Source organism: Lycium barbarum, chromosome 3 (genome assembly GCF_019175385.1).
Source record: "Lycium barbarum isolate Lr01 chromosome 3, ASM1917538v2, whole genome shotgun sequence".
Taxonomy (NCBI): Eukaryota; Viridiplantae; Streptophyta; class Magnoliopsida; order Solanales; family Solanaceae; genus Lycium; species Lycium barbarum.
Window position 1 is genome coordinate 85,322,621 of NC_083339.1, and position 288,358 is coordinate 85,610,978.

Here is a 288,358-nt window from a genome sequence, read left to right on the forward strand (position 1 = left end):
CTTCTCTGGAGCGGCTGTGGTACCTTTCCACTCTAATCTCGGCTCTCCAAGTATATCAAATCTAACTAGCTTGTTACGACAATCAAGTGTAGCATAATAGGCTGCCAACCAATCCATACCCATGATGACATCAAAACTGACCATCTGAAGCTCGTGAAGATTCACCAAGGTCTCTGTACTCTGAATAGATACTATACAATCACGATATACTTGATCTACCACTATAGACTCCCCAACTGGGGTAGATACTAGAAACGGCGCATCTATGTAATCGAGTACTCGCTCCAAACAAGCAGCATAAAATGGGAATACATAAGAATAAGTGGATCCAGGATCCATCAAGGTAAATGCCGGATTAGAACAAACTGTGAGAATACCTGTGACTACTGCATCACATGCATCAACATCCTGTCCGGCCAAAGCAAAGAAACGGGGTTGTCCACCCACTGTCTGTGCACCCTGAGTACCCTGTCTAGCTGCTCCACGACGTGCCTGTGGTACTGCTCTAGCTGGAACTGCGGCTATAGATGGTGCTGCAATGTCACCCTGCTGCTAGGCTGCCGACTGGACTGCGCCTACAACTCTAGGACATGCAAAAGACAAATGACCCTGCTCCCCACAAGTATAGCATCCAGTGAAACCCCTCATACACCTGCCTGAATGGTTCTTCCCACAAGAAGAACAACGATAAGCCTTGTTCTGAAAAAAACCACGTCTCTGGTGCTGTTGCTGCCCCTGCCCCTGCCGGGCTGACTGAGAATCAGGTGAGTCCTGAGAATGATTATGTGAAGCTAACTGAGGAGGTCTAGATGACCCCTTACCCTGAACACCCCTGCTTCCAGATGGAGCCAAACTGGATACCACTGATGTGCGCGACTTCTTCCCTTCTCGTTCAGTCTTATCCTCTAAATAGTATCCCTCTCGACGCATAGCACTATCTAGAACCTGATCATAGGTAGACCTCCGCACCTCAGTAGCCAAGGCGGTACGGTGAGACCCTTTCAATCCATTCACAAATCTCCTGACCCGATCCTCCTCAGTAGGAATGATCTCAAGGCCATAATGAGACAACCTGGTGAATTCTGCATCATACTGTGCCACAGTCATGTCGTTCTGAAAAAGCTTTTCAAATTGATCATGCAAACCATCACGCTGACTAGGAGGTAGAAACCTGTCCATAAAAAGTGTCACAAACTGGGCCCAAGTAAGTGGGGGAGAATTTGCACGCCTATTACGACTCAAAGTAGTCCACCATAACTCTGCCAATCCAGAAAGCTGGAAAACTATGAAGTCAACCCCGTGAGTGTGCAAGATACCCTAAGTCATCAAAATATTTTCACACCTGTCTATGAACCTCTGGGGACCCACCGACGTAGGGGTAGCATCAAAGTTCGGTGGTCTAAAACTCATGAAAGCTTTAAGCTTATCTGTAGCACTTGCCCTCCTACCAGTAACCGAAGTTGTACCCCCTGGATGAACTGCAGGCTGTGCTACCACCTCAGTTGGTGGTGGAGCTAAACCAGGTGGTGGTGTCTGAAAATCCTGTGCGACCCGCTGCTTTGTGGTAAGAGTGGCTGGTGTCTGACCACCCACACCCTCCTGAGTCTGAGAAGTAGCTGGAGGCATAACTCCACCTAGACGAGGAACAATAGCCTCTAAAACTGAAACCATCCTGACCAACAACTCCGGTGGTACTGAAACTGTAGCTCCCTCAACTGGGGCTGTTGTTGGTATGTCCATAACATCCTCCTCTGCCGGATGCTCGGGGTGTGCCTGTCTGGCGGCTGGGGGTCTACCTCTAGGCCTAGCAGCCTGTCTTGCTGGGGCCCGTCCTCGTGACCCTGCTCTCCCCCGTGCTCCCTCGCCCCGCAGATGCAGAATATCGAGTCCTAGCCATCTGTTCCAGAACAAGAAAATGGTTAATTCCTTATTTAACTTTAATGGAACGATAAGAATTAGAAAGAAGGGAATTTTTTCCTAAAATACCCGAGCAACCCCTCGAAGATAAGTACAGACGTCTCCGTACCGATCTACAAGGCTCTACCAGGCATCGTTCCATGACTTCAAGGAAATTAAAACCTAGTGCTCTGATACCAAGTTTGTCACGACCCAAATCTGATACTCAAGCCGTGACCGGGCACCTGACGAGCTTCTACCCATAAGGCGAAACCTCTAAGCAAATCATGCGAAAACTAATGAATAAAATGAATAATACGCAAAGTCTCATAATCTAATTAAAGGTGCGGAAGCGAAATACAAATACTGAGTCTTGCCCATAAACACCATAAAAATTTCTAAGTCATGGAACTACTAGTCTAAAGAGAAAAGTACGAGACGAAGCTCGGAATACTACTAAGTCAACTAAAGAAGAAGAGGCCGCCATGATCTAATGGTGGCTCACCTCTACTGAACTGGACTGAACAAAGCTGGAATGAATCAAGTATCGGCTACCTGGTCACCGTTAACCACACCTGCACACATTAAACATCAACAAGTGTGAGTCTAAAAGCCCCAGCAAGATCATCAACACTCTCAGCTTACCCCTGGGGCAAGTCTTTGAAATACCTGATAATGCATAAAAGCAATTACACAGTACAAGTATATTAAATATATACAAACACTGAAGCTAAGCCAAAATCATGAAGCACAACCAAGAAGAACATGAAATACTCTAAATACGAATCTATGCTCACGGGACATAGTACGTATTTATCTAGGTCTTACCCCGTTTTCCGGAGAGGGAATTATTTACACCCATCTTACCCGGACGAGCAATACATGAAATACACTGAATCTGAACGTATGCTCATGGGACATAGTATGTATTTGTCTATGTCTTACCCCGTCTTCCGGAGAGGACATTATTTACCCCCATCTTACCCGGGTTACTTAAAATTCTAGCATCTATCTCTCACCGAACATCAATGGGACCTGGGGAAGTATGCCCCTCTGAAGATATGATAAGTGGAACATACATCCATTCAATACCACTTCTAAACTTTACATTCATATAAATAGTATCTATTTAAGCGAAACTACGCTAAAGGACTCATACGGTCATTACTTTAGAAACTTGAAAATTATCCAATTTAGATCATGCTTGCCCACTCACACGAACTAAATAGTTTAAATGCATACATACAACACAAACCATATGCTTTTTATGAAAAGCAAGTAAACTAAGAGTTTAAGCCTCACTTGTCTTATAACCGGAACGCAACCTCTCCGAAAGTGCAAAATTTCCTTCAAACAATCTCCAATAGCCTCAATCTATTCAATACCATAAATAAATGGTCCAAATTAGTCTAGAGAAACTAATCCTATACCTTTAGGTTTAAAACTAAATCTCAACATTCTACACCTTGATTCCGTGATTCTTTTAAAAAGCAAAAATATTTATATCTCACATCATGGTCTACCCCAATTCAATGAACATAACAATTTAATTAGTATCAACTATCCAAGAGTCCATAACACTTAACAGTGTAACAAACAAAAATTTATTTCTGGACATAAGCGGACCGAAGCAGTGGTTTCGGTTGAAACTCAACTTTGTAATCTGTATCACCATCTTTCCAAGATTAAAAACCTATGACTTCCATAACATAGAGATTCCCCCAATCCTTACTTCATTAATTTATCCCAAAGATTGAATAATAAAAAAAAATCTACTTTTTAACACAATACTTAATAATAACAAGAATATTATTCCTTTTCACCCATTTCAAGAACATAGCTACCCTTAAGAGACTGGATATATACCTGGATATAAAATTCCTACTTGGAATTCTAGGACCCACTTTTGTCTTATATGAATTCAAGCCTCTAAATTTAATTCCAAGAAACTGCTTCGTCCTTTCCCTTAGTGTCACCGTCAACTTCTATTCTCCTGTACGCCCTTTTATTTTTCTCTATACCAAACCCATAAAAGGATTCCTAAAGTTATACTACCTAGGCTTCAAACGTGGAAACAAAAAAAGAAAGTGGGCTGGCCCCACTTCTTTCCCCCTTAAGAATATTTTGTCATCTAGTCATTATTTTGATTAACCAACTTACTCCTTACTACGCTTATATATATGTACCGACAAATTCCTTGAGAATACATATCTCATTCTGAATATGTAGGTGTGTATATATATGTAATGTAAATAATTCTATAGGAAATCAATTAGAATTAAATAAGTTATAAATAAAGAAGTAATTCAAAAGAAAAATATCGGGTTGTTACAGTGACCTAGGGTGCAATTGATAGTCCTTCTATGTGCATCACCTAACCATTCCCACCATGCTCCCAGTAAACCCGGAGCCCCGGGGACAATGTCAAACTAAATTCTTCTTTCTATCTACAAAACAGAACACTGTTAAGATTCCCCCCTTCCCATTAGACTAGTGGTTTAACACATAGTCACAAGCATGTTTCCATATAGCACATAAATAAAATGCGGTGTCTTCGGGTCATAGACCGTACGAAGACAAGGTAGTCTTCTTAAAGAGCCTTAGGTAGGTCTGAGATACCCAAGGCTCATCTAGGCATGAATGTTATAGTTCAGTAGGGACTTGGATTTTCACTTTCCTAGTTATCACTAGAGTGGGCTTTTACAAATGATCGGGAACCCGAGTAGACAGCTAGGGCTGAACCGTTAGGGCTGTTTCACGACCACGAACCAACCCCGCCTCATAACGGTTCCAAAATAAATAATTTTTGGTTTTATAGTGAAGGAACGACCCCATGCTCCGCAAAGTCGCCTTTGAAACAAAGTGTAAAATAAATGCCAGGAGTGGCGAAGTTATAGTATGCATGCAATGACAGTTATAATTGCGGGAAAGTAAACACATAAACAGTTAAAGCAAATAAATTCTCATTATACTGGAATCCTTATGGTTAGAACCTTTAAGTCCCCAGCAGTGTCGCCATCTGTTACGGTTCACATTTCACGGGTGGGGTTAGTGCTCGGAAAGCTCGTAAGAACTTGTTTGTGCTCTTTCAGACTTGTTTTCAAAAAGAGTCGCCACCTAATTTTTAGGAAATTAGAAAAATCGAGTTGAAGGGTTTATTTAAATACAGTGAAAAAACCTTCGTAATCCAAAATTGTAGGTAAGGGTTCTGGTGATCCTCTAGGGAAGGTGTTACGCACCCTAGTATTAAGGATCTGTACTATAGGTTGACCATCGAATTCCAGCGTGTGATTATTTTCTTAAACTGTTTACTTAGTGTTTATATTCCGCGTTTAAAAAAGGTTGTCATTGTTTTCATATCGTTCAATTTTTTAGAAGAACTGAATATATTCCCTTTACATATAGGGTACTTTAGATTCGGATTTAGGCTATCCGGATAATAATAGCCTCCTCTTATATACAATGATAGTGTATTTTTCTTTGTAAAAGTATATAAACATGTTTTTGTATTTTGGCAAATGTATATATATATATATATATATATATATATATATATATATATATCACTACATAATTTAGACATATAAAAAAATAAAAAATATATATATATGTGTGTGTGTGTGTGTGTGAAATAATCAGACAGAAGTAGTGGAGGAAATAGTTATGATGAGACAAAAGGCTGAAAGATTCGTTGAACAAAAGCAATGGCTAGAAGACATTTACAGAAAAAGAAAGCTTTATTAAAAGCAACTTTAATAAAGAAGCCACAGTAAATGGACAGATCAGCTAACAGACAAGTAAATAAAGTTTTCTTTTGAAAAAGTTCACGTGACGATGGGGCCCAAAGAGCACCCGGCTGAACTCAAAAGATTCTTCAGCATTTTGAAATCCGGAGTTAATGTCCGCCAGAAGCCTATTTCTTCATCACTATCTTGTGTATCTTCTAATATTTTATCGAAAGCGTCTGATTTCTTTTGGTGTATATGTTCTACTCTATATCCCCAATTATCGGTTCTAGCTTCACATAATTTAAAGTGACTTATAGTTTCTTCTATTGTTAGATCTCCTAACTTACATCCTTTACATCTAAAATTTATATTTTTATTTTCTCTATGAAGTATTTTTGCTTCTTCTATAGCTATGTCTACTTCAAAATCTTTTTGTAATAATGCTATATTCATAAGGGTTGACTCAGTAGTTTCATTTTCATCTAGAGTACTTTCTTCTTCTATGTGTCTTTGTGATGTATAATTATAATTGGTAAATCTTATAGATGTCTCTCCTTTAGAATTAGTGTAATCCCATTTGGATTAAAGACAGCTCCACCAATGTTTCAAAGAAAAATTATCTTTTCTTCACTTTTATTGCTATATTTATTTGGTTTTGCCTTTAATACGGCTCCCCATCCTTCGAAGCTTCCATCTGTTTCTATAATTAAATAGTCTGTTTCTAGGGGCATATTTAAGTCTGGAATATTTTTTATTTTTTCTTTAATTTTTTGTACTAATCTAATATCTTCTATATTAAAGTGTTTTTGACCATTTGATCCTGTTTTTTAATACAATGGCCCTGCTATTTTTCCTATGTCTTTTATAAAACCTCTAGCATAATTTACTATTCCTAAGAATTTTTGTAATTCTTTAATATTATCTAGTTTATCTGGCAATTCTAAGGCCTTTTTAGCTATGTGAGGTTGCAATTTTATTTTGCCATCGCCTAGTACTACTCCTAAAAAGTTTATATGGTTTTTACATAATTCCATCTTTTTCTTGCTAATTATTATTCCATTTTCTACAAATAATCTAAATACTGTCTGGAGATGTCCTAAATGTTCTTTCATGTCTTTACTAAATACTAATATATCATCTACATATACTAGGACAAATCTTTTATAGCCTCCAAATATACTATCCATTTTTCTTTGAAAAATTTGTGGAGTTGTCTTTAATCCAAATGGCATTACTAACCATTCGAAATGTCCTTCAGGACAGATAAATGCAGTCCATTCTATACTTTTTCATGCATTCGTACCTGTCAATATCCTGATTTACAATCAAATTTACTAAAGATCTTTTTACTTTGTATTCTATTTATTAGTTATGTTTTGTCTGGTAACTTATATCCATATGTTCTGGTGTTATCATTAAGTCTTTTGTAATTTATTACCATTCTAGCTTTTCCTCTTACTATCTCACTATGATTTCTTACCATAAATGCGGCAGATCTATGTTTAGAAGTAGAACTTTTTATTACTCCTAAATTTAATAATTCTTTTATTTGTACTTTAAAGTCTTCTATATCTTGGTTAGTTGCTTCTATTGAGGCTGTTTTAATTATATATTCTGGATTTATTATGTATAATTTACATACAATTTTGTTATTTTTCCAATATTTTAAAGGTTTTTCACCTATAATTTCTATCTCATCTAGCATTCTTATTATATTATCTAAATCTTTTTGGTTTTTTATTACTCCTATCCTTTCTATCCCTGTTTTAAAATTATATAATTTTGTTTCTATGTCTATTAAAGTATAATTTTTTCCTATTAGATTATCATTGTCTAGTATTTCTTCTTCTTCTAGAATTAAATTCTTTATTTCTCTTTTGCTTTTACAGCATGTATTGTTATCTTGACAATCTTTACAACAACTCTCTTCTTTCTTTTGCAGGTTTATTTGGTCTGGAGTAGAGATCTTCTTATGTCTAATTCTAGTTTCAGTTTTATGAGCTCGTACTGGTGTATGAGTAATATTTTTTTAGAAAAATTACTCCATCTCTTGTAATCATGCAACTTCCATTGTTATGTAACATAAAGTCTAACCCGATGACGAAGTCTATATTTATATTCAAGTCTTTTACCCATATTTTATCCATTTTATAACTAGGTTTATAAAATTCTGAACAAGTGTTGATAAAGCTAATGTATGCCTTATGAACATAATGTTTATATATATTATGAGTTTCATCCATTTGCATGGCTGCAACTAGTTTGTCTAGAACTTATATTAAATTTGGTGGAACTATTCGTTTATTTATTATACATTTAGTACATCCCAAATCTACTAATGATAATGTCTCTATTTCATAGTCATCTATTTTAATTCTTGCAAGTATTTTTATTGTTCCTAATTTTTTATCTTCATTACATACTAGGGCTCCATGGTCTTCTATGCTCATTAGTTTCGCTGTTGAATCTTCTGGTATTTTTCTTCACGGTTGTATATTAGACAAACCTATTTCTTCATCTTCGCTATTTGCTTCTTTTTGTTTTCCTTTTTCTAATTTATATAATCTGGTTTCTAATTCGTTCATTCTAGTTTCTAATGTCATTATTGTTATACTAATAGTAGGGTCTTCTATTTTTTATGTCTTCCTTCTTTGTGTATATTTGTCTTAAATTCTTTCTCTATACACATGATACATCCTTTTATAAAACAATTTTTACATTTTTCTCTTTTATCTCTACTAGGAAATCATTTACAAGAGAAACATGCATTACTATCTAAACCTTTATTTCTTTCGAAGTCGTGACTACAGTATTCTGATATATTTGCTAAATTATCCATTTGAATAGGTTCTAGGTCTAGTTTTTCTAATCCTATCTCATTAATTAATTCTTCTGCTTCTGAGTCTGTTTTAATTTTTTCTTCAGTATCTACACTTACTATGGAGTATATACTTTCTGTGTCTGACATATATTCATCCACATTTATTAAGGTTTCTTGAAAGTCTTCAATTAGCTGTGAATTTCGTGTCTTATTATTTATTCTTTTTGGACATGTATTTGCGAAGTGTTCTACACTTCCACAAGTAAAACATTCCAGCTTATTTTTATAATTTCTATCTGTTCTGTATTTTCTTATATGTCTATTTCTGTCTAAATTGGGTTTTTTGGCTGATGATTTTCTAAGATAGTATTTCTTTCTATTGTATTGAGGGTAATTTCTATTATATTGAGTTCAGTATTTCTTATACTTTTTCTTGTTATAATTGTCTTTATAGTAACTCTGAGTAGTGTATACCACGCTTTTACAAAAATTCATCTCATGTTGTTTTAATTGTTTTTGTACTTGTATATGCGTACATTTTTCTTGTAGTATATCCATTATATGTTGTATTCTATGTCCTATTGACCATTTTAAATTAGGATTTTGTACTACTCCGTCTCTTTTATTCCATCTGTCTTCTATTTCTCATCCTAGAGCTCCTGGTAGTTTATTAAATAATTTCCTTCCTAGTTCTTGGTCAAAAGCGTTTCCATTAATTGTACAATAATAAAACTATTCATTTAAAAAAAAAATATGAAACCAGCTACTTATACATAACTGCTCTAATTTAATTAAAGCATTTCTTTGTAGTATTACTAATCCACTATTTGGATCTTCTCCTGCGATTAAAGTATGTATTTTATTAGTAAAATTGTATGGATTTGCTCCCATGGATACTAAGTATTGAAATTCCATCGGAAAATCTTCCTTATATGCTTCCCATAGAGCTTTAGCTGATTCTCCTAAAAATATCTCTAAGTATTTATACATAGTTTCAGCATCTGTATCATTATAGGTTTTTATATAGTCTGCTACTACTATTCCTTTCCAAAGGTCTATTACTGAATTCCATCTTTGTGGATCATGAGCTGCAATATTTAATATTTTTCCTTTATTACCTCCTTCTTGGAGAATAATAGGTTCTTCTATAGGCATTCTTTTGCCAGATGGTTTTATATTGTCTATAGGTTCTCCTGCTGTTCTAAAAACTCTTCTTCTAGGTACATTTCCTGTGCTCATGTCTACTATGTATTGTTCTCCTGTTGTTCTTTGAAATGGACTAGACCTAGATGCACTAGATTCCATTAATTCTTTTTGGCTTATTATTGAGTTTAATTATATATCTTCATCACTATCTTGTATATCTTCTAATATTTTATCGAAAGCATCTGATTTCTAGGGGTGTATATGTTTTACTCTATATCCCCAGTTATCGATTCTAGCTTCACATAATTTAAAGTGACTTATAGTTTCTTCTATTGTTAGATCTCCTAACTTACATCCTTTACATCTAAAATTTATATTTATATTTTCTCTATGAAGTATTTTTGCTTCTTCTATAGCTATGTCTACTTCAAAATCTTTTTGTATTAATTCTATGTTCATCAGGGTTGACTCAGTAGTTTCATTTTCATCTAGAGTACTTTCTTCTTCTATGTCTCTTTGTGATGTACAATTATAATTGGTAAATCTTATAGATGTCTCTCCTTTAGAATTAGTGTACATTAGGTGTGACTCCGGTTGTAAAATCTTCTTTCTACTAAAGTCTTCTAATTTCCATTCTAACCCTTCATATTCTTCAGGATTTATTTTTATAGGTTTAATTAAATTTATTCCTCTATTTCCCATTAATTCTACGACATGTTCTACTTTAATTTTAAACTTAGTATTACTATTATTCGTCATTTTTCCTAAAAATCCTATGCACATTAATAAATTATTACCATTACACATTTCTTCATATCCTTTAGTCTGTATTCCTATTTTTATATGTTTTCCAAATTCTGCTAAATTCATTATAAAGTCTGGACTAATATAAAAAATTCTTCTATCATTTGTCATATCTACCTCTGTTATTCCGATTATTGACTTCTTCATGTCTGACCATCTATCATCGTAGATTACTATTAAGATTTTAGTTCCTAAATTTTTTTAGTTAATCCCTTTGATCCTATTACTATTAATCCCATATGCATTAGCGTCCTACCAGTATTTTTTATTTGTCTTAAAGCTTCTGGATTTATTAGATTTATAGTAGTAACTTTAGTTCCTATGACTGACAATTGCTCTTCTCTATAATGTCTATATAATTGTGTTGTTCTTGAAAACTATCCTATGTTGTATAAAGTCTTTGGATTTAATAGTTTTAATTGATTTTGTTGGAAAATCTGTATGTCTCGGTCTACATCTATTACCTCACTTAACTGTTGGTTGTTTTCCTCTGGTGTTCTTCTACTTAAGATTCTTGATAAGAAATTATTACATATTCTATTATCTGAAAAAACATACTCTTGGTCTTTCTTGCCTTTCTGATCGTCCTTCGTTTTTCTTGATCCAATTGGAAGAAGGTCCATTTTTGTGCTTTTCTTGTTATTTTGACTTTTTCTTTTTAAGGTGTTATTTCTACCTTTTTAAATTAGCAACATACATCAAAACACCCCTAAACTATACCCAAAATGTCGATATCACACTTAAACTATACAGACGACTCATTACACACCTAATATATGAAAAAGTGGAACTAATAACACCCCTTGAGCTGATGTGGCATAAAATGTAAAAATAATTAAAAAACAAATAGGCGCGTTTCGATTAAAATTAATTCATGTTTTCTTTTTCTTTTTTAATTGCAAAATTAATATTTTTGTAATCTCACCCCATTCTTCTTTCATTTTTGTAATCTCACTTCCACCCCCATTTCTTCTTCATTTTTCCACCATTGATGGAGCTCCATCCGCCACAAATTATCTCGCCACCACATCTCACCGGAAAACACCATAGCCACCACCACCACCGCCATCAATTTCACTCATTTCTTTTCCTTTCTTGAAAAAAATATCAAAATACTACAAGAAAAAGGTTCAGATTTTGGAGCCATTAAAAGTTGGAATTTTGTAGCCATGAAACCTAGGTTACTACTAAATCTCTGCAAACTCTATTGGATTGTGGATTTTTTTTTTTTAATAATGAAATTAGCAGGGGGAGAAAGGGCGGGGGAAAGGTAGCAGTGGGGGTGGGGATGAGATTAAAAAAATATGAATTTGGAGGATGGGAATGAAGAAGAAATGTGGTGAAATGGGAATGAAGAAGAAATGGGAATTAAGAAGAAATGGGGTGAAAGCGGGCTGGTACTACTACTGCTGATGTAATAGCAACAGTAGTAGTAAAATTACTAATACTCCCTCTGTTCAAATTCATTTGTCCATAATTATTGGAGGATTGGTTGTGGTGAAATTAGTGGCGGATTGGTGGTGGTGAAATTGATGGCGATGGCGGTAGCGCATTGGTGGTTCCAGTGAAATGAGGTGGTGGTGATGAAGAAGATATAGTTATTGGAGGATTTTAATGGTTAATTAGGGATTAATTAGTGTAAATATAATTAATAAAAAAATTAAATGAATAAAGAAAAGGAAATAAATATAAAATTAAAATTTAGGAAATTTCCAAGGTGGGGCTGACGTGGTGCTGGCGTGGCGCTGATGTGGCAAGAGAGTGGGTTACACTTCCCATTGTGCAAGTGGTCATCAGTTTGTAGGGGGTAAATAAATTCACTTTTGAAATGTTCAGGTGTGTAATGGGTCGTCTGTATAGTTTAAGTGTGATATCGATATTTTGGGTATAGTTTACGAGTATTTTGATGTATTTTGCCTTTTTTAATTGGTCTATTAATTCTTCAACTTCTTTATTTTTAGAGGTCTCTTTATTTTTCTCTTTTTGTTATTCACTTAACAACCAAACGCGCTCACTTATTAATTCTAACCTTGGTACTATTATTTAGATTTTCTTTATTATTTCTAATATTAATGAAATTATAGTATTATTTTGTTGTAGTGTTATTTGATCTGATTTAGCATTAGGTATATAATCTTTATAGTCTGCTGGCAAAGGTGTAGATTTTTCTATTAATTTTGTGGCTTCTTCTTGAACTAAGGTTGGTCTACTCATGAAAGAGTGATTTCTTTTAGTTCTTCTACTGTCTTTTTTAATTCTTTAATATCACTTGTTAAAACTTCTATCTGTTGTGTTATTTTCGAGACTATTTGGGTTGTCTTTAGTTCTATCTCTTTTGTTTTTTCTGTAATAATTTTAACTAACTTTCCTATTTCCGTCTTTGTAGGTAATTTTTCTAGATTAAATTTGTTAACTAGAGTCTGGACTTTCTTTTCTAATTCTAATTCTTGTGTTTTTAAGTAAACGAGATTTTGTTCTACTTTTTCGAAAGTTTTCTTTTGCTTAGTCTGGGATGCTTCTACCACCTCTAATATTTTAGTAATGTCTTTAGTATTTTCTTGTATTTTTTCACTAAAATATATGACTAAATCTACTAATGTGTTCAACTGTTTGTCTTCACTATGTAATATATGGTCTCCGTTACTGAAATTACACTTTATAATACTATGATCCTTTAATGCTCTATATTTCTTTTCTGGGTATATTCTTAAGTCTAAGTATTCTAGATTTTTTAATGTATCTATTTTTCTAGCTTTATTTATTACCCTAACGGGATCTTTATTTTACAAACTTTCTTCTGGTACTCTATACTAGTTGTAAGTCTTTCTATATCTTCTCTTATACCTTGTAATTCCCACGTTATAGCAGAGATTGTCTCTTCGTTAATCTGACTTTGTAAGAGTCTATTATTTATTAGTGATGATAATGTTTCTGAATTTATTATTTCTAAATATGCACTTAAGGCTTTTTCTACTTGTCTATATTCTCGTCTTTTCTCTATATCTCTATATAAATACCAATGATTGATAGCTATCTGTCTAACAAAGGGTAGTGTTCTCATACAATTAATATGGTCTAATTCGCTTTTGGTTCTTTGAGATCCTTCAAGATTTTATATATCCTAGTAACTTATATTCTAATCCAGATATTATATCTATTAATTCTTGCAGTCTTAACTGGTTTTCTTTGGTACTGCTTAATTTAATATATTCTGGGTATAGGTTATTTAACTCTTGCTTGACTTTTAAATAATTATGTTGCATCTATTAACCTAAAGTATAAAGTTTACTTTTTGTTCTAGATGTCTAATACGATCTTTAGCTCTAACTATCTCATCATTGATGAAAACTAATTCCCAATTAAGATTATTTCTTAAACTTAGTATTGTTATATTATTATGTAAGTCTCGGCGATGGACTATGTCTATGTATCTACTGTATTCAGTTAAAACTTTCTTGTTTGTCTAAGATTTGCAAGTCTTCTTTGGGTGAAATATATCATACGATAATTATAACTTATATATTGAGTAAAACTATGTTGTCTCATATAATCTTGTCTTTAAACAGGTATAGGTCCAAAAATCATCTCGCTCTGATACCAATATTAAAGGGGGTAGTAAATTTTTCAATAAGTTCTTTCAATAAGAAAAGTTCAAAGGACAAAGCAAGAAATTAATGTTGTTTTCAAATAAATTTTTTAACAATCGTACTCGGTACTTCCTATGAATTTACAGGTTAATAAGACAGGAAATTCACAGCTAATTGAAGACTTTCAAGAAACCTTAATAAATGTGGATGAATATATGTCAGACATAGAAAGTATATACTCCATAGTAAGTGTAGATACTGAAGAAAAAATTAAAACAGACTCAGAAGCAGAAGAATTAATTAATGAGATAGGATTAGAAAAACTAGACGTAGAACCTATTCAAATGGATAATTTAGCAAATATATCAAAAGACTGTAGTCACGACTTCGAAAGAAATAAAGGTTTAGATAGTAATGCATGTTTCTCTTGTAAATGGTTTCCTAGTAGAGATAAAAGAGCAAAATGAATATTAAAGGGGGTAGTAAATTTTTCAGTAAGTTCTTTCAATAAGAAAAGTTCAAAGGACAAAGCAGGAAATTAATGTTGTATTCAAATAAATTTTTTAACAATCATACTCGGTACTTCCTCACTCCTATATTTCTTCTTATCATGTAGTTATAATTAATTTTCTGTCTATCTCCCAAAATTTTCATTTTTTTTAATCTTAAGTGGACTTTGTCCAGTCACGAATCTTGTTATACTGGTCATATCTTTCTCTTAACCTTTGTTATTAATAACAGTCTTCTTTAATCAGGCCCCGGTAACTACGACCAACATCGTCCTTTATCATTTGGACATTAAAACGACCTCTTTAAAACCTAGGAATTTACAGGTTAATCAATCAAGGTTATTAAGAAGTTAAGAGAATAATCATATACTAAGAATAACAAATTCATGATGATAAGGAAGTAATTACTTAAACATAATAATCACAAAATAATTTACATAATAGGGAGATTAGTACATAAAACACAGTAAATAAACTTACATGGTTTGAAGAAGGAGAGAGGTTTCCCTTTCGGGAAATCCCAAAAAACTACTTCACACTAGGGGGTAGTTATTAAAAACTTAATACTAATTTACAATAGGAGTTTAAATTGACTGGGCAAGGGATTGGAGCATTTGATGAAAGAGAAGGGGAATATGGAAGTTTTCTAGAGAGAGGTGGTTGGTGCTCTTGTTGGTGATGTCTTTGCTTCTTCACAAATGCTGCTATTTATAGGCATCTGGCGGACTTTAACTCCGGATTTCAAAATGCTGAAGAATCTTTTGAGTTCAGCCGGGTGCTCTTTGGGCCCCATCGTCACGTGAACGTTTTCAAAAGAAAACATTATTTACTTTTCTGTTAGCTGATCTGTCCATATACTGTGGCTGCTTTATGAAAGTTGCTTTTAATAAAGCTTTCTTTTTCTGCAAATGTCTTCTAGCCGTTTCTTTTGTTCAACGAATCTTTCTGCCTTTTGTCTCATCATAACTATTTCCTCTACTACTTCTGTCTGATTATTTCACACACACACACACACACACACACACACACACACACACACATATATATATATATATATATATATATATATATATATATATATATATATATATATATATATATTTCTATGTGTCTAAATTATGTAGTGCAATAGAATCAAAACTCATTCCCGAATCGTAGTCGTTTGGGTCTTATGAATCTTGAAATGCACTATTCTGGAAATTTACCATATCTCCTTCTTCTGAACTATGGACTGGAGACATCATTGAATTGGAGATAGTTCTGGACTAGGGTTCTTGATTATATGCTTGTCTTGTTCTGCTGTTTGGAAAATTCTTTCCAAAGTCTCTTTAACTATACTTTCTATGTTGTCATTTTTTTTCTTTTTTGCAAGTATGCTTTTCTTGGTAGAAGTAGCTCCTTGCGTCAGTGTCTTTGGAAATCTTCGTCTTGTCTGGAGAGATGAACATCCGTCATCTTCACTTTTTTGGCAAAGTGACAGCCATCAACGGATTTTATGAGTCTTTACCGGCTACCGTTTGAACCTGACTAGCTGTATCTTTATCCGATACAGTTGATCTATTTGCATTCATTGGGGAATGCACACCCGTCTCATCCATTTTTTTTCTGAGATGGAGAACTCTGGGATTGTACTAATTCGAACTTAACTGCTTGTAGTCTTTGTTCCAACAGTTTTGCTTGTTCAGAGAGTTTTATTTTTTCTTGGATGAGTGTATCTTTCTGCTGGTTAAGTCTTCTGACGGTCTCACTCATAGTAGAGCAATGATCGCAAAAAATCACTTTGTCTGTGTCTTTTTGTATATTGTACTGAGGGGTTCTATCTGGATTTGTCTGAGAGCTGGAGAAATATTGTAGTTTGGACCCAACACTTCTCTAGCATAGTCTAATGCCTCGAAATCATTAAAGCCTTTAAAAAGAGGTTTTCTTATGTCTTTAATAGAATCTAAAACTTCTATCAAGGTCTGAAAAATACCATTAGTTCTACCATGGATTACAACATAAAATTTAAATTTCTTATCTAGATTTTTGTCTGTAAAATACTGACAGAGTGCATTTAGAGTGGCTACGAAATGACTCGCGTCTTTTTTTGTTATGTGATATCCATAAATTGTCTACTAAACATGTCTGTTGTTTGTCTATTACATATTCTGGTAATACCTTAAAAGTTAAATTAGATGGCGGAAAAAATACTAAATTATTGGTTCCAAAATGTATTCTTTCTATGGCGTTTTTGTCTAATGAAGATGTAGGTCTAAAATGAAGATTACCTAGTACCTTTTGTTTGTAAGTGTCTTGGGTTGAGGCTATGCCTTTTCCCTTGTCTGTTCTCTGAGAACTTGATGGTCTCATGTTGTTCAAATAGAAAATCAGTTAGATGTGATTTTTAATCTACTTAATTGGTCTGCTAGATTATTATCTTTTCCTTTTATATGTTCGAATGTTAAATTATAAATTGAAATAGTATCCATAAAGTTGAACCATCTTCGTCTACTGCTACTTTTATCATTAATATTTTGATAGAATTTGACTATAGCTTCACAGTCTGTTCTTACCAGTATTTCTGGTTTATTTAGTATATATAGTCTAAAACTATTTAGGCCGTATATTACAGCTAAAATTTCGGCGTCTATACTACTCATATTTCCTTTTTCTCGGTACTTACCACTTTGATAAGCACATATCTTTTCTTCACTTTTATTGCTATATTTATTTGGTTTTGCCTTTAATACGGCTCCCCGTCCTTCGAAGCTTCCATCTGTTTCTATAATTAAATAGTCTGTTTCTAGGGGCATAAATATGCCGTTTCTAGAAATAGATGGAAGCTTCGAAGGATGGGGAGCCGTATTAAAGGCAAAACCAAATAAATATAGCAATAAAGTGAAGAAAAGATATGTGCTTATGAAAGTGGTAAGTACCGAGAAAAAGGAAATATGAGTAGTATAGACGCCGAAATTTTAGCTGTAATATATGGCTTAAATAGTTTTTGAATATATATACTAAATAAACCAGAAATATTGGTAAGAACAGACTGTGAAGCTATAGTCAAATTCTATCAAAAAAATTAATGATAAAAGTAGCAGTAGACGAAGATGGTTAAACTTTATGGATACTATTTCAATTTATAATTTAACATTCGAACATATAAAAGGAAAAGATAATAATCTAGCAGACCAATTTAGTAGATTAAAAATCACCTCTAACTGATTTTCTATTTGAACAACATGAGACCGTCAAGTTCTCAAACATCAGACAAGGGAAAAGGCATAGCCTCAACCCAAGACACTTACAGCCAAAAGGTACTAGGTAATCTTCATTTTAGACCTACATCTGCATTTGACAAAAACGCCATAGAAAGAATACATTTTGGAACCAATAATTTAGTATTTTTTCCGCCATCTAATTTAACTTTTAAGGTATTACTATATATATATATATATATATATATATATATATATATATATATATAGGGTGCATTTATATAATTCGCTTAATCACAGACTTTACCTCGGGTCGATCCGTATAATACGTCGAAACATCTTATCCCGAAAACTTTATATTGAGGATGCATTTCGCTTATATGAATGAACCTGAAAAATGGTTTGACTCTTTATTATCCATGTATATGAATGAGAACAATTCTGATTAGCCTTTGTGCTATTGAGCTTTAAAACACAACTTTAAATAAAAGATGTCCCAGTGGGCTTTGGCCCAGGTCTTTAAATTTTCCCTTTTTCTAAAACCAGGTAGGCCTCTGTCACGACCCGACTAGAGGGCCATGACGGGTACCCGGATCTAACCTCCCGAGTACTCCTCATCATGCTCATTATCATACCCAACCTGGATCAACACAATTCTCAAACAAAGCTGACTATGAAATGATCTTCGATTACTCCCCAAAATATACATATATGTACAACCCACCAGTCCAAAGAGATCGTAGCACATCTACTACCCACACGTAGGTATCTACGAGCCTCTAACTAGAGTAGAGAGATCATACAGACGGGACAAGACCCCGCAATGCCCAAATATGTACACAAAAGAATATACCAATGAGCTCCAACTCCGGAGTAGTGGAGTGCTCTTGTATATCTGCTGAAGAGCTCCTAAGTGTCTGCATCGTCTCCCTGTCTACGTGCGGGCATAAACGCTGCGTCCATAAAAGAAAAGGACGATAGTACGAAAAATGTACTGAGTATGTAAGGCATGTATAACAACATAATAAAGAAATAAGAGAACATAAGATGAAGAGATAACCTGTAACTAATTTCCTCTTAAGGCGGAATCATGCATGCTAACTTTTATAATAAACAACAGCATATCATGTATGTATATATAAACTGCCCACCCATATAGGTATGGTGTGATCATCATTAGCTCGCGTCCGAGGTAACCATCTCAAGCTGCCCATTAGTGGTGTCTGCCTGGCTAACTAGGCTCGGTGTAATCATAAGCTGCCCACTACACCCATCGTAGTGGTGTCTGCTCGGCCAACAAGGCACGATGTACTCTTACATATACATAACATGAAGCATGCATGAGAGCTCAAGTGAAAGATACATCCCCATCGGAGTGACATAAGGTCAGTAACCTCCGATTACATTATGGAACAATCATCATCGATAGGTCTTACCTTGAAGGAACTAGTATCATGAGGTGAGATGGCCAACAACGAATGATATCATAGGATCATACAAATACGATCATCCATCTCATAATAGTATCAATTCATAAGCTTTGGAATATCTAGAATAAGAATCATCATCATCATCATTATCATAGAATGCATCTTTTCTCTTTCTCATAAGAGGCTCTTAAGAACCTTTAGCTTTCATTCTTGGGATGTAAGAAGGTCATGGAAACATAGAGAAGAAATCCTAATATAAGAGTCATGCCTTTGAAAGAAAGGTTATGGGCTTACATATCTCTATGTCTCCTTAGCGACTAAACGTTTTCCTCCAAGCTCGCAAATTATACATTTAAGAGAATTCGTACTATGATTAGGTTATGGACAATACGCTTAAGTTCAATTTAGAGCAACTAAAGGGCTAACAGAATTTGGGCAGCGTTTCCCCTATTTCTCTAACTTCCACCATAGCATAAAACAACTCCCAAAGCACACTGTCAACATCCATAATATCATATTCAAGTAATTATATTCAATTTAACATCGATTCCTATCAAAATCCCCTTTTTCAGGTTGTACCATACTCATCTTCATGACAACAACATCCATGGATTCTCCACTTTAATTCTTTTCCTTTCTAAGGAATAACTAAAACTTTACATCCGTCCAACCATATAAATAAGATGAGAAGCATACCTTATTTTTAAGGAATCTCACCTAGCTCAACTCTCTTCAAGATCAAGTTCACTCCAACTTTGCAAGGAACCAAGAACAATCACTTTTCTTGGATTACCTTGGGGTGTAAATGATGATTCTATCTTTAGATGGTTATGGAAAGATGTGGAGTGGTATGGGACCTTAAATAAATCTTTGGAAGTGTATAGAGAGGTGGCGAAATAAGTGGGAGAAATTAGAAATGAACTTAGGGTCGTTTGGGATTTAAAAAGCTGGCATTTTCGCCCCCGATCAAGTTGGCGGAGAGTATGCGACCTTGCACACTGAGTGTGTGTCTCATAATATCCCCACTACTTAGAGAGGTCCTCGGCAGCGAGACCTCCCAATTTGGGTAGTTGGCGCATAGTGTACGAGCGCACACTGCTCCATTTTGCCCGGTTTTGCGTAATCATGCTCCCTTTGTTTGCTTGACCTCCAATCCTTATGAAACCTTCTTGACACTTATATAACACTTCATTTTCCATCCAAGGGCCCTATATATCTTCCTCTAAGTGATGTCAAGCAAGGGTCAACTCAAATGATGTGAAATTCTCCCAAACAAGACTCTACCTTAACTTTCCCTGACGAGCTTTCTTCTCCTGCCTAAAATGTCTTTGGAATCTTAATTAGGTCTATTAAGTATACTTTCTTACTTGTAGGCTATTCATGTACACCTTTGACTCACGTTAGTGCACTCATCATGCGAATAACATGAATTTCTCCAAGTGTAGCATCCCCCCCCCCCCCCTAAGAATATTCGTCCCCGAATGTTAAACTCTTAAGAATTTTGCAGAAATTTCCCCAAGGTTTCCTCTATAACTGTACCACTACAATCCTGTCATAGCGACCTAAGATATACAATGCCTCACAGGGCTTCAACACAACAACAATATTGGCCACGCACGACCAAGAAATCATCCAAAGATGCATTACATACCTGGGGACAATGATGTCACTATCTGAACCTCTTCTGGGGGTGGAAATAGATGCGGACACTTGAACTTCATATCTCCTTCTACTTCCCACATCATTTCCTCTCTGTTATTGTTTCTCTACAAAACTTTTGTGCCGAAGTTACATCTTTGGTTCTGAGTTTCCAAACCTGCCTATCAAAGATGGCAACGGGTATTTCCTCATAAGACAGCTTCTCGGTAATTTGAACATCGTCTACCGGCAAGATTCTGGAATGATCTCCAACACACTTGCAGAGCATCGATACATGAAAAATTGGATGAACTAATTCAAGCTTTGGAGGTAGATCTAGTTCATAAGCCACTTGGCCTACTTTACGCATAATTTGTAAGGTCTAATATACTGGGGACTAAGCTTACCCTTCTTGCCGAATCTCATTACGCCCTTCATCGGTGATACTTTGAGGAATACTCAATCATTAACTTAAAATTCCAAGTTCCATCGACGATTGTCCGCATAAGATTTCTGACGACTCTGGGCTGTTAATAACCAATCTCGAATAAGCTTGATCTTTTCCACCTCTTCCTGAATCAATTCTGGACCTATGAGTCGCGTCTTTCCTACTTCAAACCATCCAATTGGCGATCTACACCTTCTCGTGTATAGGGCCTCATACGGGGCCATCTAGATGCTGGAATGATAACTGTTGTTATATGCAAATTCAATAAGTGGCAAATGATCATTCCAATTACCCCCAAAATGTCACGACCCAACCTCATGGGCCATGACTAGTGCCCGACCTGGACACTCGTATACGTACCTGTTGGATATAGTCAAACTGAACCTAAGAGCAATATGGAAACTTGCAAAAGAACTCCAAGGTTCATAACGTCGTCACATATAGACATATCCAGATAAACTGTCTCCTGAGGAGTCACAACTAATAAAATCATAAAATGATACGCAAGCCGACAAGGCTGCCACTACATATCAATATCATATGCAAGCCGACAAGGCTGCCGCTACAGACGAACATCATATCATAGCACATCGTATAGACACAGCTGAACAGAACTTATACACAACCCACACATATGTCTACAGACCTCTAAGAGTACTAACACTGAAATATGACGGGATAGGGCCCCGTCGTACCCCTGGATAAACATATATATACATATATATCATATGATCTGTACCAAAAGTCTAAACTCCGGAACAACGGAGCTCTTCAAGACAGCTGAGTAGGAGTCCTATGCTAAAGGGTCACCAAACCGCCTATCTGTACCTGCGGGCGTGAAACGCAGCCCCCCGAAGAAAGGGGGTCAGTACGGAATATGTACTGAGTATAAAAAGCATAAGAACATCAAGTACAGACGAATCATGTAAACCAATCTCAATAATTGAATGCATCTGTGGCTAACATCTGAGAATATCTGCGTAACTCTATATGACAGAAACTGACTCTACGACGTATGATAGGCATAGATTATAATATAACTGATAGTGCTGTGAAACGTACAGCCCGATCCATATATAATATAGTAGTGCCGAGGAACATACGGCCTGATCCATATATAATATAATATGTTAGTGCCGAGGAACGTTCGGTCCGATCCATAAATATAATATGTTAGTGCCGAGGAACGTACGGCCCGATCCATAAATATAATATGTTAGTGCCGAGGAACGTACGGCCCGATCCATATAAAATATAATCTGTTAGTGCCGAGGAACGTACGGCCCGATCCATAAATATAATATGTTAGTGCCGAGAAACGTACGGCCCGATCCATAAATATAATATGTTAGTGCCGAGGAACGTACGGCCCGATCAATAAATATAATATGTTAGTGCCGAGAAACGTACGGCCCGATCCATAAATATAATATGTTAGTGCCGAGGAACGTATGACCCGATCCATATATAATATAATATATACAAATGCATGTAAAACTCGGAAAAGGATACTCTGAACCCCTCTGGTGACATAAGAAGCTAATATGAAAAGTATCTGGGAATTATGGACATAAAACATAGGAGGCCAACGATACAAATATCTCTACACTCTCAAAGAACAGAGTCTTTGGAACTTTCTTGCTCACTGTGTTCGTTCATATGATAAGGATCATGCCAAAAAGAAAGAAAGGATAACTTTACATACCTTTAACGCTTATTTAAATGTCCAACGTGTACTTCTCGAGCTCGTAGGTCTAAAATTAAGAAAACATAAGTCACAGTTAGATCATCCACATCACTTACTAACCAATCCAAGTACGAATGAAACTTAACGAAATTCGGGCAGCATTTCCCCTGAAAACTTAACAATCCTTGAGATTCCAATTAAGCCAAACATCAATCAAAATACCAAAAACAACAACACCAACAATTTCATATCAACTAGAATTAAATCCATTCTTAAATCACTTCCAAAACAGCCCAATATACATTCGTATACCAATGCTTGTATACACTTCTTTATTTGCGTATATCTATAGTATAACAACAAACACAACAACAACAACAACTATAGCCAATCCCACAATATTCCAGCCCACAAAACAATTCATAACAACCACCAAACAGCCCCAAAATATTGTCACAAAACAACCACGAAAATCATATAAAAACAGCCCGGTATACGCTTTGTATATGATATCTTCATACACTTTATTCTCCCAAATTTAAGAACAGCAACTTGTCAACAACATCAACAATTATTATACATCATAACTCAGCTAATTCCATCCATTTAATCAATCTAAAACAGCCCCCGATCGATAAATCTCAACAAAATAACAAACGAATTTATAATGCTATTTTTTCCGTTCTAATCCGTTAAAACTCTAAATAAGCATATTAATAACATAAAAGGAATCTTATACATACCTTAGCAGCAGCTCAACCACGAAAATATCCTCCCCCAGGATCAATATTTAGCTTAAAACGACGATGATAACTCGTACTACACTTTATCCTTCACGAGCCTCGGGATTCGGGGCCTCGAACTTGATTGATTCTCCACTTCCTCTCTCTAACTCTCCTCTCTCTTTCTCTCTCAATTGTTCTGGATTTTTCCGGTGTAAAAATGAGGCTAAAGGCTGAAAATTTCCCTTAAATAGCAAGGGAAATGGGCCTGACCCGACTTGGAATCGGGTTGGGCCCATTTCACTACCCAGCTTGACCTTTCTTCCTTAAAACGTCCATAACTCTTCATCCTGATGTCACATACAGGCCCACGACCTATGGTTGAAAAGGTATTTCAATTATCTATAACTTTAGTTTTAGGAGTTTTCCCAAATTCTCAAATGATGATGGGGTTATGGCCTCCCGAAGTCATATCACCCGAAAACGTAACTTAAAAACATCTTTTTGGAGGGCTTACACTTGGATTTGGCTCAAGGGTCCTTCTTGAGTTGTTTTCAACTTCACATATATTATCCATATAACTTGTCATTTGTATATTTTTTTTTAAAAAAAAATCGACATGTGGATCACACCTCAGCTTACGAATAATCCAACGTACAAAAATACGGGGTATAACATCCTTCCCCCCTTTGGAACATTCGTCCTCGAATTTTAAACTGGTCCTGAACTCCCAATACTTCCTCAAGTGTTTCCTTATTCAATTATGCCCTTCACATGCCTTTTTCATTGGTCGATTCCGTTTAATTCAATATAATGCATTTCAAGTCTCTAAGTAACCATTCCTGTAATATTTCCTCTTTCTCTCACCTCGCGAGGTAATAATTCCACGTCGTTGTCTTTACTCTCGTCCTTATTTCACAGTCGGTTGTCAGTTGTATTGCGAGCGCTTCTGCTGAAATGTTACTATCTCTCTTGGTGCACGTAGTCTTAACTCGACTCTTTCTTCTTCTATAGTTACTCCTTTAAGACGTATCGCTCACTTCATCTTACCTTTCACGCGTAGACGTCCCTCGTCGATTTGTTAGACTTTACAATCCCGGGAGTATTTCATGCCTCTGGTAACCTGTAGACCCTTCGCAGACTCTACGAATAAGACGAAATTTCCCTTGGTGTAACATTATTTTGCTTCAATAACCTTACATTGCTCTGTGTTACAGTCTATACTCTGGAATCTTCAGCATCATGTATCACTTCTCGACTTTCTTATTAAACGATTTTAACTGTCACTTTGCTTTTAGTTCATAATCTCGATGTTTAGAGTTGGCTATCAAGTAGCGCTAGAGTTCCCTCATGTTATAACTTTACATAGCTGCTCTGTGATCTGACTCTCATTAGCTGGTATAATTCTGAAAGATTTTTTTTTTGATCTGACATATAAATTCACTGTCATCCAATAATCAGCTTGCTCTGTTCGTCTCGCTTAAACCTTTTCGCAATTTCCCTTAATCCAATTTGTAATAATTTAGGCATATTATCTCGCGTCGTTTCTTTACTTTTAATTCAAACCCTCCTATTGCCTCTTTACTCAGATTTTACTCTTAGTTTTTCTGTCACGCCTTATGCTGCAATCTTTACAAGAATATGCGAAGGTGCTCAAATGAGCCAAGAATATCTTAACATCGTTTCGCTAGTCTGTATGCTTTATCTTGTATTCTCCCCTTGTATCTTTCAATCGATATTGGGGCTCACCTATCGCCATGTCCTATCTACCCTCAGTACTAACTCGGTACTTTGGTTCAAACCATCTCACACCTTTCCTTAATATATCCAAAATAGCGCAACCGCATTGTTATTACTGAATCCTTGCTCTTCTTATCAGGTACTCACTTGGTCTCATTCTCAGCATACAAATATTCGTAGGTTGTATAACTATTCTTGTACAACTTGTATAAAATGTATCCAATCTTAGCCCTAGCTCTTCTTCCTCCTGGTTCATTCTGCTTTACATATCTCATCCGTATCAAAACTCGCTCGTAGCCTATCTTATCATACTCCTTTCCTTCCTTTATTCGCCCCTTTGATTTTCTCATATCCTACTGTAGGAGATTTTCTATCCCCTCCTTTTTCTGCTTATAAGTCGCAATATCATTAGCGCACAACTCTGTTGCCAAATCTTAGCCTCTAATCTAGTATAGCATTGCTATCCTTCGTGATATCGCTTAAATTACTTGTTGCCATTCTCTTATCGTACTCTTTATTTTCATAGCACCTACCTTTTAATGTCATATCATTCAAATCTTCATAAATAATTCTCAGCACTGTCTCAAATACCATTTTGACTACCATCTGTTTCTCGCTAGCTTTCAGATCTTACTAACTTGTTTCAGCATGGGATCTCACTTGAAGTTTGAGTATCCATATTAAATATATTGCAGTGTCAATTGTTTCCATCTATACTTGCTTTGCTTTCACCCGCTTCCCCCCTTTGGGGTTGTACTTATACCATTATTTGTTTATATTCTGCTCCATGTCCCTATTTCATATCTCAAACTCACCCGATCCTTATTCCAATTCACTCGGTATACTGTACCATACTCATGTCTTTCTTTATAATATATAACTTTGATTATCCACGTACAAAACCTTAACAAAATCGTGAAGCGATGAGAACCTTTCCATATATAGTATAAAATCTTATGTGATAATTCGTACTCGAGTAATCCAACCAATGTAGCAACTCATCCAAGGCCACATTCCACTTACTCCAATCAATAATTATTTAGTACTTGTAGTCATTCTAAATTCTCAATCCGGTAGCACTCATATCCTGGTGATAAGTATCCAAGGCTCTCTTGTAACATTATCTTTACCCCAACCTATATCATCTATTTCCTTTAATAAATTCACAATACCTCATTTGTTCCTCAGGCTGACAGTCCTTATCCTTTAAGGATTTCACTCTTTCCGAGGTGAAGTCATATACACGCGGTACTCCTTTATGCCTTATGCTCTTTCACCCTTGTTGTGTACCCAATGCTAACTTCTAACTTACTCAAAATCATATCGAATTCGTCTTAATAATGGTCTTATCTTACCACCTTGTCGTCGTACTGCACCTTTAAGTTCGTAGATATATATATTCCTTTCTATTTGATACTCGTACTCAATTGATCACGTTTATATTAGGTGTTTCCTTTAGAACTCCTTTTATTTCTCCAGTCTATGTCCATCTTTTATTATGTGCACGAGGAATCTCATGCTACCTCGTTGCTCATCTTTCTATAGTCTAGTCGTTCACAACTCTGTCACTTATATTGCTCGTGTTCTCGGCTATACATGTCGTAACCAATTACTGCACTGTTATCTTGCTCGCTTCCTTCTTATTTCCTTCTTTCAATTAACTCCTTCTTTTCCTGTGCTCGCTTTCACTTTCGTTACCACTTGATCTCTATTCTGAACTTCCCTATAGGACTTTGTAAGTTTTTTTTCTATATTTGCTTTTCCGTTTCACACTGATCACATCATATCGTTTAGTTACTTCCTTGCTAGGCTTTACTCATTTCTATAACAATCCTTATGGTATTCATATTACATCATGTTCGTAATCCATCCTATAACGTAACACTTCCTAACCTTATTCACGATTCTTACTATGTTTTAATTTCACTCTGTGGAGTAGGCGTATTTAACCCTTCACCCTTTCCGATCAATCTTATCCTTAGTATCTCACAAGCTGTCTCATCAATACCTTCATAATTTGTCATAATACTTCCTCCTCCGTACTTTTATCTCAATCATACTATCACTCCTTTTAACTGTAAACTCGTCATAATTTATCCCTACTTATCAGTTCACTCGATACCTTAATAAAATGTTTTGTTAAGATTTGACACCTTTTTCTAAATCATCTCTTAGTATCACAAGCCCTTCCGAATTATTCTAGCATTTCATCAACAACATATGAAACACATGATCCTAGATAGCCCACAAGGTTGAGTTTTCCTTCCACAAATTCCATCTCCAATTAGTTTATTAATAACTAATAAAATGTCACCATGAGGCATTCTCCAACCACCACTAGAAGAAAAACTAGAATTCGACAAGCACCACAGGACTTCTAGTGCTTGGTTCACATGGTTTACCTCCAGATTTATTCTTGAATCGTGAACAAATCATTTAGTTCATAAACTACTTGCTGTATGCTCTGTATTCTTCCAATGAAGTGAAACTTAATTGCTGGACGTTTTTGCCCTTCAATATGAGCTTTTGTAAGGTAAAAATGTGGCTGGAAAGTATTCTGGTCCGTTCAAATGAATTCCAAACTTTGCTGCTCATATTTGCTCCTTTGAAATCAAGTTTCCCAAATAAGATTGATGTCTCTTACGGATGACATGGAGGGTATCTCTTAAAGCTTTAATCCAACATGATAAATTTACCATATTGATGTCGACCTCATAATTACTATTATTATCAATTCAACCGTTAATTTTATTTCTCGAAGTCAGACGTACTTGCAACTTAGTCAAATCTCATCATTACTGTTGACATGACCTTTCAAGACTTTTACGAACTTATATCTCATTCTCTTTTTACTTCTAGGAAAATTTTGGCAGAGTTTCCTCTGTATTTCTTACTATCCCAAAACCTGCACGCAGGAAATACCAACAATGCCTCACAGGGCCAACATATATACGTATATATCATATCATATCATATCATATCATATCATGGCCACACAGGGCTCCCAATTTCAAGTAAAAGTATAAAGATGTCAAAACTTACCTCACATATCGCACCTCGAGACGTACCTGATCCTTTAACGATCCGTCCTGTTATACCATCCTACCTACCTCCCCTTCCATTCTTCAACTTTACATGTCAATCATACTCCAATATTCTTACCTTACTCGACATGCCTCTTTCGCACAATGGCTTACCTGTGTACTGTGTAGCTTCTAATATCATCAGTCACTTTTTTCTATCGATGTCGTTCTTCAGCTGAAATCAAAGGCTAGTATAAGGAATTTCATTTCCTATGGCTGGGCTCTATCACACGATCTAGGATAAGAAGGAAAGATAACATCTTAAATGTCCTGTAGCTTCCTGTTTATAGATGTGGTGCACAACACACCGATAAACAAGACTCTACTAGACACGGTCTATAGACACTCCGAGGATGAACTGCTCTGATACCACTTTTATCACGACCCAACCCCATGGGCCATGACTAGTGCTCGACCTGGACACTCGTATACGTACCTGTTGGATATAGTCAAACTGAACCTAAGAGCAATATGGAAACTTGCAAAAGAACTCCAAGGTTCATAACGTCGTCACGTATATACATATCCAGATAAACTGACTCCTGAGGAGTCACAACTAATCAAATCATAAAATGATACGCAAGCCGACAAGGCTGCCACTACATACCAATATCATACGTAAGCCAACAAGGCTGCTGCTACAGACGAACATCATATCATAGCACATCGTAAAGACACAGCTGAAAAGAACTTATACACAACCCGCACATATGTCTACAGACCTCTAAGAGTAATAACAGTGAAATATGACGGGACAGGGCCCCATCGTACCCCTGGATAAACATACATATTCATATATATCTTAAGATCTGTACCAAAAGTCTAAACTCAGGAACAACAGAGCTCTCCAAGATAGCTGAGTAGGAGTCCTATGCTGAAGGGTCACCAAACCGCCTATATGTACCTGCGGGCATGAAACGCAGCCCCCCGAAGAAAGGGGGCCAGTACGGAATATGTACTGAGTATATAAACCATAAGAACATCAAGTACAGACGAATCATGAAAACGAATCTCAATAATTGAATGCATCTGTGGCTAACATCTGAGAATATCTGCGTAACTCTATATGACAGAAACTGACTCTACGGCGTATGATAGGCATAGATTATAATATAACTGATAGTGCTGTGAAATGTACAACCCGATCCATATATAATATAGTAGTGCCGAGGAACATACGGCCCGATCCATATATAATATAATATGTTAGTGCCGAGGAACGGACGGCCCGATCCATAAATATAATATGTTAGTGCCGAGGAACGTACGGCCCGATCCATAAATATACTATGTTAGTGCCGAGGAATGTACGGCCCGATCCATATATAATATAATATCTTAGTGCCGAGGAACGTACGGCCCGATCCATAAATATAATATGTTAGTGCCGAGGAACGTACGGCCCGATCCATAAATATAATATGTTAGTGCCGAGGAACGTACGGCCCGATCCATAAATATAATATGTTAGTGCCGAGCAACGTACGACCCGATCCATATATAATATAATATATACAAATGCATGTAAAACTCGGAAAAGGATACTCTGAACCCCTCTGGGGACATAAGAAGCTAGTATGAAAAGTCTTTGGGAGTTATGGACATAAAACATAGGAGGCCAACGATACAAATATCTCTACACTCTCTAAGAACAGATTCTTTGGAACTTGCTTGCTCACTGTGTTCGTTCATATGATAAGGATCATGCCAAAAAGAAAGAAAGGATAACTTTACATACCTTTAACGCTTATTTAAATGTCCAACGTCTACTTCTCGAGTTCGTAGGTCTAAAATTAAAATAACATAAGCCACAGTTAGATCATCCACATCACTTACTAACCAATCCAAGTACGAATGAAACTTAACGAAATTCGGGCAGCATTTCCCCTGAAAACTTAACAATCCTTGAGATTCCAATTTAGCCAAACATCAATCAAAATACCAACAACAACAACAACACCAACAATTTCATATCAACTAGAATTAAATCCATTCTTAAATCACTTCCAAAACAGCCCAATATACATTCGTATACCAATGCTTGTATATACTTTTTTATTTTCGTATATCTATAGTATAACAACAAACACAACAACAACAACTACTACAGCCAATCCCACGATATTCCAGCCCACAAAACAATTCATAACAACCACCAAACAACCCCAAAATATTGTCACAAAACAGCCACGAAAATCATATAAAAACAGCCGGGTATACGCTTTGTATATGATATCTTCATACACTTTATTCTCCGAAATTCAAGAACATCAACTTGTCAACAACATCAACAATTATTATACATCATAACTCAGCTAATTCCATCCATTTAATCCAACTAAAACAGCCCCGATCCATAAATCTCTACAAAACAACAAACGAATTTATAACGCTATTTTCTCCGTTCTAATCCTTAAAACTCTAAATAAACATATTAATAACATAAAAGGAATCTTATACATACCTTAGCAGCAGCTCAACCACGAAAATATCCTCCCCCAGGATCAATATTTAGCTTAAAACGACGATGATAACTCGTACTACACTTTATCCTTCACGAGCCTCGGGATTCGGGGCCTCGAACTTGATCGATTCTCCGCTTCCTCTCTCTAAATCTCCTCTCTCTCTCTCAATTGTTCTTGATTTTTCTGGTGTAAAAATGAGGCTAAAGGCTGAAAATTTCCCTTAAATAGCAAGGGAAATGGGCCTGACCCGACTTGGAATCGGGTTGGGCCCATTTCACTGCCCAGCTTGACCTTTCTGCCTTAAAACGTCCATAACTCTTTATACCGATGTCACATACAGGCCCACGACCTATGGTTGAAAAGTTATTTCTATTAGCTACAACTTTAATTTTAGGAGTTTTCCCAAATTCCCAAATAATGATGGGGTTATAGCCTCCCGAAGTCAAATCACCCGAAAACGTAACTTAAAAACATCTTTTTGGAGGGCTTACACTTGGATTTGGCTCAAGGGTTCTTCTTGCGTTGTGTTTAACTTCACATATATTATCCATATAACTTGTCATATGTATATTTTTTTTTAAAAAAAAAAAATCTCCACATGTGGACCCCACCTCAGCTTACGAATAATCCAACGTACAAAAATACGGGGTATAACACAAAATCTAATACGCATGCCCGCAACATATCTTCTAAGGTCTAAATAGTGCGTTCCGCTTGTCCATCAGTCTGTGGTTGAAATGATGTGCTGAGTCTCAGTTGAGTTCCCAAATCTTCTTGAAAGGACTTCCAAAATTTAGCGGTAAATTGTGCTCCTCTATATATTGTAATAAACACTGGAACACCATAAAGTCGCACTATTTCCTTAAGATACAACTTGGCATACTCTTCTACTGAGTATGTAGTCCTGACTGGTAGAAAATGAGCTGACTTCGTGAGTTTGTCAACAATCACCCATATGGAGTCATACTTATGCCGAGAACAAGGCAAGCCTACAATAAAGTCCATGTTGATTACTTCCCATTTCCAAGTTGGAATTTGCATAGTTTGCAATAATCCTCCTGGCTTTTGATGTTCAATTTTCACTTGTTGACAATTTAGGCACTGAGCTACAAACTTTGCTATATCCTTCTTCTTAAGAACATGGTACATCTTTTTCACTCTTGGGTGAATAGATCAATGGGAATAATGGGCTTCTTCCAAAATTTTTTTGACGCAGCTCTGTAACATCAGGAACACATAGTCTGCCTCAATATAAAAGAACTCCATCTGTCAAAATCACAAATGGTGACTTCACCTTCTGAGGAAGTATGTCTTTGTAATAACTCAAGTCGGGGTCTTCGTATTGAAATTTCTTCACTTCCACCACTATAGATGGAACAGCTGAGTTATGGACAGCAAGTCCCGCACTGCCCGAGTCCATTAATTGGACTCCGGGGCAGGCTAACTGTTGGAGCTCGCGGGTTAACTCCCTCTTCTTGAGCTGAACATCATATAGGTTGCCTATCGATTTGCGACTAAGAGCGTCTGCTACCATGTTTGCCTTTCCAAGATGATATAGGATGCTTACATCAAAGTATTTCTGTTATATCCCGTATTTTTGAACGTCAGATTATTTGCTGAGGTGGGACCCACACATCGAGATTTTTTTGGGACATCTGAAAATTCATATGAATCACATATGAGAAGTTAAACACGACTCAAGAAGGACCCTTGGGCCAAATCAAAGTGGAAGTCCTCCAAATGAATATTTTTAAGAAAACGTTTTCGGGTGATCTGACTTCAAGGGGCAAAAACGGTATTATAAGTTTGGAATTTGGAAAAGTACCAGGACATAGAAGTTGTAGATAATTGAATTAGCTTTCCAACCATAGGTCGTGGGTCCCCAAGTGACGTCGGTACAAGGAGATATGAACGTTTTAAGGTTGAAAGGTCAGTGGGCAAGGCCCAGCTCGAGACCAAACCGAGTTGGCCCAAAACAATCAAAAAAAAAATGATAAGGCCCAAATTTGTGAGGCCCAATCGGCCATGGTATGGGTTAGGCCAATGTGGGGGATAATTTTTAAAATAAAAGATGACTTAGTAGTCATCTTATCCATTGAACTCTCTAGAGTTTTCAAGAAAGAAGAAGAAAAGAAAGAAGGAGAAAATTGGAAGGGCCATTTCGGCCATAGAGAAAGTCCATGAGAAAAATTGATAAAAATTCTTCAAAAATCAATCCCTACCAAGTAAAGGGTGCTTAACAAGGTGGAGTTGTTGTTGGAGCAAAAAAGATTCAAAATCATACAAGTTGCCATGTTGTAGTCAAGTGAGAAATTGAAGAAGAAAGGTAAATTCTAGTCTTGTTTTATGTGTTATACATGGTTTATATGTGTTGTAGTACGATAAAATGGATGAAATTCATGAAGAAGAGGAAATTAGTATGTGGCCGTGCATATTCATATATGAATAAGAATCATATTTCAATTATTTTGTTTAGTATTTGGTTGTTATGGTTGTAAATGATATGTGGAAAATGAAAGTTGAATGAATTTGGATAGAATGTAGTTGTGTGTGCATGATATGGCCGTGGGTGTTGTGTGTGTGTGGCCGTGAGGTTGTGGTATAGTATGGAAGTGAATGAGTTAATTTTAAGTAGTGTTTTGGTTGTTGTTACATTGTGAATCCTATGTTGCTAATGAATGTCTAGGAACCTTAGTTGAGTTGTGGAAGTTGGAGACTTATTTTAGAAATCATGTATATTGAATGTGATGTTTTTACGCGTATGAAAGACAATGATATTGGTATGGAGTTATTGGAATATATATATATATATATTAGAAGATTGCATTGTTTTATTGGAGTTGGAAGGTTTTGAAGAAAGTAGTAAATTGATATCATGCATCTTGAATGGAATATGTGAATTTTAGTGTGATTGTTGAATTATGTTAATAGTTTGGCCGGGTTTGAATTCCCGGATTGTGATTGATGAGAATTTGGCTATGTTGAATGTTGAGGATGGTATATTTACAGAGGAAGTACTGCCGAAATTTCGGTAGCCAAGTGGTTCCTTAAGATTCAAACTCTAAGTATACTAATGAGAGTTTTGGTAAAAATGACCAATTTGCAGATTTTGACGAAATTGTGACGTGAATTTGGAATAGCAAAAGGAGCGGAAAGAGGTATGTAAGGCTTCACCCTCCCTTCTATGGCATGTCTTAGATGTAATAAGTCGGGTACGAGCCTCGGGGACAACCCTAGTCCCCGGAATCCGCACCTAAAGTTTTCCACTTTTTGTTCAATAGAATTGAACTAGAAAGTGTGCAAATGATGGAAAGACCTCTTAAACCCTTAGAACTTGCACGAGTGGGACCCGATTACCCTAGAACCCTCACAAGTAATGACATGACAGATAATATATGTAGATAACATACGCCACCCCATCCGGCCCGATGTGGGCCCGCTACTCTCGGATATTTCCTTACAGTGTTGCTTGACTTATTAGAAGTGAATCCAAAGGGAACTTTTGATCCCGATTTCGTTACCAAATGATAAGTACTATGACTTCTCCAACGAGGACCCTTCCATGACGGTAATGATAACAATGACGTTAGATAAGAGGATATGCCTATGATACGCGCTACCGGAACGACTCTATGACCAAGATAACTAAGCTAAGTATCTTATGTAAATATGAAAATGATAAATTAATTTTTGAATCTTATTTATATTTCCTAGCTATGACTTTATTTTCTAAAGATTTCAAAGTCTATGAACTGTCATCTATGATGCCCACAATTTCATTCTACGTTTACTTTAATACTATTCTCCATTGACCATCTCACCTCAAAATATTCGTCCCTTCGAGGTGAGACAAGAGCGATCACGAGTATTCCATAATGTAATCGGAGGTCACCGGCCTTACGCCGCTCCGATGGCTATATGATTTTTCCTTGGGCTCCCTTGTGTGCTTATAGGATATATACATATAGAAATCATGTCTATGTATATAAGACATGTATATATATATATATATATATATATATATAAAACATGTATATGTATATAAGATATGTATAAGTATATAAAAGATATATATGTATATAAGATAAGTAAATGTGTATAAGACATGTATATGTAAGCAAGCTATGTATATGAACCTGGGTTGGGGGGAAAGGATTCATGGGGGAATGGGAAGGGAAACATGTTTCATTGCTACCTGATCAGCTGGCTTATCATCCCGGACGCAGGGTACCCGGACGCGGGATATATGGGTGAGCCGGTGTATATCGGCGCTATGTGGGTGAGCCGGCATTGTTCGGCGCTACGATGTGACCTACCATGTCATGACCAGACATGCTATGATAAGATATGCTGCGGTAAGCTATACTATGACATGATATGCTATGATCTGCCACGACAGGACATGATATGACAAGTTATGCTATGCTATGGTACGCTATGACATGATATGCTATGGTAAGACATGCTATGACACGCTATGCTATGACACGACACGCTATGACATGCTATACTATGGTACGATGTACTATGATATGATGTACTATAGCCCGACATGTTATGACACGATACAATACGATACGATATGATAATACATGGCATAATATAAGTTCTATCTTCTACGACTCCTTGACATTATTAATTATACACTATGTTGTTGCTTGTCTCATTTTCCATGCCTTACATACTCGGTACACTATTCGTACTGACGTCCCTTCTTGTGGACGCTGCGTTTCATGCCGCGCAGGTCAGCAGACAGGTGGACTTAATCCTTAGGAGTTCTACCAGCGATACTCTACAGCGCTCCAGTTGTTCCGGAGCCTCACTCCAGTGGTACTATTTTGTTTATGTATTTTCGGGCACGACAGTACTCGGCCCTTTCTATGTATAAGTGTACTATGTCTAGAGGCTCGTAGATAGATATGCACCGTCAGTTATGTATAGTTAGATATGTGGTAATTTGGCATCTTAATGCTACTATATGAAGTACTAGCGAAGCTTACTAGTCTATGTTCATAATGACGCTGCTAATGTTAATGTTCAGTTCAAAAAAGAAAAACAAATGGCACTATTCATACGGCTTGCTAACAGGTACAGGTAAGATGATAAGTAAGGGGTGCTCGGTACAAGTATCGGGTACTCGTCACGGCCCCTAAGTCGGGTCGTGACAGAAGTGGTATCAGAGCAGTTCGGTCCTAGGAGTTTGTCTACGAGTCGTGTCCAGTAGAGTCTTGTTTATGGGTGTGTAGCGCGCCACACTTATAAACATGAGGCTACAGGGCATTTAGGAAATATGACCTTCTTTGTACTCAAGATCGTGCGATAGAGCTATGCTACCAGGTTTCCACATTCCTTTCCTAATCCTGAGTTATGGTTTCAGTAATGCCGCCGAAGAAGAAAGCTAGGGCGGCCCAGAAGGGCGAGACGGGGGCTGGAAGGAGAGTTGAACAGGAGCTAGAAGAAGGAGAATCCCATAATGAAGCTCCCCCTCAGACTCCTCCTGCTTCCCCTATATCAGCAGAGCAGGAAAGAGTTCCAGCTCCAGCCCCCGCACCTCCAGTTCCACCCCCAGCAGCTCCGGGCCAGCAGATGGCAGAGGCCATCTAGTTATTGACCCAGTTAGTCGCCGCACAAGCTCAGCGACAAGATGTAGACCTGGGAGATAGGGCGGTAAGCGCAAGGGCCCGTGACTTTATTACCCTGAAGCCGCCTGAGTTTTATGGATCAAAGCCAGAGGAGGACCCGCAAAATTTTATAGATGAGATGCTGAGGACTCTGAGGATTATACATGCTTCAGATACGGAGTCCGTAGAGTTGGCTTCATACAGGCTGCGGGATGTGGCAGTTTTGTGGTACAGTAGTTGGATATCCTCGAGGGGAGCGAATGCACCTCCCCCGGTTTGGCAAGAGTTTACTGAGGCATTCCTGCGACATTTCCTACCGCCAGAGGTTCGACGGGCTCGAGCCGATATGTTCTTGAACCTGAGACAGGGAAATATGAGCGTTCGAGAATACAGCCTCCGTTTTAATTCGTTAGCCAGGTATGCCCCAGCCATGATAGCGGATAGGGGAGATCATGTACACCGATTTGTGAGTGGGCTAGGGCCACATTTGGTTAAGGAATGGTTGACAGCTTCACTCCAGGATGGGATGACTATTACTCGAATCCAGGCCCACGCCCAAAATCTGGAGGAACAATATCAACCACGGCGAGAGGAGCGTTACCCAGATAGGGGTTCCAGAAAAAGGGGCAGGTTTTCCAGGACTAGAAGCGAGTACAGAGGGGGACAAGCACAAGAGCAATTCAGGCAGTCAGAACAACCGGCGGCCAGTGCACAGCCTCGATTTACGGATAGGGGATTTGACCGTTCTACTTATTCGGGAGCAGGTCAGGACACTAGAGCTTCGGGGTCCCAGTATAGAGCTGAATCCAGCAGGATCATGCCGCCCCCGCCACGGTGTACCCGGTGTGGCAGGCCACACTCGGGACAGTGTTACCGGGATACAGGTGCGTGCTATGCTTGCGGACAGACTGACCATTTGATGCGAGATTGTCCGCTAAGGAATGAAAGAAGCAGAGCTCAGCCCGCCGGGTCAGCAGTGAGTTCCTCACCGTCCGTGCGCCCTCCAGGACAGGCCTCCCAGGCTCCAGCAGGCCGTGGCCGAGGCAGAGGAGGGACACCCAGTTCATCCGGCCCTCCACACCGTATATATGCATTGACAAGACGGCAGGATCCTGGACCTTCCAGCGATGCGGCCGCAGGTACACTTCCGGCATCTTTTCTATAATATATGGATGTTAAATTGAATTGGATTTTACCTTATCTTGCACCGTCCCTTGTATTATGGAACATATAAAGAATTCGGGAAAATTCAGGACAAGAGTAACCATACACACGAATACGAAGTGAATATTAGTGACCACGATGGCTAAATAGTCATTAAAAGAGAAAGATGCGTTACGAGGGCGTTTTGAACATTGCCGAGACCCCCACTTGCCCATATTATGTGATATAGGTAGTACGTGGAAGCGGAGGTAAAAATACTAACATCGAGACACTGAAATGCATTAAAGTTTCAAGGTTAAGCGTGCTCAGGTGGGAGTAATTTCATGATGGGTGACCCCCTGGGAAATATGCTGAAATTTTCACAAATGTGGGAACAAGAGACGAATGTGAAGCTAGGTAGTCCAATGTAAATTAGAGTGTGTGGAGTGGTTACAAACCCTATAAAAGTCATGTAGGCTGAGACGGACAAGACTAACGGAAGAGGAGAAAGCGTGACAGAAAGGGGACTTATTAACGTAGGGCCAACGTTCGGAGCTTACTCAATGGACTTACGACATAAAAGCGACCTAAGCGACATGTGAGATGTCTACGAAGGAGACCTCCCCGAAGTATTATGATACGCTATGAGGCCAGTTTAACATTCGAGGACGAATGTTCTAAAGGAGGGGAGAATGTTATATCCCGTATTTTTGAACGTCAGATAATTTGGTGAGGTGGGACCCACACAGCGAGATTTTTTTGGGACATCTGAAAATTCATATGAATCAGATATGAGAAGTTAAACACGACTCAAGAAGGACCCTTGGGCCAAATCAAAGTGCAAGTCCTCCAAATGAATATTTTTAAGAAAACGTTTTCGGGTGATCTGACTTCAAGGGGCAAAAACGGTATTATAAGTTTGGAATTTGGAAAAGGACCAAGAAATAGAAGTTGTAGATAATTGAATTAGCTTTCCAACCATAGGTCGTGGGTCCCCAGGTGACGTCGGTATAAGGAGATATGAATGTTTTAAGGTTGAAAGGTCAGTGGGCTAGGCCCAACTCGGGACCAAACCGAGTTGGCCCAAAAAAATAAAAAGAAATGATAAGGCCCAAATTTGTGAGGCCCAATCGGCAATGGTATGGGTTAGGCCCATGTGGGGGCTAATTTTTAAAATAAAAGATGACTTAGTAGTCATCTTATCCATTGAACTCTCTAGAGTTTTCAAGAAAGAAGAAGAAAAGAAAGAAGGAGAAAATTGGAAGGGCCATTTCGGCCATAGAGAAAGTCCATGAGCAAAATTGATAAAAATTCTTCAAAAATCAATCCCTACCAAGTAAAGGGTGCTTAAAAAGGTGGAGTTGTTGTTGGAGCAAAAAAAGATTCAAAATCATACAAGTTGCCAAGTTGTAGTCAAGTGAGAAGTTGAAGAAGAAAGGTAAATTCTAGTCTTGTTTTATGCGTTATACATGGTTTATATGTGTTGTAGTATGATAAAACGAATGAAATTCATGAAGAAGAGGAAATTAGTATGTGGTCGTGCATATTCATATATGAATAAGAATCATATTTCAATTATTTTGTTTAGTATTTGGTTGTTATGGTTGTAAATGATATGTGGAAAATGGAAGTTGAATGAATTTGGATAGAATGTAGTTGTGTGTGCATGATATGGCCGTGGGTGTTGTGTGTGTGTGGCCGTGAGGTTGTGGTATAGTATGGAAGTGAATGAGTTAATTTTAAGTAGTGTTTTGGTTGTTGTTATATTGTGAATCCTATGTTGCTAATGAATGTCTAGGAACCTTAGTTGAGTTGTTGAAGTTGGAGACTTATTTTAGAAATCATGCATATTGAATGTGATGTTTTTACGCGTATGAAAGACAATGATATTGGTATGGAGTTATTGGAATATATATATATATTAGAAGATTGCATTGTTTTATTGGAGTTGGAAGGTTTTGAAGAAAGTAGTAAATTGAGATCATGCATCTTGAATGGAATATGTGAATTTTAGTGTGATTGTTGAATTATGTTAATAGTTTGGCCGGGTTTAGATTCCCGGATTGTGATTGATGAGAATTTGGCTATGTTGAATGTTGAGGATGGTATATTTACAGAGGAAGTGCTGCCGAAATTTCGGTAGCCAAGTGGTTCCTTAAGATTCTAACTCTAAGTATACTAATGAGAGTTTTGGTAAAAATGACCAATTTGCAGATTTTGACGAAATTGTGACGTGAATTTGGAATAGCAAAAGGAGCGGAAAGAGGTATGTAAGGCTTCTGAAAATTCATATGAATCACATATGAGAAGTTAAACACGACTCAAGAAGGACCCTTGGGCCAAATCAAAGTGGAAGTCCTCCAAACGAATATTTTTAAGAAAACGTTTTCGGGTGATCTGACTTCAAGGGCAAAAACGGTATTATAAGTTTGGAATTTGGAAAAGTACCAAGAAATAGAAGTTGTAGATAATTGAATTAGCTTTCCAACCATAGGTCGTGGGTCCCCAGGTGACGTCGGTACAAGGAGATATGAACGTTTTAAGGTTGAAAGGTCAGTGGGCTAGGCCCAACTCGGGACCAAACCGAGTTGGCCCAAAAAAATCAAAACAAATAATAAGGCCCAAATTTGTGAGGCCCAACCGGCCATGGTTATGGCCCAAGCCAATATTAAATAAAACTTGGTCAATAAAAGGATGACTAAGTCATCCTTATCACAATAAGTTCTAGAGGTTTCAAGAAAAGAAGAACAAGAGAAAGAAGAGAGAAAAGCTTAAGGCCATTTCGGCCATAGAGGAAGTCCATGAGAAAAATTGATAAAAATTCTTCAAAAATCAATCCCTACCAAGTAAAGGGTGCTTAACAAGGTGGAGTTGTTGTTGGAGCAAGAAAGATTCAAAATCATACAATTTGCCAAGTTGTAGTCAAGTGAGAAGTTGAAGAAGAAAGGTGAGTTTTGATCTTTCTTTATGTGTTATGAATGGATTATATGTGTTGTAGTATGTTAGAATGGATGAAATTCATGAAAGAGATAAAAAATAGGGGTGTGGCCGTGAGGTATGGAACATGTATATGTGTGTAGAAATTGTGTTTTAATTAATTTATCTAGTGTTTGGTTGTTATTGTTGTGAATGATATGTGGAAAATGGAAGTTGAATAAATTTGGAGAGGTTGTAGTGTGTATGCTTGATGTTGGCCGTGTAGTTGTAGAGTAATATGGAAGAAAAAGAGTCAATTCTATTTAATGCTTTGTTTGTAGTTGAATTGTGGATGCTAGATTGCTAATGAATGCATAATAATCTTGTGAAGTTGAAGTAGGTGGAGGTTTGTTTTAGAAGTTATGTGAATTGAATGTAATGTTCTTGCATGCATGGAAGGTAATGTGGTTAGTATGATGTTGTTGGAGTATAGATCATGAGGTTGTTATTGTTTTCATTAAAGTTAGAAAGTTTTTGGAAGAAGTAGTAAGTTGATTGAATATGGAAGTTGTTAGTATTGTTGTTGTTGGAATTGTGGTTGATATTTTGGCCGGGTTTGAATTCCCGGGATTGTTGTTGATTGAAATTAGCCAAGTTGAACTTGGTGGGATGGAGTATTTATAGGGGAAGTGCTGCCGAAATTTCGGTAGCCAAATGTTTCCTTAAGAATTCAACTCTAAATATCCTAATAAGAGTTTTGGTAAACATGACCAATTTGCAGATTTTGAAGAGATTGCAACGTGAATTCGGAATAGCAAAAGAAGCGGAAAGAGGTATGTAAGGTTTCACCCTTCTTTCTATGGCATGTCTTAGACGTAATAAGTTGGGTACGCGCCTCGGGGACAACTCTCTTCCCCGGAATCCGCATCCAAAGTTTTCCACTTTTTGTTCAATAGAATTGAATTAGAAAGTGTGCAAATGATGGAAAGACCTCTTAAACCCCTAGAACTTGCATAAGTGGGACCCGATTACCCTAGGACCCTCACAAGTAATGACATGACACGTAATATATGTAAATCATATACGTCACCCCATCCGGCCCGAGGTGGGCCCGCTACTCTCGGATTTTTTCCTTACAGTCTTGCTTGACTTACTTGAAGTGAATCCAAAGGGAACCTTTGATCCCGATTTCGTTACCAAATGATAAATACTATGACTCCTCTAACAAGGGAACTTCCATGACGATAATGATAACAATGATGTTAGATAAGAGAATATGCCTATGATACGTACTACCAGAACGACTCTATGACTAAGATGACTAAGCTAAGTATCTTATGTAAACATGAAAATGATAAACTAATTTTTGAATCTTATTTATATTTCCTAGCTATGACTTTATTTTCTAAAAGATTTCAAAGTCTATGAACTGTCATCTATGATGCCTCGATTTCATTCTACGTTTACTTTAATATTATTCCCCATTGGTAGTCTCACCTTAAAATACTCGTTCCTTCAAGGTGAGACAAAGCGATCACGAGTATTCTATAATATAATCGGAGGTCACCGACCATTACGTCACTCCGATGACTACATGATTCTTCTTTGGGCTTTCCTGCGTGCCTATGAGACATATGTATATAGGATACGTAAATGCATATAAGACAGGTAAATGTATGTAAGATATGTGTATATATTTATAAAACATGCACATGACGAAAGAGCTAGAGCGCTATAGACGCTGATACATGCACATGATACACGTATATGTATATGCTAAAAGCACCAGAGCGCTATAGCCGTTGATGTACCTACACGACACACGTATATGTATATGATAAAAGAGCTAGAGCGCTATAGACGCTGATATATGTACATGATATATGCATGTGTATACGGGGAAAATGGAGGTAAGGGCAGAGCGTTATGAACGCATATCCACCTGATCAGTTGGCATTACATGATATGATATCGTCCCGGACGCGGGATGCCCGGACGCGGGATGTGCATATTTATGGTTAAATGGATCGGCTGCCGACGCCTCGGCAATATGATATATTCTATTTTATGTATATATACATATATATGAGTAAGGAAAGCTAAGGAAGCACGGCATCTGCCCAAGGGCACTTATATGTACAGGTTATGTTTCTATCCCAGGACATGTGTTGTAACTCTCTTATGTCATTATACATGATTCATATTTTCCGTATATTACTATTCATGCCTTACATACTCGGTACACTATTCGTACTGATGTCCCTTCTTGTGGACGCTGCGTTTCATGCTGCGCAGGTCAGCAGACAGGTGGACTTGATCCTTAGAAGCCTTACCAGCAGTGTTGACAGCGCTCCAGTTGTTCCGGAGCCCCACTTTCGTGGTACTATTTTGTGTATGTAGTTTCGGGCACGACAATACTTGACCCTTTCTATGTATAAGTGTACTGTGTCTAGAGGCTCGTAGACAGATATGTACAGTCAGTTAAGTACAGTTAGGTATATGGTGTTTTGGCATGCTAATGTTGAGGTATAAGTGATAACGAAGTTTATTAGTCTATGTTCAGAATGACGCCGCTAATGTTAATGTTAAAAAAAAAGGCTCTGTTTACATGGCTTGCTAAGAGGTAAAGGTAAAACGATAGACAAGGGGTGCTCGGTACAAGTATCGGGTACTTGTCACGGCCCCTAGACGGGTCGTGACAATGAGGCGCCATCACAACTACACCCTGAGGTCACTTCAGAGCAGACTATGCAGGATACTATGGCTTATGTTCTACTCCCTCTAGATGCCCAGCAGGCTGCCGCTGGTGTTACTACTCCAGGCGGAGGATCGCAGACCCCTGAGCAGAGATAGACTGGTGTTGCGCACCTTATTATGGCTATGGCTCCTTGAGTAGATGCAGTGCCAGCTCCGGGATATGATCTTAGACCTGCGGCGGGCCCGTTATGACCTTGACTGATCAGGATCTAGTTGGGAGGTTTAGAAAGCTAGAGCCGCCGAGATTCTCAGGTACTTCTGGAGAGGATGCATATGAGTTCATCTTGGACATGCATGAGTTGTTACATAGGATGGGGATTGTTGAGTCCCATGGAGTTGATTATATGTCCTACCAGTTTTGCGAGGACTGGAAGACTTGGTGGAGGTATTTCGTTGCTTGTAGACTTGAGGGTGCTCCTCCACTAACTTGGATATAGTTCCATCGGGCCTTCCTTGAGAAGTATGTGCCCTGGGCTTAGAGAGAGGCATGTAGGGATGAGTTTCTCCACCTACAGCATAGGGGACTATCCATTGATGCCTATGTGACTTGCTATCTGTATTTGGCCCGATATTCAGCACCCCTGATTCCTACTGAGTCTGACATAATTCGATGCTTTATTGGTGGCATCGTTGGTTCTTTAGATTCCTTGCCTTCAGCTTGAGGCCACGGGGGATTCTTTCCACTCCATCGTTGAGCATGCTTCTTTAGTCGAGGCCCCTAAGGCCCACGCATTTGGAAGGGTTGGTAAGAAGAGGCCGTAACAGTTTGGAAGTTATAGTGGTTTCAGCTCGAGGGGCTCTATCAGTCTAGACAGTTTCAGCCATATTTCGGTCGCCCTGTGCAGTCAGCCTTGCAGGCTTCCTTTAGTGGGCCATCTAGACAGAGAGCTTCTAAGAGCTCATTTTCTCAACCAGTCGACAAGGTTATTCTAGCTGGGTCTTTAACTTCGGTCTATCAATCTCAGCCTTCTAAGGCTTGTTTTACATGTGGATCATTTGGTCATATTTCTCGGGATTGTCTACAACCCAGACAGGGTTATCAGCCCCAGAGGACTCTGGTATCTTCAGGTAGCCGAGGTGGTGCTTCTTCGAGGGGCGGTGCTCAGTCAGGCCGCGGAGGTCATCAGGTTTCTAGAGGTTGATCCCAGACTAGTAGAGGTGGGTCCCAGAGTTCGCGAGGCAGATCATAGTCTTGATGTGGTGGGGCCCAGTGTTATTTGTTCACAGGTAGACCCGAGGTGGATGCCTTAGATGCTGTCATAGTAGGTACCATTTTTGTTCGACATATAGTAGCATCTGTATTATTTGATCCTGGATCCACTTATTCGTATGTGTCTGCATATCATGCCATTAATTAGGATTTGCCTTGTGATAGCAAAGCTGTACCTATTCATGTGTCTACTTCAGTCGGAGATTCTATTGTGGTTTATCGAGTTTATCGGTCGTGTTTGGTTACTTATGGGTTATGACACTTAGGTAGATTTGATGATACTCTATATGGTAGACTTCGATATTATTTTGGGTATGACCTGGCTTTCTCCTTATCATGCGATCTTGGACTGTTATGCCAAGACAGTCACTTTAGTCACGTCGGCCATTGCAAGACTTGAGTGGAGGTGTACTCCTAGCTCCACTCCGAAGAAGATTATTTCCTTTCTTCAGGCAAAGAAATTAGTCAACAAGGGGTGCTTAGCTTATCTGGATCATGTGCGCAACACTATTGTTGCATCTCCACCCCTTGAGTCCATTCCCATTATGAGCGAGTTCGCAGAGGTATTCCCGTCCAACCTGTCGGGTATGCCACCCGTTCGCGATATTGACTTCATTATTGACATAGATTTGGGCACTCGCCTTATTTCTATTCTGTCATATCGAATGGTACCTACCGAGTTGAGAGAGCTTAAGGAGCAGTTGCAGGATTTATTGAGCAAGGGGTTCATTAGATTGAGTGTCTCCCCTTGGGGTGCTCCTGTGTTGTTTGTAAAGAGGAAAGATGGATCTATGAGAATGTGCATCGATTATCGCCAGCTGAACAAGTTTACTATTCGGAACAAGTGTCCTATGCCTCGTATTGATGATTTATTTCACCAGTTTTGGGGAGCTTCAGTGTTCTCAAAGATTGACTTGCATTCAGGCTACCACCAGCTGAGGATTAGGGCTGAGGATACTTCGAAGACAGCTGTTCGGATGAGGTATGGACATTATAAATTTCTGGTGATGTCATTTGGGCTTACCAATGGCCCAGCTACGTTCATGACTTTGATGAATGGAATCTTTAGGCCACTCCATGACTCTTTTGTGATTGTGTTTATTGATGATATCTTGGTGTATTCCAAGAGTAGAGAGGGGCATGAGAGCCATCTTCGCACTGTCCTTGGGTTATTGAAGAAGAATAGCTTGTTTGCTAAGTTTTCAAAGTGCAAGTTTTGGTTAGAGTCTATGGCATTCTTAGGCCATATTGTATGTAAGGATGGGATCGTGATTGATCATGAAAAGATTGATGCTGTAAGAGATTGGGCGAGGCCCACTACTATGACTGAGATTCGTAGTTTGGTGGGTTTGGCCAACTACTACAACCAATTTTTGAAGGGTTTTTCTTCTATTGCTTCGTCTTTGACCAGATTGACTCAGAAAGATTTTCCCTTCCAGTAGTCTGATGATTGTGAGGAGAGCTTTCAAAATCTCAAGACCATTTTGACTTCAGCACCGTTTCTGGCATTAACCGTGGAGGGTAAGGATTTTATCATTTATTATGATGCATCCCGTGTGGGTTTGGGTGCTATTTTGATGCATGAGTGTAGAGTTACAGCCAATGCTTCCCTTCAGTTGAAGATCCATAAGAGGAATTACCCTACCCATGATTTGGAGTTGTTGACCGTGGTCATTGCTTTGAAGATCTGGAGGCATTATCTTTATGGTGTCCATTGTGATGTTTTCACCGATCACCATATGCTTCAGTATATGATTACCCAGAGAGGTCTTAATTCCAGGGAGCGCCGATGGATGGAGTTCCTGAAGGACTATGACATCTCTATTCTTTATTATCCAGGGAAAGCCAATGTTGTTGTTGATGTCGAGTCGCAAGGCCATGCGTATAGGGAGTTTAGCTAGTTTGATTGTTTTCGAGCGTCTGTTGGCCATGGATGTTTAGAATATGGCCAACAGTTTTGTCCGTCTTGATATTTCAGCCCCAGGAAGAGTTTTAGCTTATGTTGAGGTGAGATCTTCCTTGATAGATCAGATCAGGACTCATCAGTTTGAGGATGCTCAGTCAAGCAAGATTCGAGATAGGGTTATGAAGGGTGAGGGCAAAAAGGCCATGATTGATTCCGAGGGTACCTTAAGGATTAAGGGGCGCGTATGTGTTCCTCGTGTTGGCGACTTAATTTATTTGATTTTGGCTAAGGCTCATAGCTCTAGATATTCCATTCATCCGGGGGCGACTAAGATGTATCTTGATTTGAGGCAGCACTACTGGCGGCGTCGTATGAAGAGGGATATAGCCGATTTTGTGGCTAAGTGTGGTAATTGTCAACAAGTTAAGTATGAGCACCAGCAACCTGGTGGTGTGCTTCAGAGGATGCACATTCCCGAGTGGAAGTGGGAGAGGATTGCCATGGATTTTATTGTAGGTTTTTCGAAGACCCTGGGCAAGTTTGATTCGATTTGCGTGATAGTTAATCGGTTGACTATGTCCGCTCATTTCATTCCAGTTCAAGTTTCTTATACCGTGGAGAAGTTAGCCAATTTGTGCAATCGTGATATTACGAGATTGCATGCGGTTCCTATTTCTATCATATCTGATTGGGGTACTATCTTCACTTCCCATTTCTGGAGAGCTTTTCATGAAGAGTTGGATACCCGATTAGATCTTAGTGCAGGTTTCCACCCCTAGACCGATGGGCAATCCGAGCAGACCATTCAGGTGCTCGAGGATATGTTGAGAGCTTGTGTAATAGACTTTGGTGGTCATTGGGATCAGTACTTGCCGTCGGCAGAGTTTGCGTATAACAACAGTTATCACTCGAGTATCGACATGGCGCCTTTTGAGGCTTCGTATAGTAGCAGATGTAGATCTCTGGTTGGTTGGTTTGATGCATTTGAGGTTCGACTTTAGGGTACAGATATGTTGAAAGAGTCTCTTGAGAGAGTGGGCCTTTCAGGCCAAGCTTTTGGCAGCTCAGAGTTGACAGAAGATGTATAGAGACCCGAAGGTTCGAGATTTAGAGTTCGCCATTGGTGATCAGGTTCTATTGAAGATTTCACCCATGAAGGGTGTTATGAGATTTGGGAAGAGAGGTAAGTTGAGTTCGAGGTATATTGGGCCATTTGAGATTCTTGACCGTGTGGGCGATGTTGCTTATGAGTTGGCCTTACCGCCAGGCTTGGCGGGAAGTCATCCATTTTTTCATATGTTTATCTTGAAGAAGTACCATGCCGATGGTCCATATATTGTTCGTTGGGACTCGGTATTGCTCGATGAGAATTTGACTTATGAGGAGGAGTCTATTGTGATTTTTGATAGGCAGGTTCGAAAGTTGAGGTATAAGGAGATTGCTTCTATGAAGGTGTAATGGAAGCATCGTCCTGTTGAGGAGGCCACTTGGGAGCTAAGTCCAACATGCCTAGCCTAAATCCTCAATTATTTGCCGATTTAGGTACTTTTTTGTTCCTTCCCTTCGTCGCTCAAGGATGAGCGATGGTTTAATTGGTATCTTTTGTAATGACCCGTTTGGTCGTTATAGTCTTTTCGATACTCTTGACCCTTCCCCGAGCTTGTTAGCTCACTTTTGACTTGAAGGGACAGTTGACATGCTTCCCGAGGTGTTTGGATATGATTTGGGTGACTGTTTGAGAAATTTGGGCTTTAAGCGAAAAAAGAGTTGACTCAAAGTTGACTTTTTGGTAAACAGACCTTTTTTTAAAATCCGTCGATTTCGAGAGGTCCGGATGGTCTTTTAGAACTTGTGTGTATATTCAGTTTGGTTCCCAAATGCACTCCGGTGAATTTTAGGACTTGGGTTGGGAAGTTGATGTTGAGGTATCAGGGGTTGACTCGGTTAACGAGTCTTCCATTGGAAATTCTGAGGCCACGAGTGCGTACGTAGCGTGTTTTTATGTGTGTCTGTGTATGTGGTATGTGGGAAGAAGGCCTCGGGTGATAGTCGGGATTGCGGGTTGAGATTGTGATTATTTTGAGAAAACCTTGTTTTGGTGCCCGCTATAGCAACACCAGCACCGCATCTGCGGCACCGCTATAGTGGTGGAATTGCCGCAACAGCGGCATAGTGTAATGGTTGGATGACCGCCTCAGCAGTCTGAGAGATCGTTGAGGTGGGACCATCTTAGCGGTCCCGTTGTCGCAGAAACGGTATCGGGCTGATTATTTCATTAACTGAGTATTAAAAGCCCTAAGTCCCTCATTCTTTATTATTTCAACTTTAGAGTTTGTGAGATCTTTTCAAGGTGCTTCTTGGGGGAAACTCTTGGTGGTAACTTCTTCTATCTCCTTGCTATTTCACTTTCCATAATCACCTTAGGATTCCTTTATAATGATAATTCCTTGAGGGTTTGATAATTAAAAGAGGGTTTAATGAGTTCTCCTTTCTAGTCTTCTAAATCTTGATTTATTGATTGGGTTAGCTTCATTAAGAATAGAATTGATGACTATAACCTATAATTGCATGATTTCTTCCTAATTAGTGGCTAAATTATGGGATTGGAAGTTAGGGTTTACACCTAAATTTGGGGGTTTTTTCCTAGAATCCGAATTTGAGTAAATTGTTGGTTCTTTTAGCTTGATGTTGATGGGAATTGATCACCTAGAGCTTTAATTTCCTATTGAGACCTTTATATCCCTAATTTCATCTTTCTAGTTCATAAACCATATTCCATAGGTTGGGGATTTGGGTTATGAATAGAAGTAGGGTTTGAATGATGTTCTTCTTTATTCTAATTTCATGATTCGGATATGTTAAACTTTCATTTATCTTGAGGTTCAAAGGGAAGACTAAGGAGTGATTGTTGGAGACTTTACTGTTTGGCCTTCCAGGTAGGTTATGGATTACCTCATAGGGAGACTTCGATTAGCGAAGCGTATGTTTAGATGATATTGTCGGATAATGCATGTAAGCCTTCGGGTATGAAGTTAGGATGGATATTGTCTTAGGTTGGGCCTTGTTGTATGATTTCGGGCTAGCCACCCCGTTGTGTTGTTGACTAATCTTGATCTATTTACTTGTTGGTTCATTGACATGTTGAGACATTGGTAATTGTGGCTAGTGATATATCATGGATTTGATATTGCGGTACTTACTTGTTCGATACTGAGATGAGAATGGTGATTCATTGTGGCCTACTGTGTAGACTTACTATTGATGTTACTTATGTGCCATGTGTGGTACTGTTTCAGATTACGTTCGCTGTTGATATCAAATTTCATCGTATTCATAAGTATTTCCATGGTACATTGACATATGCATGGTTCTGGTACTGATGATGATATATGAGAGAGTGTGGCCTCCGAGGTTTCTGCCGGAGTGCGTAAAAGAGAGATAAGTGTTCGTTGCTCGAGGTTTCTTGTCGGGAACGATGGAGTGTCCGATGCCTGAGGTCTTTGCCGGGATAGTGAGAGTGTGCTCGTGATCTAAGGTCATATTCAGGGAACGAGCGATACATGGACTTCGCGGGTCCCTCATGGATCATGATAGCGAGACGTGGAGTCATTCCGTCCGGGACATGTTGTACAAAGCTGCATATGCATTGCATTCATCGTACATACATTATGGCATTGCATTGTATCTTGGTTTCTGCTGATTGTTGTGATACTACTGTGATGTATTGATTCGGATTGCTATACTGAGACTTGGCATATTTGGGTGTAGATGCTACAACATAGGTGATGACTTGTACCGTGGATATGACTTATTGTTGTCTTGTACTTGTTGGTTTATGTGTTTATTTTGCTTTGTTGTCTTTATATACGTTAGCTAGTCTTAGTCGGCCTATGATACCTACCAATACGTGTTGTTTGTGCTGACCTGCACTTGCTGCATTCTTTTATGAATGCAAAGTATCAGGTGGGATCGACGTCTACCCCTCGTGGCTGAGAGTTCGAGGTTGCTATTTCGAATCTTGTTGGGGTGATCACGTGGACGCTTCGCTACCCAGAGACTTCTTTTTATTTATGTCTTACTTGATATTCTGAGACATATTGAGACTATTAATGTATTATTACTACTTCCAGACTTATAGATTTTAGTTAGATACTCTTGTATGACCAGACCAGATACCGGGGTGTATTTCTATTGTTTTCACTTTCTTATATTATTATTGTGAGACTTCCGTTATCCTATTTTCTTCCGCTTATTTATTATCTATTCATTCATTTATGAGATGTTGGTTTAAGGGTTCGCCTACCGAGGTGGGAAAGGTAGGTGCCCTCATGACTTAGTGAAATTGGGTTGTGACAATTGACCTTAACCTTATAGATAAATTATTTCAATTATGGCCCAATCTGGTCCAATTAGCCAACTTAAAGTAACATTTGCAAAAATGACCTTAATTAATCAAACCAATGAGTTTGGCCTCTTCACATAAGGTGACAATTAAACTACACTTACAATTAAAAGGTTTTTTTTTCCAATAATGACCTCTGTTGGGTCAAACCACAAAAATTGGCTTTCAGTTAAGGTCAGAACTGACCATTTCAATTGTAGCCACTATCCATTTTATAATAAACAATTTTAGGGAATCAACCAAAATTAAGCATTTAATTAATTATAGTAAAATCCAAATAAAAATGGGGAAATCAAGAGTTGAGGGGGGGGGGGGGGGGGGTAAAATGATTAATTAGTTTAATTAATAAAATTCCTTGAATTAAAAAGAGTAAAATATTTTCTAATTGATTTTTGGTAATTTAAACAATCAAATAAATAATTATTTAAAATCGCTTTCTCGTGGTTTAATCTAGCAAATATATCATAATTGTTGCAAAATATGTAAATAAATTTTTGTAAGAATATGCAAATAAATTTCTAAATGATTTACAATATTATAGAAATTATTTTACCAAATAAGAATGGTAAAATATTATCTAAATAATTTTATAAAATCTTTTTGACTTCTAAAAGTACATATTTCACTCTGTTTATCATCCAAGGGCTTTGGGTAATTAAAATAAATTTTGGAACGTCAAAAATTAAGTTTCAACAGTCACCATAATACAAGGGCTACTAAGAGTATAAATAGTCTGAATATACAAGGAAACTGTTTGAAATGAAGAAGACATAAAATAAAGGATAAGAAGAATCCGGGGCCATCCCGAATTCAAGGATCTCACCCGGCCTCTCAAGCAATTCTCTAGCGGGGAACTTGGTAGTCACGGCCTCCACTCGTGCTAGGGATCGAGTCTTCACACGAAAAAAAGTGCAGCAAGTGTAGAGTGAGTACAATAAACAACGAGTACTCGGCATGCATCGTTTACCGACCCTTTCTGGAATGGAGACGAGGGTTGGTCTTTGACATTATAACCACACTTGTCTGCAATTAGTCCAAATACAAGACAATCATAATAACAGCTTGTCATGCCCCAAAACCCACCCTAGACGTGACCGTCATCCGACGTCATGAACTACATCAGAAGAACCTAAAAGATGCAACAGTAACCCGCCAGGTTCAATATTCGCCTCCAACAGTTTATAAAATAAATGTGAACAAATCATGAATATATGAATTAAATAAGCGGAAGTATTTATTAATCAAATACTTAGTCAAATGTAATATGTGCCCGAGCATTAATCAATAACTCAACAACTACCCACAAGAATGTATACAATGGAGCTTCTAAGATAAATGATCAATAGTCTAACTCATCGGGACGCAGCCCGAAAAACTAATATAATGAATAAATAAGTAAATAAATAGGGTGTCCCATGAATGAATGGGTGGGCTCACCAAATCAGCAGCAACAACAAGTCCTTCCGAAATGCCCGAAGTACCAAGAACCTGCTCTTCTCCGGTACCTAACATACCATAAAAAACAACAATGGTATGCCTGAGTACTTCGTACTCAGTGAGTGCCTCGGGGACAATAAGTAATAAGAAAATAGAGTACAATAATACATAAAGAAATCAGTCCTGAAAATCATGTGAAACCAATATAAAAACAGTTATTCAACTTGTGTGTCTCAATAAGAATTATCAAAACCGATTACGTGGCCTCCTGTGAAGGTACAACTTCAAATATGACTTTTAATTGATCATAATTAACAACAACAATTCCATGAGAAAATAAGAATATCATATGCCAATATAGGCCCAAGAATCAAGCACATCGAAGGGGTGACCGTAGAGGTTCCCTTGTCACAGCGCACCACACCAAAATATGAAATTCAACAGTGGCTATCCTTCCTCCCGAATAGCTAGGCATAATCACACCCCAGGTAGTGAACCCGAAAGTGGTCACTCTTTCTCCCGAATGGCTAGGCATTATCACACTAGGATCCATAGTGATTACTCTTCCTCCCGAGTAGCTAGGCTAAACACAACAATAAAGTTTATAGCATAGAAGCCGAATCACAATTATCTCAAGGTAGTAACATCATCAATTAGCATTTAAGGTTGAAAATGTTTCCACTTCTTTAACCAAAGTTCAATTGTCATAGTTTCTCATGAAAACCTCATTACTAACCATTAACCATTATTGTTGATCATCTCTTATAGGGGAAAAACAATTAGGGTTACGTATACATGTATAGGGTATAGTATAATTAAGTTTTAATGTAGTCTTGCCCCCTCACACATACCAACCATGATATAAACATGAATTAGGGTTTCAAAATATGAGAAGTTCACCTTTTTATTCAATAAAAAACCTTTAAGAAGGAGACATACATTCCAAAATAAGATTTTCAAAAGAGACATACCTTAATTAAGCCTAATGTAATTCAACAATTTACTTTTACAACGAAGAACACCCAAAACTCTAGCTTAAGTCACCTTGAGAAGGATTACTTTGCAAACCCTAGGTTTTCATTCAAGAGTCATGTTAAGAATCATGGGTTTAATGTTAGGATTGATTAATAATGTTAAATATGTTCTTACCTTTATGTTAGGAGATGTGGAGAAAAGATTTTCGTCCTTAGGGTTCATGGGAAAATGAATAAGTCATAAAATTAACTAAATCCCGTAATATACACAGTTGGCGGCTGGTGAAATACGACCTGAAATACGGACCGTATTTCAAAATACGAGCCGTATTCTGTGGCTGTATTTATCAATAATGAAAAACAGTGAGTAGTCTTAGGTAACAGATGAAATATGTCTAAGGTATACGAACCTTATTTCAGAATACGGGCCATATTCTATGGCCGTATTTAATCATAGAGAAAACAGTGTGTAACCTAGAAAAGTAGGTGGAATACGTCCAAGGTATACGGACCATATTTCAAAATACGAGCCGTAAACTGTGGCCGTATTTTATGATAACGCAAAATAGTGAAGTCTAATTATCCAAGACACTTTCACACTTAACTTGGATTTACGTAGTGTTACATTATCTCCCTCTTAAGATCATTCGTCCTCGAATGAGAATCGTAGCCTTGAAAGAATTCACTTAACCACAAGTTATTTCAAAGAAACATAACGATTCATCTACGAATAATTAAAATGCTAGCTCATACCTAGCATAGGGAACAAGTGAGGATATCTCTTCTTCATGTCCTCCTCTTCTTCCAAAGTAGCTTCCTCAGTAATATGGTTTTTCCACAACACCTAGACCTACGCCACATCCTTCGTCCTTAACCTTCTAACTTGGTGATCTAGAATCTTAACCGGTTTTTCTTCATAAGACAGAGCTTCATCAATTTCAATATCTTTATGGTGCAACACATGAGAATGATCAGGCTTGTACAATCTCAACATCAAAATGTGAAACACCGGATGACCATGGGCATCTCAGCCGGTAATCTCAACTCGTAAGCTACCTTCCCAACCCTTTTTGTAATCCCGTAAGCACCAATATAGCGAGGACTAATCTTGCCCTTTCTGCCAAAACGCATCACCCCCTTCATAGGTGACACTGTCAAGAAAAGCTTATCACTAACAGCAAATTCCAATTCCTTACGCCTCATGTCAGTATAAGACTTTTGTCTACTCTGAGCGGTCTTCAGTCGCTACACAATACGATTTACCTTCTCAATCGCCTCATGAACTAAATCAGGACCCAACAACTCTACTTCCGTTGGTTCAAACCAACCAATTGGAGACCGACAACGCCTCCCATAAAGAGCCTCATAAAGAGCCATCTGAATACTCGCTTGATAGCTATTGTTGTAAGCAAATTCGACCAGACCCAGAAGGTAAAGTCAAAATAGGAGCCGATGTCATCCTTGTCTTAAGCTCTTGAAAACTCTTTTCACAAGCTTCGGACCACTGAAACATAGGAGTCTTCTGTGTCAATTTAGTCAATGGAGAGGCTATTAACGAGAAGACTTCTACAAACTTTCTGTAATAATTTGCCAAACCCAAGAAGCTACGAATTTCAGTCGCACTAGTGGGTCTAGGCCAATCCTTCACAGCTGAAATTTTCTGAGGGTCTGCTTTAATGCCGTCACCAGTCACAACATGACCCAAGAACGACACAGACTCAAGCCAGAACTCACACTTAGAGAATTTTGCATAAAGCTCATTCTCCTCAAGTGTTGTCAAAGTTATCCTCAAATGATTTGCATGATCCTCACGACTTTTAGAGTACACCAAAATATCATCAATAAACACAATAATGAAGCAGTCTAGATAAGGCTTAAACACATGGTTCATCAAATCCATGAATGCAGCAGGTGCATTAGTCAACCCAAAGGGCATGACTAGAAACTCAAAGTGCCTATAACGAGTACGGAAAGCGATTTTCGGAATATCCTCCTCCTTTATCTTTAATTGGTGATACCAAGACCTTAAGTCAATCTTCGAATATAACTTAGCACCCTGAAGTTGGTCAAACAAATCATCTATCCTAAGCAAGGGATACTTATTCTTAATGGTCACTTTATTAAGCTGACGGTAGTCAACACACAACCTAAGGGAACAATCCTTCTTCCTAACAAACAATACTGGAGCACCCCAGGGTGAGGAACTTGGTTGGATTAAACCTTTATCTAACAAGTCCTTCAACTGATCCTTTAACTCTCTTAGCTCCACTAGAGCCATACGATAGGGAAAAATTGAAATAGGTTGGGTGTTGGGAATAACATCAACCCCAAAATCAATAACTCTATCAAGAGGGATACCAGGGAGACCTTTAGGAAACACTTTGGGATAATCACTAACTATGGGAACAGATGCAAATTCAAGTACAACGGTTTTTGTGTCATTAACAACCACCAAATGGTAAATACACCCCTTAGTACTCATTTTATGAGCCTTAAGATAGGAAATAAATCTACCCCTTGGCTTAGCAATTTCACCCTCCCACACACTAACAGGCTCATCGGGAAAGGCGAAACGAACTAACTTATGGCGACAATCCACATTAGCATAACATGCAAACAACCAGTCCATCCCCATAATTACATCAAAAACCACCATCTGAAGTTCGTAAAAATCATCCACGGTCTCACGACCTTTAATCACAACAACACAATTTTTGTATACTCTAGAAGCAATAATCGAAACACCAGAAGGCGTATCAATAGCAAAGGGTTCCAACAAAGGTTCGAATTTCATACCCATATCAAGAGAAAAATAAGGAGTCACATAGGATAAATTTGATCCCGGATCAATCAATGAATAAGCATCATGAGAACAGATGGTAAGGATGCTTGTAACCATAGCATCAGAAGCCTCAGCTGCCTCCCTACTAGTCAGCCCATAAAGCCGACCTGTCCCTCTACCAAAAGTGTTAGCAAATTTCTTTCCTTTGCCATAATTACGAGCATTCTGATTATTATTGTTAGCATTACCAGCAGGCGGAATTTTAGCAGATGCAGAAGCACGCGAATCATTCTTTTGGTTACTAATAGCATCCATCTCACGAAGACACTTTCTACATTCCCTCTTAATGTGGCCTCTAATCCCACAATAATGATAGATACGTTCTTCCCACACTGGCGAATGACTACTTCCCTGGGAGAACCTGTTTTGGTTATTATTCTTCTGACCTTTCCTACCAGAAAGGCACACTGACATTCAAATATACGCTAGACTGAGCAGGTGCAGAATACCCTTTACTCTGAAACCAGCCGATTGGCAGAGTAAAGGGTATTCTTCACCTGCTCAGTCTAGCGCATATTCGAATGTCAGTGTGCCTTTCTGGTAGGCAAGGTCAAAAGAATAATAACCAAAACAGGTTCTCCCAGGGAACTGGTCATTCGCCAGTGTGCCAATCGAGCCTTCTTGTTCTGATCTTGATCCACTCTCTCCTCATTTTTCCAACTCTCTTGTTGTTCAACAAACCCAACCAGAGATGAGAAAGTACAAGTAGGAGACATAGCAACAGCAACACATGCGTACTTGATACGTGGTACCAAGCCTTTGACAAAATGGGTCAACTTATGCTTTTCAGTCGAATCATGTATAAGACATACTTTGACAAACGGGTGAACTCCAAACAATACTTATGAACCGACTTGTTACCCTGTTCCAGCTTTTCGACCTTCGTAGCCATAGCAAATCTTTCTTCATCAGACAAGAACCGTTCCATAAACGCTTCTTCAAATTTAGCCCACGTTGGAGCTAAAACAGCGTCACCCCTCTCAGATTCCCACATCTCAAACCATACGTAAGAAACATCCTTCAACTGATAAGAAGGGAGTCTCACAACTTCGGAATCCTGGGCATCCATTGCCCTCAATGCCTTGAAGATCTCATCTAAAAAGTGTTGGGGTCATCCACCTCTCGTGACCCGAGGAACTCTGGTGACTTCAAGTCGAGGAATTGCTTAAGTCTGCCTCCATCATGAGGTCCCACACCTCCACGCTGCTGCTGAGCCACAGCCAATTCATTCAACAGTTGGATAGAAATTTGCATAGTAAAAATCTCAGGCACACCCGCAACAGGAATAGCAGGAGCAGGCGGTACTGGGGGTGGTGCTTGATTTCCAGCATCATTTCCATTATCATCATTCGCGCCCCCAAGATTTTGGTTAGCTTTCACGGGTTGTGCTCAGTTACTATTTTTGGATCGTGTTAGAGCTATTTCAGTAATAGGCATGAATTAACGAACGCATTAGAATGATCCTAAAAGGATTTCAAGCTCTATAGCACAATCTAGAATCAAAAAGAATAGGAAACGCTAATAAATGTCCTGGGAGTTTCTCGGTCATACAGGTGATCAGGCTTGTTATATCCCGTAATTTTGCACATTCGGATAAATTGAAATAATTGTGACTAGTAAGAGATAAGGCAATATTTTGAATTTATTTAACATATATGTTGTTCATGAAACATATTGATGCGGAAATATCGAGGAAGGCTAAGGGAAAAATTAGAATTTTGGAAATTTGTTTCATGACTTACAAAATATTAACCTAACTAAATGGGCTTGGAAAATCAAAAAAAAAAAAAAAGAGAAAAAGAGGCCCAATGTTTTGTGGTGGCCGGCCATGGCAATTAAAAAGGCCCAAGCCCATGTAAAATTTAAACCCATGTATTAAAAAGGAAAAAGGGGCAACAAGTTCTTCATAATTCAAGAACTTTCAAGAACAACAAAACTAGAGCAAAAAAAAAAGAAAAGGGGTTCGGCCAAGTGAGGAAGAGAGAAAAAAAATTGTAGCCCATCAACCTTTGATCCAAAAATCTTAATTTTCTAGTATTCTTACTAAGTTCAAGACCATCTTCAACGTGGTATAATTTTTGAGGCAAGAAAATACCTTTTGTGGCAAGTGGGAAAGTTAAGAAAAGGTAAACATTCTATCCTTTTTATATTATGGAAGACATATATATATGTTGTAGTATGTGGAAATGAATGAAAAATATGAAATTTGTGTGTTGTGGGTGTAGCCGTGTGGATGTGGATGTGATGTGAACTAGGGGCCGCGACGGGTACCCGGAGCTAGATACCGAGCACCGCTCACTCTACTACTCATTTTACTCATTTAATGATCTTTTGCCAGTTTTACGCATGAAAGTACAGGAAACATAATTTGTATCAAAACATATGTACTTTATATACATATGCCTCTCGGCCATCAAAATAATATACACATAATAATAGCATATTTTGAGACCACCTAACCCACACTACGTATCTACGAGGCTCTACTGTCATAATGAATACATAGACGGAACAACACTCCGTCGTGCCCAAAATATATATGCGTATATACCAAAGAGAAATCATAAGCACCTCCAAACAATGGAGTGCTCTCACCAGTTGACAGCTCCTAAGTATCTGGATTAAGCTCGCCTCCCTGTCTACCTGTGGGCATGAACACAGTGTCCAAAGAAGGGACGTCAGTACGAATATTGTACTGAGTATGAGAGGCATAAACAATGAAGAAAGGCATCAATAATATAATGAGAGAATCAATATAAAGCATATGGATCTGACCGATAATCATAACTGGAATAATGCATGCTGTCTTACTCATACTTATCATCGTAACATGTATGCATCATATGCAAGCTGCCCGCCCATGTCGGAACGGTGTGATAATCAATAATATAAGCCCGCGTTCAGGCCTCCCGCGTCCGGGGTACCATCTCATGCCGGCCACTAGTGGTGTCTGCCCACGCTCGAAGGTCGTGGTGTATCCGTATCGCCGCCCGCCGAAGCGGTGTCTGTCCGGCTAACTAGGCTCGGTATGAAATGCTCATGCCATGCTTATCATAAAATAATCATAATAATGTACTCATTGTAAAATACTTATCTTATCATAGCACATGCGTAAGGTTTGAGAACAACTTTACTCTATCGGGGTGACGTAAGGTCGTGACCCCCCGATTACATTATGGAACAATTACGGACATTCTGCCTCACCTTGAAAGGACTAGTACATAAGGTGAGTGTAGGCAAGGACTAACATCATCATCATCCTAGCATCATCATATCGTATAACTTATCTCATATAGGCATTTAACGTTTTGGAATGTAGGACCTCACGGAAAGATGATAATTCGGACTATAAGATTCATGCCATTTGAAAGAAAGGACTAGCCTCACATACCTTGCCGTTTAGCTAGGTTGTTGTCCACTTATTCTCCTTCGATACCACGTCGTCACCTTCATGAGAGAATTCGTACTTCATTAGTTAATTAACTACAAGAACGGATCGCTAGTTCTAGGAAACTTTGGGCAGTACTTCCTTCATTTATACTAATTTTCCCATGTTCTATATCTACCCCCAACATTCACAATGCTATTCGCAATATCGCAATCAAAATCATCATTTATGCACCATTAGCAAAATCCACCATTTTCCTCCAATTTTCCCATATTTCTCTCTATAGCTCACCTTAGTGCTTTCGTGGATTTACTACTCATTTCACGTTATAAACATCATTTATATCACGTGGTATAGTCATGAAACATACCTTAAATGATGATTGAACAGGCCTTGAGTTGAAATACTTCACTTAGCCAAAACCCTAGTTCCACCCTTTTTAAGGATTTCTTGACTTAGATGATCCTTTGATGTGTTCTTACACTTGTTTTCATGAATTTAGTGGTGTTGATCTTGATGTTTCCTTTGATTCTCTTGAATTCTTATAGAGGAAATATTTGGAGAGTTCTAGAGCATTCTTGAGTTATATGGAAGAAAAATGAAATGAAATGAAGCCTAAGTTCCTTTTAATAATCACAAAACTGATCTTTAATGAAAAATTGTCGGGATGAACAGTGGTCGTAAACCACAGTTTACGGACCGTATTGTGGTTTATGGTCCGTCCTCCGCGATCGTTTTTAAGCATTTCAAAAACAGAAAGTTTTGCTAAGGGACATGGCAGTTTACGACTGAGGTTTACGGTCCGTGAACCAGTTTACAAGTCGTCCTCCAAGTCGTTTTTAGCCATTTCAACACTTTGACAGAACTTGAAATTTTTGGACAGCTGGAGGACGATTGCACTATACGGTCCGTAAATCACTTTATGGGCCATATAGTGCCCTTTACGACCACTGAGCTGAAAATTCTCCGCCACTTCCTTATTTCCAAAAAATCATAATTAGCCATTCCCGACATAGTAAAACATCATACACTCAAGCCCTTCATTGTTCTACTCATCATCCAAGTACGGAAAAATTTCCGAGGTGTAACATTTTTCCCCCCTTTTGGAACATTTGTCCTCGAATGTTTGACACTCGGGAGTTCTAGAAAATTTTTGCCAGTGTCTCCTTTGTAATTTGACTCTACCAACCTGTCACAGCAACCCACAATATCATGGCCTTACAGGGCTATATCACACTATCAACACTTCCATGGCCACACACGACTAAAAGCATAATACTAAAGTGTACATACCTTACATCTTCGACGTTTCATCTTGAATCCCTTCCGGGGGTTGGAATAAATGCGGGTATTTGGCTTTCATCTTTTCTTCCGCTTCCCAAGTCATTTCTTCCCGGTTGTTGTTTCACCATCGCACCTTGACCGAAGCGACTTCTTTATTTCGGAGTCGTCGCACTTGTCTATCTAAAATGGCAATAGGTACTTCTTCATATGTCAGCTTCTCTGTCACCTACACATCATCAACTGAGACTGTTCTTGTAGGATCCCCGATACACCTGCGGAGCAACGAAACATGGAACACCGGATGGACTGATTCAAGCTCTGAAGGTAGGTCCAATTCATATGCTACCTGTCCCACCTTACGGACAATTTTATAATGTCCGATCTATCTTGGACTCAACTTCCCTTTCTTTCCAAATCTCATCACCCCTTTCATCGGTGATACTTTCAGAAATACCCAATCATTTACCCGAAATTCCAAATCTCGTCGGCGGTTGTCCGTATAAGACTTATGGCGACTTTGGGCTGTTAACAGTCGGTCTTGAATCACTTTAACTTTTTCAACTGCTTGTTGGATCAAGTCGGGGCCTATCAATTGTACTTCTCCAGTTTCAAACTATCCAATTGGGGATCTACATTTTATTCCGTACAAAGCTTCATATGGGGGCATTTGAATACCGAAATGGTAGCTGTTGTTGTAGGAAAACTCAATTAATGGAAAATGATCATCCCAACTACCGTCGAAGTCTAGTACACACGCTCGTAACATATCTTCTAAAGTTTGAATGGTACTTCCGACCGGCCCATCAGTCTGTGGGTGGAATGCCGTGCTGAATTTGACTTGAGTACCTAACCCTTCTTGAAAAGATTTCCAAAACTTAGCTGTAAACTGGGCCCCTCTGTCTATAATAATGGCTACAGGAATTCCATGAAGTCGCACAATTTCTTTCAAATTCAACCTCGCATAATCTTCCGCCGAATACGTGGTTCTGACTGGGAGGAAATGAGCTGCTTTCGTGAGCCTGTCCACGATCACCCATATAGAGCCATATTTGCCTCGGGAACGGGGTAATCCCACAATAAAATCCATATTAATCTCTTCCCATTTCCAAGTAGGAATTTTCATTGCTTGCAATAAGCCCCCTGGCTTCTGATGTTCTGCTTTCACCTGTTGGCAGTTCGGACATTACGCCACGAAATCTGCTATGTCTCGTTTCATTCCATCCCACCAATATAGAAATTTAAGGTTATGATACATTTTGGTCGTACCTGGATGGATGGAATACCGAGAATAGTACGCTTCCTCTAAAATTCGCTGGCGTAATTTTGCCACATCCGGTACACACAGTTTGTCTCGGTATCTAAGAACCCCATCTATGGAAACTGCAACTGGAGACTTCTCTTTCCCACGGGAGACATCCCTGTGATGACACATCTGTGGATCTTCGTACTGGCGATCGTTTATCTCCGCATTCAAGGGCGAGACTACAGGATCATTAACACTAATTCCTGCCTTACCCGAATCAATTACACGTACTCCAAGATTTTCTAGTTGATAGAGCTCACGAACCATTTCTTTCTTTTCTGAAGGGACTTCACTTAAACTGCCCATTGATCGATGGCTAAGAGCGTCTGCTACCACATTCGCTTTCCCGGGGTGGTATAAAATATTCACGTCATAATCCTTCAGCAATTCCAACCACCGCCTCTGCCGTAGGTTCAACTCCTTCTGCTTAAAAATATGTTGAAGACTCTTGTAATCTGTATAGATATCGACGTGCACACCGTACAGATAGTGCCTCCACATCTTTAAGGCATGAATAAACGACATAACCATCCAGCCCTTCTGGAAGTGTTAACACTGGAGATGAGGTCAATCTATCTTTTAGCTCTTGGAAACTACGCTCACAAGCATCATTCCACTGAAATTTCACTGACTTCTGGGTTAGCTTCGTTAATGGGGCTGAAATAGATGAAAATCCCTCTACGAATCTTCGATAATAACCTGCCAAACCCAAAAAACTACGAACTTCCGTAGGCGTCGTAGGCCTTGGCCAAGTCTTCACAGCTTCTATTTTCTGAGTGTCGACTCGGATGCCATCATCTGAAATAACATGGCCTAGAAATACCACAGAATTTAGCCAAAACTCGCACTTTGAGAACTTCGCATATAATTCTAGGGCTCGGAGAACACCAAGAACAATTCTTAGTTGGTCTGCATGTTCTGACTCTGTACGAGAATATACCAGAATATCGTCGATAAATACAATCACGAAGAGATCCAAAAATGGCCTGAACACATTATTCATTAAATTCATGAACACCGCCGGGGCATTTGTCAATCCAAACGACATCACTCGGAACTCGTAGTGACCATAACTTGTCCTAAAGGCAGTCTTAAGAATATCTGCTTCTCTAATTCTCACCTGATGATAACCCGATCTCAGATTTATCTTGGAAAACAACTTAGCGCCCTGTAACTGATCAAACAAATCATCGATTCTGGGAAGAGGATATTTATTCTTTATTGTTACCTTGTTCAACTATCTGTAGTCGATACACATTCGTAGAGATCCGTCCTTCTTCTTTACGAACAAGACTGGCGCTCCCCACGGCGATGAACTGTGTCATATAAACCCCTTCTCAAGTAAATCTTTTAGCTGTCCTTTTAGCTCTTTCAGTTCTGCCGGAGCCATTCAATAAGGGGGAATAGAAATAGGCTCGGTGTCTTGTAATACATCGATAGCAAAGTCGATTTCCCTTTCTGGAGGAAGACCTGGAAGTTCATCCAGGAATACATCTGGAAATTCATTTACTATCGGGACAGATTGGAAAACTGGTGGTCTTGCCTCCGTATCATGAACCCGAACTAGATGATAAATATAGCCCTTGGCTATCATCTTTCTCGCCTTGAGGTAGGAAATAAACCTACCCTTAGGGGATGCTGTATTACCCTTCCATTCAAGTACGGGCTCTCCCGGAAACTGGAATCGAACCATTTTCGTTCGGCAATCAACATTTGCGTAACACGACGCTAACCAATCCATACCCTTTATTACGTCGAAGTCTATCATTTCCAGTTCAATCAAATCGGCCCTTGTTTGTCGGTAACATATAACGACTACAATTCTTATATACTTGCCTCGCTATTACGGGATCACCAACTGGGGTGAACACCTCGAAAGGTTTAATCAGCTCGAGTTCCACCCCGATACAATTAGCAACATACGGGGTAACATAAGAGAAATTAGAACTCGGATCAGTCAAAGCATATACCTCACGGGAAAATATAGTTAAGGTACCTGTGACAACATTGGAGGAGGATTCAAGATCCTGTCGCCCTGCCAAAGCATATACGCGGGGCTGAACAGCTCCTGAAGTAGATGCTCCCCCTCTGCCTCTGCCTCTACCTGCTGTAGTCTGAGAAGTCTGTGCTGTCGGTCGCACTGAAGAAGAACCCGCTGCTGAACCTGTGGGCTGAGTCCCTGCTCTATCTCTCACCGAAGGGCAATCCCTCATCATGTGACTAACTTGCCTGCAGGCATAACAAGCATCGGTACCCTGACGACCCTGTCTGGAATGTAATTTACCGCACTGGCTACACCGCGGTACTGGGGGTCTCCTCTGGCTAAAATCTCCCTTGAACTGGAAATCGGAGGCCCTCGAACTCTGGCCTTGTCCCGACTAAAAATAATGATCGGACCTCCTGTCTGAGAACCTGGGAGGCGCACTGGTCGCTCACTGACCTGAGTGCCTAGAGTGCGTCTGCCTCGGTCCCCCTCTATACTCGCTACTCGCTCCCATCGATCTATCCCTCTTACCTTGTTTCCTATCACCGTCACGCTCACTCCTTTGCTGTTGTTGTCGTTCCTTAAGATTTTGAGCGTGAGCCTGTATCCGGGAAATATCCATCCCATCTTGCAAAGAGGCCGTCAAACAATCTCTGAACAAGTGGGGTCCGAAACCACTCACAAACCTGTAGACTCTATCTCCCATGTCGGCCACCATAGTTGGAGCGTATCTGGCCAACGAATTGAACTGCATACTATACTCTCGAGCACTCATGCTTCCTTGCTTTAAATTCAAGAAACTGTCCGCTCTAGCTCGGCGGACCTCAGGCGGCAAGTAATGACAAATAAAGGCGTCCATATATTCTTGCAAAACGGGAGGTGGTGCATTCTCTCCTCTTGATATCATCCAATTTTTGTACCATAGCACCGCCACATCGCGGAGTCTATAAGAGGCCAACTCTACCGATTCGGTCTCAGAAGCATGCATAAGTTTCAGCGTCCTCAACATCTCATCAACAAAGCCTTGGGGGTCCTCATCCGGCTTCGACCCGAAAAATTTTGGAGGATTTAAAGTCATGAAATCATGGGCTCTCGTATTGGCGAAATGGTCACTCGGGCCCGCATTCTGCCGCTGTTCCTGGGCGACAACCAATTGTGTCAGCAGGTGTATGGCCTCGGTCACTTGTTGACCCGAAGCAACTGGCGGAGGAATTGGGATTGAGGCTTCTCCCTACTCTCCTACATTAGGCGAGGCCTCATTCTGTGATTCACCTTCCTCTACATTCGCTAGAGGGTCCCTTTCTGCCCGCTTCTTCATCGTAGCTTTGTCTTTCTGGGCAGTTGTAGCTTTTCCTTTCGGCGGCATTCTGAAATCACAACGCACTTTTAGGGAAGGATAAAATCCTATGCATGGCTCTATCGCACGATCTAGTAAAAAGAAAGATGGTCATTTTCCTAAATGCCCTGTAGCCTCTTGTTTATTGATGTGGCGTGCAACACACCATAAACAAGACTACTAGACACGGCTCGTAGATACTTCCTAGGACGAACTGCTCTGATACCACTTCTATCACGACCCAACTAGGGGCCGCAACGGGTACCCGGATCTAGATACCGAGCACCGCTAACTCTACTACTCATTTTTCTCATTTAATGATCTTTTGCCAGTTTTACGCATGAAAGTACAGGAAACATAATTTGTATCAAAACATAAGTACTTTATATACATATGCCTCTCGGCCATCAAAATAATATACACATAATAATAGAATCTTTTGAGACCACCTGACCCATACTACGTATCTACGAGCCTCTACTGTCATAATGAATACATAGACGGAACACGACTCCGTCGTGCCCAAAATATATATGCATATATACCAAAGAGAAATCATAAGCACCTCCGAAGAATGGAGTGCTCTCAATAGCTGACAGCTCCTAAGTATCTTGATCAAACTCGCCTCCCTGTCTACCTGTGGGCATGAACACAGTGTCCAAAGAAGGGACGTCAGTACGAATATTGTACTGAGTATGAGAGGCATAAAAAATGAAAAAAGGCATCAATAATATAATGAGAGCATCAATATAAAGCATATGGATCTGACCGATAATCATAACTGGAATAATGCATGCTGTCTTACTCAAACTTATCATCGTAACATGTATGCATCATATGCAAGCTGCCCGCCCATGTCGGAACGGTGTGATAATCAATAATATAAGCCCGCGTCCAGGCCTCCCGCGTCTGGGGTACCATCTCATGCCGCCCACTAGTGGTGTCTGCCCACGCTCGAAGGTCGTGGTGTATCCGTATCGCCGCCCGCCGAAGCGGTGTCTGCCCGCCTAACTAGGCCCGGTATGAAATGCTCATGCCATGCTTATCATAAAGTAATCATAATAATGTACTCATTGTAAAATACTTATCTTATCATAGCACATGCGTAAGGTTTGAGAACAACTTTACTCTATCGGGGTGACGTAAGGTCGTGACCCCCCGATTACTTTATGGAGCAATTACGGATATTCTGCCTCACCTTGAAAGGACTAGTACATAAGGTGAGTGTAGGCAAGGACTAACATCATCATCATCCTAGCATCATCATATCGTATAACTTATCTCATATAGGCATTTAACTTTTTGGAATGTAGGAGCTCACGGAAAGATGGTAATTCGGACTATAAGATTCATGCCATTGGAAAGAAAGGACTAGCCTCACATACCTTGCCGTTTAGCTAAGTTGTTGTCCACTTATTCTCCTTCGATACCACGTCGTCACCTTCATGAGAGAATTCGTACTTCATTAGTTAATTAACTACAAGAACGGATCGCTAGTTCTAGGAAAATTTGGGCAGTACTTCCTTCGTTTATACTACTTTTCCCATGTTCTATATCTACCCCCAACATTCACAATGCTATTCGCAATATCGCAATCAAAATCATCATTTATGCACCATTAGCAAAATCCACCATTTTCCTCCAATTTTCCCATATTTCTCCCTATAGCTCACCTTAGTGCTTTCGTGTATTTACTACTCGTTTCACGTTATAAACATCATTTATATCATAATTGTACTCACAACACTTCAACATTCATGATTCAATTCCACTATCATTCATTTATGTCACTATTCACTCAATAATGACCCATTCCTATGTTCTTCTACATTTTAAGTATCTAAGCCTTCCAATACCTTGAATCACGTGGTATAGTCATGAAACATACCTTAAATGATGATTGAACAGGCCTTGAGTTGAAATACTTCACTTAGCCAAAACCCTAGTTCCACCCTTTTTAAGGATTTCTTGACTTAGATGATCCTTTGATGTGTTCTTACACTTGTTTTCATGAATTTAGTGGTGTTGATCTTGATGTTCCCTTTGATTCTCTTGAATTCTTATGGAGGAAATATTTGGAGAGTTCTAGAGCATTCTTGAGTTATATGGAAGAAAAATGAAATGAAATGAAGCCTAAGTTCCTTTTAATAATCACAAAACTGATCTTTAATGAAAAATTGTCAGGATGAACAGTGGTCGTAAACCACAGTTTACGCACCGTATTGTGGTTTACGGTCCGTCCTCGGCGATCGTTTTTAAGCATTTCAAAAACAGAAAGTTTGGCTAAGGGACATGGCAGTTTACGACCGACGGTCCGTAAACCAGTTTATGAGCCATCCTCCAAGTCGTTTTTAGCCATATCAACACTTTGACAGAACATGAAATTTTTGGACAGCTGGAGGACGATTGCACTATACGGTCCGTAAATCACTTTACGGGCCATATAGTGCCCATTACGACCACTGAGCTGAAAATTCTCCGCCACTTCCTTATTTACAAAAATTCATAATTAGCCATTCCCGACATAGTAAAACATCATACACTCAAGCCCTTCATTGTTCTACTCATCACCCAAGTACGGAAAAATTTCCGAGTTGTAACAGTGTGTGTGTGGCCGTGTGGTATTGTTGGTGGAGGAAGATGAACAAATTTTATTTAGTATGTTAATTGTGTTGATTGTGGCCTTTGTGATGTAAATGGAAGAATAATGGTTCAAGTTGGCATGAAAATTGGTTGTAAGTTGTTGTAGGAAATTATGTGATTTTATTATAGTTTTTATGTAATTATGGAAATGGAGTTGCTAAAGTGTAAATTGTTGTTGTTGATGATGAAATTGGAAGAAGAAAATGCGACGTTGTGACCATGTCGCATTTGTGGAGATTTCGAGTGGAGTATGGTGTTGGTGGGATTGTTGAATATTTTGTAGAATTGTATGAAATGCTTTTGAATTTTATTTGAATGATCTTGAATTAGTAATGAATATGTAAGCGTTTATATGGGCTTGAAAATACGTAGTTAAATTGAATGTGATAAGCTACGTAGAGATAGAAGGCTACTAATATTAGAATGCGCTTTAAATTGATTCTTGATGTTATTGGTATGGTTGTTGGTATTGTTGGTATGGTTGTTGATGAATTTGGCCGAGTTAAATTCTCGGGGATGTTGAATTTACAGGGGAGATGCTGCCGAAATTTCTGTAGACAAATACTAGTTAGAATCGGATTTCTAACTACTTGTAGCTAATGTTTGGTAATTGATAACGTTATTGTAGATATTGGAGAACCCGAGACTTGAGTCGGGATTTGGTTAGCGAGCGATCGAGGTATGTAAAACCTACCTTTCCTTCTTTTGGCATGATCCTTTTGAAATGAACAAAAATGTATATGTATGCTTATAAAGAAAAATCCTACTCTTAGAGCCACTAGGATGGCTAACATCTTTGACTTCCATAAGCTATTTCATATGGCTTGATACATATTTGTGATATTCGAAGACTCTAGTGGTTATGTTTCCGAATGTTGTTTGAAAGAAAATCGAGATGACTAAAGTCTTTGATAAATATTTTGTTACGCAAATATGGTCCAAAAGTCTCCATTTGATTTGATCCATAATGTTATTCGAAAGTTTCCTAATATGAATATTTGATCCATAATGATGTTCGAAAGTCTTCTAATATGAATGATACTTGAATTTCCAAGTATGGCTTATGAAATGTTTTTCAGAAGGTTCGGTACTTCAAAAGCTCGTAACTTTCTTATACTAATACCGATTGACCCGAATCTTATTTTTGAGCCATCAGATGTCGGTAAATATATTTGTCCATTGAGGTTTGAAATTTATTTATGTACTTATATGCATATGGTTTCCTCACTACTCCGCTCGTGCTTACTACTATGATATCGTTCGCCGGATCCCGGGCCGGTTTTGTGATCGTGCGTACTATGTTATATTCGGCAGTATGATGTGTTACAGTTCCCGAGACCTCGCCATAGGGCCGAGTACCGCTTATATACGGCGTTATGATGTGATATGGCCTATGATGTGTTCTGATGTTGTCATATGTTATGATGATACGATATGTTCGGGGATTGTACGGAGATTTGAAACCTTCTGGAGTATGATGTGTTGTGGCGCCAGCGTCGGAGTGGCGACCACGTTCCTGAGCCCTATGCATGATTTGTATTTGCATTATTTATATTTTCAGAACAGGTTTTGATATACTAACTCTGTATCCATTTTCCCGCACTTCTCACTTCAGTTAGGCTTCGGATTACTGTATTTCATGCTTTACATACTCAGTACATATTTCGTACTGACCCCCCTTTCTTCGGGGGATGCGTTTCATTCCCGCAGGTACAGACGTTCGTTCTGGTGACCCGCCAGTGTAGGACACTTATTCTGCTATTCGGAGTGCTCCCTTTGATCCGGAGCCTCTATTTTTGGTACATATCTTTCATTGTACATATTTCTGTATGTATGTATGTATATGGCTATTTGGGGTACGACGGGGCCCTGTCCCGTCATATGTTACTGTTATGATTTTTGTAGAGGCCTGTAGACATATATGTGGGTCATGGGTCACGTTTGTTCGATTATGTTTGTGATTTGTGCCTTAAGCGGCCCCGTTTGCTATTATGGCCAAAACGGCCCATATGTTTGTATATGTATGTGTATCCAGGCGATGTGTATTCCGCTAGCCTATCGGTTTTTGGTATGATATTTCTGTACGGGTGACCGCTTAAGATGATATCTGTTTTCAGTATCTGTTCAAAATAACGTATGCTAAATTTGAATAAGTCTTTGATATATCGATCTGGTAAGTAAGTCTGTGTGGGTGCCCAGTTAGGGCACTAGTCACGGCCCACGAGGCTGGGTCGTGACAAGGCTGCACAAGGAAAACTCCACTAGACACAGCTCCACAGACACTGGCAGTAATCCTAGGACGTATCTAAACCTAGGCTCTGATACCAAGCTTTTCACACCCAAACACCCACCCTAGACGTGACCGGCATCCGACGTCATGAACAACATCGGAAGAACCTAAAATATGCAACAACAATACTTGAACCCGCCAGGTTTAATATTCGCCTCCAACAATTTATAAAATAAATGTGAACAAATCATGAATATATGAATGAAATCAGCGGAAATCTTTATTAATCAAATACTTAGTCAGACGTAATATGTGCCCGAGAGTTAATCAATAACTCAACAACTACCCACAAGAGTGTATACTATGGAGCTTCTAAGATAAAGGATTAATAATTTGACTCATTGGGACGCATCTCGGAAAACTAATATAATGAATAAATAAATAAATAAATAAATAGGGTGTCCCACCACTAAATACGTGGGCTCACCAAATCAGCAGCAACAAGTCCTTCTGAAACGTCCGGAGTATCAAGAACCTGCTCTTCTCCGTTACCTAACATATCATCAAAAAGAACAATGATATGCCTGAGTACTTCGTACTCAGTGAGTGCCTCGGGGACAATAAGTAATAAGAAAATAAAGTACAATAATACATAAAGAAATCAGTCTTGAAAATCATGTCAAACGAATTTAAAAACAGTTATTCAACTTGTGTGTCTCAATAAGAATTATCAAATCCCGTTTCGAGGCCTCTTGTCAAGGTACAACTTCAAATATGCCTTTTAATTGATCATAATTAACAACAACAATTCCATGAGAAGAAAAGAATATCACACATGCCAATGCAGGTCTAAGAATCAAGCACATCGAAGGGGTGACCATAGAGGTTCCCTTGTCACAGCGCACCACACCAGAATATGAAATTCAACGGAGGCTATCCTTCCTCCCGAATAGCTAGGCATAATCACACCCCAGGTAGCGAACCTGAAAGTGGCCACTCTTCCTCCCGAATGGCTAGGTATTATCACACTAGGATCCATAGTGACTACTCTTCCTCTTGAGTAGCTACGCCAAACACAACAACAAAGTTCATAGCATAGAAGCCGAATCACAATTTATCTCAAGGTAGTCACATCATCAATTAGCATTTAAGGTTGAAAATTGTTATGTCCCGTGTTTTTGCATAATTAGAAATCTTAAAAATAATTAAGGCTTGTATGTTATAAGGCAATATTTTGATTTTTGTTAATATGCCTAGGTTGTTTGTGGAAATATTGGTGTGGGAGTATGGAGGAAGTCCAAGGGCAAAAATTGGAATTTCGGAAATTAGTTTCGCGAATTGCAAAATGAGATTTTTACAAATTGGGCCAAGAAAAATTTGAAGAAAATGGAAGCCCAAGTTTGAGGGGTGGCCGGCCAAAGGCCTTGGCCCAAGCCCCATTTAAATGGTCATGTGAATTACATGTGACCATTTAATCAAGATATATATCCATGTATATCCTTAGAATGTTCTAGAAAAAAATCAAACACACCTTTGGGAGCAAAAACCCCCTCTCGGCCGAAACCCCATTCCCCAACAAAAATAATTTTTATAGCTTTGTTTCCAATCCAAAAATCTTGGCCTTCTTGTATTTGTAGTAAGTTCAAGACGCTCTTCGACGTGATACAATTGGTTTGGCGAAAGAGCGACGTTTGCGGCAAATCGGAATTTCAAGAAAAGGTAAGGATTTTGCCACTTTTGTGTTATGGAACTTGCATGAATGTTATTATGATTGGAATAAGATGAGAATTATGTAGTAGTGATGCATGTGTGTGCAGCCGTGAGTGTGTGTGTGATGGTATGTGGCCGTGAGCCATGTTGTGGTGAAGGGATAATAGATTAAATTCTATTTAGTTCGTTAGTTGCGTCGTTGTGGCATTTGTGACGTAAATAAGGGTTTAATGAATCGAGTCGGCGTCGAAAATAGTTGTATGTCGTTATGGGAAATGATGCAACTTTTATATAGTTTTGTATAATTATGAAAATAAGATGCTAGAATGGGAACTAATGTTGTTGTTAATGAATTTGGAAGGAAACAATGCGAGTTAGTATGCTCGTCGTAGTCGTCGACACTTCGGATAGAATATGGAAAGCGATGGATCATTTGAACTTGTGTATATTGCTTGGAACATTATTGGAATGTGTTTGAATAACCTTGAATGAGTAAATGAATACAATAATGTGGACGTTAGTTTGGTATTGTGAAGTTCGAATGAAAGTTGTCGCTTTATGTAGAAATGAAGAATATTGATGTTAGATTCATTTTGTTGTGACTTATGATGTCTATGGTATTGTGGGCTGTTGGGGTTGATGTATATTGAGCCGAGCTAAGCCTCGGGGGTGTTATATATATAGGGGAAATGCTGCCGAAATTTCGATAGACAAAAATGAAGTTAAGTGAATTCCTAAGCCTTACAATTCCTGATTGGTAACTCTGACCATTTGCAGATTCTGAGCGAAACGGGATTTGAGTTTTGGACGAGTGTAAGATGCATATAAGGTATGTAAGGCTACCCACTCCTTCTTTTGGCATGTCTTAGGTATGCTAGGTCGATACCTGAGCACCGGGGGCAATTCTGTTCCTTGAAATCCGAATTAGAAATCGAGCACTATTCATTCAATTGAATTGAACCTTAAAGCTCTCATTTTGGTTGGAAAGTAATCAAATGTTCGAAACTTATGCAAATGTAATAGGATCGCTTCGAAGACTCCATGTATGATCCCATAGACCCTAAATGTCCGTGATACATGTCCGCCACCTCGACTTGACCCGAGGTGGGCCCGCTAACCCCAAGACTCCTTTAATTACTCAATTAGGCTGACTTTTGTATAACGTCGGCAAAGAATTTTTGTTATGAATTTGGTCATCATAAAATGATGTTTTGATTGCCATGATATTCTAAATTATATTTTGAGCTATGAATATCATTTTGGAAACACTATTGTGAAATGAGTTCCGTATTGACCGTTAAATTAACATATGATTTTATTAAGTTTCAAAAGGTGTTTTAATATATAAATTGCATCGTTTGCTCACGACTCTGCTGGTGCCCTTATTATGACTTCGTTCACCGGTTCCCGGGCCGGTTATGGTTCGTTCGCGCTATGATAAATTCGGCCGTATGCTGTGTTACGGTTCCCGAGACCTCGCCATAGGGCCGGGTCCCATTTGGAGTTATGCTGTGATATGGATGGAGATATGTTATGATGATATGTGTACTCGGGGATGTACGGGGATTTGAACCTTCTGGTGTTATGCTGTGTGTGGCACCAGCGTCGGAGTGGTGACCACGTTCCTGAGCTTTTGCATGATTTTAATTGCATTATGTATATATGTTTTCAGTGTAGATTTTGATATTCTGTTCAGTATTCCCCTTTTGTATCCCGTTTGTTTCAGTTGTGATTTACGTTTCTGTACAGTTGGCTATTTGGGGTACGGCGGGGCCCTGTCCCGTCATATGTCTTTGTTTTGATGTATAGAGGCCTGTAGTCATATATGTGGGTCGAGGGTCCTATATGTGTCTGTTTTGGCTACGATTTGCGTCTTAATGCGGTCAGTCTGTTTTGGTGGCCAAAACGGCCTTTATGTTTATATTTGTACATATGACCGGCGATGTGCATTCCGCCGCTCCCTTCTGTTTGGATATGATATTTTGATACGCGTGATCGCTTAAGAAGAGTTTTGATTTAAATTATGTTTAAAATGGCTATTATGAAATTTGAGCTAAGTTTGGGTTTGATAACGAGATATGTGAATTGGCCTGGGTGCCCAAGTAGGGTACCAGTCGCGGCCCACGGGGCTGGGTCGTGACAAAAGTGGTATCAGAGAAGTTTGTCCTCGGAATGTGTACAGGCCGTGTCTTGTAGAGTCTTGTTTATCGGTGTGTTGTGCACCACATCTATAAACAGGAGGCTACAGGGCATTTAGGGTGTTACCTTTCTTTGGAATCTTAGATCGTGCCATAGAGCTGTGCTATTAGGATGATTCTGATCTGATTCGTTATTGTGTTTGCAGTGATGCCTCCGAAGAAGGCAACGGCGGCCCAGAAGGGCAAGGCAGGGATAGCAGGGACCAGTCAGGCACAGCGAGTTACCCAGGCTCGTGTTTATGATTTGCTCGAGGTTGTACCCCATTCAGAGGGATCCGCTACACCACCACCGGTAGAGCCCGGAGCAGGTCCATCAGTAGCTCCAGGGGCCCGAGTACCCTCACCCGAGCCGCCAGTTCCTCAGCCAGGGGCGGAGGACAGGACACTGAGAGAGTGTGTGCAGTTATTAACCACTCTAGTAGTGGGACAGGCTCGCATACGCGGGCGGAGAGATGATGATGATGATGACAGGCGTGACAGCCTGAGGGTTCGAGAGTTTTTATTATGTGGCCCTCCAGAGTTTTTCGGGTCTAAGCCCGACGAGGACCCCCATGATTTTATTCAGGGGATGCGGCGCTCACTAGATTTGGTCAGGGCTTCAGAGACTGAGTCTTTTGAGTTGGTTTCGCATAGGCTACGGGATGTTGCTGCTCACTGGTATGAGTCCTGGGAGCTATCCAGGGGTGAGGGTGCTCCCCCAGCTACTTGGGACGAGTTCGTGACTGCTTTCACTCGCCACTTTTTGCCCCCAGAGTTACGGCGGGTGCGGGTTGACCGATTTTTGCATCTGCAGCAGAGGGGTCGGAGCGTTCGGGAGTATAATATGGAGTTTGATTCTTTGGCCCGGTATGCACCTGCCATAGTAGCAGATATGGCCGATCGGATGCACAGATATGTGATGGGATTAGACCGCTACTTGATTGATGGCTATATGGCGGTGGCATTGCTGACAGACATGGACATTGCCCGACTACAGGCTTATGCCCTGGGTATGGAGGACCGACATAGAGCCGATCATTCCAGTAGGGATCGGGACAGGAGGCCGCCCAAGAGGGCCAGATCCGCAGGCTATTCTGGAGATTCTCGAGGCGGACGGCCTCAGCAGCAGCAGTCAGGCAGACATCTTTCTCCGTCAGGTCGGGGTATACAGTCAGCCGGCAGGAGATTTGACAGTGCAGGACAGTCTGGGGCCGGTCAGAGTTCCAGAGCGTCAGGTTCACAGGTAGCCAGAGGTCCTAGCCAGCCCAGACCACCCAGGCCCCGTTGTTCTCATTGCGGGAAATCGCACCCGGGGGAGTGTTATCGAGTTACTGGAGCCTGTTTTTCATGCGGCGGTCAGGGCCATATTATGCGAGATTGTCCGTTGGCAAGCGGTTCGGGTAGTGTAGCTCAGCCGACGGGATCATCCGCTAGTTCATCATCTGCTCCATTAGTTGTACGCCCTGCGGGGCGAGGTATGCCGGCACCGGCGGGACGCGGTCGAGGCCGTGGCAGCGGTTCAGGTTCTAGCGGTCCCTCGAACCGCATATATGCCTTAGCCAGTCGCCAGGACCAGGAGACTTCGCCTAATGTCGTCACAGGTACATTACTGGTTTTCTCCAGATCTGTATATGCACTGATTGATCCTGGTTCTACTTTATCATATATTTCCCCGCTCGTTGCTAGTAAAATTGGGATAGTGTCTGAGCCTATAGAGCCATTTGAAGTGGCTACACCGGTTGGGGACTGTATTATAGCGAGGCAGGTATATAGGGATTGTTCTGTGACTATATATGATCGCTGCACTAAAGCTGATTTGGTAGAGTTAGATATGCTGGAATTCGATGTCATTATGGGCATGGACTGGTTAGCTTCCTGTTATGCTAATGTTGACTGCCAGAAAAAGGTAGTCCGTTTTCAGTTTCCAGGGGAACCAGTTATAGAGTGGTTCGGGTCTACAGCATCGCCGAGGGGTAAGTTTATTTCGTACCTCAAGGCTAAGAAGATGATTCAGAAAGGTTATATCTACCATCTGGTTCGTGTGCACGATACTACAGCCGAGACACCTACTCTTCAGTCTGTTCCGGTTGTTAATGAATTCCCAGATGTGTTCCCAGATGAGCTTCCGGGTCTTCCGCCTGAACGGGAGATAGATTTCACTGTACAGTTGTGGCCGGATACGCAGCCTATATCTATTCCTCCGTACAGAATGGCACCGGCTGAATTGAAGGAATTGAAAGAGCAGCTGAAAGATCTGTTGGATAAAGGCTTTATCAGACCCAGCACATCACCCTGGGGAGCGCCGGTATTATTTGTAAGAAAGAAAGATGGGTCACTGCGAATGTATATTGATTATCGGCAATTAAATAAGGTGACTATAAAGAATAAATATCCCCTCCCCCGGATTGATGATTTATTTGATCAGTTGCAGGGTTCCAAATATTTTTCAAAGATAGATTTGCGCTCGGGTTATCATCAGGTGCGAGTGCGAGAATCAGATATCCCGAAGACTGCTTTCAGGACCCTGTATGGGCATTATGAATTCAGAGTGATGTCTTTCGGGCTGACTAATGCTCGAGCGGTATTCATGGATCTGATGAATCGGGTATTTCGGTCTTTCCTGGATATGTTAGTGATTGTGTTTATTGATGATATTTTGATTTATTCACGATCAGCAGAGGAGCATTCAGATCATTTGAGAACAGTACTTGGCATCCTTCGACAACAAAAATTATATGCTAAATTTTCCAAATGTGAATTCTGGTTAACTTCTGTGGCATTCTTGGGGCATATTGTCGGAGCAGATGGTATTCGGGTCGATACGCAGAAGATTGAAGCTGTACAGAATTGGCCCAGGCCTACTACACCGACAGAGGTACGCAGTTTTCTGGGATTAGCCGGATATTACCGAAGGTTCGTGGAGAATTTTTCTTCTATAGCAACACCACTAACGAAGCTTACTCAGAAAGCAGCAAAATTTCAGTGGACTGATGCCTGCGAGCGCAGCTTCCAGACGTTGAAAGAAAAATTAATTACAGCATCAGTATTAGCTCTTCTAGAATGATCAGACGGGTATGTTGTCTATTGTGATGCCTCTGGTATTGGGATAGGTTGCGTGTTGATGCAGCACGGTCGAGTTATAGCCTATGCTTCCCGGCAGCTCAGGCCGCACGAGAAGAATTATCCCACTCATGATCTTGAGTTAGCTGTGGTGATTCATGCTTTGAAAATTTGGCGGCATTATTTATATGGGGTCCATGTTGACATCTATACGGACCACAAGAGTCTCCAGTTTATTTTTAAACAGAAAGAACTGAATTTGCGGTAGAGAAGATGGCTTGAATTGTTGAAAGATTGTGACGTTGATATTCTGTACCATCCTGGGAAAGCTAATGTGGTAGCGGATGCACTTAGACGCAAGTCTATGGGCAGTTTGGCTGACGTACCACCAGGTAAGAAAGATTTGGTTCGTGAAATTCATCAGTTGGCCAGCCTTGCAGTTCGTTTGGCAGATTCTGGAGATTCTGTGATTTCTGTTCGTGCAGTTGCTGAATCATCTATTATAGAAGAAGTACAGCAGCGACAGTTTGAAGATCCTATTCTGGTTCAGTACAGAGATGTGGCTCTAAATAAAGAAAAGGCTCCGTTTAGAATTTCGCCTGAAGGGGGTATTATTATATGAAGGCAGACTCTGTGTACCGGATGTTGCAGGCCTACGGCGACAAATCATGGGCGAGGCGCATAATGCACGGTATTCTGTTCATCCTGGTTCCACTAAGATGTACCATGATCTCAGGTGCTTGTATTGGTGGGACGGTATGAAGAAAGATATTGCCGAGTTCGTTAGTCAGTGCCCGAATTGTCAACAAGTTAAAATTGAACATCAGAAGCCGGTGGATTATTGCAGGAGATGGAAATTCCAGCCTGGAAAAGGGAGATGATTAATATGGATTTCATTGTTGGGTTACCGCGCACTCCGCGCAGGTATGATTCTATTTGGGTTATTGTTGACAGATTGACGAAATCAACCCATTTTCTTCCGGTCCGGACTACTTATTCGGCTGAGGACTATGCTAGATTGTATATCAGAGAGATAGTCAGACTTCACGGAGTCCCTATATCTATTATTACTGACCGAGGTGCCCAGTTTACGGCAAATTTCTGTAGGTCATTTCAGGAGGGATTAGGGACTCAGGTGAGTCTCAGTACAGCTTTTCATCCTCAGTCCGACGGGCAGGCCGAGCGCACTATTCAGACGCTGGAAGATATGTTGCGGGCCTGCGTTATTGATTTTAGGGGCAGCTGGGATGATCATTTGCCGCTTATTGAATTTGCTTATAATAATAGTTATCATTCCAGCATTCAGATGGCACCGTACGAAGCACTTTATGGCAGGAAATGCAGATCTCCGATTGGTTGGTTCGACGTGGGCCAAACTAAATTAATTGGGCCAGATGTGATCCAGGAAGCAGTAGATAAAGTGAAACTTATTCGGGAGCGATTATTGGCTGCACAGAGTCGACCATTAGAGTTCCAAATTGGCGACTGGGTATTTCTGAAAGTGTCGCCCATGAAGGGTGTTATGAGATTCGGTAAGAAGGGTAAGCTGAGTCCGCGGTATATCGGTCCATATCAGATCATTCGGAAGATAGGCGAGGTCGCCTATAAGCTAGACTTACCATCCGATTTGGAGGCAGTACACCCGGTATTCCATGTATCCATGCTTCGGAAATGTATTGGTGATCCTTCCAGAGTGTTCCCAGTGGATGATATTCAGGTAACGGAGCATTTGTCTTATGAAGAGCAGCCTATAACTATTCTGGATCGACAGGTAAGGAGACTGGGCACTAAGGAAGTGCCTTCTGTTAAAGTCCTGTAGCGCAACAACAACTGGGAGGAAATGACCTGGGAGGGGGAGGATGAGATGAAGAAGAAATATCCCCATTTATTTCCTACGTCCACAGGTAATCTATACTTTTAAGATTGTTATATTGATTGACGAACGAATTATGTGTGCTACCTATGAAAAGAGACTCCCCCGCTATGCTTATAAGACTTCATAAGACTAATTTAACATTCGGGGACGAATGTTCAAAAGGGGGGGGGGAGAATGTTATGTCCCGTGTTTTCGCATAATTAGAAATCTTAAAAATAATTAAGGCTTGTATGTTATAAGGCAATATTTTGATTTTTGTTAATATGCCTATGTTGTTTGTGGAAATAATTGTGTGGGAGTATGGAGGAAGTCCAAGGGCAAAAATTGGAATTTCGGAAATTAGTTTCGGGAATTGCAAAATGAGATTTTTACAAATTGGGCCAAGAAAAATTTGAAGAAAATGGAAGCCCAAGTTTGAGGGGTGGCCGGCCAAAGGCCTTGGCCCAAGCCCCATTTAAATGGTCATGTGAATTACATGTGACCATTTAATCAAGATATATATCCATGTATATCCTTAGAATTTTCTAGAAAAAAATCAAACACACCTTTGGGAGCGAAAACCCCCTCTCGGCCGAAACCCCATTCCCCAACAAAAATAATTTTTCTAGCTTTGTTTCCAATCCAAAAATCTTGGTCTTCTTGTATTTGTAGTAAGTTCAAGACGCTATCCGACGTGATACAATTGGTTTGGCGAAAGAGCGACGTTTGCGGCAAATCGGAATTTCAAGAAAAGGTAAGGATTTTGCCACTTTTGTGTTATCGAACTTGCATGAATGTTATTATGATTGGAATAAGATGAGAATTATGTAGTAGTGATGCATGTGTGTGTGATGGTGTGTGGCCGTGAGCCATGTTGTGGTGAAGGGATAATAGATTAAATTCTATTTAGTTCGTTAGTTGCGTCGTTGTGGCATTTATGACGTAAATAAGGGTTTAATGAATCGAGTCGGCGTCAAAAATAGTTGTATGTCGTTATGGGAAATGATGCAACTTTTATATAGTTTTGTATAATTATGAAAATAAGATGCTAGAATGGGAACTAATGTTGTTGTTAATGAATTTGGAAGGAAACAATGCGAGTTAGTATGCTCGTCGTAGTCGTCGACGCTTCGGATAGAATATGGAAAACGATGGATCATTTGAACTTGTGTATATTGCTTGGAACATTATTGGAATGTGTTTGAATAACCTTGAATGAGTAAATGAATACAATAATGTGGACGTTAGTTTGGTATTGTGAAGTTCGAATGAAAGTTGTCGCTTTATGTAGAAATGAAGAATATTGATGTTAGATTCATTTTGTTGTGACTTATGATGTCTATGGTATTGTGGGCTGTTGGGGTTGATGTATATTGAGCCGAGCTAAGCCTCGGGGGTGTTATATATATAGGGGAAATGCTGCCGAAATTTCGATAGACAAAAATGAAGTTAAGTGAATTCCTAAGCCTTACAATTCCTGATTGGTAACTCTGACCATTTGCAGATTCTGAGCGAAACGGGATTTGAGTTTTGGACGAGTGTAAGAAGCATATAAGGTATGTAAGGCTACCCACTCCTTCTTTTGGCATGTCTTAGGTATGCTAGGTCGATACCTGAGCCCCGGGGGCAATTCTGTTCCTTGAAATCCGAATTAGAAATCGGGCCGTATCACTCAATTGAATTGAACCTTAAAGCTCTCATTTTGGTTGGAAAGTAATCAAATGTTCGAAACTTATGCAAATTTAATTGGATCGCTTCGAAGACTCCATGTATGATCCCATAGACCCTAAATGTCTGTGATACATGTCCGCCACCTCGACTTGACCCGAGGTGGGCCCGCTAACCCCAAGACTCCTTTAATTACTCTATTAGGCTCACTTTTGTATAACGTCGGCAAATAATTTTTGTTATGAATTTGGTCATCATAAAATGATGTTTTGATTGCCATGATATTCTAAATTATATTTTGAGCTATGAATATCATTTTGGAAACACTATTGTGAAATGAGTTCCGTATTGACCGTTAAATTAACATATGATTTTATTAAGTTTCAAAAGGTGTTTTAATATATAAATTGCAGCGTTTGCTCACGACTCTGCTCGTGCCCTTATTATGACTTCGTTCACCGGTTCCCGGGCCGGTTATGGTTCGTGCGCGCTATGATAAATTCGGCCGTATGCTGTGTTACGGTTCCCGAGACCTCGCCATAGGGCCGGGTCCCATTTGGAGTTATGCTGTGATATGGCTGGTGATATGTTATGATGATATGTGTATTCGGGGATGTACGGAGATTTGAACCTTCTGGTGTTATGCTGTGTGTGGCACCAGCGTCGGAGTGGTGACCACGTTCCTGAGCTTTTGCATGATTTTAATTGCATTATGTATATATGTTTTCAGTGTAGATTTTGATATTCTGTTCAGTATTCCCCTTTTGTATCCCGTTTGTTTCAGTTGTGATTTACGTTTCTGTACAGTTGGCTATTTGGGGTACGGCGGGGCCCTGTCCCGTCATATGTCTTTGTTTTGATGTATAGAGGCTTGTAGTCATATATGTGGGTCGAGGGTCCTATATGTGTCTGTTTTGGCTACGATTTGCGTCTTAATGCGGTCAGTCTGTTTTGGTGGCCAAAACGGCCTTTATGTTTATATTTGTACATATGACCGGCGATGTGCATTCCGCCGCTCCCTTCTGTTTAAAATGGCTATTATGAAATTTGAGCTAAGTTTGGGTTTGATAACGGGATATGTGAATTGGCCTGGGTGCCCAAGTAGGGTGCCAGTCGCGGCCCACGGGGCTGGGTCGTGACAAAAATGTTTCCACTTCTTTAACCAAAGTTCAATTGTCATAGTTTCTCATGAAAACCTCATTACTACACATTAACCATTATTATTGATCATCTCTTATGAAGGAAAAACAATTAGGATTACGTATACATGTATAGGGTATAGTAAAATTAAGGTTTAATGTGGGCTTGCCCCCTCAAACACACCAACCATGATATAAACATGAATTAGGGTTTCAAAATATGTGAAGTTCACCTTTTTTATTCAATAAAGAACCTTTGAGAAGGAGACATACATTCCAAAATAAGATTTTCAACAGAGACATACCTTAATTTAGCCTCACGGTAATTCAACAATTTACTTTTACAACGAAGAACACCCAAAACCCTAGCTTGAGTCACCTTGAGAAGGATTACTTTGCAAACCCTAGGTTTTCATTCAAGAATCATGATAAGAATCATGGGTTTAATGCTAGGATTGATTGACAATGTTAAAGATGTTCTTACCTTTATGTGAGGAGATGTGGAGAAAAGATTTTCGTCCTTAGGGTTAATGGGAATAAGAATAAGTCATAAAATTAACTGAATCCCGCTATTTATCTACACAGTTGGCGGCTGGTGAAATACCACCTGAAATACGGGCCGTATTCTGTGGCCGTATTTAACAATAATGATAAACAGTAAGCAGCCTTAGGGAACAGGTGAAATACGTCCAAGGTATACGGACTGTATTTCAAAATACAGGCCGTATTCTATGGCCGTATTTAATCATAACGAAAGCAGTGCGTAACCTACGAAAGTGGGTGGACTACGTCCAAGGTATACGGATCGTATTACAGAATACGGGGCCGTAAACTCTAACCGTATTTTATGATAATGCAAAACAGTGAAGTCTAATTATCAAAGACACTTTCACACTTAACTCGGATTTACGGAGTGTTACACAGCTAAACCCACATAACAGATAGAATTTCTAGATAAGGCAAAACAGTATCAATAATCACCACAACAATATAGAGAAATGGATGAATGATATGCAAATGCAATGCAAGGCCTTTGTTTCCACTTCTCTTTATACACAAGTTCGAATATTAACGAATCGTGACCCATGAGGGGCTCATGAGGCCCATATATCGCCGCTCTGGTAATTTCTTTGGATCACGACCTCAATCACATCATATCTCAATAACCTATCTCATAGCTAATCGGGCTTAAGTACCAATAGAACGTGCCAAAACCTCATCACTCGTTCGGAACAAGATCCTATCGGACTCACAATCCTATCCTCAAATCGTATGCATGGATACATGAAAAGCATGAATATGGCATGCTTCAAGTCAAGAACAAGGACAAAAGCATGAAATCCATTCTTACGTTCTCATATCGTAAAGGCTTCACCTTTTTACCTTCTTTCAATTTGACCCGGATATATGAGTGATATGCACACACAACAGACAAGACAGGAAATAATAATAAGAGACATAAAGTACGGGCATCGGAGCCCAATCATAGATCTCAAAGGATCACCCTATTCTATCGGCTAGTGCCCAAAGCATGGCATTCAGACCAACTATACAATTGAAATTGCACAAATACCCATAACATAGTGATCGATATCTGATACTAGTGCTTGTCACCTCACAAGTATCGAAACCCCCTTAGTTCGCCCCAAATCCCTCTTATTAGGTTCATTTTAGGCAACACACACATTCGAGAAAGAGTTTAAGGTCTCAATATGCCTGGAATTTCGAATCTCAAGTCACGACGCCCTCTTGCCACTCCGAATAGTCTCAAAACAAACAAAGTCTAATCAAATAAGGGTTATTCGTTATAATCTGAGTCTATCAACATCCATATTGCTACATAATCCAAAACCCCTAAATTTAGCCCTAAAATTAGGATTCCGAACCCAAAAGGGTAAAATAGTAAATTGAACCTAGAATCATGATCCTCATACACAACATAACCCATAAACTGAAAATCATCGAAAAATAATCACTAATTCATGCTCAATTGCTAGAACCCTAAAATCCAAAGTTGGGTTCCAAAACCCTTTATTAAAACCCGCAAAAATCAACATTCTCAGCATGAATTATGATCTTACTAGATGGAATAACTAAAATATCCAATTAGAACACTTACCCAAAGGTCTTTTTTTAGGAACTCCTTCAATCTCCTCCAAATTCGCTCTCAAGGCTTAAGGGTTTTGAATGAAAATACAAATGGAAAAGACACTAAAAGAACCACATTATGTACAGAGATTTGCGCACCCACGCACCTAGGCTCTCATCGGCGAACACGCACCGGCTGAAGAGACCTCGCTATGGCGCGTTTCCCAAGAGTAACCCAAGCTCCTAGCGATGGAACTCGGCCCGCGGTTGCGCACACGCATCAGTGAGATTTCTTTCGCAGGGGCAGACCAAGACAAATCTTGCCATCCTTCGCTCTTGCGGGTCTCCTCTGGTCGGAGCGCTTCCCCCAGGGCAGCCTCCTCTCCAACTCTCTGAATAATCTCAAAAGGACCAATGTAGTGAGAAATAAACTTCCCCTTCTTTCCAAAACTCATTACACCCTTCATGGGTGAAACTTTAAGCAAAACTCGATCACCCACTATAGACACTAAATCACGAACTTTCTAGTTCGCGTAACTCTTTTGCCGACTCTGAGCGATGAGTAGCCTCGCCTGAATAATCCTCACTTTATTTAATGAATCTCTAAGAAAGTCCGTACTCCAAGGCCTCACCTCAAAGCATCAAACCATCCAATGGGAGATCGACATCTCCATCCATACAAGGCCTCAAATGGAGCCATCTCAATACTCGAATAATAACTGTTATTGTAAGCAAACTGGGCCAATTGCAGGAATTGGTCCCAATGACCACCAAAATCAATCACACATCTCTCAAAATATCCTCTAACACCTGGATAGTATGCTCGGAATGACCATCAGTCTGGGGATGAAATGTTGTGCTCAAGTCAACCCGAGTACCTAGCTCTTTTTGTAAATTTTTCCAGAAGTAAGAGGTGAACTGAGTCCCTCTCTCAGAAATAATGGAAACGAGCACTCCATGCAAATGAAGAACCTCACGAATGTAGATCCTAGCCAGCTTCTCAGAAGTGTAAGTCGTCTGAACATGAATGAAATGAGCTGACTTAGTCAAACGATCCACAATCACCAAAACGGAATCAAACTTACCCAAAGTCCATGGCAACCCTACCACAAAGTCCATCGTAATCCTTTACCATTTTCACTCAGGAATGGGCATCCTCTGAGAAATCCCACTAGGGTTTTGGTGTTCATAATTCACTTGTTGACAATTCAAGCACTGAGACACAAACTTCACAATATCCCTCTTCATGCTATACCACCAATAATGTTTCTTCAGATCTGAATACATCTTCATAGCACCAGGGTGAATAGAATACCTCGAGCTGTGAGCCTCCTCCATAATCTGTCACGACCCAGCCCCATGGGCCGCGACTGGCACCCTACCTGGGTACCCAGACCAAATCGCATATTCATTTCCGAATCCAAACTTATTTCAGAATTTTCAAGAAGTTATATCAAACATAATTTATATCGAGATTATGTCTTATGCGGTCATATCAAATCAAACTCAAACAAAGCGGCGGAATAGACATCGCCGGTCAAAATACAATTATATACAAAGGGCCATTTGGGGCCATCATATCAAACAGACCGCTTTAAGACCCGAAAGCAAAATCAGACAATAAACACATAGGACCCTCGCCCCACATATATGACTACAGGCCTCTACGAACTCAAAACAAAGACATGTGGCGAGACAGGGCCCCGCTGTACCCAAATAGTCAGATATACCAAATATATACAAAGCAAAAGAGTCTGTACCAAAAGTGGACTCCGGATCGGATAAGAGTACTCCGGAATAGCAAGAAGTGAAGCCTACTGCGGAGGATCACCGATATCTGCACCTGCGGGCATAAAACGCAGCCCCCGAAGAAAGGGGGTCAGTACGAAATATGTACTGAGTATGTAAAGCACGGAGTACAGAATTATAGATCAAAACCGAAAGCAAATCAAATGTCAAAGTGGGGTACAAACTGGTATGTCAAAATCTGTATCAAAATCATATACATATGTTTTATGCAAATAAAATCATGCAAACGCTTAAGAACGTGGTCGCCACTCCGACGCTGGCGCCACACACAGCATAACACCAGAAGGTTTCAAATCTCCGTACATCTCCGAACATAATCACAATCATCGGTGAGCGTATCGCGTCCCGAGCCATATCACATCATAACTCCAAACGGAACCGGGCCCTATGGCGAAGCCTCGGGAACCGTAACACAGCATACGGCCGAATTTATCATACAGCGCACGAATCAAAACCGGCCCGGGAACCGGTGAACGAAGTCATAATAAGGCACGAGCGGAGTCGTGAGCAAACAATTGCAAATCGTATTTCAAAATAGTGTTTCAAAACAAAGTAAACTCATAAATCATATCCTATTACAAAATAGTCGAATACTTAGTCGACATAAGGTTTCATTTTGCAAAACGATTCCAAAATGGTCCATATAGTTCAAAACCTGGATTAGTGCATCGAATAGTCCAAACATACCCCGTGGAAGGATGTTCCAAAGATCAGAAGTGGTACGTTCAACTCTATTCTCAAAGATGGCCCGAAGGGCAAATCGGGCATTTTGGGGTAGCGGACCCACCTCGAGTCGAAGTGAGGTGGCGAACATATTCTTTTTCGAGCAGTAATATGCCAAAGGTCATACATAATCATTTCTAGGTTACCCGACCACATTTCGATAGGTTTCGGACGAATAATGGCATTCTAGCCAAAAGGGAGCCTTTAGGCTTCAATCGAATTGAATGAATAGTTACTTTCCTGTGGATCGGGTTTCGAGGAGCAGAAATGCTCCGGAAGGTCTCATTTTCAACTAACACACTAAGATATGCCAAATAAAGAATTGGGAAGCTTTACATACCTCACAGACGTCATAAGCTCCTCCAAAAGTCCCGTCCCGTTTCGTCAAAAATCTGCAAATGGTCAAAGTTACCAATTGAGATTCTTAGGCTCAAAAATGCCTTTAACTCCGTATTTGCCTACCGAAATTTCGGCAGCATTTCCCCTATAAATCTAACATCCCCGAGGCGTAGCTCGGCTCAAATTAACCAACCACAACAGCCCACACATCAACCAAACAATGTAAGCAACAATCAATGCACTCTAGCTTCAAAGTCCTACATGATTTCTTAAGTTGGCAACTTTCCATTCAAACTTTCAAAATTCCAATTCTATATCTACCTATTTGTATTCATTCCCACATTCAAACTTATACAACCACATTCTCATTACAATTCAAACCATACACGAAATTGCACCAAAATCAATTAATTTCCATAGTTCTTCAAAATATCAAAATTTCACGACGAACATGCTAACTAACGTCGTTTCATTCCGAATTCATCCACATCATTAAAAAGTCATATCTAAAGTCTCTAGTACCCAAAATATACATTGATATACATAAAGATACCAAGGATATACACTTTCCGATAATATCCGAATTCGTTTTCCACCGCCAATTTAATTCAACAATCAATCATTTACGATATAAGGATCACAACAACACATTATACCAACTTAACCAGGATCAATTCACACCAATTTTTCTCTCTATGGCTCACGGCCAAACACACTACAAACACACACCCACGACTTTCTATTTACGCTAAAAATTACGGGATCTCCATCTACTTCCAATGCTTAACACATTCACATCAATTCTATAACATAAAAGGGTAAGAATTCTCACCTTCTCTTGAAAACCCGACTTGTCGAAAACGTCGTCCTCGTGCCAAACTAATTATACCACGTCGGAGAGCGTCTTGAGTACTCCACAAATATGAGAAGAACAAGATTTTTGGATCACAAAGAAGCTTGGAATTTTTTTCTTTCTTTTCCTTTTTGGTTCGGCCGAATGCCTCTTTCTAGAGGTGTTCTTGATTTTTATTTTTTTGTTCTATTTAGTGATAATTTCTAAGTATGATCTTAGTATATATCCACTTATGGGGTCATGTGCATAGCACATGCCCCTTTTAAAATAGATTTGGGCCACACTATGGCCGGCCCCCATTTGATCTTGGGCCTTATTTTTGCATTGCATTTTTCTTGGCCCAATTCGAGAAAAGTCCCGTTTTGTAATTCCCGAAACTAATTCCCGAAATTCCAAATTTATCCTCGGCCTTCCCCGGGATCTTAACATTAATAATTCCATAACCAACATAGTCATATTCACAAAAATTAAAATATGTCCTTATAACACACAAGTCGTAATTGTTTTCTCAGTTTCCCATTATACGAAATCACGGGACATAACATTCTCCCCCCCTTAAGAACATTCGTCCCCGAATGTTAAACTAATCTTATAAGGTCTTATGATCAAGGCAGGAGTGTCCCTTTTTAATGATGACATACATAATTCATTTTATCAATCAACACAACAAACTGAAAAAGAAATTAGATTACCTGCGGATGTCGGAAACAAGTGGGGATATTTCTTCTTCATCTCGTCCTCCGCCTCCCAAGTCATCTCCTCCCGATTATTGTTGCGCCACAGGACTTTGACGGAGGGCACCTCTTTAGTGCGTAGTCTCCGCACCTGTCGATCCAGAATAGATATAGGCTGCTCGTCATAAGATAACTGCTCCGTCACCTGAATGTCGTCAACTGGGAATATCTTGGCAGGATCACCAATGCATTTCCGCAACATAGACACATGAAACACCGGGTGTACGGCCTCCAAGTCGGATGGTAAGTCTAGCTCATAGGTGACCTCGCCTATCTTTCGCACGATCTGATACGGTCCAATGTAACGGGGGCTCAACTTACCCTTTTTACCGAATCTCATGACACCTTTCATGGGCGACACCTTCAGGAACACCCAGTCGCCAATCCAGAACTCTAACGGTCGACGTCGTCTATCTGCATAAGCTTTCTGTCGACTCTGAGCAGCCAATAATCGTTCTCGAATAAGCTTTACCTTATCTACAGCTTCCTGGATCACATCTGGCCCAATCAACTTAGTCTCGCCCACGTCAAACCAGCCAATAGGAGACCTGCATCTCCTGCCATAAAGGGCCTCGTACGGAGCCATCTGAATGCTGGAGTGATAACTGTTATTATAGGCAAACTCAATAAGCGGCAAATGATCGTCCCAGCTGCCCCTGAAATCAATAACGCAGGCCCGCAACATATCTTCGAGCGTCTGAATAGTGCGCTCGGCTTGCCCGTCGGACTGAGGGTGGAAAGCTGTACTGAGACTCACCTGAGTCCCTAATCCCTCCTGAAATGACCTCCAGAAATTTGCTGTAAACTGGGTACCTCGGTCAGTAATAATAGACATCGGGACTCCGTGAAGTCTGACTATCTCTCTGATATACAATCTGGCATAGTCCTCAGCCGAATAAGTAGTCCGAACCGGAAGGAAATGGGCTGATTTCGTCAGCCTGTCAACAACAACCCAGATAGAGTCGTACCTGCGTGGAGTGCGCGGTAATCCAACAACAAAATCCATAATAATCATCTCCCATTTCCAGGCTGGAATTTCCATCTCCTGTAATAATCCACCGGGCTTCTGATGCTCGATCTTAACTTGCTGGCAGTTCGGGCACTGACTAACAAACTCAGCAATATCTTTCTTCATGCCATCCCACCAATACAAACACCTGAGGTCCCGATACATTTTAGTGGAACCAGGATGAACAGAATACCGTGCATTATGGGCCTCGCCCATAATCTGCTGCCGTAAGCCCGCAACGTCCGGTACACAGAATCTGCCGTCATATAATAATACTCCGTCAGGCGAGATCTCAAACTGAGTCTTTGATTTACTAAGGGCCACATCTCTGTACTGAATCAAAAGAGGATCCTCAAACTGGCGCTGCTTTACCTCCTGAATAATAGATGACTCAGCAACTGGACGAACAGAAATCCCAGAATCTCCAGAATCCACCAAACGAACTCCGAGGCTGGCCAGCTGATGAATATCACGAACCAAATCTCTCTTATCAGATGGAACATCAGCCAGACTGCCCACGGACTTGCGGCTAAGCGCATCAGCTACCACATTGGCTTTCCCCGGATGGTACAGAATATCAACGTCGTAATCCTTTAGTAACTCAAGCCATCTCCGCTGCCGCAAATTTAGTTCCTTCTGTCTGAAAATATACTGGAGACTCTTATGGTCCGTATAGATATCAACATGGACCCCATATAAATAATGCCGCCAAATCTTCAGAGCATGAATCACCGCGGCCAACTCAAGATCATGAGTGGGATAGTTTTTCTCGTGCGGTCTGAGCTGCCGGGAAGCATAGGCTATGACTCGACCGTGCTGCATCAATACACATCCTATCCCAATACCAGAGGCGTCACAATAGACAACATACCCGTCAGATCCCTCTGGAAGAGCCAGAACTGGCGCTGTAATCAATCTCTCCTTCAGCATCTGAAAGCTGCGCTCGCAGGCATCTGACCACTGGAATTTTGCTGCTTTCTGGGTAAGCCTCGTCAGTGGTGCTGCAATGGAAGAGAAGTCCTCCACGAACCTGCAGTAATACCCAGCCAATCCAAGAAAACTACGCACCTCTGTCGGTGTAGTAGGCCTGGGCCAATTCTGCACAGCCTCAATCTTCTGCGTGTCAACCCGAATACCATCTGCGCCGACAATATGGCCCAAGAATGCCACAGAAGTCAACCAGAACTCACACTTAGAGAATTTAGCATATAACTTCTGCTGACGGAGGATGCCAAGTACCGTCCTCAAATGATCTGAATGCTCCTCGACTGATCGCGAGTAAATCAGGATATCATCAATAAACACAATAACAAACATATCCAGGAAAGGCCGAAATACCCGGTTCATCAGATCCATAAATACTGTTGGAGCATTAGTCAGCCCGAAAGACATAACTCTGAACTCATAATGCCCGTACCGAGTCCTGAAAGCAGTCTTCGGGATATCTGACTCCCGTACTCGCACCTGATGATAACCAGAACGCAGATATATCTTTGAAAAGTGTCTAGCACCCTGCAGCTGGTCAAACAAGTCATCAATCCGGGGGAGGGGATATTTATTCTTAACAGTCACCTTATTCAGCTGCCGGTAGTCGATACACATCCGCAATGACCCGTCTTTCTTTCTGACAAACAGCACCGGCGCTCCCCAGGGTGAGGTGCTGGGTCTAATAAAGCCCTTATCCAGCAAATCTTTCAGCTGCTCCTTCAACTCCTTCAACTCAGCTGGTGCCATTCTGTACGGAGGAATAGATATAGGCTGCGTATCCGGCATCAACTCAATAGAAAAATCAATCTCCCGCTCAGGCGGAAGGCCAGGAAGCTCGTCAGGAAAAACATCTGGAAACTCGCTGACGACCGGAACAGACTGAAGGGTAGGTACCTCCGCGGCAGTATCGTGCACACGAACCAAATGATAGATATACCCCTTCTGGATCATCTTCTTAGCCTTGAGGTATGAAATAAACTTACCCCTCGGCGATGCTGTAGATCCGAACCACTCTATGACTGGTTCCCCTGGAAACTGAAAACGGACTACCTTTTTCTGGCAGTCGACATTAGCATAACAGGAAGACAACCAGTCCATGCCCATAATGACGTCAAACTCCAGCATGTCTAACTCTATCAAGTCAGCCTTAGTGCTACGATCATAAATGGTCACATAACAATCCTTATAAATCTGTCTCGCTACAATAAAATCCCCAACTGGCGTAGCTACCTCAAACGGTTCTATAGGCTCAGACACTATCCCAATCTTACTAGCAACGAGCGGGGAAATATACGATAAAGTAGAACCAGGGTCAATCAATGCATATACAGATCTGGAGAAAACCAGCAATGTACCTGTGACGACGTTTGGCGAAGCCTCCTGATCCTGGCGGCTGGCCAAAGCATATATGCGGTTCGAGGGACCGCTAGAACCTGAAGTGCCACCGCGGCCTCGACCGCGTCCTGTCGGTGCTGAAATACCTCGCCCTCCAGGGCGTGCAACTGATGGAGCAGAAGAAGAACCGGCGGCTGACCCTGTCTGCTGAGCAGCACTACCAGAACCGCTAGCCAATGGACAATCTCTCATAAAGTGGACCTGACCGCCACAAGAAAAACAAGCTCCCGTCGCTCGGTAACACTCCCCGGGATGTGACTTCCTGCAATGAGGACAACGGGGCCTGGGTGGTCTGGCCTGGCTGGGACCCCTGGGTACCTGTGAACCTGCCACTCTGGAGCTCTGACCGGCCCCAGACGGTCCTGTACTATCGAATCTCCGGCTACCTGACTGAGTACCCCGGCCGGAGGAGGAAAATATCTGTCAGACTGCTGCTGCTGCTGAGGCTGTCCGCCTCGAGAATCCCCTGAATAACCCACGGATCTAGCCCTCTTGGGCGGCCTCCTGTCTCGATCTCTGCCAGCAGGATCAGATCTGCGACGGTCCTCCATAACCATCGCATAGGCCTGAAGCCGGGAAATGTCCATGTCTGCCTGCAATGACACTGCCATACAACTATCAACCAAATACCGGTCCAATCCCATAACATATCTGTGCATCCAATCGGACATATCTGCTACCACGGCCGGTGCATATCGGGCCAGAGAATCAAACTCAAGGTTATACTCGCGAACACTCCGGCCCCTCTGCTGCAGACGTAAAAATCGATCAGCCCGTGCCCGCCGTAACTCTGGGGGCAAAAAGTGGCGGGTGAATGCTGTCACAAACTGATCCCAAGTGGCTGGAGGGGCACCCTCTCCTCTAGACAGCTCCCAAGTCTCGTACCAGTGGGTAGCCACATCTCGAAGCCGGTGCGAAGCCAGCTCAACTGACTCAGTCTCTGAAGCCCTGACCAAGTCCAGTGAGCGTCGCATCCCCCGAATAAAGTCGTGGGGGTCCTCGTCGGGCTTAGACCCGAAGAACTCTGGAGGGCCACATAGCAAAAACTCCCGAACTCTCAGGCTGTCCCGCCTGTCATCATCATCGTCGTCCCTCCGCCCGCGCCTGCGAGCCTGTCCTGCTACCAGTGTAGTCAACAGCTGTACAGCCTCCCTCAGGGTCCTATCCTCCGCCCCTGGCTGAGGAGCTGGAGTCTCAGGTGCGGGTACACGGACCTCTGGAGCTGCTGAAGGTCCTGCTCCAGGCTGTACTAGTGGGGGTGTAGCAGACCCCTCAGAATGAGGCACATCCTCAGGCAAATCATAGACACGAGCCCGGGTAGCTCGCTGTGCCTGGCTAGTCTCTCCAATCCTCGCCTTGCCCTTCTGGGCCGCCGTTGCCTTCTTCGGAGGCATCACTGCAAACACAAAGGCGAGTCAGGTCAAAATCATCCTAATAGCACAGCTCTATCGCACGATCTAAGATTCCAAAGAAAGTGACATCCTAAATGCCCTGTAGCTTCCCGTTTATAGATGTGGTGCACAACACATCGATAAACAAGACTCTACGAGACACGGCCTGTAGACATTCCGAGGACAAACTGCTCTGATACCACTTTTTGTCACGACCCAGCCCCGTGGGCCGCGACTGGCACCCTACCTGGGTACCCAGACCAAATCGCATATTCATTTCCGAATCCAAACTTATTTCAGAATTTTCAAGAAGTTATATCAAACATAATTTATATCGAGATTATGTCTTATGCGGTCATGTCAAATCAAACTCAAACAAAGCGGCGGAATAGACATCGCCGGTCAAAATACAATTATATACAAAGGGCCATTTGGGGCCATCATATCAAACAGACCGCTTTAAGACCCGAAAGCAAAATCAGACAATAAACACATAGGACCCTCGCCCCACATATATGACTACAGGCCTCTACGAACTCAAAACAAAGACATGTGGCGAGACAGGGCCCCGCCGTACCCAAATAGTCAGAAATACCAAATATATACAAAGCAAAAGAGTCTGTACCAAAAGTGGACTCCGGATCGGATAAGAGTACTCCGGAATAGCAAGAAGTGAAGCCTACTGCGGAGGATCACCGATATCTGCACCTGCGGGCATAAAACGCAGCCCCCGAAGAAAGGGGGTCAGTACGAAATATGTACTGAGTATGTAAAGCACGGAGTACAGAATTATAGATCAAAACCGAAAGCAAATCAAATGTCAAAGTGGGGTACAAACTGGTATGTCAAAATCTGTATCAAAATCATATACATATGTTTTATGCAAATAAAATCATGCAAACGCTTAAGAACGTGGTCGCCACTCCGACGCTGGCGCCACACACAGCATAACACCAGAAGGTTTCAAATCTCCGTACATCTCCGAACATAATCACAATCATCGGTGAGGGTATCGCGTCCCGAGCCATATCACAGCATAACTCCAAACGGAACCGGGCCCTATGGCGAAGCCTCGGGAACCGTAACACAGCATACGGCCGAATTTATCATACAGCGCACGAATCAAAACCGGCCCGGGAACCGGTGAACGAAGTCATAATAAGGCACGAGCGGAGTCGTGAGCAAACAATTGCAAATCGTATTTCAAAATAGTGTTTCAAAACAAAGTAAACTCATAAATCATATCCTATTACAAAATAGTCGAATACTTAGTCGACATAAGGTTTCATTTTGCAAAACGATTCCAAAATGGTCCATATAGTTCAAAACCTGGATTAGTGCATCGAATAGTCCAAACATACCCCGTGGAAGGATGTTCCAAAGATCAGAAGTGGTACGTTCAACTCTATTCTCAAAGATGGCCCGAAGGGCAAATCGGGCATTTTGGGGTAGCGGACCCACCTCGAGTCGAAGTGAGGTGGCGAACATATTCTTTTTCGAGCAGTAATATGCCAAAGGTCATACATAATCATTTCTAGGTTACCCGACCACATTTCGATAGGTTTCGGACGAATAATGGCATTCTAGCCAAAAGGGAGCCTTTAGGCTTCAATCGAATTGAATGAATAGTAACTTTCCTGTGGATCGGGTTTCGAGGAGCAGAAATGCTCCGGAAGGTCTCATTTTCAACTAACACACTAAGATATGCCAAATAAAGAATTGGGAAGCTTTACATACCTCACAGACGTCGTAAGCTCCTCCAAAAGTCCCGTCCCGTTTCGTCAAAAATCTGCAAATGGTCAAAGTTACCAATTGAGATTCTTAGGCTCAAAAATGCCTTTAACTTCGTATTTGCCTACCGAAATTTCGGCAGCATTTCCCCTATAAATCTAACATCCCCGAGGCGTAGCTCGGCTCAAATTAACCAACCACAACAGCCCACACATCAACCAAACAATGTAAGCAACAATCAATGCACTCTAGCTTCAAAGTCCTACATGATTTCTTAAGTTGGCAACTTTCCATTCAAACTTTCAAAATTCCAATTCTATATCTACCTATTTGTATTCATTCCCACATTCAAACTTATACAACCACATTCTCATTACAATTCAAACCATACACGAAATTGCACCAAAATCAATTAATTTCCATAGTTCTTCAAAATATCAAAATTTCACGACGAACATGCTAACTAACGTCGTTTCATTCCGAATTCATCCACATCATTAAAAAGTCATATGTAAAGTCTCTAGTACCCAAAATATACATTGATATACATAAAGATACCAAGGATATACACTTTCCGATAATATCCGAATTCGTTTTCCACCGCCAATTTAATTCAACAATCAATCATTTACGATATAAGGATCACAACAACACATTATACCAACTTAACCAGGATCAATTCACACCAATTTTTCTCTCTATGGCTCACGGCCAAACACACTACAAACACACACCCACGACTTTCTATTTACGCTAAAAATTACGGGATCTCCATCTACTTCCAATGCTTAACACATTCACATCAATTCTATAACATAAAAGGGTAAGAATTCTCACCTTCTCTTGAAAACCCGACTTGTCGAAAACGTCGTCCTCGTGCCAAACTAATTATACCACGTCGGAGAGCGTCTTGAGTACTCCACAAATATGAGAAGAACAAGATTTTTGGATCACAAAGAAGCTTGGAATTTTTTTCTTTCTTTTCCTTTTTGGTTCGGCCGAATGCCTCTTTCTAGAGGTGTTCTTGATTTTTATTTTTTTGTTCTATTTAGTGATAATTTCTAAGTATGATCTTAGTATATATCCACTTATGGGGTCATGTGCATAGCACATGCCCCTTTTAAAATAGATTTGGGCCACACTATGGCCGGCCCCCATTTGATCTTGGGCCTTATTTTTGCATTGCATTTTTCTTGGCCCAATTCGAGAAAAGTCCCGTTTTGTAATTCCCGAAACTAATTCCCGAAATTCCAAATTTATCCTCGGCCTTCCCCGGGGTCTTAACATTAATAATTCCTTAACCAACATAGTCATATTCACAAAAATTAAAATATGTCCTTATAACACACAAGTCGTAATTGTTTTCTCAGTTTCCCATTATACGAAATCACGGGACATAACATAATCAGAGTAGTCAAATCTCTAGTCCGAGGCACACACACTCATCCTTTGATCCTCAAAATCCCTTCTTCATCAAGCCTTGCCCCACGAGCCTTTCCCTTCAACACTTTATCACGAATTTTGCACAACTTTTGATCATCAAACTACTGAGCTCGAATCTGCTCTAATAAAGAAGAACGCGCCTCCACACAAGCAAGAACCCTTCAAGGTTCAGAAATATCAAGCCTAACCAAGGAATTTGCCAAACTCCGAATCTCTCTAGACAAAGGTCTCTCCCCAATCTGGAGATAAGCAAGACTACCCATACTTACTGATTTCAGACTCAAGGCATCCGCGACCATATTGCCCTTGCCAGGATGATAAAAGATAGACATATCATAATTCTTGTGTAACTCTAACCATCGTCGCTGCCTCATGTTCATATCCTTTTAGTTGAATATATACTGAAGACTTTTATGATCCGTGAAAGCCTCACAACTAAGACCTAACCTCGAAGCATCATAATATACGGTAAAACCCTCTCCTTCCACGGGAAGATTAAAAATAGGAGCTGAAGTCAACAAGGCTTTAAGCTTTCGGAAGCTCGCCTCACACTCATCCCACCACTAAAAAGGAACAACCTTTTGGGTCAATCTGGTAAGGGGAGATTAGCAGAAAATCCCTCAACGAATCGTCGATAGTAACTAGCTAAACCAACAAAGCTCCAAACCTCTGAAACTGTAGTAGGCCTGCCCCAATCACGAATAGCCTCAATCTTTTGTGGGTCAACCATGATACCATCCTTGGACACCACGTGCCCCAAAAATTCCACAGAACTAAGCCAGAAATCACACTTGGAGAACTGAGCATAAAGCCTCTTCTCCCTCTAAGTCTCAAGAACAATCCTCAAATGTCTCTCGTGCTCCTCCCTACTCCTAGGGTAGACCAAAATATCATCGATGAATAAAAATCATAAAGGAGTCCAAATACGGTCAAAAGATATCATTCATCAACTCCATAAACGCTGTAGGGGCCTTAGTCGACCCAAAGGACATAACCAAAAACTCATAATGACCATAACGAGTACGAAATGTTGTCTTGGGAATATCCTCTGTCCGGATCTTAAGTTGATGATATCCGGATCTCAAGTCAATCTTGGAAAAGACTGACGCTCCTTGAAGCTGGTCAAACAAGTCATAAATCCTAAGAATACGATACTTGTTGTTGATGGTGATCTTGTTCAACTGTCTATAATCAATGCATAAACTCATGGATCCATCCTTATTCTTCACAAACAATACAGGTGCACCCCACAGGGACACATTAGGATGAATAAACCCTTTTGCTCAACAAATCTTGCAACTGTTCTTTCAATTCCTTCAACTCTACAGGAGCCATCCGATAAAGGGGAATAGAAATGGGCCTGGTGCCCAGCTCAACCTCAATATGGAAATCAATATCCCGGTCTGGAGGAATACTAGGAAGATCAATAAGGAACACCTCAGGATACTCTCTCACAACCGGTATCGACTAAAGCGGAGGAGTCTCGGCACTGATATCACGAACATAAGCAGGATAAGCTAGACACTCTTTCTCAACCATCCGATGCGCCTTTTGAGAAGATACTATCCGCTTAGGCGTAGGACTAACCGTACCCCTTCACTATAACCTAGAAATCCTAGGCATGGCTAAAGTAACCGTCTTGGCATGACAATCCAAGAACGCATGGTACAGGGATAACCAACTCATGCCTAAAATAACATGTAAGTCCGTCATATCTAGAATCATCAAATCAACCCTAGTCTCATAACCCATCATAGTGACTACACAAGATTGGTACACTCGATCCACCATTATGGACTCTCCACCAGAGTAGAAACATAAACAGGAACATCAAGAGACTCACACATCATATCTAGAACCGATGCAAAATAAGTAGACACATATGAATAAGTATAACCCAGATAAAATAAGGCAATAACAATCGTTGACAGACTGAAATAATACCTGTAATCACAGCATCTGGGGCCTTTGCCTCGGGTCTACCCTAAAATGCATAACACTGGGCTCCATCACCAACAACATGTGAACCCCTACGACCACCTCCATGGCCGTTATGGGTGCCACCTCTACCTAAATGAGAACTCCCTCTACCACTCTGCAACCACCTCTCGATGGCTAACTAGCTGACCTCAAAGTAGAAACCTGAGAACTGGGCTGCGAACTACCCTGTTGAGCTTTGGGGAAATCTCTAGCATAGTGCCCAACTTGACCACACTCAAAACATCTACCACGGGCTGCTATCTGAGTAGAACAATCGAAATAACCACCACGACCACCTGGCCAAGAATACGAGGATTGAGAGCTCTGTCCCGGACAGTATCCACCACTACGACCCGAAGTCCTACCCTGGGAAGGTTGGGTAGCTACCTGGACTGGCCGACTGAATTAAGGACAATGGCCTCTACTATGGTGATCACGACCTCCAGAAAAGGAACCTCTAAAACCTCCCGAAGAATGAGGCCTCTTTCTAAACCCATCCCCAAACTCCTGGTGCCTAAGGGTCTCCATACCCCGCACAGCATCAACAACACCCTGAAAATCCTTGCCTGAAGAGGCAGCAAACATAGCAGCAACCTTGAGATGACGAGAAACCTCAAATGAACTTGCGGATCCTCTCCATCTCATCAGGTAGAATAGTCAAGGCATGACGGGACAAGGCATAAAACTCCATCTCGTACTCAGTAACACTCATAGATCCCTGCTCAAGATGGTCAAACCTCTCATGCCTCTCCTCACGCAAGATGAAAGGAACCCACTTCTCTAAGAAAACTATCGAAAACTCCTCCTAAGTGAGCGAAGGCGATCCAACGAGCCTAGTCTCCAAGAATGCCCTCCACCACTGCTTGGCTGGGCTAATCATCTGCATCGCCACAAACACCACACCGTTGGACTCCACTAGTCTGAGGGTGTCCAACCTTTCGTGGCAATTAACCAAGAACTCAAAAGCATCATCACATGGATGTCCTTCATAAGTCTGCGGCTTCATATTGTCAAACTTGTCCCACCTTTTTTGCCCATCAATAGTTATAGTAGGATGAACCGCTGACCATGCAATAATACTTGAAAGAGCTATACCCGGAGTAACAACACCTGCAACTGCGGCTCGAAGAGCCTTAGTAGCCACAATGGCGCCTGGTCGTGCTCCTGGAGTCCTGAAACCTGCAGCTAGCTGCTAAGGAGTCTGTGCTCCTACCCGAGTCTAGGATCCCTCAGAAAGAGCTGAGATCATGCCTGCCTGAGACATCCAATAAAAGTAACTCAAATGGCGAGCCATAGCATCCTGAGGAAACTCTGCAGTGGCAGGAGTTGGGGGATCTCGATTCGGTACCTCCACGGGTATCTCACCCTCAACTTGGTCACCGCCCTCTTGCTTAGGAGACACCTCACGGGTAGTATCATGAGTAGTTGCGGGTGCTCTAGCAACACGAGCTCCAGCCTGGCCTCGACCTTTAATCGTGTCCTACCTCCCCTAACTGCTTAGGGAGCAAGTACGGGAGCTGGTGCTGGAGCCTGATCACCTGCTGCTGTTGACCATGTTCTCACCATCTGTGAGAGAATGAAACAAAGAAGTCTTAGAACACATTAGAAGTAACTACGCACGATAAGGAACAAAAGGTGAGAATTTTCCTAAATTTCATATAGCCTCCCAAGAATAAGTACAAAGCTCTTCATACCCATCCACGAGACTTTAATAGAAATTGTCCTTGTATTGGTGAGATTAATTAACCGAAGACACTAATACCAATTTGTCACGATCCAATTTACCAAGTCGTGATGGCACTAGTCCCACTGTACTAGTAAGCCAACACCAACCGTTAATAGCCCACAATAAGCGAAAATATTAAAAGTGGAAATAAGCATACAAGTCATTTTCAAGTCCTAACAATATTAAATAGAGATACTTGAGTAATTATTACAATATTTCCCCAAAATCCGAAGTCACCATAATACGAGGACTACTAAGAGTATAAATAGTCTGAATACATAAGGAAACTGTCTGAAATGAAGAAGACAGAAAATAAAGGATAAGAAGAATCTGCAGCCGTCCCAAATCCAAGGTGCTCACCCCCCCCCCCCCCCCCCCCTCAACCAACGCTCTAGCAGGGAACCTGGTAGTCTCAGCCTCCATATGTGCTAGGGATCGAGTCTGCACACAAAATAAGGTGCAGTAACTGTAGCGTGAGTACAATAAACAACGAGTACTCAATATGCATTATTGACCGACCCTATCCGGAATGGAGACGAGGGTTGGTCTTCGACATCATAAAAACACTTGTCCGTGATTAGTCCAAATACAAGACAGTCATAATAACAGCTAAACCCACATAACAGATAGAATTTCAAGATAAGCCAAAATAGCACCAATGATCACCACAACAATATAGAGAAATGGATGAATGATATAAAAATGCAATGCAAGGCCTTGGTTTCCACTTCTTAATATGCACACGTTCGAATATTAACGAATTGTGATCCATGGGGGGCTCATGAGGCCTATATATCGCGGCTCCAATAATTTTCTCGGATTACGGCCTCAATCATATCATATCTCAATAACCTGTTTCATAGCCAACCTGGCTCAAGTACTAATAGAACGTGCCAAAACCTCATCACTCGTCCGGAACAAGATCCCATCGGACTCATAATCATATCCTCAAATTTTATGCATGGATACATGAAAAGCATGAATATGGCATGCATCAAGTCAAGAACAAGTACAAAATCATGAAATCAATTCTTACGTTCTCAATATCATAAAGGCTTCACCTTTTTACATTCTTTCAATTCGATGAGGATACATGAGTGATATGCACGCATAACAGACAAGACAACCAATAATACTAAGAGACATAAAGTACAAGAATCGGACTCCAATCACGAATCTCAAAGGATCGTAATATTCTATCAGCTAGTGCCCAAAGCATTGCATTCAGACCAACTATACAATTGAAACCCCCTTAGTTCTCCCCAAATCCCTCTTATTAGGTTTATTTTTTACAACACACACATTCTAGAAAGAGTTCGAGGTCTCAACATGCCTAGAATGTCAAATCTCGAGTGACGACGCCCTCTTGCCACTCCGAATAGTCTCAAAACAAACAAATTCTAGTCAAATAAGGGTTATTCGTTACAATAGTCTATCAATACACATATTGCTACATAATCCAAAACCCAATATTTAGCCCTAAAATGAGGATTCCAAATTCAAAAGGGAAAAACATTAAATAGAACCGAGAATCATCGTCCTCATACTCGACATAACCCATAAACTGAAAATCATCCAAAAATAATCACTAATTCATGCTCAATTTCTAAAACCCCAAAATCCTAAGTTAGGTTCCAAAACCCTTCATTAAAACCCTTAAAAATCAACATTCTTAGCATGGATTATGATATTCCTAGATGGAAAACCAAAATATCCAATTAGAACTGCTAGACCCCGTATTTTATACATCGAGTTATTTGCGAAAGAATCGACGTGAGATAGAATCCTCAGATTTTTAATTTCTAAACTAGAACTAATTGGTTATAAATTTTACTTAGTATAAAAATGTTATTGGAGATTAGGAACAAACTAATTGTGGTGTTAATTAAAAATTTGTGACAACAATGAACCAAGAATGATCACTAACGTGCAATGCCCAAAAGATGACTCAAAATCATCTAAGACAAGGCTATTATGGAAGACATACAAATATGCATTTAAATGTGATTCATCCACTACACTTACATTATATTGTGGACAACCAAATTGAAAGAAATGCGTGTGGAATTCAGCCAAGTGACCGAAATTAAGGCATCCATGTGAGGCATGCATTTGAATATTGAAAGCAACCATTATTTTATGAAAGCATGCATTACTTTATGAAGTCACACATGGTGGAAGAATCATTGTACATTAAATATTGACAATTCATCCTTGTATGATTACAACGGACAAAAGTTAGTGTATGATTCATCCACCACACATGCAATTGTCTTCTAAACAATTAAAAGAAAGGAGAGACAAGGAAGACCAATCGGCCACCCTAGCCGAAAGTAAGGGAAAAAGAAATGGGATTTTAGTGTAAGGTTAATTTGTGGCTCAATGTCATGAGTGGAGCATGTGTCCACCTTGTAGGCATCTAATTTTAACCAAATAATGACTAATAAATCATCATTTACAATTCATTTCAACTTCACAACACAAACAAAGAAAACCTAAACCTAGAGAGAGAGAGTCTCGGCCAAAGGAGATGATTTTGAGCTACTTGTGTGTTGATCCAAAAATTATTTTCCAAGCTGTTTCAACCCTTTAGAAGGTCCCTAGAAATGTGAAGATAGTCTTTGGAGCAACAAGAACCATTTCCATCTCAATTCACAAACTCTAGCCAAGTTGAGAAGTCGGATTGTCAAGGTAAGATCTAACTTCCTTTTTCATGTATTAAGGGTGATGTAGATGTGTAAATATGAGTTTTATGCATGAAATGATGTATGTTGATGTTGGAACATGATAGTAGTCATGGGGTTATATATGTTAATGTTGAAGTATGGTTGTAACTTGGTGAACATGAATCGCATGCATAAAATCATGAATGTTGGCGTTGGAATGATTATGTGGCCGTAGGGACTGTTTTAGTTGAAATAATGGACTGATTTTCTTTAGTAATTATAGTTGTTTCTGTCATAGATTGCACGGTAACAAGAATGAAAAGAATTGGAAGGTTAAAGGTGAAGTTGTGTTAGTATGAAAATAAATTAAATCTATGATTTTATGTGAGTGATGTTGAAGCATGTTGAAACCGTTTGTGGACTGGTTTTTGTAGAAGTTAGTGACATATGATATGAGTTTTGGGGTAATTCTATTCATAAGTTTCGAGTGTGATTCAAGATTCTTATTCACTTCTTGACGTTAGAATTCTTAAGGTGACTGAGCTATTGCCTCTCAAGTCTTTTGTACGTTGGATAATAGTCGATATATATCAGCTGGATTATCATATTCTTAAGCCGGAAGCGGCTGCCCGAAGGGGCCATCATTATTATACCGGAAGCGGCCGTCCGAAGGGACTATTGTGTTATTAGCCGGAAGCGGCTATCCGAAGGGACTATTGTATTATTAGTCGGAAGTGGCTACGAGTAGGATATTCTATATTTATATTGTGTATGCTAGAATCTGTGTAAGGGACCACATGGCATGGTTCAACATGTTGTTCCAGGTTACTCCCGGGTTGCTTTCTAAACTTGTTCACTGTTACGTTTTTCCTTGTTTCATGATTCAGTAATGGTTTACATATTAAGTACATATTCCGTACTGACCCCCTTTCTTCGGGGGGCTGCGTTTCATGCCCGCAGGTGCAGATACTCGCTTTGGTGATCCGCCAGCTTAAGATTTCCCTTCTGCTATCTTGGAGAGTTCCGTTGTTCCGGAGCCCAGATTTGGTATAGATCCTTTTTGATCTAAATATATGCATATGTTGTCTAAGGGTACGACAGGGCCCTGTCCCGTTATATTGCACTGTTGAAACTCTTAGAGGTCTGTGGACATGTGTGTGAGTCGTATTAAGATGTGATCAGTTGTGTGTGTATTATCAGTATGCGTATTCTATCATGGTAGTAGCCTCGCCGGCTTGCAGATATTATCATGATGTGGCAGCAGCCTTGTCGACTTGCATTTATATATATACATTTATGCGACAGTTCCGAGACCATGGTTTGGTCGTTATAAGTTCTATATTGTGTTTGTTGTAAAATGAACATGTAGCTAAAGAGTATGTATACGGGTGTCCAGGTCGGGCACCGGTCACGGCCTATGGGGTTGGGTCGTGACAAAAGTGGTATCAGAGCAGTTCGTCCTCGGAGTGTCTACAGACCGTGTCTAGTAGAGTCTTGTTTATCGGTGTGTTGTGCACCATATCTATAAACAGGAAGCTACAGGACATTTAGGATGTTACCTTTCTTTCATGTTGAAGATCGTGCGGATAGAGCTGTGTCGTAAGTGAAGTCCTTAATCTAATAACCTTGTATGATTTCAGCGATGACTAGGAAGAGTAAAGCGACAGCAGCCCAGAAGGGAAAATCAGTTGTGGGTGAGGCAGTTAGCCACGCCTCTAGGTCTACCAGAGCTCATACTTACGCTGGAATACACATTCAGTCCCATAGTTCTCCTACTTCCCCATCTTCGGAGGAGCTCAGAGGGGCACCTGATTCAGCCCCAGCTCCAGCACCAGCACCAGTACCTCCCGTCCCTCAGCCAAATGCTCAGGGTCAGGAGATAAGAGAGATGAGAGATGCTATACATTTGTTGACTCAGATACTTGCTACCCAGGCTGGACGACAGGATAGGGGTCATAAGTATCCAGATAGGGCTGCTAGTGCCAGGGCTCGAGATTTTCTTACATTATGTCCCCCTGAATTTAAGGGCACGGACCCTAATGCTGATCCTCAGGAGTTCATAGATAGTATGCAGCGTACCTTAAATGTGATGAAGGCGTCAGCTACAAAATCTGTTGAGTTAGCTGCTTATAGGTTGCAGGGTATAGCAATTAATTGGTTTCAGGCATGGAGATTATCGAGGGGTAGGGATGCTCTTCCACCGACTTGGCAGGAATTCTCGGATGCTTTCTTGCGCCATTATATGCCACCCGAATTAAGGCGGGCAAGGGTTGACAGGTTTCTTAACCTGCAGCAGGGTAGCATGTCTGTTAGAGAGTATAGTGTGGAGTTTGATTCTTTAACCAGATATGCCCCTTCTATTGTGCAGGAAATGGAAGATAGAGTTCACCGATATGTGATGGGATTAGAGCCAGGGTTACAGGAAGCTTGTATGGCAGTAGCAATGCAGCCAGGTATGGATATAGCTCGTATTCAGGCTTATGCTCAAGGGTCAGAGGATCGTAGGCGCCAGCGAGAGACTATCTCGGAGCAGAATAGTAGTCAGCCCAAGAGGGCCAGGTCAGAGGGTCAGTATAGAGGTTCCACTAGAGAGAGCACACCCCAGTATAGTGCACCTTTGCAGTTTCGAGGATCTCAGCAGGGTAGGGAGACTTCCCTTAGGTAGAGACAGAGTTCTTCTTATGCATCGGGTTCTCAGCAGCAGGTGGGGTCAGGGCAGGAGATGATGCCCCCTCCCTGATGTGCGACTTGCGGGAGACGTCATGTAGGACGGTGTCGTCAGGGTGTATGCTATACTTGTGGTGATCCGGGGCATTATGCTAGAGATTGCCCACAAAGAGTGGGTAGTACTGTTCCTGAGAATTCGGTAGCAGCGTCGTCACCCTCAGTGAGAGCCCCAGAGATAGGACTGCAGACTTCCTCTGGCCGAGGTAGGGGCGGAGGTAGAGCATCTAGCTCCAGTACTAGGCCGCATCGTAGCTACGCTCTAGGTCGGAGACCGGGTCTAGAGACACCGCAGGATGCACCATCAGGTATACCCTTCTTCAGATAATTTGTTGATGGATTTAAGCTATATACGAACTGTCCCTTATCACTAGGACATGATGTATTACAACACAAGTTAGAAAACGAGCATAGCGGTTAACGGGGTAAATCGAGACAAAAGACTTAGAGAAACACTTAATTAAAACCTTAAGGGGGGGAAGTGCCCATAGTATAGCAAGACCATAGCAATAAATCCAAACTAGGGTAAACAAATAGAAAACTACCTTTGATATGTAATCTTTTAGTTATTATAACATGATACTAGCGGTATCAGATACGATTAATTTGACCCTAAATAGTACCGTCACATTTTACTCTATTGTTTAGCTATCCATAAAACTTCTATAAGTTATATAATTTCAACATTCGAGGACGAATGTTCTAAAGGGGGGGAGAATGTTAGACCCCGTATTTTATACGTCGAGTTATTTGCGAAAGAATCGACGTGAGATAGAAACCTCGGATTTTTAATTTCTAAACTAGAAGTAATTGGTTATAAATTTTACTTAGTATAAAAATGTTATTGGAGATTAGGAACTACCTAATTTCGGTGTTAATTAAAAATTTGTGACAACAATGAACCAAGAATGATAACTAATGTGCAATGCCCAAAAGATGACTCAAAGTCATCTAAAACAAGGCTATTATGCAACACATACAAATATGCATTTAAATGTGATTCATCCACTACACTTACATTATATTGTGGACAACCAAATTGAAAGAAATGAGGGTGGAATTCAGCCAAGTGACCGAAATTAAGGCATCCATGTGAGGCATGCATTTGAATATTGAAAGCAACCATTATTTTATGAAAGCATGCATTACTTTATGAAGGCACACATGGTGGAAGAATCATTGTACATTAAATATTGAAAATTCATCCTTGTATGATTACAATGGACAAAGTTTAGTGTATGATTCATCCACCACACATGCAATTGTCTTGTAAACAATTAAAAGAAAGGAGAGACAAAGAAGACCAATCGGCCACCCTAGCCGAAAGTAAGGGAAAAAGAAATGGGATTTTAGTGTAAAGTTAATTTAGTGGCTCAATGTCATGAGTGGAGCATGTGTCCACCTTGTAGGAATATTAGTTTAACCAAATAATTACTAATAAATCAGCCATTACAATTCATTTCAACTTCACAACACAAACAAAGAAAACCTAAACCTAGAGAGAGAGAGAGTCTCGGCCAAAGGAGCTGATTTTGAGCTCCTTGTGTGTTGATCCAAAAATTATTTTCCAAGGTGTTTCAACCCTTTATAAGGTCCCTAGAAACGTGAAGATAGTCTTTGGAGCAACAAGAACCATTTCCATCTCAATTCACAAACTCTAGCCAAGTTGAGAAGTCGGATTGTCAAGGTAAGATCTAACTTCCTATTTCATGTATTAAGGGTGATGTAGATGTGTAAATATAAGTTGTATGCATGAAATGATGTATGTTGATGTTGGAACATGATAGTAGTCATGGGGTTATAGATGTTAATGTTGAAGTATGGCTGTAACTTGGTGAACATGAATCGCATGCATAAAATCATGAATGTTGGCGTTGGAATGCTTATGTGGCCGTAGGGACTGTTTTAGTGGAAATTATGGACTGATTTTCTTTAGTAATTATATTTGTTGCTGTCATAGATTGCACGGTAACAAGAATGAAAAGAATTGGAAGGTTAAAGGTGAAGTTGTGTTAGTATGAAAATAAATTAAATCTATGATTTTATGTGAGTGATGTTGAAACCGTGTGTGGACTGTTTTTTGTAGAAGTTAGTGAACTGATTTTACTTGATATTTTGATTTTTATTGTCATGAATCTTATGATGAGAATAAAGGTATTAAATGGTTAGAGTTGGAACAAAAATTGTTTGTGAGTTGTTGTAAGGATTATAGAGATGACGATGTAGCTTAGTTGAGTATGATTTGATGTTGTGGTTGTCGTGTGGTTGCTGGTCATAACTTACTGAAATTATATGAAAATAAGACATGAAATAATGTGTAATAATCCTATGTGGTTGGCTTAGTATGTTTGTGAACGTTTGCAAGAATTCCGAGCATCTTTATGTTGTTGGTTAGGGATTGTCTTGAACGTGTTGTTGTTTTTGTTAAGTTGGAGAAACTAAGTATAAATAAGAGTATACATCATGTTTTCATGGTAATTGGGCTGTTATAGAATCATTTTGATGAAGTTTTACGACTATAAACTAATGAGAATAAAATAGAGGTGTCATAACCGCATGTAAACGATTATCGAATGTTGTAAGGTATGGATTGATTTGAAATCGCATACGGGCTGTTTTGACACATTGTTGTTGTTCTTATTGAGCTTGGAAGATAAATGATAATTAAGATTATGCATTGTGTGTATGTTGGATGGGCTGTTATAAAGTTGTTACATGCAAACGTTAAGGCTACGAACTATTAAGAATAATTTGAGAATGTAGTAGCCGTAAGTGAATCGTTATTGCATGTTGTGAATGTGGGCTGTTTGGAATGTTGTGTGGGCTGTCCGGATTGTTATTGAACACATAATTATTGATGTTGGAATGGTTGTATGTAGTTGGTTTGGATACAAGAGAAAACGTCGACTAAACATCTAGAAAGGAGTTACTAACGCTAGAATACGTTTTGAATCTCCTCGTAGCTTAACCATAATTCTTGACGTCTTAATATAGGTTGAAACTTTGGGCAGCCTATACGTGTTGTGTTACGAATAAACGCCAAAGGTATGTAAAACTGTCCCTTCCTTCTTTTGGCATGTCTTAGATTTAAGTGACATATGATATGAGCTTTGGGGTAATTCTATTCATAAGTTTCGAGTGTGATTCAAGATTCTTATTCACTTCTTGACGTTAGAATTCTTAAGGTAACTGAGCTATTGCCTCTCAAGTCTTTTGTACATTTGATAATAGTCGATATATTTCAGCTGGATTATAATATTCTTAAGCCGGAAGCGGTTGCCCGAAGTGGCCATTATTATTAAGCCGGAAGCGGCTGCACGAAGGGGCCATCATTATTATGCCGGAAGCGGCCGTCCGAAGGGACTATTGTGTTATTAGACGGAAGAGGCCATCCGAAGGGACTATTGTATTATTAGTCGGAAGCGGCTACGAGTAGGATATTCTATATTTATATTGTGTATGCTAGAATCTGTGTAAGGGACCACAGGGCATGGTTCAACATGCTGGTCCAGGTTACTCCCGGGTGGCTTTCTAAACTTGTTCACTGTTACGTTTTTCCTTGTTTCATGATTCAGTAATGCTTTACATATTATGTACATATTCTGTACTGATCCCCTTTCTTCGGGGGGCTGCGTTTCATGCCCGCAGATGCAGATACTCGCTTTGGTGATCCGCCAGCTTAAGATTTCCCTTCTCCTATCTTGGAGAATTCCGTTGTTCCGGAGCCCAGATTTGGTATAGATCCTTTTTTATCTAAATATATGCATATGTTTTCTAAGGGTACGACGGGGCCCTGTCCCGTCATATTGCACAGTTGAAACTCTTAGAGGTCTGTGGACATGTATGTGGGTCTTATTCAGATATGATCAATTGTGTGTGTATTATCAGTATGCGTATTCAATCGTGGTAACAACCTCGCCGGCTTGCAGATATTATCATGATGTGGTAGCAGCCTTGTCGGCTTGCATTTATATATATACATTTATGCGACAGTTCCGAGACCATGGTTTGGTCGTTATAAGTTCTATATTGTGTTTGTTGTAAAATGAACATGTAGCTAAAGAGTATGTATACGGGTGTCCAGGTCGGGCACCAGTCACGGCCTACGGGGTTGGGTCGTGACAAGAACACTTACCAAAAGGTCTTCTTCTAGGAACTCTTTCAATCTCCTCCAAATTCGCTCTCAAGGCTTAAGGGTTTTGAATGAAAAGACTAAGGGAAAAGACACTAAAAGAACCACATTCTACTCAGCGATCTGTGCAACCACGCACCTAGGTTCACATCAGCAAACACGCACTGGCAGAAGAGACCTTGCCACAGCGTGTTTCCCTAAAGTAACCTAAGCTTGCGGGGCGAAGCTCAGCCCGCGGCTGCGCACACGCACATGCAAGAATTCCATCCTAGGGGCGGACCAAGACCAATCTCTCAGTCCTTCGCTCCTATCGGCCTCCTCTCATTGGAGGGCATCCGTAAAGGCGGGACCTTGTTCGTGCCTGCGCGAACATTAGAAACCAAAAAAATCTGATTTTTGACACTCAACATCTGAAATCCCGAGACTCTCTCGGAACATCCCCGAGACAAACCAAATATGCAGACACATGTAAACACGCGCAAAGAACTTACTCGTGCACTCAAAATTTCCAAAAGAGGTCTCGCTGACCAAGTCAACCCCAAACGGGAAAAGACCAACTTTCTAACCAAATGACCAAAACGCCCCTAAGACCCTCGGGAACTGAACCAAACACTCAAATAGCCTCTATTCAACGTCCCAAAGCTAATGGTACCAACCAAAATCCCAAAAAATGCAATGGCCCCTAAGATGACTAAAGTCAGCCTAACACTTAAAGGTTACTTAATTCTCAAAACAAGCAAAAGGGTGGTTTCACAAGGGCAAAATAGGCAGAAACACGAAAGTAACCAAAACGTTCCAACGGGTCATTACAGTTGGTTGTTAGATGTGTTGTGGTCTTTAAGAAATAGGGGAAATACTGTCGTTTGACTTTAGAAGCGAGTTATCATTTGATATACGCGATATACTAGTGCCATCTAAGTTGTATATGTATTCCTTTTTTAATGGATTGGCGCTCTAGTTGTGTCACCACCCGACTAGGGCCGCGATGAGCACCCGGCGCTACCCCACCTGGGCACCCCTTTAACATACATTCACATAACGTCTAGGTGAGCCATAAATCAAATCATGCATTCTAGTCATCAATCATACTAGTCCCATTTGGGCGACAACATTTCCTATAAAACATCATAGGCATCTATGCCACATCAAATGTACATGGGCCGACGTGGCTGACAAAATAATATACAAAACACGGGCCCACAAGGCCAGACATATCTAACCATATACACGTGACTACGAGCCTCTAAGAAGAGTATAACATATCACATGAGCGGGACAGGACTCCGCTATGCCCATAATTATATACACAAAAGAATAAGTACCCAAAAGCTATGGCTTCGAAGGAAATAGAGCTCTGCTATGTAATCTCCGAATAAGCAGCTATGGATCAAGTCTGTCTCCCTGTGCACCTACGGGCATGACGCAGTGTCCACAAATAAAAGGACGTCAGTACGAAGAATGTACTAAGTATGTAAAGCATGATCAACATCGATATAGAAGCATAATGAACAACATGTGAAGGAGCATAGGAGGGGAGACAATAATATCATCATCATGGCACTTACTTGCTTTCCATAGAGACATTCCGTTTCTATTGCGTATCCGCATACATACATACATATCCGTACTTAATTACCCTCATAATCATTTACATCTCATATACATAACATATTCATACTCTTAATGATGTCATATACCTACCATATACACATATATACAGATATACATAGCATGCCCGACCATGAAGGTTTGGTGTTTCATACATACTTGGCCAACCAAGGCTCAAGGTTATATCTACCTGGCCCTACTAAGGCATCAGGGTTATCCGTACCATCTGCAGATGTGCGCGCGCGTTACGTAATCATATACATACATATACATATATTCTACCCGGCGTTATAAGATCGGGTTTCATTATAGCCCTTCATAGGCACACATAAATATAATAGCCCATAGGCACCTTTAGCAGAATTATTATTATCATCATCATTTCTATCATCATCATTATTATCGTTACGTCTGCATTATAGGCTTACTCGCCGTGTGAGGAACGTAGTATACATCAAGGATCGCAGGCTCACTAGCTTGTGAGAATAGAATCATATGAAGCACATCATGAGCTCATAGAAGGATAAATGATTTGCCAAAGAACCATGCCTTATGAAAGAAGGGTTAGCCTTACATACCTTTTCGTCGAACTACTCTACACTTGTACGTACTCCTCTGATGCTCACGTTTCTACCTTCATTAAGGTCATACTATCATTAGAATCGATAACTAGCACACATGGCTAAAGATAGAGAAAATCGTGCAGCATCTCCTTTATTTGTACAACATTTTCCCATATCATAATTCAACTCCCAAACGTCGACAATACATTCACAATATCATAACAATAGCCATTAATCATCCACATTATCTAGATTTCTCAATTTGCTCCTAGTTCACCCATATTCATGGTCATAACCCTCGACCTCGTCCATTCATATACAATGTCTATTTCATGACCTTAACGTCATTTATAACACATTCATATCACAACACAACAATAAACATGATTCAATTCAAACTATTTCTCAAAAGGTCACTATTCATCATTCATGACCCATTTTACCATATTTTTCTACAATCCATGTATTTCAACTCTCCAATATCTTAAACAACGTATAACTATCATGAATCTTACCTTAGATGTTGTAGGAACGAGCCATTGTTGATAATACTCCACTAGAGCTAAAACCCTAGTTTTACTCCATTTGGATTTCTTGACTTGGATGATCTTTAATGGGTTTTTCTTACACTTGATTCACTTGATTAATGTTGTTGATGACTAATAATCCTTGAAAACTTGTATAATAAATGTAGAGAGATGTTTTATAGAGAAGGGGTGTGATGTAGAAGTGAAATGAAATAAGTCTTGGTCCCTTTATTTAAGGACTTAAAAATCTGAATTGAAGTGCACAGTGGTCGTAAACTTTGTTTACGGCCCCGTATTCCAGTTTACGGACCGTTCTTCGTGGTCGTGTTTAACCATAGCAGAATCAGAAACTCAGGCTGCAACATTGTGATTTACGACCATGGTTTACGGGCCGTAAATCACTTTACGGTCCGTATTCCAGGTCGTACTTAACCATTGATCATCTGGCAGAAAGTTGAAGTCTCGAATGCCAAAATACGACAGGCCAGTTTACGGACCGTATACCATTTTACGGTCCATATTTCACTTTTTGACCGACTGACCAGATTGCAAACCTGCAATTCTTCACATTTCTTGACTGTTCATTCTAATCATCCACATCCATTTTCCTACCTTGCTCATCTCATACCTTGCCTTATCTTAGCCAACTTGCTCGTCTTGCATCGGATGCCTTTGAAATCTCGCCTAAGGTCGTCGAACGTCATTTCTTACTCATGGAACGTCATACACTCGTACTCATCACTAGTTCATTCACTTACGTACCAACGGAAGATTTTCTGAGGTGTAACATTCTCCCCCGCTTAGGAACATTCGTCCTCGAATGTTAAAGTCTTCGGGAGTACTAGGAAAAATTTCGCCAGAGTTTCCCCTATAATATAGCACTACCAACCTACAACAACAACCCAAAATATCAATGCCTCACAGGGCCACAACATAATAGCATAAAAATTTGGCCACACACGACCAAAAAGCATAAAAGGAAAGCATACATACCATATGATTTTGACGTCTCATCTTGGCCTTCTCCCAAAGGCCGAAATAAATGTGGATATTTGGATCGAATATTTTCTTCTGCTTCCCATGTCATTTCTTCTCATTTACTATTCCTCCACAACACTTTAATTGAGGCAACCTGTTTGTTTCTGAGCCTCCGTACTTGCCTATTTAATATGGCAATGGGTACTTCTTCATAAGTCAACTTTTCCGTCACTTGAACGTCAGTTACTGGGACGATCATAGTAGGATCTCCAACGCATTTCCGAAACATCGAGACATGGAACACTGGATGGACTGACTCCAAGTCAGGAGGTAAATCTAACTCATAGGACACTTTGCCCACTTTGCGCACAATCTCATAAGGCCCAATATACCGGGGACTAAGCTTCCCCTTTTTGCCAAATCTTATAACGCCCTTCATTGGCGACACTTTCAAGAATACCCAATCTTTAATTTGGAACTCTAAGTCTCTTCGACGATTATCCGCATAGGACTATTGACGACTTTGAGCCGCTAACAACCGATCTTATATGAGCTTGACTTTCTCTATGGCCTGCTGAACCAAGTCCGGCCCTATCAACTGAGCCTCTCCTGTTTCAAACCACCTAATTGGGGACCTACATTTTCGCCCATATAAAGCCTCATACGGAGCCATTTGGATGCTAGAATGATAACTATTATTGTAAGCAAATTCAATGAGTGGAAAATGATCATCCCAACTACCTCCAAAATCTATCATACATGCTCGTAACATATGTTCAAGAGTCTGAATGGTACGTTCAGCTTGTCCATCGGTCAGCGGATGAAATGCCGTGCTAAGGCTCACTTGGGTCCCTAAACCCTCTTGAAAAGACATCCAGAAATTAGCTGTAAACTGAGTCCCTCTGTCAGAGATAATAGATACTGGAATCCCATGAAGTCGCACTATCTCTTTAAGATAAAGCTTTGCATAATCTTCCGCCACATAAGTCGTTCTGACTAGTAAAAAATGAGCCGATTTCGTGAGTCTATCAACAATCACCCATATGGAATCATGCTTACGTCGAGAACGGGGTAAGCTTGTAATGAAATCCATGTTAATCACTTCCCACTTCCAAGTTGGGATTTCTATAGCTTGCAATAATCCGCCCGGCTTTTGGTGCTCGATTTTCACTTGTTGGTAATTAGGACATTGAGCTACAAATTTCGCTAGATCTTTCTTCATCCCATTCCACCAATATATAGACTTAAGGTCATGATACATCTTCGTCGCTCCCGGGTGAACAGAATAACGGGAACAATGAGCTTCTCTCAAAATTTGGTGGCGTAGACCTGCCACATCGGGAACACATAGCCTGCCTCGACATCGAAGAACTCCGTCTCCTGAAATATCAAATAGTGACCCCTCTTTCTGAGGGAGCGTATCTCTGTAATACATTAGCATGGAATCCTCATATTGTCGCTCTTTCACTTCTACCACTAGCGACGAGACTACTGAATTCTGAATTGTAGTTCCCCTGCTACCCGAGTCCATCACTCGGACTCCTAGGCTAGCTAACTGCTGGATCTCACGAGTCATCTCTCTCTTTTCTTGTTGCACTTCACATAAACTTCCCATAGATCTGCGGCTAAGAGCATCAGCCACAACATTTGCCCTTACGGGGTGATACAAGATATCAACATCATAATCTTTTAGCAATTCCAACCACCGTCGTTGTCGCAAATTCAACTTTTTCTGCTTGAAGATGTATTAAAGACTCTTATGATCCGTATAGATATCTACATAGACACCATATAAATAATTTCTCCATATCTTTAATGAATGGACCACTGCAGCCAATTCCAAATCATGGGTCGAATAATTCCGTTCATGTTTCTGTAATTGCCTTGAAGCATATGCAATCACCTTGCTATGTTGCATCAATACACAGCCTAGCCCGACGCCTGAAGCATCGCAATATAAAACATACCCTTCCAATCCCTCTGGAAGTGTCAAGACTGGGGCAGAGGTCAGTCTATCTTTCAACTTTTGGAAACTGTGTTCACAAGCATCTGTCCATTGAAACTTTGTTGATTTCTGGGTCAACTTTGTGAGTGGTGCTGAAATAGAAGAGAAACCTTCAACAAACCTCCTGTAATAACCCGCCAAGCCCAGAAAGCTACGAACCTCTGTAGGAGTCGTGGGCCTTGGCCATGTCTTCACAGCCTCAATCTTTTGACTATCCACTCGAATGCCATCGGCTGCAACAATATGCCCTAGAAATGTTACTGAGTTCAACCAAAACTCGCATTTAGAAAATTTTGCAAACAACTCTTGAGTTCGAAGAACTCCAAGGACAATACGCAGATGATCTGCATGTTCTGCCTCGGATCTAGAATACACCAAGAAATCATCGATGAATACAATCACAAACAGATCTAAAAAGGGCCTGAACACATTCTTCATCAAATCCATAAACACTGCTGGCGCATTAGTTAGCCCAAATGACATTACGCAGAACTCAAAATGGTCATATCTTGTTCTGAGGGCTGTCTTAGGGATATCTTTCTCCCTAACTCTCACTTGGTGATACCCGGACCTCAAATCGATCTTTGAAAACCATTTAGTACCTTGCAATTGATCAAATAAATCATCGATCCTCGAAAGAGGATATTTGTTCTTAATCGTTACCTTATTCAATTGGCGATAATCGATGCACATTCTCAAGGAGCCATCTTTCTTTCTGACAAACAAAATGGGTGCTACCCATGGGGATGAACTAGGCCTAATAAAGCCTTTTTCAAGCAAGTCTTTCAATTGCTCCTTCAATTCTTTCAATTCTGCGGGGGCCATTCTATAAGGAGGAATAGATATAGGCTTAGTGTCTGGAAACACATCAATAGCAAAATCAATCTCCCGCTCGGGAGGAAGGCCTGGGAGCTCTTCCAGGAATACATCCAGAAATTCCTTCACTACCGGAACTGACTGAAGAGTCAGCGACTCGGCTTCTACATCTTGAACTCGCACTAAATGATAAATGCACCCCTTCGTTATAATTTTCCTTGCCTTTAAGATAGGAAATAAACCTACTTTTTGGTGACTCCGTATTCCCTTTCCATTCTAGAACTGGTTCTCCCGAAAATTGGAAACGAACCATCTTCATTCTACAATCAACATTGGCATAGCAAGAGGCCAACCAATCCATGCCCATAATGACATCAAAATCCACCATCTTTAGTTCATGCAAGTCAACTATAGTACGACGGTCACATATCACAACTACACAATCTCTACATACTCGGCTAGCTATTACCGATTCACCCACGGGTGTAGACACCTCAAAAGGGTTGATCTACTCCGGCTCGACTATAAATCGACCCACAATATATGGAGTAACATATGATAATGTGGAGCCCGGATCAATCAAAGCATATACATCATGAGAGAATACCGATAATATACCTGTGACCACGTCAGGAGAAGACTCAAGATCTTGGCGTCCAGCCAAAGCATAAATACGGTGCTAAGGACCGCTAGAACTGGGAGATCTCCCTCTGCCACTACCATGGCCAACTGGCGCATGTGAACCTGGCCCCGTAGGACGTACAGATGCTGAAGATCTGGCTACCGACCCTGATGGCTGGGTCCCACCACTACCACGAACTGAGGGGCAATCACGCATAATATGGCCTGGCCGACCACATGAATAGAAAACGTCCGAACCTGATCGGCATTTACCCATATGCAACTTCCCACACTGGGAACATCGTGGTACGAGTGGCCTCGCCTGACCCGAATCACCCCTAAACTAAGACCCTGAAAAACTCTGACTCGGCCCCGAACGAGTAGATCTTTCAAATCTCTGGCCTGAAAATCGTGGAGGTGCACTGGTCATAGAATATCCTGAATGTCTAGGGAACTGCTACCTGTGCCCACCTCTAAACTCGCTCGTCGAACCTGACGATCTGGCCCTTTTGCCATGGCCCCTATCTTGCTCACGTTCACTTCTCTACTGCTGCAGGCTTTCTTCTAAGTTCTGACCATGGGCCTGAATGTGTGCATTATCCATACCGTCCTGAAGGGACGCAGTCAAGCATCTATCCATCAGGTGTGGCCCTAGGACCTTCACAAATCGGTGTACCCGGTCACCCATATCCCCTACAATGACCGAAGCATACCTGGCCAAGGAATTGAAGGGGAGGCTATACTCTAAGGCACTCATACTACCTTGCCTCAAGTTCAAGAATTTATCGGCCCTAGCTGGCCGAACTTCTGGAGGCATATAATGACGGATAAAAGCATCAACAAACTCTTGCCATACCGAGGGAGGTGCATTGGCTCGCCGTGAAGCCATCCAAACCGTATACCATTGGATCGAGACATCTCTCAATCTATATGATGCTAGCTCCACCGACTCAGTGTCCGAAGCATGTATTAATCGAAGCGTCCTCAACATACCATCCATGAAATCCTGAGGGTCCTCCTCCGGCTTTGACCCAAAGAATTCCGGAGGGTTTAAAGTAATGAAGTCACGGGCCCTTGCACTAACAGCCCTGTCACCTTGCCCTGAGCTTTGCCTTTGAGTCTAGCCCGCAACCAATTTAGTCAACAAATTAATGGCCTCTTTCACATCTTGGCCTGAAGCATCTGGTGGAGGAGCTGGAGCTGGGGCTGAGCCTCCCTCACGCTCCTCAGCAATAGGCACTGTTTGAGAGGACTGAGATTGAGCCGCACTCTGGGACTCACTTTCCTCTACTACCGGTGGCGGTGCTCTTTCAGCCCGCTTTTCTGCCACCGTCTTGCCCTTTTGGGCTGCTGTAGCCTTTCTCTTTTTAGGCATCTCTGAATTACACAACATACGATTAAGGAACAAGAATTTCTTATATCATAGCTCTATCGCACGATTCTTATGAAGAAAGAAGGTCAATCATTCCAAAAATGTCCGCAGCTTCTTGTTTATAAGTGTGGCGCGCAACACACCCATAACCAAGACTCTACGAGACACAGCTCGTGGACACACCCTAGGACTGAACTGCTCTGATACCACTTTTGTCACGACCCGACAAGGGCCGCGACGAGCACCCGGTGCTACCCCACCTGGGCACCCCTTTAACTTACTTTCACATAACGTCTAGGTGAGCCATAAATCAAATCATGCATTCTAGTCATCAATCACACTAGTCCCATTTGGGCGACAACATTTCCTATACAACATCATAGGCATCTATGCCACATCAAATGTACATGGGCCGACGTAGCCGACAAAATAATATACAAAACACTGGCCAACAAGGCCAGACATATCTAACCATATACACGTGACTACGAGCCTTTAAGAAGAGTATAACATATCACATGAGCGAGACAGGACCCCGCTATGCCCATAATTATATACACAAAAGAATAAGTACCCAAAAGTTATGGCTTCGAAGGAAATGGAGCTCTGCTATGTAATCTCTGAATAAGCAGCTATGGATCATGTCTGTCTCGCTGTGCACCTACGGGCATGACGCAGCGTCCACAAACAAAAGGACGTCAGTATGAAGAATGTACTGAGTATGTAAAGCATGATTAACATCGATATAGAAGCATAATGAACAACATGTGAAGGAGCATAGGAGGGGAGACAATAATATCATAATCATGGCACTTACTTGCTTTCCATAGAGACATTCTGTTTCTATTGCGTATCCGCATACATACATCAATATTCGTACTTAATTACCCTCATAATCATTTGCATATCATATACATAACATATTCGTACTCTTAATGATGTCATATACCTAGCATATGCACATATATAGAGATATACATAGCATGCCCGACCATGAAGGTTCGGTGATTCATACATACTTGGCCAACCAAGGCTCAAGGTTATATCTACCTGGCCCTACCAAGGCATCAGGGTTATCCGTACCATCTGCAGTTGTGCGCGCGCGTTACGTAATCATATACATATATATACATATATTCTACCCGGCGTTATAAGATCGGGGTTTCATTATAGCCCTTCATAGGCACACATAAGTATAATAGCCCCTAGGCACCTTTAGCATCATTATTATTATCATCACCATTTCTATCATCATCATTATTATCGTTACGTCTGCATTATAGGCGTACTCGCCGTGTTAGGAACGTAGTACACATCAAGGATCGCAAGCTCACTAGCTTGTGAGAATAGAATCATATGGAGCACATCATGAGCTCATAGAAGGATAAATGATTTTCCAAAGAACCATGCCTTATGAAAGAAGGGTTAGCCTTACATACCTTTTCGTCGAACTACTCTACACTTGTACGTACTCCTCTGATGCTCACGTTTCTACCTTCATTAAGGTCATACTATCATTAGAATCGATAACTAGCACACATGGCTAAAGATAGAGAAAATCGTGCGACATCTCCTTTATTTGTACAACATTTTCCCATATCATAATTCAACTCCCAAACGAACTGAGGGGCAATCACGCATAATATGGCCTGGCCGACCACATGAATAGAAAACGTCCGAACCTGATCGGCATTTACCCATATGCAACTTCCCACACTGGGAACATCGTGGTACGAGTGGCCTCGCCTGACCCGAATCACCCCTAAACTAAGACCCTGAAAAACTCTGACTCGGCCCCGAACTAGTAGATCTTTCAAATCTCTGGCCTGAAAATCGTGGAGGTGCACTGGTCATAGAATATCCTGAATGTCTAGGGAACTGCTACCTGTGCCCACCTCTAAACTCGCTCGTCGAACCTGACGATCTGGCCCTTTTGCCATGGCCCCTATCTTGCTCACGTTCACTTCTCTACTGCTGCAGGCTTTCTTCTAAGTTCTGACCATGGGCCTGAATGTGTGCATTATCCATACCGTCCTGAAGGGACGCAGTCAAGCATCTATCCATCAGGTGTGGCCCTAGGACCTTCACAAATCGGTGTACCCGGTCACCCATATCCCCTACAATGACCGAAGCATACCTGGCCAAGGAATTGAAGGGGAGGCTATACTCTAAGGCACTCATACTACCTTGCCTCAAGTTCAAGAATTTATCGGCCCTAGCTGGCCGAACTTCTGGAGGCATATAATGATGGATAAAAGCATCAACAAACTCTTGCCATACCGAGGGAGGTGCATTGGCTCGCCGTGAAGCCATCCAAACCGTATACCATTGGATCGAGACATCTCTCAATCTATATGATGCTAGCTCCACCGACTCAGTGTCCGAAGCATGTATTAATCGAAGCGTCCTCAACATACCATCCATGAAATCCTGAGGGTCCTCCTCCGGCTTTGACCCAAAGAATTCCGGAGGGTTTAAAGTAATGAAGTCACGGGCCCTTGCACTAACAGCCCTGTCACCTTGCCCTGAGCTTTGCCTTTGAGTCTAGCCTCCAACCAATTTAGTCAACAAATTAATGGCCTCTTTCACATCTTGGCCTGAAGCATCTGGTGGAGGAGCTGGAGCTGGGGCTGAGCCTCCCTCACGCTCCTCAGCAATAGGCACTGTTTGAGAGGACTGAGATTGAGCCGCACTCTGGGACTCACTTTCCTCTACTACCGGTGGCGGTGCTCTTTCAACCCGCTTTTCTGCCACCGTCTTGCCTTTTTGGGCTGCTGTAGCCTTTCTCTTTTTAGGCATCTCTGAATTACACAACATACGATTAAGGAACAAGAATTTCTTATATCATAGCTCTATCGCACGATTCTTATGAAGAAAGAAGGTCAATCATTCCTAAAATGTCCGCAACTTCTTGTTTATAAGTGTGGCGCGCAACACACCCATAACCAAGACTCTACGAGACACAGCTCGTGGACACACCCTAGGACTGAACTGCTCTGATACCACTTTTGTCACGACCCGACAAGGGCCGCGACGAGCACCCGGTGCTACCCCACCTGGGCACCCCTTTAACTTACTTTCACATAACGTCTAGGTGAGCCATAAATCAAATCATGCATTCTAGTCATCAATCATACTAGTCCCATTTGGGCGACAACATTTCCTATATAACATCATAGGCATCTATGCCACATCAAATGTACATGGGCCGACGTGGCCGACAAAATAATATACAAAACACTGGCCAACAAGGCCAGACATATCTAACCATATACACGTGACTACGAGCCTCTAAGAAGAGTATAACATATCACATGAGCGAGACAGGACCCCGCTATGCCCATAATTATATACACAAAAGAATAAGTACCCAAAAGTTATGGCTTCGAAGGAAATGGAGCTCTGCTATGTAATCTCTGAATAAGCAGCTATGGATCATGTCTGTCTCGTTGTGCACCTACGGGCATGACGCAGCGTCCACAAACAAAAGGACGTCAGTACGAAGAATGTACTGAGTATGTAAAGCATGATTAACATCGATATAGAAGCATAATGAACAACATGTGAAGGAGCATAGGAGGGGAGACAATAATATCATAATCATGGCACTTACTTGCTTTCCATAGAGACATTCCGTTTCTATTGCGTATCCGCATACATACATCAATATTCGTACTTAATTACCCTCATAATCATTTACATCTCATATACATAACATATTCGTACTCTTAATGATGTCATATACCTAGCATATACACATATATAGAGATATACATAGCATGCCCGACCATGAAGGTTCGGTGATTCATACATACTTGGCCAACCAAGGCTCAAGGTTATATCTACCTGGCCCTACCAAGGCATCAGGGTTATCCGTACCATCTGCAGTTGTGCGCGCGCGTTACGTAATCATATACATATATATACATATATTCTACCCGGCGTTATAAGATCGGGGTTTCATTATAGCCCTTCATAGGCACACATAAGTATAATAGCCCCTAGGCACCTTTATCATCATTATTATTATCATCACCATTTCTATCATCATCATTATTATCGTTACGTCTGCATTATAGGCGTACTCGCCATGTGAGGAACGTAGTACACATCAAGGATCGCAAGCTCACTAGCTTGTGAGAATAGAATCATATGGAGCACATCATGAGCTCATAGAAGGATAAATGATTTGCCAAAGAACCATGCCTTATGAAAAAAGGGTTAGCCTTACATACCTTTTCGTCGAACTACTCTACACTTGTACGTACTCCTCCGATGCTCACGTTTCTACCTTCATTAAGGTCATACTATAATTAGAATCGATAACTAGAACACATGGCTAAAGCTAGAGAAAATCGGGCAGCATCTCCTTTATTTGTACCACATTTGCCCATATCGTAATTCAACTCCCAAACGTCGACAATACATTCACAATATCATAACAATAGCCATTAATCATCCACATTATCTAGATTTCTCAATTTGCTCCTAGTTCACCCATTTTCATGGTCATAACCCTCGACCTCGTCCATTCATATACAATGTCTATTTCATGACCTTAACGTCGTTTATAACACATTCATATCACAACAAAACAATAAACATGATTCAATTCAAACTATTTCTCAAAAGGTCACTATTCATCATTCATGACCCATTTTACCATAGTTTTCTACAATCCATGTATTTCAACTCACCAATATCTTAAACAACGTATAAATATCATGAATCTTACCTTAGATGTTGTAGGAACGAGCCTTAGTTGATAATACTCCACTTGAGCAAAAACCCTAGTTTTCCTCCATTTGGATTTCTTGACTTGGGTGATCTTTAATGGGTTTTTCTTACACTTGATTCACTTGATTAATGTTGTTGATGACTAATAATCCTTGAAAACTTGTATAATAAATGTAGAGAGATGTTTTAGAGAGAAGGGGTGTGATGTAGAAGTGAAATGAAATAAGTCTTGGTCCCCTTATTTAATGACTTAAAAATTTGAATTCAAGTGCACAGTGGTCGTAAACTTTGTTTACGGCCCGTATTCCAGTTTACGGACCGTCCTTCATGGTCGTGTTTAACCATAGCAGAATCAGAAACTCAGGCTACAACATGGTGATTTACGACCATGGTTTACGGGCCGTAAATCACTTTACGGTCCGTATTCTAGGTCGTATTTAACCATTGATCATTTGGCAGAAAGTTGAAGTCTCGAATGCCAAAATACGACAGGCCAGTTTACGGACCGTATACCATTTTACGGTCCGTATTTCACTTTATGACCGACTGGCCAGATTGCAAACCTGCGAATCTTCACATTTCTTGACTCTTCGTTCTAATCATCCACATCCATTTGCCTACCTTGCTCATCTCATACCTTGCCTTATCTTAGCCAACTTTCTCGTCTTGCATCGGATGCCTTTGAAATCTCGCCTAAGGTCGTCGAACGTCATTTCTTACTCATGGAACGTCATACACTCGTACTCATCACTAGTTCATTCACTTTCGTACCAACGAAAGATTTTTCGAGGTGTAACAAGTTGTGATAAGCTCGTTATTGGATTTCTTGGACTACTTGAGGTATGTTAAGGCTAACTTTCTTTCTTTTGGCATGATCCTTATGAATGGAACGTAAACGTAATGTTACTCCATAATTATCCTATTCTTAGTAGCTAGGGATGCACCATGTTGATTCCTATTATAGAATGTTGTTTTCAGTATGTCTTTCTCCAGATTCAGTATGATTCATAGAGTCTCTTGTTGATGAAAATTCTATCCCATAACGATGTTCGGAGGCATAACTACCTTACGTCACTCCGACAGATTCAGGATGTACTCTTATCATATTCATGTATTAGATTATATACATATATATATATATATATATATATATATATATATATATATATGTAATAGTAATATATGTCTTAATTTCAGAAGGTATTTATAATTTATTGGTGATATATTTACCACGTTAAAAGTAGAATAATTTAGGGGATATTACTTTCATATAATAATATGATCAATAATATTGGTAAGGACAAAAATACGTGGTCTGAAGTGTTACACCTCGGAAAATTTTTCGTTCATGCACAGTGAATAGACCGATGAAGGGCACGACCTATACGATGTTTTGATAAGTAAAAAATAACATTTGATGATTCTAAATGAGATTTCAAAGAAATTCGAAGTAAGAGAAGAAAGTTTGCCAAGAGGAGGCAAGACATACGAGAAGTATCGGAAAGGATTTACGAGTAACGAGTTAATGATGATTTAGTGATGCTTTGCAAAAAAGTTATAACGACCCTTAGATTGGTATTGAAGTGTTAAAAAAGTGTTAAGAAGATTGTATAAGGATTGGAGATCAAATGAAACGACGAGAACAACTTCGGAAAAGCTGTGAGTTCCACGACCATGTTTCACGGACCGTGAAACCTTCCACGGACCGTATACTAGTCCGTAGAATACCCAGCAGAGATGATGTCTGGCCAGTGGCGAACCACGGCCACTTCCACGAACCGTGAAATGTTTCACGGACGGTGGAAGTGTCCGTGGAAGTCCCGACGAGCTGAATAAGTTTTGATTATATAAATGTGTTCCCACTTCATTTATTTCATTTCACACATACTTCTTCATCTCTCAAGACCTCTAGAAGGTTCCACAAACATCATATACAAGAAATCAAAGAAAATCCATGATCAAATACATCAAACCAACAAGAATCAAGAGTATGAAACCCATTAAAGTCATCTAAGCCAAGAAATTTCAAAGGAAGTGAGTTAGGGTTTTTGGTGCAAGAACAGTATTGCTACTCAAGGATTGATCCTACAATATCTAAGGTAAGTTTTATGATATTTTCATGATGTTTAAGATATTGAGAAGTTGAAACACTTGGATTGTTGAAGAATATAGAAAATGAATCATGAATCATGAATATGGATATGTTGTGATTGTAAGTAGATTATGAAGGACATTTTGAACATGAAATAATTATTATATGTGAGAGAACGTAATACAGAATGACGGCCATGATTATGGAGAAAATGGAGTGAAATGGCGAAACGTGAATAATGTAGATGGACGATGATTGTTTTCTATTATATTGTGAATGTTGTTATGAATGTTTTGGAGTTGATATAGAATATGGGAAAATTTGTATAAACAAAGGAAATGCTGCCCAATTTTGTCTAGCTCTAGTAAGCACATTCATATAATCGATTAGCTAATGTGAATGCGAATTCTCTTTAAGGTAGAAACGTGAGCATTGAAGGTGAACAATCAAGCGATGGAAATTGTTAAACGAAAGAGGTATGTAAGACTAGTCCTTTCTTTCTAAGGCATGAATCTTATGGTATGAATCCTCTTATCTCTCTTTGATTTTCCTACATATTGAGAACTATGAATCTACGAGTATAAAGGATTTCGTATGAGATAAAGAAAAGAGATACGTTACAAGCATGACAATGTCGAAGATGAATCTAAGTCTAGAAGTCATAAAGCTCATGATATGATATTCCTACGAAGCTAATAATCCTTATATGATTCCTATGATAGTATTTTCCTTACCTCTCCATGACTTTCCTACCTTCTGGAAAACTAAGAGCATATGTTAATGAATAGCCATATGGGATAAGATAAGAGGTAGGTTACGAATGCGATAATGATGATGATGAGTCTAAGTCTAAAGATTCTAAGGCCTATAATATTATGGTTCTACAAGGCTAATGATCCATTGATGTTGTTCCTTGACTACACTCACCTTATATGCTAATTCCTTCAAGGTGAGGCATAATGTTTATGAATGCTCCATAATGGAATCTGGGGTTTTCGACCTTATGTCACCCCGACATTGTTATATATTGTCTATAAGCTCTAGTACATGTCATATGACCAATGTTCCGAAAAGTTACGAGTCTATGTTCATTAGGGGTTCCATATGAGATTAAGGTAAGAGATATGCCATAGATACGATGATAGTAATGATGAGCCTAAGCTAGAGATTACAAAGTCTAATATGCGATATTATTAGGAAATTCATGCTACGAATACGATGCGATTCTAATAGATTGTCGTTAAATCCAATGTATGCTCTATGAAAGGATATGATAAGTTTATGAGACATATGTGATGATAATGATGACGATGTTGATAGTGATGATGATAATGATGACGATGTTGATAGTGATGATGATAATGATGACGATGATAATAGTGATGACGCTAAAGATATTTATGGGCTTTTATGTGTATATATATATATATATATATATATATATATATATCTGTGTGTGTGTGTGTGTGTATGTGTGTGTGTGTGTGTGTGTGTGTGTGCCTATGTATGCCTATTATGAAACCCTGAGCTTATAAGGCTGGGTAGAATATGTATATATTAATGTAACGTGCGCACACCTCTGCAGTCGGGTACGGATAACACTGAGTCTTGGTTGGGCCAGGTAGATATAACCCTGAAGCCTTGGTAGGGTCAGGTAGCTATAACGCTGAAGCCTTGGTAGGGCCAGGAAGATATAACGCTGAAGCCTTGGTAGGGCCAGGTAGATATAACGCTAAAGCCTTGGTAGGGCCAGGTAGATATAACGCTGAAGCCTTCGTTGGCCAGGTATGTATATGATATAAATATGTATATGCTATGATTATATATATGATTTATGTATGAAAAGCCCAGAAGATATGTATCTGATATTGTCGAGCCACTACGTGGCCGAATACGGATAATGTTTTATGTGTATGGGCAGATACGGTACTATGATGACGAATGATATGACATAATGATGTATACGCTATGATGATTCATGTACGACGATTATGTATATATGATATATGTATGAAATGTATTCATCCTTAAAGGTCGCGCATATTTTGCCTTCACCTTATGACTTATGATTTCTCTATCATGTTTATTTCATTCATGCCTTACATGCTCAGTATAATATTCGTATTGACGTCCGTTTTCTTTGGACGCTGTGTTCATGCCCACAGGTAGACAGGGAGGTGGCGCAGACCTTTAAGAGCTATCAGCAGATTTGCAGGAGCACTCCATTATTTCGAAGGTGCTAACCGGGTTTATACTTTTGTGTACGAGCCGTGTCTACTAGAGTCTTGTTTATGGTGTCTTGTGCGCCACAACTATAAAAGGAGGCTACAGGGCATTTAGGATAGTTACTCTTCTTTCATCTGTAAGATCGTGCGATAGAGCTAAGCCATAGGAAATGAGATTCCTTATACTAACCCCTGATTGCAGCAGAAGAATGGTAATGATAGAAGAAAGTGATCGATGACATTGAAAGTTACGGAGGTAAGCCTCTTCGTTGAGGCAACGTTATCGAAGTATGTATTTATATGATAATGAATTGATTTTCATGGAGGTAAGTCAGTGTTCATATGACAGATAAATTGATTAAATGTATCCCTTGATGATAAGTTCAGTTATAAGTTGAGAACTAAGAAGATTGAAAGAATCAGAATAAAGGTAAGCGACGGTACGAAAGATGTGTGTCGAATAAAGTAAGAATATTGAGATATGATGGAAATGTAAAGCTAAAGGATGAACGAGAAAGTAAATAGGAAGGGATAACAGGGCAGTTCGCTAAAGGATCAGGTACATCTCGAAGTGCGATATATAAGGTAAGTTTCGACATCTTTGAGCTTTTACTTCAAAGTGGGAGCCCTGTGTGGCTGAGATATGTCGTATATATATACATATATATTGGCCCTGTGAGGCATTGTTGGTATTTGCTACGTGCAGGTTTTGAGATAGTAAGAAATATAAAGGAAAATCTGCCGAACTTTTCCTAGAATCTAAAGGAGATAAGATATAAGCTTGTAATATGTCCTAACAGGAAAAGATGTTGTGTGAAAAAGTAACAGCAAGACGAGATTAAGTTAAGAGTATCATTACCAACTACAAGAGATAAGCTAAATACTATTGAATTGATAGTGACAATAGTTATGAGATCGACATTGATACGGTAAAGAGAAATGCTAGAGTAAATTAAGGAGATTGATAGCACAAAAACATGACATGGAAGAGAAAGTGTAACTCCAATAGAGTGTGATGCTGAAGTATTGCTTGGACAGATAAGTACAAGTAAGATACGACAAGTCTATTAGCAAAATAAAGTACCAACTTGACTAAGGAAGGGGTACGACGAATGTGAATCCATTGGTAAAACAACTTATATGGTAAAATGTAAGAGGGTAAAGTGTAAGAGGCCTATTAGAAAGAGTAACGAGTTGAGTATACCTACTTCGTAAGGTTTATTTTATTTTATGAGCAGGCTTGCGAACGAGGTAAAGATGTATCACTCTATAGCGTTGACTATTATTAAGGTATGATGAGAGCGTGGCAAGAACTGTGATATAAAGTATAGCAAGGAAACGACTAAAGAAGTGACATGTTCTGTATGAATAAAGAGTGAATGCAAATGTGAAACAAACAAGCGAGCCATGGGGCAGTAGATGAGAAAGCTTATAAGACCTTGTTAAAGGGAAGTCCAGCATAGAGGTTCCACAATGACCGAAATGATAGCAAGCAATGACAAAAAGGGAAGTCAACTTGAAAAAGAAATTAGAGAAATGTGATATGGTAAAGTAGTAGTAGTTTGTGATTTGTATGATCAAGCGGTACTAACTTAAGAATAGGATTCCTTGTGCGAGGAATAAAGGATTGATTATAAGACGGGAGGAAATAAGATAAATTGAGAAGGAAGGAATGTAAAAGAATAAGAATGAGAATAGGGAGAAAAGGAAATATATGAAGTACGCATGCTTAAGAAGTAGTGGTGTTATGGTTAAAGGAAGATGCTTCTCCTACGAATATCCTATACCATGTTAGAACGAGTCAAGTATATGAAGTAATAAGTTGAAAAGAAAAAGGGTTATCATGAATTATGAGTTTACCGTACGACGATAAAGTGATAGAGTAAAGCTATCACCAACGACAAACGCAATATGATTATGGTTGGTTTTGAAACAAATGTTGAGTGCAAAACAAGAGTAAAAGAGTACGAGGCATAAGGAGTATTAGTTGCGCCTGAGACTTAGGCCCTGGAAAACAAAGATGACGTTACAAGTGAACTTTGAGCACCGAAGAAGAGGGCAAGTGACATTATATGGATGGTATGGATAACTAGACCTACTACTATTTTGAGCATCCCTATGGGGAAAAAGGTTGTGGAGCGGATTTACACATTGCCTTATGACTACCGAATGAGCTAAGTAAAATACATTCTTGTTCGGATTGCTATGCCGGTTGTATTACTTGATTACAAAACTGCAAGATGAGTATGTTAAGACCTCATATGTGAATTATTGTAAGCTATAAATTATGGGAAACAACATGAATAAGATGTAGTAGAGTGAGGGGGAATGTGAATTTAAGATTTGAAGGCGAGGCAACAGATTTGAGAATGGTACAAGTAAAACCATTAAAGGGGGGAAGCGAATAAAGAGGATACAAGTTTAGAGATTGAAATGATGGATCCTAAGATGTGACAGATATAGACTCTAAAACAAAGAGTGAGAGTTATGCAGAAATGAGTCTAATGACTAGTAAATAAACGAACACAAATTGAGCAGGCGTCTGAGACTGTACGGGAAACCATTTGTGAAGACCTTGAACCACATTACATTGAGAGCAAATAACTCAAGGGATATTGTAAAAGATATCGATACTATACTGGAATGGAGACAAAGACACTAACGGTAGAGTCGTTGTTCATGATATTGCCATTTATGTCGGGCATGCTATGTAAATGATAAGTATATGAATATGGCCATGGATATTACAAGTAAATGATTACGATTATGAGTACGGATACAGATATGGATACATGTATATGTATAGATGTGTATGTACACAAATCACGCAAGCACGATTATGTAACTTGCAGATATTTATGCGTCGCCAATGAAAGCAAGTGGGTACTCAAAAAGAGGAGTAAGAGGTAAGCAAGAATAGTGTGTTCATGATACTCCGGGTCAGTTGAAGAAAAAGATATGGCGAAATTTTCGTAGAATCGCATTCATGCACAGTGAATAGACCGATAAAGGTCACGACGTATACGATGTTTTGATAAGTAAGAAATAACATTTTATGATTCTAAATGAGATTTCAAAGACATTTGGAGTAAGAGAAGAAAGTTTGCCAAGAGGAGGGAAGACATACGAGATGTATCGGAAAGGATTTACGAGTAACGAGTTAGTGATGATTTAGTGATGCTTTGGAAAAGAGTTATAACGACCCTTAGATTGGTATTAAAGTGTTAAACAAGTGTTAAGAAGGTTGTATAAGGGTTGGAGATCAAACGAAACGACGAGAACAACTTCGGAAAAGCTGTGAGTTCCACGACCATGTTTCACGGACCGTATACTGGTCCGTAGAATACCCAGCAGAGATGATGTGTCACGACCCGACTAGGGGGCCGCGATGAGCACCCGGTGCTGTCCCACCCGGGCACCCCCTTGACATACTTTCACATAACATCTAGGTGAGCCATAAATCAAATCATGCATTCTAGTCATCCATCATACTAGTCCCATTAGACGACAACATTTCTTATATCATCATAGGGATCTATGCCACATCAATGTACATGGGCCGATGAGGCCAACAAAATAATATACAAAATATAGGCCGACAAGGCCAAACACATCCAACCACATACACATGTCTACGAGCCTCTAAGAAGAGTATAACATATCACATGAGCGGGACAGGACCCCGGTATACCCATAATCGTGTACACAAAAGAATAAGTACCCAAAAGCTACGGCTCCGAATGAGATGGAGCTCTGCTATGTAATCTCTGAGAAAGCAACTAAGGATCAAGTCTGTCTCCGTGTGCACCTACAGGCATGACGCTGTCACGACCCAACCCCGTAGGCCGTGACTAGTACCCGATCTAGGCACCCAAACACATATATCCAATGCTATCTCAACTGTTATCAAATGCATTCAAGTATATAGCAGAAGCCGTCAAGGCTATATTTCAAATTTAGATAATTTCCAGAAAAATTTTGGCAGAGTTTCCTTTGTTTTACAGACTATCCAAAATAACCCTGCGCATAGAAAATACCAACAAAGGCCACACCGGCCAACAAAGCAACATATAAACATATGCGGACCGGCCGCCGCGGCGAATGGGGTCGCCCCAAACACAACATATACACACATCCGTACAGAAAGACCCTAACCCACAAACATGTCTACAGGCCTCTAACAGACGTACAGAGTCATATGACGGGACAGGGCCCCGCCGTACCCGGAGTTGCCATACATACAGAATATACAGAAGACAGAAGATATATACCAAAAGTACACGCTCCGGACCAAAGGAGCTCTTCAAAATAGCCGAATCTGAGCCCTAGACTGGCGGCGTATCTTCAGGTGCGTCTGTACCTGCGGGCATGTAGCGCAGCCCCCGAAGAACCGGGGGTCAGTACGAAAAATGTACCGAGTATGTAAAGCAGAAACATAACAACGATAATCATAGCATGAACCGGAAGCACAGAAGTATAACGGACAGAACCACAATCCATACGGACAGGCGGAATCACAATCCATACGGACAGGCGGAATCACAATCCATATCAGACAGACAGAATCATAATAGGGCACAGGAACGTAGTCGCAACTCCTGCCTTTGGCGCCACAACATATCATATTTCAGAAGATTTCATATCTTCGAACATCTCCGTCACATAACACATCATATCATAATCACGGTAACCCCGGGGAAAAATCACACGCCGGGAAACCGGGCACATCATACTTCGTAACATATACACGGTAACCGGGGAAGGACATATACCACAGTACCCCGGAACCGGACACATCTTACTTCGAAATTCATACATGGGACCCGGCCCCCGACAAGGGACTCGGCGGCCCATCCGCACGACATAAACCGGCCCGGGATCCGGTGAAAGGGATCATAGCACATGCACAAACTGATTAATGAGAAACCACACACATACAGATCATTATACAGACCCAATCAAATTGAGGTAGGCCATATGGCGAGTCAAATCAGAGTATTCGGATAGTGTTCATAATACGCGCCTATATCCTACTTGGGAAGGCACGGCAGATTATCACCGAAATCAAATTTCTAGATATCAGAACCATTTCGTAGGATTTATATAAAAATAGTCATATTATGATCAGAATAATAGTCCAGATGTTACTTTTGAAAAACAGATAGGAATAAGGCAATTTAGGTCATACAAAAGGTATCGGGGCTTCATGGGCCCACCTCGGGCCAACCCGAGGCGACATATGTAAATTACTGATAATAGACCTTATGAGGTCATCCATAATCATTTGGAAGTATTCCGACTCCGTTTAGGAAAGTTTTATACAAAATTTCACTTTAGGGACAAGTTATAAGGGAAATGATTCAATCTTTCTGAAGGAATTGGAGCGGATTTCCATCTCGAATTCAGAGGAACGGAGTCGTACTTAAGGCTCGCGACCGAGCCTATTACATTCAGAACATGCCTAAGAATGAAGGGGTAGGCTTTACATACCTCGATTGCGCCTTATGCTCGCTTAGCTTCACTTCCAATTTCGTCCAAAATCTACAAATGGTCATGTTTACCAATTGTCAAATTCAAGCCTTTAAGAATCCAAATTTTATTACTTGCCTACCGAAATTTCGGCAGCATTTCCCCTATACATATAGCCTCCCCGAGATTCAACTCGGCTCAACACAACCCAAGAACAACATCAACAACATCAACAATTTTCATAATTCACAATATACGCAATTAGTCTACTTTACGACATAATGCAATAATCCTCATTTCGACTTCACACATCCAAATCAATACCAACATATGCCGTAAAACAGCCCGCATATTATTTTCCAAATTTTCCCAACCAACCAATTCGCGATATAACTATTTAATAATTTTATTTACGCAAAGAGGTCAAAATTAACACTAACAACATCAATAACAACATCCTCCACATTCTACAAGTTAAATACATTTGTTTTCATCCAAAATTTTCTTCAAACCCCATTCTACAATTCAGCCATACCAACACACGAATTTATCACGTTATTTCTTCGTTCTAATCCGTTAAAACTCTAAATAAACTTGTTAACAATAAAAAAAAAAGCCTTATTCATACCTTAAGTGCACAGCCACCACGTCCACCCTCTTATTTTTAGTTGAGTTTTAGCTCAAATCAAAGGCAACGCGACGTAGAACACTTTTCTCTTCATGGGCTTCGGGATTCGGGGCTCCGATTTTGGTCAAAAACTGATTTCTTTTCTCTAGGCTCTCCTCTCTCTTTTTCTCTAGAGTTTTCCAGGTTTCTTGATCAGAAAATGAGGGAGAGAAACTGATTGTTTTCTATTAAAAGCGTGGGTAATGAGCCTGACCCGAATTGGAATCGGGTTGGGCCCATTTCACTGCCCAGCTTGACCTTTCGACCTTAAAATGTCCATATCGCCTTGTACCGACGTCGTCTGGGAGCCCACGACCTACCGTTGGAAAGCTATGTCAATTATCTACAACTTTTATTTCCGGGCGTTTTCCCAAATTTCAAACTTATAATGCCGTTTTTGCCCCTCCAAGTCAGGTCATCCGAAAACGTTTTCTTAAAAATATTCGTTTGGAGGGCTTCCACTTTGATTTGACCCCAGGGCCCTTCACGGGTTGTGTTTAACTTTACATATACGATTCATATAACTTTTCACATGTCCCAAAAAAATCTTGATGTGTGGGCCCCACCTCAGCTAACAAATAATTCGACGTTCGAAAATGCAGGATATAACATTCTCCCCCCCTTTAGAACATTCGTCCTCGAATGTTCGATTGACCTTAGGGGGTCTCGTGACACTTCAGGGAGGTTCCTTTCTTTCCTTCAAAATTCCTTTCAACGTTACGATTGCCATCAACATCTTTCACCTCTTGTCACACTTCTCGGTTCCTTACAACGTTATCATAATTTCACGTTACATCAAACAGGTTCATAACTAGAGCCAGACGCACAAAAGCATATCGGACAGATCCATAATCAGAGACAGATGTACTGCACTATGTCGGACAGATTCGTAGTCGGAGTCAGACGTATAGAATTATATCAGACAGATCCACGATCAGAGTTAGACGTACAGAGATGTACCAGACAGATTCGTAATCAGAGTCAAACATACAGAGTTATATCAGACAGATTCATATCCCGAGTCAATCGGAAAGAGGTGTATCAGACAGAAACGTAATCGGATTCAGAAGTACAGAGGTGTAATAGACAGAGCCTTATCAGAATTAGAGGTGCAGAAGTACAATAAACAGAGTTTTGATTAGCATCAAACCACCCCTATTAAGGCTCCAGTGATCTACGAAAATTTCCCTTTGTCGACATTTCATTATTCACCCTGACAATTATACCACGGATTATCTCGTCAAAATCTGTTTACTCATTCACAAACTTGTTCGTCAGGTTGTTATACAAATCGTCTTACGTGTCGCTTGTCGACTCTTTCGCAAGTTTTGCTTAATCGCATCTCTTATCCTTCATCTTTTCTAATATCCACATTTATATATATATCATACTTACACTTGTGAAAATTTTTGTATTACTTCCCAGGGGGTCACCCATCCCAGAATTGCCCTGGCCCTAACACGCTTAACCTCGAAACTTTCATGCATTTTGACGCGTTAGGGCTGGTATAATTTCGTCGACAGCCCCGCAAGACCTTTGTCACATAATTCAGGGCAGATCGGGGTCTTAATAAATTTTCGGAAAATTCTCAGAGTGGGTCCCACCCCGGGCTAAACCATACAATTATCATATCGCCCTTCCGAATTCTCAATGTCTATCAGGTTAACAATTACCTTGCTCTTATTAATACCCAGAAGAAGAAAATCACGTAATATGATAAAGTATAGACCCATTCATACACATATCCCTCAAGAAATGATCACTAACATACCTGGGTGTGCGCTTGAAGACGCTCCTGGGTCCTGCCGGCCGGTCAAAGCAAATACGCGGTTCGAAGGACCGCTGTAACCAGAAGCTGCACCTCGACCTCGGCCACGACTCGCTGGTGCTGGCGCTGGTGCTAGTGCTCCCCACCCTGTGGGGCGTATGGCTGCCGAAGGAGAAGACGAGCTAGCAACTGACCCGGTATGCTGGGCTGAACCACCTGGACCACCCCTATACGGACACTCTCTCATCGTATGGCCTTGTTGGCCACAAGAAAAGCAGGCACCAGTGGCACGATAACACTCACCAGGGTGACGCCTCCTGCAATAAGGGCACCGAGGTATGGATGGCCCCATCTGACTGAAACTCCTATTTACTTGCGAACTCGAAGCCATGGAGTTCTGTCCCGAGAACTGTGGGGGCGTACTGTATGCTGGCTGGGACGAATACCTGTTACCCTGCCGCTGAGAAAACTCACTCTGAAATCCCCCTGAGTACCCGGCCGATCTGGCTCTCTTAGGCCGGCTCCCGTCATGGCCCCTATCAGGCCGACGTTCCCTACGCCGGTCCTCCATGCCCTGGGCGTATACCTGCACCCGGGCAACATGCATCCCTGGCTGAGAAGCCATCGCCAAGCAACCATCGATCAAATAAGGGTCTAGCCCCATCACATACCGGTGCACCCTATCGGCCATCTCGGCTACTATAGCGGGTGCATACCTAGCCAACGAGTCGAACTCTAGGCTATACTCTCGAACACTTCTACCGTTCTGTTTCAGATGCAACAATCGATCAACCCTGGCTCTCCGTAGCTCTGGAGGTAGAAAATGATCAAGAAAGGCCTTAGTAAACTCAGCCCATACTGCTGGGGCAGCATCGTCACCCCTGGATAGCTGCCAGGACTCATACCAGTTCGCCGCTACCTCATATAACCGATACGAGGCCAATTCAACGGACTCAGTCGGCGACGCCTTAATCAACCGTATCGTGCTCTCCATCTTTCTAATAAACTCCTGGGGGACCTCTTCGAGTTTTGTCCCGGAGAATTCTGGAGGATTACATGTCAAGAACTCACGAGCCCTGGAGCTTTCATATCTATCCGAACGACCACCCCCAAATCCATGCCTACGAACCTGCTCCGTCATCAGTGAGGTCAATAATTGAACCGCATCTCGCATAGCCCTGTCCTCCGCCCCTGGCTGTGGAGCTGGAGGCTCGGGCACCGGAACCCTGGGAGCTCGCGGTGGAGCCGCCCTCTGATCAGCAGCTGCTGCTGCTCCAATCTCCTCTGATAAGGGCGGTGTAACAGAGCCGGCTGACAGGGGCTCATCCTCAAGCGCTAACCGCGCGCTGGCCCTGGTAACTCTCTGGGCCCGACTGGTTTTTCCAACCTCCACCCCCGCTTTGCCCTTCTGGGCAGCTGTTGCCTTCTTCGGAGGCATCGCTGAAAACATAACAAATCGTCAGGAGGGGATCATCCTACTAATACAGTTCTATCGCACGATCTAAGATTCAAAGAAGGGTAACATCCTAGATGCCCTGTAGCCTCCTGTTTATAGATGTGGTGCACAACACACCGATAAACAAGACTCTACTAGACATGGCCTGTAGACATACCGAGGACTAACCGCTCTAATACCACTTCTGTCACGACCCAACCTCGTAGGCCATGACTAGTACCCGATCTGGGCACCCAAACACATATATCCAATGCTATCTCAACTGTTATCAAACGCATTCAAGTATAAAGAAGAAGCCGTCAAGGCTATATTTCAAATTTAGATAATTTCCAGAAAAATTTTGGCAGAGTTTCCTTTGTTTTACAGACTATCCAAAATAACCCTGCGCACAGAAAATACCAACAAAGGCCACACCGGCCAACAAAGCAACATAAAAACATATGCGGACCGGCCGCCGCGGCGAATGGGGTCGCCCTAAACACAACATATACACACATCCGTACAGAAAGACCCTAACCCACAAACATGTCTACAAGCCTCTAACAGACATACAGAGTCATATGACGGGACAGGGCCCCGCCGTACCCGGAGTTGCCATACATACAGAATATACAGAAGACAGAAGATATATACCAAAAGTACACGCTCCGGACCAAAGGAGCTCTTCAAAATAGCCGAATCTGAGCCCTAGACTGGCGGCGTATCTTCAGGTGCGTCTGTACCTGCGGGCATGTAGCGCAGCCCCCGAAGAACCGGGGGTCAGTACGAAAAATGTACCGAGTATGTAAAGCAGAAACATAACAACCATAATCATAGCATGAACCGGAAGCACAGAAGTATAACGGACAGAACCATAAATCAAACGGACGGACAGAATTATGGTCCAGACGGACGGGCAGAATCACAATCCATACGGACAGGCGGAATCAGAATCCATATCAGACAGACAGAATCATAATAGGGCACAGGAACGTAGTCTCCACTCCTGCCTTTGGCGCCACAACATATCATATTTCAGAAGATTTCATATCTTCGAACATCTCCGTCACATAACACATCATATCATAATCACGGTAACCCCGGGGAAAAATCACACGCCGGGAAACCGGGCACATCATACTTCGTAACATATACACGGTAACCGGGGACGGACATATACCACAGTACCCCGGAACCGGACACATCATACTTCGAAATTCATACATGGGACCTGGCCCCCGAAAAGGGACTCGGGGCCCATCCGCACGACATAAACCGGCCCGGGATCCGGTGAAAGGGATCATAGCACATGCACAAACTGATTAATGAGAAACCACACACATACAGATCATTATACCGACCCAATCAAATTGAGGTAGGCCATATGGCGAGTCAAATCAGAGTATTCGGATAGTGTTCATAATACGCGCCTATATCCTACTTGGGAAGACACGACAAATTATCACCGAAATCAGATTTCCAGATATCAGAACCATTTCGTAGGATTTATATAAAAATAGTCATATCATGATCAGAATAATAGTGGAGATGTTACTTTTGAAAAACGGACAGGAATAAGGCAATTTAGGTCATACAAAAGGTATCGGGGCTTCATGGGCCCACCTCGTACGAACCCGAGGCGACATATGTAAATTACTGATAATAGACCTTATGAGGTCATCCATAATCATTTGGAAGTATTCCGACTCCGTTTAGGAAAGTTTTATACAAAAGTTCACTTTAGGGACAAGTTATAAGGGAAATGATTCAATCTTTCTGAAGGAATTGGAGCGGATTTCCATCTCGAATTCCGAGGAACGGAGTCATACTTAAGGCTCGCGGCCGAGCCTATTACATTCAGAACATGCCTAAGAATGAAGGGGTAGGCTTTACATACCTCGATTGCGCATTATGCTCGCTTAGCATCACTTCCAATTTCGTCCAAAATCTACAAATGGTCATGTTTACCAATTGTCAAATTCAATCCTTTAAGAATCCAAATTTTATTACTTGCCTACCGAAATTTCGACAGCATTTCCCCTATACATATAGCCTCCCCGAGATTCAACTCGGCTCAACACAACCAACAACAACCCAACAACAACATCAACAACATCAACAATTTTCATAATTCACAATATACGCAATTAGTCTACTTTACGACATAATGCAATAATCCTCATTTCGACCTCACACTTCCAAATCAATACCAACATATGCCGTAAAACAGCCCGCACATTATTTTCCAAATTTTCCCAACCAACCAATTCGCGATATAACTATTTAATAATTTTATTTCCGCAAAGAGGTCAAAATTAACACTAACAACATCAATAACAACATCCTCCACATTCTACAAGTTAAATACATTTGTTTTCATCCAAAATTTTCTTCAAACCCCATTCTACAATTCAGCCGTACCAACAAACGAATTTATCACGTTATTTCTTGGTTCTAATCCGTTAAAACTCTAAATAAACTTGTTAACAATAAAAAAAAAAAGCCTTATTCATACCTTAAGTGCACAGCCACCACGTCTGCCCTCTTATTTTTAATTGATTTTTAGCTCAAATCGAAGGCAACGCGACGTAGAACACTTTTCTCTTCATGGGCTTCGGGATTCGGGGCTCCGATTTTGGTCAAAAACTGATTTGTTTTCTCTAGGCTCTCCTCTCTCTTTTTCTCTAGAGTTTTCCAGGTTTCTTGATCTGAAAATGAGGGAGAGAAACTGATTTTTTTCTATTAAAAGTGTGGGTAATGGGCCTGACCCGAATTGGAATCGGGTTGGGCCCATTTCACTGCCCAGCTTGACCTTGCGACCTTAAAATGTCCATATCTCCTTGTACCGACGTCGCCTGGGAGCGCACGACCTACCGTTGGACAGCTATTTCAATTATCTACAACTTGTATATCTGGGCGTTTTCCCAAATTCCAAACTTATAATGCCGTTTTTGTCCCTCCAAGTCAGGTCATCCGAAAACGTTTTCTTAAAAATATTCGTTTGGAGGGCTTCCACTTTGATTTGGCCCCAGGGCCCTTCACGGGTTGTGTTTAACTTTACATATACGATTAATATAACTTTTCACATGTCCCAAAAAAATCTTGATGTGTGGGCCCCACCTCAGCTTACAAATAATTCGACGTTCGAAAATACAGGATATAACAGACGCAGCGTCCACAAACAAAAGGACGTCAGTACGGAGAATGTACTGAGTATGTAAAGCATGATCAATATCGATATAGAAGCAAAATGATCAATCATGAGAATTAGCACAGGATGGGAAACAGTAATCTCATCGTCACAGGCACTTACTTACCTTACATAGGAACTTTTCATTTCTAATGCGTATTTGTGTACATAGCTCCATACCCGTACCCGTAACCATTTACATATCCTTACTCACATTCATATCGTTTACATCTCATATACATAACATATTCGTACTCATATAGATGTCATATACATAGCATATATATATACAAATATAGCATGCCCGACCATGAGGGTTCGGTGTTTCATACATACTTGGCCAACCAAGGCTCAAGGTCATACATTCCTGGCCCTACCAAGGCATCAGGGAGACCCGTACCTTCTGCAGAAATGCGCGCGCGTTCATATTCATATACATACTTTATACATATTCATATACATATATTCTACCCGGCATCATAAGCTCGGGGTCTTACTATAGCCCTTCATAGGCACATGTACATACAATAGCCCGTAGGAACCTTTAGCATCATATTATTCTCATCATCATTACTATCATTATCACTATTATCGTCATTCGTCACGTCTATCTTTCTAGGCGTACTCGTCATACGAGGGATCTAGTACAATCATAGTGTATCGAGGATTGTGAGCTTACTAACTCGGAGGATCAATTCATTTGAAGAAATCATAGTCTTATAGAAGATTTAGACGCTTGGCCAAAGAACTATGCCTTATGAAAGAAGGGTTATCCTTACATACCTTTCCGATCAATTATTCTATACTTGCTTGTTCTCCTCCGAAGCTTATGTGTCTACCTTCATTAAAATCATGCTATCATTAGAATCGACAACTAGCACACATGGCTAAAGCTAGAAAAAATCGGACAGCATCTCCTTTATTTATGCAACATTCCTCCATATCGTAATTCAACTCTCAAACGTCAACAATACATTCACAATACCATAACAATGGCCATTAATCGTTTACAGTAACCACAAGAATCGCAATTCAATTCAAACTATTTCTCAAAACGTAACTATTCATCATTCATGAACCATTTTCCTATACTCATCTAATGTCCAAGCATTTTAACTCTCAAATACCTTAAACAACATATAAATACCATAAATCTTACCTTATATGTTGTAGGAACGAGCCTTGGTCAAAATACTCCACTTGAGCAAAAACCCTAGTTTTCCCTTTGATGAGTTTTCTTGATTTGAATGATTTTAATGGGTTTTCTTACACTTGATTCACTTGGTTTATGTTGTTGGTCACTAAAAACCCTTGAAAACTTGTGGAAATAAATGTAGAGAGATGTTTTTAGAGAGAAGGGATGAAATGTGGAAATGAGATAATAAACTTGGATCCCTTATTTAATGACTTAAATCTGATCCGGAATAAACAGTACAGTGGTCGTAAACTGGGTTTACGGTCCGTATTCCAATTTACGGACTGTATTTTGTGACCGTATTTAAGAATATCAAAATCCAGAAAGGTAGGTTGAAGACATAGTGATTTACGGTCTCAGTTTACGGGCCGTAAATGACTTTACGGTCCGTATTCCAGGTCGTTTTTAGCCATTTGATCATTTGGCAGAAAGTTGATGTTTTGGAAACTAGAATACGACATGGCAGTTTACGGACCGTATACCACTTTACGGTCCGTATTTCATTTTACGTGCAACTGGCCAAAATGCAGATCTGCAACTTTCCACATTTTCAGAACCTATAATTATTCATTATGGAGCATAACCTATATCTTATTGCAATTACCTTCGGAATCTCACTTAGGGTCGTCAAATGTTATTTCTTACTCATGAAAATATCGGATACTCGTACCCGTCGCGGGTCCATTCACTTGGGCAACAATGGAGGATTTTTCCGAGGTGTAACATGATGTCTGGCCAGTGGTGAACCACAACCACTCCCACGAACCGTGAAGTGTTCCACGGACTGTGAAAGTGTCCATGGAAGTCCCGACGAGCTGAATAAGTTCTAATTATATAAATGTGTTCCCACTTCATTTATTTCATTTCACACACACTTCTTCATCTCTCAAGATCTCTAGAAGGTTCCACAAACATCATATACAATAAATCAAAGGAAATCTATGATCAAATACATCAAACCAACAAGAATCAAGAGTATGAACCCATTAAAGTCATCTAAGCCAAGAAATTTCAAAGGAAGTGAGTTAGGGTTTTTGGTGCAAGAACAATATTGCTACTCAAGGCTTGATCCTACAATATCTAAGGTATGTTTTATGATATTTTCAAGATCTTTAAGATATTGAGAAGTTGAAACACTTGGATTGTTGAAGAATATAAAAAATGGGTCATAAATGTGGGAATAGTGCTATTGTTGAGTAGTAGTGGAATGAATCATGAATATGGATATGTTGTCATTGTAAGTAGATTATGAAGGACATTTAGAACATGGAATAAGTATTATATGTGAGAGAACGTAATAAGGAATGACGGCCATGAGTATGGAGAAAATGGAGTGAAATGGCAAAACGCGAATAATGTAGATGGATGATGATTGTTGTCTATTATATTGTGAATGTTGTTATGAATGTTTGGGAGTTGATATAGAATATGGGAAAAGTTTTAAAAACAAAGGAAATGCTACCCAATTTTGTCTAGCTCTAGTAAGCACATTCATATAATCGATTAGCTAATGTGAATGCGAATTCTCTTGAAGGTAGAAACATGAGCATTGAAGGAGAACAATCAAGCGATGGAAATTGTTAACTGAAAGAGGTATGTAAGGCTAGTCCTTTTTTTCTAAGGCATGAATCTTATGGTATGAATCCTCCTATCTCTCCATGATTTTCCAACATAGTGAGAACTATGAATCTACGAGTATAAAGGACTTCGTATGAGATAAAGAAAAAAGATACCTTACAAGCATGACAATGTCGAAGATGAATCTAAGTCTAGAAGTCATAAAGCTCATGATATGATATTCCTACGAAGCTAATGATCCTTATATGATTCGTATGATAGTATTTTACTTACCTCTCCATGACTTTCCTACCTTCCAGAAAACTAAGAGCCTATGTTCATGAATAGCCATATGGGATAAAATAAGAGGTAGGTTACGAATGTGATAATGATGATGATGAGTCTAAGTCTAAAGATTCTAAGGCCTATAATATTATGGTTCTACAAGGCTAATGATCCATATTATGATCCATTGATGTTGTTCCTTGACTACACTTACCTTATATACTAATTCCTTCAAGGTGAGGCATAATGCTTATGAATGCTCCGTAATGCAATCGGGGGTTCTCGACCTTATGTCACCCCGACATTGTTATATATTGTCTATAAGCTCTAGTACATGTCCTATGACCAATGTTCTGAAAAGTTACGAGTCTATGTTCATAAGGGGTTCCATATGAGATTAAGGTAAGAGATATGCCATAGATACGATGATAGTAATGATGAGCCTAAGCTAGAGATTACAAAGTCTATTATGCGATATTATTATGAAATTCATGCTACGAATACGATGCGATTCTCATAGATTGTCGTTAAATCCAAATGTATGCTCTATGAAAGGATATGATAAGTTTATGAGACATATGTGATGATAATGATGACGATGTTGATAGTGATGATGATAATAATGACGATGTTGATAGTGATGATGATAATGATGACGATGATAACAGTGATGACGCTAAAGATATTTATGGGCTTTTAAGTATATATATATATATGTATGTGTGTGTGTGTGTGCCTATATATGACTATTATGAAACCCCGAGCTTATAAGGCCGGGTAGAATATGTATATATTAATGTAATGCGCGCGCATCTCTACAGTTGGGTACAGATAACCCTGAAGCCTTGGTAGGGCCAGGTAGCTATAACCCTAAAGCCTTGGTAGGGCCAGGTAGATATAACACTGAAGCCTTGGTAGGGCTAGGTAGATATAACCTTGAAGCCTTGGTAGGGCCAGGTAGCTATAACCCTGAAGCCTTGGTTGGCCAGGTATGTATATGATATAACTATGTATATGCTATGATTATATATATGATATATATATGAAAATCCCGGAAGATATGTATATGATATTTTCGTGCCACTACGTGGCCGAATACGGATATTGTCGAGCCACTACGTGGTTGATTACGGATAATGTTTTATGTGTATGAGCAGATACTGTACTATGATGACGAATGATATGACATAATGATGTATACGCTACGATGATTCATGTATGACGATTATGTATATATGATATATGTATGAAATGTATTCATCCTTAAAGGTCGCGCAGGTTTTGCCTTCACCTTATGACTTATGATTTCTCTATCATGTTTATTTCATTCATGCCTTACATACTCAATACAATATTCGTACTGACGTCCGTTTTCTTTGGACGCTGTGTTCATGCCCACAGGTAGACAGGGAGGCGGCGCAGACCTTTAGGAGCTATCTGCAGATTTGAAGGAGCACTCCATTATTCCGGAGGTGCTAACCGGGTTTATAATTTTGTGTATATATATGTAAATGTATTGTGGGCATGACGGGGTCTTGTCCCGTCCATATGTCTAGTACTCTAGTAGAGGCTCGTAGATACGCAGTGTGGGTTATATGGTCTCACGAGGTTGCTATTATGTTTGCATATATATGTATGATTTTGGTAGCCTAAAGGCTTATGCCTATAGACGAATTTATGTTCCCAAAAGAAAAAATGATTTTCTTATGCTTTGAGTATAAGTTTGATAAAAGAATGTTTAATAAGTATGATGAGTAGTAGAACGAGTGGTGCTCGGTGGTTAGCCTCGGGTACCCGTCACGGCCCTAGTCGGGTCGTGACATCAAGTGTCCTACACGTGTACATATATTAGGTACACTTGCTATGACTCCTTAAATTCAAAAAGTATATTTTATTTAAGTGGAAGGTGGCCCTACGTGTCTTTACACTACAAGTTAGGACAAAAGAAAAGGTTTCTTCCATATAACATTTTCACTTTGGGAGTTATGTTCAATTTTTATACAAAACCTCTGTACATATGAAAATACATATTAGTTCTGGTATGTTTTCTTTTGGAAGATCGGCAAGTACATCAACAGCTTTTTTATGCTCTACATTTCAGCAACTTAGTTCTTTTTTATAAAACAAATAGCAACGTTTTTGTATATATTCCACTGGGAGACATATAATCCCTCTCACGAGAAACATAGTGGGTTTTGTTCTCTACTACGATCTTGTTATTCCATTTTATTGCGTTGTTGAATCCGGGCTTCCTTCGAAGTGCAGTAAGGTGGAAGAAGAGTAGTTCTTGGAATATAAGGTAAGAGCTCTCCCCTCGTAGATATATTTAAGTTTTTCCAGGTCATAGCTAAACCGTGGGATGAGAAATACGGAATTAATAGCGGAAAATTGTATAAGGTGTTGTTATTGTTGAGTTTATGGCCTATTTCTTGTTATCCTTGTGTGGTGTAAGGCTGGATCTTTTGATGAAAATATTTGTTATCATGTTAGGATTAATGTTGAGTTGAGGTAAGAAATCCATAAGGGGGATATGGGTTATATGGGTTCCATTCTGAGCTTGTCGCTCATCGTGAAATGTTTATGACTTGTTGTTGCTACATGGTGTCTTGTTATTGATGTCTATACTTGCTGGATTGTTCTGGTTGTTGTTGTTGTTGTTAATACATGAAGTTGGAGGAAGTTAAGCTTATAGGGGAGATGTTGTCCGTTTCATTTTAAAATGGGCTAACTTCCATTATACGCTTAAGAGGTCATTTGTTATATCCCATGTTTCCACACGCTGGAAAAATTTGGAAATATTCTTGGCTTGTAAGAAATAAGGTCATAATTAATTTTTATTTGACATAGGAGTTGTGTATGAAAGAATATTAATGTGGAAGTGTCGAATAAGGCCAAGGGCAAATTTGGAATTTTGGGAATTAGTTTCGGAAATTACAAAAGGTGACTTATAAGTCATTGGGCCAAAATAATTCAATTAAAAATTAAGGCCCAATGCTAAGGGGTGGCCGGCCAACATAGTGGCCAAGGCCATGATTTTATTAATTTTCCCATGTGTTAAATTAATAAGGGGACCATATTATATATACATCATTATCCCTTAGAAGTTGCAAGAAGGCAAAGAGAAAGAAACAAAACAAAAAAAGAGCAAAAAAAGAGTGAAGGGCATTCGGTCCTAGTCCCAAATTTTCACCATCAAAAATCTTGCCTTAAAATTTTTTCTCTTGTTGAATTCCTACTAATTCAAGGTCCCTTCTCAACTTGGTGTAGTTGTTTTGGAAGAAAGAGGCCTTGGTTCATCAATTTGATCTCTTATTCAAGTAAAGAAGACTATAGAAAAACGTAAGAATTTACCCCTTATTATTGTGTTATGGAGTCTTGTTTGTGCTGTAGTATGTAGAAATGTGTTGATTGTATGGAGAAATGGAAGTTTTCAAAGTGGGTGTGTGTTATTAGTGTATGGTCGTGTGTATGTATAAGTTGTATAGCCATAATGTGTTGAATTTGTGTTATATTCTAGTTGTGATTGTGGTGAAATGCATATTGGAAATGAAAGTGGAATGAATTGAGTTGGAGTGATAAAAAGAGCACATGGCCGTGTGGTGTGTTGGAGTTGGAATGGAAATGAATTAAGTTTGCTTAGTGTGTTAGTGTGTTATTGTGATGTTTGCAATGGAAATGAAGATAGAATGATATAAGTTTGTATTGAAATGGAACGTAGAAACTTACGTCGCTTTAGTATGATTTTCCGACATTAGGAAAATGAAGTTATTAGGTTGCTAATTATGATGATCATTGATAGATTTGGAAGTTGGAAACATGTTATGAATACGTATGCCAAAGATTAGAAGTTTTGAATGAGTTATGACTTTGGCGGGAAGTTTGTATATTATGAATATCGTGTGTAAAATTTAAGGAAACGATATGAAACGCTTCTAAACTATGTTGTGATGATCTAGTTTGATAATGAATGTGAAATCATTGAAATTGGTTTGGAAATTGAAGTTGAAATGAAGGTGATGGCATTATGTTGGCAAGTAGAACTAGTTGTGCCATATTGTGTTTCTAATGTTTGTTGTTGATGTTGATGTTGTTGTTTGGGTTGTTGTTGATGATTTTGAGCCGAGTTGAATTCTCGGGGGTGCTATATGTATAGGGGAAGTGCTACCGAAATTTCGGTAGACAAATATGAGTTGAATTGAATTCGTAGCATCTATAACTTACAATTGGTAAATGTGACCATTTACAGATTTTCGTCGAAACGGAGAGTGAGCTTGGATAGGCTTAAAAAGCTCAAAAGGTATGTAAAGCTACCCCGATCCTTCTTTTGGCATGCCTAAGTGTATTAGGATCGGATTGGGGCCTCAAAAGACTTTCTGCCCCTCGGAATCCGCAAGTGAAAATATCACTTTTTCTTTCAATAAGATTAAACTCTTTTGGTACGCTTTCTTGGAAATTAGGCAAACTTTCTCTAAACTACTTGGAAAGCTATAGAACGTCCGTAGAACCTTTGTAGGCGACCCCATAAGTTTAAAATATGTAATTTGAGCCCACCGCCTTGCTTGTCCCGAGGTGGGCCCACTATTTCCGGTTTTGCCCGTATTGTACTTAAGTCTTATTTTTGAGCGGTTTTTGAAAGAAATGTTTCGACTACCATTCTAACTACCTAACAAACATTATTTTAAATATTCCATTAAGTCTGATAAATTTTTTTGACACTCGGAACAGTTTCAGAAAGGTTATACTTCTGTAATTTATTATGACATCCGAAGCTCGTTTATTATGCTCCCTTCCGACTTCATTAGATCGGTTTGTCTTTGATATGTCTCATCGAGTCTATGGAAACATTTATGATATTTTAATTGCATTAGTCTCTCACTACTCCACTCGTGGATGCCCCAATGTTTCCCACACTGAGCCCGGGCCATATGTTGTCAAGCGTGATCTTTTGCATTGTTCGCCGTGCCTCGATGTGAGGGGGCAGGTATACGCGTACATGGGTTTGTGGAGTATTTTGTGCCATGTACGCTTGTTCTGATATGATTTACTATGGCCATCTGATATGACATATTATGATACGGGGTTATGCCCCTTTTCTGATTCTTCTGTGTTGTGGCACCAGCGTCGGGAGGGTGGCCACGTTCTGTCTGCCGAGTCCCTTGGCAAGGGCCGGATTTGATATGACATATGTGTCTGTACACACTCTGCATGTTTTGAAAATATATATATCCGATACTTTGTATTTTCTGTTTACTTTCTGTACGTTCTGTACCAGTTATGAGTTTGTTTCTGTAATTCAGGCTTTACATATTCAGTACATATTTCGTACTGACCCCCTTTCTTCGGGGGTTGCGTTTTCATGCCGCACAGGTACCGACGACAGGTTTGCTGATCCGCCCGCTTAGGATCTTATTCTGCTATTTTGGAGTGCTCTTTTATTCAGAGCCCATCTTTTGGTATAGTTTGTCATTACTGTATATGTATATTCTCGTTCAGGGGTACGGCGGGGCCCTGTCCCGTCATATGATTCTGTCGGTCGGTTTAGAGGTCTGTGGACATGTTTTTGGGTTGGGGTCCTTCTGTACGGATGTGTGTTTATGTTGTGTTTGGGCGACCCCATTCGCCGCGGCGGCCGGTCCGCATATGTTTAAATGTTGCTTCGTTGGCCCTGTGTGGTTTTCTGTTGGTATTTTCTGCGTGCAGGGTATATTGGGTAGTCCGTAAAACAAAGGAAACTCTGCCGAAATTTTTTTCTGGAAATTATCTAAAATCGAAGTAAAGCCTTGTCGGCTTCTGCTATATACTAGTATGCGTTTGATAAAATTTGAGATAGCAATTGATATACGTGTTGGGTGCCCAGATCGGGCACTAGTCACGGCCTACGGGGTTGGGTCGTGACAAAAGTGGTATCAGAGCGGTTCGTCCTCGGAATATGTACAGACCGTGTCTAGTAGAGTCTTGTTTATCGGTGTGTTGTGCACCACACCTATAAACAAGAGGTTACAAGGCATTTAGGATACTACCCTTCTTTCTGTCATAGATCGTGCGATAGAGCTGTGTTATCAGGATGATTCCTCCCTAACGAATTGTTACATTTGCAGTTATGCCTCCAAAAACGGCGACAGCGGCCCAAAAGGCCAAGGCAGCGGCCGCGGGAGAGACTAACGGGGCCCAGAGGTTTACCAGGGCCCATGCACATATTGCTCCTGATATTTTGCCCCCGGCAGAGGGCTCTTCCACACCGCCACATGTAGAGGAGATTGGAGCAGCAGCAACTGCAGGTCGAGGGGCGGCTCCACCGCCAGCTCCCGAGATTCCAGTACCTGAGCCTCCAGCTCCACGGCCAGGGACTGAGGATCAGTCTATGAGAGAGGCAGTCCAGCTATTGACCAGACTTGTGGCGGGACAGGTTCAGGGGCACGGATTGGGAGGTAACCGAGCATATAGGCGTGACAGTTCGAGGGCTCGTGAGTTCTTGACTTGTGGCCTCCAGTGTTCTTCGGGACAAAGCCCGAGGAGGATCCTGAGGAGTTTATCAGGAAGATGCGGCGCACCTTACATTTGATTAAGGCTTCTGCGACAGAGTCAGTCGAGTTGGCTTCGTACCGGTTGTGTGATGTAGCAGCTAATTGGTACGAGTCTTGGGAGTTGGTCAGAGGCGACGGCGCTCCCCCAGCAGTCTGGGATGAGTTTTCTGAGGCTTTTCTTAGCCATTTTCTGCCTCCGGAGTTACGGCGGGCCAGAGCTGACAGATTCTTATTGCCGAGACAGAGGGGCCGCAGCGTCCGAGAGTACAGTATGGAGTTCGACTCATTGGCCCGATATGCACCTGCTGTGGTAGCTACTATGGCTGACAGGATGCATAGGTATATTATGGGGTTGGACCGGTATTTTGTCGACAGTTATTTGGTATTGGCCGCTCAGCTCGATATGGATATTGCCCGTATTCAGGCGCACGCCCAAGGCATGGAGGACCGGCACAGGGGTCATCAGCCCGATAGGAGTCAGGATCGGAGACAGCCCAAGTGGGCCAGATCATCCGGGTATTCTGGAGAGTTTCGGGGCAGACAGCCTCAGCAGCCTAGCAGATATCCATCCCAGCCAGCACAGAGCACACCTCCACAGCCTACAGGTTGCAGATTTGATAGCCCAGGTTATTCAGGAGCAGGTCAAAGCTCCAGGGCTTCAGGTTCGCGGACAGATAGGGGTTCTGGTCAGACGAGGCCACCTAGGCCTCAGTGTTCTTATTGTGGCAGATATCATCCTGGGGAGTGCTACAGAGACACCGGTGCATGTTTTTCTTGTGGCCGTCAGGGCCATTCTGTGAGAGATTTCCCGTATAAGGGTAGTTCAGGTGGTGCAGCGCAGCATATCGGATCAGCCGCCGGGTCATCATCTTCATCAGTGGCTATGCGCCCTACAGGGCCGGGTACATCAGCACCGGCGGGTCGCGGCAGAGGTCGTGGTGGAGCTTCTGGTACTAGCGGTCCTTCGAACCGCATTTATGCTTTGGCCAGCCGCCAGGATCAGGAGGCATCGCCTAATGTCGTTACAGGTACATTATTGGTTTTCTCTCGGTCTGTGTATGCATTAATTGATCCAGGTTCGACTTTGTCATATATTTCGCCTCTTGTTGCTGGAAAAATTGGTATAACGTCTGAACCTATAGAGCCATTTCAGGTAGCCACACCGATTGGGGACTTTATTGTAGCGAAACCGGTATATAAAGACTGTTCTGTAACTGTATGTGGCCGTGACACTAAGGCAGATCTGGTGGAGTTAGATATGATCGAGTTCGATGTTATTATGGGCATGGAGTTGCTAGCTTCCTGTTATGCTAATGTTGACTGCAAAAATAAGGTAGTTCGTTTCCAGTTTCCCGGGGAGCCAGTTATAGAATGGGCCGGTAATACAATATCGCCGAAAGGTAAGTTTATTTTATACCTTAAGGCGAAGAAAATGATCAGAAAAGGTTATATTTATCATCTGGTTTGGGTACAAGACTTGACAACAGAAACGCCGACTCTTCAGTCAGTTCCCGTGGTTAATGAATTTCCAGATGTGTTCCTAGAAGAGTTTCCAGGCCTTCCTCCAGAGCGGGAGATAGATTTTTCTATTGATTTGCTTCCAGATACTCAGCCTATTTCTATTCCCCCGTACAGAATGGCTCCAGCAGAATTGAAAGAACTGAAAGAGTAGTTGAAGGATTTGTTAGAAAAAGGCTTCATCAGACCCAGTACTTCGCCTTGGGGAACCCCGGTATTATTTGTGCGTAAGAAAGACGGGTCGCTGCGTATGTGTATTGATTATCGGTAGCTGAATAAGGTAACCATAAAGAATAAATACCCCCTCCCCAGAATTGATGATTTGTTTGATCAGTTGCAGGGCGCCAAATATTTCTCGAAGATAGACCTTCGGTCAGGCTATCATCAGGTACGGGTACGAGAGGGCGATATTCCTAAGACAGCATTCCGGACCAGATATGGGCATCATGAATTCAGAGTAATGTCGTTTGGGTTAACTAATGCTCCTGCGGTATTCATGGATCTAATGAATCGGGCATTCAGGCCGTTCTTGGATATGTTCGTAATTGTATTTATCAATGATATTCTGGTTTATTCTCGGTCCGAGGCAGAGCACGCAGATCATCTGAGAGCGGTATTAGGGGTACTTCGGCATCAGAAATTATATGCAAAATTTTCTAAATGTGAATTCTGGCTGGCTTCAGTGGCATTCCTGGGGCATATTATTGCAGTTGATTGTGTCCGGGTGGATACACAGAAGATTGAGGCCGTGAAGAATTGGCCTAGACCCACGACGCCCACAGAGGTACGTAGTTTTCTATAAAGCTACCCCGATCCTTCTTTTGGCATGCCTAAGTGTATTAGGATCGGATTCGGGCCTCGAAAGACTTTCTGCCCCTCGGAATCCGCTAGTGAAAATATCACTTTTTCTTTCAATAAGATTAAACTCTTTTGGTACGCTTTCTTGGAAATTATGCAAACTTTCTCTAAACTACTTGGAAAGCTATAGAACGTCCGTAGAACCTTTGTAGGCGACCCCATAAGTTTAAAATATGTAATTTGAGCCCACCGCCTTGCTTGTCCCGTGGTGGGCCCACTATTTCCGGTTTTGCCCGTATTGTACTTAAGTCCTATTTTTGAGCGGTTTTTGAAAGAAATGTTTCGACTACCATTCTAACTACCTAACAAACATTATTTTAAATATTCCATTAAGTCTGATAAATTGTTTTGACACTCGGAACGGTTTTAGAAAGGTTATACTTCTGTAATTTATTATGACATCCGAAACTCGTTTATTATGATCCCTTCCGACTTCATTAGATCGGTTTGTCTTTGATATTTCTCATCGAGTCTATGGAAACATTTATGATATTTTAAATGCATTAGTCTCTCACTACTCCACTCGTGGATGCCCCAATGTTTCCCACACTGAGCCCGGGCCAGGATATATTGTCAAGCGTGATCCTTTGCATTGTTCGTCGTGCCTCGATGTGAGGGGGCAGGTATACGCGTACATGGGTTTGTGGAGTATGTCGTGCCATGTACGCTTGTTCTGATATGATTTACTATGGCCATCTGATATGACATATTATGATACGGGGTTATGCCCCTTTTCTGATTCTTCTGTGTTGTGGCACCAGCGTCGGGAGGGTGGCCACGTTCTGTCTGCCGAGTCCCTTGGCAGGGGCCGGATTTGATATGACATATGTTTCTGTACACACTCTGCATGTTTTGAAAATATATATATCTGATACTTTGTATTTTCTGTTTACTTTCTGTACGTTATGTACCAGTTATGAGTTTGTTTCTGTAATTCAGGCTTTACATATTCAGTACATATTTCGTACTGACCCCCTTTCTTCGGGGGCTACGTTTTCATGCCGCACAGGTACCGACGACAGGTTTGCTGATCCGCCCGCTTAGGATCTTATTCTGCTATTTTGGAGCGCTCTTTTATTCAGAGCCCATCTTTTGGTATAGTCTGTCATTACTGTATATGTATATTCTCGTTCAGAGGTACGGCGGGGACCTGTCCCGTCATATGATTCTGTCGGTCTGTTTAGAGGTCTGTGGACATGTTTGTGGGTTGGGGTCCTTCTGTACGGATGTGTGTTTATGTTGTGTTTGGGCGACCCCATTCGCCGCGGCGGCCGGTCCGCATATGTTTAAATGTTGCTTCGTTGGCCCTGTGTGGTCTTCTGTTGGTATTTTCTGCGTGCAGGGTATATTGGGTAGTCCGTAAAACAAAGGAAACACTGCCGAAATTTTTTTCTGGAAATTATCTAAATTCGAAGTAAAGCCTTGTCGGCTTCTGCTATATACTAGTATGCGTTTGATAAAATTTGAGATAGCAATTGATATACGTGTTGGGTGCCCAGATCGGGCACTAGTCACGGCCTACGGGGTTGGGTCGTGACATCATTCGTATATTAGCGATAGCGTTATTCATATTATCATATAGGTTGAAGGGCAAACCAAAGCGAGCTCTTACATAGTTAAACTACGACCAGGTATGTGAAGGCTAATCCTTTTCTTCTTTTGGCATGTTTTATGATGGATCGAGAAATAGACGAATGTTATTCTATGAAGACTTTGTTCTTAGTAAGCAGAAGCATCTAAAGCTATTCACGTGTAACGACCTTACGTCACTCCGAAGGAAGTTCTAAAGAATTAAAAGAGGTTCCCTAATCCTTATGTACTCTCAAAAGAGTATGATATGAGGTGATAGACAGATATAGAGTACGTATACAAGATTTATTAGAGTACTCTAGTTATCACCGAGCTACGGCAGGTTGGGCAGCGATGTACTTTCAGTTACTACAGAGATAAGTCGGCTAGACAGACACGTTTGTACCACTGGGATAAGCCAGCTGGGCATACACTTATTTACCATCGAGTGACGGCCGGCTGGGCAGTTATACAGTTACAACAAAGCTGCGGTCGAGTGGATAGTTACCAATAATAAGTGGGCAGTTAGCGTCATGATTATAAGGTAGCCAGTACAGTAGAATAGGAGATAGATATGTATAGGTATACCTACAGGATTGTAGCAATACACATATTATGTCTCTTAGTTGTTTACAATATGCTATTGTTATGTTATAATTCTACCTTACATACTCGGTACATTCTTCGTACTGACGCCCCTTTGCCTGGAGGCACTGTGTTTCATGCCACGCAGTGTAGATAGATAAGGTGAGGACCCTCTACTGTAGGCTGCTTCCAGTTATCAGCTTTTGGATGGTAAGCTCCACTTCTTCTTGGAGTATTGCCAAGTCAGGGTTTTGTATATGTACTTTTGTGTCATGGGTATGTCGGGGGCCCTGTCCTGACCAATATACTATGGTTATGTTCTTAGAGGTTTTGCAGATAGTGACCTATGTATAGTTTTAGTTATGTCATGTCGGTTTGTTACGTTGACCTTGTCGGTCCTTATATATATATATACATCTTTTATGAGTTGTACTGCTTTCAGAGACATACTTTGGCCTAGTCGGCCAGAGATGATAGTATGTTACAGATTGGCCTCTTTAACCTCATTTATCTTCCTGGACATAGATGATGCGAGTTACAGCTTGGTTCGCTCGGGCCTAGTAAGGTGTCGGGTGCCTATCACGCCTCACCCAGGTTGGGGTGTGACAACAGCCTCCTGGCCCACCTATGTATGTTAGTATGACTATGGATGTACGTTATGGTGGTGCCCAGCAAGTAAGGCCCGGGTGCCCATTACGGCCCTCCGATTTGGGTCGTGACAACTAGCCGGTGAGTCATGACGAGTGCTTGACCTCTACTGACCAGACACTCTCATACTCGTATCTGGTTGTCACTAAACAACAGGGTGGCCCATATAAAGCCTCAGAAGGAGCCATGTGAATACTGGAATGGTAACTATTATTATATGCAAACTCAATAATAGGCAAATGATCATCCCAGCTACCTCGGAAGTCAATCACACACACTCTCAGCATATCCTCCAGTGTCTGTGTAGTACGCTCAGCTTGTCCATCTATCTGCGGATGGAATGTAGTACTAAGACTCACCTGAGTCCCCAGTCCATTCTGGAAAGATCTCCAGATGTTAGTTGTGAAATGCACCCCTCTATTCGAAATAATGGTTGTAGGAACACCATGAAGTCGTACGAGCTCTCTAAGGTCTTTGCATTGTCTTCAGCTGCATAAGTAGTTCTGACAGGTAGAAATTGAGCTGACTTTGTATGTCTATCAACTATGACCCATATTGAATCATACTTCCGCTGAGTACGGGGCAAATTGTAATGAAATCCATATTAGTTACTTCCCATTTCTTCGTCGGAATCTCTATAGCCTGCAATAAATCTCTAGGCTTCTGGTGCTCTATCTTAACTTGCAAGCAATTTATACATTGAGCAACAAACTCCACTATGTCTTTCTTCATGCCATCCCACCAGTAAATTTCCTTGAGATCATGGTACATTTTTTATGTGCCCAGATGAATAGAATAGCGAGAATAATGAGCTTCCCCCATAACTTTCTGACGAAGCCCTATAACATTGGGAACGCATAATCTACCCCTATACTTGAGTAATCCATCCCCTGTAATCACAACGGGTGTCTTTTCTTTCTGAGGCGCCATATCTCGGTAATGAACTAAAATGGGGTCCTCGTACTGACGCTCCTTTATCTTGGCTACCAAAGATAACACCTCCGTGTCTTGAACAGTAATTCCTGCATCGCTCGAATCTAACAACCGAACTCCAAGGCTAGCTAACTGACGAACTTCCCGGACTATCTCCATTTTCTCTGGCTGCACGTATGACAAGCTACCCATGGATTTACGATTAAGGGCATCGGCTACTACATTAGCCTTTCCAGGATGGTACAGAATATCAACATCGTAATCCTTTAATAACTCTAGCCATCACCTCTAATGTAAATTCAGGTCCTTCTGCTTAAAGATGTACTGAAGGCTCTTATAATCAGTATAAATATCAACATGGATGCCATATAGATAGTGCCTCCACATTTTCAAGGCATGGATCACTGCAGCTAACTCAAGATCATGGGTTGGATAATTCTTCTTGTGCCTCTTCAGCTGTCTAGAAGCATAAGCAACAACCTTGCCATGTTGCATCAATACACACCCCAACCCATTACCTGAAGCATCACAATATATCAGATAGCCATTTGTACCCTCTGGAAGAGTCAAGACGGGCGTTGAGGTCAACGTGTCCTTCAATATCTGAAAACTCCACTCACATACATTCGTCCACTGGAACTTAGCTGATTTCCAAGTCAGCCTAGTCAATGTGGTTGAAATAGAAGAAAATCCTTCCACTAACCTTTTATAATATCCTGCCAGACTCAAGAAACTACGTATCTCTGTTGGTGTTGTGAGCCTTGGCCAATTCCTCACGGTTTCAATCTTTTGAGTATCCACTCTAATACCTTCACCTGAAATAATGTGACCACGAAAAGCCATAGATTTTAGCCAGAACTCACACTTAGAAAATTTCGCATATAACTCGTTATCTCAAAAAACTCTAAGCACTGCACGTAGATGATCTGCATGTTCAGTGGCTGACGAAGAATAAAGCAGAATATCATCTATAAACCTGATCATGAACAGATCTAAGAAGGGTCTGATTACATGATTCATCAAGTCCATGAATATAGCTGGATCATTAGCTAACCCGAATGACATGACACGGAACACATAGTGCCCATATCTAGTCCTGAATGTCGTCTTCGGAATGTCTTCCTCCTTCACCCTAACCTGATGATACCCCAATCTCAAATCTATCTTTGAAAAATATCTGGCACCCTGCAGCTGATCGAATAAATCATCAATCCTCCGAAGGAGATACTTATTCATTATAGTTACTTTATTCAATTGCCTATAATCAATACAAATTCGCAAGAAGACATCCTTCTTTCTTACAAATAATATTAGCGCCCCTCACGGCGATGTACTGGGCCTAGTAAAGCTCTTCTCGAGTAAATCAATCAGTTGCTCCTTTAATTCTTTCAACTCTGTAGGTGCCATTTTATAAGCGGGAATGGATATTTGCCGAGTATCTAGTAATAGATCAACAGTGAAGTCAATCTCCCTCTCGGGCGGACTGCCTGGAAGCTTATCTGGAAACACCGTTTAGAATTCATTAACCACGGGAATAGATTGAAGGGTTGGTGACTCTGCTTGCACATCCTGAACCTGAACTGGGTGATAGATATACCTTTTTCTAATCATCTTACTTGCCTTAAGGTAGGAAATAAACTTACCCCCCAGCGAAGCAGCATTACCTTTCTACTCTAAAGCTAGCTCATCTGGAAACTAGAACCGGACCACCTTCATTCTACAATCAACTTTAGCATAACAGGAAGCCAACCAATCCATACCCATAATAACATCAAAATTGACCATATCTATCTCAATCAAATCTGCTATGGTGTGGCGATCACAAGTTATAATTACACAACCTCGATACACTCGCCTAGCTAATACTGGGTCACCAGCTAGTGTAGACACCTCAAAAGGTTTAATCGATTCAGGCTTTATCCCAAACTTGCCAGCAACGAATGGAGTAACAAATAATAAAGTTGAACCTGGGTCAATCAGTGTGTATACATCATAGGAGGAAACCAATAATATACCTATAATAACACCAGGAGATGACTCACGATCCTGTCTACCAGCTAATGCATAGATGCAGTTCTGAGGATCGCTCGAACTAGATGCTCCATTTCTTCCTCTACCACGTCCCGCTGGTGTTTGAGAACCTTGCCTGGAAAGGTGTACAGATGAAGAAGAACCAGCTACGGATCCTGTAGGCTAAACAATACCTACATCACCCCTCTACGGACACTTCTTCGTCACTTGACTTGGCTGGCCACAAGCGTAACAAGCATCTGATCCCAATCGACACTGTCCCGCGTGTAATCTACCACACTGGGAACATCGTGGAAAAGATGGTCTCACATGGCCTGACTCCAGTCTGTACTGAGAACCCAAAGCTGTAGATTTCTAACCCACTCCGGAATAAAAAAGGCCGATCAAACCTCTAACCTGGAAATCGCGGAGGTGCACTTGCCGCTGAATGAAATGGATAGCGAGAATACTGCTGTCTCTGTCTCCCTCTGAACTCGCCAGCCATATCTAAAGATCTAGCCCTCTTGCCATGGCCCCGGTCACTCTCACGCTCTATCCTCCGCTGACGCTTATGATCCTCCAGATTCTGTGCTTATGTCTGTATGCGGGAGATATCCATACCCGGCTATAATGCAGCTGTCGTACACTCATCAATCAAATGTGGCCCTAGACCAGCCAAAAAATGGTGAACTCGATCCTCCATGTCAACCACCATAGCTGGGGCATATCTAGCCAATGAATCAAAGTATACACTGTACTCCTGGACACTCATACTGCCCTATTGGATTTGTAAAAACCTATCTGCTCGGGCTCACCGAACCTTTGGTGGTAAATATTGACGATTAAAATAATCTAAAAACTCTCGCCAAATGGCTGGAGGGGCATTCTCTCCCCTAGATAGCTCGCACGCCTGGTACCACTGCACTACGATATCACGTAGCCTATAAGAAGCCAACTCCACTGACTCAACCTTATTAGCATGCATGACCCTCAGAGTGCTTTGCATGCTATCAATCAAGTCCTGGGGATCCATATTCTGCCTCAACACTGAGAACTCTGGGAGATATAAACTGAGAAAATTCTTAACCCTCACACTACTGGCTCGGTCTGCCTGATCAACACTAACTCCCTGACGCTGTGAGCAGCTACCAATCTAGTCAACAACTGTATAGCATCATGCATATCCTGACCCGGTGTATCTAGCTGAGGGACTGGAGGCACTGGGGCAGGTGCTGGAGGCGGGATATGCGAAGTCTGAGATGGGGTCTCACTTTAGGACTCGCCCGGAGCCCTGGTAGTCTGCTGAGCATGGCTAGTAGCCACACCAGCCACTCTGTTGCCTTTTTGGGCAGCTGTCCCTTTCTTTCAAGGCATCACTGAAATCAGAACAAATTATTAGAAAATGAACTCTTAACACTCGACTCTATCGCACGATCTAAGAGAGAAAGAATGACAACATCCTAAATGTCCTGTAGCCTCCTGTCTATAAGTGTGGTGCACAATACACCCATAAACAAGACTCTACTAGACACGATCTATAGACAACCTTAGGACAGAACTGCTCTGATACCACTTCTGTCACGACCCACGTCGGTGAGTCATGACTAGTGCTTGATCTCTACTGACCAGACACTCTCATACTCGTATTTGGATATCACTGAACAACAGGGTGGCCCATATATAACTTATATCTAGACTATACTAACTCACACAAAAACAACACCAAGAACTATGCATTAAGAACTCTCAACCATTTGTGCATATATATATATATATATATATTTGTGTGTGTGTGTGTGCTGAAAAGAACAGTGCAAGCCGACCAGGCCGCTATATATGTTGTACACAAAATAATGGGAGCCGACAAGGCTACATCACATACCAACAACATAAAACTGTCTACAAACTTCTAATGGAGTACAAAATGGTAGAAAGGACAGGACAGGGCCCTGTCATACCTATACATACATTTTAAGAGTAGCATACGAAAAATGGACTGCAGCTCCGAACCCAGTGAAGCGCACTGACTACCGCTGAGTGGAAGTCCTACTGAGCTGAGCCGCCTGTCTGTCTACCTGAACCTGCAGGCATGAACGCAGCCCCCCAAGCAATAGGGGAGTCAGCACGGATAATGTACCGATTATCTAAGGCATAAGAACAATAAGTACAAAAGGATCATTAAATATATCTGAAACATAAAGGCTAATCTCAATATCTGATAGTGCCTCTGCGGCATATGTTATGCATGCTCTCTTTAAAAATCATATACATATATATACTGTTAGTGCTGAGGATCGTACACGCTGATCCATAAATATTAGTGCTGAGGAACGTTCAGCCCGATCCATATATCCTATCATCCCGCATCCGGGGTAATCTCATAATCTACCCACTGCAGTGGTGTGCACATCTACGTGCCTGCCCGACCGACTATAGCACAGCGCGATGTGAGAAAATAGCTATACATATATATACATGCGTGAAAGACTCATGAAAGGGTACTTTGGAAGCTGTAACTATGAAACATAGGAAGTCAATGATACAGTACATCCTATCTCATCTAAGAGTAGAGTCTTTGAAACATGCTCGCTTGCTTCTTTGATTCGTATAATAAGGATCATGCCAAAGGAATAGAAGGGACAGCCTTAATATACTTGAATCGTATCTAATCATCCAACATCTACTTCTCAAACTCGTAAGTCTACAATCAAGATCACATAGGCCACAATTACACTATTTACATTACTTTCAAGTGCGAAAGAAGCTTAACGAATTTCAGACAGCATCTCCTTTGTAAACTTAACAATCCCTCAATTCCCAATTCAACCCAACATCAAAAACAACAACAACAACAATAACAATACCAATATCTACAATATTAAAAATATAACCAATTCCATCCCCAAACATCTCCAAAAATATCCCCCTAGTCTCAACTTAACTCAGATAACTTACCGCTTTCAAAACTATGCTTTCTTCACCTTAGAATACTAAAACTCTTGGTATTTAACTCAAAAACAAAGTTAAGAATCTTATGCATACCTTGAAGGTACTAGAACTCCAAGAATCAAACTTCAACTCCAACTCCTAAGCTCAACAACTTCAATGGAACCCTAGGAATAACTTTATATTTACTAGCTCAAGTCTACGGGCTCGGATCTTACTAAAACTCCGCTAATTAGATGGGAAATGTAGAGGGTAAATATATTAGGGTTTTCTCTAGTTTGGGGAATGAAAAATAAGGAATAAAACGTGAGGGACATATATATAAGTGGAACAAAAAGGTTTCAGTGGTGCGGTTTGACTAGCGGGTCGACAGCCGGTCAACACACCGACGACCATCGACTTGCATCGTCGATTAGCCACCCCCAGATTCAGGGGCCTCAGCATGTTGACGGTGTGAAAGAATGCCACATCAACATATTGACGGGCCATCCCTTTACACCATCAATGTGCACTGTTTTCCTGAATCCCTGAGTCGCTCTGGTTCGTGTCAATTTGATTCGTTTATTTTTTAATCTTATCGTATTGCAAGGAACATATACTCGTACTTTGGTATTCGTGAGGTAAATCACTTAATGTCCCAAAAACTCGAATACGAATCTCCGTACTAAGGGTATCAACCACTAGGAATCCGTGGAATTTCTTACAACGAAAGCGAGAGGCATAGCACTGGTATCAGAGAAGGTTTGTCCTAGGGATGTCTACAAGTCGTGTCTAGTAGAGTCTTTTTTATAGGTATGTTGCGCGCCACATTTATAAACAGGAGGCTGCGGGGCATTTAGGATGGTTATGTTTATTTCTTGTCCTTGATCGTGCTATAGAGCCAAGTTATAGGATATGAAGTTCTTAACCCTGTCCTTTGTTTGTTTTATAGTTTGAAGATCATTTCTAATAGAAGGACTACAGATGATTCGAGGGCTAAGGTGACAAGGGGAGTGAAAGTGATTTACTCCATAGAGGAGGACTCACCAAAGGCTACGCCTACTATTGAGATCGATCTGTTTGAGATCCAGGATGGTCCATCATTCAGGGTGATGTTGACGCCAGCACTGTTAAAACAACAAGGGAGAGCTTTAGTATTACTAGCTCCACCTGTAGCCCCAGTTGAGTAAGAGGGTGTTATACCTCGGAAAATTTTTCGTTGACGCACAGTGAATAGAATAACCAAGGGCACGAAGTATACAATCTTTCAATAAGTAAGAAATAGCATTTAATGATCCTAATTGAGATTTCAAAGACATTCGAGGTAAGAGAAGAAAGTTGGCCAAGAAAGGCAAAGCATATGTTGTGTTTTGGAAAGGTTCCGTAAAGTACCGAGCTGATATTGACCTAATGATGTCCTAAGAAAGCGTTATAACGATCCTTAGATTGGTAATGAAGTGTTAAACAAGTGCTAAGAAGGTTCATAAGGATTGGAGATCAAACGAACGATAAAAATCATTTCAAGGAAATGGGGTTATACGACCGACTTATACGGTTCGTATAACATTATACGGTCCATATAAGGGTCCGTATAACACCTAGCAGAAATGTTGTTTCTCTGATGGTGAAGTACGGTCACTTATACGGACCGTATAAGTGTTCGTGGAAGTCCCGACGGGCTGAATCAAGTCCAAGTATAAAGTGATGTTCCCACTTCATTATTTTCATTTCTCATTCTTCTCCATCTCTCTCAAGGCTTATAGAGTGTTCTACACATTTCATCATCACTAAATTAAGACTAATCAATGATCAACTTTATCAAACCAAGAGAACCAAGTGCAAGAAACTCATTAGGGTTCATATAAGGCAAGAAATACCATTGGAAGTGAACTAGGTTTTGGCTCAAGTGATGTATTTCCACTCAAGGCTCATTCTCACACTATCTAAGGTAAGTTTTATGATCATTCCCTGTTGTTTAAGGTGTTGAGAGGTTGAAAGACTTGGATTGTAGAAGGAGATAGAAAATCGGTCAAAAATATGAGAATCGTGACATCTTTGAGTGGTAGCTTAGAATGAATCATGATTCTTGATATGTTGTGATTATAAATATGTTATAAATGACATTAAGAACATGGGATAAGAATTATATGTGATAAAACGTACTAGTGTACTATGACCATTATTATGGATGAATTGAAGTGAAATTGTGAAATGTGGATAATGTAGATGAATGAAGATTGTTGGTTATAATATTGTGAATGTATTATAGACGTTTGGGAGTTGATATATGATATGGGGAAAGTTGTATAAACAAAGGAAATGCTGCCCAATTTTCTCTAGCATTAGTTGAGTATGTTCATGTAATCGATTAGCTAATGTTAATACGAACTCTCTTGAAGGTAGAAACGCGAGCATTGAAGGAGAACGATCGAGCGATAGAATAGCTAAACGAAAAAGGTATGTAAGGATAGTCCCTTCCTTCTAAGGCATGACTCCTATGGCATGAATTCTCCTATTTTCCCATGACTCTCTTACATCCCGAAAATTATGAGTCCATGATTATAAAGTGCTTCACACGAGATAGAGAAACGGGAGATGTTATGAGCATGATAGTGATGATGACAAGTTAAGCTTAAAGATTCTAAAGATAATGATTCTAACTATGATCCATTGATATTGTTATTTGTATACACTCACCTTATATACTAATTCCTTCAAGGTGAGGCAGATTGCTTATGAATGCTCCATAATGGAATCGGGGGTTCACGACCTTATGTCACCCCGATAAAGTATAGTTGTCTTTGAGTTTCTATGCATGCATTAAGATGAGTACATGATGATGATTTTACACCGCGCCTATATGGCCGGGCAGACACCGCTAAAGCGGGTAGCGTATACACCATATCTAGATGGCGTGGGCAGACACCACTAGTGGGCGGTACGAGATGGTTACCCCGGACGCGGGAGGACTGGACACGGGCTAATGGTGATCACACCGTACCTATATGGTCGGGCATCTTATATATATATATATATATATATATATATATATATATATATGAATACATGATATGACGATGTTTATGAAGTAAGTCAGCATGCATTATTTCTATCATGATTGACAGTTAGTTACAGGTTGTTCTTCACTTGATGTCTCATTATTTCATTGATGTATCTTTATTGTTTATGACTTACGTACTCAGTACAATGCTCGTACTGACGTCCTTTTCTTTGGACGCTGTGTTCATGCCCACAGGTAGACAGGGAGGTGATCCAGATTCATAGGAGAGATCAGCAGACTTTGAGAGCACTCCATTGTTCTGGAGGTGCCTTTCCTTATTGTTTTGTGTATATATATATTTTGGGCACGACGGGGTCCTGTCCTGTTCATATGTCTAGTACTCTAGTAGAGGCTCGTAGATATGTATGTGTAGGTAGTATGGTCTCACGATTTCGTCATTGTATGTATATTATTTTGATAGCCGAAGGGCTTATGTATATAAAGGTAAATATGTTTCAAGTGAAAATGGTTCTTCTATGATTATAAGCATGAGATTAATGAATGATCACAGGATGAGTATGATTACTAGAGTATGAGCGGTGCTTGGTGGTTAGCCTCGGGTACCCGTCATGGCCCCTAGTCGGGTCGTGACAGAGGGAACGAGGACAGTGTAGATTCCGACACAATAAGTTAATTTCCAGACTCTGTGCCAGGAAAGAGCGCTTGAGGATGTGGTGTCCTCCGAGGGACTAACAAGCCCGCAGTCTTAGGCATCCGTTAATCAGGACGTGGCCGTTCTTACAAGACATGATTTGGATGAAGATGATGGCCAAAGCAGAGGACCTAGAATAATGGGTACATATATAGGGGTCCCGAGCGGCAGCTGGCTGCGAATAAAAAGGCAACTGACTAGACCACTACCCCAGCTTATACCAGAACAGGGCTCTCGGATAGGGCCGTGGCAAGACCCATGCATATCAGGATGCCAAGACCGGAGTGATGTAGGTCGAGTGAGACCACACTATAGTTGGTGCGGCCGGGCGCATGTCGGGCCTTATCATATTCTTGATGGTGGTTGCTTTTGGTGAAGGAACTAGTGGCACGAGATTCGAAACTGTCGTATCTTGAATCGAGGAGATTAGAATAAAGGCAGAGGGAGAGCCCAGGGTGTTGATTCCATGAGAGGATGAGTAATGACAACAATTATACTTACTGTTTTGATAAAAATGTTTACATACCTTTGGGGGAGGTGTTGATATATTATATGTTCTATTGTGAAGAAAACCTTTTAAGAATTGTCTATACGGCCCCAAAAGGAAGGGGGGCTAAAGTTCGAAAGAGAAACTTAGATGGGATTCTCGATCGGATAATAGTAAAAAACCGAATTTATGTTGTGATTGTTTAGCAACCTTAGAGATGCTTGATTAATAAGGAAACGGTGTGACTAGATGTCACAACCCAATTTCACTAAGTCGTGCGGGCACCTACCTTTCCCTCCTTAGTAAGCGAACCCTCATCCTAACATTCATAAAACATAAGTAAGCGGAAGAAAATAGAATAACATAAGTATCACAATAATAATAAAAATAAGTGCGGAGTAATAAGAATCGAACTAGTATATGGTCTGGTCATACAAGAGCTCTACTAAACACTACAAGTCTGAATAATACAACAAGTCTCGAATGATGTCTCGAAATAGAAATAAGACATGAATAATAAAAGGAGTCTTCGGGCAGCGGTCGTCATCATGCTCACCCTAAATAGACTCAACAGCAAACTAAAAAATCAGCCACGAGGAGATGAAGCGAAACCTGACGAGTACTCTGCATCCATAAAAGAATCCAACAAGTATAGGTCAGTACAAACAACAAGTACCAATAGGTATCATAGGGCGACTAAGACTAGCTAACGTATATGAAGACAATAAAGTAAGATAACATAAACAGTAAGGTACAAGTCATCACTAAACAAATATCCACAATACGAATCACAGCCTGTGTTATAGCATCTAAACCCAATTGTGCCAAGTCTCAGTATATCAACTCTGAATCCATCAATCACAATACATATCACACATCTAAGCCCAATTGTGCAAAGTCTCAGTATATTAACTCCGACTACACCAATGTAAATACATATCACACATCTAAGCCTAATTGTGCGAAGCTCAGTATATCAACTACGAATCCATCAATCACAATACATATCATAATCAACCAAGAGAGAGGATAAGATGCAATGCATATGCTCGTACACATATCCTACGATGACGGAACATCACGTCTCAGTAGCATAACCTATAGGGGACCCGGGAAGTCCATGTACCAGTCAATCCGCACACAGCACAGAGATGACTCACTATCCAACCAACACGCCTCATATCAGTCACTCCGCACACGGCCCAAAGATGACTCAATATCAAATATGTCTCAGAAGAATATTGGTCACTCTACACACAGCCCAGAGATAACTCGTATCAAGTAGGTCTCATATCAATAACTCCGCACACAACCTAGAGACGACTCAGTATCCAATGCAATAATGTATGAAGTATGAATGCAATGCAAGTGGAATATCAATGGATCAATCAATCCCAAACCGTTCCACGCATGGGCACACAATTAATATCATCAATAAGGCTACATCATAAGCCATAGCAAATTCACAACTCTCATCTCAATATCAACAAGTAAGGTGCCAATATCATAATCATGATTTATAACTAACCATCAATACTCAATATCTCAACGTGGCGACGAGCCAACAAGTACATAGAACAAATAGGTCAACAAAGCAAAGGGGTGGCTAGCCCCCAAATCATACAACAACGCCCAGCCTAAGGCAATATCCAACCCAAATTTCATTCTCGAAGATTTACATGCATTCTCCGATAATATCATCTATACATCCACTTCGCTAATCGAAGTCTCACCATAAGGTAAGTAGTAACCTACATGGAAAGCCGAACAACAAATCTCCAACAGTCAAACCTTGGTCTTACCCTTCCTTTGTGCTTCGTGATAATGAAAGTCTAATCTTATCTAGATATGAAATTAGAATCAAGAAGAAAATACCCAAATAACCATATTCCTAATCAAGTGCCAAATCTTAACTCATGGAATGGGGAAAATGAGGGATTTCGAAGGATATCCATAACAGTCTTAGAAGAATTTCTGATGAAAAAGTTAGTTCAAAAACCCATTCCCAACCTCCAGGGGCAAAATGGTCATTTTGATAAGAAAATCGGGTTCAATAAGGTCAATTTATTAATCAAGGAAATCATACGAATCTAATGGTACACATATTGAATCTAACGATTCAATCAAAAAACAAATCAAAGCTTGTTTGCTCATTATGGTACCCTTTTTGTTCAAAATAGCGTCGAAACAAAACACAAACACCATACAACCCAAACACATCCGAAACTCATCGGAATCTAACCAAAATTTGTGGACAAGTCAAAAATCATCATACGAACCTGTTCGATCTCTCAAAGCATCCAAACGGGACCGTCTTGACCCGATGTTGACCTTGGTCCACTGCAAATCATACCAAAAGGTAGTTTCTCAACGAACCACCCAAATCACACCCGAACCTCTTGGGAACTGAACCAACGACTCAACTAAGTCATAAATGACATTCTGGACCTAATGAAATTGTCAAAATTTGATTACGGGCATGTTTACCCAAAATTCAACTTTTGGTCAAACTTCTCAAACTTAAGCCTTCAAAATTCCAAAACTTAGATTTTCTTCTTCGATTCTCATCCGATCACCTCGGGTATGGTGTGACCCATCCCCACAAGTCATAAACATCACAACAAAGCTAACAGAAACAACAAATCTTAGATCCAGATCTAATTTCTTCTCGCGACAATCTTCACCATAAAAAGGCATATTAAACATTAACTGGCTTAATTGTCAAAAACCAACCAGACGAACTCTAAAATTAGCCCCGTCAATTTTCACAGATCATAACTAATATTTCAAATCTAACAGAATCTTCAGATTGATCATCAGAGCAGGTTTTCCCAAAGTAAAAAATTTATCCAAATAATTGAATGCTGGAATTCCAAAGTGAAACCTTCTCTCGAACTGAATCAACTGATATTTGTTAGACTTCAAATTTTGCTATCAAGTCAAAATAATTATAACGGACTTCTGGAATAGACGACACGCCAACTAGAGCTCTGATTCTCAAAATGACCGACCAGATTGTTACATCAGATACAAATTAAACAATCGTTCGTCATCAAACGATAAAGAAGAGTACAAAAGCTGACGGCAACCAAGGAATCTCTAAAATAACAATACGGAAGCCTCCACGGCACGAAGTAAACCAAAATCATTGCTCGTTCATCTTACCAGTCAAAGCTTTCTCTAACTTAGTTAAAAGACCCAATTTTTCACATTTCCCTCACTTGAAATTTCTTTCACTGATGATCCCTATATAAGAACTGCTTCTGCTGAAATTCTCTAATTCAATATAACCATACCTCTAAATGCGATCGATAGTTCCCACAAACGTTCTTCAAAACAACACAACCTTTTAGAAATGGACACAATCATAGCCCACTCTGAACCGATAAAATATTATGATTCTGCTAACCTTTCTTGCTCCAACCTAAATCCATTATTCGAACCACGATTTCTTCGAAACACATAAACACAAGCTCGAAACTATGACATACTCTTGCCAGAATAGAATTCTTGCTTTATCGGAGTAACTCTAATCAATTCCATCAAATTGATCTTACTCATAGCCGACTTTGCTAGTTTCAAGTCTTCTTAGACCTTTAAATCACAACACAGAAAACCAGACCACTAAATACCTCGCCGAGCCTAGTTCGTAGGAAACCATCTGACCACTCTAACGACCTATCGCAACCATGGTACCTCCTCAAATCATTACCAAGTACCGACGTAAACCATTATATCTGTCTAACTAGCTGCTCTCGGAAAATTATCATTAACTCCATTCTCAATCCTGATAAAGCTCAATAAAACCTGTCATACCTAAAATCTCAACTGAAACTCATCGAATCCGTAAGGGTGATTTGCTAGGAAACCCATAAGTCCTTTTGGGAATATAAACATAGTCCATCAAGCTCTAATCTAACAATCCTGACCCAGAATGAATGCACCACCCCTGAATACCACCGATAGGCACTCGAATTGACTCCAACTTTCCGAAACCAATCACAGTCCTAGCACACATTTGTGGTGGCCAATTATAATCTTTTCTTCACGCATAATAAATCATGTCTAGCACCCTGGAATCCAAAAGCTGACTCCTACACAAGTTCTCAGTTTAGTACCGAAGAATTATACCTTATGATTTCAATCTTCATGTTTCTCAACCTTTGCCCGATACGCAAATCCGATACAACCCCGAACTTTTTAACGTAAAATCTATAGCCTTATATAATACCCCTTTAACTATAGAAGATCCTGTTGTAATATCCCGTTATAACACCTCAATATGCCCATAACAATTTTGAAAGTAACAAATTCTCTAACTACCGGTCTAAACATCACGCAATTACTCCCAAGTTCTTAATATCGAAAGTGCTCACTCAAGCTATCCAGTCAATATTACTTGCAACATAATACACTACCACGAATATGGTCTCATGAAAATATAACTCTAGCCTTCACATAATAGGGATTTCCACATGTCACGACCCAACCGGAGGGCTGCGACGGGCACCCGGTGCTTGCCCACCCGGGCACCCCTTAGCTTACCTTTACACTTACATCTAGGTGAGCCACATATTAAATCATACATTCCCATTCATCAATCATACTAGTCCCATTGGACAAAAAATACCTTTATATCATCATTGACATCTATGCCATATCTATGTACATAAGCCGACAAGGCTAACAAAATGATATAAAAAATATAGGCCGACAAGGCCAAACACATCTAACCACATACACATGTCTACGAGCCTCTAAGGAGAGTATATCATAACATATAGGCAGGACAGGACTCCGTTGTGCCCATAATTATGTACACAAAAGAATCAATACCAAAAGTTATAGCTCCGAATGAAATGGAGCTCTGCTATGTAGTCCCCGAGAAATGTATCTATGGATCAAGTCTGTCTCACTGGCCACCTGCGGGAATGACGCAGCGTCCACAAATAAAAGGACGTTAGTATGAAGAATGTACTGAGTATGTAAAGCATGATCAATATCAATATAGAAACATAATAAGCAATATGAGAAATAGCATAAGATAGGGGAAAGTAGTATCATCGTCATAAGCACTTACTTGCCTTTCATAGGGACTTTCCATTTCTAACGCATATTAGTGTACATACATCCGTATCCGTATCTGTCTCACATTCATACTCGTATTCATATACATATCCTTATTCGTATTCGTACCATATCCGTATTCATACTCATATTTATATCGTATATACAACCATAGCATAAACATAGCATTTACATAGCATGCCCAACCACGAATGTTCGGTGTTTCATACATACTTGGCCAACCAAGGCTCAAGGTTACACATACCTGGCCCTACCAAGGCTTCAGGGTTACATCTACCTGGCCCTACAAGGCTTTAGGGTTATATCTACCTGGCCCTACCAAGGCTTCAGGGTTATCCGTACCATCTGCAGAGGTGTGCGCGCGTCACGTAAATAGATACATATCCTACCCGGCCTCATATGCTCGGGGTTCCATAATAGTCATACATAGATACATATACATAATATCTCATAAGCATCTTACTATTATCATCACTATCATTATCGTCATCGTTATCGTCATCGCCATTATCATCTTTATCATTATCGTTATCACTATCATCGTCGTTCATTACATCTAACCTTATAGGATTACTCGTCATATGAGGAACTTAATACAGTCGTAATACATATCGAGAGTCATAAGCTTAGTAGCTTTTGAAGATAGAATCATTTGGAATATGTCATAGACTTATAGAAGATTTAGATGATTGGCCAAAGAACCATGCATTATGAAAGAAAGGGTTAGCTTTACATACCTTTCCATTCAACTATTCTACACTTGCACATCCTCCTCCGCAGCTCACATTTCTACCTTCATTAAAGTCATACTATCATTAGAGATCGATAGCTAGCATACATGACTAAGGCTAGAGAAAATTGGACAGCATCCCTTCTATTTATACGAAATTCCTCCATACCATATATCAACTTCCAAACGTCAAAAATACATTCACAATATCATAACAATAGTCTTTATTTACCCACATTATCCATATTTCTCAATTCACTTCCAATCACCCATATCCATGGCATATCACACGATTACGTTCATTCACATACAATGTCTATCTCATGTTCTTAACATCATTTATAACATATTCATTTCATGACACATCAAGAATTACGACTCAATTCAAGCTACTACTCACAAACATCACTATTTTCACATTCAAGACCCATTTTCTATATCCTTTTTACAATCCAAGTGTCTCAACTTCCAACTACCTTAAACAACATGTAAATACCATAAAACTTACCTTAGATGTTGTAGGAACAAGCTTCGGGTGGGAGTAATTCTCTTGAACCAAACTCTAGTTCTCCTCCAACGGAATCTTTTGTGGTCCTCTAACCCTTGGAAGCTTTCTAACACATAAACACTTGGTTTTTGTCTTTGACCTTTGAGTTCTCTTGGACTTGAGTGGAATATGCTTAGAGAAGGGTTTTTGAGCTCTCAACACTTGTGGAAGATGAAAAATGAAATAAAAGAACCCAAGGCATCCATTTATACAAACACTGAAAATCAGTCCGTCGGGACTTCCACGGACACTTGCACGGTCCGTGGAACATTTCACGGTTCGTGGAAGTGGTCGTGGTTCACCACTGGCAAGACATCATCTCTGCTGGGTATTCTACGGACCAGTATATGGTCTGTGGAAGCTTTCACGGTCCGTGAAACATGGTCGTGGAACTCACAGCTTTTCCGAAGTTGTTCTCGTCGTTTCGTTTGATCTCCAATTCTTATACAACCTTCTTAACACTTGTTTAATACTTACCATACATTAGGCTCTATAGCAGCCCTTCAAGACATCATTACATAAACATTAGCTCAATCATAGCGGAATCTTTCCGAACACGACTTACGCTTCGCTCTCTTCAACAAACTAAACTTCACATATTCGTAGAACTTCAAAATCTTATTGTATGCACCTCAAGCTATCTAATCCTTTGCTTAACCTCATAGGGATTTCATCATCACCTTATGCTCACCCTAGCCTATCCGCAAGGTAACACATACGGAATTTTCGAAGTGTAACACCACAATTTCTTTCCCTTAAACCACACTAACTCATCCATTGAAGAGTGTTATGCGAATTTTCAACTGTGTACCACACAAGCCACTTCCATAAGCCTTAACATGTCGGTTACCTGAAATTTGCTTCTCACTAGTCGCTGATCACAAAACCTCATGGAACTCTATTGTATCACTTAGTTCATTTTTGTAGACTTCCTCCTTTAAGCTCCTCAACAATCACACCACATCTGAAATATGTAAGTAAACAACACCACAATCCATACTAACCCAAGAAATCCCCAAGATGCACCTTATTCTTATTGATTCTCAATCAACTATACCTTTTCTTGACTCTTCAATTCCTCAATTTCTATCAGCTCACATACACTGCCATCGTCTGACCATTTCTCGAACCCACTCAGTAGTGTGCCGCATACTCTACACCCTAGAGTTCCTTTAACTCGCTCAACTCTAAAACTGATTACTTTCTAAATCCAGCGTATCACATACCCAGTCCTACTAATTCCCCCACGTATCTCCGCCAAGGCGCCTTGCTCAAATTCTCTTAAATCAGATTCCTAAATGTTCTCCACAACTAGAATTAATTCAATTCATCAACTTCACCATTGATTTTCCACTTCGAACATCCCAATTGTCAAACCAGAACAGCTGATAGCTCCTTTAGTACTAACACTTCGCATTTGTCCTACACTAGAATCATTCTATTAGTCAACCACTGGCTCCCATTGGCCTATAACATAACCATACATACCAACTCGATACTAAAACCTTATGTCTATTCTACCATGTATGACCGCAAAATAACTCTCAAATCAACTAGCTTTTGATTTCACAATTCCCCTTCTGCCCTTAACCTCGAAGACACCAATCAACCTCATCAGTCACACCCTTTACTAAAAGACCAAGACCAAAACTGACCAACATCTTAAGTCTCCACTCGCCACAAGTAACCTTTCTTTTCGATCTAGAACTGATAATCTTTTCCCCGAAAAAACCCACAACCACTAGCATATAGTCACGTTGAAGTCCAACTTAACTTTTCACAACCGAATACGAAATCCACTCTCATACCCATTTGCAACCTTATCCTAACAAGCACGACAGATAATAATTTTTCTCTTCTTAAAACTGATTAGCCTATCCAAATCCTCTTCCTTATGCCTCCGTCCCATTAACACGAAAAGTACTCATATCAAAATACCCTAAGAAATCATACTTCGCTACACGTTCCCCATAATAAACAAGTCTTAATCACGATTCCGTGCAATTGAATTCTCAAGACATAGCTAGAAATTGAACTTAGTCACGTATCCGAATCAGCGCGACACGTCTTGTACCATACCAAGCCGTGTCATAAAACTGCTCCTATAAGAATTTAAGGACGAGTTTCCACACTCCATGGGTGATTAAGCTAAGAAAATTCCAGATACCAATTCAAATCAACTAGATACCAATTTGAATGAAGTCGCATGAGAGAACGAAAGAATCAAAAGTTTCCTAAATATCTTACAGCCTCTCGTAGATAGATACAAAGATCATCGTACCGATCCACAAGACTCTACTAGACATGCTCTTGTATTATAGATCGGGTAACCTCGAGCTCGGATACCAACTTGTCACGACCCAATTTCACTAAATCATGCGGGCACCTAGCTTTCCCTCCTCAATAGGCGAACCCTCATCCCAACATTCATAAAATATAAATAAGCAGAAGAAAATTAAATAACGTGAGTCTCACAATAATAATATAAATAAGTGCGAAAGTAATGAGAATCCAAACCCAGTATCTGTTGTGGTCATACAAGAGCTCTACTAAACACTACAAGTCTGAATAACACAATAAGTCTCAAATGATATCTCGAAATAGAAATAAGACATGAATAATAAGAGGAGTCTTCAGGTAGCGTTTGTCATCATGCTCACACTAAATAGACTCAACAGCAAACTCGGCATTTAGCCACGAGGAGATGAAGCGAAACCTGACGAGTACTCTACATCCATAAAAGAATGCAGCAAGTGTAGGTTAGTACAAACAAAAAGTACTGGTAGGTATCATAGGCCGACTAAGACTAGCTAACGTATATGAAAACAATAAAGTAAGATAAACACGTAAACAATAAGGTACAAGTAATCACTAAACAAGTATCTACAATACGAAGCAACCTATGTTATAGCATCTAAACCCAATTGTGCCAAGTCTCAGTATATCATATCAGAATCTATCAATGTCAAGACATATCACACATCTACGCCAAAGTTTTGCAAGTCTCAGTATGTCAACTCTGAATCCATCAATCACAATACATATCATAATCAACCAAGAGAGAGGATAAGATGCAATGCAAGATGTTTATGATATGTATGCAATGCACATGCTCGTACACATATACTGCGACGATGGAACATTACGTCTCGGCAACACAAACCATGGGGGACTTGTGAAGTCCATGTACCAGTCACTCCGCACACAGTCCATAGATGACTCACTATCCAACCAACGCACCTCATATCAATCACTCCGCACACAGCCCAGATATGACTCAATATCAAATATTTCTCAAAAGAATATCAGTCACTCCGCACACATCCCAAAGATGACTCGTATCAAATATGTTTCATATCAATCCCTCAGCACACAACCCAGAGATGACTCGTATCAAATAGGTCTCATATCCGTTACTCTACACACAACCTAGAGATGATTCAGTATCTAATGCAATAATGTATGAAGTATGAATGCAATGCAAGTGTAATATCAACGGATCAATCAATCCCAAACCATATCACGCATGGGTACACATGTAATATCTTCAATAAGGCTACACCATAAGCCACAACAGATTCATAACTCTCATCTCAATATCAACAAGTAAGGTGCCACAATATCATAATCATGATATATAACTAACCATCAATACCCAATATCTCAACGTGGCGATGAGACAACAAGTACATAGACAAATAGGTCAACAACGCAACGGGGTGGCTAGTCCCCAAATCATACAACAAGTCCCAACCTAAGGTAATATCCAACCCAAACTTCATACCCAAAGGTTTACATGCATTCTATGACAATATCATCTAAACATATGTTTCGCTAATCGAAGTCTCACCATAAGGTAAGCCGTAACCTACCTAGAAAGCCGAACAGCAAATCTCCAACAGTCAAACCTTGGTCTTAGCCTTCCCACATGCCTCGTGATAATGAAAGTCTAATCATATCCGGATATGAAATTAGAATAAAGAAGAAAATACCCAAATAACCATAATCCTAATCGAGTCGCAAATCCTAACTCATGGAATGGGGCAAATGAGGGAATTCGAAGGATACCCATAATAGTCTTAGAAGAATTTCGGATAATAAAGTTAGTCAACAAACCCAATCGCAACCTCAAGGGGCAAAATGGTCATTTCATAAGAACATCGGGTTCAATAAGGTCAATTTATTAATCTAGTAAGTCATACGAATCCAATGGTACCCATATTGACATCCTTTAAATCTGAACCCAAAAAGTCTCCAAAAATAGGTATCCGAGCCACGAAGGGCAAAACAGAAAATTTGGTTCAAAATAAATTTACCCATTACTTATGGAGCGCATATACCAAAAATGAGCGAAATCCATCCACTAATTCATGTTTAACTGAAGAAAAACCAATTTCAAGCCTAGGGTTTCAAATCCCTAATTTACCTTCGTTAATTCAATAATCTTAGCATGAAAAATCCTACTAAATGATGGAATAATCATAAAAAGGTGTTTAGAATCATTCCCAAATGATAATTCTTGACAGAGTCCCTTGAAGTCTCCCAAAATCGAGCTTCTAAGATTGTGAGAAACCCCAAGCAAATAATAAGAACGAAAACGCCCAGCTGTCTGACCCTTATCTAGTGCTAGAACGATCCCAAATCTCACTTTTGACAGCTCTAATAGATTCCTTGCGAAATTTCACTCAATTTAGGCTTTTGAAACCTCATTTGACCTTAAAATGAGTGAGATATGGTGGTTTCAATTTTTGGAAGAAGGCAGAAATTTAAAGGACGATCTCAGTGGCAATTTCGCAATTTTCAGCATAAATCACACCAGAAAATCAGTAAAGAAACATTTTAGTAAAACGCCCATATCTCCCTCATACTGTGGCGAAACGCGATGATTCTTGTTGCTACAGTTCTGAAATTACGATACGGAACTAACTGTTAAATTGAAACACAAATCAAAGCTTGTTTGCTCATTATGGTACCCTTTTTGCTCAAAACGGCATCGAGACTAAAAACAAACACCATACAACCCAAACACATCTGAAACTCATCGGAATCTAACCAAAATTTGTGGACAAGTCCAAAATCATCATATGAACCTGATCGATCTATCAAAATATCCAAACGGGACCATCTTGACCCGATGTTGACCGTGGTCCACTCCAAATGATACTAAAAGCTAGTTTCTCAACCAACCACCCAAATCACATCTGAACCTCTCGAGAACTGACCCAACGACTCAACTAAGTCATAAATGACATTCTGGACCTAATGAAATTATCGGAATTCATTTACAGGCACATTTACGCAAAAGTCAGCTTTTGGTCAAACGTCTCAAACTTAAGCCTTCAAAATTCTAAAACATAGATTTTCTTCTTCGATTCTCATCTGATCACCTCGGGAATGGAGTCACCCATCCCCACAAGTCCTAAACATCACAACAAAGCTAACAGAAACAACAAATCTCGGATCCAGGTCTAATTTCTTCCCATGACCATCTTTTCACCATAAATAGGCATATTAAACATTAACCGACTTAATTGCCAAACACCAACCGGACGAACTCTAAAATTAGCCCCTTCAATTTCCACAGATCATAACTAATATTTCAAATCTCATGGAATCTTCAGATTGACAACAGAGCACTTTTTCCCAAAGTAAACAATTTATCCAAATAATTGAATGCAAAAATTTTCAAAGTGAACCAAATGATATTCGTTTGCCTTCAAATTTGGCTAGCAAGTCAAAACAATTATAACAGAGCTTCTGGAATAGATGACATGCAAACTAGAGCATCGGTTCTCAAAATGACCGACCGGATCATCACACTAGATGGAAGTTATATTTTCTTTACATGGACGGTATGGGAAGGATACCTATATGTTTTATTATGATACTTAAGTTGTATTTGTACGAATGGTCTACAAGAAAAAAGGTAAAACACAAATGATTGAATAGGAAATGAGTGTGAATTATAAGGATTGTAGTGCTTAATGTCCATGACGATACGATATGGAATTGTAAGATTCGTATAAAGATAGTTATATTGTTTTGAGCATCAATGGGATCATAAATGGTTAGAAATGGTGGAAGGATGGGGTATGTTACTCAATGAGTTATATATTGACAGAAGGCTTCTTACCTATATTTCAATATCAGTAAAGATGTCAAGAATTTATATGAGTATATGGATATTAGGGTTATGAACTGTCACGGAGGAACGCATAAGGTTAAAGGTAAGACTAAGATGCGGAAAATATCCTCTAGAATGTTTTGGGACTATAGGAGCACCAAGTAATAATGCAAGATCGAGTAGCTAATGGAGAAAGCAATAGATGCTTGGTGAAGATCAATTTAGAATAAGATAAGGGGCGAAAAATCATGAAAGATAGAAGCAGAATCCAGGAAGGATTGGAGTTGAATGAGTTAGAGATTACAAGGTGATGTAAGTTACATTCTTCATTAACGATGAACTAGTAATCTGAAGGAGACCTACTAAAAGGTCAAATGATTATGCAACAAAGTGACATCAACTCAGGATGGACCTTATTAAGAAGGAATCTTGTACTAGCTACTATTACAGTGATTGAATGAGTAAACGAGTAGAAGGAGAAAGATGATTAGTAGAAAGAGGACTAGTAGCAATTTATAAAGATCTCTTTGACTGAAGGTTAAGCCCATTCAGGACCAGTATGCTCGAAAGGATACGTGACCCTCTACATATATATATACCTTGAGAGATTAGCTTAAAAGACTAATGGCTGCTCTTAGATCAATCACAGACTGCCAAGAATATGGACCTACGAAAAACAGAATGACGAGTAGATTTTTAATCATAAGTATTGAACCACTTCCGTAAGGGGCAAAGATAAAATGATAAAGTATTAGGTCGAAAGTGTACCTTGTATGACGATGAAAAGATAGAATGATTATGACAAAAAAGGATTAGAAATCACCTTAAAGCGTGACACATTAGTATAATGAAAAGCAAAAATAGACGAAATGACGATGGTCGGAGTCACACAACTTATACACGAGAATGTTAAATAGAATAATAGGCAAAATTTGGGAGGTATAGCTCTATGGGAAAATCTGCTTGAGATTGTAAGGTTAAGGCATAATGATAGGTCAAGTAATGAAGAAATAGAGAACGATTAATAACGATAGCCCTCGGAGTTAAAGAAGGACTTTGATAATATCTAATGGTGTAGTTTCTCTGAATTAGTTGTACCAATACGAAGTTGTAATATCGAGGGATAGTATCACGACCCAAACCGATGGGCCATGACTAGTGCCCGACCTGGGCACCCATGTACGACCCACTAGACATAATCAGACTGAAATTGAAAATAATATGACAACCTGTAAAAGCACGCTGTAAACTCATCATGTCATAAATCAAAAAGAACTTGTCTCTTGAGAAGCCATAACTAACCAAACATGGCAAAATACGCAGGCCGACAAGGCTGCCACTATACACGGAAATATCCAAAATGAACTACATCGATATAGTTAACCAAAACATGGATACACAACCCACATATGTCTACAGACCTCTAAGAGTATAACAAAATCTACGTCAAAAGGGTCTATACCAATATAACTCAAGCTCCGGAACAATAGAGCTCTCCAAGCAGCTGTACAGAAGTCTTAAGCCGGAGCATCACCAAACTGAGTGTTTGTACCTGCTGGCATGAAACGCAACCCCCGAAGAAAGGGGGTCAGTTCGGAAAATTTACTGAGTATGTAAGGCATGAAGTACAATAATGAAGATCATATCTGAGTAGAAGATGACAGGAGGCAAGTATGATAATCAAGGATACCGATGCATCTGTGCCTTATGAGATGAGAGTCATGCATATATATAACATACCGTACCCGACCCTCTAGTGAGGGACTCGGTGAAATCATCGTATATATACCGTACTATCACGACCCGACTAGGGGGCCGCGACGAGCACCCGGTGCTAGCCCACCCGGGCACCCCTTAGCTTAATCTTATGCTCTCATCTAGGTGGACCACATAATTAGATATGCATTTCCTTTCATTCATCAAACTAGCCCCTTTGGGCGACATTACCGTTATATCGTAATTGGCATCTAGGCCACATCAAATGTACATGGGCCAACGTGGCCGACAAAATGATATACAAAACATGGGCCGACAAGGCCAGACATATCTAAATATATACACGTGACTACGAGCCTCTAAGAAGAGTATGACATAACACATGAGCGGGACAGGACCCCGCTATGCCCATAATCATATATGCAAAAGAATAAGTACCCAAAAGCTCTGGCTCCGAGGGAATGGAGCTCCGCTATGCGTTCTCAGAATAAGCAGCTATGGATCAAGTCTGTCTCCCTGTGCACCTGCGGGCATGACGCAGCGTCCACAAACAAAAGGACATCAGTACGAAGAATGTACTGAGTATGTAAAGCATGATCTACATCGATATATAAGCATAATGAACAACATATGAAATAGCATAGGAGGGGAGACAACAATATCATCATCATGGTACTTACTTGCCTTACATAGGGACTTTCCATTTCTCATACGTATTAGTACACATACGCCATTATCCATATCCCATAATAGTGCACGTACCATACTTGTGCTCGTATTCGTATACATGTCCTTATTCGTATTCATATACATAGTCTTATCACATTCATATTCATATTATATACATAGTCATTTCATATACTTAGCATTTACCTAACATACCCGACCTCGTAGGATCGCTGTTTCATACATACTTGGCCAACCAAGGCACAAGGTTACTCATACCTGGCCCTACTAAGGCTTCAGGGTTATCCGTACCGTCTGCAGAGGTGTGCGCGCGTTTCGTAATCATATACATACATATATATACATACATATACATATATTCTACCCGACATTATAAGCTTGGGGTTCATTATAGCCCTTCATAGGCACACATTAGTATAATAGCCCTTAGGCACCCTTAACATCATTATTAATATCATTATCATGACCATCATCATCATTATTGTTACTTCTATAACATAGGCTTACTCGTCATATGAGGTGCGTAGTACAATCGTCGTACATATCAAGGATCGTGACCTTATGAGCTCGGAATATTAATCATTTGGAGACAACATGCTCATATAGAGGAATTAGGAATTTTGCCAAGAACCATGCCTTATGAAAGAAGGGTTAGCCTTACATACCTTTTCGTCGGACTATTCTACACTTGCACGTCCCCTTCCAATGTCAGCGTTTCTACCTTCATTAATATCATAGCAATGGCCATTAGTCATTCACATTATCCACATTATCTAGATTTCTCAATTTGTTTCTAATTCACCCATGCTCAAGGTCATAACACCCAACTTCGTCCATTCGTTTAAAGTTTCTAGTTCATGATCTTAATACCATTTATAACATGTTCATATCACAACACAACAACATTCATGATTCAATTCAAACTATTCCTCAAAATGTCACTATTCATCATTCATAACCCATCTTACCATATTTTCTACAATCCATGTATTTTAATTCTCCAATACCTTAAACATCATGTAAATATCATGAATCTTACCTTAGAAGTTGTAGGAACAAGCTTTAGTTGATAATAACCCACTTTGAGCAAAACCCTAGTTTATCTCCATTTGGATTTCTTGACCTTGGATCACCCTTGATGGTTTCCTTACTCTTGATTCACTTGTTTAATGTTGTTGATGACTTATAATCCTTGAAAACTTGTATAATGGATGTAGAGAGATGTTTTAGAGAGAAGGAGTGTAATGTAGAAATGAAATAAAACAAGTCTTGGTCCTCTTATTTAATGACTTAAAAAACTGTGTTGAAGTGAACAGTGGTCGTAAACCATGGTTTACGGCCCGTATTGCAGTTTACGGACCGTCCCTCATGGTTGTCTTTAACCATTTCCAGAACTAGAAACTTTAGACTGCAACCATGGTGATTTACGACCATGGTTTACAGGCCGTAAATCACTTTACGGTCCGTAAACCAGGTCGTATTTTACCATTTCTTCAACTGGCAGAAAGTTGAAGTTTTGCATGCCAGTTTACGACCTGGCAGTTTGTGGACCGTATACCAGTTTACGGTCCGTATTTGCACTTTATGACCACTGGGCAGATTGCAATTCTACAACTTTCCATATTTCTTAGACTTCTCATTTTAATCATCCATATCCATGCACATGCATTGCTCACCTCACCTTGCCTTATCTTAGCCAACTTTCTCGTCTTACGTCGGATTCCTTTGAAATCTCGCCTAAGATCATCAAACGTCGTTTCTTGCTCATGGACATCATACACCCATACTTATCACTAGTTCATTCACTTGCGTACCAACGGAAAATTTTCCGAGGTGTAACATTCTTCCCCCCTTAAGAACATTCGTCCCCGAATGTTAAAGTGTTCGGGAATTCTATAAAAATTTCGCCAGAGTTTCCCTTATAAGATGGCACTACCATCCTGCCACAACAACCCAATAATATCGATGCCACACAGGGCCACAACATAATAACATAAAATTTTGGCCACACATGACCCAAAAGCATAAAAGGAAAACATACATACCTTATGACCTTGACGTCTCATCTTGGGCTTCTTCCAAGGGATGAAATAAATGTAGGTATTTGGATCGCATACTTTCTTCCGCTTCCCACGTCATTTCCTCTCATTTACTGCCTCTCCATAGCACCTTAACTGAGACCACTTCTTTGTTTCTAAGCCTCCGTACTTGCCTGTCTAATATGGCAATGGGTATTTCCTCATAAGTCAATTCCTCTGTTACTTGCACATCATTCACTGGGACGATCCTAGTAGGATCTCCAACACATTTTCGAAGCATCGAGACATGAAACACTGGATGAACTGACTCCAATTCGGGAGGTAGATCTATCTCATAGGCCACTTTGCCCGCTTTGCGTACAATTTCATATGGCCCAATATACCGGGGACTGAGCTTCCCCTTCTTGCCAAATCTCAGTACGCCCTTCATCGACGACACTTTTAAGAATACCCAATCTTTCACTTCAAACTCTAAGTCCCTTCGACGATTATCCGCATAGGACTTTTGACGACTTTGAGCCGCTGACAACCGATCTTGTATGAGCTTAACTTTCTCGATGGCCTGCTGAACCAAATCTAGCCCTATCAACTGAGCCTCTCCTGTTTCGAACCACCCAATCGGGGATCTACACTTCCGCCCATATAAAGCCTCATATGGTGCCATTTGAATGCTATAATGATAACTATTATTGTAAGCAAACTCAATGAGTGGCAAATGGTCATCCCAATTTCCTCCAAAGTCTATCATGCATGCCCGTAACATATTTTCAAGAGTCTGGATGGTGCGTTCAGCTTGTCCATTGGTCTGTGGGTGGAATGCCGTGCTAAGGCGCACTTGGGTCCCTAAACCCTCTTGGAAAGACCTCTAAAATTTTGCTGTAAACTGAGTCCCTCTATCGGAGATAATGGATACTGGGACGCCATGGAGTCTCACTATCTCCCTAAGATAAAGCTTGGCATAATATTCTGCCACATAGGTCGTCCTGACCGGTAAGAAATGAGCTGACTTTGTGAGTCTATCCACAATCACCCATATGGAATCATATTTACGTCGAGAACGAGGTAACCCTGTAATGAAGTCCATATTAATCACTTCCCACTTACACGTTGGGATTTCTACAGCTTGCAATAATCCGCCCGACTTTTGGTGCTCGATTTTCACCTATTGACAATTAGGACATTGAGCTACAAATCCCGCTATATCTTTCTTCATCCCATTCCACCAATATATAGTCTTAAGGTCATGATACATTTTCGTCGCTCCAGGGTGAACAGAATAACGAAAACAATGAGCTTCTCTCAAAATCTGGTGGCGTAGGTCTGCCACATCAGGGACACATAGTCTGCCTCAGCATCGGAGAACTCCGTCTCCCGAAACGTCGAACGATGACTCCTCTTTCTGAGGGAGTGTGTCTCTGTATTGTATTAGCATGGGATCCTCATATTGTCACTCTTTCACTTCTGCTACTAGCGACGAGACTGCTGTATTCTGGATAGTAGCTCCGCTACTACCTGAGTCCACTACCAGGACTCCTAGGCTAGCTAACTGCTGGAGCTCATGGGCCATTTCCCTCTTCTCTGGTCATACATCACTTAGACTTCCTATCGATCTACGGCTAAGAGCATCAGCCACAACATTTGCCTTTCCGTGGTGATACAAAATCTCGACATCATAGTCTTTTAGCAACTCTAGCCATCGTCGTTGCCGCAAATTCAACTCTTTCTGCTTGAAGATGTATTGAAGACTCTTATGATCTGTATAAATATCCACATGGACACTATATAAATTATGTCTCCATATCTTTAATGCATGAACCACCGCGACCAATTCTAGATCATGGGTAGGATAATTCTGCTCATGTTTTCGTAATTGCCTTGAAGCATACGCAATCACTTTGCCATGTTGCATCAATACACAGCCTAGCCCGACACCTGAAGCATCACAATAAACAACGTATCCTTCCAACCCCTCTGGAAGTGTCAAGACTGGTGCAGAAGTCAACCTACCTTTCAACTCTTGGAAACTACGTTCGCAAGTATCTGTCCATTGAAACTTTGTCGATTTCTGGGTCAACTTTGTGAGTGGTGCAGAAATAGAAGAAAAACCTTCAACGAACCTCCTGCAATAACCTGCTAAGCCCAGAAAGATACGAACCTCCGTTGGAGTTATGGGTCTTGGCCAAGTCTTCACGGCCTCAATCTTTTGACTATCCACTCGAATACCATCGGCTGCCACAATATGCCCTAAAAATGCCACTGAGTTCAACCAGAACTCACATTTGGAAAACTTTGCAAACAATTCTCGAGTTCGAAGAACTCCAAGGACAATACGCAGATGATCCGCATGTTCTGGTTCGGATCTAGAATACACCAAAATATCATCAATGAATACGATTACAAATAAGTCCAGAAAGGACCTGAACACATTATTCATCAAATCCATAAATACCGCTGGCGCATTAGTTAGCCCAAATGACATCACCCGGAATCAAAATGACCATACCTTGTTCTAAAAGCTTTCTTAGGGATATCTTTTTCCCTAACTCTTACTTGATGATACCCGGACCTCAAATCGATCTTTGAAAACCATTTGGCACCTTGCAATTGATCAAATAAATTATCAATCCTCGGGAGGGGATATTTATTCTTAATCGTCACTTTATTTAATTGCCTATAATCAATGCACATTCTCAAGGAGCCATCTTTATTCCGGACAAACAATACGGGCGCTCCTCACGGGGATGAACTAGGCTTAATGAAGCCTTTGTCAAGCATGTATTTCAATTGCTCCTTCAACTCTTTCAATTCTGCGGGAGCCATCCGGTAAGGAGGAATAAATATAGGTTTGGTGCTTGGCAACACATCAATGGAAAAATAAAACTCCCGCTCGGGAGGAAGGCCTGGAAGCTCTTCCGGGAATACATCCGGAAATTCATTCACTACGAGAACTGACTGAAGAGTCGGCGATTCAGCTTCTACATCTTGAACACGCACTAGATGATAAATACATCCTTTCATGATCATCTTCCTTGCCTTTAGATAGGAAATAAACCTACCTTTGGTGACGCCGTATTCCCTTTCCATTCTAAGACTGGTTCTCCCGAAAAATGGAAACGAACCATCTTCATTCTACAATGGAGTAACATATGATAATGTGGAAACGAACCATCTTCATTCTACAATGGCATAACAAGAAGCCAACCAATCCATGCCCATAATGACGTCAAAATCTACCATTTCTAGCTCATGCAAATCAATCATGGTACGACGATCAAAAATCATAACTACACAATTTCTATATACTCGGCTAGCTATCACCGATTCACCCACGGGTCTAGACACCTCAAAAGGATTGATCGACTCCGGCTCAACTATAAATTTACCCGCGATGTATGGAGTAACATATGATAATGTGGATCCCGGGTCAATTAAAGCATATACATCATGAGAGAATACTGATAATATACCTGTGACCACGTCAGGAGAAGACTCGAGATCTTGGCGTCCAGCTAAAGCATAAATACAGTGCTGAGGACCACTGGAACTGGGAGCTCTCCCTCTGCCTCTACCATGGCCGTCTGGCGCATGTGAACCTGTCCCCGTAAGGCATACAGATGCCGAAGATCCGGCTACCGACCCTGACAGCTGGGTCCTACCTCTACCATGTACTGAGGGGCAATCACGCATAATATGGCCTGGTCGACCACATGAATAGCAAACATCTGAACCCAATTGGCATCGACCCCAATGCGACTTCCCACACTGGGAACATCGTGGTACAGGTGGCCTTGACTGGCCTGAATCATCTCTCAACTGAGGTCCTGTATAGCTCGGACTCGGCCCTGAACGAGCAAATCTATCAAGGCCCTCGCCTGGAAACCGTGGAAAGGCACTGGTCATGGAATAGCCTGAATGCCTGGGAAGCTGCTGCCTGTGTCCGCCTCTGGACTCACTCATCAGGCCCGATGATCTGGCCCTCTTGCTATGTCGCCGATCTTCCTCATGCTCACTTCTCCACTGCTGTAGGCTTTTTTCTATGTTCTAAGCATGTGCCTGAATGCGTGCAATATCCATACCGTCCTGAAGGGACGCAGTCAAGCATTTATCCATCAAGTGTGGCCCTAGGCCCTTCACAAATCGGTGTACCCGGTCGCCCATATCTGCTACTATGGCCGAAGCATACCTAGCCAATGAATTGAAGCGGAGGCTGTACTCTAGGGCACTCATACTACCTTGCCTCAAATTTAAGAATTTATCGGCTCTAGCTCGCCGAACTTCTGGAGGCATATAATGACGGAGAAAAGCGTCAACTAACTCTTTCCATACCGGGGGAGGTGCATTGGCTCCCCGTGAAGCCATCCATACCGTATACCACTGGATCAGACATCTCTCAATCTATATGATGCTAGCTCCACCGACTCGGTGTCTGAAGCATGTATCAACCGAAGCGTCCTTAGCATACCATCAATGAAATCCTGAGGATCCTCCTCCGGCTTTGACCCAAAGAATTCCGGAGGGTTCAAAGTAATAAAGTCACGGGCCCTCGCACTAACAGCTCTATCACCATGCCTTGAACTTTGCCTCTGAGCCTGGGCCGCAACCAATTAAGTCAACAGATTAATGGCCTCTTTCACATCTTGGCCAGAAGCATCCGGTGGAGGAGCTGGAGGTGCTGGAGCTGGGGCTGAGGCTCCCTCACGCTCCTCAGTAACAGGCGCAATCTGGGAGGACTGAGATTGAGCCGCACTCTGGGACTCACTTTCCTCTACTACCGGTGGCGGTGCTCTTTCAGCCCGCTTTTCTGCCACCGTCTTGCCCTTTTGGGCTACTGTAGCCTTTTTCTTTTTAGGCATCTCTGAAATACACAACACACGATTTAGGAACAAGAATTTCATACATCATAGCTCTATCGCACGATTCTTATGAAGAAAGAAGGCCAATCATTCCTAAAATATCCGCAGCTTCCTGTTTATAAGTGTGGCGCGCAACACACCCATAACCAAGACTCTACTAGACACGGCTCGTAGACACACCCTAGGACTGAACTGCTACCACTCTACTACCACTTTTGACACGACCCGACTAGGGGGCCGCGACGAGCACCCGGTGCTAGCCCACCCGGGCACCCCTTAGCTTAATCTTATGCTCGCATCTTGGTGGACCACGAAATTAGAGATGCATTTCCTTTCATTCATAAAACTATCCCTTTGGGCGACATTACCGTTATACCGTAATTGGCATCTAGGCCACATCAAATGTACATGGGCCAACGTGGCCTACAAAATGTTATACAAAACATGGGCCGACAAGGCCAGACATATCTAAACATATACACGTGACTACGAGCCTCTAAGAAGAGTATGACATAACACATGAGCGGGACAGGACCCCGCTATGCGATCTCAGAATAAGCAACTATGGATCAAGTCTGTCTCCCTGTGCACCTGCGGGCATGACGCAGCGTCCACAAACAAAAGGACGTTAGTACGAAGAATGTACTGAGTATGTAAAGCATGATCTACATCGATATATAAGCATAATGAAAAACATATGTAATAGCATAGGAGGGGAGTCAACAATATCATCGTCATGGCACTTACTTGCCTTACATAGGGACTTTCCATTTCTCATACGTATTAGTACACATACGCCATCATCCGTATCCCATAATAGTGCACGTATCATACTTGTGCTCGTATTCGTTTACATATACATAGTCTTATTACATTCATATTCATATTATATACACATTCATTTCATATACATAGCATTTACCTAACATACCCAACCTCGTAGGATCGGTGTTTCATACATACTTGGCCAACCAAGGCTCAAGGTTACTCATACCTGGCCCTACCAAGGCTTCAGGGTTATCCGTACCGTCTGCAGAGGTGTGCGCGCGTTTCGTAATCATATACATACATATATATACATCCATATACATATATTCTACCCGGCATTATAAGCTCGGGGTTCATTATAGCCCTTCATAGGCACACATAAGTACAATAGCCCTTAGGCACCCTTAACATCAATTATTAATATCATTATCGTTACCATCATCATCATTATTGTTACTTCTATAACATAGGCTTACTCATCATATGAGGTGCGTAGTACAAACGTCGTACATATCAAGGATTGTGAGCTTATGAGCTCGGAATATCAATCATTTGGAGACAACATGCTCATATAGAGGAATTAGGAATTTTGCCAAGAACCATGCCTTATGAAAGAAGGGTTAGCCTTACATACCTTTTCGTCGGACTATTCTACACTTGCACGTCCCCTTCCAATGTTAGCGTTTCTACCTTCATTAATATCATAACAATAGCCATTAGTCATTCACATTATCCACATTATCTAGATTTCTCAATTTGTTTCTAATTCACCCATGCTCAAGGTCATAACACCCAACTTCGTCCATTCGTCTAAAGTTTCTAGTTCATGATCTTAATACCATTTATAACATGTTCATATCACAACACAACAACATTCATGATTCAATTCAAACTATTCCTCAAAATGTTACTATTCATCATTCATAACCTATCTTACCATATTTTCTACAATCCATGTATTTTAATTCTCCAATACCTTAAACATCATGTAAATATCATGAATCTTACCTTCGAAGTTGTAGGAACAAGCTTTAGTTGATAATACCCACTTTGAGCAAAACCCTAGTTTATCTCCATTTGGATTTCTTGACCTTGGATCACCCTTGATGGTTTCCTTACTCTTGATTCACTTGTTTAATGTTGTTGATGACTTATAAGCCTTGAAAACTTGTATAATGGATGTAGATAGATGTTTTAGAGAGAAGGAGTGTAATGTAGAAATGAAATAAAACAAGTCTTGGTCCCCTCATTTAATGACTTAAAAAACTGTGTTGAAGTGAACAGTGGTCGTAAACCATGGTTTACGGCCCGTATTGCAGTTTACAGACCGTCCCTCGTGGTCGTCTTTAACCATTTCCAGAACCAGAAACTTTATACTGCAACCATGGTGATTTACGACCATGGTTTACGGGCCGTAAATCACTTTACGGTCCGTAAACCAGGTCGTATTTTACCATTTCCTCAACTGGCAGAAAGTTGAAGTTTTGCATGCCAGTTTACGACCTGGCAATTTGTGGACCGTATACCAGTTTACGGTCCGTATTTGCACTTTACGACCACTGGGCAGATTGCAATTCTACAACTTTCCATATTTCCTAGACTTCTCATTTTAATCATCCATATCCATGCACATGCATTGCTCACCCCACCTTGCCTTATCTTAGCCAATTTTCTCGTCTTACGTCGAATTCCTTTGAAATCTCACCTAAGGTCATCAAACGTCGTTTCTTGCTCATGGACATCATACACCCATACTTATCACTAGTTCATTCACTTGCGTACCAACGGAAAATTTTCCGAGGTGTAACACGTACCCGGCCCTCGAGTGAGGGACTCGGTGAAATCATCATATATATATACCGTACCCGGCCCTCTAGTGATGGACTCGGTGAAATCATCATATATATACCGTACCCGGACCTCCAGTGAGGGACTCGGTGAAATCATCATATATATACCGTACCCGACCCTCTAGTGAAGGACTCGGTGAAATCATCATATATATATACCGTACCCGGCCCTCTAGTGAGGGACTCGGTGAACATTGCAATGAAACTTTTCACGATTACGTACCCGGATCGGGACTCGGTGAATGATATGTTAACGGTATGCATAAGTAGAATATCATGAGCAACCATATGCAAACTAAATCATCATCTGAGACTCAATGGAATAATTAGAGTAAACTAACACTTGAAAATCAAAGACAATTATCATGTTAAGCACCACTGAGAATTAGAGTTCATTGGAGTCATGTATGTTCGTCGTTCGCTCACTTTATGTAGTCCACGCCAAAAAGAAAGAAGGGGTAACTTTACATACACTTTGGAGCCTTTAGAAGTAGAGTCGTCATCAATGAGTAAAATTGAGAAAATCTAGAAGAAGCCCCACATTCTCATATTCGCTTTGAAATCATAAACGCAAAATCATCATTATCGTCGTCACCATCATAAAATCATTCCTATCCTCCACATCATGAGAATCTTTAAGAACCATGGACTTTTAGTTTTTGAAAACAAGAAGGTTACGGAAACATTTATGAAACCATACCATAGGAATCATGCCTTTGAAAGAAAGGGGACGAGCCTTAACATACCTGTTCAACCTCCTATTGGCTACGCTTATGTGTCTGAGCTCGTAAGTCTACACTTAAGAGGATTTATACTAACTTTAGCCTCTTCATCGTACACTTATTCCAAGTTTCAAATTAAATTATTCCATATTCTGCTGAAAATCAGGCAGCATCTCCCCTGTTTATATGCCCAGCCCGAATTCTCAATTTAACAACCAACAACAACAATAACAATACCAACATCAATAACATCATTTCATATATCAAATTACTCCATAGAACAGCCCATAAGGTGTTCGTCCCATAATTCCACCAACAGAATTAATTTACGACAATTTAGCAACTCCTTCTCCGTAAATAAATTAAGATTAACGCTAATAGCAAGAGATTCATACCTTTATTTTGATAATATTTCCGTATTCTCACTTCTGCACCTTAACCTTAAGCCACAACACATTAATAAACAATTTTGTAGTTGCAACTATACGCCGTCTGGACCGGGATTTGGGAATTATACCTGGTTTGGGCTCAAAATTTGGTCTTGGGAATTGGGGGGAATTCGCCAGAATTTTGGAGAAGGTTTTGGGGTGTTGGATGACGAAATAAGGGGATGAGCCCCTTTTTATAAGGTTCTGGGGTCTGTCCAGACCGACATAAAAATTGCCCAGCGCGTTCGTGTGGGACTTGGGCGCGTTCGAGCAGGCTTATTTAGCTGCCTGCGCGTTCGTTCAGTAAGATGGTCATAACTCTTGATCCCGATATCATGTGAGGGCCAACGACCTATGGGTGGAAAGCTAATTCAATTATTTACAACTTTCGTTCTTTGTGTTTTTCCAAATTCGAAACTTATAATATCTTTTTGACCCCTCCAAGTTAGATCATCCGAAAATGTTTCTTAAATCTTCCTTTTGGAGGGCTTATGCCCATATTTGGCATATGGGTCCTTCTTAGGACTTGCTCAACTTTCCATATACTACTCACATGTATCTTCACATGTCCTTCATGAAACTCTGACGTGTGGACCCCACTTGGCATACATCAACGAGGGCTTTACGTCAAGTGACATATGAACTGATTCACCCCATTTGGTCTCCACACATCTTATATACATATGAATACACTCTTTTGATATAACTGTTACACCTCGGAAAATTTGCCGTTGGTACGCAAGTAAATGAACTAATGGTGTGTGCGAGGAGTGTGAGTGTATAATGTTTCATGAGAAATGTATGTAAAGGGATGTGGATGATTAGAATGAAATGTCGAGAAATGAGAAAAATTGAATGTTGGCAAAACTGCCCAGTGGTCGTATATTGCAAAATACGGTCTGTAAAGTGCAATACGGTCCGTAAACTGGCAGACGTAAACTGCCATGCAAAAGCTTCAGCCTTCTGCCAGTGGTCGTAAAGTGCAAATACGGACCATAAACTGGTATACGGTCCGTAAACTGCCAGGTCGTAAACTGGCATGCCAAACTTCAACTTTCTGCCAGCCGAGGAAATGGTTAAATACGACCTGGTGGACGGACCGTAAAGTGATTTACGGCCCGTAAACCATGGTTGTAAACCACCATGAAGCCAGCCCAGCTTCTGGTCCTTGAAATGGATAAATACGCCCATGGAGGACGAGCCGTATAGTGGAATACGGTCCGTAAACCACCATGGATGACCACTGTTCACCCAGCACATATTTTCCAATTCATTAAATATGAGGATCAAGACTTATTTCATTTCATTACAACATTACACCACTTCTCTCAATAACTTCTCTCAACATTTATTATATGAGTTTTCAAGGATTATAAGCCATCAATAACATTAAGACGAGTGAATCAAGGATAAGGGAATCATCAAGGATCATCCAAGTCAAGAAATCCAAATGGAGAAAAACTAGGGTTTTGCTCAAAGAAGAGTATTATCAACCAAAGCTTGTTCCTACAACTTCTAAGGTAAGATTCATGATTTTTACAAGATGTTTAAGGTATTGGAGAATTAAAATACATGGATTGTAGAAAATGTGGTCAACTAGGTCATGAATGGTGAATAGTGACATTTTGAGAAATAGTTTGAATTGAGTTATGAATGTTGTTGTGTTGTGATATGAATGTAAGGCTAACCCTTCTTTCATAAGGCATGGTTCTTGGCCAAATTCCTAATTCCTCTATATGAGTAAGTTGTCTTCACATGGTTGACATTCCGAGCTCATAAGCTCACGACCCTTGATATGTACTATGATTATACTATGTTTCTCGTATGACGAGTAAGTCCATAATGTAGATGTAACGATAATGACGAGGATAGTAATAATGATAAGAGTAAAATGAGATTAGAGATGCTTACGAGCTATGATATATGTATATGTATGCCTATGAAGGGCTATGATAAGACCCCGAGCTTATGATGCCGGGTAAGACTATATGTATATGACTATGTATAAAGTATGTATACGATTGCGTAACGCACGCACACATCTGCAGATGGTACGGATAACCCTGAAGCCTTGGTAGGGCCAGGTAGAAATAACATTGAGCCTTGGTTGGCCAAGTACGTATGAAACACCGAACCTTATGGTCGGGTACGCTATGTATGTATATAAGTGTATGGCTATGTATATAATATGAATATGAATGTGATAAGACTATGTATAAGAATACGAATAAGGATATGTATACGAATATGAGCACAAGTATGGTACGAGTATTATTATGGGATACGAACGACGATGTATGCAAGTAAGCGACATGATGATGATGATATTACTGTCTCCCCTCCTATGCTATCTTCATATGATATCTATTATGCTTCTATATTGATGTTGATCATGCTTTACATACTCAGAACATTCTTCGTATTGACGTCCTTTTGTTTGTGGACGCTGCGTCATGCCCGCAGGTGCACAGGGAGACAGATTTGATCCTTAGCTGCCTATTCAGAGTACATAGAGAGCTCCATTTCCTTCGGAGCCATATCTTTTGGGTACTCATTCTTTTGTGTATATAATTATGGGCATAGCGGGGTCCTGTCCCGCTAATGTGTTATGTTATACTCTTAGAGGCTCGTAGACATGTGTGTGTGTGGGTAGATGTGTTTGGCCTTGTCGGCCTATGTTTTGTATATCATCTTGTCGGCCACGTTGGCCCATGTATATTGATGTGGCATAAATGCCTATGATGATATAAATGTGCGGTTGTCCATATGGGACTAGTTGACGAATGAATGGAAATGCATGTATAATTATGTGGCTCACCTAGATATAAGTATAAGAGTAAGCTAAGAGGGTGCTCGGGTGGGTTAGCACTGGGTGCTCGTCGCGGCCCCGAGTCGGGTCGTGACAATAACCTTCCTCCTTAATCCGTGTATAACTTTACTTTTGTTCGGGCTTACACTAAGCTGTCTTCAGTCTAGGTAGTGCGAAATTTTCCGTGGTGTAACATCCTTCCCCCCTTAGAAACATTCGTCCTCGAATGTTGCGGTATTGTCGACCCACTTCGTCCTCACGACATCACCTTTGATTCTTTAGAACTGCTATTCTTCCTCTAGGGTACGATTACTATTTTCTTAAACTATAACTTGGGTTCATCTTTTCTCATTCTTCCTTAACTCTGTTATTGCCTTCAGTCAATTTTTTCCACTTTTTTTCCCTCATGTACAGGATCAGAATTTAACTACTATCTCGCCCTCGTTCTATCTCCATTATTGTAGTCTTGACTTGCCGTGCCGTAACTATTCATCATCCTGGTATTCTCTTTTTCTCGCTCCTTGTTTCCCTGTTAGTGGGCAGTTACCTTTCTCATATACGGCGCCTGCTTTGCGTTCATCTCTTCGGTACCATCTGGAGCTATCCTTTTTATACCTGTTGATCTTAGGCATACTCTTGCATCGACTCCTTGTAGTTCATTAGTTCGGCTCCTAGTTCTTTTACATCTTTGTCACTATCCCTCTTAACCTTACATTCCAAGTATTTATTCAACCATGACTTTGTCGCTAATGAGCATAATGGTTGTGCTCCTTTCCTAGGCCAATTATATCAATATCCAAAATACGTATATATGAAATGTTTCTTCGCCACTTGTTATCCTTCGCAGTACAGCTACACTTATGGCAACTCATAATCCGAGTTTAACTAAATTTGTAGCTCGCCACGTCTTTGAGCTCCTGCTGCAACTGTTTCTTTAACCCCCTTCCCTCAAATCTCGCAATACAACCCAGAAGCATAGGGCTGCAATTCGTACTCCATTACGACTCTCTTACAACATATATATATCTAGCTTCGACTTCCTTGTACTGGCGGTCACTTTATCTGTCGTTATTCCTTATTGGCTTTCTGATGTGGCATTTTTTCAATTATAGTTGGGCATAGCTTCGCGTTGACGGTTCATGTGATTCCATAGCACGTGCTCTCATGTTATGTATAATTAGTGATCCATGAAGTGTTTTCTAATATCGAGTGAACTCTTTTATTTTCATTCACAAGAGCAGCGCTCTTCCTTTCTTCGGAAAATTACCAAACAACCCATCTTCATTGCTTTTGTTATAATTGCCATCATCATCCCAAGTGTCTTTTGGGTTTGTCATCCTCTCCATTATCGTTTGTGAACTTAGCTTGTAGACCTTCCTTATTCTCTTTATTACCCTTTAGGGCATGTCGCTGCATACCTAGGTACGGCGCAATTTGTGCCTGATACGAGGGATTCAAATCATGGTCTAAAATATCATAGTTCAGCGCTCTCTTGAGTTATCTTCCATACTTTCTCCCTATGTCTGCCTCATGGTACACTTATTGTCAATTCGTTTCTACGTCTTTCCGTTACCTTCCCGATATGCCAATACGCCTCGAACTCTGGCCTGAGCTAATAAGTCTCCTTGTTTTGGGGCTTGAAATGTCATAGCTCCTTTCAAGTCTAGTATGTTCTCCCCCCCCCCCCCCCCCCCCCCCTTATTAAGAAGGTCCTTATACGCCCATAACCTTTGAGTAACCATCGTCTTCGACAATTATCTGCCGTCCTTCACGATCTTCTTAAGGTCGGGGTTCTGTCATCGTATGGTCTGCCTTATTTATCCTTTTTTCTAGTTACACTCTTGTATCCAATCGGAATACTTCTAAGGGTTAGATCCAATTCTTATGCCTTTTTTTCATCCTTTCGCACCTCTGTCCTTTATGACTAACATTTTTTTTGGACCCGCAAGTTAATGAGGACATCGAGAGTCACCACATCATTTATGAAGTCTTCGATTATGCCTTACGTCTCGTCTTTCCTAGCGACCTTGCTTATAACATATCTAAAATTCTTCTTACCTTGAGTTCTCCTTCCATTTATGTGTATACTATACCATTTTATCAAACTTCCCTACTCTTCCATCCTCTATCAGTCCTTTCACCTGTTTAGCGCACCTACTCGTAATTATTCCTAACTACGCGTTTATGTTGCAGCTGTACATCTGAGTTTTTCGAGTGTCCCGCTACTTCTTGCTCTTAGCACGAAATTCTTACAATGTACAATCTCCCCATCCTCGTTCATCGAGCCTTCATCTGTCTTTCTGATGTCACAGCCAGGTTGTCATCCATGCATGTTCCTTGCATTTCATTATATTCCCTCTATGATCGCATCTCTCAATCTTTATAGGAATTGTTGTTCTATGTCACTAATTTCTGAATCATTTGTGTCGCCCCACCATCCTCATTCTTATCTCGATGATTGATCGATTTCCTACCGCCAACCCGCTAAAATATCCTTCTTACTCCTATGGTCAAAGATTTCCAGTTACTTTACTCCTCAAGGTCCTCTTCTTCCTTCGACTAACCCATTAATACACCTTTCCTACTTTCATCCTTAACCTTCCTTAGGTTTCCTTTCTTCTCGAGAGCCCTTCTCCTCTTTGTTATTTATATTATCGGCTCGGAAGTTCGTGAATTATTCCTTTGAACGTGCCAATCCCTTCTATTCTTAAGTCACCTTTTTAGGAAAGATTCTCTATATCCGAGGCAACCATGTCAATATTTGTCAATATGACTATCCATTTTATCCTTTTATACACCTCGCGAGAGCTGAAAATCTCTTAGCATCGTTGCAAGGACTAATCATTCTTTCTCTTACTTCATATTCCTCTTGTGGTCGCTATCCTTTTAGTCCCACTTATCGAAATCTGTTCTCAAATCCCACACATTTTTTTTTCGTTCTATACTACCACACTTTATCCCTTTCACATGCCTACCTTCGAATTGTTTTCCAAAAGTATCGTGCTTTGCCCATCGTCCCTCTTGGAAGCTTCACTCACTCATGTTTCTTACTTTTCACTTTTTCCGACATTTGATCTCCTTACCTTCCTTATGCTCACTTTTCCTCTTTTTCCAGATGTCATCACCTTAGGACTTTGCAGTTCTAGCCTGTGGTGACGATAACATCAGCCTACCTTGTAACATTTGTACCATATATATATATATATATATATATATATATATATATATATATATATATATATATATATATATATATATATATATATTGTCCCTTGAACTTCGTTACCCTGTTCGGTCAATGCCTTCCACATACCGCGACGTTGGTTGTCAGGATACACATACCCACTGATATAGCCATGTATGGGATATCACATGCATACGTATATGTATTCTAACGCCTCGCTTACAAAATATTTCCAAACGCTACTTAGACCCATCCTAGTTCTAGAGCTGTGATGCACCTTCTTTCTCTTCACCAGTCTAGTCTGCCTCGTCCTACGTGACCTCTTAAGGTTTCTAACCACTTCGCATACTCTAATTTCCCTTAGGCTACTATAGCTTCGCATTTGTCTCTTATGTCTCAATTTATAGGACTTTAGTTACACTTCCCAGGGGGTCACCCATCCTAATATTTTTCTCACTCCAACACGTTTAACATCGAAACTCTGATGAAATCCGGTGCGTTAATACTGGTATAATTGCATCCACCTCACCGCATGACCTTCATCACATAATCTGAAGCAAGTTGAAGTCTTAACAGATTCCAAAACATTCTCGTAATGTGTCTTCCTCCGAATTAGAAAGGGTCTTTTACTCTTCTGACTATGCAATTACTATTTTAGTCTTTTCAATCCTCAATATTCACCTTTCATTTGTATGGACGACTACCTTTCATCCTGGATTTCCAGATTCCCAATAGTGGCGAACACACCTTCGCCGCCGTTACTTATAAATACTCGGTTATCAGCCTCTTTGGATTTCCGCTCGCCACTCTTATATAATAATCTCCAGCAGAACTCATTTGTCGACTTTCCCTGAATCCCCCAATAGACCTTGCTCCTACTAAACCTCGAACGTAACCCATTTTAATCCTTCGGACTACTAATCATCTTCCTCACAATCATTCTTCATGCCATGCCAAATCCATAACTCCTCTAAAACAACGCATCCCACTTATTGTCTACTTACGATATTTCCTTTCCACGCTTCTTCCTGTTAGGTGTACCTAACTAAATGACCTGATTTTGAAACGTTCTGGCATAGTCTCCTTTACAATTCTCACTACCCAAAACCTGCATGCAGCAATTTCCAGCAATGCCTCACAGGGCATATATATATATATATATATATATATGACATATCCCAGCCAACCAGGGCTCCCAATTTCGGGTAAAAGAACAAAAATATCAAAACTTACCTCTGTGACTTCCCATATCATCACTCACCTTCTCCTGTCGATACTGTGTTTCTGCTGAGATCAAAGGTTAGTATAAGGAATCTCATTTCCTATGACTTGGCTCTATCGCACGATCTAAGACAGAAAGAAGGTCAATGATTCCTAGTTGCCCTGCAGCCTCATGTTCATAAGTGTGGCCAGCTTCACACCCATAAACAGGACTCTACCGGATACGGTCTGTAGACAATCCCTAGGACGAACTGCTCTGATACCACTTTTATCACGACCCAAACTGATGGGCCATGACTATTGCCCGACCTGGGCACCCATGTACGACCCACTAGACATAATCAGGCTGAAATTGAAAACAGTATGACAACCTGTAAAAGCACGCTGTAAACTCATCATGTCATAAATCAAAAAGAAATTGTCTCTTGAGAAGCCACAACTAACCAAACATGGTAAAATATGCAGGCCGACAAGGGTGCCACTATACACGGAAATATCCAAAACGAACAACATCGATATAGCTGACCAAAACATGGATACACAACCCACATATGTCTACAGACCTCTAAGAGTATAACAAAGTCTACGTCAAAAGGGTCTATACCAAAATAACTCAAGCTCCGGAACAATGGAGCTCTCCAAGCAGCTGCACAGAAGTCTTAAGCCGGAGCATCACCAAACTGAGTGTCTGTACCTGCTGGCATGAAACGCAGCCCCCGAAGAAAGGGGGTCAGTATGGAAAATGTACTGAGTATGTAAGGCATGAAGTACAATAATGAAGATCATATCTGAGTAGAAGATGACAGGAGGCAAGTATGATAATCAAAGATACCGATGCATCTGTGCCTTATGAGATGAGAGTCATGCATATATATAACATACCGTACCCGGCCCTCTAGTGAGGGACTCGGTGAAATCATCGTATATATACCGTACCCGGCCCTCTAGTGAGGGACTCGGTGAAATCATCATATATATCTACCGTACCCAGCCTTCTAGTGAGGGACTTGGTGAAATCATCATATATATACCGTACCCGGCCCTCTAGTGAGGGACTCAGTGAAATCATCATATATATACCGTACCCGGCCCTCTAGTGAGGGACTCGGTGAAATCATCATATATATATATATACCGTACCCGGCACTCTAGTGAGGGACTCGGTGAACAATGCAATGAAACTGTGCACGATTACATACCCGGCCCGGGACTCGTGAATGATATGTTAAAGGTATGCACGAGTGGAATATCATGAGCAATCATATGCAAACTAAATCATCATCTGAGACTCAATGGAATAATTAGAGAAAACTAACACTTGAGAATCAATGACAATTATCAAGTCAAGCACCACTGAGATTTAGAGTTCATTGGAGTCATGTATGTTCGGCGTTCGCTCAGTTTATGTAGTCCATGACAAAAAGAAAGAAGGGGTAACTTTACATACACTTTGGAGCCTTTAGAAGTAGAGTCGTCATCAATGAGTAAAATTGAGAAAATCTAGAAGTAGGCCCACATTCTCATATTCGCTTTGAAATCATAAACTCAAAATCATCATTATCGTCGTCACCATCATAAAATCATTCCTATCCTCCACATCTTGAGAAGCTTTAAGAACCATGGACTTTTAGTTTTTGAAAACAAGAAGGTTACAGAAACATTTATGAAACCATACCATAGGAATCATGCCTTTGAAAGAAAGGGGACGAGCCTTAACATACCTGTTCAACCTCCTATTGACTACGCTTATGTGTCTGAGCTCGTAAGTCTACATTTAAGAGGATTTATACTAACGTTAGCCTCTTCATCGTACACTTATTCTCTTACAACAACTTAATAACCATTTTTCCAAGACAATAAAGATTGTTATCTTTCCATTCACTTCACCATAACACACTTAGCATACAAACAAGATCAAATTCATATTCCATACACAACATAGAACCACACGGCCACTTCCTACATTCTCCAATTTTCACTAATTCATTCCACTTTCATTTCTAACACAATATCCATCATACTACAACTAAATTACATCATGAATTCAAGCCATCTTAAACATACAATTCATGCATAAATTCGTCCACCATGAACACCATCCCAACACACAAAGTTTCCAAGTTTTTCATTCATTCACACATAATACAACATACATACATATATCTTATGGCATGAAAATGGAAAAATCCTTACCTTTCTTCAAGTTCTTCACTTGGAGGTTAAAATTATTTTCTTGCCACAATACTTATACCAACTTGTAGAGGGCCTTGAGTTTAGCACTAATCTCACAACCAAAGAATTTTTGAACCAAAGATTTGGGCTCCAAATTTTTTTTCTTTCTTTTCTTTCTCTTTCTCTTCTCAAACCCGAAATGCTCCCTTTCTTTTTCTTTGTTTGTTCTTGTTCCTTTTTCTTGAAGCTTCCTTACACTTATCCATTATATGGACTTATCACATAATAAAAATTAATAATTCCATGGGCCAAGGCCTACATGGCCGGTTGGGCCCCTTAAAATTGGGCCTCACTTCACCTTTTTTTTTTAGCCCAAAATGGTTGGCTAATTATTGTAATTCATAAGGAAAATTTCCAAAATTCCAATTTTTTTTTTTTTTTGCCCTTGGCCTCCTTTCGTAATTCCGCACCATTGAATTCATAACCTACACATTCATACCAAGTAAGGTTCAATTGTGGCCTTATTCATCACAAGTCCATTTATCTTGAATTTTTCGAATAAACAAAAATGTCGGATGTAACATCCTCCCCCTCTTTAAAAACATTCGTCCTCGAATGTTAAATTAACCTTATGGGGCGTCATACTACTTCGGGAGGGTTCTCTTTATAGCCGTCCTTTGTTGACTTTCCGACATGGCTTCTTCACCAACCTTATAGGGTAACTTTTCACATCACTGATTCAAATGCCTTCATAAAATATATTTTCTCATACCCTACATAATCATCGGACCATCAGCTACATTCTCGTAACTGACGGATGCTCTTTCAGACATTATAATCAATATCATTTCTCGTTACACTTCTTAGTTTCTTACCACATCGTCGTAATCCCACTTCACTTCATACCAGACACTTTATGCCAAACAGATTCAGAGCTAGGGCCGGACGCGTATAAGCATGTCGGGCGGATTCATAGTCAACATCAGAGGTACGAAAGTATGTCTGACAAATCTGAGATCGGAGTTAGACGTACAGAGGGGTATCAGACAGATTCGAAATCAGAAGCAGACGTACAAAATTGTATCATACAGAGTCGTGATCAAAGTCAGACAGACCGAAATGTATCAGACATACGGAGATGTATCAGACAGACGCGTGATCAAAATCAGACGTACAAAGGCATATCAGACGGATTTATATCCCGAGTCATACATACAGAGGTGTGCCAGACAGAAACGTATTCAGAATCAGATGCACAAAGATTCATCAGACGGGAACATAATCGAGCTTAGAAATACAGAGGCGTAATAGGCAGAGCCTTATCGGAATCGGGAGTGCAGAAGTACAGCAGATAGAATGTCGAATTAGAATCAAATCGCTCCTATTAAGGCTCCAATAATTCATGAGAATTTCCCTTTATTTGTAAACTCGTTTACCAAGTGATCATACAAATTGTCTTGCGTGTCGCTCATCGGCTCCTTCAGAGGTTCCGCTTATTCACACTTCTTATCTTCCATCACACACAATATTAGTCGCCTGGACTCGGCTTTTGTTCCATATGGACACCAAACGAAAATCATACACACACACATACACACACTTACTAATACCTTACTGGCGAACGTCTCTGACTGTTATTCGAATTCGTTCAATTTCCCAAGCGGTGTTGTACCTTTTTCTTTTTGCCCTTTTAGTCCGCCTCGTTCTGCGTGACTCCTGTAAGGGCACTAATTACTCCACACATTCTATTTTCCTTTTGGTTACTCCAAATTTCCATTCATATTTATCATACTCTCACTTGTGAAAAACATTGCATTACTTCCCAGGGGGTCACCCATCCCAGAATTGCTCTGGCTTGAGCACGCTTAACCTCGAAACTTCCATGCATTTTGACGCGTTAGGGTTGATATAATTTCGTCAATTGCCCCGCACGACCTTTGTCACGTAATTTTGGGGCCAATCGGGGTCTTAGCAAATTTTTCGGGAAGTTTTCGTAGCGCGTCCCACTCCGATCCAACGAGGTCGTTTGCTCTTCTGGCTATATGGTTTATCGCTTTAGCCTGCCAAATTCCCTATATTCGCCCCCCACATGAATAAATAGCTGCCTCGAATATTTTCATTGATTCGGATTCTTACCCTACTTTTACTGACACGCAGAAAGAGAATATCGCGTAATATACTGGAGTACAGACCTATCAATGCACATATTCATTCAGAAAAATGGTTAGTAATATACCTGGGTCTACGTCTGGTGATGCCTCTGGGTCCCGCCGACCAGTCAAAGCGTATATGCGGTTCGAGGGACCGCTAGAATCTGAACCCCCACCACGGCCTCTACTGCGGCCCGCTGGTGCTGGCATACCTCGCCCCGTAGAGCGCGTGGCGGAAGGGGTAGATGGCGAACCAGCAACGGATCTCGTCTGCTGTGCTGCGCTACCAGGACCGCCCGCCCACGGGCAATCTCGCATGATATGGCCCTGGCGGCCGCAAGCAAAACAGGCCCCTGTGGCCCTGAAGCACTCACCTGGGTGCGATCTTCCACAATACGAACACGGGGGCATAGGTGGCCTAGTCTGACTGGGACCCCTGCTCGCCTGAGGACCTGGGGCTCTGGAACTCTGGTCTGCCCTGGACGGTCCTGCGCCATCAAATCGCTTACTAGCAGACTGGGTGTCCCGGCCTAACGGAGGGAAGTACCCACTGGACTGATACTGAGGCTGCCCGCCCCGAGAATCTCCAGAATACCCCGCTGATCTGGCCCTCTTGGGCCGTCTCCCATCATACTTTCTGCTGGGCCGATCTGCTCGGTGCCGGTTCTCCATCCCCTGGGCGTAGGCCTGTAGACGGGCAATGTCCATATCTGTCTGCAATGACACCGCCATACAGCCGTCGATCAAGTAACGATCCAACCCCATAACATATCTATGCATCCGATCCGACATATCTGTTACCACGGCAGGTGCATACCGGGCCAGGGAATCAAACTCCAGATTATATTCACGAACGCTTTGACCCCTCTGCTGCAGATGTAAAAAACGATCAGCTCGCTCCCGTCGTAACTCTGGGGGCAGAAAGTGGCGGGTGAAAGCAGTCACAAACTCGTCCCAAGTGGCTAAAGGAGCACCCTCACCCCTGGATAGCTCCCAAGTCTCATACCAGTGAGCGGCAACATCCCGAAGTCTATGCGAAGCCAACTCAACCGACTCGGTCTCTGAAGCCCTGACCAAGTCTAATGCACGCCGCATCCCCCGAATAAAGTCATGGGGGTCCTCGTCGGGCTTAGACCCGAAAAACTCTGGAGGGCCACATAATAAGAACTCCCGAACTCTCAGGCTGTCCCGCCTGTCATCATCATCATCGTCCCTCCGCCCGCGTCTGCGAGCCTGTCCCGCTACTATTGTGGTCAACAACTGTACAGCCTCCCTCAGGGTCCTATCCTCCGCCCCCGGCTGAGGAGCTGGAGTCTCAGGAGCTGGTACTCGGACCTCTGGAGCTGCTGAAGGACCTGCTCCAGGATGTACAAATGGGGGTGTAGCAGACCCCTCAGAGTGAGGCACAACCTCAGGCAAATCATAGACACGAGCCCGGGTAGCTCGCTGTGCCTGGCTAGTCTCTCCCATCTTCGCCTTTCCCTTCTGGGCCGCCGTTGCCTTCTTCGGAGGCATCACTGCAAACACAATAACGGGTCAGATCAGAATCACCCTAATAGCACAGCTCTATCGCACGATCTAAGATTCCAAAGAAAGTAACCTCCTAAATGCCCTGTAGCCTCCTGTTTATAGATGTGGTGCACAACACATCGACAAACAAGACTATACGAGACATGGCCTGTAGACATTCCGAGGACAAACCGCTCTGATACCACTTCTGTCACGACCCAACCCCGTGGGCCGCGACTGGTGCCCTACTTAGGCACCCCAAAAAGACTCACAAACCAGATCATCATACGTTGTTTGAACTGAAAACTAATAGCAGACGTCACACAAACATTGATCGAACACTTATCTTAAGCGGTCGCCCGTGCAGAACAGTCATATCAAAATCAGAAAGGTGGCGGAATATACATCGCCCAAATGCATACACACACGTACGAACTCATGGGCCGTCTTGGCCATAGTAGCATACGGGCCGCTTAAGAACGCAAAACAGATCCACATACAAACACACCGGACCCACGACCCACAAATATGACTACTGGCCTCTAAAACAAAACAGAACATACGAACATATGACGGGACAGGGCCCCGCCGTACCCAAACAGTCACAAATGTACAGAATACACACATAGCCGAAGGTATGTACCATGAGTTAAGCTCCGGATCAAGGGGAGCTCTCCAAAATAGCAGAATAAGTAGCCTAAACCGGAGGATCACCCAAACGAGCTTCTGTACCTGCGGGCATGAAACGCAGCCCCCGAAGAACAGGGGGTCAGTACGGGAGAAGTACTGAGTATGTAAAGCAGAAGGTACAGAAATCACAATCCTAACTGGAGTCAGAAGGAACAAACACAAACGTCAAAGTAGCAAATCAAACCTGTACGGAAGATAAATGTACAAATGCAAATAAAAATCATGTATAGGGCTTAAGAACGTGGTCACCCCCGACGCTGGTGCCACAACACATCATACTCTAGAAGTTTTTCAAATCTCCGTACAGTCTCCAGACAAATCGTATCACACACATATCACATCATCAGAACATATCAAATGCCATATCACATCATAACTCCATAGACGGTAACCGGCCCTATGGCGAGGCCTTGGAAACCGTAACACATCATACTTCCGAATATGGTATAGCGCGCACGATCACAAGGCTCCATAAAGCCATCTACGAAGGTTTCGGAGAGATTCAGACACCGTAGCAAATCACAGACTTTAGGCTCCATAAAGCCATCTACGAAGGTTTCGGAGAGATTCAGACACCGTAGCAAAAGTTATGGAGGTTTGAACATTCTTTCAATCAAATATAAGGAATATGCTTCAATTGCGCTGAATGAATAGTGGCCAAAATTAAACTTGGATTTCCAAGAACAGAATTATCCCCGAGGGTCCGATCTTAACCTAGTATAACTAGGATATGCCAAAAGAAGGAAAGGTAGGCTTTACATACCTGGATTGCGCCTTACGCTCGTCAAATCTCAACTCCCGTTTCGTCCAAAAACTGCAAATGGTCACTTTTACCAGTTACTATTCATGAAAGTTAACATTTTAACCTTTGGGTTATACTTGGCTACCGAAATTTCGGCAGCATTTCCCCTATACATTTGACACCCCGAGAATTTAACTCGGCTCAACACAACCAACAACAACCCAACAACAACATCAACAATTTTTCATAATTCACAATAAGACATAATATAACACCATTAGTCTACTTTCCAATGTAATGCCATAATTCTTCCAACACTTCCAAATCAATGCCAACTTACATCATTGTTTCCATTAAGTCACTACTTTTACAATTTTTCCTAACCTTCAACATACAAGTTCGTTATACACTTCCATCTTCCAAATTCATCAACAATAATCATAATTTGCCTCTTGATACATTCATTTTACATTTTTACATAAATCATAACAAAGTTCCATAACTCTTACAACAACTTAATAACCATTTTTCCAAGACAATAAAGATTGTTATCTTTCCATTCACTTCACCATAACACACTTAGCATACAAACAAGATCAAATTCATATTCCATACCCAACATAGCACCACACGGCCACTTCCTACATTCTCCAATTTTCACTAATTTATTCCACTTTCATTTCTAACACAATTTCCATCATACTACAACTAAATTACATCATGAATTCAAACCATCTTAAACATACAATTCATGCATAAATTCGGCCACCATGAACACCATCCCAACACACAAATTTTCCAAGTTTTTCATTCATTCACACATACTACAACATACATACATATATCTTATGGCATGAAAATGGAAAAATCCTTACCTTTCTTCAAGTTCTTCACTTGGAGGTTAAAATTGTTTTCTTGCCACAATACTTATACCAACTTGTAGAGGGCCTTGAGTTTAGCACTAATCTCACAACCAAAGAATTTTTGAACCAAAGATTTGGGCTCCAAATTGTTTTTCTTTCTTTTCTTTCTCTTTCTCTTCTCAAACCCGAAATGCTCCCTTTCTTTTTCTTTGTTTGTTCTTGTTCCTTTTTCTTGAAGCTTCCTTACACTTATCCATTATATGGACTTATCACATAATAAAAATTAATAATTCCATGGGCCAAGGCCTACATGGCCGGTTGGTCCCCTTAAAATTGGGCCTCACTTCACCTTTTTTTTTAGCCCAAAATGGTTGGCTAATTATTGTAATTCATAAGGCAAATTTCCAAAATTCCAATTTTTTTTTTTGCCCTTGGCCTCCTTTCGTAATTCCGCACCATTGAATTCATAACCTACACATTCATACCAAGTAAGGTTCAATTGTGGCCTTATTCATCACAAGTCCATTTATCTTGAATTTTTCGAATAAACAAAAATGTCGGATGTAACAGACTCCCTGTAGTTCATTAGTTCGGCTCCCTGTTCTTTTACATCTTTGTCACTATCCCTCTTAACCTTACATTCCAAGTATTTATCCAACCATGACTTTGTCGCTAATGAGCATAATGGTTATGCTCCTTTCCAAGTCCAGTTATATCAATATCCAAAATACGTATAAATGTAATGTTTCTTCGCCACTTGTTATCCTTCGCAGTACAGCTACACTTATGGCAACTCATAATCCGAGTTTAACTAAATTTGTAGCTCGCCACGTCTTTGAGCTCCTGCTACAACTGTTTCTTTAACCCCCTTCCCTCAAATCTCGCAATACAACCCAGAAGCATAGGGCTGCAATTCTTACTCCATTACGACTCTCTTACAACATATATATATCTAGCTTCGACTTCCTTGTACTGGCGGTCACTTCATCCGTCATTATTCCTTATTGTCTTTCTGATGTGGCCTTTTTGCAATTATAGTTGGGCATAGCTTCCCGTTGACGGTTCATGTGATTCCATAGCAACGAGGGCTTTTCGTCAAGTGACATATGAATTGATTCACACCATTTGGTCTCCACACATCATATATACATATGAATACACTCTTATGATATAACCTTCCTCCTTAATCCCTGTATAACTTTACCCTTGTTCGGGCTTACACTAAGCTGTCTTCAGTGTAGGTAGTGCGAAATTTTTCAGGGTGTAACAGATAGTCAGGATGGAAGCAATGACAATGGAATAGTGTAACATTTCAAGGAAAGCCTAAAAGGCAAAAACCATTCAATTTAGTAAGGAATAACGTCGACCCTGAGAGTAAGACGTGGAAGTGATAATAGGAGAGCAACAGAATGAGAAAGAGCTTAAATAAAGGTAAGTTGTTACATGAAAACAAATTGCTTCATCTAGAATAACTACGACAGAATGTGATAACATGGATGGTAACATAGAGGTGGAAGCTGACAGACGATAACTAGAACTTCATGTACAAGGAATCTAGAACGTAAGGGAACTAAGGTTGAGTTATAAGAGAAATGGGATAAGATAGGCCTAAATGAGAAATTGATGACTATTAAAGGTAAAATAAAGGGTGAAGACAAATGATTTCACATAAGATGGCTTGGTTAAAGGAAAGTGAATTATGATAGAGCTAATGTACATTTATTCGTAAAGCCGCAAGCGATTAACAAGTAAGCAACCAAATTTTGTAAAATAAGTCGCTGGATGAGGTAGGACTGTATTGCAAAATAGCATGAATACATAAATATCAAATTGAGCAGATGTATAACTGCAATGATCAAAATGCAAGTGGACGGAAGTGATAACAGCTAAAGCATTGTATATGCCGAGAAACACAAGGAACAAGGACGTAGTGACCTAGAATATAACAGAGTTACTTCTATATCTAAGAAGAAAATGATATCGATAGGAAGATCTCGTCTAATCTAAAGAAGTGGGCTATAACGGGATTAAAGTTATTAGAAGAGTAATAGACATCAGGACCGAAGACATGTTTCAAGTTTGATAGAAGAGATGAGATAAGGATAGGAATGAGGTCCATTGTCCACTCCATTTCGGAAAAATCAAATACATACCATGATGACATTGACTTTGACAAGACAACTTTGAGAAAGGAGTTATAAAATTTCAAGATCGTAGAGGGTTGAGATAGAATATAATGATTACGATATAGAGGCAGGTATCGATTTTGTTATGAATGCGACAAGTCTGATTCTACTGAGGAGGTCATAAATAGCTCGACAAGAACCGCCTACTTCACTGGATAAGTTACCAAAGGTTATAAGAAATGATGAGATGGAGAAAGAAGGTCAACCCTTTCTCGTTCATAAGGTCATACCCTTCTCGTTCACTTCTGCAACTGATAGATGATGAAATATGTTGACAGACCTGTTTCATAGCATCATGTTCTTCGCTCTGTGTTTGTATTCCCTTCACTCATCTTCTGTTGATAGAACATGTCTGAGAACCTGGTTCATTTACCATGTGTGCATATTTTTTCAATCATCAAAACTTTAAGCATGCTAACAAACTCCCCTTTTTTATGATAACAAACTCCATGTTCTTCAGAACACTGCGTAACCTATATTGAGTAATATGAACATTAATATTGAACCAGGTTAGCATAGTAGGGTCATAAGCATTACATAAGATACATCTTCCCCCTTTTGGCATCATGGGCTATCACATAGGCTTATGATAGGATCACATTCTCAATATTATATCTACTTAGAGTATTCAGATCACAAACGATTCCATAGATTGAATAAGCAAGTAGTTTTTATTAACCTTTCAATTACATATTCAACCATTGATCACAGAAGGTAGTACATGCCATTTAGACATAACAAGTAGGGCACATAGAAAGGATAAGTTATTTGGATTGGAGTGGTGGGTTTGAATACTTATTGCTAGGAACCGTGACTCAAGATGAACTTACATTTTGCATATTTAGTCTTCTTTACAATTTAATTCACCACCCTTCCTCAGTTGTCTGAATCCACCCACGTCTTTTTCTTCAGATAAGGAGGTGCATTTTCCTTAGATGGTGGTCCTTCTTCGAATAATTTCTTATTTTTTCTCATGCCTTCGTTGTTCTTTGTATCTTTGGCTTCTTCCAACTTCCCCCCCCCCCCCCCCCCCCCCCGAGAAGTAGACTCATGCTTTTCATTTTGAGGTGGCATAACAAATGATTTTGAGCCTTCAGGAGGATGTCCAAGTTCAACAATGGAGGCAGGATTAGTGTCTATCGAACCCTCACTTCTTGGTAAATAAATCAGTACTGGTGGGAAGGGAGGGTTGTGTATCACTGAGATATGCAATCTTATGCTTGACCCATCAGGATGCCTCATTGATGAGAAAGGATTAATAGGGAACGAGAATGAATCTGACATTTTGAGTAGGATTTTGTGAAAGGAGATTTTTGCTTGTCCTAAACTGTTGAATGTTTGATATGAACAAGGGTTTCATGGTCCAACTTCCTGGGAAAAGATAGACTTTTGGTGGTATGTGTCCAAGACAGAGATATTTAATGAAGAGGGGTTTTTCAAGATTGACTGGTGTGTGTACGTCCCTTTTTCTTGTGTAGAACACATGTTCTCAATAGTTAGCTTTGACTAAGGAGGTAGGAATAGGTGGAACGACATGTTTTATAGCCCGATTGTATTGATAATGATCAAGGATGGAATACATACCTGATGTGCCAATGTAGACTCTGATGCATTTGCTGGTTCTTTGCTGCTTTGACCGAATTGTTTTTTTAGATATAATGAGATCGTACCCTTATCATAGCACAGGACGTACAACTAAATGTACAAGATTTAGTAGAATATTATTCATTTTAGGCTCATTCATTTTGAAGCAACTATTCTAACCAATCATCGAGGGGTACCTAAGTAATCTTAATTATCCCAAGTTCCAACCTGTTTCACTCATAATGTTCTCTTCCTAATGCTTTTGTGAAAATGTCTATAATATTTTTTTTCAGTGGCACAAAACTGGATAGAAATAAGACCTTTCTTAAAATTGTCACACAAAAAGTGGTGTCTTATGTCACGACCCAACCGGAGGGCCATAACCGGCACCCGGAGCTAACCTACTGAGCACCTCTGAACATACGTCATCATATTCATTTCTAGGTGGACCACAAAGATAACTCATGGGTATCATACTCTGCAAGGGAAGATATCACAAGATAGTGGCACATCTCTATATAATCATCAACAACTGTGCCCATCATCACAAGTCGACATGGCTGCCGAAATATTATACAACAATATGCTGTTATGTCCCGTTTTTTTGCATATTTGGAAATCGAGAAAAATGAATAAGACTTGTGTGTTATAAGGAAATATTTTGATTCTAGATAATATGACTATGTTGGTTATGAAAGCATTGGTGCTAAGTGATTGGGGAAGGCCGAAGGTAAATTTGGAATTTCGGAAATTAGTTTCGGGAATTACAAAACGAGACTTCAATGGATTGGGCCAAGAAAAATTTAACAAAAATTGAGGCCCAAGAGTAAGGGGTGGCCGGCCAAGGCTTTGCCCAAGCCCCATTTTAAGTGGTCATGTGATTACCACATGACCCTTAATCAAGTATATAGCATCCTTAGCTATTAGAATGCTCAAGAAACAAAAATTAAAACCATTGAGCCCCAAAAAAAAAGGCTCTCGGCCGAAACCCCATAGAAGAGAAAAGAAAATTTTTCTAGCCTTGATCTTAATCTTAAAAATCATGTTCTTCTTGTATTCGTAGAGTAAGCAAGACGCTCTCTGACGTGATACAAGTAGTTTGGCGAAAGAGAGATGTTTGCGGCAAATCGGAATTTCAAGAAAAAAGTGAGAAATCTATGTTTTTATGTTATGAAATGGGTTTATATGTTATAGTGATTGATGTTGCATGAAGATTATGGAATGATGTTGTGTTTGTGCATGGCGTGTGTGTGTGAGAAGGGTGTGTTTGGCCGTGAGCCATATTGTGGTGGAGGGGAGGTGAATTTGATTTTGTTTAGTTTGTTAGTTGCGTCGTTGTGGCATTTATGATGTAAATGAATGTTAAACGAATTCAATTGGCATTGAAAATGGTTGCGGATTATTGTGGGAAAGTATATCCTTGTATAATTATGATATTAAGACTTTAAATGTGACTTATGGTTGTTGTTAATGAATTTGGATTAAAACAATGCGAGTTAGTAAGTTCGTCGTAGTTGTTGACGTTTGAGATGCAATATGGAAAGTAGCGAATTGGTTGAACTTATGTATATTGTTTGGAACATAATTGGAATGTGTTTGACTAACCTTGAATGGGTGAATGAATACAATAATATGGACATTAGTTTGGTATTGCGAAGTTTGAATGAAAGTTGTCAACTTACATAGTGAGGAAGAACGTTGAAGTTAGAACGATTTAGTTGTGGCTTATGATGTTTGTGATATTTGGGCTGTTGTGTTGATGTTTATTGAGCCGAGCTAAGTCTCGGGGATGATATATATATATAGGGGAAATGCTGACGAAATTTCGATAGGCAGAAATGAAGTTAATGGAATTTTTAAGCTTAAGAATCTCTAATAGGTAACTTTGATCATTTGCAGATTCTGGACGAAACGGGATTTGATTTTAGAGTGAGCATAAGACGTTTCTAAGGTATGTAAAGCTTTCCACTTCTTCTTTTGGCATGTCTTAGTATGTTAGGTTGATATCGGAACCCCGGGGGCAATTCTGCTCCTCGAAATCCGATCTAGAAAATGGCTACTATTCATTCAATTCAATTGAAGCCTAATGTTCCTACTTTGGCTAGAAAGCAATCAAACGTCCGAAACTTATGCAAATGCAATCAGATTACTTTGAAATCTTTATGTATGATCTTATAGACCCGAAATGTTCATAAATTATGTTTGCCACCCCGACTTGACCCGGGGTGGGCCCGCTAACCCCGAGATGCCTTATTTGTCCTACTAGGCTCTCTTTTTGGATAAGCTTCGACAAAGAATCTTCGATTTTGAAATCGTCCTCTATGAAATAATGTTCGGAACACTATGATGTAACAAACTATGTTTTTAGCCATACGTACCACTTTGGAAACATTTCGTGAAATAAACTTTCGTACTAACTAATTATTTGACTATTTTGGTTAATGAACTGACTTATGAAGTAATCAAGTTTTGAAAGGCTATTTTAATATAAAAAGTCCATTGTTTGCTCACGACTCCGCTCGTGCCTTATTATGAATTCGTTCACCGGTTCCCGGGCCGGTTATGATTCGTGCGCTCTATGATGATTCGGCCGTATGCTGTGTTACGGTTCCCCGAGGCCTCGCCATAGGGCCGGGTTCCATTTGGAGTTATGTTGTGATATGGCTGTGGTGTGATACGCTCATATGTGTGTGTTCGGGGATGTACGGAGATTTGAACCTTCTGGTGTTATGCTGTGTGTGGTACCAGCGTCGGAGTGGTGACCACGTTCCTGAGCTTTGCATGATTCTGTTTGCATTATGTATATACGATTTTGATAAACATTTTGATATACTGTTCGGCATTTCTCTCGTTTGTATTCTGTTTGCTTTCAGTTGTGGCCTATATTTTTGTACTCCATGCTTTACATACTTAGTACATCTTTCGTACTGACCCCCTTTCTTCGGGGGCTACGTTTCATGCCCACAGGTACAGACGCCGGTGATCCACCACTGTAGGCTTCACTTCTACTATTTCGGAGTATTCCCTTGATTCGGAGTCCACTTTTGGTATATATATCTTTCGGCATGTATATATTTCTGCATATCTGACTATTTGGGTATGGCGGGGCCTTGTCCCGTCATATGATTCTGACGGTCAGTTTAGAGGTCTGTGGACATGTCTGTGGGTTATGGATTGTCTGTGTGCTTATGTGTATATGTTTTTTGGGCGATTCCATACGCCGAGGCGGCCGGTCCGCGTATGTTTGTGCATTGCTTTGATTAGCCCTGTGTGGCCTCTGTTGGTGTTTGCTGTGTACAGGGTTATTCTGGTTAGTCCGAAAAACAAAGGAAACTCTGCCGAAATTTTTCTGGAAATTATCTGTATTTGGAATATAGCCTTGTCGGCTTTTGCAATATATTTGAATACGTTTGATAGATGGGTTTGGATGCCCAGATCGGGCACTAGTCACGGCCTACGGGGTTAGGTCGTGACATATGCACTGATAAGTTTATGGAACATCTAGCTACATACGTCTGTCTACAAGCCTCTATATAGAATATAGGAATCCATAAAGACGAGCAGGACTCCACCATGCCCAAGTATATATATACACAAGAGTAGTACCAATAAACGTCAGCTCTGAAGCAACTAGAGCGCTTTTGAAACTCCGCTGATGAAGCCCCTAAGGGTTTGGTCCATCTACCTATCTACCTGCGGGCATGCACGCAGCATCCACAAGAAAAGACGTCAGTACGAATAATGTACTGAGTATCTAAGGCATGAATAAAACATAATAAGAGATACAGAACATAACATGAGATAAGGACAACCAGTACATCTGATTACATCTTAAGGCGAATATCATGCATGCTTGACTTTCTTTTAAAAAAAAAAATTTCATACATATATAATTAATAATGTTGTGGAACGTGCAGCCTGATCGATAAATATTTTATATTGCTGCTGAACGTGCAGCCTGATCCATATATCATATCATCATTATATACATTGTCGCGGAACGAACGACCCGGTCTATTTATCCATATATCTCGCGTCCGGGACAATATCATAATATGCTAACTGATCAGGTGGTTATGCGTATATAACACCTCACCCTTATATATATATAAGCAGCATGCATGAGAGCCTAAATAAAAGTTACCACTCTATCGGAGTGACGTAAGGTCAGTAACCTCCGATTTATGTTATGGAACAATCATCATCGCTATATCTCACCTTGAAGGACCAATTATTATAAGGTGAGATAAAAAACAACGAATAAAATCAACAAAATCATGAAATAAGCTCAATAATCTCATGATAGCATCAAAACCATAAGCCTTGAAATTTCTAGAAATGGGGTCATCATCATCATTATTATCATCTTAGAAAACATCTATCCTTTAGTATCATAAGAACTTTGAGAATCATGAACTTCTAACTTTTGAGAATAAGGATGTTATGGAAAACATGTATGGGTGCATAAGAAGGGAATCATGCCTTTAGAAAGAAAGGAACTAGCCTTAACATATCTTTTCGGTCACCTTAACTTTAACTACTTGACACTTGCCCTCCCAAGCTCATAAATCTACATTCAAGAGAATTCATACTATTGTTAGGCTTATCGTCATATGCTTGTCTTAAGACTTCAAATTAAATGCTCTAAGAATCTGCCGAAATTCGGGCAGCATCTCCCCTGTATTTATTTACTTCCTCCAAATTCCAAAAAAACTCCCAAACATCATTAACAACATCAACCATAACGTAATCAACATACAACATGAAAAATGTATACAAATCCATCTGATACTTCCTTCGAAAATCAATCCATAAGCCAGCAACATCAACATATCTATCTACGACCTTTATGTCATGTTTTCCTTTACTTTAAACCATTAAAATTCTCTAAAGAAACGACTTAATATCAAACTCAAGATGAAAAACATACCTTATAACTTGAAGAACTTCACCTTACACAATTCACCCTAAAGCTTATCCACCACAACTTTAATTAGAAGTACGAGCAAGCTCCTTCTATGAACTAGTTAAGGATTTTATGGCTTGATTATCTCTTGATTTGGTGTGGAATGGTTTGTAGTGTTGGAGAGATCTCATAGGGTCTAGAAGGTTCGGTTTTTGGTGAAAATATGAGCCCTAAATTCGTGGCCCTTCTTTGATTTGTCGAGATGCGTTGTTAATCTTACAAACCCGAGCTCAATTTGATGTAAGTTCTCCTAAATTTGCTATATCTTGGTGTAAGAATATTGGATGAAGGTTGTGGGACCTTCTAGAGAAGTGTGGAGATGAGAAATGGTGAAAAATGAGGTGATTTAGATGACTTAAGAGGGTATATATAGTAGTCCAATTCAGTTTGGACTGGCCGAAATTGGTGGGCTTTTTAAGTAGTTTCTAGAATTTCCGCGTAGATTCGCAGGCTTCTGGCAGTCCGTTTTAAATTATCCATAACTCCCTACTACGATATCGTATTGATGAACGGTTTGTGGCGTTGGAAACTACACTCGATGAAATTCATTTTAGGCGCTTGAAACACCTCAAAACTTCTGATATATCATGAGATATACCTCTCTGAAGTTGACCCAAATTTCTATCCAAAATTCAGCCAAATCTTTTTTCCAAATTTTCAACAAACTAATTTTTTTCGATTTGCTTGATCCCGGAATCTTCCGAAACTTTCCATACATGATACTTATCATTAATTATACTTGATAAGGGTCATGTCCTTTGGTTCCACGGTTGTCCTTCCCGGTTATGACTTATGAGACCATAATTCATCCTTTACTTTATTGTTACGTACTTCCCATGGCTTGTACCTTTCAAAACTTCACAGGACGTCTCCGATACTCCATTAATATGGTGAAATACGTGGCGTGCTCATGCTCTGGAAAGTGCGAGGTGTAACATCCTTTCTCCGTTAGAAACATTCGTCCTCGAATGTTGTAGCTTGCGAACTTACAATGCTATCATTAATTTTTTGAAATGGTTGTCCTCCTTTAGTTCCGGATCTCCATTCTCTTATACTATGGGCTCATCAGTCTTCTTTCATATTCTCCCAATTCTTTGTTGAACTCATTCATTAGTTCTATACCCTCATGTTCTTATGTATGTACCCAGTGGTCAACTGATATCTAGTTATCGTCCTGGTGTCACGACTCAACTAGGGGCTGCAACGGGTACCCGGAGCTAGCTACCGAGCACCGCTCGCTCTATTACTCATCTTACTCATTTAATGCTCCTTTGCAAAGTTTATACATGAAAGTATAAGAAAACATATTTTTGTATTGAAACGTAAATGCTTTATATTCATTTGCCTTTCGGCCATCAAAATACTATATATACACGTGATAACATCTTGTGACACCATCTAATCCATACTGCGTACCTACGAGCCTCTACTGACATACTGTATATATAAACGGAACAAGACTCCGTCGTGCCCAAAATATGCATATATACCAAAAGAATAACCATAAGCACCTTCGACCGATGGAGTGCTCTCAATCAGCTGACCGCTACTAAGGATCCGGACCAAGCTCACCTCCCTGTCTACCTGTGGGCATGAACACAGCGTCCAAAGAAAACGGACGTCAGTACGAATATTGTACTGAGTATGAGAGGCATAAAAAATGAAGAATGACATTAATAGTATAATGAGAACATCAATGTGAAACATCTGGACCCGACTGACATTCATAAATGAAATAATGCATGCTGTCTTACTCATACTTATCATCATAACATGTATGCATCATATGCAAGCTGCCCGTCCATATCGGAACGGTGTGATAATCAATAACATTAGCCCGCGTCCGGGGTACCATCTCATGCCGCCCACTAGTGGTGTCTACCCATGCTAGAAGGTCATGGTGTATCCGTATAGCTGCCCGCCTTAGCGGTGACTGCCCGGCCAACTAGGCCCGATGTGAAATGCTCATGCCATGCTTATCATAAAATAATCATAATAATATTCTCATTATAAAATACTTATCTTATCAGTGTACCTGCATAAGACTCGAGATTGACTTTACTCTATCGGGGTGACGTAAGGTCGTGATCCCCCAATTACATTATGTAGCAATCATGGACATTCTGTCTCACCTTGAATGAACTAGCACATAAGGTGAGTGTAGGCAATGAATAACATCATCATCATTCTAGCATCATCATATCGTGTCTCTTATCTCATATAAGCATTTATGGAAGTAGGCTTTTACCTTTTCGGAATATAGGAACTCATGAAGAAGATAGGGATTCGAGTTATAAGATTCATGCCGTTAGAAGGAAAGGACTAGCCTCACATACCTTGTCTCTTAGCTACGTTATCAATCACTGTCTTCCTTCAAGGACATGTCGTTACCTTCACGAGAGAATTGGACTAACATTAGTTAATCGACTACAAGAACGCATAGTTAATTCTAGGAAAAATTGGGCAGCACTCCCTTTGTTTATACTACTTCTCCCATGTTCTATATCAACTCCCAACATTCACAATACTACTCACAATGTCACAATCAACAATCATCATTTATGTATATTTAGCAAAATCCACCATTTTCCTCCAATTTTCCCATATTTCTCCTTATAACTCATCTTTGTGTTTTCACGCGTTTAATACTTGTTTCATGATATAAACATCATTATAACGTATTCATAATCACAACTCTTCAACTTTCATGATTCAATTCCACTATCATTCAATTATGTTACTATTCACTCAGTAATGACCCACTTTCTATGTTCTTCTACATTTCAAATACCTAAGCCTCCCAATACCTTAAACAACATAAAATGATCGTGAAACTTACCTTGGATGATGGTTGAACAAGTCTTGAGTTGAAATACTCCACTTAGACAAAACCCTAGTTCCACCTTCTTTGGAGTTCCTTGACTTAGATGAAGTATGAGGAGTTTCACACTCTTGATTTCATTAATTTGGGTGTTATTGATCTTGATTTTCACTTGAATTCTTGGTTTGGAGTGTTTGGAAGTTTGTAGAGAGAGAGATTGGGTCGTGTAGTGAGAAGAGTAAATGAGAAAATGAAACTTGGATCATATTTTTATAAATACAAAACCAGTCCCGATGCCATTATACGGTCCATTATACGGTCCGTATAAATTTATACGGTCCGTATAATTGACCGTAAAACTGACTCAGTGATCACCCCTTTCTGTGTCAACTTGACGGTTCATTTGACGGGCCGTATAATTTTATACGGTCCGTATAATCTACCGTAAAACCCACTTTTCCTCAACTTCTTTCTGTGACACTTTAATGGTTCATTATACGGCCGTAAAACCATTATACGGTCCGTATAACCTACCGTATAATTCGCCAGTTCACTGAATCCTATTTTGTCACTTCGTTTTATCTCCGATCCTTATGGGACCTTCTTAACAGTTGTTCAACACCTCGATACCAATCAAATGAACGTTATCAGTCGTCACCACAACATCGTATACACTATATCCTTGTTAGCCTATTCACTGTAGCTTAACGGGAAAATATCTGGGGTGTAACACCTGGGACCTGTTGCCATTAGGGTGGTCTTAACTCATGATTGCTACGGCTCCCCACCGATCTGTGAGTACTCTTAGTTATTGTATTTTGGTGCCTTGCTCCTTATTTCTCTACTAGTAGACAAACTCTCTTGTTTAGGTATGGCACCTTTCCTCGCTTGCTTCTCTGGTGCTATTTTAGATTATCCCTTTTTGTACTAGTCGACCTTAGATACATACCATATCATCTCCTTTTTAATTTCTTGGTTGGACTCCTTAATTCCTTACAATATCATCATACTTACACCTATGGTAGCGCCCAGATGATTTGCAATAGCATTTCCTTGCTAGTGATTTATTATTCTCAGTGATTATTTTATTTCAGATTGTCCATCTAGACTTCTTTTCATAATCAATCCATAACAACGACCTCAACACAATCCCTTATACACATGTATATAATACTTTCCCATCATCATTATTATTCCTCATAGCAAGATTATACTCATAATATACTAATTAATCACAGCTCAAGCTAATTTATGACTCAAAATAGCATCAAATTCATATTTGAACTTTTCCTTCAATTTCTTCTCCTCCGATCTTAACATAATTACAAAATAAACTCATAAGCATGGAACTAAGAAAACAAATCCTACTTAATCATAATTTCCTTTCAATACGAGTATGCTTTCTTCTTAAGTCCTTGATTCTCTTGTACCAGTGATCATTTGAGACTTAAATTATCCTCTATTCTTCTTTGGCTCCTTATCGTTGTCCTTACACCATTTTGTTGGCATTTCATCACGGCGATTGTTTATATGGTTCTATGTAATAAACTCTCACAATTGAAATAACCAGCGACTTGAAATTTCACGACTTACGAGGTACTTCCTAATCTCAGGCAGTACTGCTGTCGTGCTATCCATAGGCACACTATCTTCCTTTTCTTTGAAAATTATTGAACTTCATATAAATATTCCTCTTTTAAAGCTTTCATCTCTTCTAGTGCTACAAGTTCTTTTTAGTGGTCCCGATTGTCCCTTATACCTATCCCTGGTCACATACGGCTTTTCTTACTCCTTCTGTTACCCCTTGGAGTACTTTTATTGCATATTTAAATGCACCTAAAATTTCTTCGGCGCGAGTGATTCGAGTCATAGCTCGGAATAAAACATATCACATTGGCAAAACTTATTCTCCTTTCCATATTTGTCTCATGATATACTTGCATTTAATCCATTCTCACTTTTCTTTAGTACATTCTTGACATGTCGGTTCATATCGAATTTTGGCTCCTTCAATCCAGTATATTTCGCTCTTTTGAGCTTGGGAATATGGTAGTTCATCTTATAATCGAATTTGTTCTCCCCCCCCCCCCACTTAAAGGATGTTCTCATATACCAGTAACCTTTGAGTATTAACCGTCTTTGATAGTTATCTGGCCGACCTTAGTGATCCTTCAACTCCTCTATTCCATAAAATGCCGGAGTTCTTTGCATCGCATGGTTTAACTTATTTCCTTTTTGCTAGTTGAGTTCTTGTACCAAATAAAAATGCTTATACCTATCGGATATAATTCAGATGCTTTCTTTATTGATCACCTCTTCCTTTCATTAGCTTAGCTCATATTGTCCTATAGTTCTCTTAACTACTTGTTTGCATCACAGTAATGCATCATAGTCCTTCTACTATTCTGCCAGTTCCTGTTCCTATCATGAAATCTTCACGAAGTACACCCTTTTCTTTCTCCTTACGTCGAGTCCTCATCTTCCTTTATGATACTACAACTTGTTCATATTTATACATATCCCTTGTACATTCATCCTATTTCCTTTATGATCGAATTGTTGTACTCCTTATCAAGACTCTTATCCCATGTTACCAATGTTTTGCCTCTTAGCCAGACTTGTTAGCTTATTATTCTTCCTCTTGTCCTTGATAATTACCCAGCTCTCTTTTGCCAATTCATTAGTCCACTTTTCTTACTTTCTCCCTTAGGGTCTTTCTTCACTTCCCTTGCTTATAAAGTGCTCTTTCCCACTTTCTATTTTACAGCAATGACCCTAGAATTGTAAAATATTCTATTAGAAGTACGAATCCTTTCCATTTCCAAAATTGTCTTTTAAGGGGAGGGGGGGGGGGGTTCTGTTCTATAGATGAACGTGTCAATATGGCATTATGTTTATCCTTTCGGACGTACTCTAAGAGTCAGAAATCCCTTGACACCTTTCATAAAACCTAGTTATTCTTCTCAGGTTATATTCATGCGCATCGTTATTATCATTCAACCCTGTTTATCAAGATCTATTTCTGGGAGCTTCGTATTTGCACTTTATCACATATTACGATACTCTATCCTTCCTTCTTATCCGCTTTAGAAATTTATCTGAATGGCTCTTCACCTTTACCACCACCTTGACACTTTTTAAAAAAAAAATAGTAAACCTTTACTGGCAACATACTTCCTTTGCTTACCCTTCTCCTCTTCTCATGACATCATAATCTTCTTACTCTTATATACACATATTCTTCTTCTCCCCGATATTATTACATCATTATTATCCGACTTTACCATTCGGAGAAAACAATATGAACCAGCCCTGTAGCATTTTCTACCTTAACTTGAATACCCAGCTCGATCAATACCTTTAACATATCGTAATATCGATCAAAACGGCACGCATAACATTTAACGTGACCACTCATGAGTTATCGTTTACATCGGTTATTAATACCTCACTTACGAAGTATCCCAATACTATTTACGATTGTCTTGTTTCCTTTGTAATCGTATCTCTATTTCAAGTCCATTGTCCTATGCTATCAATGTCTACCTTTGGCCAACCTTACTAATTTATTATACTTCCTCTTATCGTCGATGGTCACATAACTTCCTTTAACCAATTCATTAACGTACTTTTTCTTACTTTCATCCTCAAGGTCCTTCTTGATTTCCTTTGCTCTTAAACAGATCTTTTCCCTTTGCCAGTTCATAGTATGTGCCTAGAAATCTGTAGAACATTATATATATATATATATATATAAACTTCTAGAGTAAAACTTTCCCCTACTAGTTAACTTTCTTTCCCATATCAATATCTCCTCATTATCTCTTACTTACCAATCTATAAACTGTAATACTGCATTTGAGTTCTTAATGTCAACTTTCCCTATATCTTTAATAAATCTCAATTCTACGAAATCTCGAATGTAACTCATTCCAGTTCCTTTAATTACTAATCAGTTTCCCCTCTAAAGTTCGTCCCTTAAATTAAATTGAAATCATTCTAAAACTTCTCTTTGAAAGCATCTCATAATTATTCAGTCAATCATGACTTACCAAATATCCGATTGTCACATTTTCCCTTCATTCTTTCTCTATAGCATAGTCATTCAAACAATTAAATTTGTAAAAATTTTGGCAGAGTTTCCTATATACTTCTTACTACCTCATTCCTGTACACAACCCAGAAAACACATCCAATGCGTTACAGGGCGATCAGAAATACCCGTAACATCTATCTCAAGTTCTTATATCAAAGCCTATCAATATCAATAAGGCAGGAAACATACATTTCGGAGTAACAACTTCAATTCTCATCAATTACCTCATAGTGGCATAATCAACTGCTTATCCACAATCAAAACATTTAGGGTTAGAATCAGGGACATCACATCCTATAATTTAGCTCTACGACACAATCTAAGATGAGATGGAGGGGTCAATGGTTCTTAAAAGCTCTGCAGCCTCTTGTTTATAAGTATGGCGCGCTTCACACCCATAAACAAGACTCTACTGGACACAGCTCGTAGATACGCCCTAGGACGAACTGCTCTGATATCACTTTTGTCACGACCCAACCGGAGGGCCATGACGGGCACCCGAAGCTACCCTACCGAGCACCTCTGAACATACGTCATCATTACTATTTCTAGGTGGACCACAAAGATAACTCATGGGTATCATACTCTGCAAGAGCAGATATCAAAAGATAATGGCACATCTCTATATAATTGTCAACAATTATGCCCATCATCACAAGCCAACATGGCTGCCGAAATATTATACAACAATATGCACTGATAAGGTTATGGAACATCTAGCTACATACATATGTCTACGAGCCTCTATATAGAATACAGGAATCCAGAAAGACGGGCAGGACTCCGCCATGCCCAAGTATACATATACACAAGAGTAGTACCAATAAACGTCAGCTCCAAAGCAACTAGAGCGCTTTTAAAACTCCACGGATCAAGCTCCTAAGGGTCTGGTCCGTCTACCTATCTACCTGCGGGCATGAACGTAGAATCCACAAGAAAGGACGTCACTATGAATAATGTAATGTGTATGTAAGGCATGAATAACAATATAACAAGAGATACAAACATAACATGAGATAAGGACAACCTGTACATCTGATTGCCTCTTAAGGCGAATATCATACATGCTTAGCTTTGTTTTAAAAAAAACATTTTTCATACATATATAAATAATAGTGCTACGGAACGTGCAGCCCAATCCATAAATATTTTATATTGCTGCGGAACGTGCAACTCGATCCATATATCATATCATCATAATATACGTTGCAGCGGAACGAACGGCCCGATCCATTTATCCATATATCCCGCGTCCGATCATCCTGCGTCCGGGACGATATCATAATATGCCAACTGATCATGTGGTTATGCGTCTATAACGCCTCACCCTTTTTCCCATATATATATATATATATATATATATATAGATACCAAACTTAGAGGGGGGTAGTAAATTTTTCAATATGTTCTTTCGATAAGAAAAGTTCAAAGGACAAAGCAGGAAATTAATGTTGTTTTCAAATAAATTTTTAACAACCCTACTTGGTACTTCCTCACTCCTTTATTTCTTCTTATCATGTAGTTATATTTCCAATTAATTTTCTGTCTATCTCCCAAAGTTTTCATTTTATTTATTTATTTATTATTATTATTTTAATCTGGACTCTGTCCAATCACGAATCTTGTTATACTATTCATCTCTTTCTCTTATCCTTTGTTCTTACTAACAGTCTTCTTTAACCACACCCCGGCAATCACGGCCAACATTAGCCTTTATCATTTGGATATTAAAACGTCCTCTTCAAAACCTAGGAATTTACAGGTTAATCAATCGAGGTTATTAAGAAGTTAAGAGAATAACCATATGCTAAGAATAACAAATTCATGATGACAAGGAAGGAACAATAAAAATACTAGCAAGAATTAAAATAGATGACTATGAAATAGAGACATTAGCATTAGTAATTCGGGATGTATTAAATCTATAATAAATAAACTAATAGTTCCACCAAATTTAATAAAAGTTCTAGACAAACCAGTTGCAGCCATGCAAATGGATGGAACTCATAATATATATAAACATTATGTTCATAAGGCATTAGATTGTTAGAACAAAGACTAAAAGCAATTAAGTTCGAATTAGTACAATCCCAGAGTTCTCCATCTCAGAAAAAAATGGATGAGACGGGTGTGCATTCCCCGATGAATGCAAATAGATCCACTGTATCGGATAAAGATACAGCTAGTCCGGTTCAAACGGTAGCCGGTAAAGACTCATCAAATCCGTTGATGGCTGTCACTTTGCCAAAAAGTGAAGATGAGGGATGTTCATCTCTCCAGACAAGACGAAGTCTACCAAAGACACTGCCGCAAGGAGCTACTTCTACCAAGAAAAACATACTTGCAAAAAATAAAAAAAATGACAACATAAAATTATAGTTAAAGAGACTTTGGAAAGATTTTTCCAAACAAAAGCAGAACAAGATAAGCATATAATCAAGAACCCTAGTCCAGAATTATCTCCAACCCTACTATTAGTATAAGAATAATGACATTAGAAACTAGAATGAACGAATTAGAAACCAGGTTATATAAATTAGAAAAAGGAAAACAAAAAGAAGCAGATAGCGAAGATGAAGAAATAGGTTTATCTAATATACAACCACTACGAACAATACCAGAAGATTCAACAGCGGAACTAATGAGTATAGAAGACCATGGATCCCTAGTATGTAATGAAGATAAAAAATTAGGAACAATAAAAATACTTGCAAGAATTAAAATAGATGACTATGAAATAGAGACATTAGCATTAGTAGATTCGGGATGTACTAAATGTATAATAAATAAACGAATAGGTCCACCAAATTTAATAAAAGTTCTAGACAAACCAGTTGCAGCCATGCAAATGGATGGAACTCATAATATATATAAACATTACGTTCATAGGCATACATTAGCTTTATCAACACTTGTTCAAAATTTTATAAACCTATTTATAAAATGGATAAAATATGGGTAAGAGACTTGAATATAAATATAGACTTTGTCATCGGATTAGACTTTATGTTACATAACAATGGAAGTTGCATGATTACAAGAGATGGAGTAATTTTAAAAAAAAATATTACTCATACACCAGTACAAGCTCATAAAACTGAAACTAGAATCAGACATAAGAAGATCTCTACTCCAGACCAAAAAACCTGCAAAAGAAAGAAGAGAGTTGTTGTAAGGATTGTCAAGACAACAATACATGCTGTAAAAGCAAAAGAGAAATAAAGAATTTAATTCTAGAAGAAGAAGAAATACTAGACGACGATAATCTAATAGGAAAAAAATTATACTTTAATAGACATAGAAACAAAATTATATAATTTAAAAACAGAGCTAGAAAGGATAGGAGTAATAAAAAACCAAAAATATTTAGATAATATAATAAGAATACTAGATGAGATAGAAATTATAGGAGAAAAACCTTTAAAACATTGAAAAAATAACAAAATTGTATGTAAATTAGACATAATAAATCCAGAATATATAATTAAAACAGCCTCAATAGAAGCAACAAACCAAGATGTGGAAGACTTTAAAATACAAATAAAAGAATTATTAAAGTTAAGAGTAATAAGAAGATCTACTTCTAAACATAGATCTGTCGCATTTATGGTAAGAAATCATAGTGAGATAGTAAGAGGAAAAGCTAGAATGGTAATAAATAACAAAAGACTTAATAATAACACCAGAACAGATGGATATAAGTTACCAGACAAAACAGAACTAATAAATAGAATACAAAGTAAAAAGATCTTTAGTAAATTTGATTGTAAATCAACATATTAGCAGGTATGAATGCATGAAGAAAGTATAGAATGGACTGCATTTACCTGTCCTGAAGGACATTTCGAATGGTTAGTATTGCCATTTGGATTAAAGAAAACTCCACCAATTTTTCAAAGAAAAATGGATAGTATATTTGAAGACTATAAAAGATTTGTCCTAGTATATGTAGATGGGTATATTAGTATTTAGTAAAGACATGAAAGAACATTTATGACACCTACAGACAGTATTTAGATTATTCGTAGAAAATGGAATAATAATTAGCAAGAAAAAGATGGAATTATGTAAAAACCATATAAACTTTTTAGGAGTAGTGTAAGGAGATGGCAAAATAAAATTGCAACCTCATACAGCTAAAACGACCTTAGAAATATCAGATAAACTAGATAATGTTAAAGAATTGCAAAAATTCTTAGGAATAGTAAATTATGCTAGAAGTTTTATAAAAGACTTAGGAAAAATAGCAGGGCCATTGTTTAAAAAAACAGGATCAAATGGTAAAAAAAAACACTTTAATACAGAAGATAATAGATTAGTACAAAAAATTAAAGAAAAAAAAAATATTCCAGACTTAAATATGCCCCTAGAAACAGACTATTTAATTATAGAAACAGATGGAAGCTTCGAAGGATGGGAGCAGTATTAAAGCCAAAACCAAATAAATATAGCAATAAAAGTGAAGAAATGATATGTGCTTATCAAAGTGGTAAGTATCGAGAAAAAGGAAATATGAGTAGTATAGACGCCGAAATTTTACCTGTAATATATGGCTTAAATAGTTTTAGACTATATATACTAAATAAACCAGAAATATTGGTAAGAACAGACTTTGAAGCTATAGTCAAATTATATCAAAAAATAATGATAAAAGTAGCAGTAGACGAAGATGGTTAAACTTTATGGATACTATTTCAATTTATAATTTTACATTCGAACATGTAAAAGGAAAAGATAATAACCTAGCAGACCAATTAAGTAGATTAAAAATCACATCTACCTGATTTTCTATTTGAACAACATGAGACCATCAAGTTCTCAGACAGTAGACAAGGGAAAAAGCATAGCCTCAACCCAAGACACTTATAGACAAAAGGTACTAGGTAATCTTCATTTTAGACCTACATCTGCATTAGACAAAAACGCCTTAGAAAGAATATATTTTGGAACCAATAATTTAGTATTTTTTTCGCCATCTAATTTAACTTTTAAGGTATTACCAGAATATGTAATAGACAAACAATAGACATATTTAGTAGACAATTTATGGATATCACATAATAAAAAGACTCTAGTCATTTTGTAGCCACTCTAAATGTACTTTGTCAGTATTTTACAGACAACAATCTAGATAAGAAATTTAAATTTTATGTTGTAATCCATGGTAGAACTAATGGTATTTTCCAGACCTGGATAGAAGTTTTAGATTCTATTAAAGATATAAGAAAACCTCTTTATATATATATAATATAATATAATATAAGTATTATGCATGAGAGTCCAAATAAAAGTTACCATTTTATTGAAGTGACGCAAGGTCGGTAATCTCCGATTTATGTTATGGAACAATCATCATCGCTATATCTCACCTTGAAGGAACAATTATTATAAGGTGAGATCTACACCAACAAATAAAATCATGAAAATCATGAAATAAGCTCAACACTCTCATGACAGCATCAAAATCATAAGCCTTGAAATTTCTAGAAATGGGGTCATCATCATCATCATTATCATCTTAGAAAACATCTATCCTTAGTATCATAAGAACTTTCAGAATCATGAACTTCTATGTTTTGAGAATAAGGATGTTATGGAAAACATGTATGGGTGCATAAGAAGGGAATCAAGCCTTTAGAAACAAAGGGACTAGCCTTAACATACCTTTTCGGTCGCCTTAACTTTAACTACTTAACGCTTGTGCTCCCAAGTTTGTAAATCTACATTTAAGAGAATTCAGACTATTGTTAGGCTTATCGTCATATGCTTGTCTTAAGCCTTCAAATTAAATCCTCTTAGAATTTGCCAAAATTTGGGCAGCATCTCCCCTGTATTATTTACTTCCTCCAAATTCCAAAACAACTCCCAAGCATCATTAACAACATCAACCATAACGTAATCAAGATACTATATGACAAACGTATACAAATCCGTCCGAAACTTCCTTCGAAAATCAATCCATAAGCTAATAACATCAACATATCTATCTACGACCTTTATGCCATGTTTTCCTTTACTTTAAACCACTAAAACCCTCAAAATAAATGGCTTAATATCAAACTCAAGATGAAAAACATACCTTATAACTTGAAGAACTTCACCTCACACAATTCACCCTAAAGCTTATCCACCACAACTTCAATTAGAAGTACAAACAAGCACTTTCCATGGACAAGTTAAGGATTTTATGGCTTGATCTTCTCTTGATTTGATTGGGAATGGTTTGGAGTGTTGGAGAGAGCTCATAGGATCTAGAAGTTTTAGTTTTCGTGACAATGTGAGCCCCAAAGTCATTGCCCTTCTTTGATTCGTCGAGATTGGTTGTTAATCTTACAAACTCAAGTTCAATTTGATGTAGGAACTCCTAAATTTGCTATATCTTGGTGTAAGAATATTGGATGAAGGTTGTGGGACCTTTTAGAGAAGTGTGGAGATGAGAAATGGTGAACAATGAGGCGATTTAGATGACTTAAGAAGGTATATATGTAGTCCAATTCGGTTTGGGCTGATGGGCCGAAATTGGTGGGCTTTTAAAGTAGTTTCTAGAATTTCCGCGTAGGTTCGCTGGCTTCTGGCAGTCCATTTTAAAATTCCCATAACTCTCTGCTCTGATATGGTATTGACGAATGGTTTGTTGCGTTGGAAACTACACTCAACGAACTTCATTTTAGGCTTTTGAAATACCTCAAAACTCCTGATATACCAGGAGATATACCTCTCTGAAGTTGACCCAAAATTCTATCAAATGTTTATTCCAAATTTTTGACAAACTTATTTTTTCTTCGATTTCCTTGATTCCGGAATCTTTTGAAACTTTCCATACATGATATTTATCATTAATTATACTTGTGGGTCATGTCCTTTGGTTCCAAGGTTGTCCTTCCCGGTTACAACTTGCGAGATCGTAATTCATCCTTTACTTCATTATTACGTACTTCCCATGGCTTGTACCTTTCAAAACTTCACAGGACGTCTCCGATAATGCATTAATATGGTGAAATACGTGGCGTGCTCATGCTCTGGAAAGTGGAAGGTGTAACATCTTATGTCAATGTGTTTGGTTCTCTTATGCTGAACGAGTTTTTTTGCAATTTTGATAGCACTAGTATTATCAGTGAATATGGGGACACAGTCAATTTCCACACCAAAATCTTTTAATTATTGCTTAATCCACAGCAGTTGTGCACATCATAGTGCAGCAACCACATATTCTGCCTCAGCAGTAGATAGTGCCGTAGAATTTTGTTTATTCGTTGCCCAGGAGACCAAACATGATCCAATAAAGTGTGCCATACCTGTAGTCCTCTTTCTATTAACCAAATATCTGGCATAGTCGGCATCAGCATATCTAACTAGGTCGAAGTTACTACCTCAAGGATACCATAGCCCCAACTCACTTGTTCCTTTCAAATATCTCAAGATTTTTTTCACAGCTATTAGAAGAGACTCTTTAGGATTTGCTTGAAATCTTGCACATAATCCCACACAGAATACAATATCAGTCGACTAGCAGGGAGATACAAAAGGGAGCCAATCATGCCCTTGTATAGAATCTGCTCAACTGGTGGACCAGGTTCCTCCAGGGTAAGCTTTATGGCTATTGCAATAGGAGTATCAATTGACTTCGTATCCCCCATTTTGAACCGCTTGAGCAGTTCCTTAACATACTTCTGTTGATGGATCATGGTGCCCATTGCTGTTTGCTTGATTTGTAGTCGTAGGAAGAAGTTCAGTTCTCCCATCATGGTCATCTCAAACTCACTTCCCATTAATGTAGCAAATTCTTTAGTCATTGGCTCATTCGTAGATCCAAATATAATGTTATCCATATAAACTTGTATAGCCAACAGGTTTTTCCTTTGGCCTTCAAGAATTGTGTGTTGTCTATATTTCCTCTAGTGTGTCCATGTACAAGAAGAAATCGTGATAGCCTTTCATACCCAGCTCTTAGGGCTTGCTTGAACCCGTAGAGCGCCTTGTCGGGCTTGTAAATATACTCAGGATGTTCAGCATCTTCAAAAATTGGAAGTTGCTTGATTTACACTTTCTCTTTCAAGTACCCATTTAGGAAGGCACTCTTCATATCTATTTGATAGAGTGTGAACTCCATGTGGGCTGCAAATGCTATAAGAAGGCCTATTGCTTCTAATCTTGTCACTAGGCAAACATTTCATCATAGCATAGGCCTACAAGACTTACTCTTCACTTATCTACGGACTTGAATCATCAAGTGACTTACTTGGATCATTTCCATTTTCAGATGTAGTATTTGCTCTTGTGGTATAGCTGAATATGGGGTCCTCAACATCATCATGTACATGTTTATCATAAATAACACTCCATTCATCAAGACGAAGACAACATGTACGTTTTCTTTTATCAGCATAGTTCTTTTGTTAAACACCATGTATGCTTTGTTGTTATGCACATATCCTTCAAAAATTCCCTCATCACTTCGGGCATCAAACTTCCCGAAAGACTCTTTTCCATTGTTGTGAATGAAGCATCGATATCCAAAGGTTCTTAGATGAGTGGTGTTAGGTTTTCTTCCTTTAAGCATTTCATAAGGAGTTTTATTCAATAGAGACTTAGTCATTCATCTATTTAGAATGTAGCAAGCGGTGTTTATGGCTTCAGCCTACAAGTTTTTGGCAATATTGCTAGCAAGCATCATTGTTTTAGCCATATTTTCTAAGGTCCTATTATTCCTTTCAACTACTCCTTTTTGCTGTGGGGTTCTAGGCGCAGAAAAGTTATAGTCAATACCATTTGTGGAACAATATTCTTCAAATTTAGCATTTATTAATTCAGTTCCATGGTCAGATCTAATTGACGTCAATTTGTTCCCTAATGTTCTCTCTAACCTATTTATGAAGATTATGAATGTTTCATATGCCTCATCTTTAGATACAAGAAACATTATCCATGTAAATCTGGCAAAATCATCAACAATAACAAACATGTACCTCTTACCTCCCCTGCTCATTAATCTCATTGATCCGCACAGATCTATATGGACTGGTTCCAAAGACTTGGTTGTACTGATTACCTTTTTCGATTTGAACAATGATCTCACCTGTTTCCCCCTGGCACAAGCACTACAAACTTTGTCATCTTTGAACTTAATGTAGGGAAAATCAATCACTAAGTCTTAGTGGACTAGTTTGTTTAGCTGCCAAGGCTACCATGACCCAGCCTCTTGTGCCACAATAGGGGGTCACAGTCTATAATACTTAGGCATTTTAAGTCATTACTAGGTATTCTCAAGATATCTTCTTTGTACACATTTTGGTATCGTAGGGCTGTTAGAACTTTGTTACTTGTTTTGAGATAAGCACTATACCCGGCTGCATATGTGAATACTACCATATTTCCCTTATCACACAACTATGAGATGCTTAGTAGATTGTGCTGCAGTCCATCTAGGTGGTAAACGTTGTCAATTGCATGATTCTCGGATTTGCCTATCTTCCCTATTCCTTTGACTTGCCCCCCTTTTACCTTCTCCAAATGCTAAACTTAGTGCTGAGAGTGAGAAAAAATTTCTTTTTCTCTAGTCATGTGTCTTGAGCATGCACTGTCCATGTACTAGTTTTGCTTGGGTCATTTTGTCTTGATTTTAATCTCCTTTTGTTTGTCTGAGGTTGAGTCTCTGATTTCCATTAATGCAGAGTGTTCTTTTTCATCTTTTGAGTCCTCACTTGAGGCCCAGGTTGCAACCATGGCCCTTTTGGTGTCCTTGTTTCTCTTCTCTTTAACATGTTCCTTATGCTTGTTGTTTTCAGCTTTTTCCTTTTTCCATTCTATTACCCACAAGGGACAGTCCATTATCAGATGATTATTTTTGTCACACTTGTTACACCCACCATATTGTATGTTAGCACTTCTTCCCTTTCTGGAGGTATTACTTTTGCTATTTTGCCTTTCCCTCCTGAGATATTTATAAATTTCTTTGCAATTAGAGCCACATTCTCTTCATCTCAATTGTCTCCTCATCCTTGGAGTTTTTCATTGTTATGTCCCGTGTTTTCGCATAATTGGAAATCTTGAAATAATTAAGACTTGTATGTTATAAGGTAATATTTTGATTTTAGTGGATATGACTATGTTGGTTATGAAATTATTGGTGCTAAGACATTGGGGAAGGCCGAGGGTAAATTTGGAATTTCGGAAATTAGTTTCGGGAATTACAAAACGGGACTTTTAGTGAATTGGGCCAAGAATTGGACAACAAAAATTGAGGCCCAAGATTGTGGGGTGGCCGGCCATAATGGCATGGTCCAAGCCCATTTTAGCAAGTCATGTGCTAGGCACATGACTTTAATTGGATATATAGTCATACAAATCCATTAGAATGTTCAAGAAAAACATTAAAACAAAAAAAAAAGGAGAACAACCACCAAACACCTCTCGGCCGAACTCTCTCCAAGAGAAAAAAATAAATTTCCAAGCTTTGATTCTAACCTTAAAAATCTTGTTCTTCTCATAATTGTAGTATATTCAAGACGCTCTTCGACGTGATATAATTGGTTTGGCACAAGAGCGACGTTTGCGGCGGATTGAAACTTGAAGGAAAAGGTGAGAATTCTTCCTCTTTTGTGTTATGGAACAAGTATGAATATTATGAGGATTGGAAATAGACGAGAATTACGTAGTTTTGGTATGTATGTGTGAAACCGTGTGTGTGTGTGTGATGAAGTTGGCCGTGAGCCATGACATAGTTAAGGGAAGGTGAATTTGATTTTGTTTAGTTTGTTAGTTGCGTCGTTGTGACCTTTATAACGTAAATGAATGATTAACGAATTGAAATGGCATTGGAAATAGTTGTGGAGTATTATGGGAAAGGGTATACCTTTTGGATAATTGTGTATATTGTTGTATAATTATGATGCTAAAGACTTTAAATGGGATTTATGGTTGATGTTAATGAACTTGAAGTGAAATGATGCAAGTTAGAATGTTCGTCGTGACTTTTGATGTTTTGAATGAAATATGGAAAGTAATGAACTTCGGGAAATTTTGTATATGGCTTGGAACATATTTGGGATGTGATTGAATAATCTTGAATGAGTGAATGAATACAATAATGTGGATGTAAGTTTGGAATTGTGAAGTTTGAATGAAAATTGTCAACTTGTGTAGTAAGGTAGAACTTTGAAGTTAGAATGGTTTGATTGTGGTTTATGTTGTTTGATGATGTTTGGGTTGTTGTTGTTGATGTATTTTGAGCCGAGCTAAGTCTCGGGGGTGTTAGATTTATAGGGGAAATGCTGCCGAAATTTCGGTAGACAAAAATCAAGTTAATGGAAATCTTAAGCCTAAGAATCTCTAATTGGTAACTTTGACCATTTGCAGATTCTGGACGAAACGGGATTTGATTTTAAGGAAAGAATAAGACGTCCATAAGGTATGTGAAGCTTCCCACTTCTTCGTTTGGCATGTCTTAGTATGTTAGGTGAATATTGGAACCTCCGGAGCATTTCTGCTCCTTGAAACCCGATCTACAAAACGACTACTATTCATTCAATTCAATTGAAGCCTAAAGGCTCTATTTTGGCTAGAATGCAACCAAATGTTCGAAACCTATCGAAATGTGATCGGGTCACTTTGAAATCATTATGTATGATCTTTTGGCCTTTAAATGTTCGTAAATTATGTTCGCCACCTTAATTTGACTCGAGGTGGGCCCGCTAACCCCGAGACGCCCTATTTGTCCTATTGGGCTCCCTTTTTGGATGAACTTCGATATGAGATCTTCGACCTTGAAACTTCCCTCTATGAAATATGGTTTGACTAGTATGATATGTTAAGTTTCGTTTGAGCCATACGTACCACTTTGGAAACAATTTGTGAGATAAACTTTCGTATGAACTAATCATTCGACTATTTTGGTTTATGAAATGACTTATGAGATTATTAAGTTTTGAAAGGATATTTTGAAATATAAATTGCATTTGTTTGCTCACGACTCCGCTCGTGCCTTATTTTGACTTCGTTCACCGGTTCCTGGGCCGGTTATGATTCGTGCGCCCTATGAAAATTCGGTCGTATGCTGTGTTACGGTTCCCGAGGCCTCGCCATAGGGTCGGGTTCCGTTTGGAGTTATGCTGTGATATGGCTAGTGATGCGATACGCTCACTTATGTTTGTGTTCGGGGATGTACGGAGATTCGAAACCTTCTGGTGTTATGCTGTGTGTGGCGCCAGCGTCGAAGTGGCGACCACGTTCTTGAGCATTTGCATGATTTCGTTTGCATTATGTATATGTATATGATTTGATACGGACTTTGACATACTGATTGGTACTTCCCTTTGATATCCGGTTTGCTTTCAGTTTTGGCTCATATTTCTGTACTCCGCGCTTTACATACTCAGTACATATTTCGTACTGACCCCCTTTCTTCGGGGGCTGCGTTTCATGCCCGCAAGTACAGACATTGGTGATCCTCCACCGTAGGCTTCACTCTCTGCTATTTCGGAGTACTCCTACTTGACTCGGAGTCCACTTTTGGTACAGACTTCTTTTCTATGTTTATATTATGTACATTTGACTATTTGGGTACGGCGGGCCCCTATCTCGCCATATGTCTTTGTTTTGAATTCGTAGAGGCCTGTAGTCATAAATGTGGGGCGAGGGTCCTATGTATGTTTGTCTGATTTGTTTTCTGGTCTTACAGCGGTCAGTTTGTTATGATGGCCCTAAATGGCCCTTATGCTTATATTTGCACTTATGACCGGCGATGTCTATTCCGCCACTCCGTTTGGATTCGATATGACATTTTGATTTGTGCGACCGCTTAAGACATATTTTGATATAACCTATGTTGATATGACTTTTATGAAATTCTGAAATACGTTCGGATTTGGTAAATGAATATGTGATTTAGTTTGGGTACCCAGGTAGGGTGCCAGTCACGGCCCACGGGGCTGGGTCGTGACAAAAGTGGTATCAGAGCAGTCTGTCCTCGGAATGTCTACAGGCCGTGTCTCGTAGAGTCTTGTTTATCGATGTGTTGTGCACCACATCTATACACAGGGAACTACAGGGCATTTAGGATGTTACTTTCTTTGGAATCTTAGATCGTGCGATAGAGCTGTGCTATTAGGGTGATTCTGATCTAACCCGTTCTTGTGTTTGCAGTGATGCCTCCGAAGAAGGCAACGGCGTCCCAGAAGGGCAAGGCGAGGATGGGAGAGACTAGTCAGGCATAGCGATCTACCCGGGCTCGTGTTTATGATTTGCCTGAGGTTGTGCCTCATTCTGAGGGGTCTGCTACACCCCCACTAGTACAGCCTAGAGCAGGACCTTCAGCAGCTCCAGAGGTCCGTGTACCCGCTCCCGAGACCCCAGCTCCTCAGCCAGGGGCGGAGGATAGGACCCTGAGGGAGGCTGTACAGTTGTTGACTACACTGGTGGCAGGACAGGCTCGCAGACGCGGGCGGAGGGACGATGATGATGATGACAGGCCGGACAGCCTGAGAGTTCGGGAGTTTTTATTATGTGGCCCTCCAGAGTTTTTCGGGTCTAAGCCCGACGAGGACCCCCATGACTTTATTCGGGGGATGCGGCGCTCACTGGACTTGGTCAGGGCTTCAGAGACCGAGTCGGTCGAGCTGGCTTCGCACAGACTTCGAGATGTTGCCACTCAGTGGTACGAGACTTGGGAGTTATCTAGGGGTGAGGGCGCTCCTCCTGCTACGTGGGATCAGTTTGTGACAGCATTTACCCGCCACTTTCTGCCCCCAGAGTTACGGCGGGCGCGGGCTGACCGATTTTTACATCTGCAGCAGAGGGGTCGGAGTGTTCGCGAGTATAATCTTGAGTTTGATTCTCTGGCCCGATATGCACCGGCCGTGGTAGCAGATATGTCCGATCGGATGCACATATATGTTATGGGATTGGATCGGTATTTGATCGACGGCTGTATGGCAGTGTCATTGCAGACAGATATGGACATTGCCCGACTTCAGGCCTATGCGATGGGTATGGAGGACCGTCACAGGTCTGATCATTCTGGTAGAGACCGAGACAGGAGGCCGTCCAAGAGGGCTAGGTCCGCAGGTTATTCCGGGGATTCTCGAGGCGGACAGCCTCAGCAGCAGCAGTCAGGCAGACAGCTACCTCCGTCCGACCGGAGTACTCAGTCAGGCAGCCGGAGATTTGACAGTGCGGGACCGTCTGGGGCCGGTCAGAGCTCCAGAGCGGCAGGTTCACAGATGGCTAGAGGTCCCAGCCAGACCAAACCACCCAGGCCCCGTTGTTCTCATTACGGGAAGTCTCATCCTGGGGAGTGTTATCGAGCTACTGGAGCTTGTTTTTCGTGCGGTGGTCAGGGCCATTTTATGAGAGATTGTCCGTTGGCCAGCGGTTCTGGTAGTGTGGCTCAGCTGACAGGGTCAGCCGCCGGTTCATCATCTGCTCCATCTGTTGCACGCCCTGCAGGGCGAGGTGCGCCGACACCGGCAGGACGCGGTCGAGGCCGCGGTGGCATTTCAGGTTCTAGCGGTCCCTCGAACTGCATATATGCTTTGGCCAGCCGCCAGGATCAGGAGGCTTCGCCAAACGTCGTCACAGGTACATTACTGGTTTTCTCCAGATCTGTATATGCATTGATTGACCCTGGTTCTACTTTGTCATATATTTCCCCGCTCGTTGCTAGTAAAATTGGGATAGTTTCTGAGCCTATAGAGCCATTTGAGGTAGCTACGCCAGTTGGGGATTTTGTTATAGCGAGACAGATCTATAGGGATTATTCTGTGACTATTTATGATCATTGCACTAGGGCTGATCTGATAGAGTTAGACATGCTTGAGTTTGACGTCATTATGGGTATGGACTGGTTGTTTTCTTGTTATGCTAATGTTGACTGCTAGAAAAAGGTAGTCCGTTTTCAGTTTCCAGGGGAACCAGTTATAGAGTGGTTCAGATCCACAGCATCGCCGAGGGGTAAGTTTATTTCATACCTCAAGGCTAAGAAGATGATCCAGAAGGGTTATATCTATCATTTGGTTCGTGTGCACGATACTGCAGCGGAGATACCTACCCTTCAGTCTGTTCCAGTCGTCAGTGAGTTTCCAGATGTATTTCCTGACGAGCTTCCTGGCCTTCCACCTCAGCGGGAGATTGATTTTACTATAGAGTTGATGCCGGATACGCAGCCTATATCTATTCCCCCGTACAGGATGGCACCGGCTGAGTTGAAAGAGTTGAAGGAGCAGCTGAAAGATTTGTTGGATAAGGGCTTTATCAGACCCAGCACATCACCCTGGGGAGCGCCTGTATTGTTTGTTAGAAAGAAAGATGGGTCACTGCGGATGTGCATCGACTACCAGCAGCTGAATAAGGTGACTATTAAGAATAAATATCCCCTTCCCCAGATTGATGACTTGTTTGATCAGCTGCAGGGTGCTAAATATTTTTCGAAGGTAGATCTGCGCTCAGGTTATCATCAAGTGCGAGTGCGGGAGTCAGATATCCCGAACACTGCTTTCAGGACCCGGTACGGGCACTATGAGTTCAGAGTTATGACTTTCGGGCTGACTAATGCTCCAGCGGTATTTATGGATCTGATGAATCGGGTATTTCGGCCTGTTCTGGACATGTTTGTTATTGTGTTTATTGATGATATTCTGATTTACTCGCGATCAGCCGAGGAGCATTCAGATCATTTGAGGACGGTACTTGGTATTCTTCGTCAACAGAAGTTATACGCTAAATTCTCCAAATGTGAATTCTGCTTAACTTCTGTGGCATTCTTGGGCCATATTATCGGTGCAGACGGTATTCGGGTCGATACGCAGAAGATCGAGGCTGTACAGAATTGTCCCAGGCCTACTACACCGATGGAGGTGCGCAGTTTTCTGGGATTGGCCGGATATTATCGCAGGTTCGTGGAGGATATTTCTTCTATTGCAGTACCACTGACGAGGCTTACTCAGAAAGCAGCAAAATTTCAGTGGACCGATGCCTGCGAGCGCAGCTTTCAGATGCTGAAAGAGAGATTAGTTACGGCCCCAGTATTGACTCTTCCAGAGGGATCCGACGGGTATGTTGTCTATTGTGACGCCTCTGGTATTGGGATAGGTTGTGTATTGATGCAGCACGGTCGAGTCATAGCCTATGCTTCCCGACAGCTCAGACCGCACGAGAAGAATTATCCCACTCATGATCTTGAGTTGGCCGCAGTAATTCATGCTCTGAAGATTTGGCGGCATTATTTATATGGGGTCCACGTTGATATTTATACGGACCATAAGAGTCTCCAGTATATTTTTAAGCAGAAGGAGCTAAATTTGCGGCAGCGGAGATGGCTTGAGTTACTAAAGGATTACGACGTTGATATTCTGTACCATCCGGGGAAAGCCAATATGGTAGCTGATGCGCTTAGCCGCAAGTCCGTAGGCAGTCTGGCTGGTGTACCATATGATAAGAGAGATTTGGTTCGTGATATTCATCAGCTGGCCAGCCTCGGAGTTCGTTTGGCGGATTCTGGAGATTCTGGGATATCTGTTCGTCCAGTTGCTGAATCATCTATTATTCAGGAGGTAAAGCAGCGCCAGTTCGAAGATCCTCTCCTGATTCAGTACAGAGATGTGGCCCTTAATAAAGCAAAGACTCAGTTTGAGATCTCGCCTGAAGGAGTATTATTATATGATGGCAGATTCTGTGTACTGGACGTTGCGGGCTTACGGCGGCAGATTATGGGCCATAATGCACGGTATTCTGTTCATCCTGGTTCCACTAAAATGTATCGGGATCTCAGGTGTTTGTATTGGTGGGACGGCATGAAGAAAGATATTGCTGAGTTTGTTAGTCAGTGCCCGAACTGCCAGCAAGTTAAGATCGAGCATCAGAAGCCCGGTGGATTATTACAGGAGATGGAAATTCCAGCCTGGAAATGGGAGATGATTAATATGGATTTCGTTGTTGGGTTACCGCGCACTCCACGCAGGTATGATTCTATTTGGGTTATTGTTGACAGATTGACGAAATCAGCCCATTTCCTTCCGGTTCGGACTACTTATTCGGCTGAGGACTATGCCAGATTGTATATTAGAGAGATAGTCAGACTTCACGGAGTCCCTATATCTATTATTACTGACCGAGGTGCCCAGTTTACAGCTAATTTCTGGAGGTCATTCCAGGAGGGATTAGGGACTCAGGTGAGCCTCAGTACAGCTTTTCATCCTCAGTCCGACGGGAAGGCCGAGCGCACTATTCAGACACTAGAATATATGTTGCGGGCCTGCGTTATTGATTTCAGGGGCAGCTGGGATGATCATTTGCCGCTTATTGAGTTTGCCTATAATAATAGTTATCACTCCAGCATTCATATGGCACCGTATGAAGCCCTTTATGGCAGAAAATGCAGATCTCCTATTGGTTGGTTTGACGTGGGCGAGACTAAGCTTATTGGGCCAGATGTGATCGAGGAAGCTGTAGATAAGGTAAAGCTTATTCGAGAACGATTATTGGCTGCTCAGAGTCGACAGAAAGCTTATGTAGATAGCCGACGTCGACCGTTAGAGTTCCAGATTGGCGACTGGGTGTTCCTGAAGGTGTCGCCCATGAAGGGTGTCATGAGATTCGGTAGAAAGGGTAAGTTGAGCCCCCGGTACATTGGACCGTATCAGATCGTTCGAAAGATAGGCGAGGTCGCCTACGAGCTAGACTTACCATCCGCCTTGGAGGCCGTACACCCAGTGTTTCATGTGTCTATGTTGCGGAAATGTATTGGTGATCCTTCCAGGATATTCCCAGTTGATGACATTCAGGTGACGGAGCAGTTATCTTATGACGAGCAGCCTGTATCTATTCTGGAACGACAGGTGCGGAGACTACGCACTAAAGAAGTGCCCTCCGTCAAAGTCCTGTGGCGCAACAATAATCGGGAGGAGATGACTTGGGAGGCGGAGGACGAGATGAAAAGGAAATACCCACACTTGTTCCCGACATCCACAGGTAATCTAAACCTTTCAGTTTGTTATGTTGGTTGATAAAAATAATTTTGTATGCCACTAATAATAAAGAACTCCCCCGCCTTGGTCATAAGGCTTTATAAGGTTAATTTAACATTTGGGGACGAATGTTCTTAAGGGGGGGGGGGATGTTATGTCCCGTGTTTTCGCATTATTGGAAATCTTGAAATAATTAAGACTTGTATGTTATAAGGCAATATTTTGATTTTAGTGGATATGACTATGTTGGTTATGAAATTATTGGTGCTAAGACATTGGGGAAGGCCGAGGGTAAATTTGGAATTTCGGAAATTAGTTTCGGGAATTACAAAACGGGACTTTTAGTGAATTGGGCCAAGAATTGGACAACAAAAATTGAGGCCCAAGATTGTGGGGTGGCCGGCCATAATGGCATGGTCCAAGCCCATTTTAGCAAGTCATGTGCTAGGCACATGACTTTAATTGGATATATAGTCATACAAATCCATTAGAATGTTCAAGAAAAACATTAAAATAAAAAAAAAAGGAGAACAACCACCAAACACCTCTCGGCCGAACTCTCTCCAAGAGAAAAAAATAAATTTCCAAGCTTTGATTCTAACCTTAAAAATCTTGTTCTTCTCATAATTGTAGTATATTCAAGACGCTCTTCGACGTGATATAATTGGTTTGGCACAAGAGCGACGTTTGCGGCGGATTGAAACTTGAAGGAAAAGGTGAGAATTCTTCCTCTTTTGTGTTATGGAACAAGTATGAATATTATGAGGATTGGAAATAGACGAGAATTACGTAGTTTTGGTATGTATGTGTGAAACCGTGTGTGTGTGTGTGATGAAGTTGGCCGTGAGCCATGACATAGTTAAGGGAAGGTGAATTTGATTTTGTTTAGTTTGTTAGTTGCGTCGTTGTGACCTTTATAACGTAAATGAATGATTAACGAATTGAAATGGCATTGGAAATGGTTGTGGAGTATTATGGGAAAGGGTATACCTTTTGTATAATTGTGTATATTGTTGTATAATTATGATGCTAAAGACTTTAAATGGGATTTATGGTTGATGTTAATGAATTTGAAGTGAAACGATGCAAGTTAGAATGTTCGTCGTGACTTTTGATGTTTTGAATGAAATATGGAAAGTAATGAACTTCTGGAAATTTTGTATATGGCTTGGAACATATTTGGGATGTGATTGAATAATCTTGAATGAGTGAATGAATACAATAATGTGGATGTAAGTTTGGAATTGTGAAGTTTGAATGAAAATTGTCAACTTGTGTAGTAAGGTAGAACTTTGAAGTTAGAATGGTTTGATTGTGGTTTATGTTGTTTGATGATGTTTGGGTTGTTGTTGTTGATGTATTTTGAGCCGACCTAAGTCTCGGGGGTGTTAGATTTATAGGGGAAATGCTGCCAAAATTTCGGTAGACAAAAATCAAGTTAATGGAAATCTTAAGCCTAAGAATCTTTAATTGGTAACTTTGACCATTTGCAGATTCTGGACGAAACGGGATTTGATTTTAAGGAAAGAATAAGACGTCCATAAGGTATGTGAAGCTTCCCACTTCTTCGTTTGGCATGTCTTAGTATGTTAGGTGAATATTGGAACCTCCGGAGCATTTCTGCTCCTCGAAACCCGATCTACAAAATGACTACTATTCATAAAATTCAATTGAAGCCTAAAGGCTCTATTTTGGCTAGAATGCAACCAAATGTTCGAAACCTATCGAAATGTGATCGGGTCACTTTGAAATCATTATGTATGATCTTTTGGCCTTTAAATGTTCGTAAATTATGTTCGCCACCTTAATTTGACTCGAGGTGGGCCTGCTAACCCAGAGGCGCCCTATTTGTCCTATTGGGCTCCCTTTTTGGATGAACTTCTATATGAGATCTTCGACCTTGAAACTTCCCTCTATGAAATATGTTTTGACTAGTATGATATGTTAAGTTTCGTTTGAGCCATACGTACCACTTTGGAAACAATTTGTGAGATAAACTTTCGTATGAACTAATCATTCGACTATTTTGGTTTATGAAATGACTTATGAGATTATTAAGTTTTGAAAGGCTATTTTGAAATATAAATTGCATTTGTTTGCTCACGACTCCGCTCGTGCCTTATTTTGACTTCGTTCACCGGTTCCCGGGCCGGTTATGATTCGTGCGCCCTATGATAATTCGGCTGTATGCTGTGTTACGGTTCCCGAGGCCTCGCCATAGGGCCGGGTTCCGTTTGGAGTTATGCTGTGATATGGCTAGTTATGCGATACGCTCACTTATGTTTGTGTTCGGGGATGTACGGAGATTCGAAACCTTCTGGTGTTATGCTGTGTGTGGCGCCAGCGTCGGAGTGGCGACCACGATCTTGAGCGTTTGCATGATTTCGTTTGCATTATGTATATGTATATGATTTGATACGGACTTTGACATACTGTACTTCCCTTTGATATCCGGTTTGCTTTCAGTTTTTGCTCATATTTCTGTACTCCGCGCTTTACATACTCAGTACATATTTCGTACTGACCCCCTTTCTTCGGGGGCTGCGTTTCATGCCCGCAGGTACAGACATTGGTGATCCGCCACCGTATGCTTCACTCTCTGCTATTTCGGAGTACTCCTACTTGACTCGGAGTCCACTTTTGGTACAGACTTCTTTTCTATGTATATATTCTGTACATTTGACTATTTGGGTACGGCGGGGCCCTGTCTCGCCATATGTCTTTGTTTGAATTCGTAGAGGCCTGTAGTCATAAATGTGGGGCGAGGGTCCTATGTATGTTTGTCTGATTTGTTTTCTGGTCTTACAGCGGTTAGCTTGTTATGATGGCCCTAAATGGCCTTTATGCTTATATTTGCACTTATGACCGGCGATGTCTATTCCGCCGCTCTGTTTGGATTCGATATGACATTTTGATTTGTGCGACCGCTTAAGACATATTTTGATATAACCTATGTTGATATGACTTTTATGAAATTCTGAAATACGTTCGGATTTGGTAAATGAATATGTGATTTGGTCTGGGTACCCAGGTAGGGTGCCAGTCGCGGCCCACGGGGCTGGGTCGTGACATTCATATCCATCTAATACATTTTCAGATTTTCTATCAGTTCATCTAGAGATATATGTTTAATGTATTTGGCTTCCCTTATTGCAGTGACTTTCATCATAAACGACTTGGGCAATGTTCTCAAGACTTTATCCACAGAGTCTTCTGTGGTAATGATTTTCCCAAGTGATGTTAGTTCATTCACAAAATATGTGTACATGGTTAACTTCTCAGAGACAGTTTCTTCTGCCTTCATCTTGAAATTTTCAAAGTCAGTTGCAAGCATAGCCTTTCTAAATTTCCTGATTTGACTTGTTCCCTCGTGAGCATTGGCCAGTGCATTCCAGATTGTTTTGGCTGTTGTACACTTAGAGAACCTATTGTACTCATCTGGTCTTATCTACAAATCAATACATTTTTCGCCTTAGCATTTTTCTCTAGATTTGTGATGCCCCAAACCCGACCCAGGATGTAACAGGCATTCGATGCTATGAACACACCGAAAGCACCTTATTTTATTCAACGAACATCTAATCCTTTCTGTTAGACAACTATCTTAATAAATATAAACAAGTCATAAAATGAGTTTCAAATCCAACATAGTCCGTTCATAGAGCAAAACATATGAAATATTAAAGCTTTCCGAAATCAAGTTTAAGCGTCCGTTCATAGAGCAAAACATATGAAATATTAAAACTTTCCGAAATCAAGTTTGAGCATCCCATATGGGGTAATTCATGTTCAAAGATCAAAGCTTTACATTTCAATTTCAACCATCCTTTTATAAGGGAAAATCACGTATACATATATATTATATAATACACATAAATTTTTCATGCGGCTTGTCCCTCACACACACAAACCTTGCCAAATAACACCTTAAACGTTTGAAAAAGTATGTTTGAAAAAGAGACATACCGTAATTCCTGCTATAACGCTATCAAACGGGTTTTCCAAGGTTCAAAAATCACTCTACAATTGATTTATATAAGAAAGATTAGAACATTAATCTAAATCCGCCTATCTACCCCTTGTATCGAAAACTAGGGTTTTCATGTCTAAAATGTGTTCTTGACCACTCCATGAATCATTCATGGATTCTAATCCCATAGGATTAACTACACTAGTCTAAACCCTTTCAATAACATAAGAAAAATCAAGAATCATACCTTTTTGAAGGAATCTCAAATGTCCCCCAAACGCCCCTTCTTCTTCTCTTTTTTGGGTTTCAAGAATCTAGGGTTTTTTTAAGATGAACTAGTGTGAATTCTTTTTACTTTGATATAGTTTAATCATGGTATGGTTAGGAACTCACCTTGTAAGGTTAGGAGAAGCCCTAGGTTGTTTTCTCCTAAAAAAGTCGTCCAAAGGGAAGTGAGTTTGAAAGTCATAAGAAAATCCCATTCTTATACAAATTTTCCGGATTGGGGATGCTACGATATACGGTCGTATATGGAGTTTGCGGTCGCATACGGGCCATATTCTGGGTGAAAATTCACACAAGAAACATTAAAAAGTTTTCCTAAATGCAAAGTGAATCCGGCGTCGCATTCTAGGTTCCTGCCGCATTCCATTCGACGTCCCAAATAGGCTTCAGTAAAACGAGTATAACTTTTTTCTCACAACTCCATTTGAGCTCCACCTTATATCCTTGGAAACGTATTTCAAAGATCTACAACATTAGTTAAGGAAGTTTTTCCAAATTATCAACATATTTTCACGAAACTGGCCTAGAAGCCAGACCTACTGAAACTTAGACGAGTTTAAGAACTCTTACAAACTTCACTACTTGGTCCTGATCCTAAATCAACTATTTCCATCCAAACTCATCTTGATAGGACTTCATATGCCTAAAATGTCACATTAATACTCATTTAACACATTCATACCTAAGCCAAATTTACAGAGTACTATATTATCCCCCTCTTAGGATCATTTGTCCTCGAATGAGAGTCATGGCCTAAGATTTTCACTAAACCTCAAGTCTTCAAAATTTTCACAATAGTTCCTTTGTATTGCAAGTTGTCTAAAATTAAACTCCGTTAATACTCTAACATTAACCATACAGTCCTCACAGGGACTCCCAAGAAATTAGGGATTTACACCTTTAGTCTAAACTATCACAAACAGTCGACAACTAGAATATTCAACACATACCTGGAACAGGGAATAAGTGAGGGTATCTCTTGTTCATGTCCTCTTCTGCTTCCCAAGTTGCTTCTTCAGTATTATGATTTCGTCACAGGACTTTCACCAAAGCCACATCCTTCGTCCTCAACCTTCTAACTTGTCGATCTAAGACCTGAACAGGTTCCTCTTCATAAGATAACCTTTCATTGGTTTCAAACTCTTCATGATTCAAGACATGAGAAGGACCAGGTTTATACAACCTCAACATCGAATCTGAAACACAAGAGGTACCATAGCTATCGCAGATGGTAGTTTTAACTCATAAGCTACCTGCCCAATTCTTCTTACCATCTCATAAGGGCCGATAAAATGAGGACTAAGTCTAACGTTGTTACCAAACCACATTACTCCCTTCATTGGCGACACTTTCAAGAATACCTTGTCACCAACAGAAAACTCCTCATGTCCGTATAAGACTTCTATCGACTCTGAGCTGTCTTGAGTCATTACACAGTAAGGTTCACCTTCTCGATTACTTTGTGAATAGATTAGGGACCCAATAGGTCTACTTCAATAGGTTCAAACCACCCAATTGGAGATCTACAATGTCTCCCATAAAATGCTTCATACGGAGCCATCTGGATACTTTCTTGATAACTGTTATTGTACGCAAACTCTACAAGAGGTAGATGTTCATCCTAATTACCTCCAAAATCAACTGCACACGTCCGTAACATGTCATCCAGAGTTAGTATAGTTACCTGTACCTACCCGTCCATCTGAGGATAGAAGGCAGTGTTCAAGTTCACTCGAGTCCCCAAACCTTCGTAGAAGAATTTCTAGAAATGAGCAGTGAATTGCGTACCTCTGTCGGATATGATGGATGTCGAAACCCCATGTAATCTAATGCTTTCCTTCAAATATAACTTGGCGTAATGCGTCGCGGTATCCATTGTCTTCACAGGCAAAAAATGAATAGACTTGGTGAGTCTATCCACGATCACTCAAATAGAATCAAACTTGGCCTTTGTGCGAGGTTAACCCACAACAAAGTCCATGTTAATCATCTCCCTCTTCCATTGGAAAATCTCAATATTTTGAGTCAAACCACCAGGTCTTTGGTGTTCAGCCTTCACCTGCTGACAGTTCTAACACTTAGCCACAAAGTTAGAGATATCTAACGTCATGCTCTTCCACTAATAGTGTTGCTTCAAATCTTTATACATCTTAGTGAATACTGGATGCACAAAATATTTGGAACTATGCCCTTCTACCATCAACTCTTGTCGGAGACCATCAACATCAGGGACACATAAGCATCCTTGCAGCCTTAGGACATCGTCACCAGCACCAAAGGTAAATGAAGTGTACTCACCCTTTTCCACTCCATCTCACAGCTTTTCCAAGAGTCCATCTTTATATTGCTTGGACTTAATTCTCTCCACAATATCGGATTGCGCTTGCGTCATTCCCACTAACTCCCTATTTTTAGTTTCATCGAGTCGGACTCCAAGACTAGCAAGTCTTTGAATTTCCCTGCCCATCGGCATTTCCTGAGCACACAAAAATGATAACGTGCAAATAGATTTTCCGCTCAAAGCATCAGCAACAGCATTCGCTTTACCAGGATAATACAAGATGTTCAAGTCGTAATCTTTCAACAACTCTAACCACCTTCTATGTCTGAGATTCAACTATCGCTGCTTGAAGATATATTGCAAGCTCTTGTGATCAGTAAAGACATCACAATGCTTATCATACAAGTAGTGACGCCAAATCTTTAGAGCGAAAACCACAGCAGCCAGTTCCAAATCATGAGTCGGGTAATTCTTCTCATGCTTCTTCAAGTATCACGAAGCATAGGCGATCACCATATCATTCTGTATCAATACACAACCCAACCCAATTCTGGAAGCATCACAATAACTACATAACCACCAGACCTTGAAGGCAGAGTAAAAAAAGGAATCGAAGTCAATCTCGCCTTAAGCTCTTGAAAGCTCTTTTCACAGGCTTCAAACCATTGGAACTTAGCAGTCTTCTGAGACAATTTCGTTAGTGGTGCGACCATAGATGAGAAACCTTCCACAAACTTCCGATAATAACTTTCCAAATCCAAGAAGCTACGAATATCCGTTGCACTCATAGGCCTCGGCCAGTCCTTAACTGCCAAAATTTTCTGAGGGTCAACCTTAATACCTTCGCTAGATACCACATGGTCTAACAAAGCCATAGAGTTAAGCCAGAACTCACACTCAATTTTTTTTTGCATAAAGCTTATTCTCCTCAAGTGTCTTTAAGGTTATTCTGAAGTGATTTGTATGCTCCTCGACTCTTCAAATACACTAGAATATCATCAATAAATACAACAATTAAACAATCAAGGAAAGTCTTGAACACGCCATTCATCAGATCGATAAATGCAGTAGGGGAATTATTCAGACACAAGGATATCACCGAAAATTCAAAATGTCCGTAACGAGTACGAAAAGCTATTTTTGGAATATCTTGTTCCTCTATATTCAGCTGATGATACCAAGACCTCAAGTAAATCTTTGAAAAGAACTTAGCACCCTGAAGTTGGTCGAATAGGTCATCTATCCTAAGTGAAGGATACTAATTCTTAATGGTCACCTTATTAAGCTGACGATAATCAACACACATTCTAAAAAAACCATCATTCTTTCTGACGAATAGGACCGGAGCACCCAAGGGTTTGGTAGTTTGTCGAATAAATTTTTTATCTAACAAGTCCTTTAATTGGTCTTTCAATTCACGTAGCTCTGTCGGAGCCATATGATACAGCGAAATAAAGAATGGCTGAGTATCGGGAATAACATATATCTCAAAATCAATAACTCTATCAGGTGGAATACCCGAAAGATCTTCTGAAAACACTTCGGCAAATTCACTAACTATAGGGACAGACATGAATTTAGGAACTACGGCTTGAGTGTCGTTGACAGCAACTAGATGATAAATACACCCTTTCGAGATCATGTTATGAGCCATAAGAGAAGAAATAAACCTACGTCGAGGCATAGCAATTTCACCTTTCCACACAATAACTGGTTCATTAGGGAATTCAAAACAAACTAATTTATGTCGGCAATCCGCATTTGCATAACACTCAGACAGCCAATCCATCCCTATAATCACATCAAAATCCACTATCTATGGTTCAAACAAGTCAGCTATAGTCTCACGACCTTTAATTACCACTACAAAGTGTCAATAAACTCTAGAAGCAATAATCGAAACAACAGGAAGGGTATCCACAGAGAAAGGTTCTAACAATAGTTTAGGGTCCACCCCGAAATCAAGAGCAAAATATGGTGTCACATAAGAAATATTTAAACCCGGATCAATTAACGAGTACACATCAAACGAAAAAATAGTGAGAATATATGTGACCACATCACCTGAGGCTTCATCTGCCTCTATACGAGTCGAGCCATAAAGTCAAGCTTGTCCCCCATTGGCAGTGTTAGCAATCGCTTTAACCGTCCCGTTACCAGGAGCATTAGGAACGTTATTAGTATTACCAGCAGGCGGATTCTTAGCAGCAGGAAAAGCAGACGGATTGTTTCTCTGGCCAGTAATGTTAGCCATTTCCTACACTTCCTCTTGATATGACCCCTTATACAACAATGATGACAAATACGATTCTCCCATAAAGATAATTGTCAGTTACTACCTTGCGAATATCTGTTCTGATTGTTTTTCCTCTGACCTTGTCTACCAGATGGAATGCTGGAATTAGAATAAGAGCTAGAATGTGCAGGTGCACAACACCCTTTCCTTTGCCCTCCATTTTGTGAACCAATGAAACCACTCGCAGATCGGGCCTTCTTGCTTTGTTTCCTTTCTAACCTCTCTTCACTCTTTCTATTCTATTATTGTTCAGCGAATCCAACTAAAGATGAAAATGCACAAGTAGGAGACATAATAGCAGCAACACATGCAAACTTGATACGCGGCAATAAACCACACTCGTCAAACGGGTAAACTTCAAGCTATACTCACAAAAAGACATAGTGCCCTACTCAATCTTCTAAAACTTAGTCGCGATAGCAAACCGCTCCTCATTGGATAGAAACCTCTACATAAATACCTTTTCAAATTCAACCCAAGTAGGAGCTGCACCATCATACCCCACTTAGTCTTCCACAATTTGAACCAAGCATGAGCAACATCTTTCAATTGGTATGCTATGAATTCCACAACTTCAGAACTATGAGCATACATTGCCCTTAGAGCTTTGAAAGTCTCATCAATAAAGTACTGGGGATCATCCTCCTCTCGCGAACCAAAGAACTTGGGCGGATTCAGCCCCAAAAAATTGTTTAAGTCTTCCTCCACCACCAAGTGCCGGATCTTCACCCCCATGCTTATGTTGGGCTGCCACTAGGGTGGTACGCATTCGGAGCACATTCTGCATTTACCCAATATCAGCCATGCCTGGAGTAGGGACAGCGTGAGCAGGTGTTGCTAGTAGTGGTGCCTGGTCTTTATTATTATTTTCGACCCAATCATTTGGCTCAGTAGTGGTGCGGTTAGTGATTCTAGCAGCACGCCCGCAAGATGATGAACCAGAAGCACCATTACTCCATTGGTTAGAAGCTCTCGCACGAGTTAAATCTATTTCGGTGAGGTACAAATTAACAAACACTTCAGAACGATCCTAACGGAAGTGTAAGCTCTATAGAACAATCTAGAATAAAGAAGAATGAGAAACACCTATAAATGTCCTGGTAGTCTTTCGATCATGCAGGTGATCAGGCTGCACAAAGAAGACTCTACTAGACATAGTTGCATAGACACAGAAAAATCCAAGGACACACCTAAGCCTAGGCTCTGATACCAAGCTTGTCACGCCCAAAAAATGACCCTGGACGTAACAGGTATCTGATGCTATGAACAACACCGAAAGCACGTTATTTTAATCAACGAACATCTAATCTTTTATTTTGAACAACTATCTTAACAATCGAAACAAGTCATTAAATGAGTTTCAAATCCAGCACAGTCCATTCATAGAGCAAAACATATGAAATATTCCAGCTTTTCGAAATCAAGTTTGAGCATCCCTTATGGGGTAATTCATTGTCACGACCCAAACTAAAGGGCCACGACGGGCACCTGGCCGTACTAGTTAAGTACCAACTGACATACATTTGTGAAAACAACATAAACATAGGTAGGCCAATAGGGCCGTCATATGACTCTCAATAAACTCATAAGGAACATGCATGCATCAACTGTTCTGAAGACTCATCTGCGAAAACACTAATATACTATAAGAGTCGGTAAGGCTATCACGACCATCTGTAATGACATATGAAATCGCAAGTCTGGACCTCAACTGACTGTACATAACTGTCTATAAGCCTCTACTGGAAAGCATAATGTACATGGCTGGGATAGGGCCTCGCCATACCCATACATATATGCGTACATATCTATATATATATATATATATATATATATATATACATAAGACCATGCTGACTCCCGACATCTCCGGAACAAACGGAGTGCATCAACTTCATCTGCTGAGCTGACATCCAATTAGATGGATCACAAACTTGTATCTGCAGACCTGCGGGCACGAAACGCTGCCCCTCCAGGCAATAGGGGAGTCAGTACCAATAATGTACTGAGTATGTAAGGAAAGAAAATGGCATATCCACAAGAATCATAAAAAGAATCTATGACATGAGAGTCAATCTGTATATCTGAATGTATCTGTATGACTGTACAACTCTGCTTTTCGCCCCTCTTCCGTTCTACGACCTATATCTTGTATTATTTCATCCTTACGTCTCTACTTGCCTCATTGTCTCGGAATGTCGAATATTAATTCTTTGATTTCCCTTTGATTGTCGTCTGATTGCTACAACCATTAAACCATGAGGTACTTGCCTTTATCCTAATGCTTCTTTCCACGATCTCTTTACGACCCATAGATCATCTTACGTATTAGTCATTTGCATCGATATAGCTCATAACCAATCTATGTTCCGTGTACCGCATCGTCCACAAGGTTTCCATATATTGACTTACCTTTTATCAATAAAATTTCCTTGGGACATTGCCACATAACTCACCGGGGATGCGATTCCATTTGTTGTTGTCTTGACATACATGTAAAGTCAGTCCACCGATCATTTACGAGCAGACCTTTTTTCTTATTTTATCTCGCTTCTCTTCCCTTTGCTTAAATGATTTCGTTCATAGTACAATAGTCATAAGCATATTCCATAATACCGTTGACTTCTCTTTAGTAAATCTATTACTTAAGGCTCAACGCCAATCATTCCATACTCTTATCCGATCAGTTCACACTGTCATAGGAGGATTGTCCTCTGCTATCTCAATATATTAGTAACAGGGTAATATGTGGTCCTTTTGGAATCCTTTGGAGAGATGTTGTGCGTAAAGTCACTCTTTATGCATAAGATAATTTACTCAACAAATAATCTCATATCCCTTGTCATAATCTAATTAGTCACACATTACTTATAATACGATTCAAAATCCCAATCATTTCATAACATCTATTAACATTCTCGCTTAGTACTGGGATATCCACAGAGTTTGATTCTCTCTCGTACTTTGTTCATCGGGTTACTGCTCTAGTAGACATTCCTTTTATTCTCTACCTCCAACATATTTTTCATTTTCTTTATCACATACATCACACATACTGGACATTCGTTATTTATCGTTCTTTTGTTTCATTGATCAACCTTATCTCATTTTTCATTATCATAATCTGAATCTCTTCCTTTCTGCATCTTTCACTTTCCTTCATATCAGGAATAACAAACTCCTATTGTGTAACCATTCGGGTAAGTTCCAGGATAAATAACCTGAACTATAACACAGAACGCAACTGCAGTCATAAGATCAACCAATTACCAGGCAAGGAGCTTTAGTAAACAAATCCCTTTCGATCTATTACCTCGAGGTATCGCTAAGGTCAATAAGGCTGGCTCATATTGACATAAAAGTTTCCCACTATAATTGATGTGGCGTGATTTTATGCCATAATTGATGCTTTTTGGCTCGAAGTTTTACTTGTTTTTAAGCAAGCCTATGTGATTTTACGTGGTTTTTAGTGTTTTTCAGGTAAAGGAACAGATTCGGCATAATAACAGTTGAAGTGCAGATCCAGGTCGTAAATGTAGTTTATGGTCCGTATTCTACAATACGGGCCGTATTTCATGATCGTATTAAAGGATGATAGAACCAGAAAGGCATCTTGAGAAGATGGTGATTTACGAGCTCAGTTTACGGACCGTATTTCAGTTTGCGGTCTGTATTCCATCGCATATTTAACCAGTTGAGCATCTGGGAGAAAGTCGAAGTGTTGAATGTTGAAATACGACCAGGCAGGTTACGTAAACCACTTTACGGTCCGTATTTCAAAAGGAAGAAGTTGCACACGACTGAGGAGATGACTTGGGCGTAAACCGACATTACGGTCCGTAAAGTGATTTACGGACCGTATTTCGTAATGTCGGAACCAAAGTGTAAATCTGTAACTTTTATATTTCCAAAACTTATAAATAGTCATTGTAGGGTTTTAATAGAGCACTTCTTATATTTTTTCTCTCTTGACATAGAACATTAAATACTCTATAGTTTTTTAAGATTCAAACATCAATTCAAGTATTATCAATTCATCTTTCATTCCAAAGTAAGCAATTATGAGTTCTTCAATTTCTTATTTCTTGTTCTTTGTCATGAGTAGCTAAATTCCCTTACTACGGTTGTGAACCCAATGATGGGTGTTTTGTGATTGGATTTTGTGATTGATATACAAATAATGGATTATTAGGGTTTAGTTATTCTTCATTCTTCATTCATAATTAATGGTTGCAAACATTGATTAAAGTCATAAACCTTGATTTATTTGGGAAAATAATTAGGGTTGGTAAGAATAACTAACAAGAACTCAAAGCTTTAAACTTTGTTTAATAAATTCACTTAGGAATAAGAAGAATTTACTTGGCATGATTAATCGTTCTTCATAGTCACTTTCTTATATTTGGAAAAATCATAGAAAGACATAATCTTTATTTATTGGGAAATAGTAGAGATTCACATAGAGATTAAATCCATTCATATAATGATCCATTACAAGTACATCAAGATCAATATCCATGATCATAAACCCTACCTAACGGGGACACAACCTTAGTTTATTTTACCATAAATTTCCACCAAAGAAATAGTTTAGCAATTAGTTATAGAAAAAAACCAACTTTTACCAAAATCATCGGATTATGACATTAGACCTAGAACTTAGCATCTACGATTTTAGTAACCTTTTCACACCATATTCCCTGTGGGATTCGAACCCAACCTTGTTGGGTTACTATATTGACAACGTCCGCGTTATATCATTAATAGGTGTAATTTGAGCGCATCAAATTTTGGCGCCATTGCCGGGGAATACGGTTTTGAAATTACTAAATAGTGTTTGCTTTGATTAAAGTCTTTTTCTTATTCCATCATACCTTGTTTGCTACTTTGTGTAAACCAGGTGATCATGAATCAAAATCAGCAAAATCAGCGTGCTGGTAATCAGTAGAATCGGTTGAACAATCAAGCGAACGAATCTGATGATGAGAATATTTTTGCTAAACTTGCTCAAGAGGAAGACTATACATCTGCTATTGTTCAACCTCGAGTTGGAGCTGCTACTGTGAAAATTGACTCATCTCTATACCAGTTGTTGAAACTTGAGGGATGCTTTCGGAACTCTACCGAGAATGACACTCAACGTCATTTGCAGAATTTTGTAGATGTGTGTGCTAATCACATCCAAAAAAATGTTCCATAATATGCTATTCGGTTGAGGTTATTCAAATATTCCTTAACTGGAGAGGCTAGAACATGGTTCGAGAAGCTGCCCCGAAATTCGATTACTTCATGGGCAGAGCTGGTAGCTGCTTTTCTTACAAAGTGGTACCCCCCTAGCAAGAAGGCTGAGATTCGCGACAAGATATATGAATTTAAGCAGCGACCGGGGGAACAGCTATACGAAGCCTGGGATAGATTCAAGGAGTATTTGCAGAAGAGCCCGAATCATGGTTTCCCGAAAAATATATCGATGGAGAAGTTCTACCGAGGGTTAGATCCAGTGACACATTCAGTAGCTAACAATGCAGCTGATGGGTGTTTTATGAACAAGACCTTTCGATGAGCGACCACCATACTTAACAAGCTAACAACTCATAATCAGGCTTGGCACTCGAACAATGCTGATGTGGTACCGTATGGTAGTGCTATGCTCCAGAATATAGTGAAGGAGAATCAGGACACCCAGCAAACATTGGCAGAACTTGCAATAAATATTTCCTTGCTGACAAAGAAGTTTGATGAATCTCAAATAAAAAAGGTAAATATTTGTGAGGATGATGCAGTTTTGCCAAAAGGGATGTACCATGCTCAAGATGGTCCGTTCCTTGATGGGCCACCTATGCAGGTTGAAGATGCCAATTATGTTAATAACTCTCAAGGGGGTTATCAAAGACAGAATTACCAAGGTGGCTATCAGAATCAGAATCAATGGAGACCTCAGCAAGGTCAAGGTGCTTATAACAACTATGGGAACTACAACAATAATTATGGTGGTGCGAACCAAGGGAGCTATAACAACAACAACAATTTTGGGAACAAGAGTTCCAATCCTTATATACCACCGAAAGGGCAGTCAACAGAGCAGGGTATTTCGAAGGTTGAAGCAATGCTTGAGAAGATTATGGCAAATCAATCTAAGTCCGAAAGGACTTTATCTAGGCTGACAGAAACAGTGGGTTCCTATACAGCGGTTATTCAAAAGCTTGAGTCACAGATGAGAGATATTTCTAGAGAGCAGCACCCTCCGAAAAAGGGAGGACTTCCAAGTGACACTATCCCAAATCCCAACAATGGGGGAGGCGGTGTAAACAATGTGTTTACCATCACTACTAGAAGTGGTAAAACAATACAAGGAGCTGCTAAGAAGGTAATTGATATTGAGCCGATAGATGAAGGAGATGAGGTGCAGTCTGAAGCACCCATTATTGCTGATGAGATTCCTACTGACAAGAAGGTTGCTGATATTCCAGAGATGGTGTGAGAAGCTGATGACACAAGTAAGCAGGCTGTGAAAGGGGCTCTCCGCCCTTTGACATAACTATTCAATTCCAAACCTCCCTTTCCTCAGAGGTTGGTAAAGAATAAGGAAGATGCTAAGTTTGAGAAGTTTTATGATCAGCTCAAGCAGTTATCTCTAAATTTTCCCTTTTTGGAAGCTGTCAAGGAGATCCCCAGTTTTGTGAAATATTTGAAGGATTTGCTGACTAAGAAAAAGACGGTTCAACATGAAACCGTAAGTTTGACTCACACAGTGAGTTCCATTATCTCAACCACAACTGTCCAGAAAAAGGGAGATCCTGGGGCGTTCACCATTCCTTGTTCTATTGGGCACCATGATTTTGCTCGCGGTTTGTGTGATAATAGGGCGAGTATTAATTTGATGCCCCTTGCTATATATAAGCAATCAGGTTTGGGGATGCCGAGACCGACTACGATGAGGTTGCAGATGGCTTATAGGTCTATCAAAGGACCTGTTGGGGTGGTTCATGATGTAATTGTGCGGGTTGGTGAATTTTTGTTGCCCGCTGATTTTGTGATTCTTGACTGTGCTGTTGATCGGGACATTCCTATCATTCTAGGGAGACCTTTCCTTGCTACAGGGAGGGCTTTGATGGATTCGGAGAAAAATGAAATCAAGTTCCGAGTCAACAATGAAGAAGTGACTTTTCAGGCTAGCAAAGGGATGAAGTTACCAAGTGCTTACGAGAGTATTTCGGTAATTGATTCATTCGATGTTGTTGATGAAGCAGTGGAGTTCAAGATGGAAGAAGAGAGTTTGGGTGAGGCTTTAGCTGGTATTCTTATGAATTTCGATGCTGAAGACATGGAAGGCTATGTGGAGACAGTTAATTCACTTGTTGGGTTGGGCTCATACACATACCACCCAAAGAAGCTGAATCTTGATCTGGAAAATAGAACAACTCCTCCAGCAAAACCTTCGATCATTGAGCCACCTAAGTTGGAGCTTAAGCAGCTCCCATCACATCTGAGATATGAGTTCCTTGGTTCGGACAATACATTACCGGTAATTGTTTCAGCCTTATTGACAGAGGAGCAGATTTTGGAGGTATTGAGGGAGTATAGGCGTGCTATTGGTTGGACCATAGCGGACATTCGAGGTATTCCATCTGGGATCTGTGAGCACAAAATTCAGTTGGAGGAGGGTAGCAAACCGAGTGTAGAGCATCAGAGGCGACTGAACGAAAATATGCAAGAGGTCGTCAAGAAAGAGATCATCAAATGGCTGGATGCGAGTGTGGTTTACCAAAGTTCTGATAGTAAATGGGTGAGCCCAGTCCAATGTGTTCCTAAGAATGGCGGCATCACTGTTGTGCCGAATGCTAAGAATGAGTTGATCCCGACCAGAACTGTCACCGGATGGAGAGTTTGCATGGACTATCGCAAGCTCAATACAGCCACTTGCAAGGACCATTTCCCTATGCCCTTCATTGCTCAGATGCTTGATAGGTTGGAAGGGCGTTCCTACTATTGTTTCCTTGATGGTTATTCGGGCTACAATCAGATCAACATCGCTTTGGAGGATCAGGAGAAGACCATTTTTACTTGTTCTTATGGGACATTTGCATTCAGCCGGATGCCGTTTGGTTTGTGTAATGCACCAGCCACTTTTCATAGGTGCATGATGTCAATCTTCTCTGACATGGTAGAGGATTTCTTGGAGGTGTTCATGGATGATTTTTCTGTGGTGGGTGATTCATTTGAAGATTGTTTTGGCCATCTGGGTCAAGTGTTAAAAAGGTGTGAGGAGACCAATCTAGTGCTAAATTGGGAGAAGTGGCATTTCTTGGTGAATGAAGGAATCTTCCTCGGTCACAAAATCTCTGAAAAGGGAATCGAGGTCGATCAAGCAAAAATTGATGTGATTGCAAAACTTCCTCCACCTATCTCAGTCAAAGGTGTCCGAAGTTTCTTCGGACATGCTGGGTTTTACAGGCGCTTCATCAAATATTTCTCCAAAATTGCCAATCCATTGTGCAAGCTTCTTAAAAAAGAGGCTAAATTTGTGTTTGATGATAAGTGCCAGAAGGCGTTTGAGGAGTTAAAAGAGCGTCTCACTACTGCTCCTATTATTGTTGTTCCTGACTGGTCCCTACCATTTGAACTGATGTGTGATTCTAGTGGTTTTGCAATAGGTGTTGTGCTTGGGCAGAGGCACAATAAAATTATGCACCTAATCTATTATGCTAGCAGAACACTGAATGCTGCACAGATGAATTACACAGTGACGGAGCAAGAGCTGCTTGCCATTGTGTTTGCTTTCGAGAAATTTCGGGCCTACTTGTTAGGGTCCAAAGTTGTAGTTTATAATGATCATGCAGCATTGAGATACCTCATGGCAAAGAAGGAAGCAAAGCCGCGACTGATCAGATGGGTGCTATTGCTGCAAGAGTTTGATTTTGAGGTAAAAGACCGAAAGAGCACTGAAAAACAGGTGGCCGACCATCTCTCTCGGCTTGAAGAAGCTGGGAGACCTTCTGATGAGCTTGATATCGATGATGCTTTTCCAGACGAAAGGGTGTTGGCTGTGTCAATGGAGGTGGCACCGTGGTATGCTGATATGGCTAATTATTTGGTCACAGGTATAGTTCCCGATGATATCAAGGCCTACCAAAAGAACAAATTCTTGCGGGATGCTCGGCAGTACTATTGGGACAAGCCCTATTTGTTCCGGACATGCGCTGACAACATCATTCGGCGTTGTGTCCCGGAAAGTGAAGTGATGGCGATTCTAAAGGCGTGCCATGACTCTCCTGTTGGGGTTCATCATAGCAGAAATCGGACTGCAGCTAAGGTACTTGAGTGCGGCTATTTGTTACACCTCGGAAAATCTTCCGTTGGTACGCAAGTGAATGAACTAGTGAAATACGAGTATCGGGTTAATGATAACTTAAGGGCATTTCAGGAAAGAATTATAACGTCCCTTACATTGCTAATGAAGTGTTAAACAAGTGTTAAGAAGGTTCCATAAGGATTGGAGATCAACGAAGTGAAGAGAACAAGTTCAGTGGACAGGTTAGTTTTACGGCACATTATACGGACCGTATAATGTTTTACGGACCGTATAATGGACCGTAAAACCATCACAGCGAAGGTTGCTCACTGGTGCAATTTTACGGTCAATTATACGGACCGTATAAATTTTTACAGCCCCTATAATGAACCGTCAAATGGTCACAGTGAAGGGTGAAGGAAAGGCACGTTTTACGGTCAATTATACGGACCGTATAATGGACCGTATAATGGACCCCGACAGATCAGTGATGGGTTATTTAATAAGGGACCAAGTTCATGAAATCATTTCCACATTTCATCCTTCTCTCTAAAACATCTCTCTACATTTATGACACAAGTTTTCAAGGATTATAAGCCATCAACAACATAAATCAAGTGAATCAAGGGTAAGGAAACCTATTAAAAACCAATCAAGTCAAGAAATCCAAATGGAGGAAAACTAGGATTTTGCTCAAAGTGGAGTATTATCAACTAAAGCTTGTTCCTACAACATTTAAGGTAAGATTCATGATATTCATAGGTTGTTTAAGGTATTTGAGAGTTAAAATGCTTGGTCATTAGAAGAGTATAGCAAAATGGGTTATGAATGATGAATAGTGATGTTTTTGAGAAATAGTTTGAATTGAATCATGATTGTTGTTGTGTTGTGACATGAATGTGTTATAAATGACATTAAGACCATGAAATAGACATTGTATATGAATGGACGAAGTTGGGTGTTGTGACCATGAACATGGACAAAAGAAAGTAAATTGAGAAACCTTGATAATGTGGATAATGTGGATGATTAATGGCCATTGTTATGATATTGTGAATGTATTGTTGACGTTTGGAAGTTGAATTATGATATGGAGGAATGTTGTATAAATAAAGGAGAGGCTGTCAAATTTTCTCTAGCTTTGGCCATGTGTGTTAGTTATCGATTCTAATGATAGTATGACCTTAATGAAGGTAGAAACGTGAGCACCGAAGGAGTACGTGCAAGTGTAGAATAGTTCGACGAAAAGGTATGTAAGGCTAACCCTTCTTTCATAAGGCATGGTTCTTTGGCCAAACCTCAAATCCTCTATAAGCTTATGATGTCTTCAATGACTTATATTTCGAGCTAGTAAGCTCACGATGCTTGATATGCACTACGATTGTACTAAGTTCCTCACATGACGAATAAGCCTATAATATAGATGTAACGATAATGGTGATGATAGTATGATGATGAGAGCAAAATGATGTCAAAGATGCTTATGATCTATTATATATGTATATGTGCCTATGAAGGGCTACAATGGAACCCCGAGCTTATAATGCCCGGTAGAATATATGTATATGAATATGTATAGAGTATGTATAAGATTACGTAACGCACGCACACATCTGCAGATGGTACAGATAACCCTGAAGCCTTGGTAGGGCCAGGTAGATATAACCTTGAGCCTTGGTTGGCCAAGTATGTATGAAACACCGAACCTCTATGGTCGGGTACGCTATGTATGCCTGTATATATATATATATATATATATATATATGTATATGCTATGTAAATGACATCATTAAGAGTGCGAATAGGTTATGTATATGAGATATAAATGATTATAAGGGTAATTAAGTACGGATATGGATGTATGTATGCAGATACGCAATAGAAACGGAATGTCTCAATGGAAAGCAAGTAAGTGCCCTGATGACAATATTATTGTCTCCCCTCCTATGCTACTTCACATGTTGTCTATTATGCTTCTATATCGATGTTGATCATGCTTTACATACTCAGTACATTCTTCGTGCTGACGTCCTTTTGTTTGTGGACACTGCGTGATGCCCGCAGGTGCACAGGGTGACAGACTTGATCCATAGCAGCTTTCTCAGAGATTACATAGCAGAGCTTCATTTCATTCGGAGCCATAACTTTTAGGTACTTATTCTTTTGTGTATATAGTTATGGGCATAGCGGGGTCCTGTCCCGCTCATGTGATATGTATACTTTTCTTAGAGGCTGGTAGACATGTGTATGTGGGTAGATATGTTTGGCCTTGTCGACCTATGTTTTGTATATCATTTTGTTGGCCTCGTCGGCCTTGTACATTTGATGTGGCATAGATTCCTATGATGTTATCCAAGATGATTGTCACCCAACGGGACTAATATGATTGATGACTAGAATGCATGACTTGATTTATGAATCGCCTAGATATTATGTGAATGTGTGTTAAAGGGTGCCCGGGTGGGGTAGCACCGGGTTCTCGTCGCGGCCCCCTAGTCGGGTCGTGACAAAAGTGGTATAAGAGCAGTTAAGTCCTAGGGTGTGTCTACGAGCCGTGTCTAGTAGAGTCTTGGTTATGGGTGTGTTGCGCGCCACACTTATAAACAGGAAGCTGCAGACATTTTAAGAATAAATGACGTTCTTTGTTCATAAGAATCGTGCGATAGAGCTATGATGTAAGAAATTCTTGTTCCTTAATAGTGTGTTGTGTATTTCAGAGAATGCCTGTAAAGAGAAAGGCTACAGCGGCCCAAAAGGGCAAGACGGTGGCAGAAAAGCGGGCTGGAAAAGCACCGCCACAGGTAGTAGAAGAAAATGAGGCCCAGAGTGCGGCTTAATCCCAGTCCTCCCAGACAGTGCCTGTTACTGAAGAGCGTGAGGGAGCTCCAGCTTGTCCCCCGGATGCTTCAGGCTAAGATGTCAAAGACGCCATACAATTGCTTAAACAGTTGGTTGCTGCTTAGAGTCAGCGGCAAGGTACGAGGTAGGGTGACAGGGCAGTTAGTGCAAGGGCCTGTGATTTCATTACTTTAAACCCTCCGGAGTTCTTTGGGTCAAATCCGGAGGAGGATCCTCAGGACTTCATTGATGGTATGTTGAGGACGCTCCGATTGATACACACTTCAGACACCGAGTCTGTTATATCACGTGTTTTAACACGTTGGAAAAATTTGGACATATTCTTGGCTTGTAAGAAATAAGGTCATAACTAAATTTTATTTGACATAGGAGTTGTGTATGAAAGAATATTAATGTGGAAGTGTTGACTAAGGCTAAGGGCAAAACGTGGAATTTCGGAAATTAGTTTCGGGAATTGCAAAAATAAAATTTGTAGCCATTTGGGCTTGTAAAATAAGGCCCATAAGTGGGGGGGGGGGGGGGGGGGGGGGTGGCCGGCCATGCCATGGCTTGGCCCAAACCCATGATGTTGGTCATGTGACTTAGCATGTGACCAACTAATTATAAAAAAGGGTTAAGTTGCAAGAAAATTCAAGAAGCATTGAACAAGAGAAAAACAAAACAAGCAAGAGCAAAGAGGAGGAGGGTTTCGGCTGACCCTAGTGAAATTCAACCACCAAAAATCTTACCAAAAAAATTATTCTCTTGTCGGATTTTCACTAATTCAAAGTCCCTTTACAACTTGGTGTAGTTGATTTAGAAAGAGAAGCACTCAATTCTTCAAGGTGACCATTCATTCAAGTGAAGAAGACTAGAAAATAAGGTAAGAATTTATCTCTTTTCATTGTGTTATGATGTTTTGTTTGTGTTGTAGTATGTGGGAATGAGTTGATTGTATGGAAAAATTGGAAGATTTCAAAGTGGGATTGGAATATGGTGTGTAGCCGTGAGGGTCTATGTGTTGTATACCTATAATGTGTTGAACTATGTTATATTCTAGTTGTAAGTATGGTGGAATTCATATTGGGATTGGAAGTTGAATGATTTAGTTGAAGTTGCCAAAATAAGCATATGGCCGTATAGTATGTTGGAATTGTGATAGAAATGAATTAAGTTGTTTAGTGTGTTAAAGTGTTATTGTGTGCTTGTGTTGTGTTCGGGCGATTCCATTCGCCGCGGCGGCCGGTCCGCATATATTTAAATGTTACTCTGTTGGCCCTGTGTGGTCTTTGTTGGTATTTTCTGCGTGCAGGGTATATGGGATAGTCCGTAAAATAAAGGAAACTCTGCCGAAATTTTTCTGGAAATTAACTAAATTTGAAATAAAGCCTTGTCGGCTTCTGCTATATACTAGAATGTGTTCGAGTGCCCAGATAGGGCACTAGTCACGGCCTACGGGGTTGGGTCGTGACAGAGTCGGTGGAGTTAGCGTCATATAGATTGAGAGATGTCTCGATCCAATGGTATACGGTTTGGATGGCTTCACGGGGAGCCAATGCACCTCCCCCTGTATGGCAAGAGTTTGTTGATGCTTTTCTCCGACACTATATGCCTCCGGAAGTTCGGCAAGCTAGAGCCGATAAGTTCGTGAATTTGAGGCAAGGTAGCATGAGTGCTCTAGAGTATAGTCTCCGCTTCAATTCCTCGGCCAGGTATGCTTCGGCCATGGTAGCGGATATGGGTGACCGGGTACACCGATTTGTGAAGGGCCTAGGACCACACTTGATGGATAAATGCTTGACTGCGTCCCTTCAGGACGGTATGGATATTGCACGCATTCAGGCACATGCTCAGAACTTAGAAGAAAGCCTACATCAGCGGAGAAGTGAACGTGAGTAGGATAGGGGTCATAGCAAGAGGGACAGATCTTCAGGCCCGATGAGTGAGTCCAGAGGCGGACACAGGCAGCAGTTCCCTAGACATTCAGGCTATTCTATGACCAGTGCATCTCCATGGTTTCCAAGCCAGAGCCTTGATAGATATGCTCGTTCAGGGCCGAGTCCCAGTTATTAAGGACCTAAGTTCAGAGATGATTCAGGCCAGTCAAGGCCACCTGTACCATGATGTTCCCAGTGTGGGAAGTTGCATTGGGGTCGATGCCGATTGGGCTCAGATGGTTGCTATTCATGTGGTCAACCAGGCCATATCGTGCGTGATTTCCCCTCAGTACATGGTAGAGGTAGGACCCAGCCATCAGGGTCGGCAGCCGGATCATCAGCATCTGTACGCCCTACGGGGCCAGGTTCACATGCTCCAGTCGGCGATGGTAGAGGTAAAGGGAGAGCTCTCACTTCTAGCGGACCTCAGCACCGTATTTATGCTTTGGCTGGACGCCAAGATCTTGAGTCTTCTCCTGACGTGGTCACGGGTATATTATCGGTATTCTCTCATGATATATATGCTTTGATTGATCCGGGCTCCACATTGTCATATGTTACTCCCTATATAGCGGGTCGATTTAAAATTGTGCCGGAGTCGATCTAACCTTTTGAGGTGTCTACACCCGTGGGGGAGTCGGTAATAGCTAGCCGAGTATATAGAGATTGTGTAGTTGTGATATGTGACCGCCGTACTATAGTTGACTTGCATGAACTAAAGATGGTAGATTTTGATGTCATTATGGGCATGGATTGGTTGGCTTCTTGTTATGCCAATGTTGATTGTAGAATGAAAATGGTTCGCTTCCAGTTTCCGGGAGAACCAGGTCTAGAATGGAAAGGGAATACGACATCACCAAAGGGTAGGTTTATTTCCTACCTAAAGGCAAGGAAGATGATCACAAAAGGGCGCATTTATCACCTAGTGCGAGTTCGAGATATAGAAGCTGAGTCGCCAACTCTTCAGTCAGTTCCCGTAGTGAATGAATTTCCGGATGTATTCCCGGAAGAGCTTCCAGGCCTTCCTCCCGAGCGGGAGATCGATTTTGCTATTGATGTGTTGCCAGACACTAAGCCTATATCTATTCCTCCCTATAGAATGACACCCGCAGAATTGAAAGAGTTGAAGGGGCAATTGAAAGACTTGCTCGAGAAAGGCTTCATTAGGCCTAGTTCATCCCCGTGGGGAGCACCCGTACTATTTGTCTGAAAGAAAGATGGCTCTTTGAGACTGTGCATTGATTATCGGCAATTGAATAAAGTGACGATCAAGAACAAATATCCTCTTCCGAGGATTGATGACTTATTTGATCAATTATAAGGTGTCAAATGGTTTTCAAAGATTGATTTGAGGTCCGGGTATCATCAAGTGAGAGTTAGGGAGAAAGATATCCCTAAGACAGCCTTCAGAACAAGATATGGCCATTTTGAGTTCCGAGTAATGTCGTTTGGGCTAACTAATGCGCCGGCAGTATTTATGGATTTGATGAACAATGTATTCAGGCCTTTTCTGGATCTATTTGTGATTGTATTCATCGATGATATGTTGGTGTATTCTAGATCCGAGGCCGAGCATGCGGAATCATGAGAAGAATTATCCAACCCACAATCTAGAATTGGCCGCAGTGGTTCATGCTTTAAAGATATGAAGACATTATTTATATGGTGTCCATGTGGATATTTATACCGATCATAAGAGCCTTCAGTGTATCTTCAAGCAGAAAGAGTTGAATCTGCGGCAACGACGATGATTAGAATTGCTAAAAGACTATGATGCTGATATTTTGTATCACCCCGGAAAGGCAAATGTGTGTGGCTGATGCTTTTGGCCGTAGATCGATGGGAAGTCTAAGTGACGTACGACCAGAGAAGAGAGAAATGGCCCGTGAGCTCCAACAGTTAGCTAGCCTAGGAGTCCGAGTAGTGGACTCAAGTAGCAGCGGAGCTACTATTCAGAATTCTGCAGTCTCCTCGCTAGTAGCAGAGGTGAAGGAGCGACAATATGAGGATCCCATGCTAATGCAGTACAGAGATACACTCCCTTAGAAAGAGGAGTCATCATTTGATATTTCAGGAGACGGAGTCCTTCGATGTCGAGGCAGATTATGTGTTCCCGATGTGGCGGGGCTACGCCACCAAATATTGAGAGAAGCTCATTGTTCCCGTTATTCTGTCCACCCCGGGCGACGAAAATGTATCATGATCTCAAGTCTGTATATTGGTGGAATGGGATGAAGAGAGATGTCGCGGAATTTGTGGCTCAATGTCCTAATTGCCAACAACTGAAAATCGAGCACCAAAAGCCGGGCGGATTGTTGCAAGATATAGAAATCCCAACTTGAAAGTGGGAAGTGATTAACATGGATTTCATTACAGGCTTACCCCGTACTCGACGTAAGTATGATTCCATATGGGTGATTGTGGATAAACTCAGTAAATCAGCTCATTTCTTACCAGTCAGAACGACGTACGTGGCAGAAGATTATGCAAAGCTTTACCTTAAAGAGATAGTGAGACTCCATGGTGTTCCAGTATCGATTATCTCAGACAGAGGAACTCAATTTACAGCTAATTTTTGGACGTCTTTCCAAGAGGGTCTAGGGACCAAAGTGAGCCTTAGCACGGCATTTCACCCACAGACCGATGGGCAAGCCGAACGTACTATTCAGACTCTTGAAGATATGTTACGGGCATGTATGATAGATTTTGGAGGTAGTTGGGATAATCATTTTCCACTCATTGAATTTGCTTACAATAATAGTTATCATTCTAGCATTCAAATGGCACCGTATGAGGCATTATATGGGCGAAAATGTAGATCCCCAATTGGGTGGTTCGAGGAAGGCGAGACTAAATTGGTCGGGCCAGACTTGGTCCAGCAAGCCATAGAGAAAGTCGAGCTCATACAAGATCGGTTGCTAGCGGCTCAAAGTCGCCAAAAGTACTATGCGGATAATCATCGAAGGGACTTAGAGTTCCAAATTAAAGATTGGGTATTCTTGAAAGTGTCGCCAATGAAGGGCGTTATGAGATTTGGCAGAAATGGAGAGCTTAGTCCCCGGTATATAGGGCCTTATGAGTTTGTGCGCAAAATAGGCAAAGTGGCCTATGAGTTAGATCGACCTCCAGATTTGGAGTCAGTCCATCCAGTTTTCCATCTCTCGATGCTTCAGAAATGTGTTGGAGATCTTACGAGGATCGTCCCACTAAATGATGTTCAAGTGACAGAAAAGTTAACTTATGATGAAATACCCATTGCCATATTAGATAGGCAAGTACGGCGGCTTAGAAACAAAGAAGTGGCATCAGTTAAGGTTTTGTGGAGAAATAACAATCGAGAGGAAATGGCATGGGAAGCGGAAGAAAATATGCGATCCAAATACCCACATTTATTTCAGCCTTTGGACGAGGGCCAAGATGAGACGTCAAAATCATAAGGTATGTATGATTTCCTTTTTATGCTTTTGGGTCGTGTGTGGCCAAATTTTAAATGCTATTGTGTTGTGGCCCTGTGAGGTATATTATAATGGGTTGTTGTGATAGGTTGGTAGTGCCATATTATAGGGGAAACTCTGGCGAAATTTCTGTAGAATCCCCGAGTGCTTAACATTCGAGGACGAATGTTTTTAAGGGGGGAAGAATGTTACACCTCGGAAATCTTCCGTTGGTACACAAGTGAATGAACTAGTGAAATACGAGTATCGGGTTAATGATGACTTATGGGCATTTTGGGAAAGAGTTATAACGTCCCTTAGATTGCTAATGAAGTGTTAAACAAGTTGTTATGTCCCGTGTTTTCGTATAATTGGAAATCAGGAAATAATTACGACTTGGGTGTTAGAAGGACATAATTTAATTTTAGTGGATATGACCATGTTGGTTGTGGAATCTTTAATGCTAAGACATCGGGGAAGGCCGAGGATAAATTTGGAATTTTGGAAATTAGTTTCGGAAATTACAAAACGAGGCGTTTCATGAATTGGGCCAAGAAAATGTAACATAAAAAAGGCCCAATAAATTGAAGGGTGGCCGGCCTTGGGTAGGCCCAAACCCATTATGTGGAGGTCATGTGCATAGCACATGACCCTTAAGAGGATATATATCACTTATACTTGGTAATTTTCAAGAAAAGAGAACAAAATCAAGAACACCAACAACAAGAGGGCTTCGGCCGAACCAAAAAGAAAAGAGAAATAAACATTTCCAAGCCTTGTTTGTGATCCAAAAATCCTAATCTCTTCATAGTTGTGAAGTACTCAAGGCCCTCTTCAACGGGGTATAATTAGTTTGGCGTAAGAACGACGTTTACGACAAGTCGGGTTTTCAAGAAAAGGTAAGAATTTTGCCCCTTTAATGTTATAGAATTGATGTGAATATGTTAAGGATTGAGACTAGACGAGAATCCCGTAACTTGGATGTAAATAGAAAGCCGTGGGTGTGTGTGTGTAGTGTGTATTGGCCGTGAGCCATAGGGAGGAAAAATGATATGAATTGATTTTGTTTAAGTTGGTATAATGCGTTGTTGTGACCCTTAGGTCGTAAATGATTGATTGATGAATGAAATTGGCGTTGGAAAATGATTTTGGATATTATCGGAAAGCGTATACCTTCGGTATCATTATGTATATCATTGTATATTTAGGGTGCTAGAGACTTTAGATATGAACTTATAATGATGTTAATGAATTCGGAATGAAACGACGTGAGTTAGAATGTTCGTCGTGAAGTTTTGATTGTTTTGAAGAATTATGGAAAATAATGGATTTTGGTGCAATTTCGGGTATGGCTTGGATTGTAGTTAGGTTGTGATTGTATAAGTTTGAATGTGGAAATGAATACAATTATGTAGATGTAGAATTGGAGTTTTGAAAGTTTGAATGGAAGTTGCCAACTTAGGTAATAAAGTAGATCTTTGAAGCTGGAATGGTTTGATTGTTGCTTGTGTTGTTTGTTGATGTGTGGGCTGTTGTTGTTGTTGTATTTTGAGCCGAGCTAAGTCTCGGGGATGTTAGATTTATAGGGGAAGTGCTGCCGAAATTTCGGTAGGCAAAAATTAAGTTAATGGCATTTTTCAGCCTAAGAATCTCAATTGGTAACTTTGACCATTTGCAGATTTTAGACGGAACGGGACTTGACTTTTGGGAGACCATACGACGTCTGTAAGGTATGTAAAGCTTCCCACTCCTTCATTTGGCATATCTTAGTGTGTTAGACGAATATGAGAACTTCCGGAGCATTTCTGCTCCTCGAAACCCGATCCACAGAAAAGTTACTATTCATTCAATTCGATTGAAGCCTAAGGGCTCTATTTTGGCTAGAATGCCACCACTCGTTCAAAACCTATCGAAATGTGGTCGGGTAACCTAGAAACGACCATGTATGACCTTTGGCATATAAATGTTCGTAAAAATAAGTTCGCCACCTCACTTTGACTCGAGGTGGGCCCGCTACCCTGAAACGCCCTATTTGTCTTATTGGGCTATCTTTGTGAATAAAGTTGGATACGATACTTTCGATTTTGAAACATTCTGCTATGAGCTATGTTTTGAATATTATGATATGCTAAGTTACGTTTTGAGCCATACGTAATATTTTGGAAACGTTTGGTGAAATGAAACTTTGTATTCGATTATTTTGTGCTATGAAATGACTTATGAGACTACTAAGTTTTGAAAGGCTATTTTGAAATATGGATTGCATTTGTTTGCTCACGACTCCGCTCGTGCCTTATGATGACTTCGTTCACCGGTTCCCGGGCCGGTTATGATTCGTGCGCCTTATAACAATTCGGCCGTATGTTGTGTTACGGTTCCCGAGGCTTCGCCATAGGGCCGGGTTCCGTTTGGAGTTATGCTGTGATATGGCTCATGATGCGATAGGCTCACCTATGATTATGCTTGTGTTCGGGGATGTACGGAGATTTGAAACCTTCTGGTGTTATGCTGTGTGTGGCGCCAGCGTCGGAGTGGCGACCACGTTCCTAAGCGTTTGCATGATTTCATTTGCATTATGTATACGTATATGATTTCGATATAGATTTTGACCTACCCATTTGTACTCCACTTTGACATTTGATTTGCTATCGGTTTTGATCCATTTTTCTGTACTCCGTGCTTTACATACTCAGTACATATTTCGTACTGACCCCCTTTCTTCGGGGGCTGCGTTTTATGCCCGCAGGTGTAGATATCGGTTGTCACGACCCAGCCCCGTGGGCCGCGACTAGCACCCTACCTGGGTACCCTGACCAAATCACATATTCATTTCCGAATCCAAACTTATTTCAGAATTTTCAAAAGTTAAATCACACATAATTTACATCGAAATATATGTCTTAAGCGGTCATATCAAATCAAACTCAAAAAAAGCGGCGGAATAGACATCGCCGGTCAAAATACAAATATATACAGAAGGGCCATTTGGGGCCATCATATCAAACGGACCGCTTTAAGACCCGAAAGCAAAATCAGACAACACACACATAGGACCCTCGCCCCACAAAGATGACTACAGGCCTCTACAAATTCAAAACATAACATATGGCGAGACAGGGCCCCGCCATACCCAAACTGTCAAATATACAAAGTATATACAGAGTAGAGGAGTCTATACCAAGAGTGGACTCCGGATCAAACAAGAGTACTCCGGAAAGCAAGAAGTGAAGCCTACTGCGGAGGATCACCGATGTCTGCACCTGCGGGCATAAAACGCAGCCCCCGGAGAGAGGGGGTCAGTACGAAATATGTACTGAGTATGTAAAGCACGGAGTACAGAATTATGGATCAAAACCGAAAGCAAATCAGATGTCAAAGTGGGGGCACAAACTGGTATGTCAAAATCTGTATCGAAATCATATACATATATTTTATGCAAATAAAATCATGCAAACGCTTAAGAACGTGGTCGCCACTCCGACGCTGGCGCCACACACAGCATAACACCAGAAGGTTTCAAATCTCCGTACATCCCCGAACATAATCATAATCATCGGTGAGCGTATCGCGTCCCGAGCCATATCACAGCATAACTCCAAACGGAACCGGGCCCTATGGCGAAGCCTCGGGAACCGTAACACAGCATACGGCCGAATTTATCATACAGCGCACGAATCAAAACCGGCCCGGGAACCGGTGAACGAAGTCATAAAAAGGCACGAGCGGAGTCGTGAGCAAACAAATGCAATTCGTATTTCAAAATAGTGTTTCAAAACAATGTAAACTCATAAATCATATCATATTACAAAATAGTCGAATACTTAGTCGACATAAGGTTTCCCTTCACGAAAACGTTTCCAAAATGGTGCCGAGAGTTCAAAACATAAGTTGGCGTATCGAATTGCTCAAAACGTGTCCCGTAAAAGGACCTTCCAAAGACCATAAGTAGTACTTTCAACTTTATTCTCAAAGATGGCGCGAAGGGCAAATCGGGCATTTTGGGGTAGCGGACCCACCTCGAGTCGAAGTGAGGTGGCGAACATATTTTTACGAGCAGTTATATGCCAAGGGTCATACATAATCATTTCTAGGTTACCCGACCACATTTCGATAGGTTTCGGACGAATAGTGGCATTCTAGCCAAAGGGGAGCCTTTAGGCTTCAATCGAATTGAATGAATAGTAACTTTTCTGTGGATCGGGTTTCGAGGAGCAGAAATGCTCCGGAGGATCTCATATTCTACCAGTACACTAGGATATGCCAAATGAAAGAGTGGGAAGCTTTACATACCTCACAGACGTCGTAAGTCCTTCCAAACGTCTCGTCCCGTTTCGTCAAAAATCTGCAAATGGTCAAAGTTACCAATTGAGATTCTTAGGCTCAAAAATGCCTTTAACTCCATATTTGCCTACCGAAATTTCGGCAGCATTTCCCCTATAAATCTAACATCCCCGAGGCGTAGCTCGGCTCAAATTAGCCAACCACAACAGCCCACACATCAACCAAACAATGTAAACAACAATCAATTCACTCTAGCTTCAAAGTCCTACATGATTTCTTAAGTTGGCAACTTTCCATTCAAACTTTCAAAATCCCAATTCTATATTCACATAATTGTATTCATTTACCCATCCAACACTAGTCAAACACATTCCAAATTCAATCTAAGCCATACACGAAATTGCACCAAAATCAATTAATTTCCATAGTTCTTCAAAATATCAAAAATTTTCGACGAACATTCTAACTAACGTCGTTTCATTCCGAATTCATCAATATCATTATAAAGTCATATCTAAAGTCTCTAGCACCCAAAATATACATTGATATACATAAAGATACCAAGGATATACACTTTCCGATAACATCCGAATTCGTTTTCCACCGCCAATTTAATTCAACAATCAATTATTTACGATATAAGGATCACAACAACACATTATGCCAACTTAAACAAGATCAATTCAAATCATTTCTTTCTTCCATAACTCACGGCCAAACACACTACACACACACACCCACGACTTTCTATTTACGTTAAAATTACGGGATCTCCATCTACTTCCAATGCTTAACACATTCACCTCAATTCTATAACATAGAAGGGTAAGAATTCTCACCTTTTCTTGAAAACCCGACTTGTCGAAAACGTCGTCCTCGTGCCAAGCTAATTATACCACGTCGGAGAGCGTCTTGAGTACTTCACAAACATGTAGAAACTAGAATTTTGAATCACCACACAAGCTTGGAATTTTTCTTTCTTTCTCTTCTCTATTCGGCCGAACCCTTATGTTCTTGGTGTTCTTGGATTGCTTTCTAATTAAATGAAATTTCCTAAGGGATTGTGGATATATATCCTATAATAGTCATGTGCTTAGCACATGACATTAAGTTGGTGGGTTGGGCTTGGCAAGGGGCCGGCCACTCCTCAACACTTGGGCCTCAATTTGTTGCTCAATTTCTCTTGGCCCACTACATTAAAATCCCCGTTTTGTAATTCCCGAAACTAATTTCCGAAATTCCAAATTTATCCTCGGCCCTCCCCGAGGTCTTAGCATTAAGGATTCCATAACCAACATAGTCATATTCTCAAAAATTAATTTATGTCCTTCTAACACTCGAGTCATAATTATTTCTCGATTTCCAATTGTACGAAAACACGGGGCCTAACATTCTCCCCCCCTTAAGAACATTCGTCCCCGAATGTTAAACAAATCTTATGAAGGCTCACAAGCATAACGGGAAACCATTTTATATATAAATAGCACACATGGTCCATCCGTTCATTGGTACAACAAATACAAAAGTTTAGATTACAGGAGGCGTAGGGAATAAATGGGGGAATCTCTTCTTCATCTCATCCTCCGCCTCCCAAGTCATCTCTTCCCGGTTGTTATTGCGCCACAGAACCTTGACAGAAGGCACTTCCTTAGTGCGCAATCTCCTCACCTGACGATCCAGAATAGATACCGGCCGCTCGTCATAAGATAGCTGCTCCGTCACCTGAAGATCATCTACTGGGAATATCCTGGAAGGGTCACCAATACACTTCCGCAGCATAGACACATGAAACACCGGGTGCACGGACTCCAAATCGGATGGCAAGTCTAGCTCGTAGGCGACTGCGCCAATCCTCCGAACAATCTGGTATGGCCCGATGTACCGCGGACTCAACTTACCCTTCTTGCCAAATCTCATAACGCCCTTCATAGGCGACACCTTCAGGAATACCCAGTCACCAGTCTGGAACTCTAACTGTCGACGTCGCCTATCAGCATACGCTTTCTGTCGACTCTGAGCAGCTAAAAGTCGCTCCCGAATAAGCTTCACCTTATCTACAGCCTCCTGGATCACATCTGGCCCAATCAGCTTAGTCTCGCCCACGTCAAACCAGCCAATAGGAGATCTGCATCTCCTGCCATAAAGGGCCTCATACGGGGCCATCTGGATGCTGGAGTGATAACTGTTATTGTAGGCAAACTCTATAAGCGGAAAATGATCATCCCAGCTGCCCCTGAAATCAATAACGCAGGCCCGCAACATATCCTCAAGCGTCTGAATAGTGCGCTCGGCCTGCCCGTCGGTCTGAGGATGGAAAGCTGTACTGAGGGTCACCTGGGTCCCTAATCCCTCCTGGAATGACCTCCAGAAATTAGCTGTAAACTGAGCACCTCGGTCAGTAATAATAGATACAGGGACCCCGTGAAGTCTGACTATCTCTCTGATATACAATCTGGCATAGTCCTCAGCCGAATATGTAGTCCGGACCGGAAGGAAATGGGCGGATTTCGTCAGCCTGTCCACAATAACCCAAATAGAGTCGTACCTGCGTAGAGTACGCGGCAACCCAACAATGAAGTCCATATTAATCATCTCCCATTTCCAGGCTGGAATCTCCATCTCCTGTAACAAGCCACCGGGCTTCTGGTGCTCGACCTTGACTTGCTGGCAGTTCGGGCACTGACTAACAAACTCAGCAATGTCTTTCTTCATTCCGTCCCACCAATACAAACACCTAAGATCCCGATACATCTTAGTGGAACCAGGATGAACAGAATACCGGGCATAGTGTGCCTCGCCCATAATCTGCCGCCGCAAGCCCGCAACGTCCGGTACACAGAATCTGCCGTCGTACAATAATACTCCTTCAGGCGAGATTTCAAACTGAGTCGTTGCTTTATTAAGGGCCACATCTCTATACCGACTCAAAATAGGATCCTCAAACTGGCGCTGCTTTACCTCCTGAATAATTGATGACTCAGCAACCGGGCGAACAAAAATCCCAGAATCTCCAGAATCTGCCAAACGAACTCCGAGGCTGGCCAGCTGATGGATATCACGAACCAAATCTCTCTTATCAGATGGAACATCAGCCAGACTGCCTACAGACTTGCGGCTAAGCGCATCAGCTACCACGTTGGCTTTCCCTGGATGGTACAGAATATCAACGTCGTAATCCTTTAGTAGCTCCAGCCACCTCCGCTGCCGCAAGTTTAGCTCCTTCTGCTTAAAAATATACTGAAGGCTCTTATGGTCCGTATAGATATCTACATGGACCCCATATAAATAATGCCGCCAAATCTTCAAGGCATGAATCACCGCGGCCAACTCAAGATCATGAGTGGGATAGTTCCTCTCGTGTGGTCTGAGCTGTCGGGAAGCATAGGCTATAACTCGACCGTGCTGCATCAATACACATCCTATCCCAATACCAGAGGCGTCACAATATACAACATACCCATCAGACCCCTCTGGAAGAGCCAGAACTGGCGCTGTAATCAATCTCTCCTTCAGCATATGAAAGCTGCGCTCGCAGGCATCTGACCACTGGAATTTTGCTGCTTTCTGGGTAAGCCTCGTCAGTGGTGCTGCAATAGAAGAGAAATCCTCCACAAACCTGCGATAGTACCCAGCCAATCCCAGAAAACTGCGCACCTCCGTTGGAGTAGTAGGCCTGGGCCAATTCTGCACAGCCTCAATCTTCTGCGTGTCGACCCGAATACCGTCTGCGCCGACAATATGACCCAAGAATGCCACAGAAGTCAACCAGAACTCGCATTTAGAGAATTTAGCATATAACTTCTGCTGACGGAGAATGCCAAGTACCGTCCGCAAGTGATCTGAATGCTCCTCGGCTGATCGCGAGTAAATCAGGATATCATCAATAAATACAATAACAAACATGTCCAGGAATGGCCGAAATACCCGGTTCATCAAATCCATAAATACTGCGGGAGCATTAGTCAGCCCGAAAGACATAACTCTGAACTCATAATGCCCATACCGGGTCCTGAAAGCAGTCTTCGGGATATCAGACTCCCGTACTCGCACCTGGTGATAGCCTGAGCGCAGATCTATCTTGGAGAAGTGTCTAGCACCCTGCAGCTGATCAAACAAGTCATCAATCCGGGGAAGGGGATATTTATTCTTAATAGTCACCTTATTCAGCTGCCGGTAGTCAATACACATCCGCAACGACCCATCCTTCTTTCTGACAAATAATACCGGCGCTCCCCAGGGTGATGTGCTGGGCCTGATAAAACCCTTATCCAGCAAATCTTTCAGCTGGTCCTTCAACTCCTTCAACTCTGCTGGTGCCATCCTGTACGGAGGAATAGATATAGGCTGCTTATCCGGCATCAACTCAATAGTGAAATCAATCTCCCGCTCAGGCGGAAGGCCAGGAACCTCGTCAGGAAAAACATCTGGAAACTCGCTGACGACCGGAACAGACTGAAGGGTAGGTACCTCCGCGGCAGTATCATGCACACGAACCAAATGATAGATATAACCCTTCTGGATCATCTTCTTAGCCTTGAGGTACGAAATAAACTTACCCCTCGGCGATGCAGTAGATCCGAACCACTCTATGACCGGTTCCCCTGGAAACTGAAAACGGACTACCTTTTTCTGGCAGTCGACATTAGCATAACAGGAAGACAACCAGTCCATACCCATAATGACGTCAAACTCGAACATGTCTAACTCAATCAAATCTGCCTTAGTGGCACGATCATAGATGGTCACGGAACAATCCCTATAGATCTGTCTCGCTACAATAAAATCCCCAACTGGCGTGGCTACCTCAAATGGCTCTATAGGCTCAGGCACTATCCCAATCTTACTAGCAACGAGCGGGGAAATATATGATAAAGTAGAGCCAGGGTCAATCAAAGCATAATGTACCTGTGACAACGTTTGGCGAAGCCTCCTGATCCTGGCGGCTGGCCAAAGCATATATGCGGTTCGAGGGACCGCTAGAACCTGAAGCGCCACCGCGGCCTCGACCGCGCCCTGCCGGTGCTGGAATACCCCGCCCTCCAGGGCGTGCAACAGATGGAACAGAGGAAGAACCGGCGGCTGACCCTGTCTGCTGAGCCGCATTACCCGAACCGCTGGCCAATGGGCAGTCTCTCATAAAGTGGCCCTGACCGCCACAAGAAAAACAAGCTCCCGTCGCTCGGTAACACTCCCCGGGATGAGACTTCCCGCAATGTGGACAACGGGGTCTAGGTGGTCTGGCCTGACTGGGACCCCTGGATACCTGCGATCCTGCCGCTCTGGAGCTCTGACCGGCCCCAGACGGTCCCGTACTGTCGAATCTCCGGCTACCTGACTGAGTACCCCGGCCGAAAGGAGGAAAATATCTATCAGACTGCTGCTGCTGCTAAGGCTGTCCGCCTTGAGAATCTCCTGAATAACCCGCGGATCTAGCCCTCTTGGGCGGCCTCCTGTCTCGATCTCTGCCAGCAGGATCAGATCTGCGACGGTCCTCCATACCCATCGCATAGGCCTGAAGCCGGGAAATATCCATATCTGTCTGCAGTGACACGGCCATACAGCTGTCTACCAAGTACCGGTCCAATCCCATAACATATCTATGCATCCGATCGGACATGTCTGCTACCACGGCCGGTGCATATCGGGCCAGAGAATCAAACTCAAGGCTATACTCGCGAACACTCCGACCCCTCTGCTACAGACGTAAAAACCGATCAGCTCGTGCCCGCCGTAACTCTGGTGGCAAAAAGTGGCGGGTGAATGCTGTCACAAACTGATCCCAAGTGGCTGGAGGGGCACCCTCTCCTCTAGACAGCTCCCAAGTCTCATACCAGTGGGTAGCCACATCTCGAAGCCTGTGCGACGCCAGCTCAACCGACTCGGTCTCCGAAGCCCTGACTAGGTCCAGTGAGCGTCGCATCCCCCGAATAAAGTCATGGGGGTCCTCATCGGGCTTGGACCCGAAGAACTCTGGAGGGCCACATAGCAGAAACTCCCGAACTCGCAGGCTGTCCCGCCTGTCATCATCATCATCATCCCTCCGCCCGCGTCTGCGAGCCTGCCCTGCTACCAGCGTAGTCAGCAACTGCACAGCCTCTCTCAGGGTCCGATCCTCCGCCCCTGGCTGAGGAGCTGGAGTCTCAGGTGCGGGTACACGGACCTCTGGAGCTGCCGATGGTCCTGCTCCAGGCTGTACTAGTGGGGGTGTAGCAGACCCCTCAGACTGTGGCACATCCTCAGGCAAATCATAAACACGAGCCCGGGTAGCTCGCTGTGCCTGGCTAGTCTCTACAATCCTCGCCTTGCCCCTTTGGGCCGCCGTTGCCTTCTTCGGAGGCATCACTGCAAACACGAAGGCGAGTCAGATCAAAATCATCCTAATAGCACAGCTCTATCGCACGATCTAATATTTCAAAGAAGGTAACATCCTAAATGCCCTGTAGCTTCCTGCTTATAGACGTGGTGCACAACACATCGATAAACAAGACTCTACGAGACACGGCCTGTAGACATTCCGAGGACAAACCGCTCTGATACCACTTTTGTCACGACCCAGCCCCGTGGGCCGCGACTAGCACCCTACCTGGGTACCCTGACCAAATCGCATATTCATTTCCGAATCCAAACTTATTTCAGCATTTTCAAAAGTTAAATCACACATAATTTACATCGAAATATATGTCTTAAGCGGTCATATCAAATCAAACTCAAACAAAGCGGCGGAATAGACATCGCCGGTCAAAATACAAATATATACAGAAGGGCCATTTGGGGCCATCATATCAAACGGACCGCTTTAAGACCCGAAAGCAAAATCAGACAACACACACATAGGACCCTCGCCCCACAAAGATGACTACAGGCCTCTACAAATTCAAAACATAACATATGGCGAGACAGGGCCCCGCCGTACCCAAACTGTCAAATATACAAAGTATATACAGAGTAGAGGAGTCTATACCAAGAGTGGACTCCGGATCAAACAAGAGTACTCCGGAAAGCAAGAAGTGAAGCCTACTGCGGAGGATCACCGATGTCTGCACCTGCGGGCATAAAACGCAGCCCCCGGAGAGAGGGGGTCAGTACGAAATATGTACTGAGTATGTAAAGCACGGAGTACAGAATTATGGATCAAAACCGAAAGCAAATCAGATGTCAAAGTGGGGGCACAAACTGGTATGTCAAAATCTGTATCGAAATCATATACATATATTTTATGCAAATAAAATCATGCAAACGCTTAAGAACGTGGTCGCCACTCTGACGCTGGCGCCACACACAGCATAACACCAGAAGGTTTCAAATCTCCGTACATCCCCGAACATAATCATAATCATCGGTGAGCGTATCGCGTCCCGAGCCATATCACAGCATAACTCCAAACGGAACCGGGCCCTATGGCGAAGCCTCGGGAACCGTAACACAGCATACGGCCGAATTTATCATATAGCGCACGAATCAAAACCGGCCCGGGAACCGGTGAACGAAGTCATAAAAAGGCACGAGCGGAGTCGTGAGCAAAAAAATGCAATTCGTATTTCAAAATAGTGTTTCAAAACAAAGTAAACTCATAAATCATATCATATTACAAAATAGTCGAATACTTAGTCGACATAAGGTTTCCCTTCACGAAAACGTTTCCAAAATGGTGCCGAGAGTTCAAAACATAAGTTGGCGTATCGAATTGCTCAAAACGTGTCCCGTAAAAGGACGTTCCAAAGACCATAAGTAGTACTTTCAACTTTATTCTCAAAGATGGCCCGAAGGGCAAATCGGGCATTTTGGGGTAGCGGACCCACCTCGAGTCGAAGTGAGGTGGCGAACATATTTTTACGAGCAGTTATATGCCAAGGGTCATACATAATCATTTCTAGGTTACCCGACCACATTTCGATAGGTTTCGGACGAATAGTGGCATTCTAGCCAAAGGGGAGCCTTTAGGCTTCAATCGAATTGAATGAATAGTAACTTTTCTGTGGATCGGGTTTCGAGGAGCAGAAATGCTCCGGAGGATCTCATATTCTACCAGTACACTAGGATATGCCAAATGAAAGAGTGGGAAGCTTTACATACCTCACAGACGTCGTAAGTCCTTCCAAACGTCCCGTCCCGTTTCGTCAAAAATCTGCAAATGGTCAAAGTTACCAATTGAGATTCTTAGGCTCAAAAATGCCTTTAACTCCATATTTGCCTACCGAAATTTCGGCAGCATTTCCCCTATAAATCTAACATCCCCGAGGCGTAGCTCGGCTCAAATTAGCCAACCACAACAGCCCACACATCAACCAAACAATGTAAACAACAATCAATTCACTCTAGCTTCAAAGTCCTACATGATTTCTTAAGTTGGCAACTTTCCATTCAAACTTTCAAAATCCCAATTATATATTCACATAATTGTATTCATTTACCCATCCAACACTAGTCAAACACATTCCAAATTCAATCTAAGCCATACACGAAATTGCACCAAAATCAATTAATTTCCATAGTTCTTCAAAATATCAAAATTTTTCGACGAACATTCTAACTAACGTCGTTTCATTCCGAATTCATCAATATCATTATAAAGTCATATCTAAAGTCTCTAGCACCCAAAATATACATTGATATACATAAAGATACCAAGGATATACACTTTCCGATAACATCCGAATTCGTTTTCCACCGCCAATTTAATTCAACAATCAATCATTTACGATATAAGGATCACAACAACACATTATGCCAACTTAAACAAGATCAATTCAAATCATTTCTTTCTTCCATAACTCACGGCCAAACACACTACACACACACACCCACGACTTTCTATTTACGTTAAAATTACGGGATCTCCATCTACTTCCAATGCTTAACACATTCACCTCAATTCTATAACATAGAAGGGTAAGAATTCTCACCTTTTCTTGAAAACCCGACTTGTCGAAAACGTCGTCCTCGTGCCAAGCTAATTATACCACGTCGGAGAGCGTCTTGAGTACTTCACAAACATGTAGAAACTAGAATTTTGAATCACCACACAAGCTTGGAATTTTTCTTTCTTTCTCTTCTCTATTCGGCCGAACCCTTATGTTCTTGGTGTTCTTGGATTGCTTTCTAATTAAATGAAATTTCCTAAGGGATTGTGGATATATATCCTATAATAGTCATGTGCTTAGCACATGACATTAAGTTTGTGGGTTGGGCTTGGCAAGGGGCCGGCCACTCCTCAACACTTGGGCCTCAATTTGTTGCTCAATTTCTCTTGGCCCACTACATTAAAATCCCCGTTTTGTAATTCTCGAAACAAATTTCCGAAATTCCAAATTTATCCTCGGCCCTCCCCGAGGTCTTAGCATTAAGGATTCCATAACCAACATAGTCATATTCTCAAAAATTAATTTATGTCCTTCTAACACCCGAGTCATAATTATTTCTCGATTTCCAATTGTTCGAAAACACGGGGCCTAACATCGGTGATCCTCCGCAGTGGGCTTCACTTCTTGCTATTCTGGAGTACTCCTATTTGATCCGGAGTCCACTTTTGGTACAGACTCCTTTTGCTTTGTATATATTCGGTATGCTTGAATATTTGGGTATGGCGGGGCCCTGTCTCGCCATATGTCTTTGTTTTGAGTTTGTAGAGGCCTGTAGTCATATATGTGGGGTAAGGGTCCTGTATATGTTGGTCTGATTTTGTTTTCTGGTCTTAAAGCGGTCCGTTTGTTATGATGGCCCCAAATGGCCCCTATGCTTATATTTGCACTTTTGACCGGCGATGTCTATTCCGCTGCTCAGTTTGTATTTGATATGATATTTTGATTTGGCACGACCGCTTAAGACATATTTGATATAAATTAGGTTCGATATGATTTCGAAAAATTATGAAATAAGTTTGGATTTGAAAATGAATGTGTGATCCGGTCTGGGTACCCAGGTAGGGTGCCAGTCCCGGCCCACGGGGCTGGGTCGTGACACAAGTGTTAAGAAGGTTCCATAAGGATTGGAGATCAACGAAGTGATGAGAACAAGTTCAGTGGACTGGTGAGTTTTACGGCACATTATACGGACCGTATAATGTTTTACGGAACGTATAATGGACCGTAAAACCATCACAGCGAAGGTTGCTCACTGGTGCAATTTTACGGTCAATTATACGGACCGTATAAATTTTTACGGCCCGTATAATGAACCGTTAAATGGTCACAGTGAAGGGTGAAGGAAAGACAGGTTTTACGGTCAATTATACGAACCGTATAACGATTATACGGACCGTATAATGGACCCCGACAGATCAGTGATGGGTTATTTAATAAGGGACCAAGTTCATGAAATCATTTCCACATTTCATCCTTCTCTCTAAAACATCTCTCTACATTTATTATACAAGTTTTCAAGGATTATAAGCCATCAACAACATAAATCAAGTGAATCAAGGGTAAGGAAACCCATTAAAGACCATTCAAGTCAAGAAATCCAAATGGAGGAAAACTAGGATTTTGCTCAAAGTGGAGTATTATCAACTAAATCTTGTTCCTAAAACATTTAAGGTAAGATTCATGATATTCATAGGTTGTTTAAGGTATTTGAGAGTTAAAATGCTTGGTCATTAGAAGAGTATAGCAAAATGGGTTATGAATGATGAATAGTGACGTTTTTGAGAAATAGTTTGAATTGAATCATGATTGTTGTTGTGTTGTGACATGAATGTGTTATAAATTATGTTAAGACCATGAAATAGACATTGTATATGAATGGACGAAGTTGGGTGTTGTGACCATGAACATGGACAAATGAAAGTAAATTGAGAAACCTTGATAATGTGGATGATTAATGGCCATTGTTATGATATTGTGAATGTATTGTTGACGTTTGGAAGTTGAATTACGATATAGAGGAATGTTGTATAAATAAAGGAGATGCTGTCCGATTTTCTCTAGCATTGGCCATGTGTGTTAGTTATCGATTCTAATGATAGTATGACCTTAATGAAGGTAGAAACGTGAGCACCAAAGGAGTACGTGCTAGTGTAGAATAGTTCAACGAAAAGGTATGTAAGACTAACCCTTCATTCATAAGGCATGGTTCTTTGGCCAAACCTCAAATCCTCTATAAGCTTATGATGTCTTCAATGACTTATATTCCGAACTAGTAAGCTCACGATGCTTGATATGCACTACGATTGTACTAAGTTCCTCACATGACGAAAAAGCCTATAATATAGATGTAACGATAATGGTGATGATAGTATGATGATGAGAGCAAAATGATGCCAAAGATGCTTATGAGCTATTATATATGTATATGTGCCTATGAAGGGCTATAATGGAACCCCGATCTTATAATGCCGGGTAGAATATATGTATATGAATATGTATAGAGTATGTATATGATTACGTAACGCGCGCACACATCTGCAGATGGTACGGATAACCCTGAAGCCTTGGTAGGGCCAGGTAGATATAACCTTGAGCCTTGGTTGGCCAAGTATGTATGCAACACCGAACCTCTATGGTCGGGTACGCTATGTATGCCTGTATATATATATATATATATATATATATATATATATATATGTATATGCTATGTAAATGACATTATTAAGAGTACGAATATGTTATGTATATGAGATGTAAATGATTATGAGGGTAATTAAGTACGGATATGGATGTATGTATGCGGATACGCAATAGAAACGGAATGTCTCTATGGAAAGCAAGTAAGTGCCATGATGACGATATTATTGTCTCTCCTCCTATGCTACTTCACATGTTGTCTATTATGCTTCTATATCGATGTTGATCATGCTTTACATACTAAGTACATTCTTCGTACTGACGTCCTTTTGTTTGTGGACGCTGCGTTATGCCCGCAGGTGCACAGGGATACAGACTTGATCCATAGCAGCTTTCTCAGAGATTACATAGCAGAGCTCCATTTCATTCGGAGCCATATCTTTTGGGTACTTATTCTTTTGTGTATATAGTTATGGGCATAGCAGGGTCATGTCCCGCTCATGTGATATGTATACTCTTCTTAGAGGCTGGTAGACATGTGTATGTGGGTAGATATGTTTGGCCTTGTCGGCCTATGTTTTGTATATCATTTTGGTGGCCTCGTCGGCCTTTACATTTGATGTGGCATAGATGCCTATGATGTTATCCAAGATGATTGTCACCCAACGGGACTAATATGATTGATGACTAGAATGCATGACTTGATTTATGAATCGCCTAGATATTATGTGAATGTGTGTTAAGGGGTGCCCGGGTGGGGTAGCACCGGGTGCTTGTCGCGGCCCCCTAGTCAGGTCATGACACTATTACTGGCCGGCAATTTTTCATGATGCTAATTTATTGGTGCGGTCCTGTGATCATTGTCAAAGGCAAGGGAATATCGGCAGAAGGCAAGAGATGCCTATGAATTTTGTTATGGAGGTAGAAGTGTTTGATGTCTGGGGAATTGACTTTATGGGACCCTTTGTGAGTTCAGGTGGCATGAAATACATCTTGGTTGCGGTGGACTATGTGTCAAAATGGGTAGAAGCGGTTGCTTTGCCTAATAATGAGGCCAAGAGTGTGATGGGGTTCCTTAAAAAGAACATATTTACTCGTTTTGGTACTCCGAGGGCGATAATCAGCGATGGTGGATCCCACTTTTGCAATAGAGCGTTCGCGGGACTAATGGAGAAATATGGTGTGAAACATATGGTGGAAACGCCTTATCACCCACAGACAAGTGGACAGATTGAAGTGTCCAATAGGGAGATCAAAATTATTCTAGAAAAGACAGTGAATGCCAATAGAACTGATGGGGCCCGCAAGTTCGATGATGCTCTATGGGCATACCGGACTGCTTTCAAGACTCCAATTGGGACTTCACCCTTCAAGCTTGTATTCGGGAAAGCTTGTCACTTGCCGGTTGAACTTGAACACAAAGCTATGTGGGCGCTGAAGAAACTGAATATGGATTGGAAGGAAGCAACAAAGCTGCGGTTGTTTCAATTAAATGAGATGGATGAATTTCGGTACCAGGCATATGAGAGTGCAGCCCTTTATAATGAAATGATGAAGCAATACCATGACAAGAGGATTCTGAAGCGAGAGTTCTACAAGGGTGACTTTGTATTACTGTTTAACTTTCGACTGAAGTTGCTACCGGGTAAGCTTAAATCCAGGTGGTCTGGTCCGTTTGAGGTGGTAGGTGCTTCACCCCATGGAGCGGTTGAATTGAAGTCCGGAGATGGTACTCGGACATTTAAGGTGAATGGGAAGAGATTGAAGCACTATCATGGAATGATTTCGGAGGATAGGATTGTTGATCGCTAAAGGTTGAAACACCTCAGAACGAACAATGATATGATGTACCGAGATAAGGAGTGAATGGTCACCGCCGTTGTGCCGCGACGTTAAATCAAGGGCTTCTTGGGAGGCAACCCAAGTGTAATGTTTATTTTTCTTTTGTTTTTTAATTACATATAGGGTAATGGTTGTTTAGTGCAGGGATATGTTGCAGAAAATAGTGCTGAAAAGCAGGTAAGTTCAGTTATCAGAAACTGTCTCGTAACATTGCAAAATACCCCTATAGTTTACGGACCGTATTCCACAATACGGACCGTAAACCATGATGTATTTAACAATGTTACGCAACAGTAAGCAATGTAGTGTAATATGATGGTTTACGACTGGGTAGGACGGACCGTATTTCACAATACGGCCCGTAAACCTGATTGTAAACTAACATTGCACATTGCAGTGTTCTGCCCTCATCAACCTCTCTAAATATGGGTCGTAAACTAGTTTACAGACCGTATTTAGACAAAAAAAAAAGAAAAAAGTTAAAACAGCGATTTAAATATAACGAGCAGTTTAAATCAAGGGTAGAAGAACTAATCACCCCCACGATTTTCCCACCATTAATTCTCCCTCCATCTTCAACTGAAACGATCCCTCTTCAACTTCCTTTCATCCCCATGATTTTCCCACCATAAACCCATCACCTTCCATCTCCCTAATCACAATAAATACACAAAGTCCACCCACAAACAAACCCATCTCACCAAAAATTCGTATTCCCTTCTGCCCTAGGGTTACAATTGTTTGTGATTCAAGTTGAGTTCTCTCAAAATCTGTGCTTGTAGTACTCTGTGGTTCATCTTTGAAAGGTATGATTGACACTCCCCATTCTCTTTGATATCTGTGAATTTGAACTTGGTGGTGAGTGAATGTTTAGGCTGGGTTTGTGAAATTAAATACTTAATTACATTGGTTAATGATCTTGTGAGGGGATCGAGGTGTTAAATTTCATTTAATTCTCGTGGGTAATTGTTAATCAAACCAAAATGGGTTGGAGGGCATTCCATACTTTAAATTTCGATATTTGAAGTTTGGTCTGCCCACCAATAACTTGACTCTTGTGGGAATTATGCAAAATTGGTAGAAAAATAGGTGAAGTCTGAGTAGCCTAAACCCCAACACAATGTGAAACCGAGATGTGAAATGAAATTGTGAAATCAGCATATGTATCTGTCTGTGGTACAAAATACGACTGCACTTTACGGACCGTAATTCAATTTACGGTCCGTATTTAAGCATGTACGAGTGGACATAATGTTATCCAAAGGAATGGGCAGTTTACGATCAAACTTTACGGACCGTTTTTCAGTTTATGGTTCGTATTTAAGATTACATGAAGGGACAGAATGTTATCAAGAAGCCTGCCCAGTTTACGATACCACTTTACGGACCATAAACCAGTTTACGGTCCGTCTTTTGTGTTTACGACCACAGACAGCAAACAAAAAAAAAATAAAAAAAAATTGTGCACAGTCAAACTATCTTGTCTGTCGTTGGATGTTCCGAGGTAACTAATATGTTGTGTGTTTTGCAGGAATGGGTCAGAAAAGGAACGCGAAGAAAGCGGGGGCCCAAGCACGGGCAAAAGAAAGAAAGCGCGCTTGGATTCAAGATTGATAGATGAACCTTCCAATTCGGAAGGGGAACAATCAGGATCCGAGTACGCCAAGGTGATACCGCCACCCAAGGTCAGGGGGGCCCCCGCCCAAGACACAACGGCAACCACATCACAGCCCTCAACTATGACCCCGTCCAAGTCTACGTCGGGAGCCTCCCAGTCTGAAGAGGGGGATTCCGACGAGGAAGCATCAAGCAGGGGGGCTGCCACCCAAACTCCACCAGAGACTGACTCAGCAGGGCTTAGTGAGGGCAGTGATTCGGTTGATGGTACGCCGCCCAAGGGTCGTAAGCTGGTCGTGAGGACCAAACGGCTGGAGGAAGAGAAGCTGCGGTTCTCGGTAAAGGGGTCAAAGAAGTTGTATGATCAATGGATGGCCGGGACAAAGACTGGGGGACAGCCGTGGCGAAAAATATTTGAAGAACGGCGGCTGATTTTCAATGGTATTTCAGCTCATCCACAGCTGGATGATACCATCAAACCGTACAAGTTAGATGCGTTCACTCATGAGCTGGGAGAGTATGCTCCGCATATTGTGCGGGAGTTCTATGCATCATATGGGGCCGTCCTGATGTCGATGAAGAAGTCGAGTCTTGCTTGGCATCAGATTCCCATGCTGGAAAATGTAACGGTCCGGAACTCCCTGGTTGATATTTCCTCCAAAGCCATCAACAGGGTCCTGTTTGGTGATGAATTTGTGGCTCCTACTGATCTGAGCCTATTCCTAGACAAACGTGACAGGAAGGACAAGAAATTCGTCAGGGAATGGACTGTGGCTCTTATCACATCTGAGCCACATGAGCAAAAATGGACCTATGACGGGAAAGATCACCAAAAACTGTTTATCCACAGAGGCTAATTTCTGGTGGACGTTGTTGCGGAATAGGATCACGCCAACACAGGCAGATAATACCCTTTCCACCAGTTAGGCAGTCATTATTGCCTCTTTGATGTCAAGGTACCCGATGGATATTGGGGAGCTAATAGCGGACGAGCTACATGTGCGGGCACACAAGCCCAACCATAACATGGTATTCCTGTGTCTTATCACGGAATTGTGTCGAAGGGCGAGGATATTTCAGCTCCCAGATTGGGACGGTACCATCACCGCTGCGCATTTAGGGGATTAGAGGAAAAATAAGGTGATAAGCAAAAAGGACCGGGAGGCAGATCAGTCCGATGATGACGACGACACTCAGCTAGAGTTGAGTCCGAGCCATGCTTATGGGACTGATCCAGTAGGGTCCGTGTTAGGTGCTGCTACTACTGGGCCTGAGGCTCCCACGACAGGGGTTCTGGATAATGTCAATACACAGGATGCTGCAGCCACACTAGATGTTTCTGAGGCAAGACCTCCACCACCACTTCCGGACACACAGGGTCCTCCTTCGGGGTCCGCCACTGCTGCTGCGACAGCCGAGCCTACTGATCCAGAGCTGGGGTTGCTGCACTTCAGCCCTGCTAACTACAGCCAGATTGCAATCAAAGCGGTGCGGACCGAAAGGCAAGTCGACAAAATCTTGCAACAATTCAGGCCGAAGGTGGTGAAAATAGTGTAGTAGCTAGTTACTGAGGCGACCACGGAGATCCGTGCAGAATTTGAGAAAACGCACGAGGTGTATCAGGCTAGACTAGATAGCTTTGAGGCGAGATTGTTGACTCGAAAGTATACCACACCTGGTGGGGAGTCTAGTTCTTTGAGGAGTGAGTTGGAGAAGCTGAAAAAGGAGCTTGAAACACTCAAGGGGCACGGGATGGTAGCCGCACCAGCACCAGCACCACGTGCCATTTTTCCTACTACGTTTAAGGTGCTGGATTTGCTTGATTCTGGGGAGGAGACGGAGGATGCCGAACCCTCTGTTCGTGGTACTGGAAAGAGGGTCCTTGAGTCATCTGAGGACCCGGAGGAGTTGGCCATGAGATTAAAGAAGACTGAAAAGAAGGAACTGCAGCAGGCGATCTTTCAGTCATTAGTTGAGCCGTAGCGCCAGCCAGGAGAGTCCTCAAGTCAACCACCGGATGCGGCGGGCCAGCTATGAGATGCTCACGGCATCAAGGTACCATTTTCTTGCTCCCTCATTCGTATAATTGAAGCACTGAGACAGTGCTTGATTCTTTAGTTGGGGGTGGGACTAATTGATAGTAGAGTAGTGTAAATATGTGTTTAGGAACCCCCTCGGCTTTTCTTTGCCAGAGTTCTTTTCCTGAGGGGGGGTTTTATTTTGTTGAAACTTGCATGTTTAGGACGTTGCTCAGGTTGAGTAGAATAATTTTGACTTATTTGGTGTTACTTTGTAACTGATGGCATGTGTCCTGGTTTGTTGAAACTTTTGGACCCCTCAGAATTTTGGAAAAATGCATACTTAGAACAGTTATTGTCTGACATGATTGATTCTTTATATGACATTGTGATTATTGGGGTGTTGTGTGTGATGAATGACTACTTAGGAGGTCACAAGTGTAAAAATGATTGTCCTTATGCCGATGTGTGTGCGAGTTGTTAGTTTAATTCTGTTTACGCATGTATAATCTAGAACTTGCCTGGTTGGTCTTGTTTGAAAAGCGAAAGTTAGTTTGGTTGTGAAATGATCTTAGGCTTTCTTTGTATAATTAAGTCACTGTGCCTAAATAAGCCTTTCCAAAAGCGAAAAATATCACTAGTGTCCCTTTTTGAGCCTTTTTGACCTTTTTCTTGGCTAGCCGAATGAAACCTCACCCGTTGTGAAATTTACCCATCTTCGCACCTGTTCCCTCCTTGATGCTACTAGATAGACGAGGCAAAGCGCCTAAGTTGGGGGTGAATTAAAGGTGAAGTAGATGTTGAGAACAGAGGTTGGGGGTGGTGGAATTTGCTAATAGAGAATCGATGTGGTATTGATACTAATAATAAAAAAAAAATCAGAAATTTGAAACACAAAAAGAATTGCTAGTTGGATAGGAATAAAACCACATCGAGGTAAAAAACGTGAAAGAAAATAAAGGGGTTGGAAAGAAAAGAGGCGAATCAAGATAAAGAGATGTTGTAGTGTCAAGGAGGGTGAGTCACTAATACCCAAAAAGTATCCTACCCGTCCCTAAGCCTACATTACAAGCCGAAACAAGTCCTAATTTGATCACAACCGAACGAGCCTAGGATGAGAACATAGAAAATAAGGGCAAGCCTATGGTATTTGCATGTGTAGATATGAATTCTTTGTGAGTGTTGAGTGTTTTTCTCTTCTCCTTCATCTTCGTCCCATTCTTGTCGTATATATGTGTGTTGGGACATTCTTTAGGCTATGTGAGGGCATCCGGATGAGAATTGAACAAAATAAAGTGACCGCCGAAAGTAGCGTTTGTGTGCATCATACTATGATCGATAACGTAATGTCATGTGTTGAAGCTTCATTGTTAGTCATAACAATCTTAAGTTGTGTATATTGCTTTACAATAGACAGTTGGGGTGGTCAGTTGAAGGAAAACATGCATGCCAGATGTTCCGAGTCAAAACCGATGTAGACATTGTTGTTCTGTGACATCTAGGTGTTAGATTGCGTCGTTGCGTGGTATGGCCTGCTTGAGGACAAGCAAATACTTTAAGTTGGGGGTGTTGATGTGGCATGATTTTACGCCACAATCGATGCTTTTTGGCTCGAAGTTTTACTTGTTTTTAAGAAAGCCTATGTGATTTTACGTGGTTTTTAGTGTTTTTCAGGTAAAGGAACAGATTCGGCATAATAACAGTTGAAGTGCAGATCCAGGTCGTAAATGTAGTTTACGGTCCGTATTCTACTATACGGGCCGTATTTCAT

At 40.7% G+C, this 288,358-nt stretch overlaps 1 non-coding gene across 1 annotated transcript; it reads right to left on the reverse strand.

Moving 5' to 3' along the window:
* Nucleotides 1-253,178: 253,178 nt before the first annotated feature.
* LOC132634503 (small nucleolar RNA R71) lies at nt 253,179-253,284 on the reverse strand. The gene has a single exon (XR_009580222.1). It is a non-coding gene; the product is annotated as a small nucleolar RNA R71 (small nucleolar RNA).
* Nucleotides 253,285-288,358: the final 35,074 nt, after the last annotated feature.